Consider the following 288358-nt stretch of genomic DNA (forward strand, 5'->3'; position numbering starts at 1 on the left):
TAACTTACATTTGATAATAATGGATATAAGCAATAAAAATAATAATGCCAATGACATTGTACATTTCTTCTTTATGGGCACTGCTTTAAGAGCTTTTATGGTAATAATTCATTTATTCAGTCCATTGAGTTGATGAACTATTATGATCTCAGTTTTATGCTTCAGTAACTGAGTTAGTGGGTGTTAAGCAGCTTGTCCTCACTCACTAATAAGAACAGAGTCAGGGGCACTTGGGTGGCTCAGTTAGTGAAGCGTCAGACTTCAGCTCAGGTCATGATGATCTCATGGTAAGTGAGTTCAAGCAGCACAGAGCCTGCTTTGGATTCTCTGCCCCCCCCCCCCCGTCCCTCCCCTGTTCACGTTCTCTCTCTCTCTCAAAATAAATTAAAAAAACATTAAAAAAAAAAAAAAGAACAGACTCAGGTAATGTGCCTCCAGAGCCTCTGTCCTTCATCTCTAGTTGACTGCACTGTTTTTCTCGCTGTGCAAGACTATTTCCTTCTATTGTGTCCCAAGATAAATAAGAAGACAAGTTTTTGACAGTGGTAAATGTTTATTAACTACCAAACTAAATCTCAGAGGAACTTTCACGAGTATTGCAGGATATGAATCTATTTCTGTGGTTCAATATTTTTCATAAAAAAATTATACTATATTGCTCTCTGAAGTGTGTGTATCTTACTAAGGCACATTCTATATGGTTGGTTGTCTCATTAATTTTAAAAGCTTTATTTTATATCCTTTTTAAATTTCATTTTATCTATGTAAAATTTCATGGTTAATTATTTACAGCTCAAACTAAGGATTATACAGATGCGACTGACAAGGCCTTTCCCAGGGGTTAGTTTATTCTTTTTTCCTATAAAGTATTTTTAAGGGACAATATATTAAAGACAAAATTCCTCAACACATTCATATATAAACATAACTTGTTTCATTAAATTGTTCTAAATAGGGCAAATTTGAGGGGCATATATGGCTATTGAAATAATTCCCTTGACTTTAGCCACAGGAACCCTTATATTTAACTTTACCTGGTCATTACCATTGTAAGCAAGCACTTGACAATCATTTTTATCACTCATATTACATACTACATTAGAAAACATTACTTACTTCTTACTACATTAAAAAACAATTGAGAGGGGCGCCTGGGTGGCGCAGTCGGTTAAGCGTCCGACTTCAGCCAGGTCACGATCTCGCGGTCCGTGAGTTCGAACCCGCGTCAGGGTCTGGGCTGATGGCTCAGAGCCTGGAGCCTGTTTCTGATTCTGTGTCTCCCTCTCTCTCTGCCCCTCCCCCGTTCATGCTCTGTCTCTCTCTGTCCCAAAAAAAAGTAAATAAACGTTGAAAAAAAAAAAAGAAAACAATTGAGAAAAGAGATTATGAGATGTTGTATTTAGAGAAAATCTAAAAGAATATATATAAAATGATTAAATTTAATAGATGAATTAAGCAAGGTAGTGATATATATATATTTACTGGTGTATGTATATAAAAATATACATATACATATATGTATAAATATACATATTTATATATGTATACATATATATAAATATACAGGTGGGTATATTTATATATATATATATAAATTTGGAAAAATTTATTTGGAAACAATAATATCAATTTGAAAAAAGATCAATTATATTGTCAAATATATAATTATATATAATGTATACATAGTAAATATATTATCAAGTATATAATTAATTATATACTTGACCCTTGAACAATTCAGAGGTCAGGGCATTGATTTCCCATGCAGTCAAAAACCCCTGCATAAGTTTGACTCCCTAACATTTCATTACTAATAACCTAATGTTGACTGGAAGTCTTACTGATAACATAAACAGTTGATTCACATATATTTTATCCTTTCTGTAGATTATATATTGTATTCTTAAAGTAAGCTAAAGAAAAGAAAATGTTATTAAGAAAATGATAAGGAAGAGAAATACATTTACAGTACTCCAATGTATTATTGATACTATGTTTATATCATCTGTTTACAAGAGGAATCATCTGTTAGTACCTACATCAATATTTTATTGTTGTTGTTAGAAGAACTTGGCAAAATTTTTTTTATTGTTTTCTGGGTTTTCATTTTTCTTTTGTCATGATGATTCGCTTTGGCCTCTATTTTGAGTCTCTTTCTCTCTCTGTTTTTAAAGGACCAGCAGTCTATCTTATCTTATACATATTTTTTTATTTTTCTATTACTTTTTTTAAAGTAAGCTCTATGCCGAATGTGGGGCTTGAAGTCATGACCCCAAGATCAAGAGTCATATGCTTTTCTTAATGAGCCAGCCAGGCGACATTAATATTTTCTTATAGGAAACAAAACACTGTAGATGTCGTATGTATTACTAATGCTATATATCAAAAATGAAAAGATAATGTGAAGAAGAAATCCTTATAGGTGCAATGATTCATGCATTGATGATAACAAAAAAACAGCAATATAATTGCTTTATGATAGCCTAATGTACACACTGAAGAATGAGTCATTATAAAATGTTTCGGACATACAGTATTATATTCATAATTCAGGATTGGAAAGAAACATTGTTACATTAACAAATTTACTTGTGATGATAAGGTGATATGCATTTTCTCCAAATAGAAAAGAGAGAGGCACACTGTATGGTAATGTAATTCTTTGAAAGCAGTTGTAAAACAGCAAGAAAACTAACACAATATTAATCTTATAATAAATAGCACTTACCTTATACCTATGTAAGAATAGGCCATCCCCTTCCACACAAGTCTTGCATATGGTGTTCTACACAATGAATATTTAGGCAATGATGATGATGATGATGATGGTGACACAGTTCTTGCCATACGGTTATGAGATTTTCATATGAAGACACACATACACAACAGATAAGTTTATGAACTGTATGGCATGACAATCACTTACTATTCATTAAGGAGAAATGAATCATCATAAAGATCTTTATCCTCATCATCTTCATGTTGAGTAAAGCTGAGGAGGAGGAAGAAGAGGGGTTAGTCTTGCTGGGGTGGCAGAGATGGAAGATGTGGAGGTGGCGAAAGGGGGAGCAAGAGAGGTAGGCACACTCAATGTAACTACAAAAATCCATTATACTTTCTTTCCGAGTTTTCTGATTTTTTATTTCCCTAAGAATGTGCCTATACAGTACCAATCCATCTTCTACCATTTGTTTTATTATCAGTGCCCATATCATAGAAGGGTCCATGTCATAAAAGAGGTCAAAAGCAGTCTTGAAAAATCGCAACCCTGCTTCCAGATTGTCTAACGTCAATTTGTTTTCTGGTGCTGCTTCTTCTTCCTCATCATCTGGCACTGGTTCGGAAGCACTCATCTCCATCAAGTCATCTTCTGTTCGGCCCTCTGCTTTGGTGTCTGTGAGCTATTGATTTTCTCCAAGATCCATATATGGAAACCCTTCACCCTTTACTTTTTTTTTTCTCGTTTCTTTCTTTCTTTCTTTTTTTTTTTTTTTTTTTTTTTTTGCCTTATCCACATTCTCTTTCATGATGTTTTTGATTGGCTCTGTCATTAATCCTGTGAAGTCATGCACAACATCTGGACACAGTTTTCTCCAAAAGGAATTTGTTTCAGGCTTGATGGCTTTTACAGCTTTTTCCATAACAATGATGGCATCTTCAATAGTGTAATCCTTCCAGACTTTCATGGTGTTCTCTCTATTGAGGTTCTCGTTGACAATTATTTCCACAGAGTACCATGTGTAATGAGCCTTAGAGTCTTTATGACCCCCTGATCTAGAGGCTAAATCAGAGACATTGTGTTTGGGACAAGGTGACCACTTCAGTGCCTTTGGTTTTGAACTCATGGAGTTCTCAGTAGCCAGAGGCATTATCCAATATCAAAAGAACTTTAAAAGGCAGTTTTTCACTGTCCACGTACCTTCTGACTTCAGGGACAAAGCATCAATCGAACCAATCCAGACTAAAGGTTCTTGTTGTCCAGGCTGTCTTGCTGCACAACCAAAAGACTGACCAGCTGGTGTTTATCTTTTCCCCTCAAGGCTGGAGATGTAGCAACTTTATATATAAAGGCAGTCCTGATCATAAACCTGACTGTGTTTGCACAAAACACTAGAGTTAGCCTGTCGCTTCCTGCCTTAAATCCTTGTGCTTGCTTCTCTTCCTTATTAATAAATGTCTTTTGTGGCATTTTTTTCTAGAATTGGGCACTTTCGTCTGCATTAAAAACCTGTTCTGGCAGATATTCTTTCTCCTCAATGATTTTCTCCCACCCCCAAAGAAATTATGTTTTAATTATTTTTATTTTTTTTAAATGTAATTTGTTATCAAGTTGGCTAGCATACAGTGTATACAATATGTCCTTTGGTTTGGGGAGTAGATTCCCATGATTCACACTTACACACAACACCCAGTGCTCATCCCGAGTGCCCTCCTCAATGATTTTCTTAATATACAATTTACTGGAGAGACAAACTGCTGATGCAGAGGATTAGTGTCCTCTGGCCATTTAAGCAGATTCTTGCAACTCTTTTTTTTTTTTTATTTATTTTAATGTTTATTTTTGAGAAGAGAGCAAGTGGGGAGGGACAAAGAGATAGGGGACAAAATCTGAAGCAGTCTCCACACTGTCAGCGCAAAGTCTGACATGGGGTGAGTCATGACCTAAGCTGAAGTCAGATACTCAACCGACTGAGCTACCCAGGCACCCCAAAATTCTCACAACTCTTGAACTCAGAGCAACAGAAAAAGGAGGTGGCTACGAAATTATTATACAAAGTAGTACAGTACAGTGTGCATTACAGTTAATTTTATGCTGCTAATATTAATACTCATAGTTGTATTTGTTTACGGTACTGACTGCAAAGGGGCCATGTATGGTCTATAAGTGTTTGTGTGCATAAGTCTTGATAACTCTTAACTTTTAATAATAGGTTTGTGTATATTTTATCGTAGTAGATGATAAAAAAGATTAGTATCTACATATATTTTATGCATTCACGACATACATTTCCCTTAATATTTTTATATATTGAGGCTATGCAGTTTGTGAGTTTTTTCAAATTATCACAAATCTTGAAAAGTGTTTCCAATTTATTTTGGGAAAAAAATTGCATATAAGGGGACCTATGCAGTTCAAACTTGTGTTAAGGGTCTACTATATTACTATACTGAGCAATACATTTTTAATAAATGTAATGTCTGAGACTATTTGTTAACATTAATTAAGAGAAAATTTAAATATATGAATATGTAGAGACATTAATAATAATAACAATAATAATAATGTACTGTTTTGTTGTTATCAACTCATGGTTGATCTTGCTTTCTCAATAACCTTTGACGATTGAGGTTTGTTATTTGTTATTTCTTATCCTGCTATTTGTGGTTTATTTAAAAAAAGTGTCAAGAATCATAGTGTTTCACCTTCAATATTTTAGTATGATCTGTAATCAATAAGCATTCCTCTTGAAACAGAATCAATGTCTATTATCATAAATAAATTATTAGGAATACTTCTTAATATTATGTAATATCCAGCTAGTGTTCAAATTCTCTGATGGTTTCAAAATTTCTTTTACAGAATATTTGTTAGAATCGAGATACAAATAAGATCCATACATTAAAATTGGACTAAATAAGATTTCTCTGATAATTTCAAGCCCTCTTTGTTTTAAACTTCTTTTTTTTCCCCTTAAACCTTATTTGCAGAAGAAAGAAGGCAATTTGATCTGTATAATTTTATGGTTTCTGAAATTTTCTAATTACAACCCTTTGGTATTGTTTAGCTTGTATTCTGTTTCTTATGTTCTCTATAAATTGATAGTTATATGTAGAAGCTTGATCTGATTCTGATTTAGAATTTGTTTATAATACTTTCTAGGTGGCATTCAATCCTAAGATACATATTACAGCAAATAAAAGAAAGTAGAATGAAGCTTCCACCTATGTTGCTTTGCCTCCTAGATTATTCTGAGATTACACTAAATCCATTTATTGTTGCCTTTTTCAAAGTATAAAGCTTCAAGTAAAATATGTTCTTGTGGGAAGAAAATAATAATAATAATAAAGTACAAAGCTTCTATTTCGTTTTATTGAAAACTGAGTAAAACATAGTAAATTATGTTAATATGTTAGGAAATTGTTAAACATAAGTGATCAGGAAGACTTTAATCTTAAGTCTATTTTATTTTTTAAATGACCTTTGTTTATTTCATTAGCTATCAACAAAACTTTGGGTAAATACGTAATAACAGAATTGCTGAGTCATAGGGTAGTTCTATTTTTAACTTTTTGAGGAAACTCCATACTGACTATCTGGTATTTACACAAAGGATACAAACATCCTGATTTGAAGGGGCACATGCACCCTGCTGTTTATAGCAGCAGCGTTATCACCAATAGGCAAATTATGGAAAGAACCCCAATGTCCATCAACTCATGAAGGGATAAGGATGATGTGGTATGTGTATGTGTGTATATATAATCGAATATTAGTCATCAAAAAATAAAATCTTGCCATTTGCAATGATGGAGCTATAGTATATTATGCTAAGCGAAATGTCAGTCAGAGAAAGATAAATACCACATGATTTCACCCATATGTGGAATTTAAGAAAGAAAACAGATGAACATAGGGGAAGGAAGATAAAAAAGGGGGAATGATAAGACACTCTTAATGATAGGGAACCAATTGAGGGTTGCTGGAGGGGATTTTGGCAGGGGATTGGGTAGATGGGTGATGGGTATGAAGGAGGGCACTTGTGATGACCACTGGGTGTTGTATGTAAGTGATGAATCAGTGAATTCTGCTCCCAAAACTAGTATTGCACTGTATGTTAACTAACAGAAATTTGAATAAAAAGTTGAAACAAAAAAGCAAATATTTACAATCTGATACATTTATGTAAAAATTCTTTTGATCCTTAATTTAGTGCCTGAAAACTCTAAGGGGGGACGTTGAAGCACTTGGAATCTCAGGGATAAACTGAGATAGCTGCTCATTTAGTTTTCTTTACAGCTCCTGGTCAAGGTAAATGTAAATCCTGAGATGCTGTTGCTTAAGTTTCCAAAATATCCAAGATAGTTCATGTCTGTTTCTGAGCCTGGGTTTCTTCTGCTTCCAGATTATTAATCAATGAAAGATTAATTGTGAAAATACTAAATTGGGAAATCATTTAGGTAACCTTATGAGTAATTCTACTCTGATAAATGCATGCCATGTGTGTGTTCACCAGACTTTATTAAATAGTTCTATATGTAGTCACTTTCGATTTTTGCATAATTCTATTTACTGCCAGTTTCAAATGGACCCTGGTAATTTGGATGGTTTATTCAGGGTGTCACTTGGTATCAAAGTAAAGATTCTTTAAAGACTACAAATATGAAACTCTATTCAGAAAATATTCTGCCTAATGGTACAAGGTGCTATATCAGGCATGGGGCAAACATAAAAAGAAATGCAATTTGAAAGTCCAAAAACCAAAGATAGAAACAGAAACTGACAACACATAAGGTAGTAGATGAAGAGAAAACTATAGAAAATGTAGAAATAGGGAAACCAAAGCATTTGCTTTACACTGCAATGGAGCATATGAAATTCAGCCTACAGAATGAATTAAATTTAAGTGAGGTTTGAAGCACAAGGATATATTGATATTAAAAGAAGAAAGTGGGATAAAGTAGGAAGAAAATGAAAATGAAAATGTGAAGACCTGCTGTCTAGACTGGCTGACACAGTTAGGCCTAGATTTCTGGGATATCTGGCTTTTTTCAAATCTAAAATAATTTGTCTTCCTAGTTTCAGGGACTCACCTTGACTTTATGTATTATTGAGTAATTGAGAACACTCTATCAAATTCTCTAGAACAACCTATCTGACTCTAATTTTATGTCCCTGTTCTACCTAAAGGACTTCTTCCGTATTCCTTAAACCTAGGCCTAGTAGTTTCCCCATATGTGGCAGGAACTCTCTGTCTGATTTTAGTCATTTTTATAGCTCAAGGACCAGAGTTTTGTCTGCCCCTGTATCTGCCTTCTGCTACTCAGCAGTTCCTCATGTAAGAATACTGCCTGTTTCATGTCTCCCTCTCTGCTTGTCTATGTAGTTATAATATCACCTAGTCTTGGACTTCCAGTCAGTACTGTGGAAATCCCTTGTTAATATTTCTCTGATGCCATGTTCTGTTGCCATTTGTTTTAAATATTGTGTTCTGCCTGCCAGATCTGATTTCCACCTGTAGTTGTATCTGTCCCCAAAGACTTGTTTCATTTAAATATTCATCTGGATCCAGTTTGAAAATGTCATCCCCTCTTAAGATGGCAATTTTAAGCCACTTAAAGAGTATGCATAACTGTGGTCAATAAAATGACCATTTTCCCTATTGCTCCAGAATAGGATCCATGTTTTGGCATCTCAGCGACTGCAAATTGGAAATGCGGCTGCTAGAGGAATTGCTCTCCCACAAACATCCCCAGAGTAAGCCCCACGTTGGCTGTCACTGTGTAGAACCACTGCCCTGCTTCTCTTCCGGTACTCCACCCAACCTACTTCTCTCTCCCAAGACACCATCATTCATCAGATTGCTTGGTGCATGTTAGCACCTGTAGGTCCCTTTAGGAAGAGAGAATTTAGAAATCCTTAGACCTTAACTTCCCTTGAAGTGATGCCTGGAATAGGGTAGAATATTGATCCAGCTGCTGGAATTGGGGCTGGAGAAGAAAGGATGTGTAAAGGACACTAATGTCTAATGGTAGCTATGAACTGAATCAGAATTTCAACCATGTTTCCATAGAAGCAATGTTGCACATGCATATTTTATGAATGCAGTCATTCGACATACATTTCTTGTATACTAACCATGAGCCAAGCACTGTAGCAAAATAAAAATTAGCTTACTAAGTATTATTTTTCTACATACACTAAATTATAGATGTAATAGGCTTTGGTGAATAAGAAATTTGGTCACTATTACACTACAACTTCTAAGGGAAAATTCATTTCAAGTTCAACAACCAGTCCATCATAGACTTGCAAGAAAGCTTTTACTCTAGCACTCCAATTACGACTGTGAGTTATGGTGGAATTATGGTCTGGAGTTATATTCTAGTGCTTATTTATTGATACCCTGTAATGTTATAAGTAGTTTTCCATTACGGAAATCATGTTGAGGAAACATAGAATGTAGTTTTGAAGAAAAAAAATATGTCTTCTTAGTAGGGCTATATATATTTGTGTACCTTGTGCACTTCATGACTCTGAGGGGCACTACTCAGAGACACTGCAATGCAATTTTTGTCTCTTAGAGCTGTGTAAGACATTATCAAGATAACAGAAGGGATTCTTACTGCTCACCTGCCTCTTTACTTTGATCATGAAAATAGTGTGTCTAGACTAGAGATAGTTATAAAAAAATCTCAGGATTTTATTTGTTTATTTGTATGCTTTGTCAGAGAATCAACTGATAGTTTTGTTTTGTTTTGTTTTGTTTTGTTTTTCTACATTGGTTGCTTTTCTGAATAACCTGATGTTCTGGTATCAGCAGAAATGCAAACACCAGGTCAGTTAACTATTCTACTGCTGTTTTTCTTAATATAGATTCAACTGTGAACTATCATAAGACAATATTCTTGGCACCTAGGGAATGGAGTGCTTCAGTGCTAGAGGAGGGACCTGGGAGAGGAATTGTCACATATACTACCGATTAAAAGGTGCTCAGGAGGGAGACAGTATAGTGAGGGCAGTTAGGGTAACATCTCAAATGTGTGGTCATAGGCTTCATATGCTTATTTACGTTGGTGCTGGAGAATGAGTACTGGTGACTAGCATCAAGTTGAATTCAGGTGTAGCTTGAATGCACCAATTTTATAAAAGAAAGTGAGCAGCACAGAGTTAGGATGTTGGATAACACCAAATGATTATCCAAATATCTGAAATATAATTGTCTCTGGGGAGAAAACTGGGCTGCTAAAATTAAGAAGTAAACTAAAATGAGACTATTTTATTTAGTGACTTATTTGGGGGAACCCTGGAACCAGGGCATGTTATATCAATAAAGGAGAAAATTAGTGAAGATAGAGGTGAAAAGGAATCTCAGGCCTTTGATATAGTCTAAGATGTATAGATAAAGGGCAAATTCAGGTTGATGGTGAGGGTGAACTACTTATGTTCTCAGGGGGGCAGGCCAGGATGATTGGCACCACTGACTACCTTCCTGCCTTATAGCACTGGTGGGATCAGCAGCAGGGCTAGAAGCAGTGGTAGTATGAGCTGTCTCCAAAGAGAAGATGTGACTTCCTTATCTTCCCGCCAACCTACCTTCCCCTGAAATAATTCCGCTTAAATGAACCTCAGCAAACAAACATACCATCTTATTTTAGTATGACCAACAACACCACAGAGACCCAGCTGAAAGAGCAGTAAGAGATTTTTGACAGCTGAAGAAAGCATTCCTTTCTTATTTCCTACTAGTGAAAGTAGGAAGATTTGATCCCTTGGGCTCAGTAACTTTCAGCATTCATAGGAGTTTTCTCAGGAGGTGAAATTGCCAGGGAGGGAAGAAAGGCATCGACATTATGTGAACAATTTAGGAGAAGACACTTTGTTTAGTATTAAAGGAATATGATTTCTTCTGTACCTCATGTAGTAAAGTGGTTTTATGTGAAGATTTAGCTCTAATGTCTCTGCTTGGATATAAATTCTTGATTTCAGTACAGGGAGGTGAAACAACATAGAAACATTTGGATAGAGAGAACACTAACTGAGGGTCCAGTGCAAGTTCTGGGCTGAGGGCTGGGTTGTACATATATTAGGAGAGACTGTGCAAAGCTTACTAGAGAGCATTGGTTGTGTGTTTTATGAACAAACTTAAGATACTAAAGGTGAGAGCCAAACTGGGAGTTCTTTGGAGTTATGGCACAGGTACAGTGTAGAAACCACTTAAACTATAATTATCCAGCTGAGACTCCAGAAAGGCCATAGCTTTGAAATAAGTACTATGCCCTACCTAGAGTAATACCCACTTTAGGTATATACTTATGAAGCCTAACACCAAGCCTCAACGATATATACTTAGGTGAGTCAGAGTTCGGAGGTTGAGTCCTACCAAATTAAGGAGATTTGGAAAACAGAGGCTTTCCACAGATGAATGTAACAGAATGTAAACTGAACCTTTAAAATTTCAAAATGATTAGTCAGTAATTGCACTACATACTAAAATTCAAAGTGATATTCTTCAGAGAAATATAACAGAATAAGGTACATTTATGACATATGCAATACTTAATATTAAATCAAAATTTACTAGGAATTTTTTTAAAAAGTGTAATATGACCTATAGGCAAGGAAAAAAAGGCCATGGATAGAAACCAGTCCTAAGATGATCCAGATTTTGGATTTAACAGACCAAGAGTTTTGAAAGCTATTATAAATTTGCTTATGGAGCTGAAGGAAAATATGGTCTTTATATATAGGGAATCTTGGTGGAGAATAGAAACTATGGGGAAAGAGGAAGTACCACCATTGGAAAATTCTAGAACAAAAAAGTACTATATATTCAAAATTATTTGATGGGGTTAAAGTCGACAGAAAAAAAATAAAGGAATAAATGAAACTGAATAAAAATAGAAATTAGCCAATTTTAAGAAAAGAGAAGAGAAGATTGAAGAAAAATGTGAGGTCAGAAACCATAAAACTCGTACAAGAAAATACAGACAGTAATTTCTTTGACATCAGCCATAGAAACATTTTTTCTAGATATACCTTCTTGGGCAAATGAAACAAAACCAAAAATAAACTACTAGGACTACACCAAAATAAAAAGCTTTTGCACAATAAAGGAAACCATTGACAAAACAAAAAGACAACCTACCAAATGAGAGAGGATATTTGCAAGTAGTATCTCTGAAAACAGGTTAATATCCAAAATATATAAAGATTTATATGTCAATACCAAAATAATAATAATAATAATAATAATAATAATAATAATAAATAATTTAAAATGGGAAGAGTACCTGAATAGACATTTTTCCAAAGAAGACATACAGATGGCAATGGACACATGAAATAATGCTCAATATCACTAATCATCAGGGAAATGCAAATTAAAACCACAGTGAGGGGGCACCTGGGTGGCTCAGTCGGTTGAGCGTCTGACTTCAGCTCAGGTCATGATCTCGCAGTCCGTGAGTTCAAGCCCTGCGTCAGGCTCTGTGCTGACAGCTCAGAGCCTGGAGGCTGTTTCGGATTCTGTGTCTCCCTCTTCCTCTGCCCCTCCCCTGCTCATGCTCTGTATCTCTCTATCTCAAAAATAAATAAAAACATTTATAAAAAAAACAGTGAGATATCACCTTACACTTTTTAGAATGGCTAGAATCAAAAGACAGGAAATAATGGTTGTTGACAAGGATGTGGAGAAAAAGGAATCCTCTTGAACTGTTTGTGGGGATGCAAATTGGTACAGCCACTGTAGAAAACAGTTATGGAGTTTCCTTAAAAAATTAAAAATAGGAATACCATGCAATCTGACAATTCCAATAGTAGGTATTTACCCAAAGAAAATGAAAACACTAATTTGAAAAGATAAATACTTCATTATGTTTATTGCAGCATTATTTACAATAGCCAAGATATGGAAACCACCCAACTATCCATGTATTTTCTATTGATGAATGGATAAATAAGCTGTGGTGCATATATCTATATCAATATCTATATCTATCTATATCTATCTATATCACCTATATCTATATCTATCTGCATCTATATCCATATAACCATCTATATCATTATCTATATCTATATCAATATCTATATCTATAATCTATATCTATTGGAATATTACTCAGCCATAAAAAAGAATGAGATCTTGTCATTTGTGGCAACATGAATGGAACTAAAGGATATAATGCTAAATGAAATAAGTCAGATAGAGAAAGTGATTTCACTTATATGTTAAATCTAAAAAAAAACAGACTCTTCAATACAGAGAATACACTGGTGGTTACCAGAGGGGATGGGATGGGGGTTGAACAAAATGGTTGAAAGGGAGTTGGAGGAAAGACTTCCAGTTAGGGGATGACTAAGTCATGAGGATGAAAGGTATAGCACAGGAAATAAAGTCAGTGGTAACAGCATATATGGTGACAAATGTAACTACACTTGTGGTGAGCATAGCATAATATACAGAGTTGTTGAATCACTATGTGGTACACCTGAAAATAATGTAACATTATGTGTCAAGTGTAATTCAATGTAAAAGAAAGAAAAGTTATCACAATCTCAGAGAATTGAGGGACAATATCCAGCAATCTAACATAGAAGACAGTGAGAATATGGTTGGAAAATATCTGAAGCTATAAAGTCTGGATTTTTCCCAAGTTTGATAATTAATATCTACTATCCACTGACAGATCCAAAAAGCCATTAGCTAGCTGAAAATCAAAGTAAAAGGAAAACCAAGAAGTTAGTTCAATAGGACACATTCCATTCTGGGAAACAATGATACAGATAATGGCTGATTTCACATCACAAAATATGTGGGCCAGAGCAAGAAAGACTTCTTTAAAGTGCTAAAAAAATCAGTGTACTCGGAATTCTATTTCCAGTTAAAGTATCCTTCAGAAACTATGATGAAACAAAAACATTTGAGATGAATAAAAATCAAGAAAATTCATTGCAAGCAGATGTGTACAATAAGAAATGCTGAAGAAGACTCTTTGGGTTGATGGAAAATGATATCAGATGAAAACTTGGTTCTATAAGAATGAAGATACTAGGAACGGTAAAAAAATAAAGAGGGTAGGAGAGGTAAGTTTAAAAGTAATTTTTCTCTCCTTATTTCCTATAAAACGTTTTAACATAAAAAATTAACAATTGTGGGGCTCCTGGGTGGCTCAGTCGGTTGAGCGTCCGACTTCAGCTCAGGTCATGATCTCCTGGTTCGTGAGTTCAAGCCCCGCATTGGGCTCTGTGCTGACAGCACGGAGCCTGGAGCCTGCTTCAGATTCTGTGTTTCTCTCTCTCTCTGCCTCTTCCCTGCTTATGCTCTGTCTCTCACTGTCTCTCAAAAATGAATAAACATTAAAAAAATTTTAAAAATAAAAAAAAAATTGACTGTTGTAGATGTGGTTAAAAATTAAATATGACAACTGTAGCACAAAAGATGGAAAGATGATAAGAATGTAAATGAAATTTTAGTATTGTAAGATTGTTACAGTTGTAAAGTATGGGAAGCTTACAGTCTTTTTTAAAAAGTTTTATTTAATTAATTATTTTTTTTTTTAATTTACATCCAAGTTAGCATATAGTTCAACAATGATTTCAGGTGTAGATTCCTTAATGCCCCTTCCCCATTTAGCCCATCCCCCCTTCCAGAACCCCTCCAGTAACTGTTTTCCGTATTTAAGAGTCTCTTATGTTTTTGTTCCCCTCCCTGTTTTATTTTATTTTTGCTTCCCTTCCCTTATGTTCATCTGTTTTGTATCTTAAAGTCCTCATACGAGTGAAGTCATATGATATTTGTCTTTCTCTGACTAATTTCGCTTAGCATAATACCCTCTAGTTCCATCCACGTAGTTTCAAAAAGGAAAGATTTCATTCTTTTTGATTGCTAAGTAATACTCCATTGTATAGATATAGATATAGATATAGATATAGATATAGATATAGATATAGATATAGATATATCACATCTTTATCCATTCAACCATCGATGGACATTGGGTTCTTTCCATACTTTGGCTATTGTTGATAGTGCTGATATAAACATTGGGGTGCATGTGCCCCTTCAAAACAGCCTACCTGTATCCCTTGGATAAATACCTAGTAGTACAATTGTTGGGTCATAGGGTAGTTCTATTTTTAATTTTTTGAGGAACCTCCACACTGTTTTCCAGAGTGGCTGCACTAGCTTTCATTCTCACCAGCAATACAACAGAGATCCTCTTTCTCTGCATCCTTGCCAACATCTGTTGTTGCCTGAGTTGTTAATGTTAGCCATTCTGACAGGTATAAGGTGATATTGTGGTTTTGATTTGTATTTCCATGATAAGGAGTGATGTTGAGCATTTTTTCATGTGTTGGTTGGCCATCTGGATGTCTTTTTGGGAGAAGCGTCTATTCATGTCTTTTGCCCATTTCTTCACTGGATTATTTGATTTTTGGGTGTTGAGTTTGATAAGTTCTTTTTAGATTTTGAATACTAACCCTTTATCTGATATGTCATTTGCAAATATATTCTCCCATTCTGTCGGTTGCCTTTTAGTTTTGCTGATTGTTTCCTTCACTGTGCAGAAACTTTTTATTTGATGAGGTCGCAGTAGTTCATTTTTGCTCTGGTTTCTCTTGCCTCTGGAAACATGTTGAGTGAGAAGTTGCTGCAGCCAAGGTCAAAGAGGTTTTTGCCTGCTTTCTCCTAGAGGATTTTGATGGCTTCCTGTCTTACATTAAGGTCTTTCATCCATTTTGAGTTCAATTTTTGTGTATGGTGTAAAAAAAGTGGTCCAGGTTCATTCTTCTGCATGTCTCTGTCCAGTTTTCCCAGCACCACTTGCTGAAGAGACTGTCTTTATTCCATTGGATATTGTTTCCCACTTTGTCAAAGGTTAGTTGGCTATACGATTGTGGGTCCATTTCTGGGTTCTGTATTCTGTTCCATTGATCTGAGTGTCTGTTCTTGTGCAAGTACCATACTGTATTGATGATTGCAGCTTTGTAATACAGCTTGAAGTCTGGGAATGTGATGCCTTCTGCTTTGGTTTTCTTTTTCAAGATGGCTTTGGCTATTCAGGGTCTTTTCTGGTTCCATACAAATTTTAGGATTGTTTGTTCTAGCTCTGTGAAGAATGCTGGTGTTATTTTGATAGGTATTACATTAAATATGTATATTGTTTTGGGTAGTACTGACATTTTACCAATATTTGCTCTTCCTATCCAGGGGGGAGCTTATAGTCTTAAGTGGTGCAGCATTAACTCTAAATAATCAAGAAAGGGAACTTCTTTTGTTTATATTTGATAACATAAATATCCAGGATATCACAATATCAAGGTTTGTACAAAATCTCTTCATGATATGGATAACAAAGTATTAGAAACAACCAAAGGATTCATGGTATACCAAAGAATAAATTGGTACCCTAAACCTTTTCCTCTCTCAGTGAATTCCTAAATATTACAGTTGTTACTTTAAGTTCTGCAAGATTACTTTTTTATTACATAAATATAGAATTTAAAACTAAAATAGAATGTTATTTATTTTTTTCTAGTTAAAGTCAGTCTCTGATGAAATATGAACCAGACCAGTAAAGCAGTTTAGTCATTATTTAAGTCTATATGGGCCCACTGTTAGAAAACTTCCACATTAACCCTAAGCATTCTTTAAAAAGCCCATTTGTTGGTAGACAGAAGGAAGGCTAAAACTCGTGTGTGACAGGGTTGTAAATATTTCTACTCAGAAATGAAATCAAGACTCAACTCTAGTTGAGGAGAACACGCCAACTTTAAGAGAAGTTGAAATTTTGCACGGCCTACTTATCACTGGTTTCCTAAATGACCTAGGGTAAATAGAAACAGCCTTTTCATGTGGCTGTTCTGATTAAAGCAAGGTCTGTAAGTTGGCAGTACATCATCTGAAATTTCAAAGCTTAAGTGGAAGCTGGGGTTTCTTTGCCTTCCAAAAAATCCCCCTACTCTTTATACGTGGTCTATCTGAGTAGCTGGCACACAGTTATAAAAGTCACTGGGCAGTAATCAGGAGTGCACTGGTCCTTATGGCAGGCATCAACTTGCTTACTGCCAGGTCTTTGAACTACAAAAATAAATAGAGAATAGAAGTGCATTGTATTGGCCAAGCCTGAGGCCCAGTCATCTGTCTTGGAGCATGCTCTGGTGAGAGTGTTTAACTTGGATTCCTTCCATCACATGTGGTAGCTGCAAGAGTGAAAAAGGAGAGGAAAAGAACAATGTTAGGTGGTATATTTAATAGTGTGTTGGCTTAACAATTCTCAGGAAACTGTTACTTGTATTTTTCTCTTAGCAGCCAGAGTTGGGATTCTGAATGAGTGGATGTGTACTTTAGACAACATGATTCTATTCCCTCTGCCCTTTTCCATTGTTTTACTAAGGGCTTTAATAGCAAGCATAGATATTCCCCCCAACACTATCTTCTAAGAAAGCTTAGCTAAAGCAACTCACAGGACAGTATTTTTTTGTATTCAATTTCACCAGCAGCCTTGACATCCCTGAATTAATGGGTCTCTTTCACTCTAAACCTGAAAGTTTGAAATTCGTGGTAACTGGATGTTTGTTGTTTTTGGCTAAATTATCCTCTTCTATTTCTTTTCAAGGCCAATGTAACACAAACTAAAACAATTTAGCCTCTCTCTGCCTTCTCATTCTTCTAAGTTTTCTACAATAAGAAAGGAGAACCTTTACTCAACCGCACTGTGCCCATAATAAACTTGATTAAAAAAAAAATACCTGTGGCTACAGGAGTGGATTCTTTGTAAAGACAGTGAAGCACTCAGCTGTTCTGTATTAGAAGAAATTTTGCTTGTTTTCACAGCTGAATTATCTTGCTTTCTCTATTATCAGAAAGAGTACTAGGAAAATCAAATAAGAGATTTTCAAGGGATTTTAAAGGAAAAAATATATAGCTTTTTACAGTTAAGGTTTTAGTTGCTGGCACATTTTTTTTTCCTAGATCATGCAGCACGTATTTTGTAACCCTCATGAAAGAGCATAAAATAAATATGTCAAGGCTTCCTGTAGAAATGCGTTCATTCAGAGTTGCCAAAATAAAGGAAGCTGTTAGATTTGCCCAGACAGATGGTAAGATAGATTTGTGAGCAAAATTATGTAAAAATACCAAGTTTAAGGGACTGTGTATCAGAAGTGAATGATTTGTAATGTTATATTGACTTTTTCTAAACTATAGATCAACAATTGTATGGAAATTAATGAGATGTATTGTACATAATAGGCGTTTTCTTATGGTGATAGTTGTCCTTAATTATTTTTGCCACAACTTGTGCAAAATATGAGTAACTTTCCAGCCAGCATCATTAGCCAGTTTTTTTAAAAAATTATTTGAAAAAACCTTAACAATATTACAAAAATGTGTTCTATATGTTTTAAATTAATTCTAAAGTGTTGAAATTAATTCTAAAGATTGAATATTGCCAAATTAAAACATTCAGTAATTCACTCAGTCAACAAAAAAAGGATCTACTGTGGACCAGGCTCTCTTTCTATAACCTGAATAGATAGTGGTGAGCAAAACACAGTGCTGGCATGTTTTTTTAAAGGAGGTTTTAATTGTTTTATTTTTTTAATGCTTATTCATCTCTGAGAGACAGAGCATGAGCAGGGAAGGGGCAGAGAGTGGGAGACACAGAATCTGAAGCAGGCTCCAGGCTCTGAGCTGTCATCACAGAGCCTGACATGGGGCTCGAACTCACGGACTGAACCCTGAGCCAAAGCCAGATGCTCAACCGACTGAGCCACCCAGGTGCCCCAACAGTGCTGGCATTTTTGAACAAATATACTAATTTAGATAGAAAGAGAAGACTAATCCTGATTATATTAAGGAATTTGAAGCTATTTTATTCATAAACACTGTAATTAAGTTTTCCAAAAAAAAAAAAAAAAAAAGATTCATGGTAAAGTTGAAAACCTACTATGTGATAAAATGATATTTTGGGTAAATGAGAAACATCAGTCATAATAAAATATATATGAATTATTTGTGAAAATGCAATTAAAGAAAATCAAATCTCAAAATATTCTTAAATCACTTTAGCTTACATATTTTCATTATGTTTGCGATTTTTAAATTTAAGATTTTGTTCAGAAACTCAGTATTTCAACATAATAGTTGCTTAAAATTCTCACAGTACATACCTGGTAATAGATACTTTATTCAAACAGCATTATTCAAAGCCTAATACCCAACAGAAACAACGTAATATATGGGGCTTATGTTTCTGGAAAAAACTAAATGGCTTATTCTACTATTAAATAATGAGAAATGTTAAAGTAAAACTTTGAGGTAAATAAATATATTCATGAAAGTTATTCCATAGTTAATGCGGTTAATGTTATCTTAAGCTTAGGCTCAACAACTAGGCATTATTTTTTATATTTTTTTTAACGTTTTATTTATTTTTGAGACAGAGAGAGACAGAGCATGGACAGGGGAGGGTCAGCGAGAGGGAGACACAGAATCTGAAACAGGCTCCAGGCTCTGAGCTGTCAGCACAGAGCCCGACGCGGGGCTCGAACTCAGGACCCCGAGATCATGACCTGAACCGAAGTCGGCCACTTAGCGGACTGAGCCACCCAGGTGCCCCAACAACTAGGCATTATTGTTCAGTGCTAAAATTCAGCCATATTAGAACTGCAAATTTAGTTAACTTTTAAAAAATACAAGAAGTCAAAGTCTGCACGAAGGAAATATTACAATACTATTTACCACGAAGAAGTTATCCTCCAAGCACCTGGGTGGCTCAGTTGGTTGAGCATCCGACTTCAACCTCAGCTCAGGTCATGATCTCGTGGTTAGAGTGTTAGAGCCCCACATCAGGCTCTCTGCTGTCAGCGCAAAGCCCACTTCGGATCCTCTTTCTCTCTCTCTTCCCCTCCCTCCCTCCTTCTCTCTCAAAAATAAACAAACATGAAAAAAATAGTTATCCTCATTGCACAGTGTCAGTTAATGTTTCTCATTAGGGCTATACATCAACATTGATGTGGATAAAAAAATAACAACACAAAGATAAACTTGTACATAGCTAAGGCTCTTACTGGGTAGCTTGTGATTGAAAAAATTCTATATTCTTTTCAAATCGTATGTTAGAAGCAGGCTTTATAGTTTCTATCCTATTATACAATTGTAGTAATATCTTAATGATGAATTTTCTTTTTTATCATGCAATATGTTCCTTTACCTCACAAATTATGGATTTCCTTCTTGTCTATACTCCAAAGTTGGTAGGTTTTGTTTGTTTGTTTGTTTGTTTTCCATTTCCATTTCCATCTTCCAACCCAGTTGGGAGAACTTCTTTTCTCTTACTGTCATTGATACAGCAATGGATATGACAGAAAGGAAATTGATGTACTAATAGCAACTATAATCCTCTGTGTCCCTGTCTTACAAAAGCAAATAAATTATTAGATCTGAGACAAAGCCCTAAAGCAAAGAAATTTCCAAAAGCATTGCTTTTGAGGGGCTTAACAAACATTAAATTCCATCAACTGAAATCCTGTCATCATCAAAAGTTTTCCAACCTTCCTCCTTTCCATTGTATTTAAACTCCAACTGCTAAATTTAAAATTTCCAGGGGCGCCTGGGTGGCGCAGTCGGTTGGGCGTCCGACTTCAGCCAGGTCACGATCTCGCGGTCCGTGAGTTCGAGCCCCGCGTCAGGCTCTGGGCTGATGGCTCAGAGCCTGGAGCCTGTTTCCGATTCTGTGTCTCCCTCTCTCTCTGCCCCTCCCCCGTTCATGCTCTCTCTCTGTCCCAAAAATAAATAAACGTTGAAAAAAAAAATTAAAAAAAAAAAAAATAAAATAAAAAAATAAAATTTCCATATACCCATTGAAGTATGGAAGTGACTTAGATTTTCTGGATCTCAATCAGACATCTAAACAAAAAAAAAATAACGTTTATTTATTTTTGAGAAACAGAGAGAGACAGAGCACAGACGGGGGAGGGGCAGAGAGAAAGGGAAACACAAAACCTGAAGCAGGCTCCAGGCTCTGAGCTGTCAGCACAAAACCGAACATGGGGCTCAAACCCACAAACTGTGAGATCATGTCCTGAGCCGAAATAGGCGGCTTAACTGATCAAGCCTCCCAGGCACCCCATAAACAAACTTTATATTGAACTTATTCTAGACAGTAGAAAGTTTAGAACATTTTGTTCTCCAAATGAAGCAAAATTCTCCACTCAGAATTTTTTTTTTAATCTATTACAGAAGTCAGGCAGCTGACAAATGGGTCTATTTAAAAAAATTCAATAAGACTAACTCAAGTCAAATAGATTCTGCAATTAAGTGGCATGTAAGGTAGAAAAGAGAAATTATTTGGAGTTCTTGAACAGAAAATAGTGTTTTAACATGTAAAGCATGCTGGCGTGAGGAAAGATTTCCAAAACTTCAAAGTAAGTAAAAGAGAATATGGTTCTTTCAGGACAGTGCTGGGTTTTCATTTTTTATTAATTTTCTATTGAGTGGGCTATTTTACAACTTAAAAAAAATTTTTAATGTTTATTCATTTTGAGAGAGTGAGAGACAGAGCATGAGCAGGGGAGGGCAGAGAGAGAGGGAGATACAGAATAAAAAGCAAGCTCCAGGTTCTGAGCTGTCAGCACAGAGCCTGACACGGGGCTCTAAGTCATGAACCCTGAGATCATGACCTGAGCCGAAGTCAGAAGCTCAACTGACTGAACCACCAAGGCACCCCTATTTTATAACGTTTTAGAGATAGAGATCAACTTGCATATTTTTTTCTGATGTCTATGCAAATCGTTTTTGTCCTATGGCAAACATAACCTGAAAGATTATGGTTTATTGTCCTGTTGGACATTAACCAGTTTTATATTTAACCCAACAATCTTTCCCTGACAATCATTTCAATTGTTTATACTTGTTTCTCAAATGTTCTTTGTATTGGTTTTAACATATTACTAGTTAACTGATTAATTAATGAGCTAAAGTAAAACCCTTTGGTGGGTTTTCTTTTTTATATTTGACTGAGATTTTGTTTTATTACAAATAATACTTTAACACTGGTAGGAGAATAAAAAATGATTTAGATGCTCAACTTTCAAAGAGGTTGGTTGAGACACTAGTACTTGGGGCGCCTGGGTGGCGCAGTCGGTTAAGCGTCCGACTTCAGCCAGGTCACGATCTCGCGGTCCGTGAGTTCGAGCCCCGCGTCGGGCTCTGGGCTGATGGCTCGGAGCCTGGAGCCTGTTTCCGATTCTGTGTCTCCCTCTCTCTCTGCCCCTCCCCCGTTCATGCTCTGTCTCTCTCTGTCCCAAAAATAAATAAAAAAAAGTTGAAAAAAAAAAAATTAAAAAAAAAAAAAAAAAAGAGACACTAGTACTTGTAATCTGTTGCACTTAGTAATGAAGTCACCCAAATTTTATAATAATAAAAGTTGATTTCTGGGGCACATGCGTGGCTCAGTTGGTTGAGCATCTAACTTTGGCTCCGGTTATGATCTCACAGTTTGTGAGCTGGAGCCCACATCAGGTTCTGTGCTGACAATGTGGAGCCTGCTTTGGATTTTCTCTCTCCCTTTCTCTCTCTCTCAAAATAAATAAATAAAATGTAAATTTAAAAAAGCTTATTTCATTGTACAAAATACACAAATCATTTAAATGAAGACTCTTTGATTTAGCTCATATAATTATCAAATATTAATTAGCCATCTTTCCTGGGGATGTTCCTCCTTTAATAATTGAAATATACTACCACAGTAAACTGAACTGTTCCCTAGACTAGCATAGACTAGAACTGTGTCTTTTTAATTTACCAACTCCCAATATTTCCCACAGTAGTTGCCTTAGAAAATGTTTGGCAAATGCTGGATTTGAGATTCTTACTATGTGTGTTACATGTCTTCCAGTCTTAAATAAAATCAAGTCACTCAAATTGATTCCATTTATGAAACTTCCCAGGGACTCAAATCTGCCAAAAATATTTTCAAAGTTCAGGGAATTGAGAATTCAGAACTGTTATTTCACTTACCTATATATAGCTTAATTGTAATAATTATTTTCTTCCTTTTGTCAAAAGTGAAGAGAAAGAAAGCAAAATGATATTAGGGTGCATTAGGAAGTAGCTTTGCGACCAGCATGCTATGTGAATGTAAATATTTCATTTCTCTTTACCTCGGTTTATGGAATTCTAAGAGAAAACATGGGAGAGGACATTTTCTAAAGTTGCTTTACTGCCTGAGAATCTTTTTTGGCATGTTGACATCTATAGCAATTTGATCCTGTCTAGTGACAGTGACTCTCTGTTAGTCAACGCTACAGTGTTATAAAGTTTAAGAAGAATTTATGTTCATCTTTAGGCAAGACCAGTTAAGGATTTTCTGTGTGTGTGTAAATAAGAGGATGACTTAAAGGAAAACATCTCACCAATTTTCCCACAGTGTACTTCACAAGATTGTGTGAGAAATTAATGTGTAGTGTTTCTGGAACACAGTCTCATATATTTCTCAGGTCTATAGGTACCAAGGACCACTACCAACATTCTTGGAGAATGTACAAGGAAACACGGATTCCTAAGTTTTTCTTCGTTTTCTTTTGTTTTATGTGTGTGTGTGTGTGTGTGTGTGTGTGTGTGTGTGTGTGCATGTGTGTCAACATTCCCCATCTGATGATTTTGTAAGGCTATTGTGTCCAAGTTGAAAAATTTTTGTGACATGAAGAAAAAGTTGCCAGACCTAACATGAAACCTGAGCTGTAGGCAAACCTAAATCCTCAGCAGTTCTAAATCATAAATAGGCCTATCAAAAATATTTCACAGATTGAACTAATATAAATATCAGCCCTCGGTTCCTGCCATACATAAACCAAGTAGCTATAAAGTCCTAGAAACAAATATTCCATAGAGAGTTAAAGGTTTAAAATAGTCATAATCTAGCTCTTGGTATGTGAGCTTTGTTATCAGGATTTTTTTTCTAGCTTTGTAATGCTGAAAAAAAATAAGTTATAGGCTATATATTATTTTACCTTTTCTTTTTTTTGTCATTTTTTCTCCTCCCTAGTGAAGCATATTTTACAACTACAGGAATTCCTTGAAATTTTTCTAGATTTAATTTTTAATATTACTTAGTATTTAATATTATTTTTACATCTAATTCTATTTATTTAACAAAGGGTGCTTATTTAATTCATTTCTCCATTTTCCTTCCAAACTTAATTCTAGCAGCCCCTTAAGAGAAACGGCATAATTCCTCTCCGTTTGTAGAACTTTATTCTGTAGGTAAAGATTACCTGTCAGTTGTTTTTTGTTTTTGTTTTAAAGATTTTGTTTTTAAGTAATCTCTATACCCAATGTGGGGCTCGAACTCTTAACCCTGGTATCAAGAGTCATATGCTCTACCAAGTGAGCCAACCAGGTGCCTGCTGGCTGATGTTTTCAACCATTAAATGTAACTGATTTGCTTAAGGGACGATATATCTCTGCCTCTTCTGTAGAATGAATAAGAGTTTTATGTAAATGGTACGTATATGGACAAATAACACATATAATCCATCCCCCTAAGGTATGTCAAAATGAGAAACTGAATTCAAGAAATCCTTAAACTGAAGCTGAATGCCCAACCAAGTTCAAACCACTAGGCCTCTTACTATATCTGCTCCAAAACATACTTGAGGCTTTTTTTTTTTTTTCAAATGTAGCTCAGGTTTTCCATGAACTTGTTCTACCCATTGTAATCCACTGAGCCAGAAAGAGTTGTGTGTGCTTTCTAACCTCCAACATGTAATCTGATTCTCATTTATATATCCCTAGCTGTATATTATCTAGAGAATAATAAAAGATATTTTACACATCACTCCCTCCCAAAAAATATTTCCTTTAACCATTCTTAAACCTTATGAACATTTCTCCTGCATAATGAATTTTAATTGATTTTCACAACACCTTCATATTTTGCATCTAAAGAACAATAAAAAGATAAATTATGTACAAAATCCACAGAGTCCTTCAGACAATGATTTTACATTTGGGACCACATTCTTCTCATCCTTAATTAGGTATTTAAGAAAAACTCAAAAATTTTTCTTAATTTAGAACAAGACAAAACACTACTTTTGAGTTTAATTCTAATACCTTGCTAAAAAAAAAAGCTGAAACATTAGTGTGGAATGCTTTGTTTATTGTATTATTTTGGTTATTTCTTTAAATATGTCTTGGGATGCCTGGGTGGCTCAGTCGGTTAAGCATCTGACTTCGGGTCAGGTCATGATCTCACAGTTCATGGGTTTGAGCCCCGCGATGGGCTCAATGCTGACAGCTCAGAGCCTGGAGCCTACTTCAGAATCTGTGTCTTCCTCTCTCTCTGCCCCTTCCCTACTTGCGTTCTCTCTCAAAAATAAGTGAACATTAAAAAATTAAATATATATTGATATTGTATATAATTGTAATATACTCAATAATTTTATATGTATTAATGGAATGAGCTTTACCGTCAATAGCTTTGTCCTACATTGCAAAGACAGTGAAAGGAGAAGCAGGATTTATACACTGTTTGTTAGAGTGATCCGATTCCCTTTTTAGTTTTGCTGTTTGTTTTGTTTTCCTTTTTTGTGGATTAATCGGTTTAAATTTCCTACTGCATCTACTAGGTATTTTAAAGTATTATAAAGGTAGTGCTCATGTATCAGCAAGAAAGTATCCAAGGAGGAATGACCTCAAGGGGGAGGGTAGCATGTCAGTGCTGTCCTCTGTCTTCCTTGCTGCAAGTCCACTCACCCTAACTACGCAACACACAAGATTATATTCATTTCAGGTCACGCCACACACACTCAGCGCTGGGCTTTATGACCGCACCAAGAGGTTACGCAATAGTGTGCCAGCACATAAAAGCCCGGCCCTTTCTAGTCCCACGACACCAGGCTGCTGCTACCTGGGGTCCTGGGGCAGTCCTAACTAGAATCCTTCTCCTCCCTCACAACAAAAATTTTGGCAATATTGTATTTAGAATTCATGGTTTCCCCATTAAAATCAGATTCAGAATTAGCTCAGTTTGCCAGAGTCATAAATGTTTCGGTTGTTAATCTACACACTAATCCCAAAGTTCAGTCATGACTCTTCAAATTTAGAAAACTAAAAATCACCTGGGATGCTGGTTAATAAGGCAGATCCTATGCTCACCACCACGATCTGAAGTAGGGCCCAAGAATACGAGCTTTTTTCTGGTTCTGATGAAGATGGGTTAGTGGAAAGCAAACTTTGGAAAAACTTCTATAGGTATTATCGATCCCATTTCTGAGATAAAGGAGCTGCAGAGTCAACCAACATATTTCCTAAATGGGTAATTAACATAGATCTATCTGGCTCTGAAGTTTATATCTTCTAAAATATGTGGAAAAACATTGCTAGATTTATGGTTTTTTTCCCCTCCTCATGCTTTGCTCTTGTATTTTAAAAATACACTTTTTTAAAGTATGCTGTACTCATAAGGAGCCAGCAGTCTGATTATTCACACAGAATTACCTACTTTAACCAAATACATTTGCATAGCTTTTAGATTGAATCAACTGTTTGACCAAATTGGTCAATCTTTGAGTTTAAAGTTTGTTGAAATAGCTGTGAAGCTGAAAAAAAAGGAAGGGGTGACTGAGTTTTGTGATCGAACTCAATATTATATTATAATTAATCTGAATTAAACAACACATGCACACAGGTATGCGGATGGAAACAGGGCATAAAGCAATTTCAAAGAACAGTGACAAGGCATCAAGTCAGAGGAATTTAACAAACCACTTGTCTTCGTATTCCCTAAGTTTTATTCAACGGTGGACATATTTTACTACTCTGACACTGTGAAATTTAGAGCTTGTGTTATTTGAATATCACTTCAGACACTTCATATCCTTCCAGATCTTTGAGAAGAGAAATCAGGAGAATTTTAACCACAGACCAAAATGAGGAATATTTTTGTAAAAGCTTGTGTTAGGGTATAAAAACATTCATGATCTCATAAATGAGAAATTTGTTTACTCAGGTCCAAGCTTCTCTTTTTGCTCTAGGTTTCTTGGGTAGACATGTTGACTGAAATAGACTTTTATGGCTGATTATGGATTGGAGTGTCTGGACTTCTAGAAGATCCTAAGTATTTGATAATCTCTCCTAAACCAAAATAAATGTCTTTTTTTGGTTATAGTTACTTGCATGTAGTATACCATTGTATTTTTTTTATATCTGAACTTAAAATGAACTCCATTCTATAACAGAATAGTATTTGAATGAGGAAAAATTATGAAACCTTCCAAGAACAAAATGTCACCCCCCCACACCTTAAAACACACACACACACAAGTTTGCAAGTATAAGCATGAATCATTATTCTACTTTATAAAGTGAGTTGTTTAGAAGTTTGGGTTTCACAATATTTTTGTATTAATAAACTCAGCACCTTTAATAAACTATTTTCATTGTGTTAATAAAAAATATTTTGAGAAGCACAATTAATAGTGCATTTTGGAAATATTTTTTTTTACAATCAGTCATGTTAACTATTAGCACTCGTAACATTTACTTCTATCAATTTCACACAAATTTAGCCTGAGTCCAACTAGATCCTTGCTCCTTTTAACACTGAGCTGCACATAATCTGAAGTCATGAGTTTGGGTTTAACAAGAGCATTTTGGAGAAGTTTAAAAAGCATACTCCTTTTCTCTTACTTGTTTATGCTGCCAAATATGTTATTGTTTGGCCAAGAGTCTGCAAAATGGATATACTTATTTGTGAGGTCATTCTCTGGGCCACTGTAATACAGTTCTTATCTGATCCTTTCCGCAGGAAAGCTTCAAAATGAATTGTGTTGATCATTTAGTACTATGATTTTAGAATACTTCATTGATACTTGATTTCAAATTACAATTCTCTTAAATTTGTCTCGATGCCTTTTAGGTTTATTCTGTTTTCTCTTTGTGCTCATGCTCTTGGTTTTTTGTGTTTTTAGTTTTTTTCTGGCACAATTCCATTTTAATTTAAAACATTGGAGCAACAGCTCTGGATCTCCGAATGTGTACATTGCCTTCCAGATGATAATCTGGTTAAAAGTTAAAATGGTTTTATGTGTGGTATGATTTGTAACAGTGTTTGTAATCACGCATTTTATTGCCCTGTAAATGTTCTTTTAACATTTTGTGATTTTGTAACATTAGACATTTTCTTCATAAAATTGGATTAGATTTAAATGTAAACTGTATCTATCAGATCAAAGAAAAGAATGGAATATATAATAAACATTCCATCTGGTGAGCATTGAGAGAGAATTGCAAGTAATTTGCAAAGAAGTCTCAGTGGGATTAAGGAACAAACAAGACTGAAGACGTGCACTTGTATAGGTCATATAGAATTAAATACAATTCAGGGCTTCCCAATTACTTTTGCTGTCAGTAAGGTTCTCCATATCCCTTACCTATTCAAGAATAGTGTTTCCTCTCTTCGACAGAATTGCATTTCATTTTCCTATTTCATATAATCCTTTTTTAATGATTATTTTTTGGTCAAATATGTTAATATTTTTTCAAAGTTATATGTTGTTTAAAGAGTCAAACCTTTCTTTATGAAAAGGGTAGTCTTCTAATTCCTCCACAAAAACAAAACAAAACAAAACAAAACAAAACAACAACAAACCTCACCATTCCTTGCCTCCCAGAGGGAATATTGTTTTTAATATTAGCTGTTACATTTGTTATTTATCTCTGTGTCTTGGGGATGTAGCTCTCTTTGTCACCACATCCAACAGACACACTTTCTTTCTGTCCATTCCTAAACATAGTTACAGTTACTGCTGGGGCAAGAGGGTGTATTTATGTTATTATGACTCTGTAGACAGGATTCCCATCTAAGTCACCAAGCGTTATCACTGTTTTATCTTTTCTTAAACAACTTATTGTTTTCTCTAGCATGGCTAATTATCTCTATTGCTTAATTTTCTACGTATTAATCACCAGTTTTTTGTACTAACCATCAATCCCAAGTTTAGTTCTACAAGTAAAATATTTCTCTAAATATATTCAAATGAATCAGATGTCCTAAAAAAGTCATATTTGGGAGGATATTTCACCCAGTGATTTCTGACTTGCTGTGATCTGGATTGTTTGCTCTAGACCTATCTTCTTCATCACCTTATACATCCCTTTTCCTTTTTTATGTATTTAACCCTGGAGCTTCAAATAGTTAATTATTAAGTGAATAATTTTCTTTTAAGCCTATCCACTAGCAGCTTTTAGAGAATGAGCACATGGAGGTCAATAGTTTTTTAACACTTTGCATATCAGAACGTCTTCAATCACATTTAGTTGATAGTTCTTCTAGGAACAGAATGCTAGATCAGAAAAAAAAAAAAATCCCTCAATATTTTAAGACATACTTCCATTGTCTTCTAGCTTCGCATGTGATTTGCAGTTTCTTGTATAAAAACTTTTAGTTTTCTCTCTGAAAATCATGCTTTTCTCATTAATAATAATGTTCAGAAATTGTGGAATTATATGCAGAGGTAGATTCATTTTCATTCATTGTTCTAGGTTCTCGGTGGGTCTATTTACTCAAACAACAAATCCTTTCATTCTGAGAATAACTTCTTGAATTAATTTATTTGCTCATCTTTTGTTGTTGTCGTTTTTGCCTGTTATCTCTTGCAAAGACGCTTTTTATTCAGATGTTGAAATTCCAGACCTGACTCTCTGATTTTCTGATCCGTTCTCTCATGTTACCCATAAATGTGTCTTTAGGTCTATTTTATGTAAGGCTTCCTTAATTTAATTTTTCCAGTCAATATATTGAGTTTCTATTTCTGATATATATTTTATATTTTAAAAATTTATTTTTGTTTCCTGAATATCTCTCCTCTCTCTCTTTCTTTCTTTCTTTTTTTATTACAGCTGGTCTTCTTGTATGGATTCATTGCTTTCCTTTATCTCTCTGAGAATATTAATAGTTATAAGGTTTGCTTCCTGTATGGCATATTTCCCACAAGTTCCTTTTTTGCTTCCTTATTTGTTTTGATCTATTTATTTCATATTGGAGGCCTCCCCACATAGGTCTTGATTATGATTATCTGCTTACCTTTAAAAATAGACCATTTAAGGGGCGCCTGGGTGGCGCAGTCGGTTGGGCGTCCGACTTCAGCCAGGTCACGATCTCGCGGTCCGTGAGTTCGAGCCCCGCGTCGGGCTTTGGGCTGATGGCTCGGAGCCTGGAGCCTGTTTCTGATTCTGTGTCTCCCTCTCTCTCTGCCCCTCCCCCGTTCGTGCTCTGTCTCTCTCTGTCCCAAAAATAAATAAACGTTGAAAAAAAAAAATTTTAAAAATAGACCATTTAAATCTGATTTGAAACTTTGTCTATGTAAGTGGGTCTTCTGAATTATGGGTCTCGCTTATTGATGAGTCCTTATTAAAATCTGTTAGTAATCTGGCTTGATTGCTTCATTCAGAAGCCTCACCCCCACCACCATGTCAACAATCTCCTGATTATGGAATGTGACACTGAATGCCTCCATTTTGGGAACTCAGTATGAGAAAAGGTTGGAGATGGGATGGTATCTAAATATTTAAAAGGTAAACTTCCATTTAATCTTACTTTCTGTATAGTACTTCAGTTTTCCACTTGTCTGTTGTCCTCAAGCCCAGAGATACACTGTTCTATTCTGTGAAATAAACCTCCAATCTTCTGCTGGCATATGGAAGGATCAGTCTCCTAACTTTAAGGAGTAGGGGAGAATTATGGGAACATCTAAGTATTTCTAAAGCAAAATTTCAAATAACCTTACATTTTTTGGCCACATATTCACCACAACTCTAGAAGGAAAATGGTTGGTTTTCTTTTCACATGATTCTTCTTTCTTCGGTGTGTATACTATAAAACAAATATATGCAAATATTTTACATGTTTTAAAATGTTAATATATAGCATCAACATTATGTTTTTAGGAGTTACTCACGTTGAAACATGTACCTGTGGTTCACTTATTTGTCTTTAAAAAATACTTTAATTTTTACTCTTATGATTTCAAACTTATAAAATAGTGGAAAAATAGCATAGCTATTAAAATCACATTGATATAAATTAAAAGCAATTTTATGAAAGCATAGATTAACGAATGGTCATACTAGGGAGGGAGTAGGATTCTTTAGCACAAGACTGTCTTAATAGAGGGGAAATAATGAACTCTTTTATAATGGCCGACATCCATTTTGCTGATGGTGGTATAGTTTTCCTTTTTGTTTTGTTCTGTTTTGTTTTGCTCTGAGAACTTTCTGGGACTCTTCCTGAACATAAACACAAGAAAATTTAATGAGGCCCAGGTAAATGTGCTATGAGTTTAGGGAATGTTTTGCTTCCACAAATTGTAATTATAATACTATTTGATCACTTAAATAACACACAGATTTCCATTTCAACTCCATTTACAAATTGCATAATTTTCTAAATATAACAACTTGACTGTCTAAAGTATTTTATTCATGAATTTAATCTACAAGAGGATATATTTTCCAAAAACAATTGTAAAAAAAAAAAAGTTGAGATTGAGTTATAAAGGAATCAAAAAAGGTGAGCTTCTTCTCCTTGTGGATTAAGATCTAATAAATATTTTGTGGTAAAAGTAGAAACCAAAACCCAAGACATTAAATAAAAGTATCTCTAAGACTTCAGTGGTAAAACTACAAATCTGAAGATAAAAGTTAACACAAAAGATAAAGACTCAGTATGTTATTCACATATAGCATTTTGACAACAATTAATACTACATAATTACATTCATACAGAGGCTTATGCATTTTCATATTAAAATTGAAACTTTGGCTTCTCTTATTTTTACACCTTTAATATTTTATCTAGAAAGTATTAGGAAATATCTCAACAGAAAGGATGTAATCAATATGATTTCTCCCCCATATATATGAACGTTATAAAAATGTAATTGCATATATATATAAGCATCCAAATTTGCATAACATAGAAATGTAACCCTTAAACATTTAGTTTAGCATATTTTATATTGTGTTTGGTGTCCAAGGGTTGTAGGATTCTTCACCTCTATACCTGGGATTCATTGTCTCGCCATTTTGAAGAATGAAGAGGTAGACACAAAATGAGCAGTAGGTAAAAGTTTATTAGAGTATAAGATTAGAATGGAAGAATAGTATGAAATCTCTCTTTGCAGAGAGGGGGCCTTCGAAGGTGAATATCCTTAACTATAAGCAAGGGACTTTGCTTTATAAGGTTCTGGTAGGCAACTCTTTCCTTTCCCCCTTGTTCCGTCTCAGCTTCCACCCTAACTGGCTAGGTAACTCTAAATACCTACTCATTCCTTTTTGATTGGCTTGTTTCCATTATGTGAGGGGTGATGTTAGGCCATACGGTTCCTTGTGGGTCATAATGTTTTATGGTCTACTACTTAATTTTAGTCAGGTCTTTTGTCAAATTCCTGAGGGAAACCTGAGGGGGGATAGGTGGTGTCTGTTACATTTTTAGGAAGAAACTTATGCCTGACAGAGTTTGCTGGAGTCAGATGAGGGACATTTGCTGTAGTCAGATGTTCCCAGCATTGTTTCAAACTATGCGTTTTTCCCCATCCAGGGATCTCAGGTTCTAACCTTTCCCTCTCTGCTTATTTATCCTATGTTTCCCTATCATATTCCCCACTATGAATACGTGACTCCTAATTGTTAGGAATTGGGATGACCACCGACTTTAGCTACTTCCTGCTAAAGGGGGGTGGCCAGTCAGGACAGGTTCAGAGGTCAATCCAGAGGTCCGATATAATTGCAGGGTATTTGGAGTGTCTTAGCTAGCAAAATTTTCTTGGATGTCTTATTTTTCTGGCATATGCGATGGCATCTACAAATGACATACAAAAAGATTAGACCAACAAGAATTAATATTCCAAATGCAATGTCTCCTAGGGAGGAGGTCACACCATAGGAAGGAAAGATGTATTGTAGCCATTCAAAAAAATCCCTGGCATCTGGTCATATTTTTAAATCAATTTAACTATAGTTTTTCCTCCCTCTTCCATATTTATTTGGATCTTGTGATACTGTTGATTAGAACAATTAAACACCTGAGCTAGTTTATGGTCCTCAATCCTCAATTTCTCCTTTGGCCATCCAGGTTCCATAGGAACTACTCCATGAGGTGTATTTAATTTTACCTCAAGGAAAGATTGATCTTTGATATCTAGATTACTATAAATTTAGGCAATTGTTTATCTGTCCTGGAGCTAGTAGCACTATAGTCCCTAATTCAGCTATAATGTCCTTTCCTAGCAAGGGAGTGGGGCTCTCTGGCTTTATCAAAAATAATGTGGAAAAATCAAGTCTCCCCATATGCACCCCAGTGGCTGAGAGAAAAGTTCAGTCATAAATTTTCCAGAGATGCCTCTAATCATTACACTGCATTTGGATAGTTGGCTGGGAATGGAAAGGAGGACAGAAAAGGTGACACCGGTGTCAAGAAGGAAATAACCGATTTTCTTTCTATATCCAGAGTTACTGGACGCTCTGGGTTTCTGATAGGTAGTTGGTTCAGGAAAACCATCATGAAGAGTCCTGAGCCCTGTCAGTCCCTTTCAGGGACATTGATTATCTGAGCGCTCACAGATTGAGGTCCTCAAAGGCATTCAGATTTCCAGTGATTGTCTCCACAAAAGGGGCATGGCTTATGGAGTTTCAACTTTGGTTGTTCCCTCTGAGGCATTTTCGTTTCTAGTGCTCTGAACGGCCACATATATATGGCATTTGGTGCCGGGACCTCGGGAAGTCTGGTCTGACATAGTACATAAGGCCACAACTATGGGCCTCAGATTTTTTCTCAAGCTTCCTTTCCTGTTTCTTATTCTCATCTTAATCTCGGTTATAATACACCTGATTGGCAGCTTGTATGAGCTCCTCCAGGGTCCCTTCCTGGCCAACAGACAATTTTTGCAGCTTCCTCTTTTCTTTTGCTTTAAAAAATTTTTTTTTAATGTTTATTTATTTTTGAGAGAGAGAGAGAGAGAGAGAGAGAGACCGTGTAACCGGGGGAGGGGCAGAGAGAGAGACACAGAATCCTGAACAGATTCTAGGCTCTGTGCTGTCAGCACAGAGCAAGACATGGGGCCTGAACCCAGGAACTGTGAGATCATGACCTGAGCTGAAGTTGGATGCTTAACTGAGCCACCCACCCTTGCAGCCCCTGCAGCTGCCTCTTAATATCTGGGGCCAATTGATAAATTTGTCCTTTAGAATCTTCTCTGAGTCAGGGGTGTTAGAGGAGATAGCTGTCTATTTAATATGAGCCTCCTTTAACCTTTCCAGGAAGGCCATCAGGTCTTCATCCTGTGTCTGTAAAACAATTTAGCATAATTTAAGGGCTTAACTTTAGTTCCTTTTAATCCTTCCAAAATACAGGCTTGGAAATGGTAGCGACACCATTCCCCAATGAGATATCATAGTCCCAATCAGGATCTTGGGGCGGGACTGCCTGTGTCTCAGTAGGGAACTTATAGAACCTCCAGTTCTGACATAATTAATGAGTTGCTTGTGCCCATATCTCTCAGTCACTGCCAGAACAACAGGCTTCTCTGTCTCATTAAGAGTAGGATTCAGCAAAGCATTATATCTTTCCAGGTCAATTAAAAAATGTATGTAATATTCTGAAAACCCTGTATATACTTACCCGGATCATCAGAAAATTTACCTAGATCTCCTTTTATCTGTCTTAAATCTTGTAATGAAAAAGTCCTTGTAATCTTATCATCATGGTGCTTCCTTGTGTCCCTCCTCCTGGCATTGTAGCTTCTTATAGTGGAAACACTCCTGTTACATTATCGGGAGGGCCTGGATAAGATGGGCAGCAGAAAGCAGAAGTGCATGTTCTTAAGTCTGGATCTATAGAGCCAGGACCTGAGGAGGAGGAGATGGAGATAGACTTCCCTTCTTCCTTCTCTAGGTCCTGCTTTGGCTACAGGCAAGGGGCCCTTAGCCGCTTCCCCTCCTGATTGCTGGACTCTGTAAAGGGTTGCCAGTAAGTCAGGACTGACCTCACATTGCTTACACATATCTCAATTTCTGTCTTAAGGCCCCAAGACACAGAACATAGAGGACTTCTCCCCGTTTCCCCTCACATTTGCACAACAAGTCAAACCGTAGGATAGCATTATAATTGCTACTTCCCTCTGATGGCCAGGTTTCCTCCTCCAATCTAATTGGGGCCAAGACTCAGTGCAAAAGAAAATGAGTTGCCTTTTCTTTAGGGTTTGTGGATCAAAATCATTCCAATTTTTTTAATGTTTATTTATTTTTGAGAGACAGAGGCAGAGTGTGAGTGAGGAGGAGCAGAGAGAGAGAAGGAGACACAGAATCTGAAACAGGCTCCAGGCTCTGAACTGTCAGCACATAGCCTGACGCAGAGCTCAAATTCAGGACCAGTGAGATCATGACCTAGGCTGAAGTCAAATGCTTCACTGACTCAGCCATCCAGGCACCCCAAAATCATCCCAAGTTTTTAGAATGCATCCCAAAGGAGTATTGGCCACGGTTGGGAATTGCCCACCTATAGAAAAAAGAGGAAGAGGCTTCTATAGCTTGGCCAGGAGAAACCTCATGTCCTGGCCCTGCATTTTGGCTGGCTATGGAACTGGCTGCCAAAAGCCCTGTCAGTCTCATGTGGTGCTGGGAATAGTTGCTCTTCCCTAGGCTTGACCCTATTCCAAAAGTAGACCTTGCCTTCCCCAATTTCACCTACCCCTCCATTTTCTACCTGTAAGACTTTGGGGGGTATCAACAGTGACCAAGCAAGACTCCCTTGGTAGTGAAGGGATATGCACTAATTTTATTTTGTCCCAATAGTATTTATGTATCGATCATAATAAAACTATTCCTCTCTACAAACATGTTTCAAAAGGCTGACAAAAACTATTTTTTGTAAGGATAAAATTGGCCGTTAATGGAAGCCAAAGCCAAAGTCAAGGTCTATTCCCCTGCCTGTTTCAGCAATGCCCACATGAATATGTTCAAACCATGTGAGTGTTCATTTTTGAATATCTAGGTTGTTACAAGTCAACATACACTGGGCTGAGTGTAGCAAAATGGTTCCCATGTATCCCAGTAAGAGCCCTTCATATATCATTCATCCCTCAAAAGACACAGGCACCCATTCCTCTGCTTTGCAGAAGCCATACAAATGTGGAGCACTTGGATGTCGGCAGCAAGGACATCGCCATCATTTTCCCAGCCTTTGGATCAAAGGAGGGGCAATTTCAACCAGGGCTTGAGCAAAACAACTCAAAAGGGCATGCCTTCCTGCCCTTTGGGTTAAAATTACAGTTCCCTCCATCTTTCTTTCCCAAGACCATGAAGTACAAGAAGGGGTCCTTTATATTTTTTCCTATGTATCCATCAAGCATATAGCAAATCCAGCATCCCACTATTGGTGCAAAAACTCAAATTAGCAACAGAAAGAGGAAAATTCTACCAGACAACCAAATGGGTGGTCAAGAATCAGGTTCTGCCTATAGCCTTTAGGTGTCCACCAAAGTGTAGCCTTGGTCAGGACCCATCAGTTGCTGTTTGGCCTTCCCTGAGTCCCATGCATCCAGGGGTTCTTCTCAAAAGGAAGTTGGGACTCTACCACACTGATGTTCCCAACTACATTAGGGGATCAGATGTAAAGAGACCTAAGGAGCATGTCACCCAAGACTTGAGAATGGCAGCCCTGTTATTCAGTCTTTGAGAGTTTTATTTAGGATAGAAAGAAAAGAGGGGCTGCTGAATGTTCTTTACTTACAGTTAGAAGATGTTCATATCCCAAGAGAGACCCCAAAGAAATGTTTCAGGAATCTTTACCTCAATACCTCGGATTCATTGTCTCAATACTTTGAAGAATGAAGAGGTGGACACAAAATGAACAGAAGATGAAAGTTTGTTAGAGTCTAAGATGAGAAAGGAAGAATAGTATGAAAGCTCTTTTGCAGACAGGGGTCATTTGAAGGTGAACACCCCTAACTCTAGGCAAGGACTTTGTTTAATAAGGTTTTGGTTGGTCTCCCCCTACCCTTCTCCCTTGTTTCTTCTCAGGTTCTACCCTTATTGGCTAGGTAACTGTAAATGTCTAATCATTCCTTTTTGATTGGCTCCTTTCCATTATGTGAAGGGTGGTCTTAGGACATACCGTTGCTTGTAGGTCATATGTTTTATGGTCTACTACTTAATTTTAGTCAGGTCTTTTATCAAATTCCTGAGGGAAACCTGAGGGGGAGTAGGTGGTGTCTGTTACATCCATAAGAGGAACTTTACACCCAAAGGAGTTTGCTGTAGTCAGATGCTCCCAGCATTATTTCCCACCCAGAGACCTCAGGTCCTAATCTTTCACTCTTTGCCTATGTTATCTTATTTTTCCCTATCATACAAGGGTTTACAATATATAGATACTATCATCAGATCACCAAATTAAGTCTGAATAATCTAAAGTATAACCTCTAAAATTTAAATTATTAAGGTCCTCTTCACACATTTGTGAAGAGATTAGGAAACTTTCAGGCTGTTAAACTTTAGAGATGTATGTAATGAATAATTAGGGTAAAACATTTTTTAATCTCCATGAAAATGAATGTAATCAATTGACAGACTTTTTTTTTTATTCAACCAGTATCATAGGTTACTTTATAGCGCTATAGAGAAATTTAAAACACAGGTTAAAGTAACTCTAAAACTTAGGACCAAACTAGCTATTATTGCATATTTGCTATCAGTCAACCATTTATATTAATCTGTAAAATTAATCTTCCAAACTTATAGCAGTCTTCTAGAAAGACAACTGTCCAGTCTGTATATACATTGAAATTCTAGAGTTAATATTATTTTGATAATACAAGGCCTCAGAAAAAATATCTTCTTTGTAATATTGGAAAAATGAGGAGGCATAATATTTGGTTTACCCCTACCTGAGAGTTGGAAGTGGTTGTTTGGAATAAATATACTTTCTTTATAGGTACTTAACTAAATATGATAGACAAACTTACTCTGCTGATGTGGAAGCATATGAAACCAGCAGAAGTTCCCATCTCAGACTTAGGGTTTATGATCACTTCCTACTGATTCAGTGGGATGTGTTATAATTTTGTTTTCTTTAAGTTTCATTTATTTACTTATTGATGGAGAGAGCACACACAAGTGGGGAAGAGGCAGACAGGAGAGAGAATTCTAAACAGGTTCTGCACTATCAGCTCAGAGCCCTATGGAGGGCTTGAATTCACTAACCGAACCATGAGATCATGACCTGAGCCAAAATCAAGAGTCAGTCTCTCAGCTGACTGAGCCCCACAGACTCCCCAGTATAATTTTGTTTTGTTTTGTATAAAGCTTATTTCTTAGTCAGTAGTATGACATTATATAATTTCCCATACCTGTTTTTTCCTTGAAAAACTCATATTTTAGATAAATGAAGAAATTTTAAATAGAAACGGTATTACCAATTTTATAGGTGCTATAATAAGAAATAATAAGGCACTAAAGAGTGGTAAAATTTTTACAGAAATAGATCAAACTTCTTTACACATGAGGAAGTATTTGGGCTGAATCTTAGAATATAACTATTAAATGGCCAAAAAAGCAGTTTTCCTACAAATACTTTATTGCTAACCAATATAAAGTCTTAAGAGTTTTATGATCCAACTGAATAAATATCTGTAGAGTTACACACAAACCGGTAAGGCTTTTAAACAAACAAGAAGTATTATATTTTCATCTATTTATCAAGGCACTTTTGGGGAAAAATATAAGAAAAATATGTTTACCTTATCATTGTATTAGGGAAATAAACTTTTTATAATACACATAAAAGTAAAAAAAAAATATATTTCCTGGAAGGATACAATGGAAAATACATCCAGAATGTTCATTAAACTTTTTACTTCATTTTGATATTTTCACTTGTGGAGCTAGTTGCTTTGATAAAAACATGGAATATACACATATAGTATTGCTATGGGCTGGAAATTTATGTCTCTCAAGTTCATATGTTGAAATCCTGTTGCCCAAAGGTGATAATAGTAGGAGATGGGGCCTTTGAGAGGTGCTCATGTCATGAGAGTGGAGCCGTCATGAATGGGTTTAGAGTCCTTATAAAAGAGGACTCATAGAAATCCCTCAAAACTTCCACCATGTCAGAAACAGTGAGAAAGTGCTATATGTGAACAAGGAAATGGCCCTCCCCAGAACACAGCTATATTGGCACCTTGATCTTCGACATCCCAGCATCCGGAATGAGAAATAAAGGTTTCTTGTTTATAAGCCCCCAGTCTCTTCTGGTAGGGAGCAACCTGAGAGACTAAACTAAATATATATGTGTATATTTTATTAAGTGTATGTGTATTTTATTAAGTCACTTTATTCTATAAATGCAAACTCTATTCTCAGCCTTTGTTGTATGCTCCATAAATATTTGTTTTTTTGATCAAAATGAGACTACACCAAAGATATGTGATTGGTATGTTCCTGCTCTTCTTCCCATCCTGCACACCTGTGTTCTTCTTGTTTTAACTATTCTTTGGCACATCATTTGGATACTTTAACTACCGAAAATGTTCTTTTGGCTACATTCATGATCCATTCTATCCAAAAGTCACATTCGAAATGTTGAAAAACTGGTCTGACCTGGAAACAGACCTCTCAGAGCATAAAACATCCAATCAGGAAAAACTGTTTTGGTGACTGCTGTGGCCTTTGCATGTAAACCTGCTGAATAGCAGGCCCGATTCTAACCACATGGGATAATATAAGTTAAAAAGAAGAGTAGACAGTGGCATTATATATGGAAGAAGGCTGAATAAAATGATATATACCTATGGTTTCATTTTATTTTTAGATACAAGGTTTTGGAAGTATAGTATTAAGAAACAACCAGCCCAATTTCTGCAGTTAACAGATACCCCATTTTCTGTCAAAATTCTGACTTTTGATGTAAATTTATTTACCTTTACAAAGTGGATCATTATCATAAAAATATTGTCCGTTAGAATGCAATCAAAACTACATTGAAAGCTTGGTTAAAAGCTTTCTGATGTTAATTAAGCAGTTAACAATAGGCAACCTGCAGAAAGAAGATCTGTTAATACGATCATGAAAAAAACTTCCAACAAACTATGCACTAGAGAGCATGAGCCGGACCGCAGATTGTTTATTGTCAGAGACTTGACTGGCTAATAAATGCTGGCACTGGCTCGAGTGCGCTGGAATGCGGTGCAGCTGCTGCATTAGTCAGACTTTCCCTTTTCTGAATGCTCTAATCCCTTCAATATTGCATTAAATATGTTTTCAATATTTATCTGGAGAAAAATGTGCTGAATGTTGCAACAGTTTAATTCTGACGTTTGTCACACAGGAAATCTGGAAAAGGCAGAAGGTAACAGCATCTTTATTGTTAAAATCTAATGCAATTCCTTTCTCCCATACTATATGAGAGCACTCGGGAAGACTTTGGGATCACCCTGAGGCAGGCACAGGCCAGCAGTACTGCCGCCAAACATGAGGACTTAGCGCTTGGCTGAACTGATTTCACTGACCCCTTGCCATCCACGAAGATCTGAGTTCAGGCAGGCCCCTACGACTGAATGTCATGGAGCAAAATATAATAAATGGCTTTGGGGCTCGTTATGTTCTATACAGTCCAAATCCTTGACAAGCCAGAAATAGAAATCATTTATTACCATGTCACATAGTTTTATTAGGTTTCTCATATGATTATCCAAACTATTGTTAGCTAATCTACTGGATGGTATATAAGGAAAGTCACTGAACTTGGAATTAAGATGTTTGAATTGTATCCCAGATTTGGCACTGAATTGTAGTAAAGCATATGTCCTTCACAAACTTCCTTTGACTCAGTTTAATCTAAGGGTGGGTGTGGTGGATCACATCTGTAAGATAACTTTTAGTTCTATGACTATTTTTGTTTAAAACACCTACACAGACATACGAATGTTGAAATAAGTAATAAAATCATGTAACTATAACAAATAATGACAACATCACTCTTAAAATGTTACGCTTACATTTTGGAGCTAAATATTGAAATTATAAGACTAACATTGGAGAGTCTGACACTGAATCAGAGAAATTCATATTACGCATGTTTCTAGGGTTGAGTTTTCTTGCTGATGTGGTAGGATAATAATACAGTCAGGGGACATTTCCTCAGTTTTGAAAAAAGAAACCCAAGCTTCTTGCTTTGAATGTGCAGAATTTTTAGTTTCCCAAAAGCATTTAACTGATGTTCAGTAAATGTCTAAGAAGTCATCAAAGTCTCTGAACTTTTTATAGTATCACTTGTTTTTTAAATTTAATCTCGATAATTTTCACCAACACAAATAGAGAATGCAAATAAATATGTTAGTGTTATATTATCTGTCAGTATTTTTATCTGTCATTTAGACTACCCCCCTAAAAATTTTCCCCATTGACCATGAAAGGTGAACAACTTTGTCATGTTTCACTGTAGTGTTTGTTGAAAATAAATAAATATAAGCCTTATAACCAAGTCAATCTTGAGAAAGCATATACCTCTACAAATCAAAGTTCCTTAACAACTATCTTTGAAAACCAAGAAATTTCTATTAGCAAGGAAAAGCAATGACCTTGACTACTTTACTTATTCCTTTGAAAAACTTTCTCAAACTACAGTATTGAACAAACTGACATGACTTGATTTGCCTCTCTCATCAGAAATGATTTTTCAAAGTCAGTCCTCTGCCATGCATTCTACTCCATTTGAAAAGATACTTCTCAATAGAAAAGATATCTTTTCTATTTTTCAATATTTTCTTGGTGTACATTTGATATCCATGTATGTCACTCTGAATCTCAACATCCACCTTTAATATTAATACTAATTGTGTTCTCCCAAGTGAAATTCCTCAAAAACCAAATTAGCAAAATAGTGTTAGTTCATAAATGTTTCATGGCTCTTATCAAGTTTTGATTTGTCCTATAAATATATTTATTTTCCCAATAGATGTAAACCTCTTGAGGTCTATGATTACCCTTTAAAAAATATGACATTTATTGGGATTATGACTCATATTTACATACTCTACAATTCACACATTTAAAGTATGAAATTCAATAACATTTTGTATATTCTCAGCGTTGTGCAACTATCACCATAATGAATTTTAGAATGTTGTCATCACCCCAAATCAAGCCTTGTAGCTATTAGCAGTTCGTCTTATTCCTTCCCAATGCTGTCAGCCCTAGACAATCACTAATCTATATTCTGTTTCTATTTTTTAAATTTTTACTTTTTTTTTTTGTTTTTAGAGAGAGAGCAAGCATGGGGAGAGGGAGAGAGAGAGAATCTTAAGTAGGCTCCATGCCCAGTGCAGAGCCCAGCATGGGGCTCAGTCCCACAAACTGTTAGATCATGACCTAAGCTGAAATCAGGAGTTGGATGCCTACTGACTGAGCCACCCAGTCACCCCTACTTTCTGTTTCTATATTTGCCTATTCTGGCCATTTTTTAATGAATGAAACCGTAGTGATTTATGACTAGATTATTTCACCTAACACCATCTTTTCAAGGTTCATTCATGTCATACCATATATTAATACTTCATTATTTTCTATTGTGAAAAAAAAGCTTTCCATTGTATAAATATACAGCGTTCTATTTGTCTATAGACAAATAGACAACTAATATCAGTTGATGGCCATTTGGGTCATTTCCACTTTGGCACTATTATGATTTGGCTATGATAATCTGTTTACAAGTTTTTGTGTGTATATATGTTCAGTTTTCCTAATTATATACTTAAGGATGGAATATCTGGGTCATAGGAACATTCCTAGTTTAAACTTTTGAGTAACTGCCATGCTGTTTCCAAAGTGATGACATCAATTTACATTTCCAAAAGTGACACATGAGATCTCCAAATTCTTCACATTCTTGTCAATATTTATCTTTTGTGATTATAACTGTCTTAGTGGGTGTGAAGTAATGGTGTATGATGGTTTTGATTTGCATTTTCTGATGCTTAATAATATTGAAAATTTTTATGTGCTTAATGACTATTTGTATATCTTCATCAGATGTGGCAAGTTTTCAACCATTATTTCTCCAAATATTTTTCTATCTTTTTCTTTTTTTATTCTGCTATCTCTATTATATGTATGTTGATGTTCTATATTTCTCTGAGGATTTGTTTATTTTTTAAAAATTTTTTCTCTTTGCTCTTTGGTGTGCATAATTTCTATGAGTTTTTCTTCAAATTCACTGTCAATTTCTTTTGCAATTTTAAATCTGTTGTGTCTCTTAGTTATGGTACTCTTGAATTCCAGAATTTCTATATGATCCTTTTCTCATTATTTACATCTCTTTATTGTTATTCTTTATTTGATGAGACATTGTCATCATACCTTCCTTTATTTATTTATGTTTTCCTTTATTTCTTTGAACACATTTGTGATTTTTTTTTATATGTTTGTCTGTTAAATCTAACCTTTGAGTGGTCTCACAGGAAGTTTCTGTTGCCTTCTTTCTTTCTTTCTTTCTTTCTTTCTTTCTTTCTTTCTTTCTTTCTTTCTTTCTTTTAATGTTTATTTATTTTTGAGAGAGACAGAGCCAGAGCATGTGGGGGGAGGGGCAGAGAGAGAGGGAGACACAGAATCTGAAACAGGCTCCAGGCTCTGAGCTGTCAGCACAGAGGCCGACATGGGGCTCCAACTCACAGACTGGGAGATCATGACCTGAGGGGAAATCAGATGCTTAACCGACTGAGCCACCCATGCACCCTGGCCTGATATTTTTCTGTGTATGGGTCACATCTTTCTGTTTCTTTTCATGTTTTATAAATTCTTGTTGGGAACTGAATTTTTGATACCATATTGTAGCAACTCTAGACAGTGATCTTCCCTCCCTAGGGCTAGTTTGCTTTCCTGCTGGCATGTTAGTTTAGAGACTTGGCTAGACTCTTTTGATAGTCTGTTTCCTCTGTAGTGTGAGGTATCTGCTATCACTCCACAGAGGGTGTAGCCAGCCTTGGACATGTGCACAGACACCTTGGTATATCAGTGGTTTTAGCAGAGCTCTTTTTTTTTTTTTTTTTTTTTTTACTTTTTCATTCTTCTCTCTGTTAGGCTATCTGCGCCTGTTGATTTCACACCAAGCAGTTAGGATCCACTAATGTCAGCTGATCGCTCTATTGGTTTTGACTGTGCTATGGAGTGTAAATTATTCCCTACTCTAATCCAACTAAGTCTGAGGCCCTGCAGAAATAGATTTTGAGGTCAATTTTCAAGATTTTTTCTTCCCCCAATCTGGCTTTCTTTCCTTTCTCTGCTTCTCCCTGAGAGAATAGCTGACCTATGGTTTAGTTTGTGGTTCTCATGGCGTGAGCAGCCTCTTCTAAACTGCTTACTACCAAAATCTCCATTGTTTTCCAGTTTACCTTAGGCTTTAGTTTCCCCACACTGTTCTAAATACAGTTATTTCCCTTGGGGAGAGCTGTGGAGCTCTGTGTTCTTAGTTCTCTATCTTTATCCTTTGGACAGAATCCCCGAGCCATTGATCCTGAGCTGGGAGCAGGAAGACTGGCCCACTTCTTTCAGAGTGTATACTCTGGTTTAATAAACAAGGCACCATCTGGACCAATTGCCTCTGGTCTTCTCAGCTTGCCTTTCCCTGCCCAGAACCTCTATTCTACAGGCAGGCTAGGGCAAGGATAAATAAGGTCCCAGTGTTCTCAGTCTTCCTCTCCTGAGGCAGAACCAACACTCTGTGAGTATGGCCTGGGTTGAAGAAAAAAGCCAGATAGAGGAAGGAAAACCTGACCTCTCAGCTGTACCAGTTGGAATTGAAATTGTGCAGCATGGGTCTTGGGGGAATGATAAATGCTGGTCACTTGCCCCTCCCAGGGAGATACTATTACACTTGTGGTTGCTGAAGGCAGACAAAGCCCCATTATCTTTGTCATACCTACCAAGTGTAGAGATGCTGGCACGCTAGTCTGCGGAATGGGGGAAAGGGAGTAGATATGATTCAAATGCCACTGATTATTGCTTTTCTTAAAAAAAAAATGTAGATTTTCTTGACTAGACATTTCTTCATTTGCCATATGCTCTTCGAATAATATCCATAGTCTTTAAAAATCTTGTTAAAATTTTTTCATAAGCAATTTTTCTTTTGCTGAGGCGCTAGTCTGCAGATTTTATGCCTCCATTCTAGAAGTAGGTCTTCATGTTTATCTTTTAACTCTAAAGTTCTTGCTAATAGTTGGTGTTCAGAAAATGAATATCTCAAAAACATACATTTCTTTAAAAAGATACAACAGGAAACCAATTTAGGTTCAAAGTTAGAAAATGCTTAACAACTCAGACAACAACAGATGTTGGCAAGGATGCGGAGAAAGAGGATCTCTTTTGCATTGTTGGTGGCAATGCAAGCTGGTGCAGACACTCTGGAAAACAGTATGGAGGTTCCTCAAAAAACTGAAAATAGAACTACCCTACGACCCAGCAATTTCACTACTAGGCATTTATCCATGGGATACAAGTGTGCTGTTTCGAAGGGACACATGCACCCCATGTTTATAACAGCACTATCAACAATAGCCGAAGTATGGAAAGAGCCCAAATGTCCATCGATGGATGAATGGATAAAGAAGATGTGGTATATATATATATATATATATATATATATATATATATATATATACACACACACACACACACACACACACACACACACACACACATATACACACAATGGAGTATTACTCGGCAATCAAAAAGAATGAAATCTTTCCATTTGCAACTATGTGGATGGAACTGGACAGTATTATGCTAAGTGAAATTAGTCAGTCAGGAAAAGACAAATATCATATGACTTCACTCATAGGAGGACTTTAAGAGACAAAACAGATGAACAGAAGGGAAAGGAAACAAAAATAATATAAAAACAGGGAGGGGGACAAAACAGAAGAGACTCATAAATATGGAGAACAAACTGAGGGTTACTGGAGGTCTTGTGGGAGGGGGGATGGGCTAAATGGGTAAGGGGAATCTATTCCTGAAATCATTGTTGCACTATATGCTAATTTGGATGTAAATTTTAAAAAATAAAAAATAAAATTAAAAAAATAAATCTCATACCTTACATAAAAATTAACTCAAAAAATGCTTAGGGTTACATTACATTACAGTGCTTCGGGTTAACATTTTGATAGCACACAGTAAGTTTTCTCCCATGGAAATATGGGGAATCTAACTACCAGATAGTGTGGTTCTCTGTTATACTCATTCATGTTATTCAGTCCATATAGTACCCAACAAAGTATGTTTTATGAAATTGAACAGTTAATGCCACCTACAAAAGTAGAATAGTGGTTTCAGTATCCTTGCACTCACACATCATCCAAGCACACTATGCATTCTAAATTGTTCCCAAGTTATTCATCTGTCTAAAGTGTTCAGGTTACTTGTAAGGAAGCTGTTGTTGTGCATTGGACAAGATACATCAGCTACTTTAACAGATAAAATTCAAAATCTCAGTGACTTAACACATTTCTCACTCTCATATAATTTAAAAAAATAAGTTGACTTAGTGACCTACTTTTTAAAGTTGTTTGGGTTCTTTAATCTTCAAAACATGACTCCAGAGATTACCATTAAAAATGAGAGGTCACGGGCTCCTGGTCGCTCAGTCAGTTGAGCATCCGACTTCAGCTCAGATCATGATCTCATGGCTGGTGAGTTGAGCCAGGCGTCGGTCTCTGTGCTGACAGCTCAGAGTCTGAAGGCTGTTCTAGATTCTGTATCTCCCTTTCTATCTGCCCCTTCTCTACTCACACTCTGTCTCTCTGTCTCTCTGAAAAATAAACATATATATATATATATATATATATATATATATATATATGGAGTCATAAAGGATAATGAGTCAAAGGCTTTTATAGCCCAGGCTAATTCAAAGGGCACATGTTTGACATTCAGTTAACAATCTCTGCTCTTCTGATTTTCATACATCCATTTCACCATTTTTCTACTTTGATTAGTTTGCTACAGGTACTGTAACAAAGTACCACAAACTGTGACTTAACAAAAATTTGTTATCTCACAATCTGGAGACTAGAAATTGGAGACCAAGTGTTGGCATGATGGTTTGTTTCTGAGGGATGTGAAGAAAAATCAGCCCCATACTCTTTTCTCACTTCTGATAATTCGTTGGCAATCTTTGACATTTCTTGGCTTGTTGAAGTGTCATCCCATTACCTGCCTTCATCTTCATATGGCATCCTCTCTGTGTCAGTGTCTCTGTGTCCAAATTTACCCTTTTCATAAAGACATCAGCCATTGTAAGATTAGGATCCACCCTAGTGATCTCATCTCAACTTAATTACATCTGAAACAATCCTATTGTCAAATAATGTGATTACAAGACATTTGGGGTTAAGACCTCAATGCATGAATTGAAAGACGGGGCACACTTCAACACATAACCCTACACAAATGGAACATACTTAACCTTTTTACCATGAGTAGCATCTGTAACTGCAAATTCTCATCCAGTAACTGCATTTAGCTTAAAGTTAAGGTTTATCACTTCGTGTGTGTGTGTGTGTGTGTGTGTGTGTGTGTGTGTGTGTGTAAAGGTTTATTTATGTTTGAGAGAGAGAGCATGGAGGGGAAGAAAGAGAGGGAGACAGAGGATCTGCTCTGACAGCAGTAAGTCCAACGAGGCGCTCGAATTTTGAAACTGTGAGATCATGACCTAAGCTGATGTCAGATGCTCAACCGACTGAGCCGCCCAGGTGCCCAATGTGTGGTTCTTTGTATCGCATCCAGTGTGATGGCTTCCAGTGTTCCAGTGATCTAAATATTGAAAAAACTAAGTTATTATCAAAATTTCTGTAGGGTCTTAGATTTTACTTTGCTTGTAACCTAACAAATTATTCTGCCATAGTCATTGATAATGAGAAAAATTGTAAGACTCCTGGGTCAGAGACAAAGAACCACATCACTCATACCATCTCAAGTAACATGAACTTCATGTTTGTATCAGTTTCTACTGACGTCCCAAGTTCTATGATTATGGAGTGTCCCAGGTTGATGTTGTTCAAGCAGTGAATCTGCATCACAAATGAGCAATTTTAAGCTTATGAAACTCCCAGTCCTACAATGACACTAATATCAATTTTGCTAAACTTTGCCCCAGTGGGAGACATTACTGTAGCCTTATGATGTAATAACATATTATACAATTATAATCTATTCTTTGCTGTGAAGGGAGACACTATCTCTATACCCCCAAGATGAAATTCTGTTCTCTGGAAGGAACCTATTTTTTTCAAGGTTTTCCATGCTCCTTGTGTCTGTATTCTGGGGGATATTTTTCTTAACATTATTCTCATGGACACATCTGAAGTGAGTTTTGTGAAGTGTACATTCCTCTGTGACTATATAGTTTTCATGACTACTTTTGTTAGTGCATCTTTAGAGACTTGAAACTTATTTTAAGAGTGGAACTGTAAAAAGAATTTTAAATACAAACCTGTGCTTTTTTGATATTATATTCACTTAAAAGTTTGGTAAGCTATATTCCCAGTAATATATTTTACTTGGAAAAAATAAGCAAGCCAGTCTAGTCAACAATATTCTGATATTCAAAATAAAGTCATGGAATAGTTCTACCAGATATTAAAATATATGACAAATGCAATAATCAAAACAGCTATTGTAATGGAATATATATAGACATATATCTGCAATTATCTATCAAGTTTGTAAATAGATGTAAGCATATGTGGTCATTTAAAATATAATAAAAATTTAATTTAAATTGTTAGAAATTCTATATTTTAAAATGAGTGTGGTTGTGATAATTTGGTAGTCATTTGGGAGATATCTCACCAATGATTCTAAAATATTTGGAAATAAATAAGAAGAGGAAATTGAAATCTAAGAATTTTAACATTTATTCTATTGAAAATATTTTTATAGCGGAGTTAGAAATTTCTGTGAGAATACAACCAAAATCTCTCAGTTTCATTAAAGGAAATACAGTTGACTAAAGAACCATTAAAGAAAATATGCAGAACCCAAATGCCATAAATAAAATCAAAATATAAGCCAAGGCTCAGGAAAATAGCTATATAATGTCTAAGATATATATTTTAGGAAAAAGCAAGTTACAACATAGTATATAGTTTACTAAAAATTGTGTAGAAAATATAGATAGGGGTAGATGCCTGTATGGACATAAATTAATTACCTCTTGAAGACTACATAAAATGACCACTGTGACTCTTCAATGGTGACTCTAGTTGAGGAACATGGAGTAGAATATTTGAACATTTGTGCCCATATATTTGCACATACTTTGTGTTAAAAAGTAATAGTCACTTTTGTTTTCACTATTTAAATGTTAAAAACAACAATGAAAAAGAAGCCTAAAAGAATCTATCAAGATTTAAATTCTTTTTTTTATTTAAAATTTTTTTTTTTCAACGTTTTATTTTTGGGACAGAGAGAGACAGAGCATGAACGGGGGAGGGGCAGAGAGAGAGGGAGACACAGAATCAGAAACAGGCTCCAGGCTCTGAGCCATCAGCCCAGAGCCTGACGCGGGGCTCGAACTCCCGGACCGCGAGATCGTGACCTGGCTGAAGTCGGACGCTTAACCGACTGCGCCACCCAGGCGCCCCTATCAAGATTTAAATTCTTAATTGTGTCTGCACTAAGTACATATGGTTTCAATGTTGTTTATTATTTCTAAAATATTTTAAACAACTTAAAAATTAGCCGAATTTGACTATCCAAATGGAATATCCCAGGCCAGTCATATAATGATTCACATTTATAATTTATCAATTATATGAGTGAATCTAACTCTTCTGTTCTCTGTTACTGAGTAACTAATTAGCCTCATAATTTAACATCTTAAAACAACCAGGAAGACTCTAGTCTAGGAATATATTGCATTTGTGGCAGAATCGCCTGATAAAGCATCTTTTTCTTCTTTTTCTTCTAAGTATATCTGGGAAGAAGGAGAGGCCTGTCCTCAAAATAAAACTAAACTGAATTTTTGATTAGACAGGTAAATAGGACCTTAAAGTTGTTATAACAAAAATCACATAAGCCTGACTTAAAGATATAAATAAATGAAAACCTGTTAAGACTGGTCAATCAATATTACCATATGTTTTATTCTTTTTATAAATATTCTAACTTATTCTGAAATTTAATAAGACCTGGTTAACAATATTACCAGGTCTTATTTTTCTAAATATATAATTGCTACACTGAGGGCAATTTAACCATGCATGTCAAGTCAAATTGTTCAATAGAGTAATTTTATTTTTAGGAATACCTCCAAAGACAATAAATTAAAATAGGGGATATGCATATATATAAATATATTCATCACAACATCATGGAAAATATCAAAATTGATATTTAACCATAAATGTTCATTGTGATTAAATGTATAATAAGAGATTTTCTTGACTTCATATTACTCAGCGATATTTGTTTAGTAACATGGAAAATGATCAAAATGTTAACTCAAGAAGCAGAATATGGAATTGCATATCTATTTCATAATTTCTTAATGTTTCAAATTAGTAATATACCTAGAATGATGAAACCATATAAGCTTGAATTGCTTGGAACAATAAAATTATTGTAATTAATTTGAGATGTGGCAACATTAGAAATAGCAAAACACACCTATTTCTCAGAGACCTATTGACTCCTTTAAGTTCCTTGTGAATTAAAATACACAAGCACACACACACACACACACACACACAACATACACACACACACACACACACACACACACACACACACACACACATACTCATCAAGCTGAGACAATATTCAACACATTTTCCTGTAGAGAAAAAGAACCTCACTAGTCAGGGAGAAAGGTGCTTCACTCTTATTTTATGCCCTGGGGGATTGGGTAGCAAGGGGAACCCAGGAGCAGATAGCATTGCCTTTTTTTTTTCTTCCTTGTTCTATCTTAAAGTATTTTGTGATTGAATAACAGCAGTAGTTTTTCTCAAACTTTCCTGTCTTAATCATTAGATAGGGTTCAGACTTAACGAAAACATTTCCCCAGAAGACAAAAAGTAACATAAACAATTTATCATCATTCCCACCGGTCAAACATAAATGTTTTCTGAATTGGAGATGGAGTTTTGCCATAGCTTAGTGGAATTTACTATATGGCAACGGCTGTGCAATTGTAAAGCTGAATAATTTGTTTTGTGGCACTGTAGAAATATTTATTTTGGATGGAGAATAGTATTCAGGAAAAAGAGGAAAATGCTGACCGAGTGGAATACATGCTGGTTTCAGGAGTGGATGTTAAGAGAAAAGAGCAGAAAATTCTTTAAACTAGTTTTACTCCTAAGATACATAAGCATAAACGTAAAAGGCAAGGAGTCTAATTTCCATCTACCCACCTGAGTTTGGTGCTGTTCTCTCAGGCATCTTTCTTACTGACATGCATAAATATATTTAGCTATAAAAAATAGAAAAACCTACATATCCTTCATTCCATTTTTCTCTTAATATCTTTTCATAGCACTATATATATGTATGTGTATATTCCCTTTCTTTTTCATGGCTGCTCTGTATTCACTTTTATGGATCTATCATATTTTAACTATTCCCCTATTGATGCAAGAGTAAGCGGTGTCCATTGCTAGCACAGTGCTTCCGTGAACATCTGTACTGTGATGTAATTTCTGTAAAACAGCTTCCTGTGCACAATTAAAATTTAATGTACACTAGCAAATTATTCCCCAGAAGACCGTTACCAGATTTTACACTCACTGTGAATATGTGAGTACCTAGTCTCCTTTGTCTCCTCAAAGAATGTTAGAAATCTTTAAATCGTTTACCACTCTGATGGGTGAAAATGGTATCAATGTGATACAGTAATAGGCAATTTTGTATTGCTGGAGCAAAAGTATATCAAAAATGAAATAATACCACATAAAATTTAATTGTATTCACCCAAACATATGATAAATAAATTGGGAAAGAAAGGAAAGAAGAAACTACAGATACATAAGTACTTATATTTTATCAACAAATGTCTTATAAGATTCTCTGTATTTTCAAATGTGGTAACACAAAATGTTGGATTATAATTTGTGTCTCTGATTTATGAAGTCATGATGAAATGATAAAAATGATGAAAGTTGCTTTTAACTTGAAGTGTTTTACTTATTTTAATTTGAGCTAATTTGTCTGATGTATTTAGTTTTATTCATGACCTATGACTGAAGATTGTTCAAGGGACAGACATACAGCTAAAATAATGTAGTTCAGCTTAGTGTCATTACACATGCTAAGTTCAAACATGTACAAGTGCAAAATGGTGGCAATATGAATTCAGCAAAGTCTGCAAGTAACTAGTCTTTTAACTAAATTCAGTTATTATTTTCCTAAATACTGAATCGTTTGCCTTCAAATTAGCCAACACCTCATCTCTTAAGCTAATACTATATTCTGGCAAGCATCAGAATCTGTGAATTAAATAGTAAACAACATTTAATTACTTATTCATTTCCCAAGCATCTCTCTCTCTCTCTCTCCCTCTCTCCCTCTCTCCCTCTCTTCCCCCCCTCCCCCAACTCTGGTTTTAATCCATGTTTGATTCCAAACCAGGATAATAACATGAGCCTTATTTCAAAATTCACATCTGGAGAAATTTCTAACAACAACAACAAAATATTTTGTCCAAGTTGATTTGCCCTAGGAAAATAGTCCTACATTTAAGAAAATGCAGCTAAAATATTATTGAAATTGTTGAAAATGATTTTGCATAGCTAAAGAAAGCAACATTTTAATGATTTAAGTGCAAAATAACCAGAAACAGACAATTTTTATTTTCCTTTAAAAGTTTCTTCTTATTGTTTTGTTTTAAATCAAGACAGCAGTTTTCAGCAAAATGTATTTTAGCTTCTATTGGACTGTGGAAGAATAGAACACCTTTCTTTTATTTATCTTAAAGGAACTTTCAAACACAAGTAATCTTGACTTTTACTTTTCTGAAGTATGATACATAGATAATCTCTCCCTCTCAAATGCAAGAAGAGAATATTTTCCCATTTTTGACTCTAATATGTGAGGCCTTAAATCACAAGTTACTCTGTAGTCTTGCCAGTATTCTTTATGGATAATAGGCATACTTGACCACTTGTAATTTTTTGCAAGGATCTATACAGTAACATTTAAATACATACATCTCTCTCTCTCTCTCTCTCTCTCTTTTTCTCTCTCACTTTCTTTCTGAATATACCTACCCTATCCTTAGGTGAAGTGAAGTTTTTTTCCTACAGAAAACAGAACAAAACAAATAAAACCACTGTTAGTGGACACTTTCCTGGATACTAGCCTCCTAAGCAGTTTAATCTTAGGCAATGCATCATTAATCACTAGGCTAAAACAGTTTAGGTCATCAAAAATAAGTAATATGACAATAGCATATACTTTTATAAATGTTGTAAATCTAGTTACTGTTTTTATTTCCTATCTTGCTAAAAATATAATTGGCTGCCATGCTGCTTTTATGCTTTGTGTTTCTCAAGTTTTCCTTTTTTCGGAACGTTTTTTATGTTGTTTTTTGTTTTTTGTTTTTTGTTTTTTGTTTTATTGGTAGGAACTTCATATTAAACGACTCTTTCACAAATAACATGTTTATGGTTTACTGAGGCATTAGAGAAAGGATATATTAAAGAACAATACATAAATTGTCTTTATTTGTTCATATCCACACGGGGACTCCATTTAAAAGAATAAGTGGAGATTATTTACCTAGTTATGAATATTACAGATTACTGATAGCGAATGGAGCAGCCCTAAAGCTTTTCTTTCCAAAAAGATTTTATTTTATTAAACATTTCCTTTCAAAGCAGTACATAAATATACAAATACGATTCACATGAACTGGGGACTGGAAATATGTCATTGTCGTTTAAATTTAACACAAAATGATAATGTTTTCAGTGTTTAGGATTTCCACTGATACAGCACATGAAACAAATAATTGCTCATTTATCCTTGAAAATAACAGCATCATTTTAAAAGTTATAACTTGTAGGAAACCAAATTATTTTTTTTCTGAGCTAAAAGAGGTTTTATTTCCATGTGAGCAAAAATCATTTTCTTTTTTCCACTTCTTTTCTTCCATTTTGTTTTTCACAAATAAATGGGAAAGCTAGAAAAAAAAAAAAGAGAGAGAGACTATTTTTCCAACAAATCAGTTGATGAAGGCTGCACGTAGGACGCACATCCCAGGACAATTTAATTGCTTGTTTAAGCATAGGTGCAGACTTCAGTTTTAACTGACATTGTCTGCAATTATTCCATTTTACAGATGCCCATCTGCTCTTAAGATAGCCAAATCTGGTCCATCATCCATTGTGCATTTGGAAATCTCAGCCATGCATTTTAATCTAAGCACAACAATGGACTCTGCACTGTGTGTCTTCCAAAATAAGCACAGCTGTGGGCTTCCTATCTGCAGCAGCTCCCTCCCAGAACTGCACAGCAGTCAGAGATGTTCAGCTATTCCAGATTTGAAGTTAGAAAGATCAGATTTCTGAGAAGCCACAGGAATTGCTTCTCCAGCCTGAGTTATAACAAACCATCATTTCTGTATGGAGGAGAAGCTTGAAAGCTGAGCAAGTTATCAAGAGACTTTCACTAACGCATACACACCACGCTGGGCTGATTCCAGTGGCTTCACTTCAGGTTAGTCAACTAAAGTAGATAACATACATCTTCCTCTGAAGTGTTTAGTACTAATGCTTACAGTCGAAGGGCACAGGGCTTCTCTCTGTCAGGATGTAAAATGTGCCATGCCACATGACCTTATATACAACTGTCAGCGTTGTGAAGTAATCCATGAGTGCTTAGAAATTTGTTGGAACATTATATTCTAATAGAGAATGATATTTTATCAAAGTAATTTAAACCATTGATTCAAACCATACATTGTTCTAATAGAAATTATTTCTGGTCAGTCGGCACCCAGAATAACCTAAAATCACATACAAACCTATGTGTCTATTTTTCTGCCTTGAACTTCGGTCAGCACACACTTCAATATTGCATAGTCTTTTGTGGAACTCTGAGGGAATTGTGATGTTACAAAAATAAGATACTGTTAAGAATATTGCTATGATCTTTTAGTGCCTATAAAAAAGATATACCTTTTAAAACAAACATTTGTTCTATTCTGACCTGCATTATTTCTGGAATCAATCCTGCCTTTAGCATTCTAAGAACAAACAGTATATATACATCCATTTAGAAAAAATAACCTATATCTATTTATTCATAAGGCGTTGATATATACATATATACACATATATATAAGCATATATATATGTATGTATATATATATCAGATATGTCTCTATCTTTCATCTATCTATATACATTTATAAAATGTTACAGATTTGTATCCCCAATGTCTCCACCTCCTGCCTGCAACTGACGTCAGGCAGATAATTAGAAAACATTATTCTTTGGAGGGCTGCAATATCAACAATCAGTGAATTAAAAATTTATTCCAAATCATCTTTCTTTCTTCATTTTACCAGTTCTCTACCCCCTCTCATACCAGCCCAGGAAGTAGTAGTTAGAATACACAGGGAGACTCTATTTGCTCCTTGTTTGCCCCCTGCCCACCAATACCAATCTATTGGCAAAATTGACTCTATAGGAATGTTAGTACCTGTTTGCTAATTGTGATTTTTATTACATCCCTTAACATTACTGTAGGGTTGCAATTGGCTTCCTTTTTTTTTTAATTAATTTTGAGGCTGTAGCAGAATTTTATTTTTAAAATTTTTAATGGCAGATGCTCTCTTCCTAAAGCTGAGAGGGAAAAAAAAAAAAAAGCCTTGGCTTGTAGCTGAAGCATTTGGTCAGAGTTCTTTATGGCATTTAAAAAACTACATTTACTTGAGAAAACAGCATCACGTGACAGAACCATAGCAATCATAACACCTTAGGTGCCAGAAAACACTCACTCTGGGTGGCTTGGATGACTCCAGATTCTTGAGAGCATTTTTTTTCCTTGGGGTAGAAAGTCCCTGCAGTGCATTAATTTCTACGGAGAGCTAATAGCAACCCTGTCTCTAAAGTAACTGGCTTGCAGTTTATTAGCCTGTGGGCAGCAGAATAACAGACACATATCACTGACATTTAACAAAGCTATCTTTCATGATTTCTTTTTTTTTTTTTTTTTGCACGTTTACCGTAAGTCTCATTTTGTAGAAAAACACCCTTCAAATGATGACTTAAATTGTTTCTGAAGAAGTATTTTCTTCCTCAAATTACCTGAAGTCTTAAAAATGCCACAATACTATTTTAGCCATTCTTTTTTTTTTTTTAATGTTTTATTTATTTTGAGGTTGGGGAGGGGCAGAGAGAGGGAGAGACAGAATTCCAAGCAGGCTTCCTGATGTGAGCTCAGAGCCCAAGGCGGGACTCGAAGTCACAAACCATGAGATCATGACCTGAGCTGAAATCAAGAGTCAGACACTTAACTGACAGAGCCACCCAAGTGCCCCTTATTTTAGCAATTCTTAAGGGCTCCCCCCTTTTTATATGCATATAAAAATGCAAAATGATGCCTAAAATATGGTTCTCTTCTTGAATCTGATATGTGAGGACTTATATCATGAATAATTCTGTAATCTTGGCTGTATTCTTTATGGAGAATAGGCATTCTTTATTATTTGCAGTCTTTTGCAAGAATCTATGTAGGAACATGAGTATCTTATGTATAATGTGAATCTGCCTTTGAAAAATGAGATTTTTAAAAATTTTTCTAGTTTATTTTCACTCTGAATTGTCATGTGTGGAAAGAGCTATAAGAATGGGGGTCATCCTTGTTCAGGTTCCAGAATTTTACCAGAGTGAAATACCACAGCCTTACTAATACTCTTTTTCTCTTGGCAGAACATTTTATGGCTGGTACTACAATTAGCCTCTAAAGATACTCTCCTTCCTCAGACATCTTGGCTTAATGTGGACAAATATTCCAGAGTATGTTCATTAAGAAAGAGAAAATGAAGACAAATAAAATATGGAGTCTAGATACAGATAATTTTACATACAGATTCTCTTCTCTGAAGGTAGCTGGAGTCTTAACTACAGATTGACCTGTCTGGCCAGCTTTCAAGGACTTAAAGGCATTGGCTCTTTTCCTTTAATCCTGCATGGTACCTTTTCTGACCACTAAGGCCAAATTCAGGCTGGCATCTGGAGTGGGTAGAAGAGTGACTGAGCAATTTCATAGCATCTTCTGTCGCATCGGCTCTGTTGTGTCATACTCAGTTCAGCCAAGTCTTGATTTCTGATATATAGATGAAAGAACCCTTCCCTGTTTGGTACAAAGTGACTCCTCTCTCTTCAGACTGACTGCCAGAACTCCCCAGAATGTATTGCCCTTGTTTGAATTCTCTCCTAGAAAGATTATTCTCAACCCCAAGTAATTTTTCTCTATTCTATTTTCTTTACCTAAGAAGACATTTCAAATGCTACCAAGATCCAAAAGGGTAACATGAATATGTGCAGTGGTGTTGAGGACAGAGGGATGGTAATTATTTGATCTCAGTGGCTCTCATGGTGGATCCCCAGGCCAGCACCATCATCACTATAACCTGAAGACTTGTTAGACTGAAAATCCTTAGCCGTGTCCCAGGACTAATTAGAAACTCAGGGAGCGTTGCTCAGCAATCTGTTTTTTAACAAGCCCTCCAGTGATTCTGATACATGCTAAAATTTAAGAAGCTCTGCTCTGCCCTAAGATTACATTTCTCCTTCCTTCCTTCCTTCCTTCCTTCCTTCCTTCCTTCCTTCCTTCCTTCCTTCTTTCTCTTTCTTTCTCTCTCTTTTTTCTTTCTCTTTCTCTCTTTTTTTCTCTTTTTCTTTCTTTCCTTTTTTACAGTGTGATAGTTTTTTAAAAACTATGTCTAAACCATGTTCTCTAACAGAATGTTTAAATTGGTTTTACATTATAGAACAAAATATAGACCCTGCCTTGGTACCAGCCATGGGGCATCAGATGAAGAGTATCATATTTCTTCCATCCTCCTAAACTTCACCCAGTCCCGACCAGGACAATGGATTTTCTTGTTTCAAAACTTTTGCCCCCTGGTGGAACTTCCAGGAGACTGACATTTCAAATGTAAAAGATGCCTCAATTTTCAGTTTATTTGGAAAGCCGGGGTAATTAACATAGCCACCAAAATTATAAAACTATGATATATTTCAGATTACCAATATCTATCATTTATGTGCAATCTAAGTAAGGAGGTAATACATTTGAACTTCCTGTATGGTATCCAGCTCAAAAATGACTTATCCTTATGTTTATTTGCTGTCTTTAGTTCTAATTGCCTCTCTTCCTTGTTTATTTACTATTAAAAACAAATTTTCAAAAGTGGGGATTTTTTTGTGGCTACCATGTTCTCTGCTTTATTTTCTCAGTGTGAAATTTCCACATCCAAAATTACTTTAGTAAAAGAGACTTTATATATGTAATGAAGTATTAAGATTTTGAAAAGAATCCTAATATACTTTTTCCTAGATAGGATGCTGTTTACATAATGTCAAGGACTACAGCTCAATTACATTTAATAATGTTAATTGATATCCTGGCAAGGTAGATATATAGATTGAATGTGTGTTTAGGTTATAACCCCTTTTTAAATTAATATATTTCTGATGGAAATCCAAACTCTACTATACCATAAGGTTTATTAATGCTTTATATAAACTACACAGATTTCAAATGGATTATTTATTTAACAGTTTTATATCAGTTAATGTAACTGAAAAATGTTTCTTGGGCTAATACTGCACACCAGTCCTGCTATATAAGTGAGACTACCTTTGATTATCCGATTCATAAACTGATTGACAAGATTTAAAACCAGACTAGTGTAGAAATAAGCAAAATTAACCCAGGTTTTAACCAGGAAAGTATTAGTCAGATCAAGCAAAAGCAGAATTGAAATGTGGAATAAATAGTCAGGGGAAACTGAACCAGAAAAGATACCTGGAAATGTTTACTACACTGTAAAAATTGATGAAAGGAAGCAGGGAGATAGGCACCATAATAGCATTATCTATATATCCTTTGACTTCCTTCTAAAGGAAAGTTCATAATCTGGTTGCAGAAATGAAGAACATCTGGAAGAAAGGTGTGTCTAAACAAGTGGTTTGGTCCTTTAATCACAGATCTTAGCCGATAGATGAGTGTTCTAGGATTATTCATGTATTAACCGATTCCAACACAAAAATCTTAAATATTTAGTTATTCATTAAGAAATATTTATTGAAGCCCTGTAAAGTGCATGCTGCTCTTCTAGATAATACACTGAGAAGGTTACAAAATGAAGCTACCTTTGGATATTTTCATTAAAAATGTTCAATTTAATTAGTATGTGTGTGTCTGTGTGTATGTATGTGTGCATCTCTGGTTATATTTACTTGTAAATTTATAAATATATAAGTTGGGTTTTAATCTAGGGAGAAAAACAGAATTTAAGCAGCCTGAGGATCTCTGCAGGAACATGGAGAATCAGGCCTAGAGACTGTACAGCCAATAATAATAGCTCAAGTTCACTGGGGAGGGGCATGGTTGTAGTAGAATTACCGATTTTGCTACCACTATGACACCGATAGTATAACCCATATCAATATATTAGTGTTGTGGGTTGAAGTGTGTTCCCAAACTCATATGTTGAAATCCTAACCCCCAGTACCTCAGAAAGTAACGTGCAGATGTAATTCATCAAAGATGCAGCCGTAATGGATTAGGGTCAGCCCTTAATCCACTGTGACTGGTGTTCTTCTTAAAAAGTGACGTTTGGACACCAAAAAGCACATGGAAATAATGTCATGTGAAGATGAAGGCAAAGATTGGGGCAATGTATTTATAAGCCTAAAAATGCCAAAGATTGTCAGCAAACACCAGAAGCTGGGGCGCGGGGCGGGGGGGTGGCGGCAGGGCTGGAACAAAGTTTCCATAACAACCCTCAAAAGGAACCAACCCTTTCAAAATTTTGATCTCAGACTACTAGCTTCTAGAATAGTGAGACAACAAATTTCTGTCGTTTAAGCCATTTAGTGGTATTTTGTTATGGAAGTCTTAGCAAATAATATAACTGGCATTGAACATAGAATTACTTACAGTATTGCCCTTCAAAAGCTGTATCTTTTTGCCTTCATCCTGCCAGAAATATCTATTCACATTGCTGCCACTTCCCAATAGTGCTCACTTTCAAGGGAAAGCCTCTTGCAGGGGCATCTGATTGACAAATGAGGGGTCATATGCCTGTGCATGAACAAGAGAGATGGCAAGTGAGAGATTTCGCTTCTTCTTGGAGAGAATTATCCAAATTATTCAGATATGGGAAGAGTATTCAAAAAGTGTTAAGCATCCATAAATGCAAAATGTCAGCATAATTTATACACACACACACACACACACATATATATATATATATATATATATATATATATATATGAATATAACTTTGTTTTTCTATGCTTTTCTATTTCTCTCCCTGCTCTATTTTTATTTTCTAAGTACCATAATCATTATCCCAGTTTAGGATTTACTTCCTTCTCTTTGTGATTACTATAAATTCTAAGGATTTATGTATTATGTTGAGCATCTTTGGGAGGAATGGAAGACTCAAACCTTAATCTGTATCCTGATCTGGTCTCTCCACTGTTGGCACCACTCCATTTTCCCAAGCAAAATTTAAGCCCACTGAGTCTCCATGATTTACCATTTTGCATCTTATACTAGACCTATTTCACTAATGTCACATGCAGTGGTTTTACTCTATTTAAACACTAGGCATAGGAATTCACCAAACCCTCATTCAAGAAGCAACTCACTGTCTTATCTGCCCACATGCATAAACCTGTCTTGGGTTTCTTCTTCTGCCTCCTCCTTTAACCTTCAGCCCAGGATCATGCTCTGTAGGGTAGGACACAAAAACTTTTCTTAGGCTTACATATCAATATCTAAGCTTCTTATTTCCACCAATTTCTTTCTCCTCCCCACTCCATGGCAAGAGGCTATGAAAACAGTCTCTAACTGGTCATCCATTCTTCAAAACATCTTTTTAGAATAAACTTTACATTCTTCCTTTCAAGAGTAGTTTTTGGAAACACAATAACTAAGAATTGTTTGCTTTTCTGTTAAAACACACATCATGTGAGGCATTGAGTACACTTGTCCCAAATGTAGGACTGGCGTTTAGAAAAGTAGTACAAGATTGTGAGGGAAAGGAGAGCAACACTTCTGACTCACTCCTGGGTTTTTCTTCCATAAGCAGAGTTAGCCTTTGGGAGGATATCCCTGACATCTTTCTGTCCCTCTGGGATAGTCCCCTCCAACATTTCAGGCTTGTCACAGCAAATCTGGGGAGAATAAGCTGACAGAGCTTGGCTCAACTCTTTCCTTCTTGGGAGAAAATCTGCCTGCTGAGAATATATGCTATTTTCTTCTTTCCAGCATGAAGCAAAAAGGGTTTGCTTCCACAGGAGACGCCTGGGATCATTCAGTACAGTGTGGTATAAGATGGGTGAATTTGTTGAAGTCTGTGGTTCATTACAAATAGTGTAAACATATGCTCCGGCTTGTCAGGATGGTCTCAATTTATACTTAATATAATTATTAACATTGTTTTCTTCCTTTCTTTCTTTCCTTCTTTCTTTCTTTCTTTCTTTCTTTTTCTTTCTTTCTTTCTTTCTTTCTTTCTTTCTTTCTTTCTTTCTTTCTTTCTTTCTTTCTTTCTCTCTTTCTCTTTCCAAAGTGTCCTGGTTTGGATACTAACTAATGTAATTATCCTAGTTGTGAGGAAACATACTTTCCCACAGATAAGACACATCTTCTAGAATCACAGGTATTTTTTATTTAGGAATAAAGATGATGTTTCAATCTCCCATCTGCCTCACACTTTTATATCAATCTTCAATTGATACAGAACTCAAGGAGAGGGAGTGGTTCTTTTTTTTTTTTTTTCCTTTTTTTTTTCTTTTTTTTTTTTTTGGCCTTTTTGATCTTCTCTTTAGAAAATAACTATTATGAGAACGTTACAATTATTGCTACTTGGGTATTCAGGAATGGAACCAATCATTTTAGGATCAAAAAATTCTTAATTGATTATATGGATTGTAGTTCTCTCTACCTGAAGCATGATCATTATTCTACTGGTCTCCATTTTGTAAAACTTTACTAAGCTTATATTCTTTAGAAAACAAAGGTTGAAGGTCTTGTGGTGTAAACATCACAGTAATATTCCTCATAGTAATTCCAATACATCTAAGAAAAAAAGAATCAATATATTTTAATAACAATTTTTCCAGCAGACTTCTGACTTCTCAAAATGGAAAACATTCCATTTTGTCAACATTTATTTTACCTTGAATAGGAATTAATTATAATGGGAAAAATCAATAACAATTTTAACTAATGTTTTGGAAACTCCAGAGTATAGATGCTTGTATACTTGTATACTTACTACACCCCATGCACTATTCTAGGCAATTTATATAATTAAATACACAGAGAAAGCCAAACCTTCATGCATCTTGTATTCAAGTTTGAAGAGATTATAGAGATTGAATTCAAGCAGTCAAACTTTTTGTCGGTCATGTGTTTTCAACCTTTCCTGTGACTTTTCTCAGAAACAGCATATCAGTCACAACTAAAATCAAACATCTTCAAATAATAACCTAATGTTTCATGCCCATTTTGGTTAACTGTAGGTAGAATAAGTCACGTACTTGGTTTAATCATATGAACTTGGTATAATAACCAGGAATTTTTCAAGTTTTCCTGAAAATGTGATGTCTTCATTGGTAGAATAAGACTTCTAGACTCTCTAATTTGTTTTTTAAAATTGCCTAATAAATAAATGAGAAAATAATAAGTGAAAGGAAAGAGATAGTTTTATTTTATTTGGCATATTCTATACAGACAGAAAACAAAAGTAGAGTCAAACCTTCAGAAAACTCTGCATCGAACTGTGCTGTGCAACTCTCTCATACAAAGTGAAATAGAGTTTTATTATACTATTATTTTTTCTAAAAGGAATTTCATTACATTGCCCAAACTCACAGGGTGGTTGCTACAACTCAATAAATAACAGGCAATAGTGGCAAAACACTTTTCAATTAGCAACGTTGAAATTGCTAAATGTATGAAAATAATTTTCCATGTAACCAACTCCTGAGAGAGAAAAGAGGCCAAAATATAATATGATTTTGAAACATTTAAAGAACAAGTCAAAGATATTCTCTCCTCATAAAACCCTATTGGTAAAACTTTTCCATCAAATGCTTTGTCTGACATTGAATCTCAGAATAGCTGATTGTGCGGGACAATTCATTTCCTCTTCCAGGGAGAAACCAGGATTCATGTCTATAAAACATTTATTCCCTTATCCGTGACTCTGTGTACTGATAAAGGAGCTTCGCAAATGTTGAGAGAATGTTTACCTTCCAATCTTAAGAATGGGGGTGATTTTTCCACTGGTGCTGTGTATGTAGGAAACAATCCAAAAGAACTAACTTTGAAATTCTCATCTGTTTTCTGTGGCAATGAAAACGATCCCACAGTTGCCATTTGTTCTGGACGAATGTAATGCATTAGCTTGCATGGCAGTAGATCTAATAAGTCTATTTTCTCATGGAAAAAGAAATACAATTTTGGGAAAAACTCTTGCTTATTAACAATAACTTAAATCATAGATTTTCAAATCCTACCACCCATTCTTGGAATTAAATATTTTGTTTTCACTAATTTACTTGAAATATTTCATAGAGGCTTACATTTTTTGAATAATTTATTTAGTGGATAATAAAACTGCTAAATTGATAATTCCTAGAAATAAGTAACATATTGAAATGTAAAAATAAAAACAACAATACAAGGTACTATCTATATGATAATAACAATTTTTAACCTAATACTACTTGTTGCTGATATGAATACTGAGTGACTGAAATATTTTTGTTTTTAAATAATAGTAATCTTAAAGACTTAGCACCTATTTATGAAAGAGTTTTACTTGGGGAAATATTTAAACTAACACTTTATTCAGTATTGTCTCTACAAAGCATATCTTGGAAACTACTCTTATGAATAGTTCAAATGTCCCCACTTTCATGCACACTTACAATGAAATTTTGTAAATATATTTTATTAACTGCAACACTAAAGAATACACGTTCACAGGCACATGCATACAGATACTTTGCGTAATGCAAATATTATATATGAAAACCATTAAATATGCCAAATAACAGATTTTAAAAATGCTTATCTATGTGTGTCAAAAGTTGTCAAAGGTCTGAGATTTTATACTACTTTGACGCGAATAAGTTAGCTACTGAAGTTCTATGGATGCTGGTAGAAGACCCAAGACTCCTGGTCCAGAAATGAAAGAAAAACATGGAATCCTTCACATTGTAGCCAGATATAATACTGAATATGTTTCATGTCTGTTACAATGATGGGTTCAGGCAGTAATGGTGACAATTTGAGTGATATAGCCTTGAACTTACTTCCAGTTTGACTTACCACAGAATAAATCCTTACTCTGAGCATCTGCCTAAGTGACCTAGATGGTTTGATACGCAGCCAACATTTTTTTATAGAGTTCATGGTCCCAAAAATGGGTGTCTTTAATCTGCCAGTCTGAAGTTTTCAAAGTGGTAGATGAAACATCCAGGCCATTGGCAACAACCCAAGAGTCAGTGAAATATTATAACATTCATCAAAGGATTGACCAGAGCTATGAGAAAGGCCTTCAGTTCTGCCCACTAACCAGAGTAGCCTTGTCTGCTTTTAGCTATACATAGCTGATTTTAAGGATGAACAGCCTCACTGGCCCAGTGTTAACAGTGGGTTTTAGAATAGCTGAATCATCACTGAAGCTAGTCCCAACATTTAAGGGAGTCTAGGTTAACTGAGGGCTCTAATGAGCTTACAGCTTTGCTCCAGATAGCTGAGTAGATGATTACTGCCACTTTTTCATGTAATGTCGAGATGACCCCAGAGGGGGGGCTAAGCAGGTTGTATTTTTTTTAATATACTATTTTTAATGGACAAGCAAGGCTTTTGGGTTCTTTTCACCTTGTTAGTTATTGAGTACAAGTTGATTTACTTCATCATAGGATATCAGGCAAGAGAGTCAAAAAGCCACCTTGGTCAGGCATTCAATGTTGACAAGATCCTAGTAACAATCTATAGCTGCTTTCAAAAGGAGTATACTTGACAATGATGTGAAGAAAGCAATGAATCCAAAACCCTAGGGAGTGTCTTTGGAAGTAGACTGTCTCCTTGTTGTAGATTTCAATCAGCAAGGCCATCAGTCAGAGACTTGTAGTCCAAAAAAATCATTTATATCGGGGCACCACAAAGATAGAGATCATGCCACAGCTAGGTGGATGGGTTCCAGACAGAATATTAGTTTGGGCCACTAAAAGGGTGTTTCTTTGTAGATCAGCCAATATAAAAGATCAAGAAGAATGAGTTATTGAGACATATGTTATCTCTAATATCCCAAAACTCCATTAAGATGCTAAGTTTTCTTTTTCTTGGTCAGGCAGTTGTCCAATTTCTTTGACTTCCAGAAGAATTAAGCATTATGAATCTATCTACATAGTCCCTTGAAACTCTACTTGGTGAGCAGCCATCTGAATTATGTCAGTGTTCATCTGTCTTTCTTGCTGGCAAAGATTTGATAACATTTATGATTAGGATCATTGATGTTCTGACTTGCCAAGACAATTCAGAAGATGACTGAGAGAACATCAGCTAAATAGTGAAAACTGTAGGCATCAGAAGGTAGAGGCAGTCACATTAAATCTTTATCTACCAACTGGTGGCAAATGGCAAGAGAGGTTAGAGTTTGTTGCATTATTACTTCTCTATTGGTGGATTTTCTCTGTCAGGAGAATCCTGTCTGGTATTTATGTGATATAGAAGTATAATCATATAGTGTATCATTTCTTACAATATATTCAGATGTAGAAGCAATGACAGTAGACTGAATTAGCCCAATAGGATCTTATCAGCTCCTACCTATATAATCATGTTGACTTTGCTACCCTGCTAGTGGTCTTCCCAAACTCCATGAGCTAAAATCATGCATCTATTCTCCACAATGGATAGAGCCATCAAAATGGGAATTCTCCATCTCCCCAAAAGTCTTCAACATACTTCTTGGGTGTCCATAGACTTCAGTATACTTTGAAGAAAAGGAGACCTTGCTGTGATACCTAATCCTTTTTTATCTTAAGGTAACTGGGTTCATGGTGGAGAAGAAGTGGAGATTGGGGGTATGGAGGAAGTGAATGACTCTCATTATAAGTCAAATTAATAATAATCCAGATGAATTTACTTCTAAGTTTTTGCACAGTCAGGATGGTGCTGACAGCTCAAACCTTCAGTGTTTTTGGTCCTCCCAAACCCTGTATCAGGTGATAAGGTCATTATTATTGACACCATCTATTTCAGCTTTTGGAATTATTTGAAGTAACATCTGAAGTCACATTATTTTCTCTCTGGGGCCATAAGCCTTGAACCCACTGACTGGCTGACTCAGCCTTCACTGACTCATATGATAATACTTTTTAAAGGAGTCCATCTTTATCCAGGATATTAACTACCCCCTTGTCATGATAATATCTCTTAAATTTATACAAGGGTTCATCTTAATGGGTAGAACAAGAGCCTCCTTTTTATTGTCTGAAAAGGAGAGGAAACTTCTGGCTACCTAGAATGAGTCTTAGTATTGACTGTTACAACAGGGTGACCACCAGGCTGGCAAGGGAACCCTCTGCTTGAAGGGTAACATCCAATCCTCATTGCCAAAACTGTTTTTATGGACTAAATGTTTGTGTCCCTCTAAAATGTATAAGTTGAAATCCAAAACCCCATGTGACAGTATAGTGAGGGGGGATTTGGGAGGTGATTAAGTCATGAGGATGGAGCCTTCATGAATGGGATTAGTACCCTTATAAGAGGGACCCCAGAGAGCTCTCTCACTTCTTTCACCATGTGAGGACACAGAGAAGATGACTGTGTATGGACCAGGAAGCAGGTCTTCACTATCTGGTGATAAGGGATCTGCTGGCACTTTGATCTTGGACTTCTGAAGCTCCAGAATGTAAGAAATAAATGTTGTTTAAACCATTCAATTTGTGTTATTTTTGTTATAGCTGTGTAAACTGTCTAAAACAACTGTCCAGGACTTTAAAGGATCTGAGGTGACATCCTACTTGCAAGCTAACAAGTTTTATGAATGCTACTAGAAGACACAAGATTTCTGGTTCAAAGCACAAGAAGCAACATAAACATCTACAAATTTGCATCAGTTTCCTTGCCCTTACATAACATCGGTTATGTGCAGAGGAACCCAGATGGGTATCTGCATGTGCAGTGGGCTGCCTTAAGGGAGAGAAACCTTGAGTTAAGGGAACTCCAACTTTTATAATGCGCAGTGAGCATCCTGCCCTCTGATCTGGAAGGAGACAGTATTATTATTTTTTTGTTTTTGTTTCTTTGGAAGGAGACATTATTAAGGGCTGTTCCTTCTACAAATATCCTTGATATGATCATGTAAAATAAAGTACTGTTAGTGCTTCTTCTCACAAGATGTGCAGAAATGACAGGGTTCCATGAAGAAATGTATCCCAATTTTGGTACACGTGTTTTTGTTTTTTGTTTTGTTTTGTTTTTGTTTTTGATGGGAATGGTTTCCAAAATTATGAGATTCATACTTACCATTTTGTCATGTCAATTCACTCTTATTGCAACTTTACTTGTGTACTCTGCTTCTTTAATTATATGAATTAAGTGCTCAAAAGCAGCACATTCCTATGAGCAGTATTTTAAGACCTGGGAGTGAAGTTTTTTTCTTAAAAGACTACATTCAAAGAAGTTGCATATCAAATGTGTTATAATATATTCTTAGGCTCTTTTGTATTTCATCTTCTTTATTTTTCCCTTAGTATCCAAATCTTTCATAAATCTATTTTATTAGTATATCAGTCATGGTCATCTGCATATGTATTGTGCTTACTTTAGAGATAAAGTCTCATTCCTAACAGGTTATAAACAAAGAAGATGAATAAATAACCTGCCAAATGAAATACATTTATATAAGGCCAAGTGGAAGAGCTTTATCTTTTTCATGCTCTGTTTTTATATCTACAATGCTAAGCTTAGGGCTAGGCCTTAGTAGATTCTTAATAAATGTTATGTAATTTCAGTTCACTTAAGTTTAGCCTGTGACCTCCTGCTGGAACTGAGAAATGATTTATTTGGTTTATTTTAAAAATTATTTAATATTTTATTGTTTTCACTCATATATTTTCAGAGTGTATTTGTGTATGTGTGTGTATGCTTGTATACTCAGTACATGAGTTTCTCCCATGACATATAAGTAAACTGAATTTGAGAAAAAGGAACAAAAAAATGAAATGCATGCTTTTAAAATATTGGTCTTGTATTTAATTTTTTAGCATCTCTGATTATAATGAATAAATCATTTTCTTATTGTTCACAGATGCTAAACTTGGATTTCCATATTTACATTCAGTTACATAATATCCTTCTGAGAAAATACTGTGAAGTGAAAAGTGAGAAAAATTTCCCTGTTTTGAAAAGTTTTTTCTTATATAATAAAATGTTTTGAATAATCCTTGTTATCATAAATCAGCTTGGTTAACATATTTCATTATGATAACTCCCAATTCAGCAATTTTGGATTTAAAAAAAATGACATTCTCTTTAAACATTTAAATTATATCATTTTTAGTCCCCACCCAGCTTAGTGCAAAAAGTACTTCTTTACTCCATAGAATCTTCTCTCCAGTGATAAGTTAAAGACTCCTGGTGATAATTACATGGCCCAAGAGATTAGATATGGATATGAATTTTTGTAGAAGGTAAATTCAGAAGTGTTTAGGTAGAGGAATGTTTTGCATTCATCCAAATATTTGAGTAACTAATATGTGACTGATAGTGTAACAGATACTCAGCATCTATGAGTGAGCCAAACCAAAATAAAATATGCCTCTTCAATCTTAGTCTAGTGGAAGAGCTATCCTTTAACCAAAGATTCAAACAAACAAAATAAAATTATACCGGTGCTACAAACCAGAAATTCATGAAACTATGAGAGCACAAAATAGACTGGTTCAATCAAGTCAGAAGTGTCAAGAAAGACTTCGGTAAGTAATTACTGAGCTATGAAGAAGAAACAGGAGTTTAAGATGTAAAAAGGGGAAAGGAAAAGCATTCTATTTAGAAAGAAATGCATACCATGGTATATACATGTCCCTGATTGTATGCAAAGATCGTGGCTGGAGGAAAAAGAGAAAACTTAGTGTAAATTGTAACTGAAGAATGAGAACCGAGACCTTCCCCCTCCACATAGTTTAACTATCAAGTACCTAGAACTGAGGCCACCTGAGTCAACAAGACTTCCCTATTACTTTCAAAAAATTCTTGTTCTGGAAAATAGGCTATAAACCAATAAATACTTCTCTCATTCCTTTGGTAAATTCCAACAGAACAATCTATCTGAACAAACTAATCTGGGCAATAGTTCATTGATCAGGAGAATGCATTGCTTTCCTTAGACAACCAGCTCATTTATCAAACAACAATTTACTTAAAACTCACTTCTAAGCTGTGTCACTAAAACCTAAGCTACTATTATGACACAGAATGTGTCCAATTTTAATAAGTCCTCTGTCTCCAAAGATTCCCTTTATACCACTTGAGTCCAGATTCCAAAACTTCATAAGTATTCTCCCCTGGCCTTCTTCTGAGATATTACTAAGACTCTATTAGGGTGATATTTCCCTGTCAAATTTCAGTATACCTAATAAATTTAATTTTGTTTGATCAATAAGCAATTCTTCTAATCTTTTTTAGTAGGAGTCAGAATATGCAGAAACTTGTAGGGCACATGAAGTTTTTTCCCCTCTTTTCTTGATTCTAACCTATATACTGTATAATACCTTTGGCACTGGGGTGACAGTATGATTAGAAGCTGTATTTTTGAATAATCACTCTGGCTTCAGTGTAGTAAACTAACTGGAAAGAGCTAGCATGAAATATGGAAGTCACAGAGAATTAGAACAGGGATGTTTAGAGAAGATGCTAGCTTAGCGTAGGATGATGGTAGTTGATATGTCAAGAAGTGGATGTATTTAAAGCATTAAATGGTCTATAAAACATGTAAGGTATGGTGATAGATCAAATAGGAGGGGTAAGAGACAGTAGGGTGCCAAATATGGATCATAGATTTCTAATTTACATAATTCTTATATTTTTCAAAAGTTTTATATAAATTTCTAAAGATATTGTTTTTGAAACATTGATGATAAAGGTCTCTTAGCATAGTCCTCTTGGGCTATCGTCTGTTTTAAACTGTAGAGTGCATTGTTTGAGGGACTTGACAGCCAGGCAACTTGACATTAAACGTATTCTCTTTTGGATGAAATTATTACAAAGAAAACTCTTTTAACAAAAGAAGAATCAGACAGAAGTCATGATCCACACGACTATGCATTGCACATTTCTGGATTTCACATAACTGAATGTGTGGGTTCATACTTGCTCTTTTTTTATTGAAGTAGAATTGACATATGATGTTATATCAGTTGTACAAAATATTGATCTGACACTTCAACACACTCACTCAGTGCTCATTAAGGTAAGTATAGCTACCATCTGTCACTATTCAACTTTATTACAATATTATTGACTATATTCCCTAGGCTGTACTTTTCATCTCCATGACTTACTTATACTGTAACTGGAGTTTGTACCTCTTAATCTCCTTTATCTATTTTTCCCATCCCCCCAGAGCAGTTCCCCCGGCAACCATCAGTTTGTTCTCTATATTTAAGAGTCTTTTTTACTTGTCCTTTGTTTTGTTTTTTAGATTCTACACGTAAGTGAAATCATACAGTATTTGTCTTACTATGTCTGACCTGTTTCACATAGCATAAGACACTGTAGGTCCATCCATGTGTTAACAAATGGTGAGATCTCATTCTTTTTTACAGCTCAGTAATATTCCACTGTATATATATATATATATATATATATATATATATATATATATATACACACCACATCTTCTTTATCCATTCATCTATCAACAGGCACTTAGGTTGCTTCCATATCTTGGCCATTGTAAATAATGCTGCAGTAAACATAAGGGTGCGTGTGTGTTTTCAAATTACTGTTTTCATTTCTTTAGGTAAATACTTGGTAGTGAAATTACTGAATCATATAGTATTTTTATTTTTAACTCTTTGAGAAACAGCCATACTGTTTTCCACAGTGGTTGCACCAATTTATATTCCCACTGACAGCGCACTAGGGTTTCCTTATCTCCACATCTTCACAGACATAGGCCTGATATTTCTTTGTTTGTTTGTTTGCTTGTTTGTTTGTTTAGAGAGATAGAGTTAGCAGGGAAGGAGAAGAGAGAGAGGAATAGAGAGAATTCCAAGCAGGCTCTGAGCTGTTAGTAGAGAGCACAACACGGTTCAATTCCATGAACCACAGATCATGACTTGAGCTGAAATCAAGAGTTGGATGCTTAACTGACTGAGCCACCCAGGTGCCTCCAGACCTGATATTTCTTTATGCAGCATGCTGAGTTCAGAAATGCATAGAGTTATTTCTCCAAGCAACCTGGCAGATTCAGACTGAGTGGCCCAAAGTTATCTGAGTGGGTCCTGAACTCCATTCTATCTCTATCTCTGGAATATAATTGTCAAAGTAAAAGAATACTATAGATTTTATAGTGTAGATATCTCAGTTCTCTCAATTTCTACAAGTGATTTTTGGGATTTTCGTTATTCATTTGGCTTATGGAGTGGAAATATCTCATCATATGGGGCAAATCAGGAAAGAATTACTACAGTCCCTCCTGGGTAGAGGTCTTCTTCTACTCTAGTCTTTTTGGATATTTTAGGAGCTGTGAATTGAGGGATATGTGGTTGCTGTGGTCATGGTTGGAAGTAGTCCAGCTAGTTCAGCCATCTCTGAACATATAATAAGCCCTGTGGGAAGGGCCAGGCCTTTGCTATTGGTAAGTCTCTGTAAAATACCATGTAAATAAGACATGTTTGTTTTTGATATTGGACTCTGGTCACCATTTCTGGAGCAGAAGGGAAAGACCTACACAATGGCTACTATATTATCAATGAAATATTCAATTTTTCAATAATAACACTTTCACTTATTTTATTATTTATTCCTTTTAACCACATTCCTAATTCTCATCCTATAGATTTCAAACCTTTTAATGTGTTAGATATGTAGCATTATAATTGCATGTGTACTTGTAAATCAGTAGCACTGATTTGTTAGATAGATGATAGATAGATAGATGATAGATACACAAATTTTTTTATTATGCTAGTGGAAACACTCTGTTTCTATAATAATAATATTTGTCCAACTTACTTGTCTATATCTGTATACCTAATTGTTTTAAACTTCTTCCTACTACATACAACATTGAGATGAACATATTTATACATATCCCCAATGGAATATTCTGTAAATTATATTGGGTTATGTACAAAGAAGGATTGCTAGGTCTTAGATTTTGTAGTATGTGTATATGTGTGTGATGTATATGTGTGTGTGTATGTGTGTGTGTGTGTATATATATATATATATATATATATATATATGTTAAATTTTATTAAGTACTGTAAAATTTTTCTCTAGAAGTCCATACTAACTAGTATTTCTCACATCAAATTCAAATGCATCATGAATTATATTTCCCCATCTCTCTCTAGACACTTGACAGTGTTTGAGGTTTGAATTTTTGCAGACGTGGTGGGTGGGTGGTAATGCCCTCTTGTATTTGATTACCAGTGAATTTTTATGTCTCACTATGTACTTATTATCCACTAGAATATTATCTTATATGAATTTTATGTTTATACTTTGCCTATATTTCTATGGATTGCTCATGTCTATTTATTGCAGTAATTTCTTTCGAAGTCTATATATTAGTGCTTCTTAAATTTAGGGAGTATAAACATCTTCCAGGTTATACATAAATCATAACCAGGTTATTGATATTGAAAGAGTCAAGATACATAACAGTTTCACCATCAAAAAAATTCTTTTTGTTGTCCTTTTATAGCTATACCCTCTCCCCTTCCCAACTCCTGGAACTAGTTAATCTGCTTCCATTTCTATACTTTTGTCATTTCGACAGTGTTTTATAAATATAATCTAACAGTATGCTAACTTCTTTGGTTATTTTTTTCACTCAACATAATGGTCAGGAGATACATCCAAATTGCTGCATATATCAAAAGTTGGTGCCTATTTATAACTGAATAGTATTCCATCCTATGGGTATACCACTGTCTGTATAACCATTTACCCATTAAAGAACATATGGGTTATTTCCAGTTTTAGCTGTAAATAAATATTCTATGAACATTAATGCACAAGTTTTTGTGTGAACATAAATTTTCATTTATTTAGGATAAAAGTGCCCATGAATGCAATACTGGATTGTAGGATAATTATGTGTTTACTTTTGTAAGAAACTGACAGTCTATTATCCAAGTGGCTGTGTCATTTTACATTCTCAATATTCACCAGTATTGTTAAATTGATGTATTTTTTCCAAATTCTTTCCAGCATGTGGTGTTGTCACATATGTTTGTTTGTTTTTAATTTTAGCTATTCTGATAATTTTATAGCGATATGTTATTGTGGCTTAGTCTTTGCAATTTCTTAGGGGTTAGAACACTTCTTAATGTATTTATTTACCATCTGTGCATTCTATTTGGTGAAATGTCTATTTTTACCTTTTGCATATTTTCTAATTGCATTGGATTTGTGTGCGTGTGTGTGTGTGTGTGTGTGTGTTACTGTCATTGATTTTTGAGTCATTTTTATATTCTAGATACTATTGTTTTGTCTGATAAAAGGTTTGCAAATATTTTCTTCCAGTTAGAAGTTTGTTCTTTCATGTTAATAGGGTCCTTGACAGAGCAAAAAATTTTAATTTATTTAGTTTTCTTATTATGAATCATGCTCTTTGCCTAGCGTTAGAACCAAAAGATTGTTTCCTATGTTTTTTTTCTGAAAATTTTATAATTTATATTTTCATTTAAATCTAGATGCATTTTTTGCTTTACCCCCTAAGTTTTTATTTAAATTTCAGTTAACCTACAGGGTAATATTAGTTTCAGGTGTAACATTTAGCAATTCGACACTTACATACCACACATCAGTGCTCACCATAATAAGTGCCCTTCTAAATGCCCATCACCTATTTAATCCATCCCCTTGCCCACCTCCCTCTGGTAACCATCAGTTTGTTCTCTGTAGTTAATAGTGTGTTTCTTGGTTTTCCTCTCTCTCTTTTTTCCCTCCTATGTTCATTTGTTTTGTTTCTTAATTCTGCATATGAATGAAATCATGTAGTATTTGTCTTTTTGTTTGTTTGTTTGTTTAAGTTTCTGTTTAAATTCCAGTTAGTTAACATAAAGCATAATATTAGTTCCAGGAGTAGAATTTAGTGATTCATCAGTTTATGGTTTCCCTCTCTTTCTTATTTTTCCCCTATGTTCATCTGTTTCATTTCTTAAATTCCACATATGAATGAAATCATATGGTATTGTCTTCCTCGGACTGGCTTATTGCAGTTAGCATAACACTCTTTAATTCCATCCACGTCCTTGCAAATGGCAAGGTCTCTTTCTTTTCTATAGCAGAGTAATGTTTCATTGTATATATATACCACATCTTCTTTATTCATTCATCAGTTGATAGACATTTGGGCTCTTTCCATAAATTGGCTATTGTTGATAATACTGCTGTAAACATCAGGATCCACTTATCCCTTCAAATTAGTATTTTTGTATCCTTTGGGTATATACCTAGAACTGCAATTGCTGGATTATAGGGTAGTTCTATTTTTAACTTTTTGATGAACCTCCATACTGTTTTCCAGAGTGGCTGCACCAGTTTGCATTCCCACCAACAGTTTAATAGGGCTCTCCTTTCTCCCCATCTTTGCCAATACCGGTTGTACTTTGAACTATATTTTAAATTAAGATTATAATCTAAATCAAGGTACTTTTTTTTTAAGTGTATGCAGGAGTGGGGAGAGGACTATGAATTTGTTCTAGTACGTTTTGTTTAAAAGGCTATCCTTTATCCATTGGATTGTTTTTGCATCTTTGTCAAAAATCAGCTGAACATATTTTTGTGCATCTATTTCAGGATTCTCCATTTTGTTTCAGTGATCTATGTATCTATCCCTCTACCACAGTATCTTTCTACTACATTTGTCTTGTTTACAGTGCCTATACAGCAGACCTCATATCAAGTACAGTGACAACTCTCCCCCCGCCCCGCCCAGTTTATTCTTCAAGGTTTTAGAGTTATTCTAGAGTCTATGTCTTTCCACATAAATTTTAGAATAAATTTGTCTATGTCAACAACAACAGCAAAAACGCCTTACTAGATTTTTATATGAATCACATAAGGCTTTAAATTATTTTAGGGAGAAGTGACATCTGTACTAGGTTGAGTCTTCCAATACTTCTCTCCACTTATTTTGCTCTTCTTTGATTTCTTTCATCATCATTAAAAAAAGAAAAAAAAAAAACACCTCATCGTAAAGATTCTGTACTTGTTTTGTTAGGTATATAATTAAGCATTTTACTTTTTTTGGCATGATTATAAATAGTATTATGTTCTGAATTTTGGTTTCCACATGTTAATTATTTCTATGCAGAAATGTGATTGATTCTCATGTGTCTTTGCATCCTGCAAAATTGCTGAACTAACTTATTAGTTACAGGAGTGTTGGTTTTTTGTTTTTTGTTTTTTGTTTTTTGTTTTGGTAGATTCTTTGGGATTTTCTAATTTTTTTTAATGTTTATTTACTTTTTGAGAGAGAGAGTGCAAACAGGGGAGGGGCAGAGAGAGAGAGGGAGACACAGATCTGAAGAAGGCTCCAGGATCTGAGATATCAGAACAGAGACACACATGGGGCTCAAACTCAGGAACAGTGATATCATGACCTGAGCCAAAGTAGGTCCCTTAACCGACTGAGCTACTCAGGCACCTTGCATTAGGATTTTCTATATAAACAATCATCTACAACTATGAACTGTTTCATATCTTTCTTTCTAATCTGTATTCCTTCTACTTTTTTCTGATTGTAGTGTTTAGAATCTCTTTTTTTTAATATGAAATTTATTGTCAGATTGGTTTCCATACAACACCCAGTGCTCATTCCAACAGGTGCCCTCCTCAGTACCCATCACCCACCCTCCCACCCCGCATCAACCCTCAGTTTGTTCTCAGTTTTTAAGAGTCTCTTATGTTTTGGCTTCCTCCATCTCTAAACTCTTTTTTTTTCTTCCCCTCCCCCATGGTCTTCTGTTAAGTTTCACAGGATCCACATAAGATTGAAAACATATGGTATCTGTCTTTCTCTGTATGACTTATTTCACTTAGCATAACACTCTCTAGTTCCATCCACGTTGCTACAAAAGTCCATATTTCATTCTTTCTCATTGCCATGTAGTATTCCATTGTGTATATAAACCACAATTTATTTATCCATTCTTCAGTTGATGGACATTTAGGCTCTTTCCATAATTTGGCTATTGTTGAAAGTGCTGCTATAAACATTGGGGTACAAGTGCCCTTAGGCATCGCCATTCCTGTATCCCTTGGGTAAATTCCTAGCAGTGCTATTGCTGGGTCATAGGATAGATCTATTTTTAATTCTTTGAGGAACCTCCACACTGTTTTCCAGAGCAGCTGCACCAGTTTGCATTCCCACCAACAGTGCAAGAGGGTTCCCATTTCTCCACATCCTTGCCAGCATCTATGGTCTCCTGTTTTGTTCATTTTAGCCACTCTGACTGGTGTGAGGTGGCTTCTGAGTGTGGTTTTGATTTGCATTTCCCTAATGAGGAGTGACATTGAGCATCTTCTCATGTGCCTGTTGGTCATCCGGATGTCTTCTTTAGAGAAGTGTCTAGAGAATGTTTTCTGCCCATTTCTTCACTGGATTATTTGTTTTTCAGGTGTGGAGTTTGGTGAGCTCTTTATATTTTGGATACTAGCCCTTTGTCCGATATGTCATTTGCAAATATCTTTTTCCATTCCATTGGTTGCCTTTTAGTTTTGTTGATTGTTTCCTTTGCAATGCAAAAGCTTTTTATCTTCATGAGATCCCAATAGTTAATTTTTGCTTTTAATTCTCTTGCCTTTGGAGATGTGTTAAGTAAGATATTGCTGCGGCTGTGGTCAGAGAGGTTTTTTCCTGCCTTCTCCTCTAGGGTTTTAATGGTTTCCTGTCTCACATTCAGGTCCTTTATCCATTTTGAGTTTATTTTTGTGAAAGGTGTAAGAAAGTGGTCTAGTTTCATCCTTCTGCATGTTGCTGTCCAGTTCTCCCAGCACCATTTGTTAAAGAGAGTATCTTTTTTTTTCCATTGGATATTCTTTCCTGCTTTGTCAAGTATTAGTTGGCCATACTTTTGTGGGTCTAATTCTGGGGTTTCTATTCTATTCCATTGGTCTATGTGTCTGTTTTTGTGCCAATACCATGCTGTCTTGATGATGACAGCTTTGTAGTAGAGGCTAAAGTCTGGAATTGTGATGCCTCCTGCTTTGGTCTTCTTCAAAATTACTTTGGCTATTCGGGGTCTTTTGTGGTTCCATACAAATTTTAGGATTCCTTGTTCTAGCTTTGAGAAGAATGCTTGTGCAGTTTGGTTGGGATTGCATTGAATGTGTAGATAGCTTTGGGTAGTATTGACATTTTGATGATATTTATTCGTCCAATCCACAAACATGGAATGTTTTTCCATTTCTTTATATCTTCTTCAGTTTCCTTCATAAGCTTTCTATAGTTTTCAGCATACAGATCTTTTACATTTTTGGTTAGGTTTATTCCTAGGTATTTTATGCTTCTTGGTGCAATTGTGAATGGGATCAGTTTCTTTATTTGTCTTTCTGTTGCTTCATTGTTAGTGTATAAGAATGCAACTGATTTCTGTATATTGATTTTGTATCCTGCGACTTTGCTGAATTCATGTATCAGTTCTAGCAGACTTTTGGTGGAGTCTCTTGACTTTTCCACGTATAATATCATGTCATCTGCAAAAAGTGAAAGCTTGACCTCATCATTGCCAATTTTGATGCCTTTGATTTCCTTTTGTTGTCCAATTGCTGATGGTTGCATTTCCAACACTATGTTAAACAACAGTGGTGAGAATGGATATTCCTGTCAAGTTCCTGATCTCAGGGAGAAAGCTCTCAGTTTTTCCCCATTGAGGATGATGTTAGCTGTGGGCTTTTCATAAATGGCTTTTATGATGTTTAAGTATATTCTTTCTATCCCGACATTCTCGAGGGTTTTTATTAAGAAAGGATGCTGAATTTTGTCAAATGTTTTTTCTGCATCGATTGACAGGATCATATGGTTCTTACCTTTTCTTTTATTAATGTGATGTATCACATTGATGGATTTGCGAGTGTTGAACCAGCCCTGCATCCCAGGAATGAATCCCACTTGATCTTGGTGAATAATTCTTTTTATATGCTGTTGAATTCGATTTGCTAGTATCTTACTGAGAATTTTTGCATCCATATTCATCAGGGATATTGTCCTGTAGTTCTCTTTTGTTGCTGGGTCTCTGTCTGGTTTAGGAATCAAAGTAATGCTGGCTTCATAGAATGAGACTGGAAGTTTTCCTTCCCTTTCTATGTTTTGGAATAGCTTGAGAAGGGTAGGTTTTATCTCTGCTTTAAATGTCTGGTAGAACTCCCCTGGGAAGCCATCTGGTCCTGGACTCTTATTTTTGGGAGATTTTTGATAACTGATTCAATTTCTTCACTGGTTATGGGTCTGTTCAAGTTTTCTATTTCTTCCTGTTTGAGTTTTGGAAGTGTGTGGGTGCTTAGGACTTTGTCCATTTCTTCCAGGTTGTCCAGTTTGTTGGCATATAATTTTTCATAGTATTTCCTGATAATTGCTTGTATTTCTGAGGGATTGGTTGTAATAATTCCATTTTCATTCATAATTTTATCTATTTGGGTCATCTCCCTGTTCTTTTTGAGAAGCATGGCTAAAGGTTTATCAGTTTTGTTCATTTTTTCCAAAAACCAACTCTTGGTTTCATTGATCTGCTCTACAGTTTTTTTAGATTCTATACTGTCTGTTTCTGCTCTGATCTTTATTATTTCTCTTCTTCTGCTGGGTTTAGGCTGCCTTTGCTATTCTGCTTCTATTTCCTTTAGGTGTGCTGTTAGATTTTGTATTTGGGATTTTTCTTGTTTCTGGAGATAGGCCTGGATTGCAATGTATTTACCTCTCAGGACTGCCTTCACTGCATCCCAAAGAACTTGGATTATTGTATTTTCATTTTCATTTGTTTCCATATATTTTTAAATTTCTTCTCTAATTGCCTGGTTGACCCATTCATTCTTGAGTAGGGTGTTATTTAACCTCCATGCTTTTGGAGGTTTTCCAGACTTGTTCCTGTGGTTGATTTCAAGCTTCATAGCATTGTGGTCTGAAAGTATGCATGGTATGATCTCAATTCTTCTTTACTTATGAAAGGCTGTTTTGTGACCCAGTATGTGATCTATCTTGGAGAAGGTTCCATGTGCACTAGAGAAGTAAGTATATTCTGTTGCTTTGGGATGCAGAGTTCTAAATATATCTGTCAAGTCCATCTGATCCAATGTATCATTCAGGGCCCTTGTTTCTTTATTGATCCTGTATCTTGATGATCTATCCATTGTTGTAATTGGAGTATTAAAGTCCCCTGCAATTACCACATTCTTATCCATAAGATTGCTTATGTTTGTGATTAATTGTTGTATATATTTGGGGGCTCCCATATTCGGCGCATAGACATTTATAGTTGTTAGCTCTTTCTGATGGATAGACCCTGTAATTATTATATAATGCCCTTCTTCATCTCTTGTTACAGCCTTTAATTTAAGGCCTAGTTTGTCTGATATAAGTATGGCTACTCCAGCTTTCTTTTGACTTCCAGTAGCATGATAGATAGTTCTCCATCCCCTCACTTTCAATCTGAAGGTGTCGTCAGGTCTAAAATGAGTCTCTTGTAGACAACAAATAGATGGGTCTTGTTTTTGTATCCATTCTGATACCCTATGTCTTTTGGTTGGAGCATTTAGTCCATTTACATTCAGTGTTATTATAGAAAGATATGGGTTTAGAGTCATTGTGATGTCTGTGGGTTTCATGCTTGTAGTGATGTCTCTGGTACTTTGTGGTCCTTGCAACATTTCACTCACAGAATCCCCCTTAGGATCTCTTGTAGGGCTTGTTTAGTAGTGATGAATTTTTTTGTTCGTTTGTTTGGGAAGACCTTTATTTCTCCTTCTATTCTAAATGACAGACCTGCTGGATAAAGGATTCTCAGCTGCATATTTTTTCTGTTCATTGCATTGAAGATTTCCTGCCATTCCTTTCTGGCCTGGCAAATTTCAGTAGATAGATCCATCACTAGTCTTATCAGTCTCCCTTTATATGTTATAGCATATTTATCCCTAGCTGCTTTCAGAATTTTCTCTTTATCCTTGTATTTTGCCAGTTTCACTATGATATGTCATGCAGAAGATCGATTCAAGTTACGTCTGAAGGGAGTTCTCTGTGCCTCTTGGGTTTCAATGCCTTTTTACTTCCCCAGATCAGGGAAGTTCTCAGCTATGACTTCTTTAAGAACACCTTCAGCACCTTTCCGTCTCTGTTCATCCTCTGGAATCTCAATTATGCATATATTATTGCGTTTAATTGTGTCACTTAGTACTCTAATTCTCCCCTCATACTCCTGGATTTTTGTTATCTCTCTTTTTCTCAGCTTCCTCTTTTTCCATAATTTTATCTTCTAATTCACCTATTCTCTCCTCTGCCTCTTCAATCCAAGCTGTGGTCGCCTCTATTTTATTTTGCACCTCATTTATAGCATTTTTTAGCTCCTCCGGACTGTTTCTTAATCCCTTGATCTCTGTCACAATAGATTCTCTGCTGTCCTCTATACTTTTTTCAAGCCCAGTGGTTAATTTTATGACTATTATTTTAAATTCATGTTCTGTTATATTGCTTAAATCGTTTTTGATCAATTCGTTAGCTGTTGCTACTTCCTGGAGTTTCTTTTGAGGAGAATTCTTCCGTTTCATCATTTGGATAGTCCCTGGAGTGGCGTGGAACTGCAGGGCACTTCCCCTGTGCTGTCTGGAGTAACTTGTGTTGGTGGGCAGGGCTGCAGTCAGACCCTATGTCTGCCCCAGCCTCCCGCTGGGGCCACAGTCAGACTGGTGTGTACCTTATCTTCCCCTCTCCCAGGGCCAGGACTCACTGTGGAGTGGTGTGGCCCCTGCCTGGGCTACTTGCACACTGCCAGGCTTGTGGTACTGCTTCTATGGGATCTGGTGTATTAGCCTGGGGGCATCCGCAAGGTGCACAGGGGCAGAAGGGGGAGGCTTAGCTAGCTTTGCAGTCGGTAGTCCCTTTCGGGAGGGGCCCTGAAGCACTGGGAGGGAGGCAGGCAGACCCGTTGGAGGGATGGATCCACAGAAGCACAGCGTTGGGTGTTTGCGCAGTGCAAGCAAGTTCGGTGACAGAAACTGGTTCCCTTTGGGATTTTGGCTGGGGGGATGGGTGAGAGAGATGGTGCTGGCCAGTGCCTTTGTTCCCCGCTGAGCTGTGCTCTGTCTTCCGGGGCTCAATACCTCTCTCACCTGTTGTCCTCTTGCCCTCCTGCTCTCCGAGCAGAGCTGTTGACTTATAACATTCCAGATGTTAAGTCCTGCTTGCTGTCAGAACACACTCCGTCCAGCCCCTCCACTTTTGCTAGCCAGACATTGGGGTCTCTGCCTTGCCCAGAGGGCAACTCCTCCACCACCCTGGCTCCCTCCCGCCGGTCTGTGTAGTGCACACCGCTTCTCCGCCCTTCCTACCCTCTTCCATGGGCCTCTTGTCTACGCTTGGCTCTGGAGAGTCCTTTCTGCTAGTCTTCTAGTCTCCTGGTGGTTTCCTGGGTTATTTAGGCAGATGTGGGTGGGATCTAAGTGTTCAGCAGGACGCGGTGAGCCCAGCGTCCTCCTACACTGCCATCTTCTTTGGGATCTAGAATTTCTGATGCTAGATTTGATAACAGTGGTGAGAGCAAATAACCTTGGCTTATTCCAGATCTTAAAGGGGATGCATTCCATCTTTTACCATTATGAAGTTAGCTAAGAGTTTTCTGTAGATGCTCTTTATCAAGTTGAGCTAGTTCTTGTCATTCCTAACTTGGTAACAGTTTTTAACATTAATGAATGTTGGATTATGTCAAATATTTATTTTGTATCCATTAATATGACTATATTATTTTTTCTTTATTATTCTGTTAATTATATTGATTAATTTTCAAATGTTGAACCAGCTTTTTAAACTTGGAATAAATCTCACTTGATCATAGTCTATAATCTCTCAGGGAATGCTGAATTTGATTTGCTAGTACTTTATTGAGAACTTTTGTACAAAATTTTATATATTTTGTAGAGATATCAGTCTACTCTATTTGGTTTTTGTATTGTTTATATGGTTTTGTATCAAGTACGATTGGAATAAAAAATCAATTAGGAAGTATTCTCTCTTTTATTATTCACAAAAATATTTTATAAAATTGGTTTTAATTCTTTAAAATGTTTGTGCCTATTAAAAGAAATTAATCAATTCCATCTTTTCTTTCTTTTTCTTTCTAAAAGTGTGTACTTTTAGAGATTTTTTAAAGGCAAATATTTTAACAGGTGTACTGCAAAACTTTACTTTTCCTTCTTAAGCTTTTATCCACCCTGATTCTTGGTTTGTATGTTGTATTAGGAAATATTTCATTTTTTATAGTGTGAACTAATTTACCTAACCCCGTTTACTGTACTTGCACTATTAATTTGCCACTCCATATTAACATTGCCAAGTTTTCATATAAATCTGGACCTGTTCCATTAATACATTTATGTTCCTACTGTAGTGTTTTATGACTTATTATAATAGCATTTACATCTTCATAAATAATAGATCAATGTCAAGTTCTCTGATCTTTATCTAAGTTTTAAATATCCATAAATTTTAGCCTTTCATTGAAATTTCAAGATTTAGAGTTTTTCAAAATATCCAGTTGAAAACCTTGTTGCCTCTAAATTAATATTGAAATAAGTGATAATATTGTCCCATTCTTCAACATATGATATATTTCTATTTATTCAAATCTTCTTCTATGTTCTTTAAGAAAGGTTTAAAATTACCTCTGTAAAAAAATGTCTATAATGGAGATTTCTCCTTTCTCCCTTATTTATTCAGTAATTAATTTATATACATCTTTTTTTTTTTTAAATATAAGTGGGCAAATGGTCGTTTTCTTATATAAGTTACACATTCAAGCTTCCTTCTCTTTTACTGAAATTGACTTGGGTAAAACTTGCTTCCTATTTTTACAAAACAGAAATTTTCTAGAAGAGAAAGTAGGGGACAGGAAATGATCAGGAGAAGGAAGTATGAAGGATAATTTCATGCAAAGATAATTGTTAACTGATAATTCTGCAATTTATTGCTTGATACAATTGGCTTAACTTACATATGCTGCAGTGATTTCCACTCCATTTAACCTAAAAAGCCATTTAACTTGAGCTATTATTCTTCTTCATTTCCGGTTAAACTTAGAAAAAGCTTTGATTGTCCTCTCTCCCATAATTGCTCTATGAAGACATCAATGAATATTTTAAAAATCAATGAAAGGAGTTAGTTATGTGGAAGAAATGTGAAATGTGAAGAAGTTTGGCTTTAAACTGATGTTGTACAGCCAGTACTAGTGCTTCTGTTGCCATGACCCACATGAATTACAGTTGCCAGGCGAGTCTCTACAAGTCTCCATATCGTCTGACTCTTCTCACTCGCATGACCTCTTGTTTTGCTTCTCTTACCCTTGCTAACTTCGTTCCATCAGTCTTCTTGCTGTTACATGAACACTCCATGCTTCATCTGTTTTAGGATTTTTAGCACTTACTCTCTCCCCTTTGGAATGGTATTCCTAGATAATGTTGATGTCCACTATCTCTTTTTCCCTTCTGTGTACATTTAAGGTACTCTCTCACTGAGGCCTTCTTCCTTTATTAACCTAGATTGTAATAACTTTCCCCTTATTCACAGTTTCTAAATTCTTTTCTGCTTTACATCTTACCAGAAAATTTATCACCATGTGACATACGACATACACTTGTTGAGTATTTCTCCTCACTAGAATGTAAGCTACCTGAGGGCATGAATTTGTATTTATTTCTTCACCTGTGTACCTGCAATAACTAGAAGAGCTCTGGAAACTTAGAAGACACTAGAATATTAGCCACTTTTTAAAGGCTTATAATCAAAATTTATGACTCTTCTAGATTTACACTACTGGGCAACTAAGAATGTATGTATATCTTTGATGATTTAATAAATTAACGTATAATTTTACACACCAAGAAGAGATAAATTTAAGTAAATGTACATCTAGATCCTTTATATTTTCTGCGTGTATATACATATATGTGTGTGTGTATTATAGATCATATATATAGATCTATAGATCATATACAGATCATATATAGATCATAACAGGTAACAGTTATAGTAGAACAAACTAGTAACAGTTATGTATTTTTAGACTGGTGACTTACCATTAGAGATGGATGTAATATAAGCTGTGAGCCTTTCAGCATGAAGATGAGCTCTGAAACAGAAAACCTTTGCAAAAATTCTCATCTTTTCTCTCTTTCAGTTTCCTTTCATGCAAAAGTAAAGACTGTAATTTCTGGTCAAAAATTCTGTGACAGTCCGCCTTCTGAAAAAAATAGAGAAGGAGAAGTGTAAAAGACATGTTCATATCTTATAAGAAAATATGACTGCCTTTCTACATTGTAATTTTAATATGAAATGCAAATATATTTTGGATAAATTTAGATAAGGTTTCAAGGAATTGTGGGGGAAATAAATAGTTGATTTATGTTCTATCTAACAGAACGTTTCTCTTTATGAACATAAATAAGCACGGGATACTCTCCCAGGGACCATACACATGCATTGTATATAGTTGTTGAGAAACCTGACTCTGTGTCTTTCTGATGGTGAGATTGCAAAGTTATCCTTTTCTTTAACCCATTTGGCCATCTTTTATCATAGACATAACCTTCACACTTTGTATGTGTTCATTGGAGGATAGACAAGTATGAATATTATTCCTTTTTACAGTTTTACTAATATTTTTTTTTCATTTTCTTTGCTGAGGTTCAAAGTTATTATATCTTTCAAAATAACTTAGTTAAAAATAGCACTCAGGAACTTCTTTGGATATTCTCCAAATTTCCACGTATTCTATCCCCTTTAAGATTGAGAGCAGGTCAGCAAAATTTGCAGTTTCAAATTGATTTCACAATTTTAAAATTCACTTCCAAAACATTGCCATCTTTATAGTGTTCAGTTGTGCTGGATGTTAAGCTAGTTTTCTTCACCTTTAACCCATACTTCCATACAGTGACTAGTGATATGGAGGCTAGAACTCTGCACACGACAGTTCTGCTCTGTCAGCTTCTTTCCTGTTAGGCTCTGCCTGCAGCGGGGGTTAATGAGAGATTGGGAAGTCCAGACTTCCCAATCCTGCCAATGGCACACAGCCTTGGTTCTTCAAATCAGCAATGGCAGGTTTATTCCAGTTGCAGTAGTTGGGAATTTTTCCAGTACTTGCACTTGTGACCTTTTAATGACACTGGCATGAGCTGACCAGCCCTTAGAGCCCTTCTTCTAAACTCTGAAATATAGCACCAAATATTACCCCTGGGCCATTGGAGTCCAGATTAGAAGGACTCCTCTTCCAAACGTCAAATATCTTCCTCTTGTTGTCCTATTCAAGACAAGCAGATGCTGGTGCGCCTGGGTGGCGCAGTCGGTTAAGCGTCCGACTTCAGCCAGGTCACGATCTCGCGGTCCGTGGGTTCGAGCCCCGCGTCAGGCTCTGGGCTGATGGCTCGGAGCCTGGAGCCTGTTTCCGATTCTGTGTCTCCCTCTCTCTCTGCCCCTCCCCCGTTCATGCTCTCTCTCTGTCCCCCAAAAAATAAATAAAAACGTTGGAAAAAAAAATTAAAAAAAAAAAAAAAAAGACAAGCAGATGCTTCCTACAGTTGTTCCAATGCAGTACCTTAGTTTCTCTTTTAATGTCTCAATTTTTCAATAGCTAGTTGACCATTCTTCATATAAAATCCCCTCTATTAAAAGAACCAGTATGGTAATTATTTTGTGTGGTGACAGATGGTAACTAGAGTTATTGTGGGGATCACTTTGTAAGATATGAACATATGGACTTACTATGATGTACAACTGAAACTCATAGGATATTGTATGTCAACTATACTTCAGTAAAAATAAAAGAATTGTGATTTATGTCTCTTGTTTAGACAATCACTGATTCAAATATCCTTTAGTAACTACCTCTCCAACTCTTTTTGGGCTATTACTGAATGTCTCTTTAAGATATTATAGTCAGGGGTGCCTGGGTGGCTCAGTCGGTTAAGCGTCGGACTTCAGCTCAGGTCACGATCTCACGGTCAGTGAGTTTGAGCCCCGCCTCGGGCTCCAGGCTGATGGCTCAGAGCCTGGAGCCTGCTTCCGATTCTGTGTCTCCCTCTCTCTCTGCCCCTCCCCCGTTCATGCTCTGTCTCTCCCTGTCTCAAAAATAAATAAATGTTAAAAAAAATTTTTTAAAAAGATATTATAGTCAACATCAATGATTCTTTTAAAGAACAGACAAACTAAAGAACTGAGGATATTCTTTTCTGGTTTCTTGCTCAATGAAATCTGTATTGCATTTTATTCTATATTTGTGTCTATTTAACAATTATGAGCTAAAATAAACATCTCCTTTTTAATTTATTGCATTTGTTCTAAATTGATAGTAATTATAAATAATGAAATAGTGTATCTTCTCACAGTAGATATTGGAATTAAGTGATGTTTATTATTTTACTCTCATGGTATAAACACACTGTATGTCAATCCCATTCTATGATGACATTTGAAATATAACTGTTAACTCATTTCTGAATATCCACTCTCAAGGAAAAAAGATGTAGGTTAATAGAAGGAAAATGGCTATTAGTTTCTCCAGATTAATTGCCTTTGGAAAAAAACTGGTTTTCATAAAGAAATAAACTTTGAAATTAGATTATGCTTTTTTCCTAGATCAAACTCCATGGGAATAAATTTTCCAGTGTTGACCCAAAGGACTTCATTAAAGTCAGAAGCACACAAACATTTTGTTTTTTGACACAAGAATTAGTAATCAAATAATTAGCATATTTAAAGGAATCTGAAAATTTATTCTGGACCAGTCAAAATAATTAAAAACTATGGCACAAAACAATGAAGTTCAAAATGTTCCCAACTTTCTCTATTAAAGAAAGTCTTCAGGTCTTTCAAAAGCATCTATGTTTCAGTGGCATAGCTCTGGGTTTATGCATTAGTAATTTTTAGCTCTGCATTTATGCATCAGTGATTTTAGATACTCATGTGTAGGAAAACTTACATCAATATCAAGTTGTAAATTGAATACGTGAATTAATTTCATCTACCTTATGATAGGTCATTAAGAATCCATTAGGAAAAATGAAACTGTTGTATCATTTTAAAGATTTCCTTTGTAACATACTTATAATATAGTTGCATGGGAATAAACATATGTAGAGTTTATATCAGTCCACTATCTCAATATACAATAAAAAACACAATGGAAAATTATTCTGGAAAATTATTGTCTTAAAGACAATAGCTACCAAAAATTGTTTTGGCAATTTAATTATTGACTAATGGTTAGAATAAATGATGTTTGGCTGGGCTTGAGTCAAATATGCACAAAGTACATTCACTTTGGAACAAGATCTTTCTTCTTCCATGGTATACTCTTAGTTTTATCTCTTGAGAGCATATTTCAATTGATACAGGATGAAAATAAGACATAAACAAAAGAAGCCGCAAATCATGTTGGAAAATGAGAGAAATCTTTTTCAAACTCATGTTGTAAGCTATAACATTTGAAATTCCAGTTGAGGTATACAGAAGTTTTAAAGATTTTAGGGGAGAAGTCTTAGTTAAGATTATAGATGTCCATCAACTGATAAATAGATAAAGAAGATGTGGTTTATATATACAATGGAATACTATTTGGCAATGCAAAAGAATGAAATCTTGCCATTTGCAGCAATGTGGATGGAACTGGAGGGTATTATGCTAAGTGAAACAAGTCAGTCAGAGAAAGAAAGATATATTTTCACTCATATGTGGATCCAGAGAAACTTAACAGAATACCATGGGGTAGGGGAAGGGGAAAAATTGTTACAAACAGAGAGGGAGGCAAACCATAAGAAACTCTGAAAAACAGAGAACAAACTGAGGGTTCACCGGGGGGGGGGTGAGGGGAAGGGGGAAAGTGGGTGATGGGCACTGAGAAGGGCACTTGTTGGGATGAGCACTGAGTATTGAATAGAAACCAATTTGACAATAAGTTCTATTAAAAAAATAAAATATGTGTATGATACTAAAAAAAGATTATAGATTTGATAGCATGACATATTTGAAATAGATTGAAAATATAAGAAGCAGACAAAATGGCTCAGGAAGAAAGCATAAAGAAAAGTAGAGGTCAAAGCACAAAACTTCATGAGGGAAATCAACAGACGATGGGAAAGGGAAGTCAAGAAGGTAGAAGAACCTGGAGAGGGTGGTTAATTGTACAGAAATTGGCAACAGAGTTGTAAGGAGGAATTATGAAGTGTTAGGTATTATAAAGAGACAAGTTTCTAAGAAAACTGAGAATTTTTCATTTAATAATTTAAAAGCTTTATCAGTAGCCTTTACTAAAATCTTATGAGGAGACATTGTGTGGCGTGTGGTACAATTTAATAATATATATGGAACAAATTAAGATAGAATAAAATAATTATTTTTAGAACAAGAATGTAGGTCTTAGACAGCAACAAATGTAGATCATCCAAGAACACTGTGTTCAAAATGATTTCAAAGGAATGCATGTTGAATGCTTTCTCAAGGTTTTTTCCTCAAGCAAATTCCCGAATTTGAACTTTGAGACTTAGGGAAATCCTGCAGAGTGGAATTATCTCTAGGCTCAGCTTTTCGGGGACTCCTATTCACCTCTGTTTGCTGTATTAACTGCTAAAAGCTAGTAAAATTATAACAACAAAAGATGGAGACAATCTGAGGGTGATGCTTTCTAGTTCATATTGTGTAATATGTCAGAGCACTGCAATACTGTTTATTGTAAAGTCTTTGGTATTTTTCTCTTGGAATTGGTTATAGAGACAATGGATAAAGGCATTAGAAGAACTCTGATAATCTCTATTTTTATCTCCCCAAAGAAATGTTAAAAGGACTTGGTAGAAAAACACACCGAAGTTAATGCTTGCTAATATGGCAATAAAGCTTCGCCTGGGATCCAAACCCATGATGAAATTAAACAATTGTATTTGCTGGCTAACCTCATTTTAAATAATATTTTTTTCTTCCCTACGGGAAAAATATATAAAATGCAATCATCTTTTCATTATGAGATTGCAGGTTGTATGTCTTATGAATCCCTAGTGTAAGTATTCTAGAGCCCTATATATCACAGAAAAGTAATGGAAATATTTTTGCTCATGATTTCTTCCCTTCTCCTCCTTAATATCATTTCAGAAAGAGTAGTAAGAATTCCCTTTTACCAGTCTTTGAAAAGAATTGCTGCTCTTGGATGATTGGTAACTTTAAAACTAACATCAATTTCTTAAATCTATTTTATTATATCTATTTATTATATGCAGGTTTTAATTTTGAAAACTTTTTCGAATGTTGTATTTAGGCTTGTTCTTCCTTTAAATCTCCTTGCTTTCTGATAGTACTACTGAAGCCTGTGAGCATTCCTTTATAGCTTTTATCACACTTAGAATTTGTCTTTGTTTTTCATGGCCACTAGACTATGATTACCTTGGGCGAAAAGATTGTAATTATTCATATTTGTATCTTCATGAGCTACCATAAGCCCCATATATGTTGAAGAAAAAGTAAATATAAATATAAATTGTGGGTTGAGATAGAGCTTTATCTTATATATATGTGAAAAAAATAACATTTATTTTTAAACAAAACACAGCTTTAATAAAACAGTTTTACAGTTTCTACAAATGATTAAAAAACACACACACAATGTGTTTAAAATTTCCTTAGAGAAGTACAACTACCCTATTTACATTCTTGTTGGAAAGGCCATTCTTTAGTTGGAAAGACAATTATCATTAATTAAACAAACACTCTGGAAGGCAATGAGGAAAGAAAAAATATAATCAACTAGCCAGTCAGATCAACTAAATGAACCTTGGCAATAAGCAAGGTGATGAATGTATCAACAAATAAAACTATTGAGTAGAGGGTATTTCAAATTACAGTAAAACACCCACACTATCAAAATATATATTCTGTGGTATTGAGTGAATAAATCCAACTCTCTGGCCAGCCCAAATTCTCAAAAAAGGGCAGGATGAGTGAAAGCTGACTTCTTCTTGGTGGTGATGGGAGCAATAGGAGTGTTACATGGTTGTCTCATGATCATTTCAGTCTTCCTCAGTTCAGTGTAGGATTTTCATTTTGATTTTTTTTTAAAGAGACAGAGACAGAGTCTGTATATGCATGTGAGTGGGGGAGGAGAGGAGAGAGAGAGAGAGAGAGAGAGAGAGAGAGAGAGAGAATGAGGGAGAGAATCTTAAGAAGGCCCCATGCCCAGCGGGAGCCCAACATTGGACTCTGTGTCATGACCTTGGGATCTTGACCTGAGCCAAAATCAGGAGTCAGATGATTAACTGACTGAGCCACCCAGGTGCCCTTAATATGTATTCTTTGTAACATCAGTCCTTTTCCTACTTGGGCTAATAAATAAAAACAAATAAATGACAAGATTTTCCCTTTTTCTTTTACCACATAGTCACTGGAAGGACAACCAAAAAAAAGTATTTCTTTGTTGTTGTTGACCTTGCAGTACCGCTACCCCACATTTTGTACAGTTGAATTTTTGGACTTTACTTACTGAGTTATGGCAGGGTTTCATCGTTTACACAATTTAAAATAAATTCCAATCATGCCAAGATTATTTCATGGATAAACTGTATTTTAACTTGCAATATGTCTTTGTAAATTACAAAATTTCATACTATCCTCAATGTCTTAAAAGTAAACAATACTATGATTGAAACAACCTTTAACAAATTGAAACTTAAACAAGTATTTCCCCCAGAAACAAACGTTAGTCTGATTGAATGTACCCAAATATAATTTTGGTTTACTTAAATAAATATTTTAATTTGAAAATTTTTTCCAGGGCACATGTGGTCATATAGTAATTAACATATAACGCTGTTCCTCATAACAAAGACTTTTTTCAATAAATATTATGTTACAAAGACTAAGAATTAGAAAATCCAATTTTATATGGGAATTTTAAAAAGTAAATTTTCAGATACTAAGTCCATATATCAGCACAGAAAAAAAATAAAATACATTATCTTCAATTAGATCTTTGAAGATATTCATGAAAGGAAAGGAAATCAATGAACAATAAACACTACACAGGTGAAGGTTTTTTTCTTAAAGGAACAAAATAATTTTTCATTAATTTTTTGTCATACATTAGTTTCAGATTTAAAATTATTGGCCCAAATGTAGCCTACTAGTGACTTTTCAATATCTCTAAGACAATACTAATTGATAATACTAATTTTGTAGTGTGATAAAACTGCATTACAACATTTGCCCAAGTGCTGAATGGGCAATTATTTAGTAATTTAGTATGTTTGCAACAAAGCTTAATTTCTTTTAATGTGTCTCAAATGAGTTTCATGTAAATTTTCACTTTTATGTAAGCAAACTTTAAAATAGTTCATTATTTTAAAAATCATCTAAATATATCTACAAGTTTGTTTTGAGATTCAGTTAACATATACAGTTAACACAACAGGAAATCACAAGGGGAAACCCTAAGGGAACACTAATTTTTTGTTATGCTAATACAAAACAATTCCTTCATAAGCAAGACAGCCATGTAAAATTAGCTACTGACCAAGTAAAAACTTATGCAGAGAACACAGCTTTTGTATATTTAGGAGAATACATTTGACTGGATTTGGAATGTTTTTCTGGGCAATCATTACAGTTAAATATATTAAACTCTGTCTCCCTTATGTCAAAGTTAATTTATAGTTCACTTGCAAAAGGATCTTTACAGTTAGAGATCAACTCTGTGAGAGCCAATGGCTATTGGTTAGTCATTTATTTTTATAGAGATCTCATGTTTACATCAACAACACAGCACTATTCAAAAGTCAACTGTATTGCTTTTTAATCAAGGGAAATTTTTTTTTTTCATCATAACAGAGAAAAATTCAGATTCCACGATTTAGGAACATCTCTGTCTCTGTCTTCCAAACCTGAAACATCCTCACTTGACTCCCTCTTTTGTTCTCTGTCATCTGCCTAGAAAGTATTTTAGTCTCCTTTCTGGATCCTCCTAATCATTCCAGCATCTAAATATCTAAATATCCGATTAACTCTAAGTGTTGGCTTCATTCTTGGCTTTCTCGGCTTTTTTTTTTTTTTAAGGTGTTTGTTGTTGTTGTTATTTTGTTTTGTTTTGTTTTTGTTTTGCTTTGATTTGAGAGATAAAGAGAGTGGGGAGGAGCAGAGAGAGAGAGAGAGGGAAAGAGAGAGAATCCCAAGTGGGCCACCTTCCTGTCAGCTGTCAGCAAGGTGCCCAATTTGGGGTTCAAGCTCACAAACCCGAACCTGAGATCATGACCTGAGCCAAAGTCCCAGCTTAATCCACTGAGCCACCCAGGAGACCCTTTCTTGTCTTATCTCAAACCTCTTCTCTGTCCAATCCTATGACAGTTAAGACGTCCGAATTTCTATTCCTACCCCCAATCTCCTCTCTAACTTCATACACCTAAGTCTGTACTTGACATCCACATGAGTTGTTTAAGGCATAGCTCAAACTTAATTTACTCCAAAACAAAACTTTTGCTTCTCCACCCTGTCTAATTCCAGAAAACTAGCTCACTTTTCATGCATTGATTCACATAAAAAATAACTGAATCTAGGAATCTTCCTGACAACTACTTTTCTCATCGCACATATTTAATCCATTAGTAAATTCTCCCAGCCTTACTTTCAGACTGTGTCCAGATTCTGACCACTTCCTACACTCTCTAATGTTACTACCCTTATAATATAAGTGCAAATCTACTGCCTGAATCCCAATTCAAGGAAGGACTCTTTGGCTAATGGCAAATAGGACAGTCACCAGACAGCCGCTACGGGTCAGCAGCCTCAAGATTGGTCTCAGCTGCAATAAGCCATCCCCTAAGGACTCTTCCTTCCCAGGGAAGCTCACATCTTCCTAGATGACTGAGTGAGTGGGAGGCATAAAGTCTAATGGTTTGGCCTTGTCATCTAAATGTAGGATGCTCTGTTATATACATTCCAGAGCATTTTAATTAGACTCTATACTCATAATGAATAAAAATGTAAAGTGCTCACTGATATGTTCTTGGAATTATCCAAATTTTAATAATATTTATGACTGTGTGTATATTATAGACTCCTGAGGGATTTGTCACCCAGTAAGATTATAGCAAGATGCTACTGTTATTTCAGTGATGCTTTAACTTCTATTATTTGAAAAATCACGTTAGTGATCACCACTAATAGAAATATCACTGTCCTTACCATCTTTAGAAGCCTTCTTTTGTGGCAATTTTGAAAGATGCATTAGTACAAAATAATAGAAAGCTGTAGTGTGACAGTTTTATAAAATGATTATTAGTTTGAAAAATAATTATTACAAGTAATTTCACTTGCATTACTTTTTTGAAGTTTTTCCTAAAATTATAAAACATTTGGATTGTCTCATTTGTTTAGTAAATTTTATTTCCTTGAAAAATATTGTAACTAAAAGCCTGATGGGGTTAGAATTCTGGAAATAAACTGTCAAATTGGGTAGTTAACTATGTTCATCTTATTTGAAAGTCTTAAACTTTTATTCCCTGAAGTCGTTTCCTTTAATAGCTGACATGCTTCTATGATTACAGTGTCATGCCAAAGGGGACAGCTAACTACATTTAAAACAAGAGAAGATGAAAAAAATATTGTTTGAGGTATAAGCATTTTCTAAATCAGGGCTTAAACAAAAAATGAACAGGTAAAAAGAAGAACAGATTTATAATCACTTGTGGAAGGTTTAAAAAATATTTTTTAAGTATCTCCTTAACTTAGTTTTTTTAATTAAGACTTTTCATTTATAATTGTGGAAAAATGCAAACTATTGACCAGTAGCCCATTATCAAGTATATATGGTCTCTCTCTCTCTCTCTCTCTCTCTCTCTCATCATATTGTTTCAGTTGACCAGATGAGCAATATTTAGTTGCGATTATAGTTTTTCAGATAATAAAAATATTTTTATAATCAATGTTCTTATAATTATCTGCTCTTTGATGAATTGCTTTATAAATTATCCATATCACCTTTTTTTTCCTTGCAATTAATCCTTAAGTCTATTCGATAACATTTTAGCTCTTGAGTTCAATATGAATTTTGGGGGACTAGCAGGAAGTAAATAAGGAGCAGATAACTTCCTTTACATACATATGATTAATTACTTGTGAGATTTTGATTATTTCTTTCACAATAACATAAAAACACCTACCTGAGACCATCCCCTATACTTCGATGCTATTCTTTCCTCGGCGAAAATCTCCTGCAAGTGTACTCTGAAAAAAAGACCCTATGAAGGAATTTAGAAAACATAGATTGCAGAATACCAGAATTTTTATTTAGGAACAGATTTTTCTGTAATGACTATGGGATCCATTCCCAACTCCTACCCCTAAGTAGAGAAGAACATTTTTTCTGTCTTCCCTCTTTCCCAGTCTGTGTCCTAGGCTGATGGATTCCCTCTTCAAGGAGATTCTTCCTCCCCAGGGAAAAATTCAGTTCAACATATGTACCTTCAGTGGTGTCATAGTAACATATTTGTCTTATCATAAAATTTTAAATTGCTTATTTCTATTCAAAGTTAGCTGTTCAGATATTTGGGTTTCCAGGAAAGCAGTTTTCCTTATTAATTACTTCAGTTTCTTTTGTTAACTAGATACTTTGTCATTTATAAATTGGTATCTTGGAAACTATTACAGTGAAAGAATAGTTTACTGTCTATATATACAAGGCATAAATCAGAACTAATGATTGTTTTAAACCACTTAAGGATATGTATCACAAAACGAAGAAAAAAATTCCCAGTTCCAAATGTTATGCAGTTAAAAAATGGGCTCTTTGCTTCCACTGGGGTAGGAGAAAAGGAGAGTTTTAAAACAATACTATTAAATCTCATCAATATAAAACATCCTTGACTGAGTCACTTAAAAGTAAATACATATATATATATATACAAAATATGCAATCTAGCTAAACAATTCTGTGGCTGGTGATATTCATATAAGGATCCTCTCCTGTACTCCACATGATTTTATTGATATTGAATTTAGAAATTTCATATGTCTTAGTATTTATTTGTATATATAATATTTCCAGATGACAATACATCCCAGTGATGTATAGGCATGCTTTGTTTTATTGAACATTGCTTTATTGCTCTTTGCAAATACTGTGTTCTTTCTTATACCTTGAAGGTTTGTGACAACCTTGCGTCGTGGAGATCTATTGGCACCATTTTTCTAACAGCATTTGCTTACTTTGTGTCTGTCACATGGTGGTAATTCTTGCAATACTTCAAATTTTTTCATTATTATTATGTTTGTTATGATCCTTAATCAGTGCTTTTAGATGTTATTATTGTAATATTTTGGGGGTGCCTTGGATGACACATATATCAGATGGTGAACCTACTGTTATATGCGTTCTGACTGCTCTACCAACTGGTCATTCCCCCATCTTTCTCCCTCTCTTCAGAACTCCCTCCTCTCTGAGACACAACAATCTTCAAATGAGGCCAACTAATAACCCTACAATGGCCCCTAAAGTATTCAAGCAAAAGGACTATTTTCACACCTGTCACTTTAAATCTAAGGCTAGAAATGGTTAAGCTTACTGAGGAAAACATGTTGAAAGCCAAGATAGGCTTAAACCTAGGCCTGTTGTACCAGTTAGTCAAGTTGTGAATGCAAGGGAAAAGTTCCTGAAAGAAATTAAAAGTGCTACTCCAGTGAACACAAGAATAATAAAAAAGCAAAAAAAAAAAAAAAAAAAAAAAAAAAAAAGACTTATGCTGATATGGAGAAAGTTTCAGTGGTTTGGATAGAAGATCAAACCAGCCACATTTACTCAAGCCAAAGCCTAATCCAGAGCAACTCTCTTCATTTCTGTGAAGGCCAAGAGAGGCGAAGAAGCTGCAGAAGGAAAGTATGAAGTTAACAGAGGCTGCTTCATGAGATTTAAGTAAAGTAGTTGTCTCTATAACATAAAAGTGCCCTTTTTAATAACCCTATTATTATGTTATTTTTATACATTTCAAACCCTGGAAATGTCTAATTATCTTTGCATTGTGTACTTCATTGTTATGGTGTCTTTTCGCAACAAAAGCTTTGGTAGATGGCTGTGAGACAGATATATGAAACAAGAGAGATGAACGAATATTTTTCAGCTGAGCATTCAGGGTGGGGGCAGAGGAAGTAGCGAAAGTGGGACTTGCTTAGTAAAGACGTGCCAGTTGTTTCCTAAGTCATTTAAAAATGTTTGAGTTATCCACATAGAAGCTTTAAAAAGTACAACAGTTCTGGGGGTGCCTGGGTGGCTCAGTCAGTTAAGCTTCCAACTCTTGATTCAGCTCAGGTCATGATCTCAAAGTTTATGTGATTGAGCCACGCGTTGGGTTCCTCGCTGACAGCTCGGAGCCTGCTTGGGATTTTTTTCTCCCCCTCTTTCCGCCCCTCCCCCTATTTCACGTGTTCTCTCTCTCTCTCTCTCTCAAAAATAAATAAATAAACTTTAAAAAAGGATAATTGGTGATTAAAGAAATGTACAACAGTTCTCTGATTGCACTTCTGTGGAAAAAAAAGTGCTGATGTAGAAGTTGTAGCAAGTTATCTAAGAGATTGAGTGAAGATCATTAATGAAGATAACTACACTAAGCAATAGATTTTCAATGTAGATGAAACCTTCCATTGGAAGAAGATGTGATCTAGGATTTTCATAGGTAGAAAGAAGACAATTACTGGCTTCAAAGCTTCAAAGAAGTGGCTGACTCTTGTTAGGGGCTAATGCAGCTGGTGATGAGAAGTTGAACCCAGGCCTCAGTTACCATGTTGAAAATCCTAAGGCCCTTAAGAATTTGTGCTAAATGTACTCTGCCTGAGTACTATAAATGGATCAACAAAGACTGGATGGCAGCACATCTATTTACAACATAATTTGCAGAATTTTTTTAAGCCCACTGTTGAGACCTACTTCTCAGAAAAAAAAAGCATCCTTTCAAAATATGACTGCTCACTGACAATACACCTAGTCACCCAAGAGCTCTGATGGATATATACCAGGATATTAATGTTTTCAAGCCTGCTAATGCAACATCCATTCTGTAGCCCATCAATCAAAGGGTAATTTAGAATTTTGATCTTAATATTGAAGAAATACATTTTGTAAGTCTATCGCTGCCATAGATAGTGATTCCTTGATGGACTAGGGAAGGAAAATGGAAAACTTTCTGCAAAGGAATCATCATTGTAAATGCCATAGAGAACATTTGTGATGCACGAGAAGAGGTGAAAATATCAACATTCACAGGAGTCTGGAAGAAGTTGATTCCAACCCTCATGGATGACTTTGAGGGGATCGATCCTTCAGTGGAGGAAGTAACTGTAGATGTGGTAGAAACAGCAAGAGAAGTAGAATTCGAAGTGAAGCCTGAAGATGTGACTGACTTGTTGAAATCTCATGATAAAACTTGAACAGATGAGGAATTTGTTTCTTATGGATGAGCAAAGGGGTTCCTTGAGATGGAGTTTACCCCTGGTAAAGATGCTGTGAGGATTGTTGAAATGCAATAATGGACTTAGATTATTACATTAATATAGTTGTGAAAGCAGTAGCAGGGTTTGAGAAGATTGACTTTAATTTTGAAAGAAGTTCTACTGTGGATAAAATGCTATCAAGCAGCCGTGCATGCTGCAGAGCAATTGTTCATGACTGGAAGAGTTCATTGATGTGACAGACTTTGTTATCTCATTTTAAGAAATTGCCAGGAGGCGGTTGGCTGGCTCAGTGGGAAGAGCACGGGACTCTTGAACTTAGGGTCATGAGTTCAAGCCCATGTTGAGTGTACAGATTACTTACATAAAAATAAAACTTTAAAAAAGAAGAACTTGCCACAGCCTCCCTCACCTTTAGCAACCACCGCTGTGATCCATTAGCATTGCCATCAACATTGAGGCAAAACCCTCTACCAGCAAAGATTACTGCTCTTTGAAAGCTCTGGTGATAGTTAGCTTCTGAGCAATAAAGTATTTTTTAACTAAGGTAGGTACATTGTTTTTTTAGACATAAGTCTACTGCACACTTACTAGACTGTAGGATAGTGTAAACATTACTTTTATATGCACTGGCATACTAAACAATTCCTTTGACTCACTATATTGAGATATTCACTTTATTGGGGTGGTCTGAAACTGAACTTGCTGTGTCTCTGAGGTGTGCCTGTTAAGAAATTTTTCCAAAATAATTTTCTAGGTAACTAAAAAATCTGGAATGAAATTTAGATGTCCACATTTTATTTTCAGTGTTCTCATTCTGCATGACCATGCTGAATCTCACAAACATTGATCATTTCAACTTATTCTTTGCTTCCTGAAGTCACATCACCTAGAATTGCATTTCACTTTCTCCTTTTTCTCTCCAAAGTCAAATTCCAAGTTTGTATCATAACTGTGGGAATCCAGCACTAGGTCACACTTGGAAGGGAGGTGTGGCTTTATTTGTGTTTAGAAGAGAATTTGATCACCAGAAATCATGTTAACATGCTAATTGTAATTGAATGTGCTAATGGACAACAAATTTGCTTCACCCTCTTTTTTAATCCTCAGAACTTTTATTTTTGCATGGTTATTATTACGGTCTTTAAAAAATCAAAAATGATTAGTTGGGGTCCTGAAGGAAGTGGGGCTGGGCTGAAGAAGATAGTAGAAAATAAAATTATGATCAAGTGCAGTTTTGAAAACTTAAATTTCACTGGGTCCTATGGCTATCCACAAAATCTCCAAGCAGAAGGATGAAAGAATCAATAACAGTTTACTCTTATAGCACAATCTGGCCCATTTTAAAATAATATTTTCTATTATCTTTTATCTTGGTGATCACATGCCTTCAATAAGAATCACAGTTTCTAGCTTATTTGAAAAAACTTGCTGATAGTTTACAAAGTAATCCAGCAACAATATCATGCAGAGATGCGTGTGAGATACCCCACGAATGAAAAACAAACAGAGGCTGCTAAAAAAGAACAATAGATTAAATGGAACTTAAAGTTGTAGAGCACCAGAGTTCTTTAGGTAAAAAACAAAACAAAACAGAACAAAAAATTATAATTTTTATTATATCTGACCTGTGAAATTATCTAGAAACTTTATTCATGAAAAGCATACAGCCTCTATATGGGCATATTTGACCCAGCCCTGATGTAATCTAAAGCAAGTTTTCTTTTGTCCTATGTTTATTCTTTTGGTTAAAATAATATTTAAACGTTTAGTTGCATCATTATTCAAAGAATAAAAATAATTCCTAGTGCATCTGTTAATCAATTTAGAAAAAGATGGTGAAGCTCTTTTGCAACCGGAATTAAAATTTTGTTTTAAACAATTGAAGCAGTCATCTAGAGCAATTCTAACTATTTAAATCATACTAGCTACCCCACTAGCTTTCATTTATCAGAATGTCAGAGTTTTGTGTTCAATTCCAAAACTGGAGTTTGACATGGGTGTTCTATGTCAGACCACTTAATATATAGCCTGTTCTACTTCATGGAGTGCTTGCTTTTTAGAATGCCAAGAAAGGTCCTGAGTATAACCTACAGTGTATTACATGTTAATATTATGGCTAAAACTAGTAGTTAAATCTAGTTCTGATCTGTAGTTTCTTGGCTGAAACTTGAAAGTAGCAGACTGTATTGTCTCATATAGCATTTTAAGAGATTATTTTTTCTGCCCTGTTCATTGCATTTGGAAAGGTCTCATTCCTCCAGTATATTTAAGGTTCATGTGCAGTTTCTTTCTCCTTTCTTATTATCAATTCTTTTATCTAATGCGTTAATTGTTTATGGTTGGTAATTTTATAAAACTACTGTTGTGTTCTTTATTTACTGGCTTAAAACACACTGTGTGGGTGGGCAAAACAATATTGCAAGGCCGCCACCATGCCAGCTGGCCACCTCAGTGTCTCATGGTGGGTGTTCAGCTTTGTTCAATTGCCATATGACACGAAACAGGGCTTTGACCCTTGCAGCACTTCTGCTTGTAAAAGTGAGCTAAGCTATAAAAATCACGATGATTTCATCAACAGTAGGTCCTCCAATGATACATTCCATGCTTTGGGTTATTTACTGTACTCGGTCAGCAGAGTACAATTTAGCAGTTTGTCAAATTTAGCAGTTTGAGGAATGTTTAAAAAGTCTGGAAGTCGATGGTGCTTGCTAAAGATTTTCTTTAGACACGACAACCAGAAAGTTATGATTAATTGTCACATCTTGTAACACATACTATATCTGTTTGATATCAGCCTATTTTGGTTTAGTATGTTGCCTTTCCTCATTGTGTGGGGTTTCATATCTAAGCTCATTTCATAGCCTATAGTTATTCGAAAATGTAGTGTCAGGATAAAATTTTATGGTTTGGGTTTTGGTTTTCTTCTTCCTTGACTCTCTGAACCATATTTCCATGCCATGATAATTCAAATTATGCATTCCGAATGTGGAACTCTTTTAAAGACAAATGCATCAGTGAGTGATAATTGGAGTACTGGAGTGCTAGGGATTGATTCTTCTCTTCAGTTTTTTTGGATTTATGTGTGCAGACTTATAAAGAGCAGACCAAAAACAGTGCAAGAATGTGATCATATTAGCTTATTCAGCAAAGACTAGAAAACTTTTGATTTGTCCCACCAGGACAGAGTGTTGAGCATCTATAGTTCTAGGATTTGATCACTGTATATGGGATTTTCTACATTTTTATATCAAAGGCAAAAATTTTCTACTCTTTATTATTATTATTTGGTTTTCTTAAACAGTAAGGGTCTATTTATTTTCAAGGAAACAGTAAAGCCCCAGATATAGAAAGCTGCTTCGTTCTGCTGTGATAAGATAGGTACTGATATATATTTTTTTCCCAAGACACATCTTTTCTCATTATACCCTGAAAGCGTAAGTCAATGAAATCTAATTATTTTGTTCACAAGTAGTCAATTTTCAGGAAGCTTTTTTACTAAAATACCTGTGTTGCTTATCCCAATCATTTCAGATTTTAATGAACCAGTTATATTTCAAAAATATATGGGATACATAAATAAAGGATAACAAGATTTTGTTAAGCCAGATAAGAATACTTATCAGTCCACCCTATGTTCAATTTTGTACAGTTTTTTTTTGTTTCAGTTTTCAACAGACTAACACAAGGAACACCAAAGGAGGTCATTATGCTTTATATCCTTACAAGCAATAGTTTATTAATATACGGTGAGGATAAACCACTCATTTCTCATTTCTTCAGTGAAACTTAGCAATGAGTATATTTAAAATACCCAATACACTAATGTCTAAGTCCCTGCTTGCTTAGCCAGATTATGGCTGTTCTATATGTATTCCAGCCTTGGCTCCGTTCAGAGCTTTCGCAAGATTGAGAGACCACCCTTCATGCCCCCAACTACCCTACACCAAGCCTAGATCAATCAGGAACATGCTGACTATAGCAGGTTACCATATGTTTTGGTATCTTGTAGATGACCTTTATAAACAGGGATTGTGGTGCTAGAGAGATAGGCATAGGGGGTGAAAAAAACTATGGTATAAAATAGCATATATCTCTTTAAATCATAGCTTTATTCTCAGATAGTCAATATTTTAAAATAAATGTTTCCGTGTCTTGGTTTTAAAATATTATTGACATCTGTTTTCTCAGATTCTGACATATTACTGATAAAAGAAATATAAAGACTCAAGGACATAACAAGGTTAAGAGGAATTTACTACTACTGGATTAGGGAAAACCTGATTTAGATGAACTGTGCTGTAGAGAATGAGCACTTCAGGTTAACCTCAAAGAATAAGTCAGGGAGTTTGTTTAAAGCATTTGCTTATATATAAATATAAATGAGAGAAAGAAGCCCTTGTGAAGGCAATCTCAGACCAAATGCAAAGACTGGGCTCGAAAAGGTAAGAGCCACAGTGTTTTACAGGGAAAAGTGATCAGTCAAATTAAACAAGTTTCTGCCATATTCAGAATTGTGATTGTAGCATTTCTTGGTGTGGCATTGTTGAATAAATGGATAAAATGTAACACCTGAATTGGTACTTGGACAAAGAGAACTGCCGGGTGGGGGGGAGGGGTGGAATAGAGGAATGAGCAAAATATCCCACGATTAAACCAAAACCAAAACAATATCATGGAGTTTAAAGAAAATGCAAATGCATTGATCTTTCAGATTGCTGAATAGATGCAGGAAGTATGCAAAAGCACTGCAGATACAACTTTCATCACCTGTGTTCATTTTAATCCCTCCCTGAAAACTTGCTTGAATTGCTAGAGTAGTATATATAACTGAGAAAGCAGAATTGCCTTAGAAACAAAATTCTGAATTGATTATTTTAAATTGAGAATATTTATTCTGCTTGGTTTTAGGACTAGTCCAGGACATTTAAAGCATGTTCTGGCTGAACTAATTAATCTGCATCATCACTGTTGGTGACTGTCAGAACAATGACTGATTCACATTAATGGGTGCTTGAGGGGCGCCTGGGTGGCGCAGTCGGTTAAGCGTCCGACTTCAGCCAGGTCACGATCTCGCGGTCCGTGAGTTCGAGCCCCGCGTCGGGCTCTGGGCTGATGGCTCAGAGCCTGGAGCCTGTTTCCGATTCTGTGTCTCCCTCTCTCTCTGCCCCTCCCCCGTTCATGCTCTGTCTCTCTCTGTCCCAAAAATAAATAAACGTTGAAAAAAAAAAAATTAATGGGTGCTTGATATTAATTAGGAGATGAAAGCTTGAAAAGAAACTAGATTTTGTCTCAAAATATTTCCCCACAATATACTTATGGATTACCAAGGAAATATAGTAAGTGTGTAGTAGAGGAATCTTACAGACGCCACCATCACCAAGTGATCAATTTCATATTGTTAGCAATGGGAAAAATAAACATCACGTGTTTCCTGATATGATACACTGAGAAGAATACACAATCACTTTTGTGACATGCCATCAAAGTACAAAATATGAATAGAACCATGAGGAAATACCAGACAAATCTAAACTGAGACACGTTCTGTACTCCTTACAAGTGTCAAGGTCATGAAAGACAGAGTAAAGACCTGATCCAAATTAAAGGAGATTAAAAAGCATCACAGCTAAATTCAACATGTGATTGGATTGGATCGTTGACCAGATAAATGGCATTATTGGAGAAATTATTGAAACTTGAATAGGATCTAGGGATCAGGTAATTTTTTTATGTCACTGGTAACTTCCTGATTTTTATAATCATACTGTGGTTATATGGCTATGTAAGAAAGTCCTTGTTTTTAGGAAATTATTTAGGGGCAGAAGGAGTCATGTCTGTCATTTATTATCAAATGGCTCAGAAAGTTTCATAGACTATATATATGTTAAGTGGTAAGCCATTCACATTTGGGGAACCTGGGTCTGAAGTGTATATAGGAATCCTATTTTTCAATGTTCAGTAAGTCTGTTTTTATTTTGAAATGAAATGGTAAGCAAATACAAAGAAAGTCATTCTCAAAATCCATGATATTCAAAAGTTGCTAGTCATTTCTGAATGATCTATATGTTTAAATCTACCGTAACCATAGTAGTTTTGCCCAGACTTTGCTGATTTGTTCCCGAGAAATCCTGACTAATGTTTTTGTCAGTTACACCTCACACACTTTTGTCAGTCATGGTTCACATGTTTTGCTTCTGTAAAATTTTATTCTAGCTATTGATTTTATTAGAAATTCCTTAGGTGCAAAATAGTTTGACCTTATCCAGAAGAACACATTTACTGAGCATTTTCTGAACCCCTTCATCTGGAAGCCTTGAAATATTGCCTGTGTCTACTGAGGCAAAAGTGAAGAGAAGAGTTCAAGTAGGTATGTGGATAATGTATCCTCTTAGGGAAAATAAAAGTCTAGAGTAAATTTTTCTCAACTCTAGCAAAATTTCATAATCCTTCACAAAACTGTCTCTGAGCAAATTCTTTATAATAAATATGCTGGGACACCCATATTTGTATTATTGGACCCATCCTTCTGGCCATATTAGGTTTGACCAGAGTATGTATTTGAGCTAAACAGAGTCAGATTGGGGGGGTGCCTAGATAGATATCTCAGTCAGTTAAGCGTCTGGCTTTGGCTCAAGTCATGATCTCACAGTTCATGGGTTTGAGGCCCACATTGGGCTCTGTGCCTGCTTCCTCTGTCTCCCTTCTCTGCCCTTCCCATGTGTGCCTATGTTTCTCTCTCTTTCTCTCAAGAATAAATAAACATTACAAAAAAGAGGTTGGCTAAGAAACAGACTAATCTATTATTATTATTATTATTATTATTATTATTATATTTCATTTTGTTTTTTAATTGAACTCAGAGACACATACTCTAGGCTCTGGAGCTAGAGTTACATTTAGATTCAAGGTCTGAAGCAGCACCATAATAGACCTAAGTAAAATTAAGGACAAACACAGATTATGAATCAATAGAAAAGTCAGATCCACATATTGGAGACTCAAGTAAGAAAGAGTGTTTCTTCTGAGAGCAAGTGAAAAAGGGCAGACAGAGTTACCACCTGACATCCTGATAACACACTCAATCCCAGTTCTACATCACCAAAGTCACACCTGCCTTCTTTCCTGTGATCTTCCCATTGTCTTTTCAGTAAATTCTATATTTGGGCTGGTCTTAGTTTCTGTTCTTTGAAACAGACAACTAATCTTTCCTATGCCTATTGCTCAGAGCTAATTCCTGGAGGACTAAACAGCTAATAAACAGCAGATTTTAAAAAATGATAGCTAATTCACAAGACTTTAATTTTATACATTTGCATGCATTAAGGTAGAGAGAATATAACACTAAGGATTAGAATATTTGGATTATGGTTCTGGTTCTGTCACTTGTCAGCTAAATTGCCTTGAGTAATCATTTTTTAAACATATGAACACTAATCTCTTTGTTTTCTATAAATTGAAGAAAAATTCTGTCCATATTATTGAGCTAGAAGAATACCATTACATGTTAAAGTTGACAGTATGTTTAATACCTGTCACATTCCAAAGTTTTGTACAACTTTTAATGGAACTTTTGTACATATTTTATATGGGGCAAGAAGTTAACTTTGGGAACAAATTCCCTGCTATGTTTGTATTAAGATTTTAAAAAATATACAGAAATCTTATTGGAAGGAAAGGGGAAGAGTCACACAGGGTCAATAAGAGCAAATAACAAGTAGAATATAGTCCCCATTTCTTTTCTCCCTATAATATCTATAAAGTGGCCCAAATGCCAACTTCCACTTTTTCTGAATGGTTACAGCATTGTATCTTTACTATTACTTTTTTTTCTTCTTTGAGACGAGAATAGATATTTGTAGAATTAAAAAAAAATAAACAATAAATTTTCTTCCAAATTTTGACAACCTAGGAGTCATTAATATCATAACTTTGATAGTTTAGCTTTGGAATCTCAGGTTGAATCATGATTCTGCAAATTAATTGTCTGTATGCATTTGGGAAGTTACTGAGTGGAAAAAAGCCACATGCGAGTTTTACAAGGATTAAACAGGATTGTTTATGTGATAGTGAATGCTCTCTGCTTTAGATTTGTGATTAAATCAGGTTCCTGTGGAATAGTTTTGAGATATCCTGACAGTGTTTACTTTATATATCCTACCACAATGTCTGGTACATAATTGATTGTGTTATTTAAAATTATTTTTTACGCGTTCCATAAATACAACTTCAACCAGGGCACACAAAAAAGAAGCAGGTATATAATGTAAAAATGTATAAACCTGCCAGGAGTTATTGTGCTCTGAATTATCCCCATTTTTCTGATAGAAGGGCACTGAGAACCTTCCCTCAGAACTTTGGTTAAAATCTCTGGGAAGGCCTGTGATTAGCCAGGCTTTGTCTGGGTTCATCATTTTTGGGCTCAGAAACATGGATTAGGATTCAGAAAGAAAGGTTTCTGGTCTCAGATTGAAAAAAAGGATGACCAATTTGCTGGGAAAACAATGGATGTCGACTTAGGAATGATATCCCAAATATTTAACAGATGTTAATTCATGGCCTTCAATCAATCAAAGCAAAGCATTCTGAAAGTGCGGGAAAAAATATAGGAGAGCCACGTTAGATGCAGGCTGACCCTCTCTCTCCTTCAGATTTTATTAAAATATCAACTTTCCACTAAGCCCTTCTGTCACTCTTATCTCCATGGTAGCATACATGTAACATTTTTAATCTTTTCAAAATCATTATTGCATATCAATCCTAACTAAAGTGTAACCTCCATGGCTGTAAATATTTGGTTCTATAATGCTTTATTTCAAGAGTCTAGAAGAGTACCAGTTATAAATATTTATTAAATAACATGATTTTTGTTTAGAATGTTGTTGACACTGTTTTGCCTTATTATTTTGGGGTCGCTTAGGCAAGTGGCGTTACACAGATGGCTTCATTCGTGAAGCTTATTTATGGAAAATGCCTAAATCCATGGAAAACTGAAAATAAAGATACCATACAGTTAGTAATTTACTTCATGTGAACAAATTTGTTATATTTATAAGTCAAAAAAAAACACATTTTCAAATAGCCTTGTATTTTGAAATTTAAATACATAGAAAAGTTCATTTCTCAAGGGCGCCTGGGTGGCTCAGTCAGTTAAGCGACAGACTCTTGATTTCAGCTCCAGTCACGAGCTCCTGGTTTCTGAGATGGAGGATGCCCCAACTTCCCCTCTCCCCTGCCCTCCCCCACCAGTCTAGCTCTGTGTTGAGTGTGGAGCCTGCTTAAGATCCTCTCTCCCTCCCCTTGTTCTCTGCTACTCTTCTACTTGTGTTGGCTATCTCTCAAAAAAAAAAAATTATCTCTCAAATTTCACTTTTAATGTTTATTTATTTACTTATTTTTGAGAGAGAGAGAGAGAACACATGCATGAATAGGCACAACTGGGTGAGGAGGAGAGAGAGAGAGAGAGAGAGAGAGAGAGTATCCCAAGCAGGCTCTGCACGCAGACTGATGTGGCGTCGAACCCACGAACCATGAGATCATGACCTGAACCGAAGTCAGGACACTTAACTGACTGAGCCACCCAGGCTCTCAAATTTCTCCTTTAGACTAGATGTCAGAATTATGACCTGTTAAATAGGAATCTCTGTTGTAATGAAACCAGAAAAATTACAGAAAAGTTATAGTAAGAATACAAAGAATTTCCATATATACCTCACCTTGATTCACCAAATGTTTACCTTTCTTCCCCTTTATCATTCTTCCTACCTATGTATTCATCTATTTACAATGCCTATGTCTATCATTATTTTTTTTCTGAATATTTTGAGAGTAAGTTGAAGACATTCTGCTTATTTACCCTAAAATGTTCTGTGTATACTTTCTTAGACACAAGACGCTATCTTATGCATTTTAATTCTACACTATCAAAATCAGAAAATTTAACATTTTATAATACTATCTAATCCACAATTCAAATTCAACTTCATTATCTGTGCAAATAATAGCTATTTTTTTTAAATAACGTTTATTTATTTTTGAGATGAGAGACAGGGTGCGAGCTAGGAAGGGGCAGAGAGAGAGGGAGACACAGAATCCAAAGCAGGCTCCAGGATCCAAGCTATCAGCACAGGGCCTTATGCGGGACTCGAACTTGCGAACTGCAAGATCATGATCAGGGGCAAAGTTGGCCACTTAACTGACTGAGCCACCCAGGTGCCCCAATAATAGCTATTTTTAAATAGCTTTTATAGCTTCTTTTTTTTTCCAATTGTATGATACAGTTCATAATCACACATTGCATTCAGCTGTTCAGTGTGGAATGGTTCTTCAGCTTCTATCTGACTTTGTTTTTTTAGCCCTGACATATTTGAGAATACAAGCTGATTATTTTATTGCATATCCCTCAATGTGAGTTTGTCTAAAGATATCTCATAAATGTAATCAGGCTATACATTTTTTGGCAGAAATACTGTGAATTGATGATCTGTTCTTCTTAGTCCCTAATTATCAGAAAGCATGTGATGTCATTTTATCCAAATAAAGGAGATATTAAATTCTATTATTACTTACTTCTATTATATTACTTCTATTATTAACTTCTATAACTACTATTGTGGTGTCTCACAGCAATAAAGCTATATATTGTAGTTCATAATTTAACTAAATTTCATATTTAATGAAATCATAGCAATACCTTTCGATCATGTAAATTTCCTGTTCCTAATTAAATTTTCATAAACGAGATCTAAAACCCATTGATGATTTTGTAATTCCATCATTCCTTCACCATCTATTGTGCACACCTGCAGGAAAGAACTTTCCATATCCTGTCATTCATTTGTCCATTCATTTATTTCTTCATTTATCTCGGTATAGACTCATAGTAATTTTATTCAATGATTTTTTAATGCATTTTACCTTTTTTTAAACTTTTTTAGTGATTCTGTTAGGCTTACAGTTTACTTCTACATCTAATTCAAATAACACCATACCACATCATGTGTAGTATAAGTACCTTATAACATTATTCCCAGTTTCTCCCATTCTTCCTTTACGAGGCTGCGGGCACTTGTTTTACAGATACATAAGCTACAATCACCAAATACATTGTTGCTATTATCATTTTGAACAGTGTTGTCTGTTGTATCAATTAAGAACAAAAAAAAAATAAAAGATTTTATTTTGTCCTCTTATTTTTGTCTAAAGTTCTTCCTTAATTTAGGTATATCTGTTTCTGACTCATTATCATTTTTCTTCTTTCGGATGGGTATCTTTTAATATTTCTTGCCAGGGAAATCTACTGGTGACAAATTTCTTCAATTGCTATTTATTTGAAGATGTTTTCATTTCTCCTTCACTCTAAAGTACCTGTCTCTGTTTACACTCTTACCAGCAAGTTGCTACAGCATTCTCACCCTTTGGTCTTATGAGTCATTTTAATTTTACCATTTTAGTAGATGAGATGTGTAGTAGTACATTCTTACCATTAAAAAATATGCATTTCCATGATGACTAATGATAGTGAGCCATTTTCAGATGCTAACTGGTCATTTAAAAATATTCCTGTTTGGGGCACTTGGGTGGCTCAGTTGGTTGAGAAACTGACTTGATTTCTGTTCAGGTCATGATCTCACGATGAAATGAGCCCTGAGTTGGGCTCCCTGCTGGGTGTGGAGCCTGCTTGGGATTCTCTCTCTCCCTCTCCCTCTCCCTTCTCCCTTTCCCCCCTTGTGTGTGTACCTGCTCTCTGTCTCAAAGGAGAAAAAAAAATTAAAATGACTGTTTCAGTCTTTCTCATGTCTTTATTAGGAAGTTCCTCTTTTAATTATTAATTGTGTGTGCATTTAATCAGCATGTAATTTTTTTTTTCTGTTACTTTCTCCTAGTCTGGTGTGCTTCGTTTTTTTTTTTGTTTGTTTTTTGTTTTTTGTTTTTTTTTTTAACATTACATTTGATGTCTTCTAATTGTACATCTTTACTTGTTATTGATTTGTGTGTCCTCTCTAAAATACTTTTTGCCTACTCCAGGGTAAGAAACGTTTCTGTCGTGCTCATCATTATTTCATTGTTTAATGTATAGTTTCATTTTCCATGTCAAATTATTGGTTAATTTTTGACATGAAGTAGAGGATAGAGGTTCTTTTTTAATATAATTGTTTCAATGCAATTTATAAAAAAGACTTATGCCATTTACTTGCTTTGGATCCTGTGTTGAAAGTCAACTTACCTTAGAAATGTTGATCTGCTTTTGGATTCTTTGTCCTTTCCATGATTCTTTATTTATATCAAAACCAAGTGGACTACCTTAAGTGTATTGCATTATTTTAAGACCTAAGTGAGTTATGTTAAGGTCCCCAGTTTTGTTTTTATGTTCAAGATTATTTGGCTATACATGTTCATTGCATTTCCATATTGATTTTCGAATAAATTTCAGAAAGGAAATTGTTATTTTCAATGAAAAATGCTTCTGGGGAAAATAAAAATTTTAACACTGTTGAGTTTTCTAATCCAGGAATGTATTCACTTCTCCACTTATTGAAGTATTTAAATTTTTTCTCAGTTATCTCTTGCATTGATCAATGGACAGATGTTTTGTTTTAGCTTGTCTGTTAAATTAATTTTTAGTTATTTATTTATAAACAGTGTTGAGAATTTTATTATTTTAAATTTATTTTCCAACATTTTTACTACCATTGCATTAAAATATAATTGGATTTTATTTATTTATTTTTTAATGTTTATTTATTTATTTTGGGAGAGATAGAGAACAATCAGGGGAGGAAAAGAAAAAGAGGGAAACAGAGAATCCTAAGCAGGCTCTGTACCATCAGGGCAGAGCTTGATGTGGGGCTCGAACTCACGAACCAAACCATGAGATCATGTCCTGTGCCGAAATCAAGAGTCTGATGCTTAACCAACTGAGCCACCCAAGCATAGAGAATATAATTGCATTTTATATAAGATTCCGAGTCTTACAACCTTTCTAATTTTAATAATTCTATAGTTGTTTTATATATTCTTGAGGATATTCTATGTAAATAGTCATGTTTGACTCATCTGTAAATTTACTTTCTTCCTTTTTAATCTTTATGCTTTTAACTTTTCTTTTCTCTCTTTAGTTTTTATTTTTTTCATATTATTTTTTTTTTAATTTTTTTTTTCAACGTTTATTTATTTTTGGGACAGAGAGAGACAGAGCATGAATGGGGGAGGGGCAGAGAGAGAGGGAGACACAGAATCGGAAGCAGGCTCCAGGCTCTGAGCCATCAGCCCAGAACCAGACGGGGCTCGAACTCACGGACCACGAGATCGTGACCTGAGCCGAAGTCGGACGCTCAACCGACTGCGCCACCCAGGCGCCCCTCATATTATTTCTTGATTCATTTTGTTTATTTTGGGGACTAGGGCTTCCTTGTTTTACATTAGAAACAAGGAAAGCAGTCATTCATGACTTCCTTAAATTAAAGGCAAAACGATTAGTATTTCACCATTATTTTCATATTAACTAGAAATTTGTCATAGTTATCCTCTATCATTGTAAGGAATATACCCTCTCTTCATAGTTTATTGAGAGTTTACTATTAATGAGTGTTGCATTGCATTTATTAAAATGATCATGTGTGGATTTCTCCCTTTATTTTATTAATATGGTAGAATATACTGATAAATTTTCAAATGCTGATAGAAATTCCATTTGAGCATGATAGATGTGTTCCTTTTCCCATATTGCTAGATTTGATTTACTACTATTTCCTCAAATATTTTTGTGTATTTATTAAGGTTATGTATTAGGGTTATGTATATATGTATTAGGGTTATAGCTCTGTAATTTTCTTTTTTCTTTAATGTCTTTATCAGATTTTGATGTTAGAGTTTACTCATGCTACATGAGTAGTTCATGCTAATATGAACATGCTACATAGAACTTCCCTCTTTTCTACTTTCCAAAATATTTTGCATAAGTCTGAACCATTTATTATGTGTATGATTAATAAAATTCACAAGTAGATCATATGGTTCTAAAGTTTCTCTGTGGATAAAATTTGGATAGCATATATAACTTATATGTGTGTGTGTATGTATATGTGTATATATACACATATATACACATATATTTATAGTTATGTGTGGTTTCTTTTTTTTTAATTTTTGAATGTTTGTATATTTTAGAGAGAGAAAAGCACAAACAAGGAAGGGGAGAGAGAGACAGAGAATCTGCAGCAGGCTCTGTGCTGACAGCAGCTAGACAGATGTGGGGCTTGAACTCAAAACTATGAGATCATGACCTGAGCCGAAGTTGGAGCCTCAACCGACTGAGCGACACCCAGATGCCCCTATTTATGGTCTCCATTTCACCTTGTTTCTAAGTTAGCTTTATCAAAGAATTTCCATATTTCATCTGAGAGTCCAAATTTATTGGCATGAAATTATTCATGAATAATCTTTTATTGTCTACAATCTTTTAATGTTTACTGTATCAATGGCAGTAACTTTCAGGGTTTTTCTTTTTGTTATTGAAGCACAGTTAACATACAATATCATATCAGTTTTAGGTGTACAACATAATAATTCAACATTTATATACATTATGAAAGGATCACCGCAATCAATCAAGCTACCCTCTGTCACAATACAAAATTTTTACAATATTATAAACTATGTTCCCTATACCATACATTGCATCCCCATGTCTTATTTATTTGGAAGTTTGTACCTTTTAATCCCTCTTCCTTATTTTACTCTTCTCTCAACCCTCCTCCCCTCTGGCAACCACTAGATTGTTCTTTGTATCTATGATTTTGTTCCTGTTTGGTCTTGTTGGTTCATTGTTTTTATTTTATTTTATTTTAGTATTTTTTTAATTTCGTTTTTATTTAAATTCTAGTTAGTTAGCATATATGGTAAAATTAGTTTCAGGTGTAGAATTTAGTGATTAATCATTTGCATATAACACTTGGTGTTAACACCCAGTGTTCATCACAAGTGTCCTCCTGCCATCACCCATTTAACACAATCCCCACCCACCTCCCTCCATCAACCTTAAGTTTGTTCTCTATAATCTATAATTCAGAGACTCTATGGTTTGCTTCCCTCTCTCCTTTTCTTCCTTGTCCCCTATGTTCATTTTTTTGTTTCTTAAATTCCACATATGAATTAAGTCATATGGTATCTGTCTTTCTCTGACTGACTTACTTCGCGTCTCATAATACACTTTAGTTCTATCCATGCCATTGAAAATGACAAGATTTCATTCTTTTTGAGGTGTCTAAGTGGCTCAGTCAGTTGAGCATCTGACTCTTGATTTTGGCTCAGGTCATGATCCCAAAGTCATGGGATCGAGTCCCATGTGAGGCTCCATGGTGAGTGTAGAGACTGCTTAAGATTTTCTCTCTCTTTCTCTCTCCCTCTGCTCCTCTTCCCCATTTTCTCTCTAAAATAAAAATAAATAAGTAAAAAAGATTTCTTTTTCTGATGGTGTAGTAATATTCCATTGTATATTGTATACCACATTTTCTTTATCCATTCATTAATTGATGGACATTTGGACTCTTTCCATAGTTATTTGGCTCTTGTTGATAATGCTGCTGTAAACATCAGGGTGCATGTAATCCCTTCAAATCAGTATTTTTGTATCCTCTGGGTAAATACTTAGTAGTACTATTGCTGGGTCATAGGGTAGTTCTATTTTTAGCTTTTGGGGGGATTTCCATACTGTTTTCCAGAGTGGCTGCATCAGTTTGTATTCCCACCAACAATGTAAGAGGTTTCCTCTTTCTTCCCATCCTTGCCAACATCTGTTGTTTCCTTTGTTTTTAATTTTAGCCATTCTGACAGGGGTGAGATTGTATCTCATCATGGTATTAATTTGTATCGCCCTGATGATGAGTGATGTTGAGCATCTTTTCATGGTCTGTTAGCCATCTGTATGTCTTCTTTAGAAAATATCTGTTCATGTCTTCTGCCCACTTCTTAACTAGATTATTTACTTTTTGAGCACTGAGTTTGATAAGTTATAGATTTTGTATACTTAGCTTTTGTCAGATATATCTTCTCCCATGCCATAGGTTGTCTTTCAGTTTTGTTGATTGTTAACTTTGCTGTACAGAATCTTTTTACCTTGATGAAGTCCTGATAGTTGTTTTTTGCTTTTGTTTCCCGTGCCCCTGGCAACACATTAGTAAGAAGTTGCTATGGCCGAGGTCAAAGAAATTGCTGCCTGTGTTCTCCTCTAGGATTTTGATGGTTTCCTTTCTCATATTTAGGTCTTTCATTCATTTTGAATATTTTTGTGTACGGTGTAAGAAAGTGGTCTAAATTTATTCTTCTGCATGTTGCTGTCCAGTTTTCTCAATACCATTTATTGAAGAGACTGTCTTTTTTTCCACTGGATATCCTTTCCTGTGTTGAAGAATATTAATTGACCATTAGTTATAGGTCCATTTCTGTGTTCTCTACTCTGTTCCACTGATCTATGTGTCTGATTTTCTGCCAGTACCATACTGTCTTGATGACTACAGCTTTGTAATATAGTTTGAAGTCTGGAATTGTGATGACTCTAGCTTTTCTTTTTCAAGATTGCTTTGGCCATTCAGGTTCTTCAGTGGCATTGTTTTGTTTTTTAGATACCACACATAAGTGAAATCATACAGTATTTGTCTTTGTCTGTCTGACTAATTTCAGCTCCATAATACCCTCTATGCCCATACATGTTGTCACAAATGGCAAGATTTCATTTTTTTCATGACTGAGTAATATTCCATTATATGTAACTCTTCGTTATCCATTCATCTATCAATCAACACGTACACTTGTTCCATATTTTGGCTATTGTAAGTAGTGCTGTTATGATATAGGAATGCATTTGTGTTTTCAAGTTAGTATTTTCATTTCCTTTGGATAAATACCCAGAAGTAGAATTGCTGGGTTGTATGGTAATTCTATTTTTAATTTTTGAAGAAACTCCATACTGTTTTCCATAGTGGCTGGACCATGCCCACCAGCCACACACAACAGCTCTTTTTTCTCTGCATCCTCACCAGCACTTGTTATCTCATCTGTTTTACTTTTTTGATACTGGCCAGTCTGATAGGTGGGAGATAATATCTTACTGTGTTATTTTCTTTCTTATACTGGTCATTTGTGTTTCTCTCTTATTCATTTTCATTCCTACCAGTGATTTCTCATTTTTAAAAATAGTCTTAAATAAACAACTTTTGACTTTAACTTTTTTTTCTATACAATTGATATATCCTCATACCTTTATTATTTGGGTGGTATCTTTTTTCCAGTGTTTTAAAATTAAAATATGAGAAGACTGATGTTAAATTTATTCGTTTGTAAGTTAACCATTATATTAATTTCTTAGAACTGCCGTAATAAAGTACCACCAATTCAATGGCTTTAAAACAACAGAAATTTATTCTTTCATCATTCTGGAGGCAATAAGTCTAAAATTCAGGATTTGTCATGGCTGCACTGCCTCTGAAGTTTCTAAGAGATTCTCTCGCCTTTCCCCTTAGGTTTTTGGTAGCACCATGTATTCCTTGGCTTGTGGCAGAATAATTGCAGTTTCGCTATCTATCTTCACATGGCCATCTGCCCTGTGTGTGTCTCCCTCTTCTTTTTACGAAGATTCCACTTACATGGGATTAAAGGCCCAGCCTGTGTGTGGGAGGTTAAGCAGAAATGTATGAAGAGAAAATTATCATCTTATTCTTGGAGGAGGAAGAAATTTGATAAAATAAAGAAAAAAGTTTTACGGTGACTTTCACCTTGAGGAGTAAAAATAATGATGGTATCAGAGATAAATTACTAGTTTTAGTTTGTAATTTACAAACAGAATTTAAGGTTGAAAATACTCTGTGAACGATACTGTATTACTTTTTTAAAAAATGGTTTCAGGCACTATGCATCAGGCAACATGTATATTAAGAATAAGCACTCTCAACATTGATGTTACCATCATTTAACAGAAGAGGGGATTAAGCTTCAGTAATGTAAACATTTCTGCAAATTATAATCCAGTGTACTTTAATTATAATTAAATGTCCTTTTGAAGTTAAACTAGTGATATTGGGGCACCTGGATGGCTCAGTCGGTTAAGCATGTGACTTCAGCTCAGGTTATGATCTCATGGTTCATAAGTCCGAGCCCCATGTCAGGCTCTTTGCTGACAACTCAGAGCCTGGAACCTCCTTCGGATTCTGTGTCTCCCTCTATCTCTGTCTCTCCCCCGCTTGCACTCTGTCTCTCTCTGTCTCTCAAAAATAAACAAACATTATTTTTTTAAATTATAATAAGTATAATATACTAAATAATATTAATTTTATTAATTATACTAAGTATAGGGGCACCTGGGAGGCAGTTGGTTGAGTGTCTGACTTTGGCCCAGGTCATGATTTCATGGTTTGTGAGTTGGATTCCCCATGTCAAACTTTGTGCTGACAGCTCAGAATCTGGAGCCTGCTTTGAATTCTGTGTCTCCCTCTCTCTCTGCTCCTACCCAGCTCATGCTCTGTCTCTCTCTCTCTCTCTCTCTCTCTCTCCTTCAAAAATAAAAAAAACATTAAAAAATAATTTAAAAAATATGCCAATTATAAATTTGTAACTAATTTTGATAAGTAATAAACTGAAATAAGACCTACATCAATTTTTTCATCAACTTGTTTCTTTGAAAAAGCAAAAATTATGGATACCAACAAAGTGTGGTTATCTGTGAGGGGTGAAATTTTGAATGATATAAAATCTATAATTTATTTTCAAAATTTTGACATATCTCTCTTTTCCAGTATTCTTGTTTAAATTTATTTATTTATTTTGAGAGAGAGAGAGAGAGTGCAGGCAAGAGAAGGGCAGAGAGAAAGGGAGAGAGAAATCCTAATCAGGCTCCTCTCTGTCAGCACAGAACCTGATGTGGGGCTCAATCCCACAAACTGTGAGATCATGACCTGAGCCGAAATCAAGATTGGATGCTTAGCTGAGTGAGCCACCCAGGCGCCCCTCCAGTATTTCTTATGATGAAAATATATTATCTACTTTCATAAAGGAAATATGAATTAAAGAATAGTGCCTCTATTACCAATTATTAGTGAATGTAGATTTCTTGATATAGTTGCCTTTTCTTAATATCGATTCCATCGATTACAATATGCATTGTACTAGAAATCATATTGTGGAATTTGGTTTTTATTTTGTCTGCCCTCAGGACCAGATAACTGAATTGCATTAATGAAGCTTAAAATGTGGAAGTCAATATTTTAAGCTAATATTGTACAGAAATTGTGGTTTAAATTAAATGTACAAATCATAAGTTTATTATGGACTGTTTCCCATCAGTAAATGATGCTCATTGGAGGTATGAAAATTATTGGTGATAGAAATTCAACAGCAGATAGCTAGACTACAAGAAACATACCCAGCAAAAATAGACTTTTGTGATACTCTAACCTCATAGGCCAAACAACTGTAGAAACTACTCTGGAAGCTCCTGGTAGTATATAAACCAACTTGATACTGATGAAAGCAGAAACACTATTTGTTCATTTCATAACTTTAGACATACATCTTTGTAACTGAAAAATGGTGTTTGATGAAAGATTAAGTAGGTATATATTCCCTTGGGATTCTGTCACAGAGCTGTTATTTCTTTCTAGACCCCCCACACTATGTAAAGATATAGATTTAATAAACAAACCATTTCTGATCTCAGCAAGGAACTTAGCAGGGATTTTGAAAGTCAAACACACAGGAGCCATGCTTGACTGTGGTGGTAAAAGTAACATCTGCCTGAGAATTTTAAACAACAGGCTTTTTAAATCACTTTTAAAGCCACAGTAGGAGATGTGACAACCATAAGCAATACCTCAAGCAGACCAGGACTAGGAAAGCTGGAAGAAGTCAATTGCACTCAAAAACTGAAATAATCCCTATTAGGGGAAAACAAGCAGAATAACTTAAAGTTCCTGTTTATTTCTGTCTACCCAAGCTTTTTTGTACCCCTTCAGGTCCCCACTAATGAATGTAAACTGACTTGAAAGAAAGAAAATGATTAATGCTGGAAAAATGTTAACTTTATAATAAAGCTGCAATAGTGACTTATTTCAAAGTCAAATTTAATTCTTAAGGCAGTAATTTTGCATACCTAGGATATATAGGATATCAAGCAATATGTACCAATTAATGCTGGCCTGGATGATAAGGAGGTAGAAAGGAATCTAGCAATGGAATAACAACAAATTTCTGGAAAAGCAGGGTGAAAATATTACCCAAAATACCTCAGGTCTTTGAAACTCATTTAAATGCATTATGCCTTCTCTATTGTACCTGCAAAACAAGGAGAGACTTGTGAAGTTCTCATATGTATTTTTACTTTATCTGCTATGTTGTACTAAACCTGTTATTGGATAATTCACTTGATTAAATACAGCAATTAAAGCTTAGGGCATGGTGTAGATTCCAAGAAAATAAAAAGTACTCTTTACTTTCTCTTATACATGTCAACAAAAAGAAAGAAAATCATTTTTTATGTTGACATAAATAAATTATATGTTCAGATCTTAAAACACTGTATCACATTTTTATTATTAAAAAACATAGTGTGGTCAATGCAAGCAAAGAAAATTTAAGAGACTGAATAGAGAGGAATAAAGGGGGTGACTGTTTCTCAGTAAATAAAAAAATGCAATATATACATTCCCTTTATCCTGTAAGATATTCAATAGTAACTCAGACATTCACAATGGTAGCTCATTAAATCTTGCCAAAAATGACCCATGTAATGGTATAAAAATGAACGTTAAAATATTTTTATAGGAAAGAATTCACTACAGAGCCAACTATGAGAATATAGTTAAAAGGCAATAGATGTATAATAGATGATAATTTAATAGGTTGTAATTAATAGATGATAATTTACTTGAAAGCTCTCTCTGATCATCCACCAGTCCTAAGGAAAATAAGATGTAGGGACAAAGTTTCACCACAAATGGTCAAGAGTTCTTCCCAGAAATATTTTGAACTGTTTTTCTCTGTTATCTGAACAAGTTGGCAGATACAAATCATCAACTATCTAATGTAATCTTTAATTTATTTGCATTTTACTGACAGTTCAATCAATGCAAAAGAGTCATAAATATGCTAGTAGCTTACTAAAAATTCTTACTTTAGACTGAAGGACTAAGACCAAGGAACACAACCCGTAAGTGATTATGTGATAGTTAGGACTGGAACAAATTTGGATAGCTGTAACACCAAATTCAGTAATATTTCTGCTATATTACAAATGGCAATTTATCTACTAAAATTAAAATTTCTTAAATTACTTTAATGTGCTAAATATTTATGTGATAATTTCCAAAAGAATGACCTGATTACAAGATCAATGTAAATATACTTATTATTTATTTTCTTCTTCTCCATGGCATTTATGGAGATCAATTTATTGATACGTTAGTAAATCACTAAGGAATTTATGTAATCAATCTATTCCTGAAGAAAAGTCTATTGAAATTAAAACAAATAAATCTGAGGAAATATTCTGAAATATCCACTCCTATTTAAAAATTTTTGGCTATAGGGGCTCCTGGGTGGATCAGTGGGTTAAGGGTCTGACTTCGGCTGAGGTCAGGATCTCACGGTTTGTGAATTCAAGCACCACGTCAGGCTCTGTGGTGACAGTTCAGAGCCTGGAGCCTGCTTCAGATTCTGTGTCTCCCTTCTCTCTGCTCCTCCCCTGCTCATGCTCTGTCTCTGTCTCTCAAAAATAAATAAATGTTAAAATTTTTTTTAAAAACATAAAATTTCTGGCTATACATAAAATCAAAATCATTTTGTGTCCATGTCTATCCATCTATTTCATATTTAACAGACAATACTTTCTTACTAAGTTGCGATAAAATAAAATCCAGATGTGATGAAACAAATACTCATTTATTTTCATGTACCTTGAATTTGTTAGGGATGCCCTTAGATAAGGTTAATATCTTTTCAGAGAAATTAGCTTTGTTCTTGTATGTATGTTATCCTCTAAAGATTGCAACATTTTATAAAACATGATTGATTTAAAAATTGATTAGGTGGAAAAAGGTAAAAAAAAAAAAAGCTACAATTTGTGAATTCTTTCATGACTGTAAATTAACCCTGCTGACTTTACAGATTACCAAAAAGTTGTAAAGAATATTTATTTGAAAGTATTTTCTTCTGGAATATAAAACATAAACATGAAACAATAGTTGCCCTTGCTTTTACTAGTCTGAAAAATTTCAAGGTTATTTAAAGCATATCTAACTGTCTGAGAATGCAGGAATCATAACATGATTCTGGGTACCTTATAACCACATCTAATGATGTAAGATTTGGCAACAAATAACACCTACATTTTTACAGAATACAAATATATTCATACATTTTTCTTGAGTGCTCTCTCTCTCTTTTCTTCTCTGTATCTGGAATGTGTATAGATTTCAAGGGATTGATGATTTCTAATAGAAACATTTTCCAATCATTATTTCCATTGCATGCTGATTTTTTCAAAAAGTAAAATATGCTATCAAAACCCTAAGCATCAACAATAATTCAGATGAAAATGAAAGAGTGTAAAATGTGTTATTGGATAGTTTTTCTTAAATAACCATCTGCATAATAACCTATTTAACAAATAATCATGAAAACCTATGAAGAACAAACTGTTGGTTACCAATTCAGATTTATGAATAACTTTTTTTATTTATTTAAAAAAATTTTAATGTATATTTATTTTTGAGAGTGAGAGAGACAGAGTGCAAGCAGGGAAGGGGCCAAGGGAGAGGGAGACATAGAATCTGGAACAGGGTCCAGGATCTGAGCTGTCAGCAGAGAGCTTGACCTGCAGCTCGAACTCATGAACCATGAGATTGTGACCTGAGCTGAAGTCGGGACACTTAACTGACTCAGCTATCCAGGCTCCCTGAATAACTTTCTTTTTTAGACTGAGCATGAAAAATTATGAAACTAACCATTTATTTCAGAAATAAATAATCAGGGGCACCTGGGTGACTCAGTCGGTTGAGCATCCGACTTTGACTCAGGTCATGATCTCATACTCTGTGAGTTCAAGCCCCATGTGGGACTCTGTGCTGACAGCTCAGAGCCTGGAGCCTGCTTCAGATTCTGTGTCTCCCTCTCTCTCTGCCCCTTCCCTGCTCATGCTCTGTTTCTCTCTGTCTCAAAAAAAATAAAAACACTTAAAAAAATTAAAAAATAAGAAATAATCAATCTTTGTTGTCTCCATCTGCATGTAAGTTTATTTAATTAAACAAATACTTAATTTTAACATGTTTTAAAACAGTATTTACACCCTTATATATGATTTCTGATTATTTGAGAATCAAAACCGTAGTTTCATCAAAATTAGTATTTTTTTAGAAATTATTATCAGTTTTCTTTTATTCAAAAGATTTTCATGCAATATTGAATATAGAAAACAGTAAATGGTTGCTAATTCATCATAGAAAGTGCAGTGATATCCATTGTATTCACACTGCATATTTAGCACTTGTCTACCAGCTTTTTAGTCTGACTTTTTTAGTTTCTTGAAATTTATATTAAAAATGTTAGTTTTAAAGGTACAGAATCACATCCTTTATGAATAAGTAAAAGAGGGTGCAGTTCATACATAAAGGTGGATCATTTGTTTTAATCTGATGGCTTCCAGTAATTAAGGAGTGGACTTTTTCTGAATTTTGAAATGTACCAAATTTGGACTGTGAAATAAGGTTATGTAGGAGATATGACATATACCTAACAACTCACGAATATTTATTAAAAATATTTTTCAAAATTATATTGAAAGTAATATTAATATATTATCAATATATTACCTGTTGTATAGCAGTATACTTTTGTTGTCAGGAGATCACAGTAGAGTTAAAATTATTTTGGGTCTATATTATATTTGTAGAATTCTGGTATATGATACAGGATGGGGAAGACGGAGATAGTCTTTAGGAAAGATCACTTTAAGTATAATAAAAGGAATTTGAAAGAAAAAGTTGACAGAAAACCCACAATAATGGATAAAATTGAATGCTATAGATCATTTTTATTCCAATCACTGCCTATAGATAGATTTGTTGAGAATGATGAAAAAAACCCCACAAGGTTTGAGGTATTAAAAGCTATAAGAGGGGTGCTTGGGTAGCTCAATCAATTAAGTATCCAACTCTTGCTTTCAACTCAGGTCATGATCTCATGGTTCCTGAGTTCGAGCCCCGTGTCAGGCTCTGTGCTGACAGTGAGGAGCCTGTTTGAGAGTCTCTCTCTCTCTCTGCACCTCCCCTGCTCAGACTCATGCTCTCTCTCTCTCTCTCAAAATAATTAAATAAACTTAAGAAAAAAATAAATAAAAGCTATAAGAACTTGGAAGGTAACCCAGAATTAGTGGCTCAAATAAACCACAACTTCACATATAGCCCTTTTGGACTCGATATGTCCAATTTTTCTAACACCATTTATTGAAAAGACTATTTTTTTCTTATTGTATGCCCTTGGCTCCTTTGTCATGGATTAATTATCTATATATATGTGGATTTATATCTGGGCTCTGAATTCGGTTCCATTGATCCTTTGGACTGTTTTCTGTACCAATACCATACTGTTTTGATTGTCATAGTTTGCAGTATAGTTTGAAATCAGGGAGCATGATACCTCCAGTTTCATTCTTTCTCAAGATTGCATTGGCTATTCTGGATCTTTTGTGGCTTCATTAAAATATTCAAATTATTTTTCTAGCTCTGTGAAGTATACCACTTGAATTTTGAAAGATATTGCATTGAATCTGTAGACTGCTTTGGGTAATATGGTCATTTTCACAATATTGATTCTTCCAATCACTGAGCATGGGATATCTTTCTATTTATTTGTGTCTTCTTCAGTTTTTTTCATCAATTTCTTATAGTTTTCAGGTATTTCACTGCTTTGGTTAAATTTAAGCCTAGGTATCCTTTTTAAAGCAATGTATTGATTATACTACACCTTCATCTGTCACATCCATGTTCCCTTAGGGACATTTATAGTTATCCTGAGTATCTATTTTATATTGTCACAATGAGATAAGGATAAAAATGGGACCAGATGGATTTATGGGGAGCAAGGTTGAAGGAAAGCCAGGAATGTGCCAAAAGGTGAAAATGCTGGCTGGAGATCAAAGGCTTAGTGGGTTTGGAAATCAGTAATGAGGTTTGGGAGCTAGGCTATCAATGTGACCAATTTATTTAAAGTATAATTAATGAGACTGTTTTAAAACTTGGGAATACAAAAAGATGAATGTGAATGACCTTTACCTTTAACTAATTTCCTTTCGAAATGTGAGCTGAACTTCCAAGGATGACAAAGTGTGGCAGGTGGACACAGGGATAAAAAAATGCAAACTGCTGCCAAAATCCACTGTCTTCCCAACTTACCCCACTGTACTCTTCAGCATCAGTTGGTTCTATTAAAATTATCTTAATTTGGAGAAGAGTAGTAAAAAAAAAAATAGTGTTCTTGAAGCATATTGAAGAAAAAAAGAGGGGATGACCATGCACATAAAATACAAAAGACATATTTTAATTAGAAGAATTGCCCTTGGAAAATTTCAGGAAAAAAATACTTCTTAATGATCCCAAAGTAAGCAGTTCACGAATTATTTTAAAGAGCTAAAAGAGTGAGACATGATTAATGAAAGAAGAGATAATTACTCTATACAAAATGGACTAAAAAAATGAGGGAACAGAGCTTGAGGAAAATTTATGGTAAAATTAAATCATTTCAAAAAGTAATGCCACTTTAGAGGGAAAAAATAGATTCTGTTGAAAATGAGTTGGGGCATGGATAAGAAAAGTCACATTAAATGAAATTGAAAAGAACTAAGAAATAAAAGCACAATGATGATAGACATAAAGTTAAAGGAAATCTATATAACTGGCTTTCTAAATAGGAGAACAGAGATTTGAAAAAAAAAATCTAAGCTGTAGAAAGAATTACTTCCTTAAATGAAGAATGGAATGTATAAATCAGAATGTATATTTTGTACTAGGAAACATCACTAACAAATAATCCTCACATATTTATATCTTGGTAAATATTATGAATTTAAGGCAACAACAAGAAAATATCCATTCAAGATGTGAGAACATCTAAGAGAGAGAGAAATATAGCTGACTTCAGAATTCCTAGAGCAGGGGCGCCTGGGTGGCGCATTCGGTTAAGCGTCCGACTTCAGCCAGGTCACGATCTCGCAGTCCGTGGGTTCGAGCCCCGCGTCGGGCTCTGGGCTGATGGCTCAGAGCCTGGAGCCTGTTTCCGATTCTGTGTCTCCCTCTCTCTCTGCCCCTCCCCCGTTCATGCTCTGTCTCTCTCTGTCCCAAAAATAAATAAACGTTGAAAAAAAATAATTAAAAAAAAAAAAAAAGAATTCCTAGAGCATTGTTCACAGACAGAAGAAACTGCAACTATGTCTACAAATTTCTGGGGATAAGAAATATAAGTGTTTTATATCTTCAAACATGTAAGAACTTATAGATTATAGCCCAACAATGTTAGCTTTTGGGAAAACTATTAAAACAGTGAAGAATTATTTAACCAATGAAAAATGAAGAAAAGTAAAGAACTCAGGAATGGAAAAGTAAAACTTGTTTTTTTTTTTTTCCTTTTAAAGGTGGTGAGCACCAAATACCAATAATTAAACTAAAGATTCAACAACAGATGGAATTAGTAAAAGAATTTGAAAATGTAAAAAATCTGAAAATGGTAAATTCAGAGTAAAGATGACAAATAAATGTAGATTGAAATACAGGTGTTCAAATTTTCTCCTTTTTCCTAGTGAAGTGTTACTGTTTATTAGCCAAAATGGATAAAGTGGGAACTGTAAGTTCTAAGTATACAATTGGTAGTTGTGAAGAATAGAGATCATAATATGTGTATCTTCTAAAACCATATATTAATAAGGAAGCAAAGCTTCCAGCAATAGGTAGAAACCAAACAACAGTAATAAAATATCAAATGTAACTTATAATAAGGTGATTAAACTAGAAACAATAATATCTGTAATATTAAAGTATTAAAAGATGAAATTAAATATATGTCTTTAAAATGCTGTGTGATAAACCTAAAATAGTTAAAATGCAATTGTAGAAAGTTGCTGATGGGTATGTGGATATTCACTGTAAAATTCTTAAGACTTTTCTGTATGCTTGATACTTTTCACAGTAACATGTTTAGAAAATCTACTTCATGTATTAAAACAAAAAAAAACCCGACTTACATGAAAATATGTAAACATTTGGAAAAAAATAGAAGGCTAGAAGAAACCATGGTGAATTACAAAAAAGATAAGACCTTTTCATGCATGCTACAGAACGGAGAAGACATATAAAAGGTTTCAAAAATTGCTACTTTAAAAATATGCATGGAAAATAAATGATAGATCCAATTTTTGGAAAGTGAAGTTGGCAAAACATAACAAATCATTAATATGGTTTTGTGATATTATCTTAGAAATCATAAGGAGAAAGACTACAACTCCAGAATCAATCATTAAAAGATAAGAACAGACATTTCACAACAAAGTACATAAATATGCCTATAAACAGAAAGAAATTATCAACCTCACTTAAAAGTAAAGAATTACAAGTAAAAGTCCAGTTAGAGATTTTATCCTCCCTATCAGTTCAGTAAAAATCAAAAAGTGTGATGATGATTGTGTTTGTCCAAGGCGAAGAGCCACAGGCAGCGTCATACATTGTTGACAGAGTATACAGTTGTATCAACTTCGGCAAGAAATTTGGCAGGATCTGCTCAACATAAACTTGCGTAAGCCCTTAGACCCAGAAATTCCACTTCTAGGAGTTTACACTAGGAAAATATTAACACAATATGTAAAGGTAGACGAAGGTATTTGTTGTAGCACCGTTATACAGGCAATTAGAACAATGTAATTTTATACCAACAGAAGATAGGTTAAGTATCTTGAACCTGAATAATGTGCAGTTAGAACAGTAACAAATCAGATCTAATGTGGTAATATCCACAGAAGATATTATAAAGGGAAAAACAAAGCATTGAACAGAACAATCTTAATGAACAGTGTGTGACCCCAGTTTTGGGAAAAAGAAAGCAAATATATCTTAGAACATTCATAAAGTAATCCAGAAAGGATATACAAAAATGACATTAAGAATGTACTTTGGAGGGGTGCCTGGGTGGCTCAGTTGGTTGGGCTTCGGACTTGGGCTCAGGTCATGATCTTGCAGCTCCTGAGTTCGAGCCCCATGTCCAGCTCTGGGCTGTCAGCTCAGAGCCTGGAGCCTGCTTCAGATTCTATGTCTCTCTCTCTCTGACCCTCCCCTGCTGGTGCTCTGTCTCTCTCTCAAAAATAAATAAACATTAAGAAAAATCTTTTGTAAAAACAGAATGGACTTTGGACATGTAAAAGAGATGAAACTTTATTTTTTATATATTTTTATATTAAAAAGATTTTTAATGTGTCCTTGATTTGGGCCCAAACCTGTTTTTTTTTTTTTTAAGTAAGGTTTCCCAGATAATTTTGTTATACTACTGATTAAGATCAGTAGCATCTGCCAATAGCACTGAGTAGTTTGTACACAGAAGAGTTAGAAATCTTTAATATGGTGATAAGTTAGGGTAACAAAAACAAAAATTTTGTACCAGGCTATACCACTTGTCTACAATAAGCAGAAGTTCTGGAAATGGGAATGTGGTAAACTAATCAGATTTCAAAGAACAAGAAAGGCAAATGTGAGTATGTTAGGACACCAGTGGCTGGCCCAGATACAGAGCCAAAAATAGCTGCTCAGAAGTAAGTCTTCTAAATTCTTCTTTCTGCTAGTTATAAAAGGAGTCAGCTTGCTTTCTCGTTAGTACAATACCTTTGTTAGTGTAGGCAATAGATAACTGTATCTTTGGGAACGGCCTCAGTGGGTATGTTCTCATATCACCAATTCTAGTCACATTTGGGGCATAGGATATTATAGTTATTAGTGTGTGTTTACAGTGATCAACAATATTTAGGCCACAATCCTTCAAGCTGAGATACTCGTTAATGTAAAATCTTTGATAGTATTTTTCAGTCCAGTTCTCAAATGAGCCAGACTTTTACACAACAATTGCAGTAAGAATCCTATTGTTCTCTACCAAGTGACTTATTGCCTTAGTGTGACTTACCCACACTGACCCCTAGAAATCTAATCATCTGGTAAGTGAAATCATTGTTGAGACTAGGCATGAAAAGTGTATCAATAACTATAAGCCAGAATGGTACTTTTTCACACACAAAATCGATGAACATTTTAAATTATGATAAAGATATACAGACTTGTGTTAATAAGCATATGTTGTCATCAAAACGGACATTTGTGTCTATATTCTGTTTTCACAAATTTAAGTCATAAAATATATTGGCCGAGTCAGATCTCATGTCCTTTTTGTGTAACTCTTTATGGACCCAGCAGTTAAATATCACATCTAAACCTGGCAGAATATTTAAAAGCCAGATATGAGCCATCATGAGGAAGAATTAGAACTTTGTCAGCAATTTGGATTTTATATAGGGGAAAAAAAGGAATCATATAAAACATTGTTAAAATGTAAAATAGTAATAATAATAATAATAATTATTATTATTATTATTATTAATAAAGTTTAGCACTGGGAAGCAGACCTGAAGCCAAAGCTCAGGAGTTTTAAAACAAAATGGTTTCAAATTCAATATAAAATGGAAATGTCTCCTCCCCTGACTCTGGTCCACACCCTGCCTGTTTCCCATCAGTGAGAGTTCTTAGACAAACTTAGGAAAGATGGATACAAGATAAGTTGATGAGACTTTGTCTTCAGAGTCCTCAATTCTTTTTATGTGGATTCTCCTTTGGAAAAGCTGGACAGTAGAAAAGGAAGAATTTTCTCTCTTCTTTTGGGGGAGAGCAATAGAAGTGGCTGGGGCTCTAGTCCTGGACAGCTATATTTGAGAGTGCACAAATACCCCCTCGTACATGGGAGATAAATTTTAATTAGTGCCCCCTTCCCCAGCACATGACTTGAGTAAACATTTTTTCACTTTGAAAAGGAAAAAGAAAAAAAAAAAAGAGAGAGAGAGAGAAGGAGAACCAAAGAAAGAGAGGAGACTAAGGAGTACAACCATGATCTCTAATTAAGTGAGAAATCCACTAAAAAGGCAAAAAGAAGGAAGTGCAGTAGATAGGTAGAAGCTATTAATTATCAAGCCAAAGGTAATGGACTTCATATTCAGGTTTTCTTCTTATGATAGAAAAAAATCATGTCAGCATGATAGTGTAATGTTGTCTACATTTTCATCCAATGAGTGAATTTCCTCTGATAAGAATATGTTATTCCCAATACTTGATTTGATTCAATTTTATTTTGTGTTACATGAATAGGACCACTTTGAGGAACTTTTCTATTAGATGGCATAGACAGTATCAAAGTGTTTATCTTTGATTGCATAAATAGCTGATCACATTTAAATCATGAAGATAAAAGCTATGCATTTCACATTAGTGAAAAGCAGATAGAAAAAAATGACTTTACTCCATATAGATACATTCTTTAGAATTTAGTAAATAATCTTACTTATATGATCTACTGTTTATAGTCTTTATCTCTTCTGGAATTCCACAGCTTCTAGAACAGTTTAGTACTAGTTTTGCATTTGACTCATGATATTTGTGTTCATCTCCCCATTAATTTTTAAAATTTCAGGTGGTCTGGGTTCTTGTTTATTATAACATTATATCACACTGGATTTGGCCCAGATTTTTATATACTTACATGTCTTGACTTGCATTATCATTAATAATTTACCAAGTCCCCAAAGTGGAATTTATTAAATCCATTGGACTCCCAGATCTGGTGATCCTATTAAGTGGCAGTCCTCAGGATGTAGCAGAGGCATTTTCTAAAAACCTAGTTGCCTCACCCTGGACAGCAGGCTGCCTGTTTGAGGAAGGCCTGTGAAAATTATCCACAGGTTTCCTTCCAAGATCTCTGCAAAGTTTCTTCCAGTGACTGACCAGGAAATAAACGCAGTTTGCATTATTCTATAATGGCACCTTATTTGGATTGCTTTTCCAAACCATTAGTCTAAATTACTTTTAGTGAACCCCATAGTTTACTGATTGTGGGAAGCAATGGACTGTGAAGCAAGAATTGCTAGAAGGCTCCTTTTCTTAATAGAACTTTTTTGTTGTTATTGTTTTTGTTTTAACAGCATCTTGGAAACTAGTTCATTTATACAAGCAGTAAATAAGGCAAGATGAATGACATTTCAGCATGTAAAATGCAGGCTATTCACCAGAAGAATGTAGATAATGGCATGTACTTTAATTTAAACAGACTGAATTGTGTTGAGGATAAGTGACATAAAGCAAACTACTTCAAGACAGGGAGCAGAAGGCTGGTGAAGAGGCACTCTTTTCCCTTTCATGGTAATGTTAAATAAGGAAAGTAGTGGAACAATAGCATGGGCAACGCTTTTGACCAATGGCAAGATACAGTTAAAATTTGTCTTGAACTTTTAGAACAAACTGTGATGGTCAAAAAGACATCTGAAACAACTCCATAATCATTTTAAGGATATGTCATGGCAAAGAGAGACTCTTTAAGGAAGATTCCAGAGTATTTTTCATAAGATTTAGAGAAAATAGCAGTTTGTCATTTGATTAATAATTCAAATAAACAAAGTAATGATTAAATATAATTTCAGAAAATATTTAGAGAACACTTACAATGATAATCCCTATATTCTGGATTATAAAATACGGCGATTGCCGATGAGAATGCAACAGCTTATTGGACATCAGCCTGTAGTTCAGGTAGATTCATAGAGGGAGTTAGGAGGTAATAGGATGTGGTTGTTAGCTTTACAGATCAAGAAGTTTCATATTATCTATGATCCATGTTACATTAAACTCAGAGAGGCTAGCAACAACTAACTGTGAAAGGCTTTGACAGGTACACAATTTAAAATTTATAATGAGAAACACAAGTTTTCAATAGAGTAGACCTGCCCTGTCCAACATGGTAGCCACTAGCCACACATGCCTGCTGAGCACTTGAAATGTGGCTAGTCCAAATGGAGATGTGCTGTAAGTGAAAAGTGATGAGGTTTTTAGGGGTGACAGTGGGGTTCATGGGGTCCGGAAGTGACAACCAAGAAAGAATTCTTGAAGACGTCTTTGGGGCAAAAAGGTGGTTTTGTTAAAGCATAGGGACAGTACCTGTGGGCATGAAGAGCTGCCCAGGGACCATGGAGAGACACTGGTTATATACTCTGGACTTGGGGGAGGTAAAGTCCAGGGGAAGTTTCCAATGAGATTTTCATATGCTAAAGACTCACAGGGTACTGGAGACCTAGTTATTGTCAAGCTAGGGTTGTTTTTCCTCTAGCAAAGCATTAGCATTAAGACAGTAGGGAGTTTTTGGAGAAATGTTTTACTCTGCCTGCCTCAAGTATTTGTCAATGGGCTCCAGGTTATAAGGATATTTAGTTCTATCTGCCATTTCTTTCTGCCTTTGTTCCCCACATCACTATGGAAGGATGATGGAGATTTAGGTGCTGCAGGACTATGATCTCTGTCAGTTAACCATTGTTTTTTCCCCCTTTCCTTTGTTATTGGGCAGCCAGGAATGCCTGAGGAATATCACACAAATCCCACCTGGGTGTGTGTGGTGGGAGGTTGGTGTTTGTGGCCTGTCAGCTTCCCTTATGCTCCCTCATCAAAAAATACTCACTGGATTTCAAGATTCAGTCAAAATCAAAATGTAAATATATCATTAATTGATTATGTAATAAACTTAATTTTACATACTGGGATAAAATATATAATTACAATTAATTTTACATGTTTCCTTTTCTTTTTATTTTCAAAATGGTATCTAGAGAATTGAAAATTACACATGTGGCTCACATTTTTCTTTTCTTTTTTTTTTTTTTTTTTTTTTGAGGGACAGAGAGCCAGCAGGGGAGGAGCAGAGAGAGAGGGAGACAAAGAATCCAAAGCAGGCTCCAAGCTCTGAGTTGTCAGAGCTTGAACAGGGCTTGAACCTACGAACAAAAGATCATGACCTGAGCTGAAGTCGGACATTCAACCGACTGAGCCACCCTTCACATTATATTTCTATTGGACAGTGCTAGACTACACAATTTTATGAATTCAACTAGTGCAGACCCTCCATCTAGAAACTAAGTTGTTTGGTGATTTCATACAAGGCAAAGATAATTTTATATTTGAAATATTTACTTGTTTTAGGCTAAGTTTATCTAATGTACCTATATAAGGGTATACTTACCAAGTATGTGAGTTTGCTAGTAAGGAGACTCTCTTTTCTAGAATGTGCTGAATAAGTGCTGCCAGATTTTGTTCTAATGACCATTCTATCTTTACCCTTCTATGTGGGCCACTCTCCTTGGCTGACTTATTCTTTGCCTTAATTATCAGTGTCACAATAACCAGATGTCTATGGATGCTGATATAGTCACCTATAGACAGGTAACTCAATAAATGAAGAGGCCCATGTGGAAACTGGGAAACTTCTATAAACTAGATAATTTATTTTCTGCTCCCTAAATGTGGATGCAGTTATACAGTTGCTATGTTTTTTGAATGGGTACATGGTGCATGAATACAAGAATGCTGCCAATGTATTGTCAGGTTTTTGTTTGTTTTTAATAAATGTGTGTTGGAAAATTCTCTATGATCTCTCCCCCCATACCTCCTTCTGGTTCCACAATTCATTCTTCATCCTTCTCCAGCTACATTTAGGAGGGCTGGCATACACTGACCTCAACACTAGGGTTGAAATGGAAGGCGGTAGAAAGAGAAGGGAGACTAAATGAGAGAGAGGCCAAGGTATTAGTGTATTTATTTCCTACATTCATAATCCTCCTCCAAGGAAGGAGGTATCTATGATCCCACAGCTGCTCCCATAACTAGTCTTTCTCCCATGACTACCTTTCTTTTTCTAGTTTCAAGCAGAATGAACATGTTTTGGAAGTCATCTAGAAAAATCCTGGTTGTGCTCCTAGGAAATCAATTGAGGGCTGTTAAACATTTTTAGTATCACCTTTCACTATCAAATGTGTCCCTATTTGATGACAAATTATATGGTCATTATATTTGATGACTATATATGTGTATATATATATATATATATATATATATATATATATATATATAATGATATTATTAAATTATGTGGTCATTGTATTTGATGACAAATACATACTTATTTCTTTATCGTTGGGCTTGCTACATCTCCTGTTTATCTAATCTTTTTCTTGTTCTCAATGTCAAGGCTGTAGACACATTGGCATATTTTCATTCCTTTCTGAAACAATGAAGATAATTCTCCCTAGAACCAAGGAAATTTTCCAAAGTCAACGTAGGGAATGTATCTTTGGAATTCTAGCCCTGAAGAATCCTAGCATTCTTATGAACCGGTGACCACTTGATGTTTCTAATTATTTTCATTTCTGAATGGAATATTTGTATTATCACTATCCTTTCCTGCTGCTAAATTTGCATTTATTAGGTGTCCATGTATGTGTTGGGGGACGGAATATTCAGATAACACTTATTTTAGTTTGCAAGTCACTAAGGCGTCTCATCAAGAAATGATGAGGAATATAGTACTTTACCCCCAAGTCCCAAATTTCAGTCAAGGTTGTACCTGTATGTATTATTGGGTTGTCTCCCCTGTAGAGGGAGTGCCTGTGTCTATATGTGGAAGGAAGAGTGAATGTGGAAGTTTAAGTGACCAAAGAGGGGGATTGTAGCAGACTAGTAGTTACACATGCCAAATCATTTCCCCCCTGTTCCATGGTAATAGAGTTATAGCTGGCAGCCATGTACCCTCCCTTGCAGCTAGGTATAGCCATATGGCTAAGTTCTTACCCACAGAATGTGAGCAGATGTGTTATCTACTGTTTTTTGGATCTAGGTTTAAACATTAGACACATGCTCAGTCATGCTCTTTTTCTTCCCTGCCCTTTGGAATATAGAACCTGGCAGAGATACAGTGATACAAATTCGACAATTTTAAAAGAAAAAATGCCTCAGCATATGTTGGAACAAAACAGAAGGAGCTGATGTCCCTAAATGATCCATTAGAATAGAGTTACTGCACCATTGGATACTAAAAAGCACCAAATATAAAAGAGAATCAACTTCTATTCTTCTTTAAATTACTAAATTATGGAGGAGTCTTGCTATATAACAAGTACAAGACTTGAATATCAAGTTTTTCTAGTATGGTCAGTATAAACTGTAGGCTAGTGACAGGTGGATTATGTAATAAGTGGCAGTTTCATTTTGACAGACTTTTTATATTTTTGTGGTTGTGAGTCACAACAATGTTTGCTCAAGCAAATACCAATATGAGTGTTTTTCCTACAAGCATACAGATATTCATGAATATTTTCCATATAAGCATGGAATTAGTAACATTGTCTATAATTGCTGCTGTAAAAATTTCTTAATATTACTCAGTGTATACACAGAATTAAACTGAATTACCACTGTATGAAAAAAATATGTAAGTCAAGTATTTACTTTGTTTAGACAAAACTATAAAGTTTGATTATTAGCATTATACCTACTGAAATGATGAAATTTCTTACTAAGTTAGATAGGCAGTTAAGTAATATAAATGTTTTATCACAAATGTATAATTAATTTTTGTGGGTAAATATAATTTTTAAATGAAATTGGTGAATATATTGTACATATGAGTTTATTGTTAAGTTCTGCACATTATATTGGATCTAGAAAGGTCTAACAGTCCAGCCAGCTGTGATGAGAAGGCGTGGAATTGAAAGGCTCAATTTTCTTCCTAATCTTGCTGTTTGGTTTGTGTGCTATTGGTTAAATAATTGACATTCCTGGAATAGCTTTAAAATGAGAATAATAATGAGATATTCATGGAGTAGTAATGAGAATTCAAAAATAAAAAAGATGAGAAGAAAAGGTAAATTCTATGCAATATGAAATCATTATTACACAGATATAAGCTAATCAGGTATATACTTACATAAGTACAGGTAACAATCACCATAAATCTTTAATCAAGTCATGAATTTCAATCTTGGATTAATGAATTCTAGTTGTTTCCATGTTATTTCACTTTGCACATACCTGTCTGGAAGAAACATTTCAATTGATATAAAGAACTATGACTGTTTTGTTTTTAATCACTTTTAAGAACCATTCTTCAATTAGCAGGTAATAGATGAACACTGCAGATAATTCATCTATTATCTATTTAGTTAGCTATATTCAGTGCAAATTAGTAGTTTCAAGAAGTTTTCTAGGATTAGTTTTTAAGAGTTCAGAATATAGAATTGTTTGAGAGCACAGGATTTAAAGCCAGAGGGACCTGAGTCTGTGGTTTCTTTTGGCATTTTTTTTTAATTTTGTAAATTAGAATAAGTTTCTTAATCACTCTATGGCTCAGTTTTTCAAAGTGTTGAGTTAAATATTATATTAAACCAAGGAAATCTATGAACCAAGTTTCACAAGCCTTAACCAGAATGCATGGATCTTTGCAAATTCTCAGTTAACAATAGCTGCTTCTACTTTAAGAAGCATTAGTATTAAAATGAATGTAACCCAAGTTCAATACATTCCAGTTACTATCTTTCTTTGTAGAAATTAATTTTTATAACTTTTATACTTTTATAACTTATAACTTATTAACTTTTGTAACTTTTATAAAGATGTAACATTCTTTATTTCATTTCTTTCTAGCATATTTTCCAGTGTAGTTGCTCTAAGATGTACTCTGGAAATAAATGAGTAACATCTTTGTCATAAACAAAGTTGCTTTGTTATTGGAAGGAATATGCCAAATTGCAAAGACTAACTTTTCCCATTCTAATTACATTAAATGATTTTAGTTCATGATAATAATTTGAATTATTTTCACCAGCTTTCAATTTAAACCATGTCATTTTATTAAATATCTGTATGTACAGTGATTTTACCTTAAAGATGGATAATACCAGTTCAGTTTTGTTCCCCATAGGTTTTTTTTAACTCTTTCTTCATGAGAAATGCATACAATTATTTTTGAGAGAAAACAAAACATCAAGACAATATTTCTTATTTGTTTAGACTTCTTACTCTTTAAGTGTCTCTACTAAATTTTCTTGAAAACAACAGAATGAATAAATTTGTAAAATGTTATTTTTTTTAATGTTTATTATTTGAGAAAGAGACAGGGAGCAAGCAGGGGAGGGGCAGAGAGAGAGGGAGGCACAGAATCGGAAGCAGGTTCCAGGCTCTGAGCTGTCAGAACAGAGTCTGACGCGGGCTCAAACCCACAAGCCACGAGATCATGACCTGAGCCAAAGTCGGCTGCCCAACCGACTGAGCCACCCAGGCGCCCCTGTAAAACGTTAATTAAAAAAAAAAAAAAAAAAAGATAGACTTGACATTTTTGCCTTGGGCTTGGAAACTGTAAAATAATTACCAGATTGAATACTTTGTGTTGAGTAACCAGTTAGCCTGAAGATGAAAATATGAATAACTAAATATATATACCTAAATTTTGCATTTACTTTGTTGTTCTTATCAAGAAAGGATGTTGTATTTTGTCAAATGCGTTCTCTGCATCTATTGAGAGGATCATATGGTTCTTGTCCATTCTTTTATTGATGTGATGAATAACATTGATTCTTTTGTGGATATTGTACCAGCCTTGTATCCCAGATATAAATCCCAGTTGGTCGTGGTGAATAATTTTTTTTTAATGTATTGTTGGATCTGGTTGGCTAACATCTTGTTGAGGATTTTTGCATCCGTGTTCATCAGGGAAATTGGTCTATAGTTCTCCTTTTTTGTGGGGTCTTTGTCTGGTTGTTGTTCTTACTGAAACTCACCACTGTGGTGTTTGCCCAGTATATCTCATACAAGATGATTTTTCTGTTACTTTACAGTCCCTGAGCTGAATCTTTGTCAGTGGTTTTCATGCTCTACTCCATCTCTGGTCCGGTTCAGCTTCTCAGGAGCTTTGCTGAGAGATGGCATCGCCCATGTGAGGGAACCTTGCCTCCTCACATGCGCTTAAACCACAGGAGCGATGTTTTATATTTTAGACATCTGTAGTTCCCAAGAATTTACTTGAAGAAAGGTCGGGGGCAAAGATAAATAAATACCTTCAAAATTACCATTCTCTTGCAATTGAATTTCTTGTGTAATAATTATTCGATAGGTTTATTTTCGGCTCCCAAACAAAATATAAATTCTGTTCATGAAAGGATCATATTTCTTACTTTTTCATCATATTTCCATATGTATATACAAATGCACACCATATTTATGATGTGACTGTGTGTATGTGATGTGATGTGTGTGTGTGTGTGTGTGTGTGTATTAGAAGGAGCTATTTTTTTTTATTTTTTTTATTTTTTTTTAACGTTTATTTATTTTTGAGACAGAGAGAGACAGAGCACGAACAGGGGAGGAGCAGAGAGAGAGGGAGACACAGAATCTGAAACAGGGTCCAGGCTCTGAGCTGTCAGCACAGAGACCGAGCAGGGCTCGAACTCACGGACCCTGAGATCATGACCTGAGCCGAAGTCGGATGCTTAACCCACCAAGCCACCCAGGCGCCCCTGGAAGGAGCTATTTCAAACTTTATCTTCACCCAGAGATTCTGCTTGCGACAGAGTACAGTTGTAGAAACTTCATTGAATTTAATTTTCTAGTGTGCATAGGAGGCTAGACATCAATTTGAAATTCTGAGGCAGATACAAAAATCTGGGGATGCTAAGAACCTATTTTGAGAGGTTAGTATGTTCTCAGGGTTGAGAAAATATAGCTGAGTCAGGTATTGAAGAATGGATTTGAGTTATCTTAAGCTCAGAAGTCTTAAAATTTCCATTTTCAATTGTGAGTTGTTTGAAGTGATTGTGAAGACCATCTTTTTTTTTTTTTTCTTTACTGCATATCCCATATTGAGATGCTACGATAACTCAGGCAGCCATTTTTATTTTCTGTTTCTAGTGTAATCAGATTTTTCATAAATTTCCAAAATAAACCTTCGAGTTAGTCACTACATTGAAGAATTTGGTGGTGGCCAAAGTAGCTAATGTCATAAATCCCCTGGACTTTCTCAGTGTCTCTCTAAAAATTGAATAGTTTTTAATTTCAGTCCTGGTCATCAAGAAATAAAAAGCAATAATAGAGCAGCTCTGCAACTTTTTAGCTGACTAAACTGTTCTGTTTCAAGTTCCCTAACTAGTTTTACTTCAGTTTCTTCATCATAAAGTGAAATAATAGTGATTCTCACCTCAAAATTGTTATGAAAACCAGGGAAGTTAATATTTCCAAAAACGTATAGAACAGTGCTTGACACATAATAAGTGATATATATATATATATATATATATATATATATATATATATATATCAATTAAATAGCTAATCTTTGGAAAGTTCCCCCCAAATAGTTTGTTGTTGATGTTGTTATAACTTCTATTCGGTAAACTTATTTATTTAATATCCTAGGCAGCTGGTAATTCTCCCTGCCAGCTCATCCACCACACTCCCCAAAACACAAAACATCAAATTGAAAATAGACTTGTTCACTCTTTTCAAGTGACAGTTTGATATATACTATCCCAACACAGGCAACAGATGGACATACTTAAAGGTTTTTTGTTTTTTTTTCCCCCCCAGGAAAAAAAAAGTCTTCAATTTTTATACATTTACTCCAAATAAATAGGTATTTTACACGAGAGAAGAAAATATCCCATAGCAAAGCAATAAAATGAGATGACCCACCATAGGCAGGACTCTGTGGTGGCTGTCAGATAAAAATCTTAAGTGAAGCACTTTAAGTAGATTGATTTTACCTAATATTCATAAAATCAAGCCTTAGATTTCCTTTTCTCTCTGGAAGGTGAAAAGCTAAGATTGAATTCCATATACTTTGGGATAAAATCTTTCTACTTATTCTGCATTCTGAAACAAATTTGCAAAACCTAGTTTACCTATGCACATACATGTTTATAACCACATCCACATATAATTCCTCATGGTTTATAATCTAGTGTAAGATAATTATAAATTAATTTCACTATTTTTATATGTTAATTATTATACCATTAATTTTATTTTATGTAACTTACTAAAAGGTGGGGATATTGAGCTTACCAAATTAAGACTTAAGAAATAAAAATCCTAAATCATTAGAGGCAAGGTGAATTTTCATATTTCTCCCATGTGATACTATACTAACAAGCTATTATTCTGGATACTGATTCTCAATTATTCTGAGCTAGGATAGTTTGAATTGATGCCATTTATTTCAACCTGTAAAGAATGTTGGATAAAAATCAATTGTGACTTTGATTTCAGACCAGCAAGTCAAGCAATTGTTCATTAGACAGTATATAATCCAGGTATTTACATTAATTCTATGATTATTTTTTCAAAGAACCTCAAAAAATAATGATTTTTAGCTTTCATTAGCCTGAATTTATCCATTTTATGCATTCCATTTATTAAAATTAACAAGAAATGCTTTTTTACATATCTGCACATCTAGACCCCACCATTCTGGAATGTCCTCTGGACATCATTAAAACCAGATGTTTCCAAATGTCATCATGCGTATACTGAAATGATTATAAAATGATGTTTTTTTTTTTTTCCAGGCTGTTTCTGTTCAGACAAGAATGCCAGTTTCCATTGGTTTGGAGGACACTTTTATTTCTAATAGCATGAAGTTGGTTTATGATTCAAAATATAGATTTTTTTCATGTCAAGAACAGAACGACATGGCCTTAGAGAATGTTTAAAAAAAAAAGCACAGATTTTATTAGAATTTGTTTTTGTGTGTATAATATTACTTACTGTTTGATTTTTATATATAGAAATTATAATTTTACCTTGATTTATACATTCAGGGATTTCACTCCTAAGACCTATTTTTTTCCCTGTCACATTATAGAGAGTAATATAGCTTGACTATGACAATATGTCTAAAAGAAATTTGGTGTGATTACTTTCTACATATGTGATCAATCTTATCATACTCAAAGGAGTATACTATTTAAGTGTTTATAAATTGTCACTGTGGGCCAAGCTAGGAAAGTAACCAGTCTGATTTCTTTTCTGTCTGTATGCAGTTACTGTTAGCTAATGGTTGGTTTTCATACATCCCACATTTAGCTATGGACCATTAAAATAGAATTAGGTATAAAAGAGAGAAATACAATCTTATAAAATATTTTGAAATGACTAATAGACATACGTATTAGCCATCCTTTTTATACCAGATTGAAGGTAAGTTAGTCTAAAAGTTAGACTATATTCCTATCCATTTTGGGAAAAATGAAACATAGATTTTCCTTCTTGGGGATAAGAAAATAAAATCCAAGTCTAAATTAGCAATATGAAGAGTGGAAGTATTACTTTTGAATTCTTGCTATGAATGTATTATTTTAATGTTGTATTGGATGATAAGTATACTAATTATCTAAATTTTTCATTTTATTTTAATCTATGGGTAAGTACATTGTAAATAAACTGCTAAGTTACCACTAATGATTTTCCAAAAGTTTGCATCAATGACATTAGTAAAGAAAAAAAACAGGACAGCTAGAAAATTCAGATCAAAATTTTTATTTGAAATATCTCAGGAAATAAAGAAATTCTTGATAAACAATCCAATTTCATTTCAGAAATAAGAAGAAAAAAATTAAAACATAAAGAGAATGATAAAAATCACAATTTATTTTGCTACACAGAAATTATCATTATTATCATTTTGTAATTGGTTAGTCACAGATATATGTACTATTTGTGTAAGAAGAATATTTATATAAAAACCACATGAAAATATGTCTTTAATGTTCATTTTTTTACTGCTCTTTGGTTACTTTATCTTGCAGAGAAATGCCAATAAAAGCACTTGCTCATTAGGGGGCTCTAAATACTTTTTATTTATTTTTTAATTTTTTTAAGTTTTTATTTTAGATTCCAATTATTTAGCATGCAGTGTAATATTAGTTTCAGGTATACAATATAGTGATTCAACACTTCCATACAACACCTGGTGCTGACCATGACAAATGCCCTCCGTAATCCTCCTTAATCCCCATCCCGCAAGTCCCCATCCCCCTCCTCTCTGGTATCCATTGGTTTGTTCTCTATAGTTAAGGCTCTGTTTCTTGGTTTGTCTCTGTCTCTCTCTTTTTTTCCCTTTGGGCATTTGTTTTGCTTCTTAAATTCCACATATGAGTGAAATAATACGATATTTGTCTATCTCTGACTGACTTACTTCGTTTAGTATAATACTCTCTAGCTCCATCCATATTGTTGCAAATGGCAAGATTTCATTCTTCTTATGACTGAAGAGTATTCCACTGTATATATACACCACATATACTTAATCCATTCATCAGTCGAAGGGCATTTGAGCTGTTTCCCAGATTACTTATTTAGATTTCCTTCTGTAATTATTTTCATATTTGAGGAAAACAATCTCATGCAAATAGTTATTATGTATTTTAAAAATGGCATGAGTAAAACTGTCCTTGTCTTACTTCTATTAAATATTTAAGAAATTTTTTACATTTCTACTAAAGTATTTCATAAATTTCATGCAATTAGTATAGGTCTCATTTCTTCCTACTACTTTCTTTGCCAGTTTCTTTCTGTTTACATGACCTTCCATGTACATAGTCAACATATGCAAATAGTACAAGCAGCTATTGTTCAGGAAAGCTTACATTCAAAAATGATAGTCTATGTCCTTCAACAACTGGAATGTAGACAAAAATAGTACTTATTATATATGGGGTGATTTAAAAAAAACTGAGATCACCAATAATAACTACTACTACAGATTCACATTAAAAAATTACAAGGCAGGGTGCCTGGGTGGCCTAGTCGGTTAAGCGTCCGACTTCAGCGCAGGTCATGATCTCACAGTCTGTGAGTTCAAGCCCCGCGTCGGGCTCTGTGCTGACAGCCCGGAGCCTGTTTCAGATTCCGTGTCTCCCTCTTTCTCTCTCCTCCCCCTCTCATGCTCTGTCTCTCTCTTCTCAAAAATAAATAAATGTTAAAAATATTAAAAAATTACAAGGCATACTGCAAATTCAGATATATTTATATAGGAATAATTATACATTTTTATCCTTAGGTTCAAACAGAGTGCAACAGAACTAGAGTAATATAAATTCATTTTTAAAAGATAGGTTTTCACTTCACTACAAGATAAAAGAAAAACACCAGTAGTATAATGCACTTTCAAGAAAAAGTTATTGTCACACTTCAGTGGAGGCTTCCCAAAGACAGATTATTTTGTATTGCTTTCTGATAAATCCTTACTTTTATACAAATAGAAATATACTTCAAACTGTCCCCTTGTCAGACTCTGTCAACAGAATATATATTTTGATAATTTTTAATTATCACACTAACAAAAGAATAATTTTTGACCATCACACTAACCAACTGGATTAAGTATGAAAGAGTATACAGATTTACAAAGGATGTGCAAAACTTTACACTTGAAAAACAGCTAAAGACAAGGAACTCTTAACATCTAACAATAAGAAAACAAGCAACCAGATTTTTTTAAAGGGTGAAAGACCAGACACCTCACCAAAGGAGACAAACAGATGGAATTTAGCATATGAAAAGATTCTCCACAGCATTAGAGAAATACAAGAATGAGATACCACTATATACCTGTTAGAATGGCCAAAGTCCAGAACACTGGCAACAACAAATCCTGATGAGGATATAGAGCAATAGGAGCTCTCATTCATTGGGGGTGGGAATGCAAAAATGGTGTAGTCACTTTTGAAGAAAGTTTGATGATATTTTACAAAACTAAACATGCCCTTCTCATACAACCCAGCAATTGTGCTTTTTGGTGTTTACCCAGAAGAGTTGAAAACTTATGTCCATGCAAAAATCTGCCTGTAGATGTTTATAGCAGCTTTGTTCATAATTGCCAAAGCTGGGAAGAAACCAAGATGCCTTTCAGTTAATGAATAGATAACTGAAAGATACTACATCCAGACAATGAAATATTATTCAGCGCTAAAAAGAAATGAGCTATCAAGTCATGAAAAGACATGGAGGAAGCAAATGGATATTACTAAATGGAAGAAGCCTATCTGAAAATGTTACATACCATATGTTTCCAAGTATATGACATTTTGGAAAAGGTAAAACTATGAAGACAATAAAAGGATCAGTGGTTAGCAGGAGTGGGGAGCAAGAAGAGATAAATAGGTGGAGCACAGAAAATTTGGGGAGCATTGCCATTGATCTGTAAAATTCTATAATGATGGATGCACGTCATTATAAATTTGTCCCAACCCATGCAATGAACAACACCAAAGTAAACCCTCATGTAAATTATGGACTTCAGATGATAATGATGTGTCAGTGTAGGTTCATCACTTGTAACAACTGTGCCACCCTGATGGAGGACATTGATAATAGGAGAAACTGTGTGAGGGTGGGTAGGGGATATATGAGAAATCTCTGTATATTCTGTTCATTTTTACTTGAACTACTTCATTTGAACCTAAAATTGCTCTAAAAAATAAAGTCTGTTTTTAAAAATCTGCTAAGAAATGCAAATTTTCACTTGCAATGGGTAAACCTAGGGGGCGAATGTTGACAATTTTTAAATACTTTTTAAAGACTGTTACCTTGAAGATTTCTGATCAGACTTTCTGATGCTCATAAGTTATGTTAGAACAGAAGATAACGTATTTCATAAAAGCAGCTCTCCTAACCATGGCAATTGTTTAAGAATAGAATGAATAACTTTGAGAAGACTGACTGACATTCTTGTAGAATGGAGATGCTCCCACTGTAGATGATTTAGAGGCATAAAATACCTGCCTGGTCGATTCTCAGAAATGTTGAGAGGGAATTACTGATTTATCTAAGAGCAAGGAATCAGATAAATATTGTCCCTCTTAACTAACATTTTAGGCCATATTTATAATTCATAAATTTCTTAAGGAAAAGACAGAGTATTGTTTTTCCTACCATTTCCTCTACTTTCAACAGTTCAATGTGAAATAACAACACATCTGTAATTCTGGCCAAGAGGAAAAATAGAATACATTTGGAGAAGAAAATTCACAAAAAGAACAGAACAGACTCTATGATAAAGTCAAATATTTCCTCAAGAGGGAAATTATTTGCTTTCTCCTTTCTATTCCCTGGCAGTGCTTGATTGCTTACAGCAGAAGCTGCTTTGGCAAATTGTTCTTTTGGGGGGAGTATTTACTACAGCAATTGCCTCATTATACCTATTTGAATTATATAATTCCTGGTGGTCAAAATATCACATTAGACTTTCTTATTCATTTTACTTAGGACCCAATAACAAAAGTGGGTTAGTATCTCTCAGATAAGAAAAGACAAAATATTTTTGTATAATTCATTACAATTTTTCAAGCAAGTGTTAAATAAACATTTAATTTTCTATCGGTCTGGCAACATTAACCTATCGGTTTATGCTTTAAAATCTAGAGATTGATTTATTTGTAGTTTTTTATGATTATGCAGATGTTTGTCTTTAAAGACATTTCAGAAATTTTGAAAGAAATAATTAGCTAAATTTTTATTGAAAATGTGTTAGAATATTCAAGTTATACACAATGTACTAGATTCAATGCCTCCTTTCACTTGATTATTTTTTGCTAATGGTTTTATTTAAACACATACTATTTCTCATTTAATGTCATTATGTATTTTTTGGTAGGCTTCAGAATTTAAAAATTACAGTTCATTTCTTTGCTTACATTATGGTTCGCAAGAACACTTCACATACTAGATGGTATTTTAGCAGTATGTTTAAAGAAAAAGGCCTACACCTTTTCCAAGTATTGCTAACATTTTTTATTTATTAATTTTGAGAGAGAGGGTGTGTGTGAGCAGGGGAGGGGCAGATAGAGAAGGAGAAAGAGAGAATCCCAAGCAGGCTCAGCACCATCAGTGCAGAGCCCTCCGTGGGACTGGAACTCACAAACCATGAAATCATGACATGAGCTGAGATCAAGAGTTGGATGCTTACCCGACTGAGCCACCCGGGTGCCCCATGATGTCTACATTTTATAAGTTAAAAAAAAAAGACAATGGTAATGGATTATGAGTAAATTGCTAAGCAGCCCCTATTAATAAATGATTGACTACTAATATACATACAGTGGTTTTTAAATGAATTTTAACCAAAATTTTCAAACAATTTATATATTATAAAATATTTTATTTGGACAGAATTTAAGGTTTAAACCCACTTCAATGGATATTTCATTTGAAACTTAAGGTATCAGGTTGAATGAAGATATTTCCATAAATATATTTTTGAGTGGTCATGATAAAAACTTCAATAGCCTCACTCAAGTAAACATTGAAGTTTACTAGATCTTATCGTAAGCAGTTTTTGGCATTGTGTAGCTGTGAATATGCCACCTGATTATAGTGACTTATATTACCATTTGTGGTTACAGAACTCTGAATGGTTATTTTTTTTTTTTTTTGGATTCCTCATGCTCCCTTTTCAGTGATGCTTACAAATTAATATAGGCTACACATAGTTTTGTAACTGTGTAGAACATATTGTTATAACTATGTAGAATATATTTATAGTTCTAGATCTTTACAGATGATTGCCTCTCATCACATGTCTTACTTACAAATGCCATGCTGCCAAAGAATGTACTTAATTCAGTGCCAGGAGGCAATTTCTAAATGTACAGAAAGAATTCTTTAGTGATCATCTGCATTTATTTTAGGATATTTTGGATAAATCTTCTGTAGAAGAAACACACTACCAATACTCAATAGAAATGAAAGGGTTCAAATTCTTTAGGGACACTCTAGTGAGCTAAAAGTATATTAGATGATAGAGTCTTTGATGCAAAAGTATTTATTCTGGCTATTGTAGCCAATATGGGAATAATTCCTCAAATAGCTATATGCATTTTTGTTTAATAAATGGAGTTTGAAATACATGTCAAAATGATTTGAAATTGATATAGTAATTACTATGACCTTAGGGTTAAAAAATAAATTGAATGTAGAAAAATACTGAGACTTCAACACCCAGGAGTACCAACAAGTTAATTTCTATAGTGTTGCTGAATTTTATTTCAGCAAACCATCCTACATACTGCTGAGTTTGAAATGTGGTTTCATCTCTGGTCAAAGAAGCAGACATGATTCTTTCCACTCAAGAAGTAGTAGAGAACAAAGAGATTTGTGTTTGCAATTTTTGCATTAAAAGAATAGAGACAATCTTAAGCAGAATTTTGAATCAGACAAGGTTTTCTCTTGATAACTTTTTCTACCTTCTATTCCAGCTCATGTATTGTATGGGTTTGTGTAGAAGCCCAAAACCTTGAAATTCTTTCCATAAACAAAAGGTAAAGTTTGTTTCCAGTTATGTGTTAAAAGGAAGTAAATGGATAATAGATGAATTAACTATCAAAACTGATAGGAAGAAAGAAGCTTACCATCCTAGATAAAGCGATAAGCGATATTTACACATCAGGAACACATGAAGCTTTTATTAATGTTTTTGGGCAGTGTAACAATACAAGACAGAGTATTCAGGATGTGAGTGTAAGCAATAGCACAAGGAAGACCATTCTTACAGCACTCATGACCAATTCTAACCATATGAGTTAACTTTTTATATGTTGATAAATTACATTTTTAAAAGTGCTTTAAAATGAGTAAATCTGATCTCTGTAATGACTGTCCTAAGAATCACATTAAAATTGGATCCATTCATTGATAATATTGTTCAACATGTCAAAGCCAGTTTTCCTGGCAGAATGAACAATAGTATATGTTAGATTAAGTTCTGATCAGTTGATATCATACATCTGCATTTGAGTTCACAAGAAGGTAGCTTGTAAACAGATGTTTGTTATGATTAATCTGATCCTCTGGGAACTTTTTAACTTCATGAGCTGGAACAAATATGAAGACAGTTATGCAGGTGGTGATTAATTAGTTTTGAAAGCATACAAACAAGAATCCATACAGAGACAATAGACCATTTGCAAAATTAGCCCAAATGATGGTAAATTTGAGAAAAACAGCAGCAAACAGGTCCAGAACTTAAAACAATGGAACAATAGAAAACAAACTTATGAATATGCAGCTATGCTTTAGGAAAACTGACAGAAAGAAACATATGGCATCATTCTTTGTATCAGTGCCTGGGAGTCCACTGGAATCTAAATCAGCACACAGTTATTCTCCTTATGACTGTCTGAGTGAACAACAATCCGTATTAGCTAACATGTTGCCTATTGATCTTTGTTGCTCTTCTTTTTTATTTTTGTTTATTTATTTTGAGAAAGAGAGAGAAAGAGAACAAGTGTGGGGGGAGGTGCAGAGAGAGAGGGACAGAAGATCTAAAGCAGGCTCTGTGCTGACAGCAGAGAGCCTGAAGCTAGGCTTGAACTCATGAACAGTAAGATCATGACATGAGCTGTGGTTGGACACTTAATGGACTGAGCCACCCAGGCACCCTGCTCTTGCTTCTTGATCTACCTTTTAGTCTTTCCTTTTTGCTCTGCCTTCATTGGACTTTTTTCTTTTTTTGAGTCCAGGATAGGATGTAAAATACTTCACAGATGTGCATGAAGATTTTTTTTTCCATTTAGAGTAGTAAATGTAACAATTAATAGTCAAACATTTTCAATATCAATTTTCAGTTTCTTATTGGCATATTTCCCCCTAAGGGTATGACAGAATAAAAGCTATTTAGAAATGAGTAAAGAAACTCAGTGAATTCAGATGAGGGAAATACAGCAAATGATACTCTGAATAATGGTACCATAACATCGGCTAACCATTCTAAACTTCACCCACTTGAGAATACTTCAGGAGATCCTCTTAGGCTTAGATTAAGCCTTACAAAATTCTTGAATTATCTTGATCTAAACTGGCGTTGAGGCTGGGGACTATTCATATATGCAGAGGCTAATAACCTCTTGGTTTCTCACTTGTAAGTTGTGGAGGCTACTGGATGACATTGATTCTTATTTCTACACATATGAATCAAGGAGAAATAATGTGCCACACATTACTTTAGGCACTAGCGTATAGTGGTGAATTAAACCGACTTCTTTCCCTCATGTGGCTTACACTCTAGTTGCAGAGACGTAAAATAATGAAAAAAAAATTAATATAATGTTCAGAAGCATTATCTTCTATAAAGAAAATTGAAAAAAAACCCTCAAAGCCAAAAAGATAAAAGATGCATTCTATTTTATATAGATCTAGGAAAAAGTCTCCAAAGAGATGATATTTGACATAGATATTAATTAAATAAAATTAATCAAAACCTATAAAAAGTATGTTGTCAAAAGGCGTAACTATCCTTAACCATTCTCTAGAAGTCTCAGTTCTATGGTAATTGATGTGATGAAGATTTCTGAAACAAACAAACAAACAAACAAACAAAATTTCCCATTCTTAATGAAATTCAAGGGAGCTCTGAAACCATTAACACACTCTTAAGGAGACTGCGTTTTCATCTGATTATCTCTTCTGGGCAATAAAACCTCAGAATTGGTCAACATTTAGTTAACTGCCACAGGACATAAATCTTCTAGCAGCAACTGAATAGAAATGTGTTAGACTAGAATTTGGTAAGCATAGGCCCTATGGTAGTATGCCCCAGGTTCGTGCACTTATTGAAACCATCCTCTGCTTATTGCTACTTATTATTGGCTTGCTTACAAACTAGGTCAGTGTCCTCAAACAGTCGTGTATACACATCATCTGGGATCTTGTTAAAATGTGGATTCTGATTTAGTTGGTCAAGGATGGATGTTGAGATCCTTCATTTCTAACAAACTGCCGGAGGATACTGCTACTGTGGGTCCATGAATCATACTTTGTGTAACACGGATGTACACATGTGGGGTAACTCTGATTCAGAGTCTCAGAAATGTGGAGTGAGAAATAGGCCATGTGGTTCAGGCCCACCGACAGTTCTGGATAGGGTGATGTCTTTATCATTTCGGGCTGCAATAACTATGTACCATAGCATAGGCCTGGCCACTGCTAAATAACAGAAATTTATTTCGCCCACTTCTGGAAGCTGGAAGCCTGACATTAGGGTGCTGGCATGATCGGGTTCTGATGAGAGGCCTTTTCCGGTGCCAACATTTGGTTTTATCCTCTCATGGCTGTTATTCACAAATCATGCAAACAATTTCAAAGTTGTATCTATAGTTGAGTATGTCCATCTAAATACCAGTCACAAACCTTGTTTTATTGAGCTTTGCTTTATTGCACTTTGTGTATATTGTGTTTTTTGCAAATTGAAGGATTGTGACAGCAGTGTGTCAAGCAGGTCTGTCGGCTCCATTTTTTCAATAGCATTTATTCAGTTCACGTCTCTGTGTCATTTTTTGGTAATTATCACAATATTTAAGGATTTTTATCATTATTATATTTTTTCTGTTGATCTGTGATTAGTGATCTTTGATGTTATTATCGTAATGATTTTTGGGGCGCCATGACCCACACCCGAAGATGATGACAAACCTAATAAATAAATACTGTGTGTGTTCTGATGCTCCACCAACTCACCATTTACCCATTTCTCTCTGTTTTCTAGACACAAAACAGTTTTGAAATGAGACCAGTGAGTAACCTTACCCTCTGTATTCAAGTGAAAGGAAGAGTCCTGTGTCTCCTTAAATCACAAGGTAGGCATGATTATGCTTAGTAAGGAAGGCATGTCAAAAGCCGAGATAGCCTAAAAGCTAGGCCTTTTGTACCAAACAGTTAACTGATCTGTGAATTCAAAGGAAAAGTTCCTGAGGGAAATTAAAAATGCTACTCAGCTAACACTGAAGATAAGAAGGCACAACAGCCTTATGTTGATATGGAGAAAGGCTAATCCAGAGCAAGGTCTTAACTCTCTTCATTTCTATGAAGGCCAACAGAGGTGAGGAAGCTGCAGAAGAAAAGTAGGAAGCTAGTAGAAGTTGGTTTATGAGTCTTAAGGAGAGAATATATCTCCATAACATAAGAGTGCAAGGTGAAGAAGCCAGTGCTGATATAAAGGTGCAGCAAGTTATCCAGAAGACCTAGTGAAGAAAATTAATGAAGGTGACTACACTGAACAACAGATTTTCAATGGACTTTCATAGTTAGAGAGGAGAAGCCAATACCTGGTTTCATAACTTCGAAGGAGGGGCTAACATGTTAGGGACTAATACAGCTGGTAATAAGAAGTTGAAACCAGGGCTCAGTTACCATGCTGAAAATCCTAGGGCCCTTAAGAATTGCACTATATCTGCTCTGCCTGAGCTCTATAAATGGATCAACAAAGCCTAGAAGACAGCACATCTGTTTACAACATTGTTTGCAAAATTTTTTAAGCCCACTCTTGAGACCTACTTCTAAAAAGAAAAAAAAGCGACCTTTCAAAATATGAGTTCTACTGTGGGTAAAATGCCATCAAACAGCAGTGCATGCTACAGAGCAATCATTTGTGACAGAAAGAGTTAATCAATGTGATAAACTTCATTGTTATCTTATTTTAAGAAATTGCCACAGCCACCCCACCTTTAGCAACCACCAGCCTGATCAGTCAGTAGCCATCACATCCAGGCAAGACTCTCCACCAGCAAAAAAGATTATCACTCACCAAAATCTTACATGGTGGTTTGCATTTCTGAGCAATAAAGTATTTTTTTTTTAATTTTAGAAAAAGAAAGCGGGGGAGAGGGGCAGAGGGAAAGAGAGAGAGAGAGAGAGAGAGAGAGAGAGAGAGAGAGAGAATATTAAGCAGGCTACGTGCTCAGCGTGGAGCCCATGGGTGGACTGGATCCCACAACCCTGGGATCATGACTTCAGCCGAAATCAAGAGTTGCATTCTCAACTGAATAGCCCACCCTGGTGCCCCATTAAAGTATTCTACTTAAAGTATGTACATTGTTTTTTTTTTTTAGACATAATGCTATTGCACACTTAATAGACTATAGTTGAACATAAACATAGCTTTTGTAAACAATGGGAAACCAAAAAAGATTCATTTGACTCATTTTGTTGCTTTATTTGCTTTATTGGGGTGGTCTAGAACCAAATCCACAATAGCTGTGAGGTTGGCCTGTACTCATAGTGAATCTATATCTAATTATAGATATTAACCACAGTGTAGATGGTGGGGCTAATGGACTCACTAAATTCACTGTAACACACTCTTTGCTCAGGAATCCATTCATCACCTCACCACTGGATACCTTTATCTAACAGAGGATAAAATGGTGTTTTGGTACCTCTGGCATTGGTAGTGTCAATTCAGCTCACGTATCTAATGGCCTTTGAAATACGCATATGCCTTTTACCCCAGTGTACAATTATTCCGGTAAATTTCAAGAGCTCTTTGAGGAAAGGATTGAGAAAACATGTATTTTATATTCATTCTATAGAATTGTAGAGTTTTTTCTCAAGTGGTTCTGATCTCTTCCTCAGTCAACAGCCTGTAGATCTGAGAATTGGTTCATGTGTGGAAAGTTAGTGAGGGGGTAGTAATTTTTCATTACTATGGCTTATATCACCCTTCTGTTGTCCACATCTTAATAGTTTTTTGTTTTTGTTTTTTTTACCTAAGTCAAGCAATAACATTACTGGCTATTATATCTAGCTTTATGAATATCATGATCTGTAAGCAATTCCCAGAGATCCTGGAAGGTCAAGATACCCTAATTCCCAGTCTTACCTCACTCTTCATTATGGTAATTATGAAACCTTGCCTCTGATGTTTAAGTGCTGCCATGCGGCCTCTGATTTTTCAAAATCATCGTGTCCCTATTGACACTAGGTTACCAAGATCAATAACAGTGTCTCCTACCATTAATTTTGGCCTACAGTGGACAGCTACCACTGAGCTTCTTAAAGATGTCAGTGTCCCCATCTTAACATTTTAGGGAAGGGACTGTCTTCAGTAGTCTCTTGGGAAACATAAACAGCTGCTGGTTATCCAGCCTTACATAGTCCATCATAACACTCCCATCTTTCTGAACCTTCTGTATTCTTCTACAATATTTGGCAAAGCTTTTCAACATTGCTATCTCATTAATTCTGTGTTATCTACAAAGTTTGAGAAGTTATTCCTGGAGTGTATTAGGGACAAATCCAGGCATTTCTGACAAAATGTTAAATCCAGATTCACGGGAGAATGCTATCCTGTCAATCACATTCCCCTGTCTGACATTAACTTTTGTCCCTGACCTGATCCAGCATTCTAACATTTTACTTCCATGTATGCTCTCCCAGTTTCTATTTTCATATATGTTAGCTGGCTTCTGCAACCTTTTTTTTTGTTGTTGTTTTCTTTTGTAAATTTTCACATTGTCCCCAAAATAGAATAGCACTTCATTTCTCAGCTCATGCTGAGATCTGACTCTTGTCATTATTGGAGAAGTGATGAGGGGACACAGGGCAGTTCTTAGAGAGGACCAATATTATCCTAATGTGGATCTGCTTTACATGACTCTTTTGCATAATCTTCAGGAAATGAGAAACTGGTATCCACTAGCAAGAAACAAAGAGAACTTAGAAAACACAATTTTTCAAGCAAGTCCACTCAGATGACACCCTCCCAGCTCTCAGGGTCTCTTCATTCTTGAATGGCTCAATGACTTCAACATAAGAGCTTGCTGAAGCTGTGAATTAATTTTTCTTTGAAAATGCACTTAGGATCAATCTTACTCCTTAGTTTTAGCACAGTCTGCCTTCTGATTATGTGATAATAATCTTTAAATGTTTCTATGGAGACATTCTAGCTTTCACAGAGCATCTGAGTTGAAATTAGCTGACTTGAGTGTCTTCCTCTTTTTTAATGGTTTCTATTGCACTTAAAAAAAAAAGTCAACTAACTCTACAATCCCTATAATTGTACTTCTTCAATAGCTTTCAAGAGCTACTGCTTCTCTATTTGTGTATCATTCCAGTCTACCATAGATTACAGTCTAAATATTGTGATACTGCAGGAGAGCAGAATTATCACTGTCCCACTTCACACCTACATTATGGTCCTTACGGTCATCTGAGTGATAAGCAGTCAGATTCCAGAATTCTATTCTAAGGATATAATCTCTAGGTATATTCTGTATGTCAAATGACTTACAGTGGGTTACTCCAAAAGCAGAACCCAAAGTCAGAATCTAAGGTAGTTCATTTGGAAGGTAAACTCAAAAAGTACTGTAAGGGAGTGGGAAATCTGAACACAGGAGAGGAAAAAATCAGGAAAGGTGTGTTAATGGCTGGGCCATACTTTATAGGTAACTGGAGCTTAATCTTTTTTTTTTTTAAATCTTTTTAATGTTTATTTATTTTTGAGAGAGACAAAGAGAGAGAGACAGAGTGAGAGTGGGGGAGGGGCAGAGACAGAGGGGGACACAGAATCCAAAGCAGGATCCAGGCTCTGAGCTGTCAGCACAGAGCCTGATGTGGGGCTTGAACTCATGGACATCATGACCTGCGCTGAAGTCCGAAGCTTAACTGACTGAGCCACCCAGGTGCCCCTGGAGCTTAATCTTAATAGAGATCTCCTGGGAGATTCTGTGCACCATGACTTAGAATTGGGCCAACACCTGTCCCCTGTTGGTTAAACATTGCTCCAGAGTGAGCCAAGCACATCTTATAGCAAAGAGCACCCTTCTTCAGAGGGGTGTAAAAAGATTTCCATGACAGCTAGAATTATCTGTAGGCTACCTCCATGTTGGCCAAATGATGCAGATGGGGTACTGGCAAAGTTGACTTCATTAGTCTAGCACTTTTTCTACTTGCTAATTTTAATTTGATTAATTATAAATTATTAAAAAATAATAGTGACTACCTCATTAGGATGCTGAATAAGACGTATAGATATTTCATGTGAGTGCTTTACAAGAAGTCTGGGACATAGAATGCGTTTAACAAATGCCAACTACCATTATTTTTGTGTCTCTCCTCCATGCCTTTCCTATACAGTGGCCAAACTTCATGAATGTATAATGGAATTACCCTATAATTCCACTGTATACATTTTATTAAGTCAGCCTTGAATTTTTGTTCAGGTCTTATCTATTTTTTAAGGCCCAACCAAATGCTTTTCTCTCCATAAAAATTTCTATTCCTTGTGCAGATTATGACTTTTCTTTTGCCCCTCAACTCTGAAATACTAGTATTTCAGACTGCTGCTCTTCTGCTTAATTTCATAATTTAAAGTCTCTCTCTGTCTCTGTCTTTTAACTATCATCTATCTATCATCTATCTTCTATCTATCTACTATCATCTATCTATCCTCTATCTATTCTTCTAGATTGTAAAGTTTTTGAGGGTTGAATTTTCTTATTGTTAGTACAAAACTTAATATCCTGACTTTAGTGGAAATTCTATAGTTATCATGTCTCCTAATTAACTCTAGCACAACAAAAACCTGGGCTTCTTACTCAGTATTGTGCATTTCACAGGACAGATCATCACCTCTTTGACAGTATTGTAGTTTTAAGGATAGGAAGTGAATATTGATGAAATTCTATGAATGTCATGTTGTGGCATGTGAATGCAATCTTAGGCATAAACAGAAGAGTGATACCATAATGGTAACATTTGTGTAGAATCATTTAGGAATAGTTCTAAAGCAGATTGTAAATAAATGAAAGCAAAATCCTGCATAAGATTATTATTGCAATTTTGACCCTTTGAAGGGGTTGAAAGACTTAATAAGTTAACACTGTGGACATGGAAATATTTATATGAGAAGATAAAGAAGACATGGAAACTTGGGAAAGGTAATTCAAATATAAGGCAGGAAAATTAAGGTCAGGTTAATTGTATCTCTAATCTCTGTGTATCTTTTAAATATTCCACTTCCCAGTTCACATTGAAAAAGGTAAAATGTGATCTAACTGCTTTAAAGCATTATAAATTCAATCATAAACTTTTACATTTTTGTGGGATGTCTTTGGATCTCTGTGATTTTTAACTCAAGTTTCAAAAAATTAAAATGTTTATAATTAAAAGGAAAATGATGACATTTCCAGGAAAATATAAATATTTTATTATCATTTATAAAAATGTTAGATGTTTGGGGGCGCCTGGGTGGCGCAGTCAGTTAAGCGTCCGACTTCAGCCAGGTCACGATCTCGCGGTCCGTGAGTTCGAGCCCCACGTCAGGCTCTGGGCTGATGGCTCAGAGCCTGGAGCCTGTTTCCGATTCTGTGTCTCCCTCTCTCTCTGCCCCTCACCCATTCATGCTCTGTCTCTTTCTGTCCCAAAAATAAATAAACGTTGAAAAAAAAAAATGTTAGATGTTTGGAATTGTCAAAGGTGAATTCATCTTCACTATATGTAGGTGATTACATCTAACAAAATAACTATATTTGCCATGAAACATATCAATTCTAAATTTGAAACAAACCTTTTTTTAATGAATAAAAATATTCTTAGCTACCATATACTGAAAATTTATTCTGGCCAAGTGTTTCTCATAAAACACATTTAATTATTGAAATACTTCTATTAAATAAGTATCAGCACCCTTATTTTGAAAATAAAGAATGAAATTCAGAGAGGTTAAGTAGTCTTTTTTAAATAGTAGGGGTTGAATTTGAACCAAACCTGTCAGAAGTTAAATAGTATACCTTTAATCTTTAAGTTTCACAAAATCCTAAAACATCACTATTGACTTTATGAGTTTAAGCAACTGATTCAATACCATTGTTCCGTGTTTGGTTTGTGTTTGTGTTTGTTTCATTGGTTGATTGCTTTTGGTACCTTATCCTATAAAGACAATATAACATAATTATTCAGGCTCAAACTCTGGAACCACACTGCTTGTATCTGCATCTCAGACCTTGTGGTTATTATCTGAATGACCTTGTATGAAATATTAAAACCTAAATTTCTCAGTTTCCCCATTTATAAGATGGGGATGATGATGATACACTATCTCATGGAACTGTGTGCGGATTAAAGATTTAGTATTTTAAAACCCCCAGAGTAGTTACTGGAACATAGTAGTAACTCTAGAAGCATAATATATTTGTTTAAAATACAAACCATCATGCCTATTTTTACTTAATTCACAGGGTTGTGGAGAGAAAGAAATGAATAGGTTAGCGGTCGCAAATGTCTTCTTATAATATAAAGTATTTTTTTATTTTAACATATGTGTTCCTTATATTTGTATGCCAATGGCAAATGATGTAAATTTTATTAAACATGTAAATAGAGATATCATATAAGTACTAAATTGAGAATGCTCACATTGCTCTTTTAAAAAAAATATTTTTATTTAATTTAAGGTTTATTTATTTATTTTGAGAGAGAGAGAAGGCATGAGCAGGGGATAGGCAGAGAGAGAGAGAGAGAGGGAGAGAGAGAACTCCAAGCATGCTCCACATTAACAGCACAGAGCCAGACACGGCGCTTGAACTCACAGACCATGAGATCATGACCTGAGCCAAAATCAAGAGCCGAAATTGTGGCTTAGCTGACTGAGCCACCCAGGCACTGCTCATTAAAAAAATATTTAGCAAATTTTAAAATTAACTGCCTTGAAGTAAGTCAAGCTGGGTAATACAAAAATTCTTTTCTGACATTGGAAAATAAATATTTATAGGAAACCACGTGATTAAATTTTTCTAAGGTAAAACCAGGAATGAAGATACTAAGTATAAAATATCCACATACGTTTCACCGAATACTTTTATTTCTTCCTTCCTAAAGTTTTTTTTGGGGATTTTTTTTTTATTGCTTAAGCACATTTAATATTTTATTTGTATATGTGTGTGTTGTATACACATAAACTTCTCTACTCACACATTATTTCAATCATCTGAAGGATTGTGGGGATGAGCCACAAGGTACACAGTTGAAAATAATTGCCCTTAACAAGATTCATGGGGTATTTAATGGCTTGCAGCTTAGATACTGACTCCAGCTATATGTAGTGCCTCACATTGCCCAGCATGTGAGGAAACAAACCATGTTTAGATTTCCCCAAAGTGAATCATTTGAATTCATGACGATCTATCTGAAATATAAGACCACTACCAGCTTAGACACACACTTAATCTCTGTTTGTTTTTAAATTTATGAGTGTATAGGTATAGTCTAATCAACCTGAAATCCAAAAGTGAGACATGGACTCTCTGAGAGAGAGTGGTTGAGAGAAAAATGTGATCATGTATGTTTGGGTGTGGGGTGCAGGGCGGCAGTGTAGGAGAGAATTAAAGTGGAGACTGCCTAATTCAGAATTTCCTATACCTGGGTCTTTGGTGTCTGTGACCACCAACAGAGTTTCCTCCAGCGAAGCAGTCTGGATTAAATGTGTCTGCTGTACATTTTAGCTGACCTGAGAGTTCTGGTAAAGAGATTTATCTGCTAAACGCCATAGAGACTGCCAGATTCAACATACATCAGTTTAAGTGTATAGCATCATATGCTGCCAGCAGTAGGTTATTTGATTTCTTTTCCTTTTAGTCTTTTTGTTTGAGGATGTTCCAAGAATATTGATTACCTGCATTGAAAATCTGTACTCTCCATGGAGAATTTTATTGCTTCCCTCCCGCTAGTGATTATATATGTTTAATGGAGGTTTTTATAGAAGTATTTACAGTAGTGCTATAGGATTGAATAAAATTAATTTTCTCAATGAATCAATCACCTATTGTTTCACAATGAATTGTTGGCATTTAAGTTAAAATAACAACAATAATAAGACTAACACCTTTTGTTTAAGAGTCCTGAGCAGAGTGAGGAAATTAATATTATGGAGCTCATATTATACGCCAGACAATTTGTTAGTGACTCTACATATACAATTTTAAATTTTATTTTCTCTATAGTCCTGTGAAGTGAGTAAAATAAGATTATGAGCCTTTAGGCTTTCTTTTTTAAAGGTCTGTCTGATGTATAAATCCATGCACTTTTTGTTTCATTTCTATAAGTTCTTTTTTTGTTTTTGTAATAAACATTTTAAGGGAGTTTTAGATTTGCAGAAACTTTGAAAAGACAACAGAGAGAATTCCCTTATAATCTACCCTCAATTTCTTTTGTTAACATCTTGAATTATTAGTATTGCATATTTGCCACAACTAATGTATCAATATTGTTAAATTATTCTTTAAAAAGTCCATACTTTATTCAGATATTTTGGTTTTTACCTAATGTTCCTTTTCTGTATCCAACTGTCACCCAGAATACCACAATACTTTAATCATCATCTCCTTAGGCTACTCTAGAGTACCCTTGATGACCTTGTAGTTCTCGATGACCTTGGCAGTCTTGAGGAGTACTGATCCTTATCAAGTACTTTGCAGAGTGCTCATCAATCAGAGATTGTCAGATGTTTTTCTTATGATTAAACTGAGGTTTTGGGTGTTGGAAAAGAAGACCACAGAGAGAAGTGCCATAATTATCACCTCATATTGACAGTACACACATCAGCACAGTTTACATTGCTAATGTTGACCTTGATCACCTGACAGCATTTTTCAGGTTTTTCCACTGTAAAGTTATACTTTCCCTTCTTTTTCCAAATTGTACTCATTGGAAGGAAGCCCTTATGCACAGCCCACATTTAAAGGGTAAGAAGTTATCCTTGACCTCTTGAGGAGTGTGATAGTGAATTTTAATGTATCAACCTGGGTGGGCCACAGTGCCCAGATATTTGGTCAAATATTTTCTGGATATTTTTGTGAGGCTCTTTTTTTGAAAGGGATTAACATTTAATTGGTGGATTTTGAGTAAAGCAGATTACCCCCCCAATTTGGGTGAGCCTCATCCAATCAGTTGAAGGCCTTCATGAAAAAGACTGACCTTCCCTAAACAAAAAGGAATTCTGCAAGCAGACTATCTTTGGACTCAAAATGAAATTCTTTTCTGAGTCTTCAGTCTGCCAGCCTCCCAGGAAGACTTTGTAAATACCAAGCCTCACAATCATGAATCAATTCCTTAATATTCTCTCTCTCTATAGAGAGAGAGAAGGCAGTGGAGAGAGATAATACATATATATACATGTATACACACAGACACACATATTTTATTGGCTTTGTTTCTTTGGAGAACACTAAATAATTCTAGGTGGGACTATCTATAAAATTTATTTGAAACATTTATTTATAGGAAATTTACACTTATATTTTTGTTTATTGTATTTGTTTATTCAGTTATTTACAGGCATACATTAGAGATATTGCAGGTTTGGTTCCATACCACTGCAGCAAAATGCATATCAAAATAAAGGGAGTTAATTTTTTTTTGTTTTTTTAGTGTATATAAAAGTTATGTTTACCCTATGCTATAGTCTATTAAGTGTGCAATACATCATTTAAAAAAAAAACAATGTACATACCTTAATTTAAAAATACTGTATTGCTAGAAATGCTAACCATCACATGAGATTTCAGTGAATGATAATCTTTCTTGCTGGTGGACGGTCTTGCCTAGATGTAATGGCTGCTGACTGATCCATCAGGGTGGTGGTTTCTAAAGGTGATGTGGCTATGGCAATTTCTTAAAATAAGATAACAATGAAGTTTGCCACATTGATTAACTCTTCCTGTCACAAATAATTGCTCTGTAGCATGCAATGCTGTTTGATGGCATTTTACCCACAGTAGAACTTTGTCCAAACAGTCAATCCTTTCAAAATTTGCCTCTGCTTTTACAACTAAATTTATGTAATAATCTAAGTCCTCTGTTGTCATTGCAACAATCTTTATCACATCTGCACCACGGGTAGATCGCCTCTCAAGAAACCACTTTCTTTACACATTCCTAAGAAGGAACTCCTCGTCCATTCAAATTTTATCATGAGATTGCAGCAAGTCCACTTCTAACTCTAGTCCTCCTGCTGTTTCCACCCATCTGCAGTGACTTCTTCCACTTAAGTTTGAACCCCTCAAACTCATTCATGAGGGTTGGAATCAACTTCTTCCAGACTCCTGTGAAGATTGATATTTTGACCTCTTCCCATGAATTACAAATATTCTCAATGGCATCTAGAATGGTGATACCTTTGCAGAGGGTTTCCATTTCCCTTCCCTAGTCCATCAGAGGAATCACTATCTATAGTAGCTACTGCCTTACAAAATGTATTTCTTCAATATTAAGATTAAAACTCTAAATTACCCTTTGATTAATGGGCTTCAGAATGGATGTTGTGTTAACAGGCATGAAAACAACATTAATCTCCTGGTATATATCCATCAGAGCTCTTGGGTGACTAGGTGCATTGTCAGTAAGCAGTCATATTTTGAAAGGATGCTTTTTTTTTTTTTCTTCTGAGAAGTAGGTCTCAATAGTGGGCTTAAAAAATTCTGCAAACCATGTTATAAACAGATGTACTGTCATCCACTCTTTGTTGTTCCATTTATAGAGCTCAGGCAGAGTAGATTTACCACAATTCTTAAGGGCCCTAGGATTTTCAACATGGTAACTGAGCCCTGGCTTCAACTTCTTGTCACCAATGCATTAGCCCTAACAACACAGTCAGCCCTCCTTCAGAGTTTTGAAGCCAGGCATTGGCTTCTCCTCTCTAGCTATGAAAGTCTTAGATCATACATTCTTCCAATAGAAGACTATTTCATCTACACTGAAAATCTATTGTTTAGTATCACCACTTTCATTAATTATCTTCCCTACAGCTACTGGATAACTTGCTGCAGTTTCAACGTCAGCACTGGCTTCTTCACCTCCTTCACTCTTATGTTATAGAGGCAATCATTTCTCCTTAAGACTCATAAACCACCTTCTGCTAACTTCCTACTTTTCTTCCACAGCTTCCTCACATCTCTTAGCCTTCATGGAAATGAACAGAGTTAGGGCCTTGCTCTGGATTAGGCTTTGGCTTAAGGGAATGTTGTGGCTGGTTTGATGTTCTATCCAGACCACTAAAACTTTCTCCATATTGGCACAAGGCTGTTTTGCTTTCTTATCTTTAGTGTGTTCACTGGAGTAGCACTTTCAATTTTTTTCAGGACTTTTCCTTTGCACTCACAGATTGGCTGTTTGGCACATGAGGCCGGCTTTTGGGCTGTCTCAGCTTTTGACATGCCTTCCTCACTAAGTTTAATCCTTTCTAGCTTGTTATTTATAGAGACATAGGAATCTTCCTTTGGCTTGAATACAAAGGCCATTGTAGGGTTATTAAATGACCTAATTTCAATACTGTGTTGAGGAGAGGGAGAGAGGAGGGGGAATGTTGGGCTGGTGGAGCAGTCAGAACACACACAACCGTTTTCAATTAAGTTCACTGTCTTAGGTATAGTTCATGGCATCCCAAAGCTGTTAAAATAATAACATCAAAGATCACTGATTACAGATCACCATAAAAAATATAATAATAATGAAAAAGTTTGAAATATTGTGAGAGATAACAAAATGTGACACAGAGGCAGGAAGTGAACAAATGCTGTTGGAAAAATGGCACCAACAGACTTGCTTGACACAGGGTTGTCACAAACCTCAATTTGTGAAAATTGCAGTATCTATGAAGCATGATAAAGCAAAGCACATGAAAATGAGGTATGCCTGTCAGTTTAGACTCATGGATATTATTTCATACTTTAGCTATATTTTGTTGCTCAATATTGTTTCTTGTTGCTAAACTTGTTCTACCTTTGGCCATTGAGAGTTCTTTTTTTTGTTTTGTTTTTGTTGTTGTTGTTGTTGTTGTTTTTTTTTTGTTGTTGTTGTTGTTTTGGCTCCCATGTCCCTTTATCATATACTCATCATGGTATGTGTGGCATATGCATGTCTATTTTGTTTGGATATTTCCTTACTTTCTAGCTCTACAGGGTATTCCAGGCTCATCAGTATATTCCCTGCCCCATCCCTAGCACTAACCATTATTTCATGTACTTTTGGGAACAATACACTGACTAGATTGATATCAAAGAAAAGGAGTGGGTGCCTGGTTGACTCAGTCGGTTAAGCAACCGACTCTTGGTTTTGGCTCAGGTCATGATCTTGGTTTGTGAGATTGAGCCCCACATTGGGCTCTGCACTGACAGCTTGTGATTCACTCTCTCCCCCTCTCTCTTCCCCTTCTCGTACTTTCTCTCTCCCCCTCTCTCTCTCAAAATAAACATTTTTTTAAAAAAAGGAGTACATATATCCATTAGCTTACTTAAAATATATGTAATTTGAACTATTGTCAATAGTTCTTAACAGGGTTATAGGGTTATTAAGTGGATTTGAGATGAACACTGTATTTGGCACTATGAGATGCTGTAAGTTAATTTGTATATATTAAACATTTCATATAATTTATAATTATAAGTGAAAAATTGAGGACATTGAAAAATATTCACTAATCAATGTTTATGAAAAGTATGTTACATGAAATTGATACACAATTTGGGATGCAGGAGCTGAGGCTGAAGCCATTGTCAAGTGTAAGAAACCATTAGATGATCATATCCTGAAAACCTGAGGTGCAATTGTTAAGGAGTTGAGAAATGTCATCTAACCCTGTGTCTTTGATATTAGGAACACTCAGTAGACACCGGTTGAATTAATGGATACGTACTATGATTGCAAAAAGAAAGAGTATGGAGTAGTAAGCAAATTAGTTTGGGTTAGGAAGAGATTGCACGTGGAGATTAAAAAGAAGGGAATAACTAAAATAATATATGCATAGAGCATGACATGCGTGGGCGGGAGTGCTGGCAAGACTGGATGAGGTTTGGATTTATAGAGGAGTGGCTGTGTGGTGTTTGGAAGGGGGGGTAGACAATGTTTCAGCTTGAGTGTAATTTATACATACCTAGGGAATGGCTAAGATGATGGACCTGCCAGAAGTCTTTTTCCATATGACATTGAAGGACCTTCTTAGAGAGAACAAATCTAAGTGAAACAAAATGTGAAAAGCCCAGGAAGAAAGGTGTAGTTGTCTCCCAAGTGTAGGTTAGTGATGTGATCGCTGAAACTGGAATTTGTTTCCAAGCCTCTTTCCCTTTGGTCTCAAATATTTGCATTCCTTTTTATGAACTACAGAAAGACTGGGGTGGGGGGGGGGGGGCCGTGAGGATTAGTGAGACAGAAAGACCTGATTGACTCAGTGACCATATGAGCTGATTGACTCCGTGACCATATGAGCCATGTAACTACTTGCTCTGAGTATGCTACTTTTAGAGTAAAAAAAGAGTTAGCTGTTAATAATCATGCAGAGACAGCAAGAGTGATTGGGATTATCGGTAACTTTTGAAACACTATTACAATACTTCTCTGGGACTTTTCTAACAAAAGCAAAGTAAAGGAGGAGAATCTCTACCTTCATTGTGCCACCAGCCCCTGCACTGCTTGGGCAGTGAGGAGAGACCTGGTGAAGCATAAATCTCAGTGCCTTGCAGGCAAGGTAGGACATCAGGAGTGCCCACCTTAGACTGTCAGGACAGGCTTGTGGGCAAAGCATCATAAAAACATTAATAGAGACTAGGGAATTCCTAGAGATTCTGGGACGTGGGGTTCAGGAGTTCTTTACTAATGGATTAGGGAATCAGTCAGTGAAATTTGAATTATCACTTCATCATCTTTAACTACAATTTTGAGGCCTGGGGAAATTCATCATCTGCATTTCAGATGATGAATTTCCCCAAAGTCTATCTCATTCCAAATTCCATTCACTGTTAAGCACAATGCCCAGAAAATAAGGGCATATATGTTTATTAATTAATCTGAGATTTATGTTATTTTACAACTATGGGGATAACTCTGATATAAAGGGTCATGAGGAGAACAAAGTATTTGGGGAAGATACTTTTAGCCCCTAGAGGAGGAGATCTTTGGAATAGAAAGAAAGGCTGGAATTGCAAGACACCATCTGTGTGTATTATAGTTACCCAGCATTGTAGAGATACAAGGTAAGAATGCTATAAAATAAAAATTGAAGTGTGAATCTGAAGCAAAAATTTGGAAGAATTTTACAATAATTGGTTACATAATAATAATAATAAATAATTTTTCAAAGCTTAAAAGATTAAAAATTCAATAAAAATAATATGAATATTCAAACAAGTATGACTAATGGTTTTGTGCTTTCTCTGTGTGTTTTAGCTTCTCAGCCTGTAGAGTATGATTACTGTTGTTATCAATAGGCTTTCTGAAAATAGCATGCCTACAAGAGTCTCTTTTCAAATAATGCTTATCACCAACCCTTTCTCATGTTCCAAAGCTTTCTACATCAAAATGATCTCCCTCAAATACTTTATTCTTCTCAACATCCTGCAGCTCAAAAGTCAAAACTACCTCTGACCTCTCTTCAGTGATAACATATATATGTGTATATATAATTACACTTACATATAGTTATGTATAAATATTACTATTATAATACATGTGTTATTTGAAATATACATTAATTTTACGTACTTTTTGCTGCTTTATTTTACTGAAGGATTTAAGAAGTGATGGTACAAAAAAGATCAGCTGTTTCAAATCAAATTCCCCTTTTACTCCTATGTTACAAATGATATTAAACTGTCTTTAGTATAAATCATATTATAAATGAGGCTTTGTGAATATTTAAATGAAATCAATATATGGTATTTCTAAATTGCCAACAAAAATTTTTAAACACATGCTAATTGCCAGTTATGTCAATATTATTTATTGCATTTATAATAATTTGGAATCTTGATTATTTGATAGAATATTACAGAGAAGTAAAATGTGAAAGATGGAAAAACACTGGCATAGTTGACATTTATGTTTTTACCCTCTGATCTCAGAAGAACAGAAATACATGAATGTATTATATCTACTAAGCATGTCACTTACGTTTATGATTGTAGAAATTGTATGCATGTAGCATTCACTGGATGTTGGCGTAACAAGGGCACATCTTTTCTGGAAATTGTTTCAATCACAAAGCATTTAAAATAAAATTCCATCTTGAGTTAGCTTGAAAAAAAGTTAAGAAACTTTTGAAAAATCACCATTAAAATTGAAGGAACAAAAACAATTGTACTAGTACCATTTACCCAAATAGTAGAATTATCTTATTGGCTCTTAACCAAGCATTGTTTCCTAGAGGCTGACATAAGATTTAGTCGTAACTCTCTACATAAATCCAGCTCGACAAGAAACTGAGGAGAAAAATAACACAGTTAAGTAATTTTGATGACAAATTAACTTCTTATGATCAACATAGACAAGCATCAGAATCTAAAAACACTTTATGTGGCCAACTCAACAATAAGTAAAAACAAAGTACAGAAATGAGATAAAAATTATTTTTTTCTATTTTGATTTGATAGACAGTGGTTCTCAATCCTCAGTGCAAATTATACTCATCTGGAGAAGTTTGAAAGAATTTGCAATACCTGGACCGACCCTAGCCAGAACAATTGGACTCTCTTGGGGTCACGCACAAATTGTTTCTGGTTTCGTTTTTAGTTTTCGTTTGTTTTTTAAGGTCCCCAAGTGATTCTTCAGGCAGCTAAGTTTGAAACTACTCAACTGGTGTCATAACTTTGGTGTTAAGGATCTAATGCAATTCTCTGGATAACTGCTTCTCATTCTTAAAACCTCAGTGCAGCAGGGAACTCTGGGTGGTTTTCCCAATCTCCTCTTCTGTGTCAGGGTTCATCTACATTTAATGAGTTTGATTTTAATAATGTGTTTAACTGCCTGTCTCTAACCTAAGTGACAGTGTGTTTCTTTAAGGCAAAGAGAATTTTTTTTCTCTGAATGTACTACTACCTATGGTACAAACTACAAAACAAAGCCTCAATTTTGAAGAAACGTGTGCATGAAAACATGGTTTTCCTTTAATACTGTTGATCATCACTTGTAACAATCATGGAGTATTTTCATAATTGCTTCCTTACAAGCTTAGTACACCTAGAAAATTAAATACAGTGGAAAGGAATAAGAATAATAGATGTGGGATTTACTTAAGAGAAGCCCACTTAGCAAATTAAATAAAAGGCAATATTTAGATTACTTGTTCTTAGCATTTCTATAAACTGCTTTTCTTAGTTTTAAAAATAAAATTTCTCTCTGTTTACAAGAATAAGCGAAACGGAATAGAGCCCATTTGTGGCACTTATATCATTTTTATTTATATATACACAAAAGTAAAGTGGACAAGATATCCCTGCCTAAAATATGCATTGAGGTATAGGTGATGAGAAGTGGATCCAGGGAACATATTAAGTGTCATTATGCTACAGAAATTATATATACACATTTTCCTTACAACTATAGATTAATAAAATGGTAACTCTTAATATCTAAAAATGCAGTAGGAAAATCATAGAATGTAATTTCCATCGTGCCTCTCCTTCTGCTTTATTCCTGCTGTGTTTCCCAGATGAATACATGCCCACAGGAATACCTGTGTTCCACACTAAATGAGAATTGGGTCAGAAAAAGTAGTCTGACATTTGTTTAACAAATATCTTGTACTTAAGGCAGCAGGAAAGGGAGATACTATATATGAATATATGCCATACAAAATGCCATAGGATTTCTCAACCTAAGCTCTGAAAATTACAGCTGGAATCAGTTAAAAAAAAATACATTCCATTAATACCGTGGAACATTTAGAAGGTTGACCTGCTTCTGTCTAGGCTGTTAACAACTGCAAGCTAGACACATTCAAACGTTCTGTTTATTGTTTTCTTTACTACCTCTTTTCTTAGATGAACATAAAATGTAAGTGGGAAAAACTGGCAGCATTCATTTTGTTTAAGTACAACAGGATCATTTAGACAAAAAGAAAACATTTCATTAAAAAATCTTTATTATTTACATTGGCTTTGTTAAAATTAATTCATTATTATTGGACATGTTATGTAGCTTTAAATTTGAGAAAGAATTTAGTGCTTAATTATTACATGTATTAGCAAGTGTGGCAATATTCTTCAGTAAGCCTCTGACCTAGACATAAAATAAGCATCTGTCTTATGCTTACAACTTAGAATATTTGATTTGTTTAAAACAGGGTCACAAGTTCAGATGTTTATCCACAATCTGATTGAACTTACCTGACTTCCAGAGTTGGAATATAAATCAGATGAGATCAGATATCATCACCTCTCATCCATTCTTCCCTCAGCGGCCTTTGGAAAGTGCAAACACACAACATAGCAACAATAATGAAAATAGAGTTAACATGAAAGTAACATCCTGTGAATTGCTACTGACAAAACCTAATTTTCTCCTCAACTTTGCTCATGTACATTGAATGAAATTTCCCTTTAAGAGCATCATATTCATATAGAATCATGCATATCTTTCTATTATTAAAACATATCATTATAAAATATCTCCTCTGTATTACACTTTATGTTCTATGGGTTTAATCTCACTTGTTCTTTAGAACAGTATTGTTTATAGGCAGAGTTTGTGTTATTTTATATATTTATATAGTACACTGACAGATGAAACTATATTCTCAGCTTCCTAATGTCAGGTGTTTGTTTGTTTGTTTTAATGTCTATTTATTTTGAGAGAGAGCGAGAGAGAGGGTGTCAGCATGGGCATGAGTGGGGGAGAGGCAGACAGAGAGAGAATCCCAAGCAGTCTCTACTCTGTTAGCATGGAGCCCTATGTGGGGCTCGAACTCATTAACCATGAGAACATGACCTGATCCAAAATCAACGGTTGGACACTTAACTGACTGACCCACCTGGGCTCCCCAAAGGTCATGTTTTTACTAACAATTTACTGCAAGTACTGAATTGATATCTATTGGATTAGATATTATAAAAATGTGATTTCAGGAGCATTGTTCCCTCAAATTGCCATTTACCATACAAATGGCATACAAACTCCTTGTGAAATGTTCAATTTTGTTCTAAACTAAGTTTCTAGCCTACCATACCCTTTTGCCCCAAGCCCCTTCGACTTCACCCAAAGTTTACATTTGCAACTTCTCTACTTCCTCCCTTTTAAGAATTACTCTCTTTTGTCAAGTTTTAAAAGGTCTTCTGTAGCACATGGCACCCTCTGTCTTGCATTAGAAAAATTTACATGTCAGTCTTACCGGTGGGAAGTGATTTCACAGTGGCAATGAGTTCATTTTATTTCTATCTGAATATTTATTAAACATACTGAGAATTTTTGTGCCAAATGTTGTGATAAGCACCTTATATCATTATCACAACATCAGAATTACACTAAGAATTAGCATTGTTTTACTGAGAGGAAAAATGTGGCTTTGAGAATTTTAGATCATGACCAGGCTCATATAGCAAATAAATAAATGAGAGCACTAGGATTTGAATTCAGGACTCTCTAAAACACACACTGTTAACCACAGTACATACTGGTTCCCCAAATTAAAGGGTGTGAACATGAATAAAAGAAACCAATAAAAGCAAAAAAAAAAAAAAAAACCATACAAATAAATATGTATCTGTTTATGTGGCCCAGATGTCCCCAAGCCTGGCACTATAAGAGAAGGTCATATTTTCATTTTAGAAGGGTGGAGGATTCCACTCCATTCTCAAACCACCCTGCTTGCTCCTCTCTAAGAGGAGGGACTGTGCATGTATTAGTGGGTGGGATCACTATGTGCTAAAACGTTCAATGTGGTTCCTGAATCTGTAAGGGCAATGCCAGACATCTGGTCTTCTCTTTGCCTCCACTCACACTGCAGCCTGCTCCTTGCTTCTCTATCCAGGGTGACTCATGGTAAGATTTTAATTTGGGTTTATTAGAGGAAAGTCCCACTAAAACCTTCAGTTTAGGCCACACACTTCACAAGAGATATTTGGTCATCAGAATTTTGTTTTCCATTTACTACAGCTGCCTTTAGGAACCAGGAGGGAAGTAGTGAGATAGGGCAGATAGGGTTTTGGTTCTTGAACTTCATCTCAAATGTCATTTAATATTAGCCTAAACTCCTCATTATTTATAAAATTTTTTGAAATGCATGCATTTAATTAATTATTTATTTATTTTTAAATTTCCCTGCCTTTACTGAGGCAGGATTGGCAAAAATTATATATATTTGGGGTATAAAATGTGGTATTTTAAAATATTTTTGTAAATGTTTATTTTTTGAGAGAGAGAGAGAGACAGACATGCATGGGGGAGGGGCAGAGAGAGAGGGAGGCACAGAATCCAAAGCAGGCTCCAGGCTCTGAGCTGTCAGCACAGAGCCCAGCACGGGGTTCAAACTCAAGAATGGTGAGATCATGACCTGAGCTGAAGTCGGCCGCTTAACTGACTCAGCCGACCAGGCATCCCTAAAATGTGGTATTTTGATATAAGTATACTTTGTGTAATGATTACTGCAATCAAGCTAATTAGCATATGATATCTCACATAGTTACCAATTTGGGGTGTGTGTGTATGTGTGTGTCTGTGTGTCTCTGTATGTATGCGGTGAACACACTTAAGATTTATTCTCTTAGCAAATTTCAAGTATACAATAGAGTATTATTAATATAATTACCATGTTATACATTAGTTACCTAAGCTTGTTCATCTTATAACTGGAAGTTTTTACCTTTTAATCAACATCTCCCCATTTTCTCTTACCCCCAGCCCCTGGCAATCACCATTGTACTCTGATGTTATTAGTTTGGCATTTTTAGATTCCACATATATATATGATAGCATGAAATACTTGTCTTTCTGTGTCTGGCTTATTTTACTTTCATAGTGTCCTCCAAGTTCGCCCATATTTTCCAAAAAGCAGAATTTCCTTTTTTCCAAAAGGCTAAATAGTATTCCATTATATATATGTACATATATTTATTATGTTAATATAATTTATTATATATACATAATATATGTATGTGTATCCATAACTATATTGAATCTCACAATATATTCATCATTTATAGACATTTAGGTCATTTCCATATCTTAGCTATTGTGAATAATGCATCCGTGAACACGGGCGTGTAGGTAACTCTTTTTTTATGTTTATTTACTTAAATAATCCCTACACTCAACGTGGGGCTCGAACTCATGACCCCTAGATCGAGAGTCACATCCTCTCCAGGTGCCACAGATATCTCTTTAAGATACTAATTTTAGGGGCGCCTGGGTGGCGCAGTCTGTTAAGTGTCCGACTTCAGCCAGGTGACGATCTCGCGGTCCGTGAGTTCGAGCCCAGCGTCAGGCTCTGGGCTGATGGCTCAGAGCCTGGAGCCTGTTTCTGGTTCTGGTTTCCCTCCTTCTCTGCCCCTCCACCGTTCATGCTCTGTCTCTCTCTGTCCCAAAAATAAATAAACGTTGAAGATACTAATTTTATATGTATATACATAGGTTTATACACATGTATATGTAGACATGCACATATACACATGTATATAAGATACTAATTTCAGATATACTAATATATATGCATATGAATATATATATATGTATATATATATATGTACACACACAGGTACTTAGAAATAGGATTTCTGTATCATATAGCCGTTCTATTTTTATTTTTGTAACAAACTACCATACTATTTTCCATAATGGCTGTACTAATTTACATTTCCATCAACAAAAGTCTACAAGGGTTCGTTTTTCTCTGCATCCTTGCCAGAACTTGTTATCTCTTATCTTTTTGGTACTAGCTATCCTTCTTGCAAACACGAATTAGATGATATCTTACTGTGTTTTCTTTTAATTTTTTATTTGAGTATAGTTGATACCAATGTTGCATTAGTTTCAGGTGCACAACATAGTGATTCAACTTCTCTGTATACTATGCTATGCTTACCACAGGTATAGCTACCATCTGTCACCGTACAACACCATTACAGCACCATTGACTATACTTTTTATGATGTGCCTTTTATTCCCATGACTTATTTATCCCATAAGTGGAAATCTGTATCTTCCACTCTCCTTCACTCATTTTGCCCAGCTCCTCAGCATCCTTTCCTCTGGCAACCATCAGTTTCTTCTCTATGTTTATAGATCTGATTCTGCTTTTTGTCTGTTCATTCATTTATTTTGTTTTTCATATTCCACATATGAGTGAAATTATAAGGTTTTGTCTTTCTGAGTCCAACCTATTTCATGTAGCATGAAACCCTCTAGGTCCATCCATGTTATCACGATGGCAAGATCAGATCCTTTTTTATGTTGTGTAATATTCCATTGTGTATACATACCACACCCTCCTTATCCATCTGTCAACTAATGGATACTTACTACTCATTGATTTGTATTTCCATGCTCATTAGTGATATTAAACAGTTTTGCACGGACATTTTGGCCATTTACATGTCTTCTTTAGAAAGATTAGTCAATTCTTTTGCCCATTTTTAATTGATTATGTGTGTGTCTGCTATCAAGTTGTATATGTTTTGGATAATAACCCCTTATCAGATGAATGGTTTGCAAATATTTTCTCCCACTCTGTAGGCCGCCTTTTCATTTTGACGTTTACTGATGCAGAAGTTTCTTAGATTGATATAGTCCCAACTTGTTTATTTTTGTTTGTGTTGTCTTTGCTTTGGTATCATACCCAAAAATTATAACCAAGACAATGTCAAGGAGCTTATTCCCTATATTTTCTTCTAAGAAGTTTATAATTTTAGGTCTTATGTTTAAGATTTTAATCAATTTTAGTATATTTTTGTGTGTGGTATAAGAAAAAGACCCAATCTCATTCTTTGCATATGGATATTCAATTTTCACAACCATTTAATGAAGAGACTATCCTTTTCTCACTGTGAATTCTTGGCACCTTTGTCAAAGGGTGATTGTATATGTGTGTGTTTATTTCTATGCTCTCTATTCCATTTCATTGGTTTATGATTCTATTTTTATGCCAATACCATACTGTTTTGATTACTATAGCTTTGTAATATATTTTGAAATCAGGTAGCATAATGCCTCTAGTTTTGTTCTTACTCAAGATTATACTGGCTATTTGGAGTATTTTGTGGTTTCATATTAAGTTTAGGTTTTTTTTTTTTTTTATTTTTGAAAAATTTGTAGATGTTTGGAAAGTATGGCTATGTTAACAATATGAACTATCTAATCTATGAACATGTAATACTTTTTTTCATTTGTGTGTGTGGGTGTTTAAAGTCTTTCAACAATGTCTTATAGTTTTGGTACTTATTGTTTTCTTCTTTTTCTAGTTCTTGAGGTGAATGTAAGATTGTTTGACATCTTTCTTTGTTCTTAATGTAGCATGTGTTGCCATAAACCTCTTTCTTAGAGCCACTTTTGCTAATCCCACAAATTTTGGTATACCGTGTTTTCATTTTTGCTTGTCTCAAGGTACTTTTTGATTTTTCTTTTGACTTCTTCTTTGACTCATATGTTATTCAGGGGTGTGTTGCTTAATTCTTTACATATTTGTGAATTTTTCAATTTTCCTATTGTTATTAATATCTAGCTTTCTATCACTGTGACTAGAAAAAGCACTTGATATGATTTCAGTCTTAAATTTATTAAGATTTCTTTTGTGGCCTAACTTATGATCTATCCTTGTGCACTTGAGAAGAATATATATTATATAACTATGTTAGGTTATTTCTGGACTCTCAATTTTATTGCACTCATCTATATGACTAACTAACCTTATGCCAGCACCGTATTGTTTTGATTACTGTAGAATTGTAGTAAGTTTTGAAATCAGAAGGCATAAGTCTTCAAAATTTGCCTTTCCTTTTCAAGACTATTTTGAGTATTCTGGGTTTCTTGAATTTCCATAGGAATTTTAGAATCAAGTTGTTAATTTCTTCAAAGAGGTCAGCTGAGTGAATCATTTGGTGTTGCACCTAAAAGTATGCAGCCTTGGCCGGGATGACAATGGTTTTAGCAGTGCTGTTTTTTTGCTGCCTCTTTCTCTGATCTCTCTATTAAACTATCTGTCCCATTTGGTATTACACCCAGTTCCACTAATTGCCAGTTGATTGTTTTATTGCTTTGACAATGCCTTGGAACATAAATTGCTCCCTAATCTCATTCAGTTAAATCTATGCCCCTTTGCAGAAGTAGTTTTTGAGGGTAGTCTTTGAGGTTTGTTTCTGCCCTCAGAAAGGCCCTACTTAGTTGTATTTTTCCCTGATTCTCTTTGGTAAATGCCCTGCTTACAGTTTAGCTTATTTATCTCATGACACTGCCATCCTACTCTTAATTGCTTACGACCAAAATCTCTTATTATTTTCAAGAGCACTGTTAGGCTTTAACTTCCCCACACTGTTCTAAACCAAGACATTCCTTTTTCAGAGAATTTCAGAGTTCTATGTTGTTATGAGGTTTTTCCCCTGAGGAAAATCTCTGTGCAACTGCTCCTAAGCTGGAGGTGAAAACAATGGCCCACTTGGTTTAGCTCATCATTCTTAATTAACAAGAACACCCTTTTTTTTTTTGAGAATATCCATAGACATAAACCTCCCATGAAGTCAGCTCCTTTGGGGGGATAGCTTTGTTATCTATTTTTTTATGGACTATCTCTCTCACCTAGCCAAAATCTCTTTCCAAAATCTCTAAGCAACTACTCTGGACATTGGGTGGGTGGTAGTCTCTGATCTTTACTGCTTACTTTCCCAGCATGGAAACTCCACCCTAGAAGTTGACTGGGGCAAAGGCAATGAGGCCCTATTCTTGGCTTGTTGTGCCTCGGCAGTGCTTTGACTTGTCATGCATATAGGTAAAACCTAAGGTAGAGACTCTGTAAGTAGTGTAGCTTCTATATCCTATACATAAATAGGGTTAAGTCTCTATCTTATGAGTAAGTACTGGGTTGAGTACAGGAATCCCTGGACTGTTGATCATAAATACCAGGAACTTAGCCTCTTCAAATTGAAGTTAGGACTGAGAAATGCTGGCAGCCTGCCCTTCCCAGTAAGATGAGGTAAAAAGCTTAAGGTTGAAATCTTAAGGTAGGGAAAGCTTGTCTTTTGACCACAAATGGTCTGCATATAGCTTCTGTCAAGCTAAGTTAGGAGAAGAAAGTGTTGTGAATCATGGCTCATGTATCACAGACTCTAGCTGTTCTTACTGAATTTCAGTAGATTTTTTGGAATAATTGTTTCTTAATTTGATGTAAAACTATAGTACAATTCCAGAGACTTTAAATGATTGTTCCTGTATAATTTTAGTGAGCTTTATTTGTTTTACTGGGGAGTGGGTTTGTAGATATCCTCACTGCTCCATCCTGAAAGTCCTCATTCTCTCCAGTTAGGTGATAAAACTGAATTTAAACTTAGATATCTAACTATATAATTCATGTTCCATTTTATTAGTCATTAAGAATCTCACTTCATGTGAAACTCACACAATCAAATCATTTCTCAAGTATTGTGAGTGATAGTAGGAAGGACACCAGGATGAGTACAATATGTAGAGAAGGCTTCAGAAAACGTATAATTTACAGACGTTTATTTAAATGGAAATATCAAGGAAAGGCCTGGAGTGTCCCATATTGCCATATGCATATTTCACTCATAGGCATATAACATAATTTTTAGCGAAATATATATATGGATAAATTATCTAGGACACTTCAGGGATTTCTAAATCTTAAAATGAGACCCAAGAAATAGAAAAACTACTTCCATCTTTAGATACTGTGCAAAGAATGTGATCCCCAGAGTTGCTGTATCCACCAAGATAAAAGATGATAACCCAAGAGGAGGCCTGTGAGGTGAGAATGACAGAGGATAAAGACTGCAGAAGCCTGGGGCTTTGATGACATTAACACTTCCTGAGTGTCCCTTGAATGGTTACAGAATATAAAAAACTGCCATTGAATAAGCAATAGATTTTTATTTGTCCATTACTTGCAGCCAAAACATTTTGATAAAGAAGAAGAAAGAGGATTTTGAGTTTATTTACAGTTGATGGAAGTGTCATAACTATGAGGAATGAAATAAGGTCATGAAGTATGACGAGAAAAGAATTAGGGCGACTGTAGTAGGGGAGAGGCCAAATTGTAGGTAGGGAACAGAGCGGGTAGATAGATCCCTTAGGACATGTTGAAGAAGTCTGTTCTTATTAAAAGTACAGAAAGAAATGATTGGAGAGTTTTAAGCAAAGAAGGATATTCAGATTTATATTTTGACAATATTGTTCTGGCAGAAATGCAGAGAATGTATTTGCAATATAGAAACAAAGTATATATGCAGATAGATCAACTGAAGGTAATAGAATGCAAGAGAGACATGATTATAACTGGGACTTTCAAATATGCAGAAAAAGTAGAGTGAAGATGTCTAAGCGGTAACCACAAAAGGATTTTGATGGATTGGATTAATGGAGTGGACTTTAAATACTGTCAAGAATGAAATCTACATTCTGTTCTTGCAAAGGACTAAATAGTGATACTATTTATTAAGATAGTAAACAGCGGAAGAAGACCACGCAGCAGGATGAGGAACAGATTGTGAGTTAAGTGAAGAATTCAATGAAGAAGTCCATGATAAGGTCTTCCAGAGAAAGATTATCTATCTGTAGATGGCAATTAAAGCTGTGCATGAGAATGAGATAGCTAAGGACTCAGGGTTAAGTCTTGAAAAATGCCAACATCGGTTTTATAGAAAAAAATGAGGCAAGAAGAGAAACAATAAGAAAGGTAGGAGAAAAGACAAAAGATTACTGTTAGCTAATTAAAAAAAAGTGCTTTAAAAGAAGAACTGTGATCATATAGATCATGTTATTAAGAATTTAAATTGTAAAAATGATAGTGCATTGAAGAATGGATGGAGATTTGAAAAAGAAAAATTAATTATTCAGTGTAGTTGAGCTATAGAATTTCTAAATTCATCTTTAATATTTAAAAAAAAAATTTCTTAATGTTTATTTATTTTTGACAGAGAGCGAAACAGAGCATGAGTGGGGTAGAGGCAGAGAGAGAGGGAGACACAGAATCCGAAGGAGGCTCCGGGCTCTGAGCTGTCAGCACAGAGCTTGATGCAGGGCTTGAAATCACGGACTGCAAGATCATGACCTGAACCAAAGTCGGATAACCTACTGAGCCACTCGGGCACCCCCAAAATTCATCTTCAATATATTTTTTTTTAATTTTTTTTTCAACGTTTATTTATTTTTGGGACAGAGAGAGACAGAGCATGAACGGGGGAGGGGCAGAGAGAGAGGGAGACACAGAATCGGAAACAGGCTCCAGGCTCTGAGCCATCAGCCCAGAGCCTGACACGGGGCTCGAACTCACGGACCGCGAGATCGTGACCTGGCTGAAGTCGGACGCTTAACCGACTGCACCACCCAGGCGCCCCCATCTTAAATATATTATAATGGTTATTTACTTATGTTGAGAGTGAGAGAGAGCAAGAGAGAGCATGCATGAGTGGGGCAGAGGTGGAGAGAGGGAGAGAGAATCCCAAGTAGGCTCCACACTGCCAAGGTAGAGCCCCATGTGGGGCTCAATCTCACTAACCATGAGATCATAACCTGAGCCAAAACCAAGAATCTGACACTTAACTAACTGCTCCACCCAGGGACCCACAAATTAATCTTTAAAACAACAGATTCTGTTATACTATAGTCTGAAAAAAAAAGTAAATGTGAGGTAGAACCAACTAAATATATTATATTCATCAAAAATATATATAATATCTAGTTCTTTCTAAATATTTTAATAAGTACTACACAAAAATCATATATTTGTTCCCTAAAAGTGATCAAAACACATGCTTCTCCAAATGAAGAGTACCTGGAGGATTATATAACTTTAATTCTGGCCATTTGTGAAGGATTTTATGTTATTATTTACTACGTGATAAATGAAAATGTGAATGTGTCATAGCACATTATGTCTGGAACTGAGCATGTACTGCTTCTAAAGAGTTATAGTATTTCCTTAAATAACTCTACAAAATAGTGTGTGTTGCATGCAGTCTGACCTCTTTAAAAGAACCTAACAGGAAAATGTGGTTTTATTTATTTAAAAAATTTTTTAACAAAATTTAACAAAATTTAAAAAAACAAACAAACATTATTTTTGAGAGAGACAGAGTACAAGCAGGGGAGGGGCAGAATGAGAGGGAGAAACAGAATCTGAAGACACATTAGACTGAGCTATAGCAGAGAGCCCAATGTGGGGCTTTAACTCATGAAAGGTGAGATCATGATCTGAGCCGAAGTTGGACACCTAACCCACTGAACCACCCAGGCACCCCAGGAAAATATGGTTTAAAAAAAAAACATAGTTTTTATTCATTTACAATACAGCTAAAACCCACTTTAAATCCAGTGGGTCAGAGATCCAGGAGTTACGATGGCTGTGGAGTAGGAGGACCCTGTGCTTGCCTCGTCCCTTGAACACAGCTAGATAATTACCAAATCATTCTGAACACCTAGGAAATTGATCTGAGGACTGAGAACAAAACTGCAACACCAGAGGAAGAAACGAGGACCCATTGTGGAAGGTAGGAGGTGCAATGATATGATCTGGGGGAGAAAAGAATCCCAAGAGCTGTGGAGAAGAGGGAGCCCTGATCACAGAGAGAGGAGAGAGAGAGAGAGAGAGAGAGAGATAAAACAGCATGCAGGGGATTGCACAAGAAAAACAATTCCCCAAAACCACTGACTGGAAAAACAAGAGGGACTGATTATCACAAGTTTTTATAAGCAGTGGAGCTAACGTCTGAAGTTTTAGAAGTCCCTGCCATCACAGGGATGGAGGCTGGCAGGTGTAGTGGTGGTCCTGTGGAGAAGGAGGGGAGAGGCCTCGGAGTGGACAGCATGCTCTGAGGATCCCCTGGGTTTCACTGGGAGAGACAGTTCCCCTTCTTGGAGTGCATTTGGGAGAGGCAACACTGCCGCTTAGGGGACAAAAGAGCCAGTTGGCACCATTGAACTGCCCTGTTCATTAGCGCAGGAGCAGACACCCACTGAGAGCAGCTAACCTGGATGCCAGCTTTTTGCTACCCTTAACCATAAAATCTGAGCCTCTGCATGGTCATGCTACTGCTTTTCTGGCACAAACCTTTACCAGCCACAACACTGTGCGACCCTTCCCCAGAGGATCGGCACAGGTCCGTGCCATGCTGGCTCCCTAAAATCTGAAGTTTTGAAACCCAGCCAAATGGGTTTATCTTATGTCTGAGAGAAAACATAGGAGCACTGCATTGCTGCCAGGTGAGGATGGCACAGACACAGACAAGGTAAAGGCAGGGATCTGATGGATACTTGGGAAAAGGGAGATTATTCACTCTTGTGTGAGGGCTTCCTGAACAGCGGCAGGCACCAACTCCCCTCTCTCTCAGGGGAAAAGACTGGGCTGAAGCCATTTTCCACCCTTCCCATCATCAAGGACAGACTTCAGCCAGCTGCACAGTGCACACAGTGGAGGCATGGTGAGCTATGCAGGTGCCTTTTGTATTTGGGTAAGTGTGATTGAATCCACCCAGAGCAGCAACAGGCCCCTCCCTTAGAAGACCGGCATAACCTACCTGCCCCCCAAACTGCTCACACAAGGCCTACTGCAGAGCTTCAGCTCTAGTGTTTGTCTGGACCAGACACAGGCTTTCCTAACACACAGAAAACAGAGACCTAGACAAAATGCCAGGACAGAAGATTTCATCTCAAAAGAAAGAACAAGAAGAAGTCACAGCCAGGAAGCTAATCAAAATAGGTATAAGTACAATGCCTAAACCAGAATGAAAAACAATCATAAGGATTCTAGGTGGGCTTGAGAAAAGGACAGAAGAAACCAGAGAAAATCTTACTGTAGAATGGGAGAAGATACTTAGAAATGACATATCTGATAAAGGGTTAGATCTAAAATATATAAAGACCTGTATCCAATTCAATACTCCCCAAAATAAATAATCCAGTTAAAAAATGGGCAGAAGATATGAATAGACATTTTTCCAAAGAAGACTTCCAGATGTCCAAGAGACACATGAAAAGACACTCAACATCGCTCATCATCAGGGAACTACAAATCAATACCACGATGAGATACCACCACACACCTGTCAGAATGCCTAAAATTAACAACACAGGACACAACAGATGTTGGCGATGATGGGGAGAAAGGGGAACCCGCTTACAGTGTTAGTGGGAATGCAAACTGGTGCAGCCACTCTGGAAAACAGTATGGAGTTTCCTCAGAAAGTTAAAAATAGAACTACCCTAAGACCCAGCAATTGCACTGCTATGTAGTTACCCAAAGGATAGAAAAATACTGATTTGAAGGAGCACATCCACCCTCATGTTTGTAGCAGCATTATCAACAATAGTCAAATTATGGAAAGAGCCAAATGGCTATATGATGAATGGATAAAGAAGAGGTGGTGCACACACACACACGCACACACACACACACACACACACACACACACAACCTTACCATTTACAACGATGTGGATGGAGCTAGAGTGTATTATACTCAGCAAATAAGTCAGAAAAGACAAACAGCGTACAGTTTCACTCATATGTCAAGTTTAAGAAACAAAACAGATGAACATAGGGAAAGGGGATAAAAAGAGGGAAGCAAACCATAAGAGACTCTTAACTCTAGATAACAAACTGAGGGTTGCTGGAGGGGAGGTGAGCAGGGGTTGGGCTAAATGACTCCTAGGTTAAGGAGGGTACTTCTTGTGATGAGCACTGGGTGTTATACATAAGTGATAAATCATTAAATTCTACTCCTGAAATAATATTGCACTATATGTTAACCAACTGGAATTTAAATAAAAATTTGAAATAAAACATAAATCCAATGGGTCACATAGTGACTATTGTTACTGCTTTTTAATATTCTATCTAATAGAAATGACCATTTTTGTAGACAAAAAGTTGAGATTAAGGTTTATAATGAAAGGTGAAGAACTACAGGAAAATTTATAGGTGGTATTTAGGTTGATCAAACTTGTGGGTGGTCAATTGTGACTCTATCTTGCAGTTCAGGGAGGAAAAATGGTTGTGCTGGCTCACAAAAATGTATGCACAACTCTAGTTATCTTTTAATCAGTTATTGTGTGTCCAAAGCTTTTAAACGTCTTTCTTATAATTCCTTTTTCACATATTTGAACATCTACCCACAACTTATGGAAATTCTCTCTTTCTTTTTTTTAATGTTTATTTCTTTTTGAAGGAGAGAGACACAGAACTCGAGCAGGGGAGGACAGACGGAGAGGTAGACATAGAATCTGAAGTAGTCTCCAGGCTCTGAACTGTCAACACAGAGCCCTGCACAGGGCTCCTGAGATCATGTCCTGAGCTGAAGTCGGACGCTTAACCCACTGAGCCACCCAGGCACCCCTCTTTACTGTATTTCTTATACACTGCTTTAAAATATCCAATCACAGTCTCAGTGTCTCCTGGCTAAATGTCAATAACAACAAAAATTTTTTGAAACACTTTGTTTCCAATAATACATTCCTTAAAAATACATTCTAAGGTAAATTGTGCATGGATATAACTTCAAAAGAGAGAATAAAAGTTCATATGAGAGTTAGTATAAGGATGTATCTGAGAACTTGGCTTTCTGGGTTAAAATCTCATTTTTCATATGCAACTATGTGACCCTTGACTGTTACTTAATCTCCCTTTTCCTTAGTTTCCTTATTTACAAAATCTGGATAATAAGTGTAACTATATCATATGTCTGTTATGAGGAATAAATATTTCGATATTTTCAAGAGGGTAAAATAATTCATGACATGTAGTAAATACATAATATATATATTAGGTATTAACATATGTTGGTTGAAGTATAAGTAAGATACACAATTTTATTTTTTCTTAAGTATTCAAGTCTTTTCATTCCTTAATTTGCATTGCAAGCTTTCAGTGTGTGTATCTATCAATGAATATGTCAATAAGTATGGAGTAGTATTGTTTATATTGCACCCAAATTGACAAAGGGCTCAAAGCTGAAGACACTGCATGATAAATGGAGAGAAGCTCTAAATTTAATGTTTCCAAAGTTGCCCAGCACATCTGCCCTTAGTGTTTGTAGGGCCCTAGGCAAAATAGATTTTGTAAGGTTTCTCTTTCTATAAACAATTTGAGTAAAAATATATGAACCCATATGAAACATATTGATTTGTCAGTAATTTAGAACAATAGATAAATAAGAAGTAACTTACATGTTTCGTTTATGTTCAATGAGTGCATGGGAAGAATCTTGTAGTGTCCAGGTACTATGTCTTCCTCTTCTGGACCAAGAACCATCTCTCTGCTTTTCCTTGCCAAATGCATTGTTAGTGGCTTATTTCATATCCTTTATCATAAATAGCAAGGCTATTATTATTCACAATGCCATGGCTTTTTGGAACTCTTTTGTATAAAAACAATTTCAGATCTTCTTGTTTCTGCTATTTCTTAGTAACTTTAATTTATTTTTTTTTTATTTTTTTTTCAACGTTTATTTATTTTTGGGACAGAGAGAGACAGAGCATGAACGGGGGAGGGGCAGAGAGAGAGGGAGACACAGAATCGGAAACAGGCTCCAGGCTCTGAGCCATCAGCCCAGAGCCTGACGCGGGGCTCGAACTCACGGACCGCGAGATCGTGACCTGGCTGAAGTCGGACGCTTAACCGACTGCGCCACCCAGGTGCCCCTAATTTATTTTTTTAATGATGTTCACCTCATCACTCATGATGCTGCATCATCCACAGCCAGTAAATATCTGCTTCCAATGACTCTCTTAGTGGCTGTTATTATGTTTTGTTGATGATGTCCACAAATACAAGTTTTACCAGAGTGTGCAGGAGAACATGAAACATAACTTGCCTTCTGGTCCTGTTCATTTACTATTTGGAGTATTATAGGCTAAAAACAGAACAATATATATTCTAATTATGATTTCTCTTGAATTATTTAAGTCATAGTCTATACATTTCTAAAATGAGATTTCTTTCAATGTTAGCTGCAAATTTGTCTTCTACATAGTACCATCAGTGGAATGAAGAGTCAAGAGTTCTCTTTAATTTATGCAAGGAATGCCCCCTTCTCGTTTTCATAACTTGCAATGTTTCAACTAAAGTATGAGGGGGCATCAATCAGAAGTATCTACTGATGTTGCAGGACAACACTCTTAAAAAATCTCAGAGCATATCGGCAGGTTATCCCTGGAGAACTGAGTTGGTGGAGTGACTACCATTGGTGCCAATGCCTGGGAGTGCACAAGATGAAGGACACCTGCTGCCACCCCCTCTGCCTTTGGGTGCTGCAGATCAGAGGGAGCACCGTGGTCAGAATAGTGGCAGGGAAGAGCTTATGCACAGGTTTTATATGGCTCAAGTCCAAAGATCATCAGAGTCTAGAATTCTTTGCATGTCTGTTATGACTGAGAGTCACGCAAGATCAGCATGTCAGTACCAGTCTGGTAGCCCAATCTCATGCAATCCTGTGAAAAGAAATACTACCTTGGTAATTAGATGTGGCCCACTTATGATGCTGCCCTACTGGACCAAGGACCATCCATAGAGCTTTGGAATGACCCCATCAGCTTCGGTGTAAGAGCTCTTTGGGGCATCTGGTAGATCCCATGAATGGGATAAAGTGTTGGAGAATTCCTCTAAGGAGAGAAAGACATGGGCTTACAGCAACCTGTCTGGACATGACTGCCAGCCCAAGACAGTCTAACCACCAAGGAGAACATAGAAAATTTTGAAATTACTGCTTCCAGAGATATGAATTCACACAATATCAGATTCAGTCATGAAGTACTCTTCCCAGATAGCATTGGATGACACCATATAAAAGAGCTTCTCCTTGCCACCCCTCACCACCTCAATCAAGTCTGGGGGTGGGTGACTTATACCTCTTACCAACAGACTAGTGATCTATTGAGAGAGAAATCGCTGGCAAAATTCAAAAAGAAAACACATGAGGAGGGACACCTGGGTGGCTCAATCTGTTAAGCATCCGACTCTTGATTTCAGCTCAGGTCATGATCTCATGATTTGTGAGATTGAGACCTGCCTCAGGCTCCATGCTGAGGATGGAGTCTGCTTGGGATATTCTCTCTCCCTCTCTGTCTCTCTCTCTGCCCCTCCCCTTCTTGGACACATACACATGCACTCTCTCTCTCAAAAATAAATAAACATTAAACAAAACAAAACAAAACAAAACACATGAAGAAAGTAAAGCTCCACTTACCCCGGAAGCTAAGTGAGAGTAGATCTAAAAGGATGCCTTAGAGAAAAAAGGGAGGTGCATGTAAGATGAGTAACCTGGAATCTCATGTCTCAGTGAACTCTTTGGTAGTTTTGATCCGTGCTAAAGCCTGAGAACCACTGAGGGAAGAACTGCTGACTCCTCAGTTCAAATACTTGGGTTTCTAAAAGTTTAGAGAAAGAGATGTTATTTTAGAGTACTTTTCTCTGAGGCCAATAAACATTTGAATCATTTAAATCCCATTTCTTTAATTCCATGCTTTACTAAGCAACTTCATTTGGCCTTTATATCAGTTAAGAGGCTACAAACTTCATTTAATGTAAATTTCCAATCCAAACAGAATTAACAAGGAAAAGGTACTATCAAATGAATGAATGAATGAATGAATGATAGAATGGGGTAGCTTTCAGAGTTGGTTATTTTGTGACTCAATAATACTATCAAGGGCCAAAGTTCTTACCATCTTTCTTTTTTTTTAATTTCCTTTGATGTTTTTATTTATTTTTGAGACACAGAGAGAGACAAAGACAGAACAAGTGGGGGAGGGGCATAGAGAGAGAGGGAGACACAGAATCTGAAGCAGGCTCCAGGCTCTGAGCTGTCAGCACAGAGCCTGAGGTGGTGCTCGAACCAAGAAGCCATGAGATCATGACCTGATCCAAAGTTGGACGCTTAACCAACTGAGCCACCCAGATGCCCCTACCATATTTTTTTTATATTCTCACATTTGTTCTCATGTTTGTAAAAACAGTTGTAGAATCCTAAGCATGACTTATAACTACAAAAATATCCTTGTGCCTATTTTAAAGAATCTGTCTTTAAAATGACAGCTTTGAAGTGCTGTCTTCCAGCTCTCATTGTTCACAATTATATCAGTCCCAAGCCTAACACAATTACTGATAACAGCACCTGAATCACTACAATTAGCTTAAAACAACTAGGAATCATCCTCTGTGTTGTACGGGGAAGCAGGTGGCAGTTGCGAAGCAATTTGGCATAAGTCAATTTCTTCCAATAAATTTCTCAGTACTCATCTCGTATTAGTTCTATGTCGCTAGTGGAAACATGACTAATATAATCTGTATCATGGATATTTACTAATATGAAATTAATTTATTATAAAATCTTTATAAATATCTTCCCTCATAACGCTACCTCACTTTCATATCCTATTCAAATACGCATAGATAACCTATTTCACATCAGGGTATATCATGCTGTTATTACTAATTTTAATGTACCATGAATTAAAAATTGATTGTACTAGTGTAATATAAAATGTAAAATATTTAATACTATAGTACATGTAACATCATCCAAAAGAAATTTTAAAATGATTCAACATTCATAAAGGTTGGTCCCTCCAACTATACGTAATCAGTTAATAATTGCAACTAGAGATTCTAGTGACATAATTAACCATAAAATGAAGATGTGGAAACTAGTTGGCTCTGACCAAAAAACACCAGAAAGAAAACTTGTATAACACACTGCATATTTTGGGATTGTATTTTAAAATAATTTATTTAAAATTAAATTTTCTTTTTATTTCCCTTATATATTCAATACTATTTCCTTTTATTTTTTTAATTTGTTTTTGCTACCCATTATTTAATTAGAAGCTTAGGTGTTAATATTCTTTCTTCAGAATATCTTCCTGCCATTCTTTCTTATAAGGAGATGGAATCTAATGTTATATATTGACAAGCAATAAATGATTGATCAAACATAGTTGTTTAAATGAATGAATGAATGAATGAAGAGTGAATAACTATATGACATTGAAAATTTTCAAAATCACATTGGTTTAAGTTTGAATGATTTAATCCAAAGCAGTTAAAGTATAATCAATCCTCAGGGACAGGTTGGGTAAAAACAGGGAAAAAATAAGAAATAGAAATTAATCAGTTAGCTGATAGTTTTTACTAACTAGCTTTTGTAAATTAATTTATGTTATCTAATATTTTTAAGTTTATTTTGAGAGAGAGAGAGAGAACGAGTATGGAAGGGGCAAAGAGATAGGGGGACGGAGGATCTGCTGACAGCAGAGAGCCGGATGCAGAGTCCGAACCCACGAACCATGGGATCATGACCTAAGCTGAAGTTAGAAGCTTAGCTGACTGAGCCACCCTGTTATTGTCTGATTTCTATTGTATATAAGTGTTATGCAAAGGCGGTCCATACAAGGTCATGGCTGATGCTGAAGTTAGTATTAATGGAATCTTGAAAGTACTCTTTTGTCTCTGCATTATCCAGGCATCATTTGAATCCTGGGAATATTATTATTAAATATAAAGTGAGTTGAGTTTCCTTTTGGAATTAGAAAGTATTACAGAATTTAAGTTTTTTAATCTATCAGTAGGAAATACTTTAAACTTCCTAATTTGATCAGATATAAAATAGTGATTTACACTGATACTTTAGATAGAGAGGGGTTAGTGGAAGAAGAGAAGAGATTTATATATACCACTAATGAGGAAACATTCAGGGATTACAGAAAATGACCCAGGACTTCTCCACACACATCACTGTTCTGAAAAGATCACATTTATGCTTTTTCCTTCAGATCCGTCAGGATTTGAACCACTTCCCAAAGGGTTCAGTAGTAATTTTTCTGATTTCATTAATTTTTTTTCTTAGCCCAGAATGAGACAAGGCAGAATCACTGGCTGATGGAGTCATTGACCTAAAGCTGATTAGGACCAGATTTAGCTTTTTTTACTCTACTCATCAAGATATAAAGCTTTGGGGCTTTGGCTAGAGATCATTTTTTTTCTTTAATAAGTGGTTATAATTATATTTCAGTGACCTTTTCTAAAACCTACTTATCTACTTATATGTGAAATTGCAGGAACTGACGCTTGAGATTTTTCCAATCAACTTCTTGAGACTAGAATTATTCCCTCTATGACACAAATCAGAGTTTGGTTATGATCACTTAAACATATCATGTTAAACAATTATTTTTATAATCCCACAATTCTAAATTCTTTCCACCCTTGACTTTTCAACATTTGCCAGAGAAATTAGAAGAAAATGAACAGGCATTATAACTTTTTTCTCTTTTTCATTTAAGACAAAGAAGTATAAAAAATACAATTGAATTAATGCAGTACATGCCTCCTATTATAGATACCTTTAGAAAGTTTATTCATTAACTATTTTATTCACTCATTGAAATACTTACAGAGTGCTTAATATGAACCTATCAATAGCATAGGCACTGGGTATAATACGTAAACAAGAAAACCCCCTGCCTTAAAATTCATATAATAGTGAGTGGAGATAGAAAATAACTTGTAAGTAAAAACTACTTCACATAAGGATAATTACCACGGACAAAATGAAACAGAATAATACGTGAAAGTGCATGTTAGGTGGTCAGGTGGGAGGAGGCATGAGGAACATCTCTAATTAAAGCTGTTAGCAAAAGCCAAACTGAGGTGATGGCATCTGAGTTAATAAAAATCCAATCTCAAATTAAAAAATATAATAATATGCCATTGAAAATTTTCATTTAAAACCAAGCCAAACGGTTCAATAATTTTATGAAGTACACTCAAAAGCAAGTATCATTTGTAAAAGTAGGGAAAACTTCTAAATTTATCTTTATGTATTAATAGTACTATAAATATTGATAAATATATTAAGTGAATGACGAACATAATTTGATAGTATAATGATATAAAATATATATTTCTTGAGTGCCTGGGTGGCTCAGTCAGTTGAGTGGCTGACCTTGGCTCAGGTCATGATCTCATGGTTTGTGAGTTAGAGCCCCACCTCAGGCTCTGTGCTGACAGCTCAGAGCCTGGAACCTGCTTCAAATTCTGTGTCTCCCTCTCTCTCTGTCCCTCCCCCGCTCATGCTCTGTCTCTCTTTCAAAAATAAATAAACATTAAAAAAATTTTAAAAAACATAGCAGATGTTGAATGGTTCCCTTTAAAAAAAAGAAAGAAAAAAATATTATATATTCTCTTTTTCTCTGAATTTTGTCTTTATCTCATCTGATGTCAAAATTGTAAAATAATGACAAAATCACAAGGTGAATTGTGAGCTCATGTATTAAAGATGGTTCATGTATCTTAGGAAAAAGGTGAGGGCTGGAATATATAGAAGTATGAACTCTTAATTGTATAGCAATGCTAAATACTATACTGCCTTCAGTCATGGGTATCTGACTTTTCTTAAGAATATACTGAATATCAAGTTTTTGAATTCTCATTACATCTCTGAGGTTGACTCAGACATCTGTTTAGCTAATATCTGTAGGTTTGTAATTCTTGCCAGAGAAATTACCCACGTTGCTTATTTCCTAAAATAAAAGGTTATTTTCTTAATTTTACCTGATATTCCTATATTAAGTATTATTCATTTCTATTTCTCCTCTATATACTCTATATTGATCTATCAAAATATAAATATACCATTAAAAACCATTAAAAAGTGTGAGCGTATTAAGGTCACCTGGATGACTCAGTCCATTGAGTGACCAACTCTTGATTTTGGCTCTGGTCATGATCTCAGAGTTCATGGGATCAAGCTCTGGGTTGGGCTCTATGCTGACAGTAGGGAGCCTGCTTGGCATTCTCTCTCCCTCTCTCTCTGCCTCTACCCTGCTCTCTCTCTTTCTCTCTCTCAAAAAAGTACATAAACATTTAAACAAAAGTGTGAGTACATAGATTCCATGCTTAAAAGGCTTCAAACTCCTATTAACTGGTCAGTCTTTACAAAATATTTTAATGTTATGTCCCAAATTGCATCAGATATTAAACATTTATCTCAAGGTATAGACATTCTCCAGTTGATGGAAATTTGGATGTTTCCTGGCTAGAGCAACTATGAATATCCTTGTTATGTTCTGGACATCCTTGTATACCTTTTTGTGTACATGTTTTTTTCTTTCTCTTGTTTAAATCCCTAAGTATGGAATGGCTGGGTCATATTTTAAAATATTTAAGTTTAACTTTAAGAAACTGAAAAAGTAATTTCCAAGATGATTTTTATCATTTTATCCTTCCACCACTAATTTCCATTTCTGTGTCAACACTGAGTGTTGATAGTCCTTTTAAATTCCAATAGAAATATAAATACATAGTATGACTCTGATAAATTCTTTTATTAGCATTGCTAGTTTGTGTTATTATTGTTTTGTTTTGATTTGATTTGATTCCTTAGAATTTATCTGGGAATATAGATAAGTTTACTTCCTCCTTTGGAATTGGTGTTTTCTTTCTTTTTCTTTCTCTTGCCTTAATGCACTGGCTAGGACTTCCATTTCAATGAACAGTCACATATGCCTCATTTTGCAATTTTAAGGGGAATATTCTCACTTTTTAACATTTATTACAATGTTGGCTGTAGTTTTGTTTTTTGTAAATGCATTTTATCAAATTGAGAGATTTTCCTTCTCTAACAATAGAATGATGGTGGCTTTTATTATGAGTGGATATTGGATTTGTCCAATACTTCCTAAAATTATTAATGTAATCACATGATTTTTTCTCTTTAATGGATATAATGAGTTATATGGCTTGATTTTGAGTAAAAGAATAATGTGTCATTCCTGCAATAAATCAAATTTGGTCATTTTATATTAATATTTCTAGAGCTTGCTGTATATGTTTTGCTAATATTTGTTTATGATTTATAGAACCTACACTATTATCAAGGTTTAGTCTGATAGAGAAAATGTTACTGGAACATAGCCATGCTGATTCATTTAGCTATTCTCTGACTGCTTTTGCACTACGGAGAGTTGAACAGTTTCAACAGAGACAGTATGGCCCTCAAAGTCAAAAATATTCTATGACCTGTGAAAGAAATCTGAGGCCAATTTTGATAAATGATTTTAGTGTGTAGTTTCTTTTTCTTGTAATGTCTTTGGAATTACTAGCCTTACAAGTTAATATGAAAAGTGTTTATTATTCCTTTACGAAAGAGTTTGTGTAGAATGTTTTTTGTACTTTTTTTCATGGAATTTGGATAACTTTTCTTGCCTGAAATTTTCGTGGTCAGAAAATTTGTAATTAAAATACAATTACTTTAATATATATAAGGTTATTATTTTTTACATTTATCTGGTGAAACTTTTGATAATTTCTTTTCAAGGAATCTGTCCATATCTCCTAAGTTGTTGAACCAGTAATTTCATTGTAATATTCCTTTATTATCCTTTTATTGTCTGAAGGATCCAGTGATGTTTCTTATTTAATTCCTATATCATTCATTTAATTTTTCTCTTTTTTTGATTAGTATAGTTAGTGATTTATCAAGAACTTAAAGAATCAAGTTTTATTTTTATTAATCATGTTGTTCTATTACTGTTTAATTGATTTCACTTTTTCCTATTTCTTTGCTTACTTTTTTAAAAATTTTTATTTATTTCGAGAGAGAGTGAGAGAGAGAGGGAGAGAAGGAGAGAGAATCCCAAGCAGGCTCCACACCATCAGAATGGAGCCTGATGTGGGACTTGATATTCTGAACCCTGAGATCATGACCTGAACCAAAACCAAGAGTCACCCAGATGTCCCTTCTTTGCTTACTTTGAATTTAATTTGATACTCTTTTTCTATCTTTTTAAGGTGGATACTTAGATCATCAGATTAAAATTTTTCTTCTCTATAAGCTTTTATAAATTAGCTACCAAGCACTCCCTTAGCTACATCACACAAATTTTTATGTCAATTATCATTTACTTAAAAATATTTTCTAATTTTCCTTATGATTTCTTCTTTAACTCACAGATTATCTAGAAACATGCTGCTTAATTTGCAAATATTTGGAGATTTTAGAGAGATTTTTTTGCTATCAATTTCTATATAATTTCATTGTTGTGAAAACAAATTTCAAATCTTTCATATTTATTGAGGATTATTTTATGTTTGGCCCAAGGCCTATTCTCATTAACTGTCTATGTGTAATTGAAGAAAAAAAGTGTAGATCATTGTGATTAGGTGTAATTTTCTATAAGTATCAGTTAAATCCAGTTGGCAGATAGTATCACTCAAGTCTTTTATATCTTGACTGATTTGTTATATACTTATTTTATAAATGACTGAGGGGAGGTTATGACATTTTCAACTATAATCTGAGTTTGTTTCTTTATCACTTCAGTTCTCATATTTTGATATTTGAAGGTTAGTACATAGTACTACTATGTACTATGAACTATTATGTCTTCATGGTTAATTCAACTTTTATCAATGTGAAATGACTGTTTTATTCCTAATAATCCTTCTTATTCTGGAATTGGCTTTATTATTAATATAGCAATTAATGATTGGCTACATTTTTTATGATTGGTGTTTGGTCTCTTTTTTCTTTCTGCATTGAGTCTATATGTGTCTTTTAATTTGTCTCTTGTAAATATCATCATAGATACTAGTGCAGGTTTTGTAAGCCCCAAATTCTCACAGCTTTTCTTCACTTTGAAATGTCTTATGCAATGGAATACTACTTGGCAATGAGAAAGAATGAAATCATGCCATTTGCAGCAATGTGGGTGGAACTGAAATGTATTGCTGAGTGAAATAAGTCAGTCAGAGAAGGACAGATATATTTTTTCACTCAAATGTAGATCTTGAGAAACTTAATGGAAGACCAGTGGGGAAGGAAGGGGGAAAAAATAGTTACAATAGGGGAGGGAGGGAGGCAAACCATAAGAGACTCTTAAGTACAAAGAACAAACTGAGGGTGGGTAGGGAGTGGGGGGGGGGAAGGGAAAATGGGTGATGGGCATTGAGGAGGGAACTTGTTAGGATGAGCACTGTGTGTTGTATGTAAGCAATGAACCATGGGAATCTACCCCAAAAACCAAGAGCACACCTTACACACTGTATGTTAGCCAGTTTGACAATAAATTATATTTTAAAAAAAAGGAAGAAGTGTCTTTTTTTCCTCTTCATTTTCATAGCATATTTACATTGGATATCAAATTATAGGTTAAAAACTTTTAAAGAAAAACATTTTAATTAAAAAATATATTATTCTTTATGTTTTTCCTCTAAATGTATTTTGTCTTTTTTCTTAGTTCTTTTAAAGATTTTGTCTTTATTATTGGTTTTTGTCAATTTGATTATGATGTGCATTTTGTTATGTATATTCTGCTTACTGTTTATTGAGCTCCTTAAAACTGCTGATTTGCATCTATATTAAAATTTAGACTATATGGCCATTAGTATCAAATATTTTTTCTTAAATTTATCTCTCTTCTTACGGTACTCCAATTGTATGCATTTGATATTACTTAAAAATTTCCCTGAGTTTCCTGAAACTGTTTTTTTTAGTTAATTAATCTCTGTATTTCAGTTTGAAGCAGTTTGAAGCGTCAGTTTGTCCCTTTATTCATGTTCAAATGTTTTATTTAATAGATTCTTATTGGCTTATGAGCCCACCTTAGGAAATTTTCACTGTGGAAATCTGATTTTTCTGTTTTGAATGTGCATTTGGTTTATTTTTATAGTTTTAATTTCTCTAAGGAGATTTTATATTTGTTCTTCCATTATTTTTATATTATTTTCTTAAATATTTGAAAAACATCTTAATATGTCTATATTATTGCCTACTAATTCCATTGACAGATCTATTTTTATTTTAATGGAGTTATTCTTCCTTCTATTATGGAACATGTTTTTCTGCTTCTTTGCACATCTATTCATATTTTATTGGATTCCAAACATGATGCATGCCACATTAATGCATGTCAAATTTTACTGTCTCCTTTAATAGTTTTGAGTGTTTTTTTTCCCCATGGCATTTAATTAAATTATTTGCACATTAGTTTTTTCCATGTAATGGTTGTTTTAAGTATAATTAGGGTAAGGCTAAAGCATCTTTTATTTTAGTGTTAAAATCATTCTAGTCCAAAGTCATAACTTCTGAAGTCTATACTCAGAAGTTCAGCTACTTAATAAGGTTTCTTCACTTTTGGTTTTTAGAACTTGAACATTTTTCACTTCAAGTCTATACTCTCCTACATATAATATTTCAAGAGAAGTCCATTTGAATTTTCCTTTTCTGTGTAAGCCCCTTATCTCCTGCCCTGCAAATTTCTGTCACTTCAGTAGCCTTGAGATCCATTTTCTCAACGAGACTTCTATGAGTTAGTCTTCCTTTCACTGTACCACAGCACAGAAAGAATTGATTAAAAGTCAGAGTAAATGTGGACTCCCATCTTTTGATTCCCTTCTATTTTGGATCATAATTCTTCATTACCTTTTATACAATGTCTGAAGATAATTAGTATATCTTCCCAGATTTATAGTTGATTATCATGAAGAGTCTAGTCCTATACCAGTTACTTTATCACTGGTGGAAATAAAATTTTCTCTAGGAGACCTTTTAATTTATCTGACAATACTCTTTATAAATGTTACATTTTTTGATATCTCCTATTTTATTTTTTAATTGTGACAAATGTGTATTATGATAATACCATAAAATTTTATGTAAACAATATTATATATGTATTTGTACAATTCAATGTAGCCTCCCCAATTTTTTTAAACTAGAAGTTTTAAGAGATCACTTATACCTAGCTTACATTTTTTTGTAAGCACCAGAATTTTTTTTTTGAGAGAGAGAGACAGAGGCAGAGCATGAGTAGGGGAGGGGGAGAGAGAGGGAGACACAGAATCCGAAGTAGGCTTCAGGATCTGAGTTGTCAGCACAGAGCCTGAGAGGTGGTTTGAACCCACAAGCTGTGAGATCATCACCTGAGCCAAAATTGTATGCTTAACTGACTGGCCAGGCACCCTAAGTAAGCACCAGAATTTTATCTCATGCCCTTAGCCTCAATGTTAAATCCTCAATGTTAAACCTTCTGTTCCAGTCATACCAAATAGCATGTAATGAAGCATATGAAAACTATTATTTCCCTTTATGTGTCTTTGCTCATTCTGTTCTGATTGTTTGGATCAAGGTACATTTTCTTCATTCCCAGAGAACTATGTGGATATTTCAATAATTGTAGTTGTCATTTTGTATTATAATTTCCTGGCATAAATTAGTTTTCCTCAGGTTTGTACTTATTTATTTATTTTAGAGTGCCTGAATAAAGTTGATCCTAAAAAAAAATTTGTTGACTTCATTTTTATTTATAAAAATAAATATTATCTGCCAGATATGAGTGTGCACCAATTTCCTGTGAGAAACCCTTTTATGAGAAGATAAACCGTAAACAAAAGTTAACTTCATAAGCAAAGCAAAGGGGAAAAATAGAAGTTGTTTAGTTAATCTGGCAACTGTCATTAGTCTATAATTTGCAGAATGATCTAATTTTATTGAAGAACACCCATTCCAATTCAATCAGACTTACAGAATCAGCTTGTTGATGTATTTGCTCCTAGAGATAATGCTAGAAACCCAAAATCTATAATCTGGATTATAATATGAAAGCTATAAAATATCCTAGAGATCACTCAGACTATAATCCTCACTTGTAAAATGAAGAAATTGTTATCTGAGCTTTACCTATGTAATCATTTAGATTGCTCAATGCTTTCTTCACAACTTTTATATTCTCCAATAGAAAACAAATGTAAATGGACAAACCAACTCATACATGACATATGTTTATGACTTTATTATTCTTGTATCAAGTGCCCCCAATAGATCTTGATGAAAATTTTCTATAGATTTACCTTCTAGGTTGCATTAAAAAGTTGGATAATAGAATTTTCCATTACAAATACATCTTAAGGAGAAGCATGGCATGCAAAGAGAAGGTGAACTCATTAGAGACCAAGCTAGGGAGGCAGAGTAAATTTACCATCCTTTACGATGGAGAAACAAGAGATATATCAAAAATTGACACATCAAAAACTAAAGATACATGTATACCACGCCAGTTTTAAAAATAACCAGGTAACACTGAAAACTGGTGAGGGCATTTTCTAAGGAAGAATGACTAGGAGAGAGGAAGAGACTTTTCATTTTGGACCTTTATTACTGTTTGAACTATGTTTCTGTCATTTACATGTATTATTTCCATATTTTAAAAAAGGAAAAAGAAAAAGATATTTGTGTTTTTTCATACAATAATAGATTTATATTCTGAATTCTCAATCAGCCAGTATGTAACTGGGGTGAATATGATAGTGTAGTTGGATTTCTGTTTCTAATTCTTCGCAGAGTGGACTAATTTGTTTTCTACTGCTGTTCCTTCTGTTTGGTATATCTGGTGTGACTGCTTCAAATAGCATGTGTAATAGAACAAAATGAAGTTTGATTGATTATGACATTTAGTTATATAACTATTTCAATTTCACTGAAGCCAGATGTTGCTGCCCTAATTTCTCCTGTGTCCTCTTTAAATGTAGATGAGAATAAAAAGCAAATTAAGAAAGTAGTAATTTACATGAGTAATGAGGTAGAAATCAAAGAAAGGGGCAATAGCAGAATTAACTATCACCAGTTCCCTTTAAATAAATCCATCTTTCGTCATTTGGACATTTAGAGATTAGCCATTTTATAGACATTTTACTATTACAGATTACCTTTGGCAATATACCAAGGTTCAGAAAGAATTGTAATTTATATATTCATTTGAAAACCAAGGACTAGTATAATCTGACTCATGTAAGAACTCAACACAGATTAATGTGACCACCATATTTTTCTATATGTATATATAAATAATTTATGCATACAACAATCTATGTAACAAACATCAAATAAACCTATGCTTCTCAGAGGATATCAAGGTTAAGGGCAGCAAAGATGAAAAACTTTGAACCTCTCAGAGGCAGTAGATTATAACTGTTCACTAAATGCCTTTACCCAAATTTACCAATGTCACAAATTATTGAACTGTAACAATAAAAATGACACTGGTAATTTTTTGTTACTGAAAGAAAAATCCATCCTGAAAAAACAGAGCATGAGGATTTCTAAAATCCTAATGGCTATCTTAGAGAATTGTTTTGTTTTGTTAATTCCTTGAGAATGGACAAAAATTTTTTTTAGAAAAAGAATTATTAAATATTTGGGAATAAATTGTTTAAGCCAAAATATCGAGACATTGAGAAATAAAAATAATTGTGTAAGGGTATAATACAATTGGTAACAATGTGGCCACTCGCAAAAGATGATACAGATTAAAATCCTATTATACACAGATCTAAACCAACTATTTCACAGGATAGACTGCTTCTTAAGAGCAGTCTGCTGCATTATCAATAGCAACTCTTCTGATGAGTCTATCTATAACCAATTACAAACAAAAATAGCTGCACAGGCCAGAACAAATACATAGGACACTTTGCTATTTATTAGTTAATTGTACCATCTATAAGCAGTTGTGTATTTATTTTGTTTAATTTTTACTAATCCCTAGCAAAATATCTAGACTAAATAACACGTATAGCTATGTGTTAGTTTAGTTACAGTAACTTTTCTTTCATGAATACAGTTTATATTTAAAATATTTGTTAAGCAATTCATTCCCCCCAAATTTCTTAAATTCCTACTATGTGCCAGACAAATATTTGGGCTGTGACAAAAATACATTACTGTAAAAACTAACAAAATATTTCTCGTATTCACAGAGGTACCCTCCACTATTCTTTAGCTGCCTTACCAAATCACCCCACATAGATCTCTCTGAGAGCCAGAATCCTGAGTGCCAGGAATGATTTAAAATTCTGGTTACTTCACCTTGATTTGCTCCACATATAATGGCAGTCATTTGCCTACGTGAAGGCAATGTAATATTCAAATTCCTTTCCCTTCCAAAAGCATAGAAATAACCAAGTAAAGAAAAAAATTGTTCCTAGGAATCTTATGCAGAATTGTTTGTTTCCATTTTTTTGGCTTTTATTAATCATCTTTAGCACACAAAATAAATTTGGATGCATAGCTTTAATGACTGTGCATTTGTCTTAAAGAACAAGACAATTGTCTGTATTTCAAATATATTTTGGTTATCTAGTTTCCCTTTGTATTGATTTAATGTATTTAATGATGTGTTTATCATTGTATAATTTTTTTTATTTTTTTTTCAACGTTTATTATTTATTTTTGGGACAGAGAGAGACAGAGCATGAACAGGGGAGGGGCAGAGAGAGAGGGAGACACAGAATCGGAAACAGGCTCCAGGCTCTGAGCCATCAGCCCAGAGCCCAACGCGGGGCTCGAACTCACGGACCGCGAGATCGTGACCTGGCTGAAGTCGGACGCTTAACCGACTGCGCCACCCAGGCGCCCCAAATTTTCAAACAAAAATAGTGTAATGCATGTTTCAGGACCAAGTAATTGATTTCATTTTCAGAATCTCCATTTTTTTAAATCGTGCAGATAAAAGTTGAACTGGATTTACACAAATAGCCATTGGATTTCATTTACATTAGTGCATACAATAGTTATAATCTCTGAGCTGTATAAAAAAATGACAGATGAATGACATATATTCTCCCCTAGTATCCTCTAACTTGGAAGTCAAAAGTCCTAAAAAACAATTATTAACACCTCCACTTTACACGTTAGGAAACTGAACCTTAGTGAAGTTTAATAATTGCTCTTTTATCATGCATGTAGTTGCTTCTAGAGCCAAAACTAAAATTTTACCTGCTTCACTCCAAAGTATATGTTTTTTTTCTCACTACCCCATAGAAGCTTATAGAATGTGAGGTCTTTTCTTTGAAACATGAAATTATTATTTTAAATTATATGATTCAGAATTCATACAATTCAAATCAGTTCACCAAATCTTTTTGGTATGTGCTGCTCAGGTAAGCCCAACAAGTCATGCATCACATAGCCTATAAATCATCAACAAAGCTGTAACAAGCATAAAACAGCCATAGTTCAAGGAAGAATGTGATAAGTCCATGAAATATTATAAGGACTTAGGAGAATTTTATCTGGTTGAGAGAGCCAAGAGAAGAATCCTGGAGTAGGAAAGGTTTGAGATGGCCTGGAGTATGGATGGCACAAATAGAGAAGGGAATGGGAATGGCAAGTAAAAAAACAAAACAAACAAACAAAAAACAAAACAGTGTGACTAAATGCATAAAGACAGGAAACTATGACATATATTTGCTGAGTAGCGAGAAGTTGTTTATCTAGATTTTGGGATGCAATCTGACCAGAAGTCAGATGGAAAAGCCAGCACTTGCCTTTGGAGATCTACTTAAAGACCAACCTCAAAAGCCAATGTGTGCTTATACTAAACACTTCTTTATTTTTTTAATTGTTTTTTTAGTTTTGAGAGAGAGAGAGAGAGAGAGGGAGACAGAGGACAAGTGGGGGAGGGGCAGAGAGAGAGGGAGACAGAGAATCTGAAGCAGGCTCCAGGCTCTGAGCTATCAGCACAGAGAAGAATATGGGCTCAAACTCTTGAACCATGAAATCATGACCATAAGCAGAGGTCAGATGCTTAAAAACTGAGCCACCAGGCACTCCTATGCTAAACTTCTAATATTTCTCTACTAGTAAGATAAAAGAAGAGAATGGACACAAAAATAAGTCATTATAATTTGAGGATTAATGTAGGACAAAGAGGTATTGAACATGAATTAATGAATACATTTTGTTTCTCAGGCCACACTTTTTCAATAGAAGTAGAAAACTAAGTTAAGTAGTTTAGTTCAAAGATTCTTTTTTTAAAATTTTTTTTAATGTTTATCTTCATTTTTGAGACAGAGAGAGACAGAGCATGAATGCGGGAGAGGCAGGGAGAGAGGGAGATACAGAATCTGAAACAGGCTCCAGGCTCTGAGCCGTCAGCACAGAGCCCAACACGGGGCTCCAACTCACAAACCATGATATTATGATCTGAGCTGAAGTCGGATGCTTAAACTACTGAGCCACCCAGGCACTCCTTAAAGATTTCTAAAATATTTTTTGGTGTCAATTTTACTGCTATGGATGACAATGTTCATGTTAAAATAAAACCAGCATCTGAATGACTACAAGTTTCAACAGCATCTAATTTCCTTTTTTTTTTTTTTTGAAAGATAATGGCACCCTGCAGTGCCTGATTTGTCAAATGATTCTAACTATAGCTACAACTAAAATGATGGCCTTCAAGCAAATGTGATTCCTAGAAGATAGATAGATAGGTTGATATTGATATATCAATATCTATATCTACATCTAGGTAGATAGAGAGGGGAGAGGAAGATTTCTTTTAAGGAATTAACTCATGCAATTTTGAAAGCTAAGAAGTCTCACAATCCGCCATCTATAAGCTGGAGACCCAGGAAGGCTGGTGATATAAATTCTAGTCTGAGTCCAAATGCCTGAGAACCGGAAACACCAATGGTATAAGTCCCAGTCCAAGGGCAGAAGAGCAATGTCGGTGTCAGTTGAAGCAGTCAGGCATAAAGAGAGAATTCAACCTTTCTCTGTCTTTTGGTTTCATTTGGGCTCTCAACTGGTTGGAGGATGCCCATTCATGGTGGGGAGAGCAATCTGCTTTGCTCAGTCCAGGAATTCAAATGCTAATCTCTTATGGAAACACCCTCACAGATGTGTCTAGGTACATACCAAACAGGTATCTGAGCATCCTGAGGCCCAGTCAAGTTGACAGATAAAATTAACAGTCATAGTGATGCCATTCCCTCAACAGTATCATGATGACTTCTATTCAGGCCATGGCTTTTCCTAAGTGTCAGGTTAAAAAATGGGGTAAGAGCAATATTTTTTTTCCTTCTAGAATGTGATAATATGTCAGTGTTTCTTAGAGAGAGAAGAAGCTAGCCACCAGTAAGGGGGAGAGGTGAAAAGAAACTGACATCTTAGAAAAAGCATCAGGATACAAGGACCTGTGATAGCCTTCACAAGTTATTGGGGGGGAAATGTAAGATTTGAAGGCAAAACTTTACAGTTATTTGGTTATTTCTTGAGAATAGCAGGAGCTCTGCTCTAACGTGACTGGTCAAATCACAAGCACTCAATGAAATGAAGGGATTGTGAGCAGTCATTGTAAAAGCCTCTCCTTTTCCCCAGGAGCTACCATCATAAAGTAAAAACTAAAAAGGCAATTTTTGAATATGACCAGCTATTGGGGGCATACCTAGACCTTGAAGATAAGCCTGCTGGATCTATTACTTAGCCCTAGTGAGCCTTTCCAGGGAGACAATTCTATATATTATGCCATATAAAAGTACATCAGATTAGAAAAACCTTTAAGTATACTATAAGAAGGCAAAGAGAAACTAGGTTGGCCCAGAAAATGTCTTATGCCTGCCAAGTTGACAATACCTGACACATTTGTAAGTCATCTGAAGAAAACGGAATGCTTATTTTGAAAGCATTATACCCATGCTCACTCAGGAACGTTTTAAATTTCTGGGAAATTATCTTAAAGATAGGAATGTATTCGTGAAGTGGACAAAGACAGGATAAGAAATTACGTGGACAGGTTGCATGGAAAGCCTCTTAAAATAGTTTGCTAGGGAAATTTATTTAAGTTAAAGATATACAAAAAGATATCAGAGTAAAAATAGAACCTTACTTGGAGATGGAATTATCTGAAGTCAATGGAAAAGATAGAGAAAAATCCCAGGAGAATTTCTAGGATGCACTTAAGCGCATAATTATATCTGATTTTGAGACAATTTCTCCGACTTACCTAAGAAGGTAGAAAAAAAAAAAACCACTAAGATTAATTAAAGAAGTGAAGAATAATTGAATTCAAGGGGTTTCTTATCAACTTGCAAAACTCTGTGATAACATTAGATTTTGCTCAGTCTAAACAAACACAACAAAACACCTCTCACATTTGGAAGGAAAATAAGAGAATTGTAACTGGACACCATAGAGCTCTCAGAAGAAAGTACTAACCAATAAAATAACTGTGTCCTCCTCAAAGATTCCTATGAAATGTAAATCACAATTTTACATGGCATCAGTTTAGTCTAGACTTAGGGTAGGAACTACTGACTGTTCCCAAGCTTCCTTATATATGGTCTTCTGGGACTGTGCCCCTGGCAAAAGTTCATCAGAATTCTCTGTGGTTTCTAAAAGCATGGTATTTCCGAGTGTACATGCAATGCAATCTGTTGTGGGCTCTATATGTCTCTGCCTTTTAACAAACTAGGAATTCATATATTAATCAAACTATGGCAGTCAACTTAATGGTCAGATAATTAAAGTTTATGTATGTGCAAGGGTAAGGATTAAGTGAACCTAGTCCAATTCCCTCTGAAAGTTTTTCTTGGATTAACTTTATAGATTCAGGAGACATTAGTTGAGAGCATGTTAGGACCACCAAGTCTGCCATATTACATTGGAGTTATTTATTTTTATGGTGATAAAGCAGACTTAACCAAGTCAAGTAAGTGATTAAGATTTCTGTTGTTCCTGGTAACACCGAGTTTGACTTCAGAGAATTGCATAATTTTGAGAGTGACGCTAACTGTCACATGCATTTTCAAAGTAGTAATATCCACTATGGTTAACAATCGATATATCTTCTGGTCAAACAGTATCAGGACTCTCTTCATAGTTGAGGAATTCCTCACCTTATGAATTTTGGTGAGAAGTAGAAGTTGCCTCTTATTATTAAAAAGCTGAGAATGCCAGATACTCATTTTCACAGCCTCCCTTGCAACCAAAAAGTAGACATGTTATCTATGTCTGGCCAAGTCAGATGTACTTCATACTTGACTCAGGAGCTACTGTCACAGGGAGCAGGAAACAGAACACTTTCCTTCTTGGGTAGCAATAAAGGGGTTCTGGGTCAGTAGGATTATGCCCTCGGTACAGAAATGGCAATCGTATCAGCAACGTTAGTTCAATTAAATTTCTAGGACAGAAGAAGGAGCAGAAGTGACGGCAGTTAAACCAGTGTCTAGTGGCAATTTCAGTAGTTCTGACACTAGATAAATTTGGTAGCTTAGTTTGGGAGAATTATGCATAAGTGTTTTATTGAAATATTTCTTCTCTAGCTCTTCCAAAGATTCTGTCAACTACTGTGTGTCTATATGATAAATCCCTTATCTAATTTAGTCAGCCAGAGTTGGTTTATCTTACCAGAAACTAACAACTATAACTGACAAAATATCTACTTAATATTTTAAATTGTGATATATTATGGTGTCTTAGATTGTGTTTCCCAAAAGTAGACCTAAAGACAAGGATTTGAATATATTTGTGAAGTGATCCCTGGAAACACTAGTAGAAGAGTGAGAAAGTACAGAGAAGGGAAAGACACCAATAAATATTGTATTATTGAGCAGAATAATGTTTTCAACAACTCTGGGAGAAAATGTAGAACATACCTCAGAGTTATCCCTCCTCACCTAAGGGGAGATGAGAAGTCTTACTATAGCCAATTAGCCTCTTCTCAGCTGTGCAACTCTGAGGCAGGGACCTCCTGGGCAGCAGAGGCAGCTGAATTCCCCAGAGGGCAGCACACCTGCATAGCATGCCCCCTCCAGACAATTTAGTCCTTACTTAATCAACACCCAGATATTGATACCTATCAACATATTCAGAGACCTATGTCTTCCTTCCTCCGGTGAACTTCATCTTCAACAACCTGTCTACACTCTGTGGGTGGATGGTTTATTAGTTTGCTCTTTCTGCTATGACAAATTATCATACATTTAGTAGCTTAAAACAGCACAAATTTATCCTCTTATAATTCTGAAAGCCAGAAGTCCAAAATTTGTATTACTGCACAGTTTCGAGGTGTCTGTAGTACTGTTCTTATGGAGGATGGGAGGGGATAATATGTTTTCTTTACCTTTTCAATTTCTAGTGGCTTTCTGTGATGGTTAATTTTATGTGTTCAACTGACTGGTCTATGAGATTCCTAGATAGTTTATATAATGGTATTTCTGAGTCTGTCCGTGAGGGTGTTCCCTGAAGAGGTTACTATTTGAGTCAGTAGACTGAGTAAAGAAGACTACCCTCATCAGTGTGAGTGGGCATCAAGCAATCCATTGAAGGCCCAAATGGAAAAACAAGGCAGAGGAAGAGTAAATTCGCTGTCTGCATTTAAGCTGGGACATCCATCCTCTCCTGCCCTCAGGCATTATTGCTCCCGATTCTCTGACCTTAGAACTCAGACTGGGACGTACACCAATTGACTTTCCTGGTTCTCAGGCCTTCAGCTGGACTGGAACTATATCACCAGCTTTCCTATGTCCCCAGCTTGTAGACAGTGGATTGTGGAACTTCTCAGACTCTAACTCTATAAGCCAATCCCTCATAATAAATGTCCTTCTATATATCTGTATCTATATCTATCCATATCTACATATTCTATTGGTTCTGCTTCTCTGGAGAAACCTCATTAATATACTCTGTATCCCTTGACTTGTGGCTCTTTTCTCCACCTTCAGAGTGCACCACTGCAGACTGTCTTTATCATCACATCAATTTTTCCTCAACTGAGACTCTTTCTATGTCCTCTTTTAGAGACTCTTGTGATTATACTGGGCCTACTCAAGTGTTCCAGGATAATCTCCTTATCTCAGTATCATTAATTTTATCACATCTGCAACGTCCTTTTTGTCATATAATGTAACATTCACAGCTTCTGTGGATTAGGATATAAACATCTTGGGGTTTATTATTCAGTCTACCACAAATTGGATTCTTTGCTTCTTCACTCAGTGAAGTGAATGTCTTCACTCAGACGTCTTTCTTTGGTTTTGAAATGCATGTATTTTGTAACCATGAGAAAACTGGGCAGTTTCTCTTTAGATTTATATTCTCATTGGCTGGAAGCTGCTTTAGGGGCATTAACTTCTTCACAGTTTCTGGCTTCCCTCCACTCTTCACTATCCATTAGCCAACAGAAAGTCCTAGGATGAACGTTTGCAGGTGTTTTTAGTAAGATGCTACTGGAACACACCGGGATGGTGAGTTTTGAAGGGACATGAGCATGGCATCAATAATGTCCAATATATATTGAAAGCAACTAAAAATGCATGAAGATTAGTCAAAATTATACCCTTAATAAACTAAATATAGGATAGTCAAATGCTAGATAGTGGGCAAGTGATAACTTGCACTTTCCCTTGAGTCTATGTGTAAAAGTTGAACACAAGAGTTGTCTGTTTCTGTAGTTTGAATATTCTCCACCAACAAGACATAGGAAAGAAGGGATCAAAGTATATTTTATGGCAGACATTCGAGAGTTACCTGATAGGAAGTAGAAAGCAATTACTTATGAATTTTATGCCACCACTTTAGTGTTCAGGGGAGACATCATTGTTAGGACATGGTGTGAAGGGAAGAATCTGGGCAGTCTAGTCATAGGGGTAATTTCAAAGATAGTATTTAAACAGCCTTCTGTTAAGTTTCTTGGGTAGTAAGCTTTAGTCTTCTAGTCCCTGTTGGAAATTTAGCATCAAAAACAAGAATAAAAATAAGGTCTTATAGTTCAGGAATCTCTCATCAAATCCCATAGTAGGCCAGACAAAATTTGTGTATGGTCACAATTCCACTTGGAAATCCTGTGTTTTAGCCATTGGTATAGAATTCAGAAATTAATTTTTTTAAATGTTTATTTAGTTTTGAGAGAGACAGAGACAGAGGGTGAGCGGGGAAGGGGCAGAGAGAGAGGGAGACACAGAATCTGAAACAGGCTCCAGGCTCTGAGCTGTCAGCACAGAGCCCAACGTGGGGCTGGAATTTACGAACCATTAGACCATGACCTGAGCTGAAGTCAGATGCCCAACTGACTGAGCCACCCAGGCACCCCTAGAATTCAGAAATTAAAACATTCAAGAGTTTGGAATATATAAACAGATTTTTGGATATCTTTTTCTTGTAAGGGTGATCTTGCCAGTTTTTACACTTTTCTCTTGGTCCTCAATTAGCTATTTAGGAGTATTTAAGATGCACATATAACAATTCCTTACACTTTATTGTGTGACTAATGCATTTTGCATCTTTGTCAGTGATCACAAAATTATCCCCTTGTTTTTTCCATAGGCTGAGCCACAGTATGTTGAGAATCCTAAGTTGAACTCTTTCACACCAAGTGTAGAGGGATGAGACTGAGGAAAGGGCAAATTTAGACCTTTTCTCTCATGCCTACTGTGAAAAACCTACAAAGATCTCCCATAATTTGTAAGCTGTTGTTTTTCTCTCACACATTCTTCTAGCCAAGCATCTATATTTGAATTTCAGTTAATTGAATAGGTTTATGATAGTGTGACTTTAAATGTTAACCATGAAGCCCAGCCTGGGATAGATCCAGGTTTTATTTAATTCCTGAAACATATTCAATTTGGCAACCCTTCCTTAAATATAATATAATGCAAAATTACACATATGAACTTGGGTACAGAGCCTTATAGGGATTGGTTGGGAGTGAAGGACCCTGATGCACAATTTTCAGTAGCTTTAGGGTAAACTTGCTTTGGGGCCCAGAATATAATCACTTGACTTTGGGGAGGCATGAAAGAGTTTTTGAACTGGAAAATACCTGGATTCTGAAAGTAATTTGGAAGTAAAATTATGTCGTACCAATTAGAGCAAAGAGAAGCTAAATGTAAGGAAACTTATTGAAGTTCCATTGTAACAATCTAGGCACAAAAATATTTTAGTCCTAACTAGGGTGATTACACTGGCATTGGGACTGAAACGACTTCATTGGGGTTTGAAGATAGATTAGCAGAAGTAAGTGAAGGAAAAGTGAGAATTAAGGACAATTCTGAGGATCTGGTGTCTAGAAGAATTGTGTATGGGAGAATACTGCTGCCAAGTGTAAGACAAAGAAAAGCCATAAACGGGTCAAATTTATAATTCTGATTTTCAACCTTTTAAGATTAACTAGTTGTAGGCCAAAAGGAAATCCAGGTAAAAATATCCACCAGGAAGTAAGTTAAATCACAAATTTGGTAGATAGTTTAGGAAGTAAGTAAGGCTGAGAAACAGCTGTCTGTAGAATGAACATGGAAAAAAATGAAGCATGGAGGGAGAAGGAAACTGGAATATCAACCCTCACTCACATTGTAATCTAACATAAGAAACTTGTAATTTCATTGAGGCCTTCCAAAATATTCTGTCAGTGGTTGGGAGGTATGAAGTAGGGCTATAGAGTGAGTATAGCATAGGAGATAATAGTATGGGCTCCAGAGTGGGCATTTCGAGGAGAAAATTATCTGGGTAGTTTATGGCAAGTTATTTAGACTTTTTATGGCTCAGAATCCTCAACTGTAAAATGGGGATATAAATAATCACTTCCTCATATATTGTTGTGCATATTGATTCAGTTAATGAATTAGCATGCTTTGAATAGTACTAACATATAGTAAGTCCTTAATAAGTCTTAGGCTTTATAATCAAATTTGTTGTTGGAAAAACTAAATTTATTTTTAACAATAATTTCCATTTACACCATCATCTTTTCTTCAGTAGCTTCCGGACAATACAATTAATATTCTCGAGAATATATGCACTGCTATTTCTCATGCCCTATCTCTTCTTATGCTTTCTTAAGACAATTTATCATCTTTGAACAATTTTAATTTTTATTTCCAAAATATTACTCAAGTCAGGATTTAAGAAATTTACAGAATCTTCTTTGGCTCCAGCATATGGTAATCTTCTCCATTATGAATCTCAGAGAACTTGTTACTTTGTATTTTACACATGCTCTTTAAAATTGTTGATTTTTTTCAGATTGTGAACACCTTGAAGACAATGTCAAATCTTATACTTCTCTCTTCCTTTAATAATGTCTGGACCCATTTATTTTGAAGAATAGGTGAAAAAGCTGAGTACATTAAATTATTACAACCTATCTTTATGTAATACATTATTGTTACTCAGCAGTCTCTATTAATTTTTTGTCTGTTAATGTTAACTTTCTCAGTAATTTAGACATTCTATTTTAACATAATGGCTGTGATACACCAACCAGACATAAGTATCAAATATCTCTATTATATATAATCGTATTGTTCATTATGCTATAGATAGATTACAGAAGTAAATATTATGGAATTTCTAAAGAAAGATGTCACCAAGAGGAAATAAACATCAGAATTAATAATTTTATTTAAGGCAAAAGTTCTGTGAATCCTCCTAATTTTTGGTGCTATTGTGACTAGACTAAAAAAAAATGGATTGGGGAACCATTTGGCATCAAACTTCCAAAAAAAAAAAAAAGTGAGCCAGAAAATAAAGAATGTCAGTCATTAAAATGGAACAAAAAATGGAGAAAAATAAATACTACCAAGACTAACACGAGATCAGAAAATATCTTAGAAAATTTAACTCTCCATAGAAACAACAGGTCTTTTGAAAAATTGCAGGTTCTGATTTGGAAAGATTATGGTAGAGACCACAGGTGGTTGTCATTTTTTAAAAGCAAGTATTAAAAAATAAGACACGGGGCGCCTGGGTGGCGCAGTCGGTTAAGCGTCCGGCTTCAGCCAGGTCACGATCTCGCGGTCCGTGAGTTCGAGCCCCGCGTCGGGCTCTGGGCTGATGGCTCAGAGCCTGGAGCCTGTTTCCGATTCTGTGTCTCCCTCTCTCTCTCTGCCCCTCCCCCGTTCATGCTCTGTCTCTCTCTGTCCCAAAAATAAAAATAAACGTTGAAAAAAAAAATTTGAAAAAAAAAAAAAAAAAAAATAAGACACTACTGATTTTGATAAATGAGTACTGTTTCCATCTAATATAATCAAAATGGCAATGCTAACATAGTGAGTATAGTAACTTCTGTCTTTTGTAAGAAATCATAGCACATATTCCTCTTATAAACAAACATATACATGAATATATGTAATTTAGGAACAACATTCTCTATTATAATGTGATCTTTATTTAGTCTTATGATTAAGTAATAAATTATTGGACATTTGTTCTCATGTTGATAAATTACATACATAAGTAAAATATGTCCTTCATTTTTTATTTAACATGACCATTACTCAATGGAGTTTTGAAAGAACAACATCTTGCCCATTACTTTCTAATGGATGGTATCATTCAAAGAGGGAAGTTTGGAAATAGGCTACTATGGGGACTGAGAATTGCCATCATTATCCATCTCCCACCATTTTAAGTAAAAGTGACAAAGAAAAAACCTTAGCTTGCTATATTATTAGCAAAAATGTCAATTTGTGGATTATTAGTGTAAATGGCTACAGGCAGCTAATACTATAACATCTGGATCTAATGAAGAAATACAGAGCCAAAAACATTTGGTGAGAGTTTAAATGAGGTCATTCATCTGTTTCTGAAGAAAAATTTCCCACCCCTAGTCCCACATTCAAAAGTGAGCAGTGTTTGATTAAGACACTACTTTAAAGCTACATCAAACTATCATAATTTTCTATGGCCCAATAAAATAAGTGAGTTAAAAACAAGATTGAATATTCAATAATTAACATAATAATGACTGAATCTAGGCTGGCTTTACTTGATAATATAAAATGTTTCTACTTATTAAAAATGCTATCTTTTACATTATTTTTTGATAATAATTAAAATTTGAAAATATAATTGTACACAATTTCAGGACGATGCTGCTAGTCAGTAACTCTTGGCAATAGTTATAAATTCAATTAAAATTATAATGAAAATAGAATTTGCTTTTTAATAGTAGAAGTTATTTGTTTGATGTTTTGATGTGATTAATTTGGGGTTTAATCAATGTGATTAATTTGGTTTTTTAAAATTAGCCTTATTGGGGCGCCTGGGTGGCGCAGTCGGTTAAGCGTCCGACTTCAGCCAGGTCACGATCTCGCGGTCCGTGAGTTCGAGCCCCGCGTCGGGCTCTGGACTGATGGCTCAGAGCCTGGAGCCTGTTTCCGATTCTGTGTCTCCCTCTCTCTCTGCCCCTCCCCCGTTCATGCTCTGTCTCTCTCTGTCCCAAAAATAAATAAACGTTGAAAAAAAAAATTTAAAAAAAAAATAAAAAAAAATAAAAAATAAAAAAATAAAATTAGCTAGCAATTATAGAGAAGCAAACTTTAAAGAAGAAATTTATATTTTACAGTGAGTTATCCAAACATAATTTGTGCTTCATATTTTCTTACAGACACATTTCTTTATGCAACTCGAATGCTCATGGCGATAAATTAGGCTACGGTTTGATTTTCCATACAATGAAAAACTGGCCACAGCTGCAATTAAAACACCTGTCTTGGTAAGTAGGAATAACCAAACGTACTGAATTCAGGTAACATGCAGTTTTTTAAAATTTTTTTTTTTTTCAACGTTTATTTATTTTTGGGACAGAGAGAGACAGAGCATGAACGGGGGAGGGACAGAGAGAGAGGGAGACACAGAATCGGAAACAGGCTCCAGGCTCTGAGCCATCAGCCCAGAGCCTGACGCGGGGCTCGAACTCACGGACCGCGAGATCGTGACCTGGCTGAAGTCGGACGCTTAACCGACTGCGCCACCCAGGCGCCCCATAACATGCAGTTTTTTAGCTGGCACAGGTTTTGTGAAGGAAACACTATTGCCAGGTTCAAATGTATTTTCTTTCATAGTGGGGAAAAACTAAAACATTTAAAGCTCTAATGGCTTTCAGTTAATAATGATTCACTGGATACTATAATTTGTTCAACAGTTTATCATAAATCAAGAGAACAATGTTGCTCTCATTTAGATGTCAGCAACAGCAATGTCAGTCACAAGAACAAGAAACCAGGAAAGAAAAAGAATGAAGAACCTACCAGTTCTTTGTTGCTATTTGTGATCCCAGTCATATTACTAATGGATTTTGATTTTTTTTAAAGCTCTATGAATATAAAGGGATTACTAAATGTGAATTAAATGGCCTCTAGAATTGTCAGTTTCTAGTGTTCAAATTATTACTGAGGTATTGTCATATTCAAGTTCACTAAAGAAAGTTAAACAACAGACCAAAAAAACCTTAGTAGTGCAGAGTCCACCACTGCTTTTCATTAAAATTGTTTTTAACTCTTAACATTCTCTAACAGCCAAATTTTAATTTATTTATTTTGGAAACCAGCCATAGGTCATTTAAAGCTGCCTTTAAATGGGCTTTACCGTAACTCCTAAATGGTTTACAATGTAAAACTAAGCATTTGGGTAGATTTTTTTCTATTAATTCAGGGCTCTCGGCTAATTATAGCCTACTATGAAGTGCCATAATTAAACTCATGAACAGTTCAGAATCCTTAAGATTTTAAAACCTGTTCACCTTTAACAGTAAGATTACTTTTAACAACACAATGAACACAGCTCACATATGGGCCAGTTCCTCATGGTGATGGCAGTCTGCTACTCAGATAACTGTGTCAGTATTAATGTCTACTTAGTGCATGGCCAACATAGACTGAAGGCCCCAAGACCAAAGCAAATAATTTTGAAAGCTGTCTAGTCTAGTTCTGACTTTGAAAACCTAATATCATCTCTAATTTATCTCATTCTAAATTATGCTTACCCTTAATTCTGCAACTTGAATTAACCGAAATGATAAACCATTAACAAACTAAATTTTCTATATGTTAATTTAAGAAGGGTAGCAAATTCGAATAAAAACTCAAGAGTCAAGTTCGTCAGAAATGTTAATTATATCCAGTTTCCACAGGAGTAGAGCGATAGAAAATGGCATGAAGAATCCTGGGTTAAGCATTTGTGGATATACAAAAGCAATGCTTTATTGTGAGGCAAAGCGCAGCCAATCTTCATGGGTATTTTATGAGTGCTTTCTGATCTCTCTTACTCCAGTGTTCGAGTACTTCATGACATTTGATTTTATTTGAATAAATTGACATTTATGTCATCACTTTTACACATCTTTTTCACCGTCCTATATGCTAGCTTTAAAACAGTAAACTTTAGTTTAACACACTATGTCTTTTAAGATACTTAGATGGAGATTTAAAATTACTTGAATAAAAGGAACCTTCTGTTTTTTTCAACCACAGTATTTGTTTCATAGCAATATTTTGCATCTATAAAGTCCAATCATAATTCTAACATGAAACATGATCATGTTGAGCAGAGATTTAAAACTCTGTAACAGATTAATGGGCCTGTGATATGAGGAGCTGTTGGGAACATACAAACAAAATCTAAGAGAGGAAAAATTCTGCCTTCTTTCATACTTCTCATTTCTTCAGTTCTTTCTTGTCAATAGTGAGATTCAATGACAGCATTTCATGTTTAATTTGTTACTTTGTGGTAAGGCTCAGATATATTATTACCTTTCTCACAAATATAATCATTACAAGTGTGTTTAGTGTCTTCATTTAGACAAACTGTGTAAGGCCCTTGGGGGCTATAAAGAGAGTATAAAATACAGGATGTAGTCTCACAAAGTTCAGGGTACTTGATGAGGAGACCAAACATGCAAATGAAAAGTACAAACCTCCGTACCTATGGCCTTTCTATAACCTTTAAAGAGTGATATTGCTTGAAGGTTGAAAGTTTCAGACAAGTCATCTACTGACAGTGTGCATGATGATGTGGGGAAAGTCAGCACAGGTGTATGTGTAAGTTGCAAATATTTAAATATATATATATATATATATATATATATATATATGTTTTTTTTTAATGAACAGCACATAGTAACTTTCTCTTAAAAATTAAGAATTGTTTTATATCACAAGAGATCAAAGACAGAAACTGCCAAAGTCAGCCATCCCAGAATGCTACTTTTTTCCAGTAATGGGCAAAGCTCTAAGAAATGAAGAATTGAAGACGAGGTATTGAGGAAGTCAATAGGAAGGTTCGGTAGGCTGCCCCCACTGAAAACTAAAAGGTAGAGAGTGGCTCAGGATGTGTGACCATCCCTACACTAAAAGCTGATATCAAGTTGGCAGGCATGTGAGTGGTCTTCTCTTCTGAATTACTGACTTCTTAATATTTAGCCAAAGATGGACCATTTCAGTGTCATTTACTAGGCAGTTGTGAGCAGCCACATATACTATTTAGATAAGATCCTGAACATCGCAGTCAGGCTAACACAGCTTTGAGATTTTGCTTTACTAATGGGATTTACAGCTGTTTCATTCTCTTACCTATGGATTTGGGTTGCCTTAGCTATAAAATAAAATTATTTTTACAAAAAAGTTTAGTTATGTGACCTAACACATGTGAAATACTAAGTTTATTTCTTGGAACATAATTGAGACTTTAACTGAAATCTATGTTTAAGAATACAATTACTAATTATAGATTCCCTGCTCAAGCCTAAAATTATATTAAGGAAAGGCTAAGATACCGAAACACTTAGAGAGATACATGTAGTCAAATCGTTACACAATGAAATGACTAAAGTACATTACAAATTCACTTAGGGTTTCCTTACTTATGCTAGAGAATAACTGCAGTTCACTGATGCAAAGATCAGATTACACCTGCTAAAATTAAAATGTAGTGGTGCCTGGGTGGCTCAGTAGGTTAAACATACAACTCTTGACTCTTGATTTCAGCTCAGGTCGTGATCCCCCCATTTGTGTGATCGAGCCCTACTTCAGACTCTGTGCTGACAATGGGGAACCTGCCTGGGATTTTCTCTCTCCTTCTCTCTCTGTCCCTCCCCTGTTTGTTCCCTCTCTCTCTCTCTCTCTCTTAAAATAAATAAACATTAACAAAAATTAAAATGTAATTATAAGATAATAGTTCCCTACTCCTGAGAAAATCTTAGAGATATGAGACTTTGGGACCCAGAATAATTTGTTCTGGAGAAATACATACTACTCAGCCTGAGGCCTCCTAGATGTTTCCTTATGCATCAAGCGGTGAAATTTGTACTTAGTCATGAGATTTAACCCGGGCAAAAATCACTGGCCGCCAATAAAGTGGGCCAAACTATACTATACATGTGAAAGAAGCCAGAGAAGACATTTATTGTGAAAGATAAATACTAAATCTCTCCTTGATCTTCTAGTATATAGCATTCCATTCATTACTTTCTGATGTTATTTGATATTAGTCATCACTTTTTGATGCTATTATGCGGTATTTTCTCAGTTATCTATACCTACCATTTATTCATCTTTCTTCTAGCCTTTTCATTCTTTCAGGTATAATCCTACAGATTGAGTCATATAATGTCTTGGAGTATGGCTCATTTTCCCACATTTGCAATGGTGCTTTCAAACTACTCATTTAGTAAAGACCCTTTTGGCAGTTGTTGACATTTGAGGATTGCCTGGATTGGCAACTCTGAGTTTCTCTTAAATTGGTCTCTGAGACTAAGCCCAAACATCTCACAGCATATGAAAGGATTAGGTACTATTCTAGGCCTAGTAATGATACTGGATAAACTTTGTTGAGTGCTTCCATTCTTCTATGTACTCTTTTTCTGAGTTTATGTAGAGTGTAGGACTCCCTAGAATCCTCACGCTGCTCCATGAGGCTGTAATTATCACCAGATTAGAGATAATGACACAATCTTAGGTTGATAAAAATTGTCCAAGCTCACCAGATTGGCAAGTGAGTGATCCTGTATTCTAAAAAGTATTGGAACATATACTTTAAATATAAAGTTCCAGGGGTCTCATATTTCCATACCTCCTATGAGAAGAGGCACTGATTACCTTTGTTTCGAACTATCTTTTCAAGGATGTTAGTACAGTCTTGGAAAATAGAACCAGAGGCTCCCTCTAAGCAAAGGAGCAGGCATGCCTGTGTCTCATTATGTAAGATTCAGGTTCTTCAAGCTCATTGTTCTCTCAGGTAATGCAACATAGTTTGTGTACAGCTGTTACTTAGCATTCTTCATACCATCTGGTGGGAATTGGGTTCAAGGAACAGGCACAAAAATGCCTATACACTAACCACTGTTATTGCCATAAGTAATAAAGTCCTTTGTCTCTTTTCTAGGAGTCTCATGTCTTCTGTCAACATCCATAAGAGCAGGAAAAACTACTTGCCTGTTAGCTTGCAGGTAGAATAAAATCTCTAACACTTTGCAGTCTTACACATACTCTGCTATATTACTTCATCACATATTAGCAGTAATAGCTGAGAAATTAAACTTGGTTGTGCTTATTTATAAATTTTGACTAATTCTTTAAACTTATGTCATTTGTCCTTAAGAATAAACTACAATCTTCTATAATTGCTTTACAATTCAGCATAAATTTGGAATTAAGAAAATATTTCATTAATTTTTTGCATTAAAAATTGAGTAGTGCAATCATACAAATCATCTCTCTGATGTGTACACAAAGGAATGCTTTTCCACCAATTGCGAAGGCAAAAACTTACATCGAAATTGAAAATGTTATGTAGCTTGAAAAGAAAATATATTTATTACATTCATCCACTTTCATATTCTTTTATTGCATCTTAAATATTTTATTATGCGTTTATCTCAAAAACAATACATTGGGGCATGATTAATGCATACTGATAAATAGGAGTGGAGGGAAACTAAAATATTTATGGTTAAATGCACAGAGAATCTTCCTGACCTCAAGGAATTATTGCCCTGAAAAAATAATTCACCATAAGGAAAATGGTTAATAAATGTAAATTCATTAAATTTGAATCTTCCTTCTTCAAAAACCACCATATTGTGGAAAAACAAGTTTATAGATAGGATGCAATATTTGAATCACATGTATCTAACAAAAGACAGTAATAACATAGAGACCTGCAATGACTAAGCAGTAAATAGACAAATAGTTCAACATAAATGATCCAAATACTTAAATTCAGTGAACATATGCAAAGGTGCTCAAATTAGTTAATAATTTCATAAATTAAATATAGATGCATTAAAATTATTGCACAGCATACATAGACTATCTCACAGTGTCTGCGGGTAGGAGTTTGGGCATGACTTAGCTGGGTATTCTCAAGGCTGCATTCAAGTTGTTGGCTAGGGCTGGCTTCTCCTCTGAAGGCTTCTCTGGGGAACATTTCACTTCTCTTCTCACTCAGAGTGTTAGCAGAATTCATTTCTTGCAGCTGCAACACTGTGGGTCTCGGCTTCTAGCTGTCACCTGAGGCTATCCTCATCTCTGAAAGGCTACACTCTTCCTTGCCACTCTAGCCTCCTAGTATGGCACTTACTTTTTCAAAGGTGACAGGGATGGAGCATCTGGATGGCTTAGTTGGTTGAGTGTCCCACTCTTGATTTTGGCCCAGGTCATGATCCCAGGGTTGTAAAATTGAGCCCCACCTTGGAGCCCAAGGTGAGCATGGAGCCTGTTTAAGAATCTCTCTCTCTCTCTCTCTCTCTCTCTCTCTCTCTCTCTGTCTCTTCTGGGCCACTCTCCCCTTCTCATGCACACACTCTCCCTCTCTGTCTTAAAAAAAAAAAGTGACAGGGGAGAAAGTCTTTATAATAAGCCTGCTAATAAGATAGATAGAATATTCTATATAGCTCGGTATAATCATGAGTGACATCCCATAACCTTTAACCTTGATCAGAAGTGAATCACAGGTCTTACACTCAAGGAGAAGAGATTATACAAGGGTGCAAAATACAAGAGACAGGAATCATGAGGGCAGTCACAAAGTCTGTCAAACACACATTGGAAAAATTGTGCCACATCTTTGGAAAAATTTAGTAATATCTATCGAAGTTTGAGATATGCATCCAATCAAATTAAGAAATCCCACTGAACAAATCAACACATATACCCTGAATGTATTCTTAGATGTATACTCTAAGAAACCTAGATAAAATTATTCAAAGCAGACTTGATTGTAATAGCCTCCATCTTAAACATTCTAAAAGGCCATTAAGAATGAAAGAATGAAATAGATGAGCAGCACCTGGGTGGCTCAGTTGGTTGAGCGTCTGACTTTTTTTTTCTTTTTTTTTTTTTTAACATGTATTTAATTTTGAGAGAGAGAGACAGACAGAGCATAAGAGGGGGAGGGGCAGGGAGAGAGGAAGGCACAGAATCTAAAGGCAGCTCCAGGCTCTGAGCTGCCAGCACAGAGGCCCACACTGGGCTTGAACTCAGGGACTGTGAGATCATTAACTGAGCGGAAGTCAGATGCTTGACTGACTGAACCACTCAGGCTCCCCTAGCGACCAACTCTTGATTTGGGCTCAGGTCATGATCCCAGGGTCATGGGCTTGAGCCCTGTGTCAGGCTTCACGCTCAGCATGCTCAAGATTCTCTCTCTCCCCTTCTCCTCTCCTTCTCTCCTTCTCTCTAAAATAAAATAAAATAAGGGGCGCCTGGGTGGCTCAGTAGGTTGAGCGGCCGACTTCGGCTCAGGCCATGATCTCGCGGTCCGTGAGTTCGAGCCCCGCGTCGGGCTCTGCGCTGACAGCTCAGAGCTTGGAGCCTGTTTCAGATTCTGTGTTTCCCTCTCTCTGACCCTCCCCCATTGATGCTCTGTCTATCTCTGTCTCAAAAATAAATAAATGTTAAAAAAAATTTTTTTAAATAATAAAATAAAATAAAAAATAAAATAAAATAAAATAAAATAAAATAAAATAAAATAAAATAAAAATTAAAGAAAAAATATGTCAGTAAGTTGTGGATATAACACATTATATTTGCATTCTGTTCTGCAACATGCTTTTTTTTTTTTATTGTAGTAAAATACAACATAAAACTTATCATCTTAACCATTTTTAAATGTGGGGTTTAATGGAATTAATTGCATTCATGTTATTTGCAACCATCACCACTATTCATCGCCAAAAGTCTTTTCATGTTGCAAAACTGAACTCTACACCTATTAAAAAATAACCCCCATTACCAGTCCCAGGAAACCACCATTTTACTTTCTATTGCCATGATTTTGACCACTCTAATTACCTCATATAAGTAGATTCAAACAGTATCTCTCTTTTTGTGATTGGCTTATTTCATTTAGCATAATGTACTCATCAATGAACTCATCAAGTTCATCCATGTTGTGGAAATGTCAGTATTTCCTTTTGTGCTAAGACTGAATAATATTCCATTGTATGTATATACTATATTTTCCATATCTATTTGATGGATAAATATATCCTTAAATCTATATTTCAATTCTTTTAGGTATATACCCCAAACAGAAATATCTCGATCATATAGTAAATCCATTTTTAATTTTTTTGGGAATTGCCATATTTTCCATAGGGGCTGGACCATTTTTATAATCTGCACAAGGAATTCCAAAAGGGGTCCAATTTCTCCCCATCCCTGACACAATTTTTTAATTTTTTAAAAATATTTATTTATTTTGAGAGAGAGAGCACGTGAGTGGAGGAGCAGAGAGAGGGAGAGAGAGAATCCCAAGTAAGCTCTGTGCTGTGAGTGCAGAGCCCCACGCAGGGCTTGATCCCACAGACAAGGAGGTCATGACCTGAACTGCAATCAAGAGTTGAATGTTCAACTTACTGAGCAATCCAGGCACCCCAACATTTCCTTATTTTCTATTTTTTTTTATTTTAACTTGTTTTATTTTTTATGTTTTTAAATTTATATCCAAATTAGTTAGCATAAGTGCAACAATGATTTCAGGAGTAGAATCCTTAGTGCCCTTTATCCATTTAGCCCATCCCCACTCCCGCAACCCTCAGTTGCAGTTACAACCCCTCCCATAATGCTCAGTTTGTTCTCCATATTTATGAGTCTTTTATGGTTTGTCCCCCTTCCTGTTTTTATATTATTTTTGTTTCCCTTCCCTTATGTTCATCTGTTTTGTCTTTTAAAGTCCTCATATGAGTGAAGTCATATGATTTTTGTCTTTCTATGACTGGCTAATTTCACTTAGCATAATACCTGCCAGTTCCATCCGCATACTTGCAAATGGCAAGATTTCATTCTTTTTGATTGCCGAGTAATACTGCATTGTATATACATAGCAACTCTCCTTTATCCCTTCATCCAGTGATGGACATTTGGGCTCTTTCTACACTGTGGCTATTGTTGATAGTGCGGCTATAAACATGGGGGTGCATGTGTCCCTTCGAAACAGCACACTTGTATCCCGTGGATAAATGCCTAGTAGTGCAATTGCTGGGTCATAGGGTAGTTCTATTTTTAGTTTTTTGAGAAACCTCCATACTGTTTTCCAGAGTGGCTACACCAGCTTGCATTCCCACCAACAATGCAAAAGAGATCCTCTTTGTCCGCATCCTCGCCAACATCTATTGTTGCCTGAGTTGTTCATGTTAGCCATTCTGACAGGTGTAAGGTGGTATCTCATGGTGGTTTTGATTTGTATTTCCCTGATGGAGAGTGATGTTGAGCATTTTTTATGTGTCGGTTGGCCATCTGGATGTCTTCTTTGGAGAAGTGTCTGTTCATGTCTTTTGCCCATTTCTTCACTGGATTATTTGTTTTTTGGGTGTTGAGTTTGATAAGTTCTTTATAGATTTTGCATACTAACCCTCTATCTGATATGTCATTTGCAAATACATTCTCCCATTCTGTCAGTTGCCTTTTAGTTTTGCTGATTGTTTCCTTCGCTGTGCAGAAGCTTTTTATTTTGATGAGGTCCCAGGAGTTCATTTTTGCTTTTGTTTCCCTTGCCTCCAGAGACGTGTTGAGTAAGAAGTTGCTGCAGCCAAGATCAAAGAGGTTTTTGCCTGCTTTCTCCTCGAGGATTTTGATGGCTTCCTGTCTTACATTAAGGTCTTTCATCCATTTTGAGTTCATTTTTTGTGTATGGTGTAAAAAAGTGGTCCAGGTTCATTCTTCTGCATGTCGCTGTCCAGTTTTCCCAGCACCACTTGCTGAAGAGACTGTCTTTATTCCATTGGATATTGTTTCCCACTTTGTCAAAGATTAGTTGGCTATATGATTGTGGGTCCATTTCTGGGTTCTATATTCTGTTCCATTGATCTGAGTGTCTGTTCTTGTGCAAGGACCATACTGTCTTGATGATTGCAGCTTTGTAATACAGGTTGAAGTCCAGGATTGTGATGCCTTCTGCTTTGGTTTTCTTTTTCAAGATTGCTTTGGCCGTTCCGGGTCTTTACTGGTTCCACACAAATTTTAGGATTATTTGTTCTAGCTCTGTGAAGAATGCTGGTGTTATTTTGATAGGGATTGCATTGAATATGTAGATTGCTTTGGGTAGTATTGACATTTTAACAGTATTTATTCTTCCCATCCAGAACCATGGAATATTTTTCCATTTTTTTGTGTCTTCTTCAATTTCTTTCATAAGATTTCTGTAGTTTTCAGTGTATAGATTTTTCACCTATTTGGTTACATTTATTCCTAGGTATTTTATGGTTTTTGGTGCAACTGTAAATGGGATCTATTCCTTGATTTCTCTGTCACTTCATTGTTAGTGTATAGGAATGCAACCGATTTCTGTGCATTGATTTTATATCCTGAAACTTTGCTGAATTCATGAATCAATTCTAGCAGGTTTTTGGTGGAATCTTTTGGATTTTCCATATAGAGTATCATGTCATCTGCGAAGAGTGAAAGTTTGACCTCCTCCTGGTTAATTTGGATGCCTTTTATTTCTTTGTGTTTTCTGATTGCAGAGGCTAAGACTTCCAACACTATGTTGAATAACAGTGGCAAGAGCGGACATGCCTGTCTTGTTCCTGACCTTAGAGGGTAAGCTCTCAGTTTTTCCCCATTGAGGATGATATTAGCATTGGGTCATTCATATATGGCTTTTATTTTTTTTTTTTTATTTTTTTTTTTATTTTTTATAATATATGAAATTTATTGTCCAAATTGGTTTCCATAAAACACCCAGTGCTCATCCCAAAAGGTGCCCTCCTCAATACCCATCACCCACCCTCTCCTCCCTCCCACCCCCCATCAACCCTCAGTTTGTTCTCAGTTTTTAATAGTCTCTTATGCTTTGGCTCTCTCCCACTCTAACCTCTTTTTTTTTTTTTCCTTTTTTCCTCCCCCTCCCCCATGGGTTCCTGTTACGTTTCTCAGGATCCACATAAGAGTGAAACCATATGGTATCTGTCTTTCTCTGTATGGCTTATTTCACTTAGCATCACACTCTCCAGTTCCATCCACGTTGCTACAAAAGGCCATATTTCATTTTTTCTCATTGCCACGTAGTATTCCATTGTGTATATAAACCACAATTTCTTTATCCATTCATCAGTTGATGGACATTTAGGCTCTTTCCATAATTTGGCTATTGTTGAGAGTGCTGCTATGAACATTGGGGTACAAGTGCCCCTATGCATCAGTACTCCTGTATCCCTTGGATAAATTCCCAGCAGTGCTATTGCTGGGTCATAGGGTAGGTCTATTTTTAATTTTCTGAGGAACCTCCACACTGCTTTCCAGAGCGGCTGCACCAATTTGCATTCCCACCAACAGTGCAAGAGGGTTCCCGTTTCTCCACATCCTCGCCAGCATCTATAGTCTCCTGATTTGTTCATTTTGGCCACTCTGACTGGCGTGAGGTGATACCTGAGTGTGGTTTTGATTTGTATTTCCCTGATAAGGAGCGACGCTGAACATCTTTTCATGTGCCTGTTGGCCATCCGGATGTCTTCTTTAGAGAAGTGTCTATTCATGTTTTCTGCCCATTTCTTCACTGGGTTATTTGTTTTTCGGGTGTGGAGTTTGGTGAGCTCTTTATAGATTCTGGATACTAGCCCTTTGTCCGATATGTCATTTGCAAATATCTTTTCCCATTCCGTTGGTTGCCTTTTAGTTTTGTTGGTTGTTTCCTTTGCTGTGCAGAAGCTTTTTATCTTCATAAGGTCCCAGTAATTCACTTTTGCTTTTAATTCCCTTGCCTTTGGGGATGTGTCGAGTAAGAGATTGCTACGGCTGAGGTCAGAGAGGTCTTTTCCTGCTTTCTCCTCTAAGGTTTTGATGGTTTCCTGTCTCACATTCAGGGCCTTTATACATTTTGAGTTTATTTTTGTGAATGGTGTGAGGAAGTGGTCTAGTTTCAACCTTCTGCATGTTGCTGTCCAGTTCTCCCAGCACCATTTGTTAAAGAGGCTGTCTTTTTTCCATTGGATGTCTTTTCCTGCTTTGTCAAAGATGAGTTGACCATACGTTTGTGGGTCTAGTTCTGGGGTTTCTATTCTATTCCATTGGTCTATGTGTCTGTTTTTGTGCCAATACCATGCTGTCTTGTTGATGACAGCTTTGTAGTAGAGGCTAAAGTCTGGGATTGTGATGCCTCCTGCTTTGGTCTTCTTCTTCAAAATTCCTTTGGCTATTCGGGGCCTTTTGTGGTTCCATATGAATTTTAGGATTGCTTGTTCTAGTTTCGAGAAGAATGCTCGTGCAATTTTGATTGGGATTGCATTGAATGTGTAGATAGCTTTGGGTAGTATTGACATTTTGACAATATTTATTTTTCCAATCCATGAGCAGGGAATGTCTTTCCATTTCTTTAAATCTTCTTCAATTTCCTTCATAAGCTTTCTATAGTTTTCAGCTTACAGATCCTTTACATCTTTGGTTAGATTTATTCCTAGGTATTTTATGCTTCTTGGTGCAATTGTGAATGGGATCAGTTTCTTTATTTGTCTTTCTGTTGCTTCATTGTTAGTGTATAAGAATGCAACTGATTTCTGTACATTGATTTTGTATCCTGCGACTTTGCTGAATTCATGTATCAATTCTAGCAGACTTTTGGTGGAGTCTATCGGATTTTCCATGTATAATATCATGTCATCTGCAAAGAGCGAAAGCTTGACTTCATCTTTGCCAATTTTGATGCCTTTGATTTCCTTTTGTTGTCTGATTGCTGATGCTAGAACTTCCAGCACTATGTTAAACAACAGCGGTGAGAGTGGGCATCCCTGTCCTGTTCCTGATCTCAGGGAAAAAGCTCTCAGTTTTTCCCCGTTGAGGATGATGTTAGCTGTGGGCTTTTCATAAATGGCTTTTATGATCTTTAAGTATGTTCCTTCTATCCCGACTTTCTCAAGGGTTTTTATTAAGAAAGGGTGCTGGATTTTGTCAAAGGCCTTTTCTGCATCGATTGACAGGATCATATGGTTCTTCTCTTTTTTGTTGTTAATGTGATGTATCACGTTGATTGATTTGCGAATGTTGAACCAGCCCTGCATCCCAGGAATGAATCCCACTTGATCATGGTGAATAATTCTTTTTATATGCCGTTGGATTCGATTTGCCAGTATCTTATTGAGAATTTTTGCATCCGTATTCATCAGGGATATTGGCCGGTAGTTCTCTTTTTTTACTGGGTCTCTATCTGGTTTAGGAATCAAAATAATCCTGGCTTCATAGAATGAGTCTGGAAGTTTTCCTTCCCTTTCTATTTCTTGGAATAGCTTGAGAAGGATAGGTATTATCTCTGCTTTAAACGTCTGGTAGAACTCCCCTGGGAAGCCATCTGGTCCTGGACTCTTATTTGTTGGGAGATTTTTAATAACCGATTCAATTTCTTCACTGGTTATGGGTCTGTTCAAGCTTTCTATTTCCTCCTGGTTGAGTTTTGGAAGAGTGTGGGTGTTCAGGAATTTGTCCATTTCTTCCAGGTTGTCCAATTTGTTGGCATATAATTTTTCATAGTATTCCCTGATAATTGTTTGTATCTCTGAGGGATTGGTTGTAATAATTCCATTTTCATTCATGATTTTATCTATTTGGGTCATCTCCCTTTTCTTTTTGAGAAGCCTGGCTAGAGGTTTGTCAATTTTGTTTATTTTTTCAAAAAACCAACTCTTGGTTTCGTTGATCTGCTCTACAGTTTTTTTAGACTCTATATTGTTTATTTCTGCTCTGATCTTTATTATTTCTCTTCTTCTGCTGGGTTTAGGCTGCCTTTGCTGTTCTGCTTCCATTTCCTTTAGGTGTGCTGTTAGATTTTGTATTTGGGATTTTTCTTGTTTCTGGAGATAGGCCTGGATTGCAATGTATTTTCCTCTCAGGACTGCCTTCGCTGTGTCCCAAAGCGTTTGGATTGTTGTATTTTCATTTTCGTTTGTTTCCATATATATTTTTTTATTTCTTCTCTAATTGCCTGGTTGACCCACTCATTCGTTAGTAGGGTGTTCTTTAACCTCCATGCTTTTGGAGGTTTTCCAGACTTTTTTCTGTGGTTGATTTCAAGCTTCATAGCATTGTGGTCTGAAAGTATGCATGGTATAATTTCAATTCTGGTAAACTTATGGAGGGCTGTTTTGTGACCCAGTATATGATCTATCTTGGAGAATGTTCCATGTGCACTCGAGAAGAAAGTATATTCTGTTGCTTTGGGATGCAGAGTTCTAAATATATCTGTCAAGTCCATCTGATCCAATGTCTCATTCAGGGTCCTTGTTTCTTTATTGACCGTGTGTCTAGATGATCTATCCATTTCTGTAAGTGGGGTGTTAAAGTCCCCTGCAATTACCACATTCTTATCAATAAGGTTGCTTATGTTTATGAGTAGTTGTTTTATATATTTGGGGGCTCCGGTATTCGGCGCATAGACATTTATAATTGTTAGCTCTTCCTGATGGATAGACCCTGTAACTATTATATAATGTCCTTCTTCATCTCTTGTTACAGCCTTTAATTTAAAGTCTAGTTTGTCTGATATAAGTATGGCTACTCCAGCTTTCTTTTGGCTTCCAGTAGCATGATAAATAGTTCTCCATCCCCTCACTCTCAATCTAAAGGTGTCCTCAGGTCTAAAATGAGTCTCTTGTAGACAGCAAATAGATGGGTCTTGTTTTTTTATCCATTCTGATACCCTATGTCTTTTGGTTGGCGCATTTAATCCATTTACATTCAGTGTTATTATAGAAAGATATGGGTTTAGAGTCATTGTGATGTCTGTATGTTTTATGCTTGTAGTGATGTCTCTGGTATTTTGTCTCACAGGGTCCCCCTTAGGATCTCTTGTAGGGCTGGTTTAGTGGTGACAAATTCCTTCAGTTTTTGTTTGTTTGGGAAGACCTTTATCTCTCCTTCTATTCTAAATGACAGACTTGCTGGATAAAGGATTCTCGGCTGCATATTTTTTCTGTCTAGCACACTGAAAATCTCGTGCCAATTCTTTCTGGCCTGCCAAGTTTCAAAAGAGAGATCAGTCACGAGTCTTATAGGTCTCCCTTTATATGTGAGGGCACGTTTACCCCTTGCTGCTTTCAGAATTTTCTCTTTATCCTTGTATTTTGCCAGTTTCACTATGATATGTCGTGCAGAAGATCGATTCAGGTTCCGTCTGAAGGGAGTTCTCTGTGCCTCTTGGATTTCAATGCCTTTTTCTTTCCCCAGTTCAGGGAAGTTCTCAGCTATTATTTCTTCAAGTACCCCTTCAGCACCTTTCCCTCTCTCTTCCTCCTCTGGGATACCAATTATGCGTATATTATTTCTTTTTAGTGTATCACTTAGTTCTCTAATTTTCCCCTCATACTCCTGGATTTTTTTATCTCTCTTTCTCTCAGCTTCCTCTTTTTCCATAACTTTATCTTCTAGTTCACCTATTCTCTCCTCTGCCTCTTCAATCCGAGCTGTGGTGGTCTCCATTTTGTTTTGCATTTCATTTAAAGCGTTTTTCAGCTCCTCATGACTGTTCCTTAGTCCCTTGATCTCTGTAGCAAGGGATTCTCTGCTGTCCTGTATACTGTTTTCAAGCCCGGCGATTAATTTTATGACTATTATTCTAAATTCACTTTCTGTTATATTATTTAAATCCTTTTTGATCAGCTCATTAGCTGTTGTTATTTCCTGGAGATTCTTCTGAGGGGAATTCTTCCGCTTGGTCATTTTGGATAGTCCCTGGCGTGGTGAGGACCTGCAGGGCACTTCCCCTGTGCTGTGGTGTATAACTGGAGTTGGTGGGCGGGGCCACACTCCGACCTGATGTCTGCCCCCAGCCCACCGCTGGGGCCACAGTCAGACTGGTGTGTGCCTTCTCTTCCCCTCTCCTAGGGGCGGGATTCACTGTGGGGTGGCGTGGCCCGTCTGGGCTACTTGCACACTGCCAGGCTTGTGATGCTGGGGATCTGGCGTATTAGCTGGGGTGGGTAGGCAAGGTGCACAGGGGCAGGAGGGGCAGGCTTAGCTCGCTTCTCCTTAGGTGATCCACTTCAGGAGGGGCCCTGTGGCAGCGGGAGGGAGTCAGATCCGCTGCCGGAGGTTTGGCTCCGCAGAAGCACAGAGTTGGGTGTTTGCACGGAGCGAGGAAGTTCCCTGGCAGGAACTGGTTCCCTTTGGGATTTTGGCTGGGGGATGGGCGGGGGAGATGGCGCTGGCGAGCGCCTTTGTTCCCCACCAAACTGAGCTCTGTTGTCCGGGGGAGGCTCAGCAGCTCTCCCTCCCTTTGTCCTCCAGCCTTCCCGCTTTCCGAGCAGAGCTGTTAACTTATGACCTCCCAGACGCTAAGTCGCGCTTGCTGTCGGAACACAGTCCGTCAGGCCCCTCCGCTTTTGCAGGCCAGACTCCGGGGCTCTGCTTGGCCGGCGAGCCGCCCCTCCGCCCTGGCTCCCTCCCGCCAGTCCGTGGAGCGCGCACCGCCTCGCCGCCCTTCCTACCCTCTTCCGTGGGCCTCTCGTCTGCGCTTGGCTCCGGCGACTCCGTTCTGCTAATCCTCTGGCGGTTTTCTGGGTTATTTAGGCAGGTGTAGGTGGAATCTAATTGATCAGCAGGACGCGCGGTGAGCCCAGCGTCCTCCTACGCCGCCATCTTCCTGGAATGTCCCATATATGGCTTTTATGATCTCGAGGTATTCTCCTATCCCGACCTTATCAAGAAAGGATGCTGTATTTTGTCGAATGCTTTCTCTGCATCTATTGAGAGGATCATATAGTTCTTGTCCTTTCTTTTATTGATTTGATGAATCATGTTAATTGTTTTGCAGATATTGAACCAGCCCTGCATCCCAGGTATTAATCCCACTTGGTCGTGGTGAATAATTTTTTTAATGTATTGTTGGATCCGGTTGGCTAATATCTTGTTGAGGATTTTTGCATCCATGTTCATCAGGGAAATTGGTCTATAGTTTTCCTTTTTAGTGGAGTCTCGCTCTGGTTTTGGAATACAGGTAATGCTGGCTTCATAGAAACAGTTTGGAAGTTTGCCTTCCATTTCTATTTTTTGGAACAGCTTCAAGAGAATAGGTGTTAACTCTTCCTTAAATGTTTGGTAGAATTCCCCTGGAAAGCCATCTGGCCCTGGACTCTGGTTTTTTGGGAGATTTTTGATTACTAATTCGATTTCCTTACTGGTTATGGGTCTGCTCAAATTCTCTTTTTCTTTTTGTTTCAGTTTTGGTAGTGTATATGTTTCTAGGAATTTGTCCATTTTTTCCAGACTGCCCATTTTATTGGCATATAATTGCTCATAATATTCTCTTATTATTGTATAGACTTTTGCTGTGTTGGTTGTGATCTCTCTTCTTTCCTGCTTGATTTTATTTATTTGGGTCCTTTCCTCTTTCTTTCTGATCAAACTAGCTAGTGGTTTACCAATTTTGTTAACTCTTTCAAAGAACCAGCTTCTGGTTTTATTAATCTGTTCTACTGTTGTTTTTGTTTTGTTTTTGCTTTTGATAGCACTAATTTCTGCTCTATTCTTTATTATTTCCTGTCTTCTGCTGGTTTTGGGTTTTATTTGCTGTTCTTTTTCCAGCTCCTTAAGGCATAAGGTTAGGTTGTGTATCTGAGATCTTTCTTCCTTCTTTAGGAAACCCTGGATTGCTATACACTTTCCTCTTATGACCACCTTTGCTGCATCCCAGAGGTTTTGGGTGGTGGTGCTATCATTTTCATTGACTTCCATATAGTTTTTAATTTCCTCTTTAACTGCTTGGTTAGCCCATTCATTCTTTAGTAGGATGTTCTTCAGTCTCCAAGTATTTGTTACTTTCCAAGTTTTTTCTTGTGGTTGATTTTGAGTTTCATAGCATTGTGGTCTGAAAATATGCACGGTATGATCTCAATCTCTTTGTACTTATTTACGGCGGATTTGTGTCCCAGTGTATGGTCTATTCCGGAGAACGTTCCATGTGCACTGGAGAAGAATGTATATTCTGCTGCTTTAGGATGAAATGTTCTGAATATATCTGTTAAGTCCATCTGGTCCAGTGTATGATTCAAAGCCATTGTTTCCTTGTTGATTTTTTAATAAAATAATCTGTCCATTGCTGTGAGAAGGGTGTTGAGGTCTCCTACTATCATGGTATTACTATCGATGAGCTTATGTTTGTGATTGAGTTATATATTTGGATGCTGCTACATTTGGTGCATAAATGTTTACAAATTTTAGGTCTTCTTGGTGGATAGACCCCTTGATTATGATATAAGGCCCTTCTGCATCTCTTGATATAGTCTTTATTTTAAAGTCTAGAGTGTCTGATATAAGTATGGCTACTCCAGCTTTCTTTTGTTGACCATTAGCATGATAGATGGTTCTCCATCCCCTTATTTTCAATCTGAAGGTGTCTTTAGGTCTAAAGTGGGTCTCTTGTAAACAGCATATAGATGGATCTTGTTTTCTTATCCTTTCTGTTACCCTATGTCTTTTGATTGGAGTATTGTGTCCATTGACGTTTAGAGTGAGTACTGAAATTTATGAATTTATTGCCATTATGATGTTTGTAGAGTTGGAGTTTCTGGTGGTGTTCTCTGGTCCTTTCTAATCTTTGTTGCTTTTGGTATATATATATATATATATATTTTTTTTTCTCTTTCTTTTCTCCCCTCAGAGAGCCCCCCCCCCCCCTTAAAATTTCTTGCAGGGCTGGTTTAGTGGTCACAAACTCCTTTAATTTTTGTTTGTCTGGGAAACTTTTTATCTCTCCTTCTCTTTTGAATGACAGCCCTGCCTGATAAAGAATTCTTAGCTACATATTTTTCTGATTCAGCATATTGAATATATCCTGCCATTCCTTTCTGGCCTGCCAAGTTTCTGTGGATAGGTCTGCTGCAAACCTGATCTGTCTTCACTTGTAGGTTAGGGACTTTTTTCCCTTGCTACTTTCATGATTCTCTCCTTGCCTGAGTATTTTGTGAATTTGACTATGATATGCCTTGTTGATGGTCGGTTTTTGTTGAATCTAATGGGGGTCCTCTGTGCTTCCTGGATTTTGATGTCTGTGTCTTTCCCCAGGTTAGGAAAGTTTTCTGCTATGATTTGCTCACATAACCCTTCTACCCCTATTTCTCTCTCTTCCTCTTCTGGGACCCCTTTGATTCTGATGTTGTTCCTTTTTAATGAGTCACTGATTTCTCTAATTCTTAAATCATGCTCTTTTGCCTTAATCTCCCTCTATTTTTCTGCTTCATTATTCTCTGTAATTTTGTGCTCTATATTGCTGATTCTCTGTTCTAACTCATCCATCCTTGCTGCTGCTGCACCCATTCGTGATTGCAGCTTAGTTATAGCATTTTTAATTTCATTCTGACTATTTTTTACTTCTTTTATCTCTGCAGAAAGGGATTCTAATCTATTTTTGACTCCACCTAGTATTCTTATTATCACGATTCTAAATTCTGGTTCAGTCATGTTGCTTGTATCTGTGTTTGTTAAATTCCTGGCTGTCATTTCTTCAAGCTCTTTCTTTTGGGGTGAATTCCTTCATTTTGTCCTTTTGAAGGGAGAAAAGGAATTAATGAGGTAGAAAAATTGAAATTAAAAAGAATAAATATTAAAAATTAAATACACACACACACAAAATCTAATAAATGATGCTAGATCCTAGGTGTGTTTTGGTCTAGGTGTTGAAAGTGGTTTGACAGATTAGAGAAAAAAAGGGGGGAGAGGAAATCATTTGAGAATTTGAAAAAATGAATACACTGAAGTAGACTAAAATGATATGATGGGAGCAAAATAGAATTTGAAAAAAAATTACACAAAATAAAAAATATAGTAGAAAAAAATTAAAGAAAAATATTTTCAATAAAAATTAAAAATAAAAATGAATTATTTTCTTTTTGTGTATTCAAGAAAAAGAAAAGAAACAAAAAAGAGAAAAGAGAGGAAAAAAAGAAATCGTTTGAAAATTTTAAAAAGTGAATACACTGTAGTAGACTAAAATAAAATGATGGAAGTAAAATAGAATTTGAAAAAATTTACATAAAAGCAAAAAATATAGTAAAAATTAAAGAAAAATATTTTTCTGCACTAGAGAAAAAGAAAAGAAACGAAAAAGAGAAAAAAGGGAAAGAAAATGAAAAAAGGAAATTGTTTAAAAATTTGAAAAGGTCAACACACTGAAGTAGACTACAATAAAATGATGGAAGTAAGATAGAATTTGACAAAATGTACACCAAAGTAAAAAAATATAGTAAAAAATTAAAGAAAATATTTGTGATAAAAATTGAAAATAAAAATGTTTTTTTTCTCTTTCTGTATTCAAGAAAAAGAATAGTAGTGTAAAAGAGAAAAAAAAAGAAAGAAAATTGAATAGATGGACCTGCTAACAGATTGAAATAGTTCTGAAATTACTTCGTTTTCCTCTAGAAATCAGACTGTAGCACTTTATAGTCCATAAACTAAGCAGGCAGTGAGACTTGTGTTCTTGAATAGCGAGGTTGGCCCAGTTGGGTGGGCTCAGTGTAATGTCTCCTTTTTCCACTAGATGGCACTGCTAGCCTACTGGGGTGGATTGTTGCAGTACTCATAGGTGCCTATGCACATGCGTGGGTGCAGTGAAAATGGCGTCACCCCGCTACCCAGTCTCTAGTATCAGAACTCTGTTCTCTCCAATCAGCAATCGCCTACCTTTCCTGTCTTCAGCTTTCGTCCACTTGCGCTTCTTCACTGTCCGTGACCAAGACTCAGGCAGTACCTCTCTCCTGAGTTTTGTCTCAGACGAGGCAAACAGGACCGCAGCTGTTTTCCCCGCACCCTTACTTCTGAAGGACTGCAGCTTTGACCCCTCTGCCCCTCTTTGGGAGGGTCTCACTGAGCAATGGCTGAATGCTGGCTGCACCCAGGAACGCCTGCTGGACCCTGCTGCTGCCAGTGCCCCTAGACTACGGCCAGGTGCCAGCCTGCCCCAGTAAAAGTTCACGAGATACTGTGTCGCAGGAGCTTTTCAGGGATTATGGAAAATCACAACACACGTTTGGCACCAGGCTTCACCCTTGAGGACCTTGTTCCAGCACAAGCGAATGTGGCCGTTTTCTGGGGTCTGCAGGGACCAGGTGGCTTCAACAGTCTCTATCAAATGTCCTTCTAGCAGTGGAACCGTTTTTTTTCCATGTGGCCCGAGAACCTCCTGGGCCCTACTCTTGTTCCTGGGGATTCTCCCTTCCCACCAGAGCACCACTAGGTATCAATCTGTGGAGTTGCAGCCTTTGCTCTCCCCTTGTTTACAGTCTTAATGGAATTTAAACCTTCTCCTTTCTCCTTTCTCCCTTTTTAGTTTAATCCCTGTGGCTGTTTCCAATTTTCCACTTTTCTCTCCAGCTGCTTTTGGGGAGGGGTGCTTTTCTTGTAATCTGCCCCCCACCCAGTCTCCGTCCTCTCTCCACCTGCAAAAGTGGCTCCCTGCCTGCCACTGGCTTCTCTCCCCAAGTTTGCCTCTCTGCACCATGTACCTGATGAATTCTGTGGTTCAGGTTGTGCAGATTGTTGTGTTAATCCTTCAGTTTTCTAGGGTGTAGGATGGTTAAGTGTTGGTCTGGCTGTATTTCATTGATGTGAGACACACAAAAACTTCCATGCTGTTCCGCCATCTTGGCTCCCTTATTTTCTATTTTTTAATAGTAGTCATCTTAATGAATAAGTTATACAAGTTTTTATTTGCATTTCCCTAATGTGTAGTATGTTTTCTTTTGCTTATTGGCTATATGTCTTCTTCTGAGAAATAACTATTTAAGTCCTTTGCCTATATTTGAATTGGATTGTTTTCTGATGTTATTATTATTTTTGAATTTTAGTAATTCTCTATATATTCTAGATGTTAATCGTTAATGGATAAGTAATTTGCAAATATTTTTTCCCATACTGTGTGTTTTATTTTACCTTGTTGATACTGTCTTTTGGTGTGTCTTTTTTTTTTTTTAATTTTTTTTTTTAATGTTTTATTCATTTTTGAGACAGAGAGAGACAGAGCATGAGCGGGGGAGGGGCAGAGAGAGAGGGAGACACAGAATCGGAAACAGGCTCCAGGCTCTGAGCCATCAGCCCAGAGCCCGACGCGGGGCTCGAACTCATGGACCGCGAGATAGTGACCTGGCTGAAGTTGGACGCTTAACCGACTGCGCCACCCAGGCGCCCCACTTTTGGTGTGTCTTTATCAAAATGTTCATGAAGTCCAACTTGTCTATTTTTTTAAATTTTGTTGTTTCTTTTATTCCTTTGGTGCTATACCCAAGAAATCATTGCCAAATCAAATGTAGTAAGTTTTTGCCCTATGTTTTCTTCTAAGAGTTTTGTAGTTTTAGGTATTATATTTAAGGTATTAGTTACTACATTTAAATCTTTGACCCATTTTGAATTATTTTTTTATATATGGTGATAGAGTCCAACTTTGTTCTTTTGCATATAGGTATGCAGTTTTCCCAGTACCTTTTGTTTAAAAGACTGTCCTTTTCCACTGAACGGCTTTGGCCCCTTTCAAAAATAATTTTACTATATATCCAAGAGTTTATTTCTGGCCTCTTTATTCCATTCTATTGGTCTATATGTACTTATGACAGTGCCTCATTCTTTTCATTACTGTAGCTGTAGTAAGTTTTGAAGTCAGGAAGATGAATCCTCCAACTTTGTTCTTTTTCAAGATTGTTTTGGCTATTTAGCCTCCCCTGAGGTTCTATACACATTTTAGCATGGATTTTTCTATCTTACTTTATAAAATTATAAGGATTTTGATAGATATTGGATTTAATCTGTGGACTACTGGATGGTATTGATATTTTTATATTGATTCTTTTTATCCATAAACTGGGGATGTTTTTCCATTTATTTGTGTCTTGTAAAATTTCTTTCAGATATGTTTTCTAGTTTTTATTATGCAAACCTTTTACCTCGTTGGTTAAGTCAATTTCTAAGTATTTTATTCTTTTGAATGCTATTATAACTGGAATTGTTTTCTTTTTTAATTTTAATTTAAAAATTTTTAAATTGCAATATAATTAGTGTTTAGTATAATATTAGTTTCAGGTATATAATACAGTGATACAATAATGGGATTCTTTTCTTAATTTTATTTTCAGATCATTCCTTGTTAATTCATGAGAACACAGCTAATTTTTGCATGTTGACTTTGTATCCTGCTTCTTTACTGAATTCTCCTAATAGTTTTAATTACTTTTTGTAGAATCTCTTGAGGTTTCTACATATAAGATTATATCATCTTCAAATAGACATAATTTACTTCTTTCTTTTGAATATCTAGGATTTTTTTCTCTTTTTATTGCCTAATAGCTTCACCTAGAACTTCCATTTCTATATTAAAGAGAAGTGGAAAAAAGCAGATACCTGCTTCTTTCCTTATTTTAGAAAAAGTAAATACCTTTTAGTCTTTCCCCAATAAGTATTATATTCACTGTAGGTTTTTCATGTATTGCTTTTATTATGTTGAGGTAGTTTCCTTCTAATCAAAGTTTGTCAAATGTTCTTTTTTTCATGAAACGTTCTTAAATTTTGTCAAACGTTTTTTTCTGTATCAATTGAGATTATCATGTAGTATTTTTCCTCCATTCTATTAGTGTGATATATTAAATTGATTGATTTTTATATGTTGAACCAGTCTTATATCTCAGAATGAATCACACTTGTCCATCGTGTATAATCTTTTTAATATGCCACTTAATTTGATTTGCTAGTATTGTGTTGAAATGATTGCATTAATGTTCATTAAGGATATTGATCTGTAGTTTTCTTATAGTGTCTTTGTCTGCCTTTTATATCAGGATAATCCTGGCCTTGTGGAATGAGTTAGAAAATGTTCCTTCCTAGCCATTGTTTTGGAAAAGTTTGAGGATTGGTGTTAGTTCTCCAAATGTTTGGTAGAATTCATCAATGAAGTAATAACAACCAGGGCTTTCTTTAAAGTGAGAAGATTTTTAATTACTGGTTCAATCTCTTAGTAGTTACAGGTCTCTTCAGATTTTTCTATTTCTTCACACTTCAGTTTAGTAGGATTTATATGTCTAAAAATGTATCCATTTCACCTCAGTTATGTAATTTATTGGTGTACACTTTACTTCTCTTGTATAATAATTTTTATTTCTGTGGAATTGGTAATGTCCTCCTTTTAGTTATGATTTTTAATTCAACAGGATTTTTTTATACTTAGTCATGGTCAAAACCATGACACTGTCATAAGAAAGGCCTACTAATTTATACTACTGCCAATTATGTACAAAATGTCCTTTTCATTTCATCTTTGCCAATGATTAATACAATACTTTATTTGTTCTAATCTTATCAATACAAATGTATGTTATTGGAGAACATAAATATCATTTCACATATTTATTGATCATTTTAATTATTTTTTCTATGAATTACCTGTTTATATCATTTTCCACTTGTTACAGGTATTTTCCTTTTAATGTTAATTTTTAGCAATCCTTTTTATACTATGGGTGTTTGTTGTCTTTTCTTCTAAAAGTAAATATTTTCTATCAGTCTGCAAAATGTCTTCATTTTATTGCACTTTTGCTTGATTGTTTAAGTTGAGACATTATGTAGCCATCATACTCGTATTACTTAGATGTTAATAAATGAGCCCTATAAGAATCCCCCGTTCCCCCAATATATTTTTATATACTTTAATTTCATAATTTGCTAAAATTTTCAGGAAAAAAAAGATTTTGCAACATAACAATACAAAGTAACCAAAGAATCTATGTTAGATACTTTTTGTCCTAAAGTCTCTTAAGCCATTTTTCCAGACTGGGCTCCAGCTTTTTAGCAAGTATCTTGTGTTGCCTTGGCTTCTCAGAGCCCTTGTTTTCAAACTCACTAACACAACTCACAAAAGGATTTCAAAACATTTTCCCCAAAGACAAGTTGATGCTGGATGGAACTCAGGTTCTAGTTATTAGGATTGTACAATCTCTAGACTACACTTCTCCTAAATGGCCTTCTCACGCTTGGAAATCTCCATTGCATACCACCCCTGATATGTATCTTCCACAAATGACCAGTTTTATCCCATAAACTCTTATTCAAGGACTACTGTGATGAAATTTGCTGTCAAATCAAATCTTTTCCTAGGTAAGAATACTTTTATTCCAGTGATCTTTAAATGAATTTCTACTGACTTTCAGTCCTTATTTGTAAATTCTCATTTTGTTATCCCACTAGTCTTTTAGTCTTTTTATTCAGCATCCACTTCTATAGAACTCTTTCCTCAAAGATCCAGCCAACAACTCACCAATCTCACTCTGGACTCTCCTTTCTTGGGTCACATAGTTCAATACTACTTTTTCTATCACTTTCTAATTTAATAATTAGTGACTATACAGAATTTTGTTTTCCCAATGTAGTAGTTGTTAGTTTTCCAATAACATCTATACTTTTTTAACCCTTTGTCTTCTAAGAAACATAAAGCTAACAGTAGATTTTCTTTTCACATATTTAGATTACTAACAATAGTTTAAGTATATGTATAGAACAAAGTCCAAAATTTTGGATAGTAATTTATTCACTTAATCACTTTTGTCTACTTTAAGTAAATTATAAAATAAAAGGCATAACCAAAAATTTTCCTTTTAACCAAACACACACACACACACACACACACACACACACACACATTTTACTTGATATTTAGCATCGTATTTGAGCAGATCACATTATAAGTTTATTCTTAGCCATTCTCTAAGAATACTGGTAGTTTATAACAGATGGGGTATGAATTTCTGGCCCATGCAATTTTATCTTGTAAAATGAATATAAATAGCATATTTTCTATAGCTGATTCAAAAACGAAATGTAATCCAACAGAGTGGTATAAGATGTTTCAAATGTCAGAACTTTGAATGAATGACATTGCATAAAATTTAAATGCCATATAAAGAGGGGACAAGCTTTCAGCAATTCAAAAACACCCAGTTTCTTATATGAGAAACTAACCCTTGGTGACAGCAATCACCTGAAGTGACCAATCTCTGACTTTTTCCTCTAGTGAAAGGTGATTAAGAGGGTGATAGCAAACTAACACTGTGAACATCTGGAATTCGACAATAGACTGAGCCAGATGTGATCATGTTTCAGTTCTGAGAGTGGAAGAGAAATATTACAGGTCATACTAACACAGAGATTACTTCTGACTCCTAGTCATATCAACAGCACTTCACATTTTTGACCACATACTCTCACTGAAGTTATTATAACATAGGGTCAACATAACATCGATATGTAAAGAATTTTTCCCCTTGACCAAGATACTTACCTTCTTTGATTTCTATTCAGTCACCATTCATGTTATTGAAGCAAAATACAAGTAAACATAGAGAATTGTATGTTTTGTTGCCAGATTTAGAGATATATATACTTGCAGTAATAGAAATATGCATGTGCTGCATTTTATCATGTACTTTGACATGTTTTTCATTTCCAAATTTCCTAAAACTCCTTGCCCAATTAAAGTTCATGCAAATGAATATTTACAAAATAATTTTAAAATGTGAAAACTTTTGTCACACAATAAGCATAGTTTACATTAATTCAAAGAACACTATTTGGCTTGTTTTGTAATAGCTCCATAAAAGAAATGGAGTTCTAAGTCCATACTCGTTCATCATATTTTAAAACATAAAAAAAAAAACTTCTACCATTCAGATACAATAATCTTCTTCCTTCAGAGAATATCAATAATGCAAAAAAAAAAAGAAACAAAAAAAGAAAGAAACTTAGATTATGATAAAAAAGATTTGTGTATATCTGCTAAAAAATTAAATGAAATGAAATCAGTGAAAATAGATTAAAGAAAAAACAAACAACCCTGTAGTACTATGGTTTGTTTCCTCATATTATCCGTGATACTTCTCTGTTGCCATGTATTCAGTAGTGGTGAATGTTTTACAAGGAGTCCTGTGTGACAGAATTTATCTTTGTGGCCCTCTGAGCTGGAAGTCTTTCTTATTAATTCTAATAGTTACACTATTCAGAATTTTCATTTCATTTAGATCCGTTTCTGTGAGTTGGATTTTCTAGAAATCATATAGCCACGTTTCCTAAATTTTAAATTTTTGGAAGAAGTTATTGTTAATATGTTCTTATTAAAAGTTTAATGCCTTCTTGACTTTTTGGAATATTCCCTTTATTTCAAAAATATTGTATGTGTGTATTGTCTGTCTGTATGTATGTATGAGTGTGTGTGTATCTGTGTGTGCTCTTTATCTATGTACATATATAACATTTTTCATATTTTTTCACATATTTTTATATATTTAATATATATATTACTTTTTAGAGGGAATGCTTTTGACTTTTCCTATCCTATAATATTTTTTTAATTAAAAATTTTTTTAACGTTTATTTATTTTTGAGACAGAGACAGAGTGCAAGCAGGAGAGGGGCAGAGATAGAGGGAGACACAGAATCCAAAACAGTTCCAGGCTCTGAGCTGTCAGCACAAAGCCTGACTCCAGACTTGAACCTACAAATTGTGAGATAATGACCTGAGCCAAAGTTGGATGCTTAACTGACTAAGCTACCCAGGTGCCCCCCGTAACATGTTTTTTATTCATTTACTCTCTTACCATTAATATTTATCAATGACATTAACTAAAATGGAGAAGTCTTGGGAGAAGCCTGCAGAGCGAGGGAAGTTCAGGAGCTGATTTTACGACACCTTAATTTTGACATGTGTATTATGCAACTAAGTGGAGATCAGTATAGGAGTCGGAGTTTAGGGGAATGATCTAAGCTAAGAATACACATTTTGCCCTTGACAGTCTATAGTGGTGATCATTTTTTTAAGTTTATTTATTTATTTTGAGAGAGAGAGAGAGAGAGAGAGAGGAAAGAGTGAGAGCATTAATGGGGAGGGACAGAGAGAGAGAATCCCAAGCAGGCTCAGCGCTGCCACAATGAAGCCTGATGTGGGAATCAAACTCACAAACCATGAGATCATGACCTGAGTCAAAATCAAGAGTCTGACACTTGACTGACTGAGATACCCAGACTCCCCATATAGTGGTCATCATTTAAAACCATAAGGCTAAGTAAGATCAGGAGCAGGAATTCAGATAGAAAAGAGAAGTGGTGAAAAAACTGAGCACTAAGACAATGATCAAAGGCCAGGGAGGTAAGAAGGATCCAACAGAGAAGACTGAGAAGAGGCAGAAAACAAAGTGGGTGTAAAACTAGAATATAGTATGTCCCATGCGGGGGAAAAAAATATCTATATCTATATCTATATCTATATCTATATCTATATCTATCTATCCATCTATCTATCTATTTCAGGAAGGAATAATCAACTGAATCAAAACCTGCTGCTATTAAAAACAAAAAGAAAATCCTACTGCTGTTATGTTAACTGGAGTGAGGACTGAGCAGTTTCAGTGGATCCATGTGGGCAAAAGACTGACTAGAATGGGTTCATAAAATGTCATATATCAGAGAGAAGATGAATAGCCTGTTAAAAAGGTTTGCTGCCAAAGAAAGAAAATAAAAGGGGGCAGTAGCTAGAGTTTGCCTCCATTTTTATTGAAATGGAGACAAACATTTTTATTTTGGTGGAAAAGAATGAAGGGAAGTTACTCCATGTTCAGGAAGAGAAAAAAAAAATGCTGCCATAATGACATGGAGAGGTGAGAGGGATGATTCACAGGAATGGAGTCCTAAGGTTTGGATGCAGATACTCACAGGTGTGTGGGTGTGAGAGAAGGACTCATGAATGTTATCTTGGTTTGTTTCTATTAATCAGTGACAGTGGAAGCAAGATGATCAGCTGAGGTTGAAGAGGAAAGAGGAAACAGTAAAGGTTTGATGAGTGAGGACAAGGTACAAAATTTGTAGCATGTAGATTGACCAGGAAAATGAGAATGAATGCTAGGCACCATGGTGTCCCCACCTGAATTTAGTAATTATAATCTTACAGTGAGAGAAGTCAAAGTTATCTTTATTTCTCTTTAAAAATGCACAAAGAAGATGGCAGTTTGGGTTTAATCAGGCCTTTTATTTTGCCCTAAGAATTTTTTGGACTGAGAAAGAGCTAGTTAAGACTATAAATGTGATATAATCAAATTAACCATGGAATTTAATGTAGGTAAACTAGGGAAATAAATGTATGAGGTGAGTGAGAAGTTCAATGTTCCTTGTGAAATGGAAGAGTAGGTGTTAAAGGGAATGAACTGGAAAGGCTGGAGGTGGTGACCCGAGAATGGGAGAATGGAAATGGTGGCTATGAGGTGGATACACTTACTAGTAATGATAATGTCTAGGGTATGACTTTGTGAGTGAGTGGCTAAGGGAGTGTAGACATTGATGTCACGGGAAGAGCTGAGGTTGATAATTGAAAGAGGAAGGGCATTGGGAAGAACTTGGCTCAGGATTTTGAGGTAGTCATCAAGGAACAGCTTGGAGGGAGTTATTGTGAGTCAGGAGCTAAAATATAATAAAATAGAGGAAGAGATGAGCAGGTCAGTTGATAACTGCAGTAAGTGTTGATACAGAGTTGTATTTTGAGACGAGATCCCATACCAAAGGGTTTGAGGAAGAAGCAAAGAAAAATAGTCTGAACACAACGATGAAAATGAAGGGGCATGGGGAAGAAAACAGAAGCCATTCAAGAAATCTACATGAGAAGATATAGTGCCTTTAGGGGAGAGCAAGTAGAGGAAGGGAACATGTAGGTGGCAGATCAAGGATCTGGGAAATATTGCTAACAAGGAAAAGTGGGTTCCTAAAGATCCTGGTGGAAGGGCTCAGGAATAGGGGAATCCTGAGAGTTGGGGCCCAGAAGGGAGATATGCAGAGTCTTATGAAAGAAGACCTAAGAGACATGGGCTTCTCGTGGTTAAGACATGGAAACAGCGTGAGGTTTATTCAATCAGTCTTCAATTTATGGAAATTCCTTTCTTCTCTATTAGTCTTTTGAGAATAGATTTCCAGGTAAGGGCTTAAGTTAGGAGAATCCCATGTGACCTATTAAGGGTTAACATTAGCTTTTTAGTTTATAGTTGGTGCTAGTCAACTTAGAAATACAACATGCATATAATGTGTACATAACACCTAAATATTTGGAATACAGCTCCTGAAGTGGCATTGCATGGGCAAATAAAATGGTGAAATTTATTAACATCAACTATACAAGTAATAAATAATATATTCCCTTTTCTTTCTTTAATCAGTTTTGTGTGAGATTTTGGTATATGTGGTGAGGAGAGGGATTGACAGTTTGTAAATCAGCATGGATATATTACTTATAGGATTACTTTGGTTTTCAAAAAATGTTTTTCATGTAGACATAGCCTGATATATTTTGATAACAGAAAAACTTAAGAGAAACACCTTTATGGTTTGAGCTGCTGTTAGGAATTCATAGCCAATGACACCTGAATGGATTTTTGCCCCTCATACATCACGCCCTGGCTTAACAGAACTGAATTTCTTTTAAATTATGGCATTTTAAACCCAGGAGGATATTAACTGGTTAATAGTTTACTACAGGTATTTTTCTCATTAATATTACTTCTTGTGAGTACCTGATGTGAATGTTATTTTTCTATATTTATAAATTTTAGCAGAGACTTTTCTCAATCTATCACCAAATATGCCCCAAAGGATATGAGAAAGGCAATTTTTAATTAATTTTTTCCAAAAAGTATTTAGTAAACATTTACTTTTGGAAGAACATTGCTATAGACACTGACAGGCTTTGCCATCAGTATTTACCATCCTTGATTTTTAGGACTGAGATTCACCAAAGATGTCAAATGTAGACCATGAAGCAGCTAATCAATGAGGAACAAGTATTCATATTGGTGATATAAGCAGTGAACATGACAGAATCTCAAAGCTGGAAGAAGTTCAGGTTAGGCTGGATTTACCAGAAAATACTAAAGTGGGACTAGGCAGGAATCGAGCAGATAGACAATAAAGCAAACATCATTCTAGGATATTGAGTTTCAACAAAACGAATTATTTCTAGAGAAGCCTTCATTGAATCCTTGATGCAAAGCTAGACAGTAGTGTATTCCTATAGTATTTTGTATATAACTTAATTGTAGTAATTATATTGATATTTCATTATTTTTGTATATCTGAAACATCTACAAATTATGAGCAACTCTAAGATGAAGATAATGCTGTGTAAAAATTATATTCCAACCCTATAAGAAAGCTTTTGTTTATTTTTTTAAATAACCGACATCATTTAGAATAACGGAGTTCGTGATAATAAAAAGTGGAATGAAATCTCATATATATGTATATATATATATACACATATATATATACACATATATGTATATACACATATATATATACACACATATATATATATTCCAATACTTTTAAGGTGATTGATCAACTTGAATGTTTTTGTTTTACTGTATTATTTTAATGTTTATTTATTTTGAGAGAGAGAGAGAAAGCACGTGCCTGTGCACCAGCAGCAGGGGAGGGACAGAGAAAGAGAGAGAATCCCAGGCAGCCTCTGCACTGTCTGCACAGAGCCTGACATGGGACTCGAACTCACTGACCCTTAACCGACTGAGCCACCCAGGCACCCCTGTTTTATTGTAATTTTAATTGATAATATTCATATGTACAAAATTCAAAAGTTACAGAAAAGCATTATAAAGTACATCCTTGTGTTCCACTAGCCACCCATTTCTCTTCTCCAGTGACAAGTATGAGCATTTTCCTGTATATCCTTCAGAAATATACATATCTGTCAGTCTATACATACACTGCGTGTAATATATCCAAGTATTTATTATTTCCCTCTCTTTAAAATACACAGAATGTTCTGAATTTAGTTTTTTACTTCTAAAATATGCATTTTAATTATTTTCATGTTAATAATTAATGAGCTTCTTGATTTTTCTGTTTAGTTGCAAAGTGTTCCATTCTTTAAATGCATCATATTTTTAACCAGTCCACTGCTCATAGATATTTAGGCTGTTGCCAATCTTTTTCTAATGCAAAAAACAAAAAAAAAAAACCCTAAAATGTATAGATATTTCAGTTTTCACTTGTGCAAGGATAACTCAAGGATAAATTCCTAGAATTAAAAATAATAGGTATGTACACAAATTTAGATATTGCCAAATTGCACATCTACTCTATGAGCCCACCAGTTTCTTTACGCCTTTATTAGTGCATCATGTTACCAAACTTTTGGCTCTTTACTAATCTAATAGGTGAAAATATTTTGTTGCTATTGATATTTTTCTCATATTTTGAGTATGGTTGAATATCATTTCATATGCTTAAGAGACATTTATATTTACTATTTTCTTCAGTGTCTGATCCTGTTTGTTGTAGGATTTTTTTTTTTTTACCTCAATACCCAAGGTTCATTGTCTTGCTGCTTCCAAAAATGAAGAGCTGGACACAGAATAAAATGAGCAGCAGGCAGAAGTTTATTAGAGTATAAGACCAGAGAGTATGAATTGTATGAAAGCTCTCTTTGCAGGGACATGGCATTCGAAAGTGAATGCCTGTGACTATAGGCAGAGGACTTTGTTTTATAGGGTTTTGGTTGGCCCTCCTTTCCTTTCCCCCTTGTTCCTTCTCAGGTTCTACCCTTATGGGATTGCTAACTCTAGGCACTGGGTTGTCCTGATTGGCTGCATTCATTGTGTGAAGAGTCAGAGTATGGTCACACTGTCTCATAAGTAGCATAAGCTTTATGATTTACTTATGTTAGGCATTTTGATTGTCAAATTCCTGAGGGGAGCCTGGCGGGGGGCGCGGAGTAGGTGGTGTCTGGTATGTTCTTAAGAGGAACCTTAAGGGGTGCCTGGGTGGCTCATTCGCTTGAGCGTCCGACTTCGGCTCAGGTCATGATCTTGCGGTCTGTGAGTTCAAGCTCCATGTTGGGCTCTGTGTTGGCAGCTGAGAGCCTGGAGCCTGCTTCGGATTCTGTGTCTCTTTCTCTCTCTGCCCCTCCCCTGCTCATGCTCTGTCTCTCTCTCTCTCTGTCAAAAATAAATAAACATTAAAAAAAATAAACATTAAAAAAAGAAGAAGAAGAAAAGAGGAAACTTAAGCCTGAGGGAGTTTATTCCTGGTTAGACCCTCCCAGCATCGTTCTAAAATATGGGTCAGTCCCCACCCAGGGACCTCAGATCCTAACCTTTCCTCTCTGCCTGTTGTCCTATCTTTCCCAATCATAAAACCTTTTGGTTTTTTTTTTCCATTGGTGCATTTTTTAACTGATATGTAGAATTTTTTTATATGTTTATATGTAAATTGGCCATTCGTCTGTGATAGGAGTTGCTAGTATTTTTCTCTGTTTTTCATTTGTCTTTGAGTTTGCTTGTGGTTATTTTACCATGTATGATATTTTACTTTATGTGTCAGGACTTTTTTTTTTTTAATTTTCTGATGTATTTTCTTTAAAATAATTCTTAGAATGCACTTCTACACTTTTATTAAAAAATCTGTAATTTCTTCTCATTTCTTTGATCATTTATAATATACCAAACTCCCATTTGTATTTGGATCTTTTGGCAATTATGATTACATTTCAAATCCAGCCATCTTTGTGTACTTTGTGAAGCAAGAGCTGGACCCTGTCAGGATTTCTCCTTTCTCAGTTAGTCTGATGGTGGATTCTATTCCGAAGGCATGATGCTTTCAGGAGGAAGAGACTTCTCATCCTGATTCTGGTGTGCTGTTTTTTGGTGCAGGCAGGAGAGGTTCAGGGGCATGAAGCCACAGCAGGAAGTTAAGTTTTACACCATCCTGCAATTTTTTCAGCTACTCGGCAGGCAATTCCTATGGATCCGCTTGGGCCCAGTCGCACCTCCCAGCGAGTTTCGCAGCCATTCTCTGGATAATTTCCCAGAGACCAGTGCTGCCCTACCCACCTCCTCTGGTAAGTTTAACTGCCATGTGATAAACTGTATCAAACGAACCCAGTCTGCCTGCACCCATGGCAAGTTTCGCAACTATTCACAAGTCCACTCCTTCAGACTAGCTTTAGCCTTTGACTCTGGAAAGTTTCTTTGCCCCTGATAGTCTGGTTGTTTCTGTGGCAGCCAAGGTCTCTCCAGTCATAGCTAAATCCCATCCTTGGGGAGGGAGTGTGAAATTTCCTCTTAAGTTCTTGATTCCTTTCTTGTTCACTTTCCCTCAGACCGGAAGGTAGTAGGTTTTGTTTATTTGTTTGGTTTGCATTAGCTGTTTCATAACCCCTTACTGTCCTCTCTTACCCCTTCTAGTCATTAACCACTTTTCACTAATTGACACTTTTTCGGTAAAATTTCCCTTTTCAAATGATCATTGTAGTTTCTTTCTAAGTGAACCCTGACTGGTACATTTCTCTCACTGAATTGTCACTTCCTATTCATTTAGGAATTTCTCCATCCGTGTGCTGGTATGTCTTTTACCCATTAGTCTTTTTTCTCAGGAATTTGCCAGCTAATTTTGCTTGTTTATTTATTTTATAGTTTAAAATCAGCTGACAGTTTTATTGTGATTGTGTTAAATTTATTAATCACAAATATATAGAAGTTAAATAAAGTTAGAGTAGAAAAAGCTTACCTACTCATTAGTTCATGTCTTCCTTTTTATCTATATGAAGTTCTCCTCAAATGGATTTGGCAAACACCTTGATATTTCTAAATATTTTAGCTTTCTTTTTGTTATTATAAGTGAAGGCATTTCATCATTAAAACCGTATTTTTTCAAGTTTTTATTCAAATTCCAGTTAGTTAACATACTGTATAATATTAGTTTCAGGTGTAACCATTAAAACTTCAAGTGTTGCATGTACTTTTCATAAACTTTTCATATTACTTCTCTAACCAAACCTTCAGTCCTCCACCTAGAATGTTTTTCCCTGTAGCATGAGCGTATTTCATTTATGTTGTTAAGCACCAATCCTCTTCTAAGGCGGTCTATAATCACTGTTTCTATTGCTCTATATTTACATTAATCTTCAGTCCACTGGAATCTGCAATTTTATTCATCTCAAAGCAAACCGCTCTCATGAGTTTTAACAACATATAATTTCTAACTGCAGAGTTTTTCAATGCTCATGCTTCTTAGGCTATTTTTCTTTTGATTCCCTAAAATTGACAATACTATCTTTTTTCTTAAAAAGTGTACTTTCTTCCATTGATGTTAACAACACTCAAAACTCTTTTTTCTTATTCTGTCATTATGAATACTCTTTCTCATTAACTTTTGCTGATTTTTCTTCCTTTATCCATTTACTTCTTACTTTTGTTTCTCAGAGTTCTCCTTAATTCTTCAAGTAATTCTTGGAATCTTCTTAAATGCTTCCTGGTTGATTTTATTAACTCTATTGCTTCAGTAATCACCCGTAGAATTCAATGATGTCCTTGTGTATGCATGTGATACCTCATATTTACTGAATACTCACTATGTGGCAGGCAGATAAACCACTGTGTGCTATGGGGTTTACCTACAATATCTCACTTGAGTCGATACACATAAATTAGGTGTTATTATCTCCATCTCTGATTTTTAGAGAAGGAAACCATGAACTTCACACAGTTTATTAGAGGTGGAGTTGCAATTCAAATATGGATATGAGGCTCCAGAATCTGACCATATAACTACTTTCCTGTACTGCCTCCTACTGTTCTCCAGAGCTCAATGAACTTTTGTAAATAAATATTTAAGCTCATCAAACTCTATAGAGTCAAGATAGAACATGTGAATGGAATTCTTATTTCACAATTTCTCCACTCCTTCTCATGTGTCTTTCAGGGTGGTTAACAACATTACTGCTGCCCCTACCAAAGCTGAAAATTGTAGCTCCTCATGATTGCTTTCCCATCCATCTCCACAATTTATATAATGTCCCTTGCCCCAGAACTTCTCTCCCATTTACCTCCACTGTTGCTACTTACAGTTAGACCCCATTTAAAATTAACCAGGACTAAAAAATAAAGATAGATGATAGATAGATAGATAGACAGATAGATAAAATTCACCAGTACTATTTGTTGTCCTTTTTAATGTTTTCCTTATCTATATTTTTTCTCATTTCCAGTCTATTAGCTAAATAATGCACAAGTGTTATTATATCCTTCTCCTGTTATAGATTCCCCTGACCCCACCCAAATACTGTAATAGCACAGAATACATTCTAGATTCGTTTACATTACCAACACACCTATTTAAAACGTCCCTTAAAATGAATTTTACACCTTCCCTTCCATTCACTCTTTTCTATAAACATCATCAAATTTAGAATTTACCCTGAACATGCTATGGATAGTCATACACTCTTGTCCCCTCCACACTTTCTTCCTTTTGCTTAGAATGACTTTCTCTTTCTTTCATGTTTGGAACCCCAAATGTTATTTTTGTTTCTCCAAATCTAGTTTAATCCTTGGCATATAGGATTAAGCTATATATTATATATAAGATATATTATATAAGATATACAGATATATATATGAGATATATATAAGATATATATATAAGAGATATATATAAGATATATATCATATATATGATAATTTTTTAAAGTTTATGATGCCCATACAATTTTATTAAACTGCAAAGTTTTTATATGAAGATAGTTAGACTTGCAATACACTATTACTTGTTAGAAGAGGAAATCTCTGTATTTTATAAAGTTTTAAATACTGAAAAACAGAAAGGGACAAAATTTGCATATCACCCTTCTTTCAAAAGGTTTAATTTTTATTATTTGCTTTCCTCTGCTTATTTTTTGCGTAAATTGTTCATAATTTTCTAGGTTTATAAGACAAAGAGCTTGAGTTATTGATTTTAGATATTTTTATTTTGTAATGTATGTATTAAATGCTATAAATTTCCATTAAGACAATGTTTTTACTTTAGAATTATATTTCATTTTCATTTAATTCAAAAATATATCTTTATTTCCCTTGAGATTTCTTCATGTACTTATGTGTTATTTAAAAGTATTTCATTCAATTTCTACATATTTGAGAATTTTCCAACTATGTTTCTCATTTTGATTTCTTTAGTTTTTTTTTTTAAGTTTATTTATTTATTTTGAAAGAGACAGAGACAGCATGAGTGGGAGAGGGGCAGAGAGAGAGTGAGAGACAGACTCCCAAGCAGGCTCCATGCTGCCAGTAGAGAGCCTGATATGGGGCTCAAACTCATGAACCATGAGATCATGACCTGAGCCAAACCCAAGAGTCAAACGCTGAACTGACTGAGCCACCCACCCAGGCCCAGGGCCATCAAAATCTGATTTTGATTTTTAACTTAATTGTACTTTGGTCTGAAAACATAATTGGTATGGTTTCTATTCTTTAAATTTGTTAAGGTGTGTTATATGGCTCATCACAAGCTTTATCTTGGTGAATGTCACCTATTAAGTTTGAGAAAAAATACATATTCTACCGTTGTTAAATGAAGTAGTTTAGAAAGTCAATAGATTAAGCTGATCTTTATGCTGTTCATGTCATCTATATTTTAACTGTTAATCCAACTATAACATTGGATTTGTCTACTTCTTTTGGTCATTCTTTCAATTTTTGACTCATTTACTTTGACACATTATTTTTAGATTCATACACATGTAGCATTATTCTTCTTAAGAATTGACTCCTTTATCATTATGTAATTGTCCTTTTGTTCCCTTAATCTTTTTGCTTTGAAGTATGCTTTGTTGGGAATTAATATAATCATTCTAGATTATTTTTAAATTAGAGATAGCATAGTTTATCTTTCTCCATCCCTTTACTTTCTGTTTATATATATAAAAAAAAATTATTGGGGCAGCTGAGTGCCTCATCCGTTAAGTATCCAACTCTTGATTTCAGCTCAGGTTATGATTTCACAGTTCATGAGTTTGAGCCCCGCATCAGGCTCTGAGCTGACAGTGCAGAGCCTGCTTGAGAGTCTCTCTCTCTTTCTCTCTCTGCCCTTCCCCCACTTTCTCTCTCTCTCTTTGAAAGTAACTAAATATATATTTTTAAAAAATTTATTAAAGTATAGTTGACACATATTGTTACGCTATTTTCAGATATACAAGATAGTGATTCAACAACTCTATGTTATGCTATACCTACCACAAGTACAGCTGCCATCTGTCATCATACAGCTATTACAATACCATTAGCTCTATTCCCTATACTGTACTTTTCATCCCCATGGCTTACACATTCCATGGCTGAGGCCCATACTTCCTGCTTTCCTGCACTCTTTTGCCCAGCCTCTCATCCCACTTCCTTCTGGCAACTACCAGTTTGTCTACTTATGGGTTTGTTACTGCTGTTTTTGTTTGTTTGTTTTATTTTTTAGATTCCACATATGAGTGTAATTAAATGGCATTTGTCTCTATCTGATTTATTTCACTTAGGATACTACCCTCTAGATCCATACATGTTATTGCAAATCACAAGATCTCATTTTTTTTATGGCTGAATAATAGTCTATTATATACATATACATATGTATATATTCTTTATATATGCATATACACATATGTGTATACATTCTTTATCCATTCATCTATCTATTCATCTATCCATCCATTCATTCTGGCACTTAGAATATACAACAGGGAAAAGGCAGTCTCTTCAAAAAATGATGCTGGGAAAACTGGACAGCTATGTGCAAAAGAAGGAAACTGGATTACTTTCTTATACCATACACAAAAATAAGCTTAAAATGTATTAAAGGTCTAAATGTGAAACCTAAAAGCATAAAACTCCTAGAAGAAAACATTGACCATAGTCTCTTTGACATTGGCTTCGGCAACATTTGTCTAGTTATGTTTCCTTAGGCAAGGGAAACAAAAACAAAAATAAACTATTGGGGCTACACGAAAATGAAAAGGTTTTATACAGTGAAAGAAACCATCAACAAAACAAAAAGGAAACCTACTGAGAGAAGATATTAGCAAACAATACATGCAATAAGGGGTTAATATCCAAAATATATAAAGAACTTATACAACTCAACACCAAAAAATAATCCAAATACTTCAATTAAGAAATGGGCAGAGCACTCAAACAGACATTTTTCCAAAGAATACATAAAAATGGCCAACAGCACATAAAAAGTTGCTCAGTATCACTAATCATCAGGGAAATGCAAATCAAAACCACAACATCACCTTACACCTGTCAGAATGGCTAGTATTGAAAGGAAGGAAGGAAAGAGGAAGGAAGGAAGGAGGGCAGGAAGGAAGGAAGGAAGGAAGGGAAAGAAAGAAAGAAAGAAAGAAAGAAAGAAAGAAAGAAAGAAAACCAAACAGGTGTTGGTGAAGATGTGGAGAAAAAAAAGGAAACTTCATACACTATTGATAGGAATGTAAATTGGTGCAGCCACTGTAGAAAACGGTATGAGAGTTCCTCAAAAAATTAAAAATAGAAATGCCATATGAACTTGTAATCTAATACTGAATATTTACCCTAAGAAAATGAAAGTATAAGTTGAAAAGATATATGCACTATGTTTATTGCAGCATTGTTTACAATAGCCAAGATATGGAAGTAATCCATGACTTTACTTTCAATCTATCTGAGTCATTTTTATTTAAAATACATTTCTTATAAGTAAAATATCATTCAGTCTTATTTTTTTCTTTAGCCATTCTAACACTCTGTCTTTTAATTCGTGTACTTTGACCATTAACATTAAAATGATTATTGATAGTGTTGGATTAATGTACACTATATTCATAATTGATTTCCACTTTGAATTTGTTTTTTTATTTCTTGGTTATTAATTTTTTACCTTTTTTTCTGGTTTTAACTGAACATTTTTGAGTCCATTTTCTCTCCATTCTTACTATACCAATTATACTTCTTTCTTTAGTTTTTTTTTAAGTGGTGCCCTAGAGTTTGTACTATGCATTTATAACTAATCCAAATCTACCTTCAGTTAATACTGTACTGATTCATAATATGCAGGTAACTTACAGCAAAGTATTCCTATTCCCTGTCTATCCTTTATAATATTACTGGCCTTTATTGTACTTATTTATATACTATAATAATCTAATACATTGTTGATATTATCACCTTGAATAAATAGTTATTGATTAGATCAGATGGGAATAACAAAAATAAAAATTTCATTTTGCTTTCATTTATTACTTCTTTGATGCTCTTCTGTTTTTATGTAGTTAAGAGTTACTAATATCATTTTCCTTCCTCTCTTAAGAATATCTTTTAATATTTCTTTCAAGGCAGTTGTACTGGCAACAAATTCACTCAATTTTGTTTGTCTAAGAAAGTCTTCTTTCTACTTCACTTTTGAAGGATAATTTAACTGGATACAAAAACTTTAAGTTGGAAGTTCAACAAGTTGGAAGTTCAACAAATGATGCTGGAAAAATCAGACATCCCTACCAAAAAAAAAAAAAAAAAAATCTAGATACAGACCTTACACTTGACATAGGAACTCCTTGAAAATGGACCCTACACTTAAATGTGAAATGCAAAACTACACAATTTCTAGAAGATAAGGTAGAAGAAAGGCTAAGTGATCCTGAGTTTCATGATGCCCTTTAAAATATAAATAAAACACAATCCATGAAAGAAATACTGAACAATTGAACTTCATTAAAATGAATAAATTCTGCTCTGTAAAACACTATGTTAAGAGAATGAAAAGAAAAGCCATAGAATGGGAGAAAATACTTGCAAACTACATATCTGATAAAGCAATTGTTTGCAAAATATACAAATAAATCTTAAAACTCAACAAAAGAAAACAAACAGCTCAATTTAAAAACTGAGTACATTATCTGAATGAATTTCTCACCAAGGAAGATATACACATGGAACATGCACACAAATGGATGTTCAACATCATTTGTCATTTAGAAAATGTAAATTAAAAGAACAATAAGATATTACTCCATATCTCGTAGAATGGCTAAAAAGATAAAAACTGACAAGACCAATTACTAATGAGAATATGGAACAACATTCATTAATGGTGGGACTGTAAAAGAGCAGTCACTTTGGCAGTTTCTTACAAACATAAACATTGTCTTACCATGTAATACAGTAATAAAACTTTGTTTTACACCCTCCTACTCATCACAGGTTGTGGGAGGGATTTCTGCCCTAGGAATATAGGAATGACCAAACATATAATGTCCAACATGGCCATGATATTGGCAACAGTTTATTAATTACATATAGTATCTTCCTCAGAAGATACAATATTCCTTGCTGGGCTACATGGGGTTGTTATTGACTGAACTGTGTTCTCCCAAAATTCATATTTGAAGCCCTAACACCTAGAACCTCAGAATGTAGCTGTATATGGAGATAGGTCCTTTAAAACAGTGATTAAGTTAAAATGAAGTTGTTGGAGTGGGTCCTAATCCAATATGACTGATGCCTTTATAAGAAAATTTGGACACATAAAGAAACATCAGGGATGCATATGCACAGGAAAAGACCATGTGAGGACACAGTGAGAAGATAGCCATCTACAAGTCAAAAAGACAGGCTTTCATAAGAAACCAAACCTGCTGGCACTTGATCTTAGACATCCAGCCTAGAGAACTATGAGAAAATAAGTATTTGTTGTTTAAGCCATCCATTCAGTGGTATTTTTTATAGCAGTCCTAGCAAACTAATACAGGGGTTTTACACTGAAACAGAATGAACCAGCAGAAGCTATGAGTGGCAAGCATTTTGATACCAAGAGTGTGATGTGATCTCTTGTTCCCATGGGGTTAGCTTGTTTGAATTATTCTTCAGGCTAGCAGGGAACTGAATCTTGCTACTCATGGATAAACAGGAACTATGTCTGCTCCAGGTCGGTTATTTCTCTCGGAGAAAGGACGGTCATTTCTCTGGGAGACCTTACCTATGGAAACAGGGTGGGGAAGGGAATTTGTGGTTTGTTTATTTGAAACTCTTCCAAGTTTACTAGATGTGAAGGAAATATGTAATACTGAACCTTGATTTTGGCCTTACGAAACATATTTCTATGTATTTATAGAAATCATTTGAAAACCCATGGGCACACAAATACCTGGATGTGAATATTGTAGCACCTTTATTCATAATCACCAAAACTTGAAGCAACTATGATGTACTTCAATAGGTGAATCAATAAAGAAACTGTAGCTCATCAATACAACGAAATACTATTCACTGCCAAAAAGCAATGAGTTAATCAAATACTTAATCAAATGAATTAATGCAAAGGCATGTAAGTATTTTAATGCATATTGGCTAAGTTATAGAAAACAGTTTGAAAGACTTCATGCTATATGTTTTCATTTATATGACATTCTGAAAATGATACAACTGTACAGATGATCAATGTTTATCCATGTTTAGCAACAGTGGGTGCTGAATAGGTGAGGTATTTGAGATATTTTAAGGTGGTAAGCCCTGTATGATACTGTAACTGCCTATACATGTCACTATGCATTTGTCAAATCTCATAGAGGTTTAAAGCATGAAGAATGAATTTTAATGTACAAAAATTTAAAAATATATACATATTTAGGAGAATGGGAGGTCCTAGGATAGAATGAAGAATGTGATAAAATTGTCTAAGTAATAAAAAGGAATGAAATGACCTCACTGTGAAGAGTAGGAGAATACATTGCTAATCTATGTAATTTGGGATGGAGTTTGCAAGATTAAACTAAAAATGAACTACACATAAGCATATACTCTTGTTGATTAGATCACTTCCTGTTGATGCACAGATTTCAATGCTGACACCTCTGTACATATACAGTAGAACCAAAAGTAAGTAGATGGAGGATGGTGAGAGATAGGTTTCTTACTGGTAAGTGTTAGGTTACAGATAAGTGAGGGGAAAAGACTAGAATCATCCTTGTAGATATAGATTAGAACTAGAGATATCAATATGAACATATGTTTACCTTAATATAGATGCAGATGGTTACATGGAGAAATATTTACCAGTGCGTGTATGTGTATGGATGAGTATTCATTTCCTTGTTCTGTCAGCTGAGCCTAAAAGCAAGGGCACCCCAGTGGTAATGAACACAGCTAACACCCCAAATGGAGATTTCTTTTTTTTTTTTTAATATTTTTAATGTTTATTTATTTTTAAGAGACAGAGCATGAGTGGGGGAGGGGCAGAGAGACAGGGAGACACAGAATCTGAGGCAGGCTCCAGGTTCTGAGTTGTCAGCACAGAGCCCGATGTGGGGCTCGAACTTAAATACCATGAGAACATGACCTGAGCTGAAGTCAGATGCTTAACAGACTGAGCCACCCAGGCACTTCCAAATGGAGATTTCTAATACCATTCTACAATAAAAGGACTAGAGCTCCTTGGAAAATGGCTGATTCTAGAACTGAGGCAAAAATATAAAAGAAAAAATATCTTGTAGTGACAGAAAGTAAAGTGATCTCATACACACACACACACACACACACACACACACTGATGGTGATATATCAGAGGTCATAGGAGACAACTGGCCAGTCCTGGAACAATTTATGCAACAAAATTAATAAAGTGGTATTAGATTATAACCCAAAACATAAAATAAATATCCATGAATCCAAAATGATATAAATAAATTATTGAATAAATAAATATATGTGGGAAATAGGATAAATCTGCATGCAGAATTATAAATAATATATGTAGATACTCTGTCTTCAAAGAGCTGGATCATAACTTCCATTCCTTAAATATGAGCTGTATAAATCTTCCTTCCAAAAACTACAAAATTGTAAGACAGTGGGAGGGGGGAGGAGTCAAGGAGAAGAAGACATAGACTAACTTCACACTGGAGAAATCTGACAAATACTGCCTCCACAAGTGATCAAGGTAACAGCAAGAGTTGTAAATCATGGTGATAATACATAACCTTGGTATTTTGAGCTATCTCAAATTGAGATATAATATTTTGAGACATTGTACTTCATTGTACCTCAGTTCAGTCGTGAGAAAAACACCAGAAAAATATTAACTGATGGATGTTCTCTAAAATACCTGACCAGTACTCTTCGAAACTGCTAAAGTCATCAAAAACAAAGAAAATCTGAGGAACTGTCACAGACAAGAGGAGCATAAGGAAGTGTGCTGACTAAATGTCATACCCTGGAAGGAACATGGAACAGTAAAAAGGCATTAGTTAATGACTAAGGAAATATGAATAAAGTATACATGTCAGTTAATAATAATGCATCCATATTTTCCATTAATTTTGAGAAATGTTCCATACTGGTACGACATATTAATAAAATGGGAAATTTGGTGTGGAGCATCTTCTCACTCTGTATATTATCCTTGCCATTTTTTGTTAATTTCGAGCTATCCTAAAATAAATAATTCATTTATTCTACTCCTGAAAACAATATTATACTCTGTTAACTATATAGAATTTAAATAAAAATTTGAAAAAAATGCAATCAAAGGGCAGAAGGAAAACAAAGACAAAAACAAACAAACAAACAAAAAAACACAAGGCAATAACCTTATATATACTACTTTTTTGTTCTGTTAATACTTTTCACTTAGTAGTTCATCATAATATTTTTCCATAATGGTATTCTCCTTCAACATCACCTCTGTGTTGTATATGAACATATGTTAAAATCATACATAAATCCCTACTATCCAAAGCAATCTACATATTCAGTGAAATTCCTGTCAAAATCCCAATGGCATTTTTTGCAGAAATAGAAAAATTAATCCTAAAATTCATATAGAATCTCAAAGGATAGTGAATAACCAACACAATTTTTATTTTTATTTTTATTTTTTTTTTAATATATGAAATTTATTGTCAAATTGGTTTCCATATAACAACCAGTGCTCATCCCAAAAGGTGCCCTCCTCAATACCCATCACCCACCGTCTCCTCCCTCCCACCCCCCATCAACCCTCAGTTTGTTCTCAGTTTTTAACAGTCTCTTATGCTTTGGCTCTCTCCCACTCTAACCTCTTTTTTTTTTTTTTTTTTCTTTTTTCCTCCCCCTCCCCCATGGGTTCCTGTTAACTTTCTCAGGCTCCACATAAGAGTGAAACCATTTGGTATCTGTCTTTCTATGTATGGCTTATTTCACTTAGCATCACACTCTCCAGTTCCATCCACGTTGCTACAAAAGGCCATATTTCATTTTTTCTCATTGCCACGTAGTATTCCATTGTGTATATAAACCACAATTTCTTTATCCATTCATCAGCTGATGGACATTTAGGCTCTTTCCATAATTTGGCTATTGTTGAGAGTGCTGCTATGAACATTGGGGTACAAGTGCCCCTATGCATCAGTACTCCTGTATCCCTTGGATAAATTCCTAGCAGTGCTATTGCTGGGTCATAGGGTAGGTCTATTTTTAATTTTCTGAGGAACCTCCACACTGCTTTCCAGAGCGGCTGCACCAATTTGCATTCCCACCAACAGTGCAAGAGGGTTCCCGTTTCTCCACATCCTCGCCAGCATCTATAGTCTCCTGATTTGTTCATTTTGGCCACTCTGACTGGCGTGAGGTGATACCTGAGTGTGGTTTTGATTTGTATTTCCCTGATAAGGAGCGACGCTGAACATCTTTTCATGTGCCTGTTGGCCATCCGGATGTCTTCTTTAGAGAAGTGTCTATTCATGTTTTCTGCCCATTTCTTCACTGGGTTATTTGTTTTTCGGGTGTGGAGTTTGGTGAGCTCTTTATAGATTCTGGATACTAGCCCTTTGTCCGATATGTCATTTGCAAATATCTTTTCCCATTCCGTTGGTTGCCTTTTAGTTTTGTTGGTTGTTTCCTTTGCTGTGCAGAAGCTTTTTATCTTCATAAGGTCCCAGTAATTCACTTTTGCTTTTAATTCCCTTGCCTTTGGGGATGTGTCGAGTAAGAGATTGCTACGGCTGAGGTCAGAGAGGTCTTTTCCTGCTTTCTCCTCTAAGGTTTTGATGGTTTCCTGTCTCACATTCAGGTCCTTTATCCATTTTGAGTTTATTTTTGTGAATGGTGTGAGAAAGTGGTCTAGTTTCAACCTTCTGCATGTTGCTGTCCAGTTCTCCCAGCACCATTTGTTAAAGAGGCTGTCTTTTTTCCATTGGATGTCTTTTCCTGCTTTGTCAAAGATGAGTTGACCATACGTTTGTGGGTCTAGTTCTGGGGTTTCTATTCTATTCCATTGGTCTATGTGTCTGTTTTTGTGCCAATACCATGCTGTCTTGATGATGACAGCTTTGTAGTAGAGGCTAAAGTCTGGGATTGTGATGCCTCCTGCTTTGGTCTTCTTCTTCAAAATTCCTTTGGCTATTCGGGGCCTTTTGTGGTTCCATATGAATTTTAGGATTGCTTGTTCTAGTTTCGAGAAGAATGCTCGTGCAATTTTGATTGGGATTGCATTGAATGTGTAGATAGCTTTGGGTAGTATTGACATTTTGACAATATTTATTTTTCCAATCCATGAGCAGGGAATGTCTTTCCATTTCTTTAAATCTTCTTCAATTTCCTTCATAAGCTTTCTATAGTTTTCAGCGTACAGATGCTTTACATCTTTGGTTAGATTTATTCCTAGGTATTTTATGCTTCTTGGTGCAATTGTGAATGGGATCAGTTTCTTTATTTGTCTTTCTGTTGCTTCATTGTTAGTGTATAAGAATGCAACTGATTTCTGTACATTGATTTTGTATCCTGCGACTTTGCTGAATTCATGTATCAATTCTAGCAGACTTTTGGTGGAGTCTATCGGATTTTCCATGTATAATATCATGTCATCTGCAAAAAGCGAAAACTTGACTTCATCTTTGCCAATTTTGATGCCTTTGATTTCCTTTTGTTGTCTGATTGCTGATGCTAGAACTTCCAGCACTATGTTAAACAACAGCGGTGAGAGTGGGCATCCCTGTCCTGTTCCTGATCTCAGGGAAAAAGCTCTCAGTTTTTCCCCGTTGAGGATGATGTTAGCTGTGGGCTTTTCATAAATGGCTTTTATGATCTTTAAGTATGTTCCTTCTATCCCGACTTTCTCAAGGGTTTTTATTAAGAAAGGGTGCTGGATTTTGTCAAAGGCCTTTTCTGCATCGATTGACAGGATCATATGGTTCTTCTCTTTTTTTTTGTTAATGTGATGTATCACGTTGATTGCTTTGCGAATGTTGAACCAGCCCTGCATCCCAGGAATGAATCCCACTTGATCATGGTGGATAATTCTTTTTATATGCCGTTGAATTCGATTTGCTAGTATCTTATTGAGAATTTTTGCATCCATATTCATCAGGGATATTGGCCGGTAGTTCTCTTTTTTTACTGGGTCTTTGTCTGGTTTAGGAATCAAAGTAATACTGGCTTCATAGAATGAGTCTGGAAGTTTTCCTTCTCTTTCTATTTCTTGGAATAGCTTGAGAAGGATAGGTATTATCTCTGCTTTAAACGTCTGGTAGAACTCCCCTGGGAAGCCATCTGGTCCTGGACTCTTATTTGTTGGGAGATTTTTGATAACCGATTCAATTTCTTCGCTGGTTATGGGTCTGTTCAAGCTTTCTATTTCCTCCTGGTTGAGTTTTGGAAGAGTGTGGGTGTTCAGGAATTTGTCCATTTCTTCCAGGTTGTCCAATTTGTTGGCATATAATTTTTCATAGTATTCCCTGATAATTGTTTGTATCTCTGAGGGATTGGTTGTAATAATTCCATTTTCCTTCATGATTTTATCTATTTGGGTCATCTCCCTTTTCTTTTTGAGAAGCCTGGCTAGAGGTTTGTCAATTTTGTTTATTTTTTCAAAAAACCAACTCTTGGTTTCGTTGATCTGCTCTACAGTTTTTTTAGACTCTATATTGTTTATTTCTGCTCAGCTCTTTATTATTTCTCTTCTTCTGCTGGGTTTAGGCTGCCTTTGCTGTTCTGCTTCTATTTCCTTTAGGTGTGCTGTTAGATTTTGTATTTGGGATTTTTCTTGTTTCTTGAGATAGGCCTGGATTGCAATGTATTTTCCTCTCAGGACTGCCTTCACTGCGTCCCAAAGCGTTTGGATTGTTGTATTTTCATTTTCGTTTGTTTCCATATATTTTTTAATTTCTTCTCTAATTGCCTGGTTGACCCACTCATTCATTAGTAGGGTGTTCTTTTTTTTTTAATTTTTTTTTTTTTAATTTTTTTTTTTCAACGTTTTATTTATTTTTGGGACAGAGAGAGGCAAAGCATGAACGGGAGAGGGGCAGAGAGAGAGGGAGACACAGAATCGGAAACAGGCTCCAGGCTCTGAGCCATCAGCCCAGAGCCCGACGCGGGGCTCGAACTCACGGACCGCGAGATCGTGACCTGGCTGAAGTCGGATGCCTAACCGACTGCGCCACCCAGGCGCCCCATTTTTTTTTTTAATTTTTTTTCAACGTTTTATTTATTTTTGGGACAGAGAGAGACAGAGCATGAACGGGGGAGGGGCAGAGAGAGAGGGAGACACAGAATCGGAAACAGGCAGTAGGGTGTTCTTTAACCTCCATGCTTTTGGAGGTTTTCCAGACTTTTTTCTGTGGTTGATTTCAAGCTTCATAGCATTGTGGTCTGAAAGTATGCATGGTATAATTTCAATTCTGGTAAACTTATGAAGGGCTGTTTTGTGACCCAGTATATGATCTATCTTGGAGAATGTTCCATGTGCACTCGAGAAGAAAGTATATTCTGTTGCTTTGGGATGCAGAGTTCTAAATATGTCTGTCAAGTCCATCTGATCCAATGTCTCATTCAGGGCCCTTGTTTCTTTACTGACCGTGTGTCTAGATGATCTGTCCATTTCTGTAAGTGGGGTGTTAAAGTCCCCTGCAATTACCACATTCTTATCAATAAGGTTGCTTATGTTTATGAGTAGTTGTTTTATATATTTGGGGGCTCCGGTATTCGGTGCATAGACATTTTAATTGTTCGCTCTTTCTGATGAATAGACCCTGTAACTATTATATAATGTCCTTCTTCATCTCTTGTTACAGCCTTTAATTTAAAGTCTAGTTTGTCTGATATAAGTATGGCTACTCCAGCTTTCTTTTGGCTTCCAGTAGCATGATAAATAGTTCTCCATCCCCTCACTCTCAATCTAAAGGTGTCCTCAGGTCTAAAATGAGTCTCTTGTAGACAGCAAATAGATGGGTCTTGTTTATTATCCATTCTGATACCCTATGTCTTTTGGTTGGCACATTTAATCCATTTACATTCAGTGTTATTATAGAAAGATACGGGTTTAGAGTCATTGTGATGTCTGTATGTTTTATGCTTGTAGTGATGTCCCTGGTACTTTGTCTCACAGGGTCCCCCTTAGGATCTCTTGTAGGGCTGGTTTAGTGGTGACAAATTCCTTCAGTTTTTGTTTGTTTGGGAAGACCTTTATCTCTCCTTCTATTCTAAATGACAGACTTGCTGGATAAAGGATTCTCGGCTGCATATTTTTTCTGTCTAGCACACTGAAAATCTCGTGCCAATTCTTTCTGGCCTGCCAAGTTTCAAAAGAGAGATCAGTCACGAGTCTTATAGGTCTCCCTTTATATGTGAGGGCACGTTTACCCCTTGCTGCTTTCAGAATTTTCTCTTTATCCTTGTATTTTGCCAGTTTCACTATGATATGTCGTGCAGAAGATCGATTCAGGTTCCGTCTGAAGGGAGTTCTCTGTGCCTCTTGGATTTCAGTGCCTTTTTCTTTCCCCAGTTCAGGGAAGTTCTCAGCTATTATTTCTTCAAGTACCCCTTCAGCACCTTTCCCTCTCTCTTCCTCCTCTGGGATACCAATTATGCGTATATTATTTCTTTTTAGTGTATCACTTAGTTCTCTAATTTTCCCCTCATACTCCTGGATTTTTTTATCTCTCTTTTTCTCAGCTTCCTCTTTTTCCATAACTTTATCTTCTAGTTCACCTATTCTCTCCTCTGCTTCTTCAATCCGAGCCGTGGTGGTTTCCATTTTGTTTTGCATTTCATTTAAAGCGTTTTTCAGCTCCTCGTGACTGTTCCTTAGTCCCTTGATCTCTGTAGCAAGAGATTCTCTGCTGTCCTCTATACTGTTTTCAAGCCCAGCGATTAATTTTATGACTATTATTCTAAATTCACTTTCTGTTATATTATTTAAATCCTTTTTGATCAGCTCATTAGCTGTTGTTATTTCCTGGAGATTCTTCTGAGGGGAATTCTTCCGCTTGGTCATTTTGGATAGTCCCTGGCGTGGTGAGGACCTGCAGGGCACTTCCCCTGTGCTGTGTTGTATAACTGGAGTTGGTGGGCGGGGCCGCAGTTCGACCTGATGTCTGCCCCCAGCCCACCGCTGGGGCCACAGTCAGACTGGTGTGTGCCTTCTCTTCCCCTCTCCTAGGGGCAGGATTCACTGTGGGGTGCCATGGCCAGTCTGGGCTACTTGCACACTGCCAGGCTTGTGATGCTGGGGATCTGGCGTATTAGCTGGGGTGGGTAGGCAAGGTGCACAGGGTCAGGAGGGGCAGGCTTAGCTCACTTCTCCTTAGGTGATCCACTTCAGGAGGGGCCCTGTGGCAGCGGGAGGGAGTCAGATCCGCTGCCGGCGGTTTGGCTCCTCCGCAGAAGCACAGAGTTGGGTGTTTGCGCAGAGCGAGCAAGTTCCCTGGCAGGAACTGGTTCTCTTTGGGATTTTGGCCGGGGGATGGGCGGGGGAGATGGCGCTGGCGAGCGCCTTTGTTCCCCACCAAACTGAGCTCTGTCGGCCGGGTGCTCAGCAGCTCTCCCTCCCTTTGTCCTCCAGCCTTCCCGCTTTCCGAGCAGAGCTGTTAACTTATGACCTCCCAGATGCTAAGTCGCGCTTGCTGTCGGAACACAGTCCGTCAGGCCCCTCCGCTTTTGCCAGCCAGACTCGGGGGCTCTGCTTGGCCGGCGAGTCGCCCCTCCGCCCTGGCTCCCTCCCGCCAGTCCGTGGAGCATGCACCGCCTCGCCGCCCTTCCTACCCTCTTCCGTGGGCCTCTCGTCTGCGCTTGGCTCCGGCGACTCCGTTCTGCTAATCCTCTGGTGGTTTTCTGGGTTATTTAGGCAGGTGTAGGTGGAATCTAAGTGATCAGCAGGACGCACGGTGAGCCCAGCATCCTCCTATGCCGCCATCTTCCAGCACCTCCCAACACAATTTTTAAAAAGAAGCACAAACTTGGAAATTTCACACTTCCTGATTTCAAAATATATTACAAAGCTACAGTAATCAAAACAGTGTGCTGGCATAGACAGTCAAACAGATCAATGGACTAGACTAGAGCAGTTGGAAATAAACCATAGCATATATGGTCAAATGGTCACCAAGTGTCTATAAGGGTAGCAAAATCAATAAATGGGAAAAGAAAAGTCACTTTAACAAATAGTGTTGGGAAAATTAATATCCACATGCAAAGAATGTAGTTGGGTCCTTGTCTTACACCATATACAAAGAATAACTCAAAATTGATTAATACCTAAATGTAAGACCTAAAATTGTAAAAGTTTCATGACATTGGGTTTGGAAATTATTCTTGGCTATGACACCAAATGCACAGGCAACAAAAGCAAAATTAGACAGATGTGAAAAAAAATGGAAGAAAATATTTTCAAATGTGTATTATATATCTGAAAAGTACTACCATCCAGAATATATAAAGAACTTCTCCATTTAACAACAAAATATCAAATAACTTGATTAAAAAATAGGCAAGGGACTTGAATGTACACCTCTCTGAAGATGATGTGCAAATGTGCAACAATCATATGAAAAAATTATCAATATTACAAATGATTTGGGAAATTAAAATCAAAACCACAATGAAATATCACTTCACAATGATTAGTAGACAATTTTCAAAAAATAAAAAAGAAATAAAAAGAAAAAAAAGGAAAAAAAATGAAAGTAACAAGTGTTGGCAAGGATGTAGAGAAATTGGAATTCTTGTGCACTATTGGTACTACTGCAAAATGGTGCAACTACTATGGAAAATAGTATGGAGGTTCTGCAAAAATATTGAAAATAGAACTACCATATGATCCAACAATTCCATGTGTCTGTATATATTCAAAAAAATTAAAAACAGGGTCTCAAAAGGACATGTGCACACCTATGTTGATAGCAGCACCATTCACAATAGCTGAGATGTGAAAACAATTCAAATGTCTATGGGCAAAGGAATGAATAAACAAATTGTGAATGGAATAATATTCAGCCTTAAAAAGAAGAAAAAAATATTCTGGTATATATTACAACATAGATAAATGCTGAAGACAATATGCTAAGTAAAATAAGCCAAGCAGGAAACGATTCCAGTTACATGAGGTACCTACATAAATTCATAGAAACAGAGAACAGGATGGTGGTGACCAGAGGCTGGGAGGAGAGGTTAAGGGGGGGGGGGGGGTTGTTGTTTAATGGGTGTGGAGTTTCATATTTTCAAGATGAAAAAGCTCTGTAGATCTTTTTCACTATAATGTGAATATACTTGACACTATTGAAATGTACACTTAAAAAGAGCTAAGATAGTAAATTTCATGTTATGTGATTTTTACAATAAAAAAGAAAAACATATACCATACACAGAATGTTATAAGATTCATATTTCTGCTTCCTCTCCCTGAAGAAATGAAGGAGAAAACATGAGAATCATTGGTCCAAAACACAATTTTAATAGCTAATTCATAATAGACACATGCATGTTACTTAATGCACTTACCTGTTACTTGATTTTTAAACTGTGTTTTTCTTTTTGTAAATTTTCATTGTTTGTTATAAATTATTCATTTGTGAACATGGTGGTAGGTTAGACACCTCTCTAAACATATACATAAAAGTGTAAATTTATTTGTAAATTTATTTGGTAACTAAAATATGCTTAAGACATATCATTTTCCACAGCCATATTATCATTTATTCTATAGTCACTAGTGACAGCATTAGCTAGTGAAAAGTTATGTTTTACATTAGCACAGTCATTATTTTCAAAACTCCATAATATGGTATGCAGACATTTAAGCTGTTGCTTATATTTTAGGATATGACTTGTTCTTCAAGTTTTACATTATTTCCCCATATTTGAGAATTTTTTTAAATTACTAAAGAGAAAGAAGAAAAATGAAAGTACGAACTGAAACTACTGTAACAGACCATTCACTCTTTTTACCATTGACATTTTAGAAAAGTGACATCGATTTACTGAAGCAAACACATACTCTACATTCTTCATATATTTATGTTATGATAAAGAAAGTTAATCTTTGAAAATAGATCAATTACTCCTTCGAAAATAATGTAAATGTTGAATTCATTTTGGACATTAGTTCACTTTCTTTTAGTTGCATTTAGTGAATCTCCTCAATTCTTTAATTATGTTTTAATAATCAGTTGTAACCATTTCACATCTTATTCATTGAATATGACAAGGTTAACTTATGACACGGTTCACTAAATTTTTTAAGAGATTTCAAAATTTTTCACTGAAATCTTTACTTGCAATCAGAAAAGTTGACTTTGGATTAATACTTGCTATAAAATGTTGTAGATAAGTAGGATATTTTCATAATTTTTAAGATAGTAGTGCTATGAAAAACTTCTTAGGGTCATATTTTCATAAGTCTGAAAATGTACTCAGCTATGATTGAATATAACATGGAAAATGCATAACATTTTAATTTTGAAATGTTGGGGAGTATCACTAAAGCCTTTATTGCCAAATTGGAAGTTGTTTTATATTAAAAACTATAAATATATTAAAAACACCGAGAGAAAACAAATCCAAAAAATAAACACAAAACGAAAACCACTGAGAGAATCGTGTTTGTGAGTATACTTCATTGTAGAAAAGAATATCAAGAAATAAGGACTATTATTTTTTTATTTTATTTTATTTTATTATTTTATTTTATTTATTTTTGTTAGTAATTAACCTTGTGTTCTACAGATCTAGATTCTCAATGGCCATTTCACTTTGAGTCAATTTCTTTGTTTCTAAAAGTCATGTTAATTGTATCTTCATAATATGTAATTTCATTATGTTGCTTATGTCTACGTGTTTGAATGTATGTGTGTGTATACTTGAATATGTCAGGGATGGGAAAAGACTCAAAGTGGTCACTAGCTTGAGCCTAAGTTTTGTTTCACACTAGCATTTAAAAATTGGGGGAAAACTGAAGTTTATTAAGTAAACAAGCCTGTACAACAGTTTGCCAACCTTAATGCTATTGACATTGTGAGGTGGTTCCTTCTCTGTTGTGGGGGCTGTTCTTTGCATTTTTAAATGTTCAGTAGGGTTCCTGAACCTACCCACTAGAAAGTAGTAGCACCCCTCTCCCAGCCGTGGCAACCAAAAATGTTTTTAGTTTCAAATGTCTCCTCGTAGACAAAAATCACAAATCCATAGCATTCAGGGAAGGAAGATAACTTGTCCAGCATGCTCATATTTTGTGCTCATATTTGCTCATCAGTTCAGTCTCCCTTAGACTTTTCTGATAATAAAAGCTGAAAAAGGCTGCTAGCTAAAATATTTTCCAGAATGCAAATATTACTGCTGTGAAACCTAGGTGAAAATATGGGAATTCTTATTATTGCAGAGAGCACAGTGAGGTTTTGAACTTGAGGACTTTGGAAATCAAAAGTTTATCACCAGTGGCCCCAGTAAGAAAAAGTGAAAGCAGATGCATATAGTGACCCCTGAAGAAAGGTAAAGGTGCCCAGGTAAAGTCACGTGTGCCTCGGCACTGGTGGCAATCCATTAAACATCACTGGAAGACATGCTTTGTGGCATTTTAACCCACACATCCCTATAGAATATATAGAATGAGAAAAGGAGAGAACAGGCAACATTATAGAGTCTTTAGTATGGCAAATTCAATGCTGTTAACCACCACTCTAGTAGAGTTTTTATCAGGAGAGTCTAGAGGAGACTGTACTGAAGCATAAATAGAAGCTGAGTAGCTTTTCAGCTTGCCTCAGTTTGTTTCCACACATGATGTTATCTTGGTCCTCTGAGAGATGCTCACCCTTCTTTGTCTCATCCAGCTCCCTTCATCATTGGTTCACTTCCCCTCCTTTCTCAGCCAGCCCCACTTCGAGCACATAAACATCTCAGGCAAGTACAGAATGGCATCTCTCCAAAGAAATGAATGTTTTGTTATTAAATCCCTGGTCATTGATTTAGTGGATACCATTTATAACAAAAAATGTTTCATCAAAAGTTTATGGTAAACACTGGAAAACCCTTAGTAAAATAACCTGAAAAGAGAGCTAAAACTAACAATCTATAACTGATCTGTTTATAAATCTTGGACATGTTATACTTCTTATTCTGTAGCCGAACAAAATAGATAGGAAAATTAATTATTTTCCCCTTTCTGATTGGTAATTATCAGGGTTTTTTCTTCCTTTAGAGAAAAATATCTCAAACGAAATATGATACTATATTAAAACACTTTACACTGAAAGGAACATTCCAAATGGCCCTTCTAAAAATTTTAGTTTTCTGTATTACCTCAGACTTTAAAACAGGGTAGTGAAACTCAAGAAACTGTTAAGTAACAGCTTGAAAATTCACAGGAGAAAGATAAAATAAAATAATGAAAATACATTTGAATTGATCTCAAATTCTGAATTGAACTGGCACCTACACTACCTCTAAAGTAGTTTCAGTGTGTTTACTGAGTGAGCCAGAGGCTTCTCTTGATCTAGAGCTAAAGCAGTAATAGAAAAATAACAAAAGAACCTTCTGACAAGTCTCTCTTAATCTTAACTATGCTGATCCCAAAATACTAGTATTCACTCCAGTTTTAATTATTAATTGTATATTAATGATTCTTATTAAAGACAAATAAAAATAAAAATAATTGAACCAGACTTTTTTCCCAAAGGGAAAGTATCTTAAATTCAATCCTAATGTGAAACACGTTATGTTTAGAATTTTAGTTTTGCAAGGGAACAAATCTTTTTTTAAATTTTATTTCCCAGACAATGCTGGAATCCATTCTACTACGTATTGATCAAATATTTATTGAATCTACAATTTAGTAGATCTAGTAACAGAGGATTCTGCTGTACTTTCAGTGGAGCAAACCCTTCTCTCCTGCCCTTTTTAAAAAGTTTTGTCAAATTTTTAATTGAAGTGTAGTTGACATATAATATTAAATTAGTTTAGGTGTACGACAGCAATTGAACAATTATATATGTTATAAAATGCTCACCACGATAAAGGTATTACAATATGATTGACTATATTCCCTATGCTGTACTTTCCGTCCCCGTGATATATTTATTTTATAAATGGAATGTTTTACTTCTTAATACCTTCACCCATTTTGTCTATCTCCCTCCCTTCCCTTGTGGCAGCCACCTAACTGTCTATCAATGGGTGAATGGATAAATAAGATGAAGTGTATACACAATGGAATATTAGTCAGCCATAAAAAGAATGATATCTTGCCATTTGCAATGACATATATGGACCTAAAGTGTATTATGCTAAATGAAATAAGCCAGACCAGAGAAAGACAAATACCATATGATTTCATTTACATGTGGAATCTAAAAAACAAAACAAAGGAACAATCTTCTTTCCTGACTTTATCATTCTGTGGCTTGAATTACAATCTCATAATCTCTGAAGCAAAAGAGTAAATCTTGTGTGTGTATGTGTGTGTGTGTGTGTGTGTGTGTGTATCTATTAAACATTTTAAGAAATAAATTATGCCATCTCACACCCCCTTCATTTATTTTTGTCTCCTTAAATGTAAACATGCCTTAAATTTTATTTCCCTATATTTGTGTAAAGTTTGTACATTCTTGATCAACTTTTTCCATATGCCCCAGTGTTGTCAATCTCCAAATTTACAATATTTAAAATTTGCAATATTAAAAGTCAAATGGCATAGCCCAACCACAGAAAATTACCTTATGCAATCCAGACACTTCCTTTCTTCCTTCCTTCCTTTTCTTTCTTATTCTTTTCTTTTCTTTTCTTTCTTCTTTCTTCTTTCTTTTTATTTAAATTCAAGTTAGTTAACATACACTATAGTCTTGGTTTCAGGAGTAGAACCCAGGGATTCATTTCTTACATATGATGCCCAGTGTTTATCCCAAAAAGTGCTCTCCTTAATGCCCATCACCCATTCCCCTACCCACATCCCCTCGAGCAACCCTCAGTTTGTTCTCTGTATTTAAGAATCTTTTATGGTTTGCCTCCCTCTCTAGCTTTACTTCTTATTTATTTATTTATTTATTTAAAAGAGAGAAAGAGAGAGAGAGAGTGCTGGGAAGAGGGGAAAAGGGAGAAGGAGAGAAAATGTGCTGACAGCACAGAGCCCAACATGAAGCTCTGTCCCATGAACTGGGAGATCATGACTTGAGTCAAAATCAAGAGTTGGACACTTAACCGACTGAGCCATCCAGTTCCCCCTAGACACTTTACTTCTATACTTGAGACTGCATCTACAATTTTAAACATTATATCATAATATAGCCATATATACTATTTTTGGAAACAAAGCCCAAGCATTTCAGCACGTTAGCTATTTTTAGAAATGTTCTTCCTCATCCTTCTTTTTTTCTTCTGTATTTATTCAATAGCTATGTATTAAGATCCTAGTATTAGTCAATATTATTCTAGAAAAGGATGAAACATCACTGTCCTTTTCCAGGAGTTATGGTAAAGAGGGAAGATTAGAAACCAAACTATAATGAAATAAGAAAAAAATACTATAATTAAGGAATGGGCAAAGTTCAACAGTATCATGAGAAGATGAGGCATCTGGCGTGTCTATAGTGGGGAGTAGAGCTAGAAAGACTGGGAAAATTGAAGTTTATTGCATGCATCAGTTAAACTCTGACGCAGGGCTTAGGGTGTGTAATGACTATGTGGATGAAGAGGAGAGGGCAGAGGCATTATTGATAGGATGGAGAGAATTTGGTGGGACCTAATTTTTGTGGAAGATAAAGAAGACATAAGAAGTAGTGATTTTTCCAAATCACTGGCCAACAAAGTAGTAAAAGAGTGAAGAGGGGACAAAAAGAGATGCTCAGGAAAACATTTTGATACATGGTGTCATAGAGGGAAGCAAGACCACTTAAGGAGACACAGGAGATATATCTTTAGTATTGAGGACTCTTGTTGCAAGTGAACAGGGCTGTGTTTATGTGGTTTAGGAGGACAGGTTCCACAAATGAGTCCCAGGGAAGCTGAAGAGTAGTGTAGCTTAGGATACAGCCTGTTCTGTAAACATCATCAGACTCTCCTTATCTCTTCACCACTTCAGATGCCAGCTTTGTTTTTAGTTTGTTTTTTTTTTTTTTAATTTTTCTTTTAGGATGGCATTTCCCTGAGTCATTGAACCAAATTATCCACTTTGGGAAGCGTTTTCTACTACAAAATCCCCAAGAATCTATTCTGTTTGACTTCACTCAAGTCACATGTTCATTCCCCCACCAAAGTAACCAGTCATAGGAGGGAAGGGCACTACAAATGACCCAACCTGGCTTGGATGCTTAAATTTTGACCAATCTCTGTAATGTGAGGTTGGGATTTCTTTCATAGATTTCAGCTTCCATTCCATTGGCATGACTAAAATGGGGATATTATAAATCTCTGAAACATGAGAAAACTATTTCTCAGAAAAGTGTTATGTGCTACACAGGCAAATGTATATATGTTCACAGCATAAAGAAAATTCAGGTGGGCTTATGGAAAGTGCTAGTGAAGGCTTTCTTGGGCAGAACACACATCTGCACTTGGTTCCAGTGGTGAAGTCCAGGTTAAACAGGCAGGGGACTAAAGGGAATCAGTGAGCTGAATTTGGTTTATGAAGAAAAACATCAAGTGATACGTCTGGTGTCCTGGGAGTGTAAGAAGTTCAGAAATGTCAAATTTAGGTGAATGTAATAAAAGCTGTGTCTGGAATTGAAAATGAGTCATCTTACAAAGGATCTTGTATCCTACATTAAAGATACTGATTTTACACTATAAGTAGTTGGCCTTAAACAATTTTGATCATTCACCTCTATATATAAAAATGTTCATGCACAAACCACCATCATAAATATGTGTATTATTTACAAAGGAAATATATGTATTGTTTTACTACTATAGTATATAATACAACATAAAATAAATAGAAAAATATAATGAAATAAAGATGAATTAAATATTTGAAATAATTAGTTTACTTTTAGATATTATTATTAAATAATGTTTTTAAGAGTCTTGCTAATCTTGATGGCTGTGTTATTACCTTTTATTGCAAGGCACAATAATACTTAGGTAACACCCATATTTAGCAATAAAGGATGTAAAACCATGTTTCATATAGCCTTTTTAATAATTTCACATTTTTCTGACCAAAATCTTACTGATAAGATTAGGCTTAAAAAGAGATTAATCACACACAGGCAAAATATCATTACCTATTTAGTTATGGTAGCCTTAGTCAAAACTAAATGTGATCAATAAAAAAAAATAGACCTAGTTTATGTAATCTAAACTATAATGCAATGAACTGAAAGTAATTAAATCTGAAAACAACACAATTAAATATTTTTTGGAGCTCTTACCGTAGCCTTAGCTCATTCCATATAATCTATGTAACTTGATTGTCTGATATATGGACCAAGAAAGCATGCAGCTGTCAATTGTAGATATTGAATATCATTAATGAGGAGTCTCTTTATTAGTTATATATATACATTGTTTTCACAACCTAATAAATCATCTTGGGCATTATTATGGACTAAATGTTTATGTCTCCCTCAAACTCATATGTTGGAATCCTAACCACCAATGTGATGGTAATAGGAGGTTGGCTCTTGGAAAGCAATTAGGTCATGATGGTAGAACCTTCATGAATGGGAGTAGTGCCCTTATAAAAATGACCCAGAGAGTTTTCTTGTCCGTTTCACCATATGAGGACACAGCTAGAAGACAGACCAGTGAGCCCTCACTTTGCTGGTACCTTGAACTTTGACTTCTCAGCCTCCAGACTTGTGTGAAATAACTATTTGTTGTTTAAGCCACCCAGCTTTGTTTTGTCACAGCAGACCTAATTGGACTAATAGAGGAATGTATCCAAATGTTAGATAGATAAAAGGCATAGTTAAACTTTTGTTTCAGAAAAATGTTTCTGGTTATAGTATGAAGAATTTTGAGACTGGAGAGACTATTTCATATGGAAAATAGTGAGGACATGAGTGAGGTCAGTAACTGAAAGGATTGAGACATAAAATGAAATGTTGAAGATATTAAAGACATGGTCTGACCAGATTTGGCTACTGGTTAGATGTCAGGCTGAGGAAAAGGAAGATGTCTAGGATGGCTTCTAGGAAAATCACTAGGTCAAATGTATAATGATAGTGGCATTTACTGAGAGGAAAAACAGAAAAAGGAGATGGAATCTTAATAAAGTTAATAGCGTTTCCAGTCTGACACGTAAGGAGTGTAGATGTTGCTACTCTGTCTTAACAACAAGTAAAAAAGTCTGAACAAACTTAAAAATCAAAACCCCTTCTTGGATATGTCAAGTGAGGTCACCTAGCAAACTGCTGCTTCAGAAATTGGAGAGACAGACAGGTATATATAAAGAATCACAACTTCCATAGAATTCAGTGCAGGGTAGGAAGACCTAACATGTAATTGAGGATTTGCTGGGAGGCTCACTGTGGACAAGTCTGACTTAAAAACTCCAGAGGGCCCAGTCATAAAAGGGTACCCACACATTTGTGAGCTTTAGCTCTCAGATATCTACCAGGTTCTCAGAGTGACTATCAGAGAAAAATCCCTTTAGGCCTCCGGAAAGAGGAGGGGAAAAGTAACTAAGTAAAACTGGTTTGTGAGCGTGATTCACTCCTGAAACATGCTTGTAATCCAAAGCACTCGTATATCAAAGTGAATTTCAAGAACCATTGGCTCAGTTGTGATCATGTGATGTTCAGCATCATGTACTACTATTGAAAGACATCGCTCATTTATCGAGTTAAAATTTATTAACAATGTTTGCTCATCTTGCGAAACACTTGTAGAACAAGTTACTCGCAATCCAAGGTTTTACTATTTTGATATGTGCCAGAGCATTCTGTTTTCTTAACATGACCTGACCTCAGGAGAAACTCCAACCCTAATCTTCTGGAATTTTATCAGAGACTAAGTTAACCTCATGGAAGAGAAATACTCAACTCTAGCCCCTCTAGTGTTCCTGTCCTAGTCTTTCTCTCTCTCTCAAAAATAAATAAAACATTAAAACTGGGAAGCACTGGTGAAGTTCGCTGTCCATTGTACAGGCTCAACAAAAGACTGAGCTCTATTCCTAAAAACTAGAGAACACTTCTCCTCTCCTAGGCCTCACCATCATATTGCTAAAGGCCTATTTATAATAGTTTATTTTACTCGATATAGCATATTCAGATTTTGACAAAAAAAATTACAAGGCATACTAAAAGGCAAAAAAATACAGTGGAAGAGGGGCACCTGGGCTCAGTCAGTTAAGCTCTGACTTCAGCTTAAGTCATGATCTCATGGCTCCTGGGTTCAAGCCCCATGTTAGGCTCTGTGCTGACAGTTCAGAGTCTGGAGCCTGCTTTGGATTACATGTCTCCCTTCTCTCTGCCCCTCCCCCACTTGCACTCTGTCTCTCTCTCTCAAAAATAAATAAGCATTAAATATTTTTTAAAATTAAAAAAAAATACAGTGGAAGAGACTGAAGAAGCATTAGAACCAGAATCAGATATGGCTGGGATGTTGGAATTATCAGGCTAAGAATTTAAAACAATCATGATTAATATGTTAAGAGCTGTAACAGAAAAAAAGTAGGCAACATGCAAAAGATGGGAAATGTAATGGAAATATAATGGCAATTGGAAAATGAATGCAGAAGTTATCTACACACAAATAGTGATTGGAAAAATAGGCTGAGATTGAAATGCATAGGAAAATTATTAGAACAATTGTTCATAACTCTTATTGATTCACATTCTGATTTTAAAATTCTGAATGTCCTCTTCAGGAATAGATATAGATATAGATGATATAAATATAGGAGATATATATATAGATATAGTTATACATGATATAGATATAGATAGATGATAGATACAGATATAGATATATAGATGATATAGATATAGATTATAGATATAGATATATAGATATAGATATATACATAATATTAAATGTATAACTTCAGTTTTATTGGCTCCTTAAAGCCCATTTCAGGATCACAGCTTAAATGCCTCTGGGGCGCCTGCATGGTTCACAGTTAAGTGGCCTACTCTTGATCTCAGCTGAAGTCATGATCAAGGTTTGTGCTAACAGTGCAGAGCCTGCTTGCGATTCTCTCTCTCCCTCTCTCTCTCTGACCCTCTCTTGCTCCTTCTCTTTCTCTGTCTCTCAAAACAAATAAATACACTTTAAAATAAAATATTAGAGATGAAGAAGGGCATTATATCATAATCAAGGGGTCTACAGACCAAGAAGACCTAACCATTGTAAACATTTATGCACCAAATGTGGAAGCACCCAAATATATACATCAATTAATCACAAACATAAAGAAACTCATCAATAATAATACCATAATAGTAGGAGACTTCAACACCTTTCTCACAGCAATGGACAGATCATCTAATCAAAAAATCAACAAGGAAACAATGGCTTTGAATGACACATTGGACCAGATGGACTTAACAGATATATTCAGAACATTTCATCCTAAAGCAGCAGAATATACATTCTTCTCCAGTGCACATGGAACGTTCTCCAGAATAGACCATATACTGGGACACAAATCAGCCCTAAGTAAGTACAAAAAGATCGAGATCATACCGTGCATATTTTCAGACCACAATGCTATGAAACTTGAAATCAACCACAAGAAAAAACTTGGAAAGGTAACAAATACTTGGACACTAAAGAACATCCTACTAAAGAATGAATAGACTAACCAAGCAGTTAAAGAGGAAACTAAAAAGTATATGGAAGTCAATGAAAATGATAGCACCACAAGCCAAAATCTCTGGGATGCAGCAAAGGGGGTCATAAGAGGAAAGTATATAGCAATCCAGGCCTTCCTAAAGAAGGAAGAAAGATCTCAGATACACAACCTAACCTTACGCCTTAAGGAGCTGGAAAAAGAACAGCAAATAAAACCCAAAACCAGCAGAAGACAGGAAATAATAAAGATTAGAGCAGAAATTAATGCTATCGAAACCAAAAAACCAGTAGAACAGATCAATGAAACCAGAAGCTGTTTCTTTGAAAGAATTAACAAAATTGATAAACCACTAGCCAGTTTGATCAAGAAGAAAAAGGAAAGGACACAAATAAGGAAAATCAAGAATGAAAGAAGAGAGATCACAACCAATACAAGAGAAATAAAAACAATAATAAGAGAATATTATGAGCAATTATATGCCAATAAAATGGGCAATCTGGAAGAAATGGACAAGTTCCTAGATACATATACACTACCAAAACTGAAACAGGAAGAAAAAGAGAATTTGAACAGACCCATAACCAGGAAGGAAATCGAATTAGTAATCAAAAATATCCCAAAAAAACAAGAGTCCAGGGCCAGATGGTTTTCCAGGGGAATTCTACCAAACATTTAAGGAAGAGTTAACACCTATTCTCCTGAAATTGTTCCAAAAAATAGAAATCGAAGGAAAATTTCCAAACTCTTTCTATGAAACCAGCATTACCCTGATTCCAAAACCAGACAGAGACTCCACTAAAAAGAACTATAGACCAAGTTTCCTGATGAACATGGATGCAAAAATCCTCAACAAGATATTAGCCAACTGGATCCAACAATATATTAAAAAAATTATTCACCACGAACAAGTGGGATTTATATCTGGGGTGCAGGGCTGGTTCAATATCTGCAAAACAATTAACATGATTCATCTCATCAATAAAAGAAAGGACAAGAACCATATGATCCTCTCAATAGATGCAGAGAAAGCATTCAACAAAATACAGCATCCTTTCTTGATAAAAACCGTCAAGAAGGTAGGGACAGAAGGAGCATACCTCAAGATCATAAAAGCCATATATGAACGACCCAATGCTAATATCGTCCTCAATGGGGAAAAACTGAGAGCTTACCCTCTAAGGTCAGGAACAAGACAAGGATGTCCACTCACCACTGGTATTCAACATAGTATTGGAAGTCTTAGCCTCTGCAATCAGACAACACAAAGAAATAAAACGCATCTAAATCAGCCAGGAGGAGGTCAAACTTTCACTCCTCACAGAATACATAATACTCTATATGGAAAACCCAGAAGATTCCACCAAAAAACTGTTAGAACTGATTCATGAATTCAGCAAAGTTTCAGGATATAAAATCAATGCACAGAAATTGGTTGCATTCCTATACACCAACAATGAAGCAACAGAAAGAGAAATCAGGGAATCAATCCCATTTACAGTTGCACCAAAAACCATAAAATACCTAGGAATCAATCTAACCAAAGAGGTGAAAAATCTATACACTGAAAACTATAGAAAGCTTATGAAGGAGATTGAAGAAGACACAAAAAAATGGAAAAATATACCATGCTCCTGGATAGGAAGAACAGATATTGTTAGACTGTTGATACTACCCAAAGCAATCTACATATTCGACGTGATCCCTATCAAAGTAACACCAGCATTCTTAACAGAGCTAGAACAAATAATCCTAAAATTTGTATGCAACCAGAAAAGACCCTGAATAGCCAAAGCAATCTTGAAAAAGAAAACCAAAGCAGGAGGCATCACAATCCCAGACTTCAAGCTATACTACAAAGCTGTAATCATCAAGACAGTATGGTACTGGCACAAGAACAGACACTCAATGGACCAGAATAGAGAACCCAGAAATGGACCCACAAACGTATGGCCAACTAATCTTTGACAAAGCAGGAAAGAATATCCAATGGTATAAAGACAGTCTCTTCAACAAGTGGTGCTGGGAAAACTGGACAGTGACATGCAGAAGAATGAACCTGGACCCCTTTCTTGCACCATACACAAAAATAAACTCAAAGTGGATGAAAGACCTCAATGTAAGACAGGAAGCCATCAAAATCCTCGAGGAGAAAGCAGACAAAAACTTCTTTGATCTTGGCCACAGCAACTTCTTACTCAACATGTTTCCAGAGGCAAGGGAAACAAAAGCAAAAATGAGCTCCTGGGACCTCATCAAAATAAAAAGCTTCTGCACAGCGAAGGAAACTATCAGCAAAACTAAAAGGCAACTGACAGAATGGGAGAAGGTATTTGAAAATGATGACATATTAGATAAAGGGTTAGTATGCAAAATCTATAAAGACCTTATCAAACTCAACACCCAAAAAACAAACAATCCAGTGAAGAAATGGGCAAAAGACATGAATAGACACTTCTCCAAAGAAGACATCCAGATGGCCAAACGACACATGAAAAAATGCTCAACATCACTCTTCATCAGGGAAATACAAATCAAAACCACCATGAGATACCACCTTACACCTGTCAGAATGGCTAACATGAACAACTCAGGCAACAACAGATGTTGGTGAGGATGCGGACAAAGAGGATTTCTTTTGCATTGTTGGTGGGAATGCAAGCTGGTGCAGCCACTCTGGAAAACAGTATGGAGGTTTCTCAAAAAACTAAAAATAGAACTACCCTACGACCCAGCAATTGCACTACTAGGCATTTATCCACGGGATACAAGTGTGCTGTTTCGAAGGGACACATGCACCCCCATGTTTATAGCAGCACTATCAACAATAGCCAAAGTGTAGAAAGAGCCCAAATGTCCATCGCTGGATGAATGGATAAAGGAGAGGTGCTATATATATATATATATATATATATACAAAGCAGTATTACTCGGCAATCAAAAAGAATGAAATCTTGCCATTTGCAAGTATGTGGATGGAACTGGCAGGTATTATGCTAAGTGAAATTAGCCAGTCATAGAAAGACAAAAATCATATGACTTCATTCATATGAGGACTTTAAGAGACAAAACAGATGAACATAAGGGAAGGGAAACAAAAATAATATAAAAATAGGGAGGAGGACAAAACAAAAGAGACCTCTAAATATGGAGAGCAAACTGAGGGTTGCTGGAGGAATTGTGGGAGGGGGGATGGGCTAAATGGGTAAGGGGTATTAAGGAATCTACTGAAATCATTGCTTCACTATATACTAACTAATTTGGATGTAAATTTTAAAAAATAAAAAATAAAGTTAAATTAAAAATAAAATAAAATAAAATAAAATAAAATAAAATAAAATAAAATATTAAACATCTCTGATTTACAGCAAAAAGGCTTGAGTTCAGATTCTTGAGGAACATATGACGTTTTAATACAGTTTTGATGAACTTCATCGTTTAAGAAAAGGAGGTGCTGGGGTGCCTTGGTGGCTCTGCTGGTTAATCGTCCAACTCTTGATTTCAGTTCAGGTCCTGATCTCATGTTCATGGGATCGAGCCTCACTGACAGCTGTCTTTGCTGACAGCACAGAGCCTGCTTGGGATTTTCTTTCTCTCACTCTCTGTTCCTCTGCTGCATGCGCATTCTCTCTCTCTCTCTCTCTCTCTCTCTCAAAATAAATAAATAAATAAATAAATAAATAAATAAATAAATATTTTTTAAAAAATAAAAAGAAGTGTTTATAAAACAAACAAAAGGGTTGAAAAAAGAAAGAATACAAAGAAACTTGTAAATTATGAAATGAGAGTCTTTTAAGAAGGTAGATGAATTGAATTTTTCAGCAGTTGAACAAATACATATATGTGTACACATATACATATATTATTTAAATTTTATTTTCCTTTTGATGGGCACTTTTAAGATCTACTCTCTTAGAAAAATTTTTTTTAAGTTTATTTATTTTGAGAGAGAGAGAGAGAGCATGTGTGCAAGTGGGAGAGCAGAGAGAAAAGGAGAGAATCCCAAGCAGGCTCTGCACTGTCAGCATGGAGCCCCACGTGGGCTTCAAACTCATGAACCGTGAGATCATGACCTGAACTGAGATCAAGAGTTGGACGCTCAACTGACTGAGCCACCCAGAATTAAGTTTGAAGGATCTCATTTCCTTAATATGAAATGATAAGTATAGTAAACAGCTTGTAGGGAAGTAGAGGCTGGGAGATAAATCTACCAATAATCTTTTTTGCAAGTTGACTGGAATGTAAACATTTTAGGACACATTGATCTCTACAGATAATTATGTGTAGATTTTAGCTTTTATTTAAAAATACACATTTTCTGGGGTGCCTGGGTGTCTCAATTAGTTAAGTATCTGACTCCTGATCGCAGCTCAGATTTTGGTCTCAGGGTCATGAGTTCAAGCCCTGCATTGGGCTTCATGCTGAGTGTGGAGCCTACTTAAAAGAGCAAAACAAACAAACAAACAAAACCCCCTCATTTTCCATTGAGTGAGAATTCTGGTTAGTTGGAGTCACATCTGTATAATAAAAATAAAATTGAGATTCAGTAATAATAGTAGCACCCCAAGTATATTCCTATATATTTATGAAATTTTGTATATAAATATGCATTCAAATTTTAATCTATGTATATTTGTATACATATGTGGGTATGTTTGTGTGGGATATGTGTTAGCCTAAAAATACTACATACAATAGGAGTAATTGATGGAGTAAGATGGACTCTAGTGGGGCTCTGGATTTAAAGAAAATGAAGAAGGGCTGGAATAATTGTTGAGGGGAATGGGAAATAGGCCAGATAAGAAAAATGCAATGGGATTGCCAAGCAGTTGCGGTTACCTCTGAGTTTGGATACCATAAATTTGCTATGGTACTAATCCGCAAGATCATCTGGTTTTCTCTAGTGATACACAACAACATGGGTGCAGGTTCAGAAGCAGAGGAGGCAGATGTCGAATTAATCCAGTGCTTCTCAAAAGGTGAATAGGAGGAGAATATCAGAATCATCTGGGAAAATTTTTAGACTGCACGTGTGTGTAAGTCGGGACTAGGAAAATAATTTTTGCAATAATTTACCAGTGAGTGTTGAATGGATACAGAGGGAGGAAAGCTAGAAAAGGCACAGGTCACAAAGTTGGTAAAATAGACAAGGTAGAATGAGTGGAATTAAAGAACAATTTATTACTGAGCTTGTGATAATAATGTGATTAAATTAGATTTGAATGTCTTCAACATTATAAAATGTAGTGGGCAATCATGATTTTAAATGATAAAAAATGGATGTGGGAAGTAAATTGCTTATGTAGAAAAATCACATTGATCAAAAAGTTACCTTAGAGGCAACATCCTACACTGTCTAATCATACACCAGAGCTATTCCGGCTGTTTACTTCTCAACCATGTTTCTCTGTCTTACTTGAGCATGTCTCTCTGTCTGCCTTGTTCTGTCTGGTTTCTTCCTCCTAAAATGCATGCTTTTTGTGATAACTAAATGAGTTAATATATTTAAAACGCTTGGTACCATTACTGGTACCTAGTGTACACTTGAAAGATGTTAACTACTATTATTACTAAATCTCAATTTTACTTTTATTATACAGATGTGATTCCAACTAACTAGAATTCTTACTCAATGGAATATTTTTCCTTCCTTGCTTCCTTTCTTCCTTCCTTCCTTCCTTTCTTCTTTCTTTCTTTTTTCCTTTCCTTTCCTTTCCTTTCCTTTCCTTTCCTTTCCTTTCCTTTCCTTTTTTCTTTCTTTCTTTCTTTCTTTCTTTCTTTCTTTCTTTCTTTCTTTCTTTCTTTCTTTCTTTCTTTCTTTCTGTTTTAGTAGGCTCCACACTCAGCATGGAGCCCAATGCAGGGCTTGAACTCATGGCCCTGTGACCAAAACCTGAGCTGCGAGCAAGAGTCAGATGCTTAACCACTAAGTGACCCAGGCACCCCAGAAAAGGTGTATTTTTTAAATAAAAACTAAAATCTACACATAATTATCTGTAGAGATCAATGTGCCCTAAAATGTTCACATTCCAATCAACTTGCAAAAGAGATTATTGGTAGATTTATCTCCCAGCCTCTACTTCCCTACAAGCTGTTTACTATACTTATCATTCCATATTAAAGAAATCAGATCTTTCAAACTTAATTCTGCATAGCATTCTCATCTTGCTCCATTATGACATATATCAACCATGGTTCTCACCCTTCACATAATCCCATAGCAGTAGGCTATAAGAATTGTTTTCTGAACAAAATGGATTTTCTATTTGGAGATTAGAAAGCAAAGAAATCATCACTTACATATGTCAGTGAATAAGACACATGAGACATGATTTCCTACCTCATTTGGGTCTAGCTAATTCTACCGCACACCTCTGTCTCTTATGTCTATTAAAACATGAATCTCATTTTCTTAGTCTCCATACCCATCCACTTTAGAAATTCAAACTTATCAATCTAAATAGGCATTATGTGTGATATTTGTTCTCTAGTACTCTTGCTTTATTTCTGAATACTGAGCCATGTGTGAGAGCAATAACAATGAAGTGATACAGCTGTATTGAAGTATAAAGCACATGTACAAAAAAAATCCAAAAACAAACAAAATTTTTTTCATGCCTTTTATTTTATGCTCTTTGGTTTTAATTCTGTACCATGTGTTATATTTCTGAATAGTAGACAAAAATGAAGGGCCTGTGTAATAACCTCTTAGATGAATGTAAATATGATAGATTTCCCTTTAAACTTCAGGAATGTGAAGTCAGAGGACCCGGTAGCACGCAAGGTATTCCACATGGTCCATGACTTTAAAAAATGTCATATTCTTGTTGATTTGTAGGATCATTCTTTATTGCACTGAATATTGTGGCCCCATTTTTGTTACATATTTCACAAATATATCTTCCCAATCTGTCATTTTGGGTTTTTGTTTGTTTGTTCTTACTTTGTTCATTCATAATTCAGTTTTGTATTTACCTGAAAGAATCAAATCAGTTTTTCATAAATTTATGACTTTATACTATACATCTTACTTAGGAAGATTTTTTCTATTAAAATATAAAATAATAGCATCTTAAAAAGTATTCTAGAATTAATTTAAAATTGTGGGTAATGTATAAAATATAAACTAATTTATAATAAACTTTATATTTGCTGTGAGATGAGGTAGAGCTCTAAATTTATCTTAAGATATATAATCAATTATCCCAGTACCAATTTGTACCTTCTTTAATATTGAAAGGTTAAAAAGTAATCTTCAAATATATTTATATCTGTTTCTGGACATTCTCTTTTATTCCATGGATATGTTATCTATTTTTTTAATTTTTTTAAGTTTATTTTCGTTTATTTTGAGAGAGAGAGAGCACAAGCAGGTGGGGGGCAGAGAGAGGAAGGGAGAGAGAATCCCAAGCAGGCCCCGCACTGTCAGGTTTGAGCCTGCCGCGGAGCTCAAACCCAGGAACTATGAGAGCATGACCTGAGCCAAAACTGAGAGTCCCACACTTAACCAACTGAACCACCCCAACACCCCTCTATTTATCTATTTCTATTCTAGAATGGTACTGCTTTAACTATTGCAAATATGGTACATGTTGTTTTTTGGTTTTTGTTTTTTAATAGCAATTAAAAATGAGGACCGGGAGCCCTTTGGCCAGTGAGGGCTGCTATGCTTGTTGAGAGGAGAAGCGAGTCTCATACACTAGGATGGAATGTGTTAGTGAAATAAAACACACCGTGGGTACAAGTGTGCTGTCATGCAGTCTAGAGGCCGATTTCTACATACTGATCACTGCTCACTGAAGAACCTGCATTACAAACAAATAAAGCATAAGGTAATACAAAACTTGTACTTCAGCTTGAGTCAAAGACATAATATTCTCTGCCTATGAGGCTAATTGTGGTGGATTATCTGTTGAAAATGGTCATCCCTATCAGCACATGTGTCTCCCAATAAGATTGAAGTCTATCTTTTTTCTCCCATTTCTTCTCAAACCATGTGAATTTTTTGAGAAATTTAATAAATAAATGTGATGTTTTGGGACTTCTGAGCTTATACCCTAAGAGACCTTAAGTTTCTAATTTTATTCTTGGAATGCAATTGCCAGGTGAAGAATTCCAACTACACTACTTTAGAAAATGGCCATATATATGGAGCGCCTGGGTGGCTAAGTCAGTTAAGCATCCCACTTTGGCTCAGGTTATGATCTTGGGGTACATGGGTTCAAGCCCCGCTTCAGGCTCTATACTGACAGCTCAGAGCCTAGAGCTTGCTTCAGATTCTGTGTCTCCCTCTCTCTCTGCCCCTCCTCTGCTTGCTCTCTGTCTCTCAAAAATGAATAAATGTTAAAAAACAAACTTGAAAAAAAAAGGAAATGGCTACATATAGAAAGATTCTGAAGGTTAAGAAATTACAAAGGAGAATAGAGGGACCCCTAGATGTTCCAACATGCAAGATGATATATCAGATACGTGAATGAAGCATCTCACATCTTGCAGCTAGTTGAGCTATGTCAGCAAACACCACTTCAAGAAAAGATAAGCCATGCCACTGAGTCTTGCCCAAATTGTAATCCAATAAATGGAGGTTGTCTGAAGCTAAAACGTCTTAAGATAGTCCTTTTACATGGGAGTATACATCTGAAAAAAACAGTACTATAATTTTTTTTCTGGTTTTACTTATTTAAGCTACCAGATAAATTTTAGTCTTAGATCTGAAGTTTTGTATAATATCTCTTAGTATTTTGTTTGGAATTGCACAAAATGTATACATTATTTTGGGAGAAAGTGACATCTTCATAACTCCCTCAGAGATTTTGCAGAGGAGAGTTTGAGCTCCTCTGTTTTGGAAAGGAGGGTCTAATTTAGTTTTGCCTTTTTTGCTCCTACGTACCCCTTCGTCTTTGGACAATACAGTTAGTGTCTGACTGGTCAGAGGGGATGGAGATCAGAATTTCTGTCTCTTGATGTTAATAAGATCTGGAGGCAAGATTTTAAAAAAAAATCCACAAAGAGGAAACTCCAAGTGTACGTAAAAGGATTCTTCCTCATCTTTCGCCAACTCCTAAGCTAAGAATGTACAGGATGACATAAAAAGGGACCCAGCATGGAACATCAGCTGAGATGTGGGAGCTGAGAAGTAATTCAAAAGTTTCTACAGAGCTGGAGAGATATAGTTCAGGCTAAGTCACAGTAGAGACACCTTGTTAATTCCTCAGCTGATTTTTTTTTAAAAGCAAAAATGGCCAGGTCCCAAAAGGAAAGGGAGTACTGATATATATGTATATATATATATATGTGTGTGTATATAAGTATATAAGTATATACACACACACATATATATCAGAAAATATTGAAATGTACTCTTAATGTGTGGAAAAAAAACAAAATGCCAATCTAGATTTTTATACTCAGGACTGATAATCTTCCAAAATGAAGTTAAATGCAAGTGTTTCAGACATTGGGAAAAAAAAAAAAAAAAAAAGCTTAGTGAAAAAAATGGCCAGCACATCTGTATTATAGGAAATATTAAAGAAAATCATTCAGCCTTAAGAGAAATGATCCAAAATGGAAGAGAGAGTAAGAAGAAATAAACAGTTCCAGAAAAAGTAAATGCAAAGGTAATTATGAAAGACTACTGATTGTTTAAAGTTACAAACATACAATGCATTTTGGATTTTTACCAGAAATAAAAGTAAAGTACATGGCAACAATTGGAAAAAAAAGGCAAGAATAGGATAAATTAGCTGTTAAAAAAAATTCTTGCATTGTCTTGGATATGCAACCCTATTAATTCAAGGCAGACTACTAAGAGTCACAACACACACAAAAATGTGTTTTTAGGTACACATTTTTGTGCATGTAAAGTGGAATAATAAAAAAAGTACTGTCCAGGAAATAGTAATCAAATAAAGAAGAATAAGGAAAAAAACAACAACCTGGGCAAAACATTTACAAAAATAATATCAAGGTGATTATTTAAACCCTAATATATCAGTGATTTTAAAAGTTCTCAACTTTATGCTGTTTGTAAGAAATATTCTTTATAAATCATCTAGACATCAAAAGTAAAATGATGGGAAAATACACCATGCACATACTAGTCAAAATAGACATTGAGGTGACTGTGTTAACATGAGGGAAAAAATACCTTAAATCAAAGAGTATTTTCAATGGTAAAAAGGGACATTTTATAATAATGATAAAAATGAGTTTATCAGAAGTTGTAACAATCAAAACCCACTAAAATGAACACATACCTATTCTATTTTCTAAAAATTCTACTCCTAGTTATATGTAATACATGTGAATCAAGGGCATATGTCCACCAAAATACATATATGAAACCATTCATAGCAATTTTATTTTTAGAACCAGAAATAGGACACTATTCAAATTGGAATATATTCATATAATTCAATACTATAAAGCCACAAAAATATGAGCTACTGATATATCTAGTAACATAGATGCCTCTCAAATATCACATTAAGTAAACAAAGTCAGTCACAAAACAGTATATATTGTATGATATAGACAAGTGCTTCTACCCTTCATGGGAAACATTGGGGGTGTTTAATCAGTGCACATGAATGTGACTTGTACCCTCTAATGATGAGGCCACAAAGTTACTTCACCACAGATTTAAGAGCCCCATGTTTACCTGCTAGAATATTCTCCTCATTTATTGCAGCCTTTAAATGAGGATCCAAGGAGAGTTGCCTGAATTGTCATTTTTATCACACTGAATTTATCCAAATGAGTTGAGAATAAGAAATAATTACTTCCTCTAAAAACTGTTATTTTATCTAACCAAAGATTTGCAAATAAAATATAACTTCCCGAAGAGGTTCTATAGGACACTTTGTCAAACCATTTCTAAACAACACTATTTTTTTCCAATACAATTATATTGAAAAATTATTGTTTTATTTCTTTCCCCCTAATAAAATGTTAGACAAAGGATTTCCTGCTTTTTCTTTTATGTTTCAAGATCCCAGAGACTGCAGTTAATTTCATCCTGAGATACAGTTCAATATTAATAAATTCTTTCAAGGGGATATGCGCTATTAAGACACGGTCTTTTCTAGATTAATGTAGTTCTTAAATTTAATTTGAAAATGATTTACTCAGTGTTTTAAAACTTTATGAAGATTGACCTTCCTTTATTTGTTTTTATTGTTTTTTTTTTAATGTACAATTAACCCAAAGACAAATGCTAATTAACAGATGACATTGTAATTTGACTTCACTTATAATGTGAGCCATTTATATGAATTCAGGAGGAGTAGAGAGATGGATTGAGGAGTCTTCCTGTTTTGAAGTGTAAAGACTCTTACTGTTGTGTTTTGTGTTTAGATTTCATTACCATTCTACTTTCTTTGCTTAGTCATTTATACTATTTAGTATCAATTTTCCTTTTGATGAAGCAATAAAAAGTCATGTAATTGGGTAATAGTAGTTTAATGACTAACTACAAGCTTTTAAAATCCCAAGAAATTTGTGTGACAGGTTTATAGTTGATATATTACTTGCAACTAAATTTCTTCCTGTAGGCACTTTTGTAACAACAAAATTAGGTTCCCTTAAGCATCACCATCCCTAACGTGAAAAATTAGTACCACATTGTGTCTTCAGAATATATTTTTATTATGATGATTTCTAATCTTATAAACACAAACAGAAACACATATTTTTTCCCTTAAAACACATTTTGTTCCACCACACTACCACCAGATTATTCATTTACCTCTTGTCTGGATATCATGTATAAATGCTTCTCTGCAACATGCTGATTACAGAGGATACCAACTCAAAAGAATGCCCCTTCAGGCAACACTGACAGAGAACAATGGGAGCTCCACAGTACCAGAGAACCCAAATAGACCAAAATCATCTCTACAAAAAATCCAAACCTTAACTGTCTTTAGAACAACCAACAAAACAGTCCAGGATCTGCGTGTTAAATCTAAAGAGGGTGACTGCCTGAAAAACTAAAACATTTATAAAGGGTTCTGAATATCCAATCAGAATAGACAAAATGTCCAGGAAACAATAAAAAGTCTCACAAAATTCTTACAAAACTAAAAATATTCTTACCATATGATCCAGCAATTACAATTCCTTGCTATTTACCCAAAGAAGTTGAAAATTTATGTCCACACAAAAACCTAAGCAACTTTATTCATAATTGCCAACTTTATTCATAGCAACTTTATACATAATTGCCAAAACTTGGAAACAACCAAGATGTCCTTTAGTAAGTGAATGGATAAGTAAACTGTGCTACATCATACACAATGGAATATTATTCAGAGCTAAAAAGCAATGAGCTATCAAGACATAAATAAACATGGAAGAAACTAAAATGCATATTGCTAAGTGAATTAAGCCAATATAAGAAAGCTACATACTGTATAATTCCAACTATATAACAGTCTGGAAAAGGCAAAATTATGAAGATGATGAAAAGGTGTAGGGTTGCTAGGGGCTGAGGAGGGGAAAGGGATGAATAGGCAGAACACAGAGGATTTTTAAGACAGTCAAAATATGCATGAAACTGTAATAATGGATACATGTCATTATAAATTCTCAAACCCATTGAATATGCAACACCAAAGTGATACTTAATGTACACTATGTACTTTGGGTGATAAAGAAGTGTCAGCCTAGTTAATGTTGGTTCTAAAACATGTAGCAGTCTGGTGGGGGGTGTTGATAATGGGGGAAGCTATGCATGTGTGTGGGCAGGGAGTATATGAGAAATCTCTACGGCTTCCCTCAATTTTGTTGTGAATCTTTAAGTGTTCTAAAGAAATTAAGTCATGTAAAAGTGAAATAAATTTCATTTATGTATTGTTATTATGATGATTAGAAATGGTGTACAATTAGCACACGTGGAGGCCCAAGTAAACAGGATTATTCTCACTATATTATTAATGGCTAAATAAGTGGCCAAATTGATGTGTTAGAGCACCAAAGACAGGTTTGCTCTCTGTTCTTGACCCTCACCAGGGGACATTTGACATCATCTAGAGACATTTCTGCTACAACTTAAGGATATCATTGATACCTACTGAGGCCCCCAGGATTGCTTCTAAACATCCTGTAATACATAGTATAACCACTCCTTACACATTAAAATTATCTATCTGGCCTTAAATGTCAAAAATACTAAGTTTGTGACACCATATGTGATTTTTAAATGTAAATAAATTAGCATTTCTTTTCTCTCATCTTTTCTCTTTCTCTGTGTGTGCCTAAGGGACAGAGAGAGAGAGAGAGAGAGAGTTCTTAGAAGGCATTTAAAGAAAAATGTTGGGGCACCTGAGCAGCTCATTTGGTTAAGCGTCCAACTCTTAATTTCGGCTCAGGTCATGATTTCACAATTTCACAAGCTCCGCATCAACCTCTGCGCTGACAGCACAGAGCCTGCTTGTCACTCTCTCTCTCCTTCCCTCCTTCTCTGCTCCCCTCTGGTTGTGGGCGCATGCATGTGCATACTCTCTCAAAATAAATACATAAACGTTAAGAAAAAAGAAAAAACAATGTTAATTTATTTTTTTTAATGTTTATTTTTAAGAGAGAGAAACAGACAGAGACAGAGCAGGAGTGGGAGAGGGGCAGAGAGTGAGACACAGAATCTGAAGCAGGCTCCAGGCTCTGAACTGTCAGCACAGAGCCCTACTCCAGGCTGGAACCCTTGAACCATGAAATCATGACCTGAGCCGAAGTCAGATGCTTAATCAACTGAGCCACCCACACGCCCCAGTTTTTAATTTTTAATGTGCTAGGATGCATTACATACTTTATTCTAGAGAGGTTGCCTAGTGTGTATGAAATAATATATCTATTTTTTTTAAAAATACAGCCAATTTCCTGTATAGCTTTCTGAGTACAATGGCTTTAGATTAAAACAAAATGGATATAAATATTTCCTTTTGAGCATTAGCAACCAAACACAGCAGCTGTATTTTTGGCTTTTATTTTTAAATATTTATAGTTACTTGTGAGCCTTGTCATTAGCAAATTCAGAGTTTGGGGCATGTACCTAGCATCTGTATTTATAAACAATAATTCAATTAATATTTCCAAATGCCATAATCAATGAAGAAACATGGCCTGTTAATATGTAAAAGAATATTTTGAATGTAAAAGGGTCTCCTGTGGTTTATAAGCAAATGGCATTTCTCTGAAAACTGATTTCTTAGCAAAAAACCCACCTGTACTTTACCAATTAATTATTCCTGTTACTCATAGTTATTAAACTGATAGTTTAATTTGTTGACATATGTGAAATATTCAAAAATATATGAAACTTATTATAAATATAAATGATCTCTGTGATATTCTCCTTGTGATACAAAAATATAAACACCACTTATGTGTGCTTTTGTCCTAAAGTTTTTTTTTAATAATAGTATGAATTTTATTTTTAAGTCTTAGCATTTGAAATGCCTACACATATTCCATTATCCTGTATTTATTAATTTATTAAATAATTTTATTTCCCATTTCCTTTTATTTCTAAATTGTTTTGAGAATTAATGCCAGATTTAGCAAATAAAAATATAGTTAACTTTGTATTTCAGGAAAAAAAAGTAGTTAAGTATCACCAATATTGTATGGGCAGTCTCATAATTAAAAAAAAGTTTTTACTTATATAAAATTCAAATTTAAGGGGACATCTTTTTGTTTTATGGCAACTTTATTTTGAATTCTTTTACTGAAGTGATGCATCCCTTTTCTTTTCCGTTCTGTAACTTATTTTCTCTCTCCAGAGATATTTGCTTATAATTCCTTGATAATTATACTTTTCTTGCTGTATTTTAAATACTGAACACATAAACAGCCCTCCTCATGCTTAACAGATAAAACGCACTCAGAAAATCTTCATATAAATTATATGACTTGACTATTTATTTGGATATGATTTTGTAATTTTAGATGTTGACCAGGAAATTTATTTATAGTTGTCTTTGTATGAGGTCATACAAATATGAGGAGACAATACTGACCATGAACTGAGACAGACTTTGACCAAGCAAGTAAGACTTAATCCTCTGCATCTTATAAAATAGTATGTACGATTTGCAGAGTAATGTCTTGAGCATTGGGGTTTATATTAGAACAGAAACAATTGTAGGGTTGGAATTACTTCTTTTATGTTATTATTAAATCTAGACTTTAGTGTGTGGATTATGCAAAATAATCAAAACATAGCGCTTTTTTCCTAGATATATAATTCCAGGAATCTTTTGCTGTATTCGAATTGTTCACAGACCAAAAGTGCATGAGGAGCACTGTTATATATAATCTTTGATTGGAAACTCCATCATATAAGCTAACATTTTTTATAACTTGTAAATCAAACCATTTTCCACAGATCAATCTTGGCATCAGTGATGATGATTTTAATAGTAGCTACTACTTTACAAATATTTGAAAACAAATCACTACGGTTGTAATACTGTGTCTCAAACTATTTTGTCACCCACATACTCCTTAATGGTCTTTCAACCTATGAGTGGATTGCAAATTGTAGGTAAATTACAAAAACTATATAAACATATAAACTATATATATATAGTTTATATATATATTTATATAGTTTATATATATATAAACTATATAAAACATATCCATTTCTTTGTCTTACCAATAAAAAGGAAGATAATGATGTTCATATTTCACCTCAGTTTAATGAAGATAGTTTTAAAAATAGGTGAACTTTGACATCAAGTAATTTTTTTTACTGTATTTAATTTCTTACTAAATTTCTACTAAAGTAATACCAATTCAAAATTAAGAGTATAGAAATTACAAAAACTGTAAAGAGGCTACTATTATATATAGGATTAGATTAGATGCTCCCAAATATAAGGTAACTTTCATTAATATTTATAAATCAAATAATTTTCGACAAATCAATCTTGTGTCTTATGATTATCTTAATAATAGCTAACTTTTCCTAATTCTTATTACATGTTTTATATACATCATTTCACTTAATCCTGTTAAAAAGCCCTCTAAATTAGATATCAGAGAAGTCACATAACTGAGCTGGGTATCACCAAGTCTCTTAGAATGCTTATCTTTTGAGATGATATAACTAGTGCTCTCCTGGAATAAAGAAAAACTGGACTCAACCAATGTACTATCAATTAAGTGAACCTTATAATATTGTTTTTTTTGTGGTCTTTGTCTTTGAAAGGAGGATATATGTAGCTTTTTCACCACATGCTTCTTGGAAAGAGCAATTTTCTAATTATTATAAATTTTCATTTTCCTTCAGAAAAGATCAGGATATAAAGTTTAAATCTTACAGATGAAATATGGTTAAGGTTGAATAAATCCTTAAACCTCTCTGAAAGCAAAAATATTTCTTTACCAAGCCTTCTAACCTATTTATGTGTTAATTACCCATATCTCATATTGGCCATGTCTACAACAAAACTATAAGTTGATTAATAGGACAAGTGTTTAATTTGGTTTAGCGGTCACAATGATAGAATTCTTTGAGTTATAACTTAATGCCACACTGTTGTTTTGTTTCACATGTTTTTCTTTTTTACTATCAGATAATATCTCATCTGTTTACCAGCTGATGATCTATATGATTCAGTATCATCATAACCTTTTGGTACTTCAGGAATTCCATAAGTGGCTTTGTTACACATAATTCATAAAAAGTTCCTGCTTCTATAGGATACTTCTAATCCTACAATCTAATTTGTTGGAAGCAACCAATTGTAATACATGAAAATTAGAATAGAATATCAACATATTTTGATGACCAGAACATTTTGCTATATATATATTTGTGTGTGTGTATATATATATATTATCACATTGAATATAATCATATTGAATATATATATGTGTGTGTATTATATATATATATATATATATATATATATATATAATCACATTGAATCTATGATCTTACAAGATATGGAATTAAGTGGAAAACTGTTAAAACAATATTCCCTATATTTAGAAACTTTAGCATCTCATCCACAGCATATACTGCTAATGTGTTTTAATAACTGAAAATAAGTTAAAGTCTTAGTATTGCCTTAGTCTTTTATATTTGTATGATGTATTTTCAAATTTATTTTATATCAGTCTATATAGATAAGCTAATTGCTTAAATTTTGAAAGGATTATTAAGGACTTTATGCTTGTTACATAGGAAAAATTTTATACCTGTATTTTTTAAGACAATTCGCTTGAATTAAATTTCAAATGAATATGGGGGTTTGAGACAGAAGGCTGTAAATCTGCACTTGTCTCATCTTACTCTTTGTGCCAACTCAATAAATTCCAAATGCAATTATAATGTTTCTGAACTTTTGCTAACATGCCAATTGAATCTATGCTGCATCAAGTAAATTAGATGAGAGTTAAAGGTACTCCCGGGAAGCAACATGATGAATAACAGATAAGACATTATTTTAAACAGAACAAGAATTATGAGTTTAAGGGTAAACTGCTGACCTCTCCATTAGAAAATATTGCTGAAAGTACTAAACTGACTGTTATTATTATTATTTTTTACTTTTAGTCACTTTCTGTAGAAGGGTCAGCTCCTCCCGACAGACACTGCCACCCAGTATGGAGCTGCAGTCTAAATGGGTGGTCCAGACGAGCACTAACCAGTGCAAACACAACCCAGCACCTTTTCCTCCATACTCTCTGTGTCCCTTGTCTTCATTTGTATACTATTTGTTGCACCGAGAAAATTATGAACAAAAATGTGTGTACACTTTGAACATGAAATAACTTGCCCTGTCACAAACTACTTGAGCAGTATCGATTCTAAATTTGTTTTATTTGCCACTGAATCTATTTTTATGGCTGAACATAACGTCTGACACTCATAAAGAATTAAAAATGTATTTGCAGAGTGAATGTAGATCAAGCTGTTCTTGTTTTTGTTTTTATATTTTTTAATTTGAAAATGTATAAAAGAAATACTTTTTCTTCATAATGGGAAGTTAAATAATTAACTTTGATTGACATATAATTTAGGATATTATATTGTCATATGATATTCTGAGCAAAACATCCAAGTGATGCACAGCGCGAAAGTTACCGTTTTTGCCTTTATTGCATTGACAAGTAGAATAGGGGAAAAATAAATGGATTATAGCATACTCAAAGGTAAAACAACCATGTATTCACAGCTTCAGGATGAAGTCAACTTTTAATTGTTTATGTTCATGTAGAATACAGGAGAAATGTAGACTACTGAAAACAGATGACAAAATGATTTGTATCAATCTTCAGAAAGTAGAAATATACACAAAGGCATATAAACAAGCAAATGTTTAGACAAAAAAAAAAATACTGTACTTCATGATTTACTGGCTTGATTCTACAGGCTTTCTCTAAAATATCTGAGAAGAAAAGTACTTAAAGTGCTGGAGCTAATCCATTGGCAAGGAATCAGAATCAGATCATATTTCAACAATTAAATAAACTGAACAAGCAGGGATATCCCAGCAGCAGAGACTGCTAGTTCCTGACCCAGTATCTGCTTCTTCTCCTCTGCCCCTCCAACATCTAGGTTTCCCTTCCTTCTCTGCACATAGGTGATGTGAAAAAGGTTAGATGAAGCTTCTGGGGGGGAAAAAAAAGGAGTTGTCATGCCCCTCATGTTTCTTTCCTTTTCTTTCTTTCTTTCTTTCTTTCTTTCTTTCTTTCTTTCTTTC

Source organism: Leopardus geoffroyi, chromosome B1 (assembly GCF_018350155.1).
Source record: "Leopardus geoffroyi isolate Oge1 chromosome B1, O.geoffroyi_Oge1_pat1.0, whole genome shotgun sequence".
NCBI lineage: Eukaryota > Metazoa > Chordata > Mammalia > Carnivora > Felidae > Leopardus > Leopardus geoffroyi.